At 40.2% G+C, this 288,358-nt stretch overlaps 1 protein-coding gene across 5 annotated transcripts; it reads left to right on the top strand.

The window, feature by feature from the left end:
• The first annotated feature begins 137,237 nt into the window (after positions 1-137,237).
• On the top strand, positions 137,238-287,492 carry CTTNBP2 (cortactin binding protein 2). Of its 5 annotated transcripts, none has more exons than XM_013050944.2 (23): positions 137,238-137,460; positions 148,999-149,106; positions 200,679-200,903; positions 212,245-212,893; positions 220,304-220,507; positions 222,327-222,426; positions 225,295-225,445; positions 229,139-229,393; positions 239,431-239,548; positions 242,593-242,868; positions 245,439-245,534; positions 247,210-247,289; positions 258,730-258,816; positions 258,897-258,996; positions 269,875-270,027; positions 270,192-270,379; positions 272,968-273,146; positions 275,866-276,071; positions 276,746-276,931; positions 279,248-279,311; positions 281,214-281,346; positions 282,332-282,430; positions 286,374-287,492. In XM_013050944.2, the coding sequence occupies exons 1-23, from the start codon at positions 137,380-137,382 to the stop codon at positions 286,575-286,577; spliced, it is 3,942 nt and encodes a 1,313-aa protein (XP_012906398.1). In that variant the 5' UTR covers positions 137,238-137,379; the 3' UTR covers positions 286,578-287,492. The 5 variants fall into 5 exon arrangements, 4 of the variants coding, with proteins under 4 accessions (XP_012906398.1, XP_004741960.2, XP_044918847.1 ...); XM_004741903.2 differs by having other exon boundaries at positions 212,245-213,889; XR_006601388.1 differs by lacking the exon at positions 286,374-287,492 and having other exon boundaries at positions 212,245-213,889; positions 281,214-282,252.
• The last annotated feature ends 866 nt before the right edge of the window (positions 287,493-288,358 follow it).

Below are 288,358 nucleotides of genomic sequence, written 5' to 3'. Positions count from 1 at the left end.
CTGCTTGCTTCTCCATAGTGACACAGCATTTTGAACATCTCTGTTTGCATTTATCACATATTTTTGTGGTATTTATTTAAGTGATCTCTCCAAGCCATCAGTTTTTCCTATCTCTAAAATGAAAGGGCTGAATCCTAATTTTGTTTTCAGGCTAGTCCTCTAATGCCATGAGTTTTAATCATAAAGGAAATCAAATTGGATCACCAAAGTCCCAAAATAAATTTTCCTAAATAATGTAAGGGGTGGGGTGCAGAGAGTAGAAGATTAGGAGGGAAGTTAGGAGGCTCTCTAGGTTCATTTTACAGATGAGTCTTTTAGGCCTAAAAATAATACAGAGAATGATCCAAGTCATGCATCTCGTTTACTGTCAGAGCCAGGACTGAAAGAAAAAACATATCTTTTAGTTCTCATTTTAGTGTCCTTTTAACTATGGTGTGTGTGTGTGTGTGTGTGTGTGTACGTACACACACATTCACTCACACTTCATGTATCTGTTAAACCACTAAGAAATGCAGAAAATAATTCACTATCTATACAATAACTTACTGAGAAGTTAATTTTTAGTCTGTTTATGGGTCATTTGTATTAGAAGTCATAAATTCAAATTCTGCGGGGACCTTGTAGGTGACAATAATGAGTGCTTTGGGCTGGCTTCAGTGGAATAGAAAATTCCACTATGACACTATGACATACTGTGTGTGAGCACTATGACATACCAAAAGAATGTATTCTTCTGGGGCACCTGGGTGGCTCAGTGGGTTAAGCCTCTGCTTTCAGTTCAGGTCATGATCTCAGGGTCCTGAGATCGAGACCCACATTGGGTTCTCTGCTTGGCAGGGAGCCTGCTTCCCTTTCTCTCTCTTCCTGCCTCTCTGCCTACTTGTGATCTCTCTCTCTCTCTCTCCCTGTCAAATAAATAAATAAACTATTTTAAAAAATAATATATTCCTCCTAAGGTTTCATGCAGATTTTTCCATGTGGGACTATAGCCCCAAGATTGGCCAATATTTAAGAGAAGCCACAAATACGGATTTTTTTTTTTTTAAAGATTTTATTTATTTATTTGACACAGAGAGAACACAAGTAGGCAGAGAGGCAGGCAGAGAGAGAGAGGAGGAAGCAGGCTCCCTGCTGAGCAGAGAGCCCGATGCGGGACTCGATCCCAGGACCCTGAGATCATGACCTGAGCCGAAGGCAGCGGCTTAACCACTGAGCCACCCAGGCGCCCCACAAATACGGATTTTTGTGTGTACTCTCCCAATTATAAAATGCTTCTCTAAAAGATTTCTAACAGTGTACAGACTGAACAAAATACATCTGTAGGTTGAATTCAGCCCCTTGGCTATCACCAAGGCTTCCTGTCTATTCAAGTATAAACATATTCATTGTAATTTTGAGGTGAGGAAATGAATTGATAGATCTCGTCAAACATGCAGGGCTCTGACTACAAAAGTCACCCCTGCTTTGGTCACCACGTATTTTGTCAATTTAGGAGGCGTTTCACAAATCAAACTTGCTGAAATCCCGAGGCTCGTGCTAGGAATAACTTTCCCTAAGTCTTTTGCTACAGTTGAACAAGAGCCAGTTGTTTGGTTATATTTAAATTTGTAAATGCATGAGATCATTAAAGGTTACCTACAAATCTCTTGGTGCAGTAACTACATGTGACACAGTACATATACCATGAACCAGGCAGGCCCAAAGACCCAGAGATTCACCCTGAGGGCCTTATTTCTGGTTTCCTCCCCCCTCCTGCCCACACATTCTATTTCTAAGCTGGCTCTGTGGAGATTTTTCCCCCATGAAATAACCCAGGCAAAGATTATGTCCTGCGAGGGAGAGCTACATTTTGAAAAAGAAGGGAAAAAGCCAGATAATGTATTTTGCACCTAACATCTAAGATCAAGATGTTTAAAATTATATTTGAGCACCGACTATTTGGCTGCCAAATTCCTGGTATCTTTCCTGTTTCTATTTTATCTGCCTCCTTCTTTATCCTGTTTCAAATTTATCCTCTAGTTCAAAAGAGTGGTCTAAGGATAAAAGGTGCTTAGGAAAGAAACTTTGTAATCCTCAGCTCTACTTTAGAAGGGCTTGAACACATATTTTTGGCAGAAAAAAAGAGGCATATTTTCACAGCAGGAGTGAAGAGATTTCCCCAGCAGAGTACTACACAAAGATGTCCCGAAGTCTCTGGAGCCATGGCTGAGAGATGATGACATTGCTGGCCTTTTGCCTCTGACTCCGTGAGGAAGCAGAGAGTGAGCAGGGCTGTGACCCAAGCCTGAATGCTCTTCATGCCATGCCTGGGCAAGCGGAAGCCGTTGGCCTGGAGCTGATTTCACTGTGTGTCACTACTGCCTTGGAAATCACAGCTGCAGCAAGACAGGACACCACCAGAGAACTCTCCCCAGGCGGGCAGGCTAATAAACACATTTCAGTGTGACATCTCTCCATGATTCCTGAAGCCTTTGCCCATATGGGCAGACGATAAAATGGAAGGCCCAGCCAGATCTGGTTGTGTTTGCTGGCAGGCGACACGGGTAATCTGACACCAAAGATGGGGCAGGGGATGGGGGGGGACATTCATTTTCTTAGGAAGAGAGAGGATGGAGTTGATTTACTTTCTGGGCCCAACTAATATCCGTAGCCCTAAATGTATTTGAAAATCATTTGCACAGATATGCTAGGACATAGTTTGTCAAAATTACTTCATAAAGCTTCATACAGTGAAGTCACTGGCAGTATGATTTGAGAATGATTTCTTTGGATCTGTGCCGAGTTTTTTCTCTAGAAGGGACTTAAAAATGCTGTGTTCTGTAGCTCGGTAGTACAAGATGGTATGTTTACAGGAAAATATCACTAAAATCTGTGAATCGATAGATAGAAAGGTACCCTGGGCTGACATATTAAAAAGGAGATTTTGTCTCTTTGAAATCAATGCAGTGAAGTGAACCCATCTATTTAGGTTACATTATCAAATAGATAAGACTAGTGTAATATATCACCCAATAGATAAGACTAGGTCTATTCTTCCCTGTCCTTAAAAACAGTATCTCCCTCTACCTTTCCCCCCTCTTAATCATTCTCCCTATATCTTAAGATTTTAAATTATTCATTTGAGAGAGACAGAGTGAGAGAGCAAGAGTTGGGGGCCAAAGGAAGAAGTAGAAGCAGACTTCCACAACATGGGCAGACACCCCCAACAACAGGGGGCTCCATCCCAGGACCTTGAGATCATGACCTGAGCTGAAGGCTGAGCCACCCACGCACCCCTCTCCCTGTAACTTATGCATACTATAAGTTTATTTAGTATTTGCTTCCATTATAGTACAGAAGAACTTAAACCTATCAGATATTAGGTTTTCACAAAATTGGAATTAGTTTCAATTAATTAGTTTCAATTAAGTCGTTTGTCTGTAGCAGCTCACAAGGACTTCTGCCATCTCTCCCACCTCCCCCAATCCCCTCTAGATACCCTGTTCTCCTCTTCACCACAGAGTGACTCTAATAATGCTAATGCTAAGTGAGCACAGTCAGTCAAGCCCTGGGCTGCAGTCTTCTCGTGAGTTATCTTACTTTATGCCCATAACAACCCCATGAAGTAGGTATTATTGTTACCCCATTTTTAGTGGATCAGGAACCCGAATTGTTTATGATCATAGAGCTGATATGAAGTGGAACCAGTAGCCCCACTTTTGACTCTTCCTCATCTCCTTGGGGTACCATGACAGGTAACAAATCTTCCAAGGTGACTTTCTTCCTCACTTGCCTTCTCTGGGGACTGCACGCCATCTATGAGCGGCCAGAGAAGATGAGGACAGACTGTGTCCTGAGCTTAGGTCATTTTTGTTGACTAAACCTCTAAGACAATTTTAAGGCTTAGGACCCTGCAAAGAGGAATGGAAATTGCAAAAGAAACAGTAGGAATGGTTTGCTGTCCAAGTAGCAAGTCATATTTTGCTTTCATTAAAATAAAGGGATAAAGGGTGGTTGGGCACTCTTTCAGGCGGGAACACCCTTGGGAGAAAAAAACAAGCACTTCTGAAGCTTACTTTTCCTTTATCTGTTCTCCTGTTTCGATCTCTATCCTTTCAGGGAGTGGTATGGGAACAAAAGGTTATTCCCCTGCTCCCAACCCACCCTAGTCAGCCGTTTACATTTCCCTTGGTTTTGTTACCAAGTTCTAAGCCCAGGTTTGACATCTCACAATAAGTAAGCATGCTTAGTTCCCTGCACAATTCAGTTTAAATAAAATCAACCAGTAAGCATGTCCCTTTACACTTTGCAAAGCTCTTTTCCACCTGCATTATCTCACTTCACAGTCAAAAAAATCAATTAAGATAAAATGATTGATGGAAAAGAATCAAACCATGTTTAAGGCACAGATGCCCTTGATAAATCAGTAACAGAAATTATTGAAAAAGAAAAATTATGATATTTATGTGAACCAGGAACAAATTTTTTTTTTCAAGAACAGAAATTTTGATGTTAGTTGAATCTAACCTCTACCATGTCAAAGTTTTCATTGGCCTTTCCCAACAGTATATAAGCAGGATGGATGGTTGATCTCAACTCACCCTCCCCGCAATAAAAACACTCTATTTATTGCAGTTGCAGAAATAATTGGCCATCTGTTCATTTTACTCATTGTGCCATGGTAAATAATAATGGGTCCTAGAACAAGTTTGCCTTTTCTCTCTCACTTCTGGTGAAACCCGTAGATTGCAGGATCTAGCTATTACTGTCACAGCGATATCATTGTTCTAGTTTCAGAATATATGAGGTGTATTCTTCCTTAATCCTTCTCACCTGACACTATTTTTTTTCCATTGTTGATTCCTTTCGATTATGTTTGATGTGACCTCAGTTATTGTTTGAGCCTCTTGAGGTAATTCCAATTTTAAATATCCATTCCCCTCTAGATGTACTTGCTTGGCCATTCTGTATTTCCTCAAGGCTAACCTCAGTAACACTTGACAATTACTGTGCTCTTAGTATACCTCAGATACTGTGCTGAGAACTTGAGGTATATTGTTTCATTCCATCTCCATAAGAACCACAAGAAGTTGTGCATCTTATTATCCCCATCTGGTAGAAGAAGGCTCTGAGTTTAACAGTGGACTGCTGTGTCATCCAGGAACACCTACTTCAGGACTTAACTCCAAAACTCTTCACAGCTGATATGACTGGTTCAACATTCACCATCCCTTAACTGATTTAAAGTGTGAAAGAGTCAGGGAGTTAAGGAGTCTATCAGTCAGTTTTTGTTACAATAATGCTACAAAATAAACCTGTGGCTTAAAACAACAGTAAGTATTTATTCTTGCTCATATACCTATAAATTGCTTTAAACTTAGCTGATTGAAGCTTGGCTTAGTGGGCTTAGTCCCAAGCTGCAGCATGGGCTCAGGTCTACTTCACAAGTCTTTTGTTCCAGCCCCATGACCAGTGGGCTACCTGGAGCCTGTTCTCATGGCATTAACAGAAGAGGCCAATGGCCACACACAATGTCAGGTCAAGCCTTGGGGCTGGCACACTATTCCCACTCATGTTCCATGGACAAAATAAGCCACATAGTGCATCTCACCATCAATGAAACAGGAGAAATATATTCCCACTTTTAACGGGAAGGAATGCAACTTCATGTGACCAAGAACATTTAACACAGAGAGGCAGGGAGGAAAGGGGACTGAGAAGGATTTATACATTCTACCACGAGGAGATAAACAGTGAAGAAAATGAATTCTATGCATTTTGTAAGTATTCTTATAGAAGAAAAAAACAGGAAGAAGACTTGACCCCAGTTGAGCAGGGAAGTAGAATCTAATGTACTCTTCCTGCTTTTTATGTCGAGATATGAGGGAATTGGTGTGAAAGTTCTCTGGGGCCTATCTACTGGGCTAAGCAGGTCAGTAAAGAGTGTTGTGTTAGAGCATCTGTGCTTCTGAGATAGAGCTGGCTGACAAGTAAGTATAACACTGGTGAGAATGAAAACAACTGAAATTGGAAATATATGGAAAACTCGGGATTTATAGACCCCATAGCTGAAAGAATACTTTCAAATGATTTTAAGCCCCACAAACCTAGCATAGAGCTCTTGATGCTGAGAGGAAAGGATCTTGAAGTTCTTGAAGATATCTAAATACTCAGTGCTTGAATTTTCTCTGTAATATGCAGCCTCTGTTTGAATATTTCCTGTTATCATACTTGCCAAATCATTTTGAACAGCCATCTCTTCTTTGTCCTTGTCATTTAATGCATCCCGTGTCTCCATACTACTTCTGGGTGAGGTAGCAAGGAAAAACCATCCAAAGATGATAATCCTAGGAACACCACCCCCATTTCCTGGTGATGAAAACTTCCTCCTGTGCAGGACCAGCTTCAGAGCTCCTTGTGCTTACAAGGACCCCCAACTTGACTTAATACTCTGTTGGTGCCATCTTGAAATTCTTAAAAATTTTTAACAAGTGACTCTGTATTTTTATTTTTCACTTTTCGTTTTTCACCAGGCTCCACAAATTATGTAGCTAAACTTGATCCTAATTCATCACCATCATTATCTCTCCCTGCGCTAATGCCCCACCTTGATTACTGCTTCTCACCGTTCCACTGGGGCAACTCCACTCACTCTTACCAGGTTTGGTTCCTGCTTGGTCTATTCTTCAAGGTCTCTTGATTTCACTGTTACCAGTTTTGGTGGAGAGATTGCTTCAGTCTGCCCCAGCTGGACCAGGCCCTCACAGACACCTTTTTACCTCCCCCAAGGGAAAGAGATTTGACCGTGCCTCTTGTAGCATTCTTCCTTAAGCTAAACAGGTCTGGCTCCATTGGTCCCAACTCTCCCTGCTTGGAACTACGCAAAATAAATCTTTTTGAATTTTTTCACCTTTTTGAAGCCAGCCCCCTCAAAGCAGAATTGAGAAGTCACTTCATAGAGAGACACAGTTCAGCTTCAGGGAAGCGCCTGGTGGCACTTGGCCATTTTTGGGGGGTAAATAGAATGTGCTCAGACCAGGCTGTCGTTACCCTTGTCTTACAATTTTTGTCATATTACATCAGCTGCACTGATTTGGTGCCCTCATGCTTAAAGTCTGATGTGTTGAATGCCATCTTTGAAAAGCCTTGTCATTCTACTATTAACAGCCTACATTCAAAAACACAAAACCAGACACCTTGCATTAAAGAACACATCTTCCTCATAAATGTATAAATTATTTGAGCAGATTTTTTAGGTCTATGATAGAAGGAAGAGTTCATACAGGAGACTCCAATAGTCATTTGAATATATTTAATTTGAGCTTTTATATTTGATGCCAGATTTTTGAAATAATATTTCATGCTTGGCTTTTTTTTTCCCTCTTCTTTGCAAAAGTAGCATTTATAGGAAACTTGGGAAATAATTTTAAAGCCACAAAGAAAAGAATAAACCCTTCCTACAATCCCACCTACAAAGAATAACTACACTTAACATACAGTTTAATATTTCTGTATCTTTTTCTATGAACATATACATATAACTTTTAAAATACAATCTTATTAGCATGTTAGAGATATGTAAATTTTTTAAGTAGATTTTATAACTTACTGTTTCTCTTTTAAATTTTTATCAAAAGCATTTTCCAGCTTGACAGGCTAATCTGGAAGCAAACAATGAAGCCTGAAGCTCTTCAGTGACACAGTTGTACAGTTCTATCAAAAGTGGTTGATTTGGGAAGAAAGAAACTGGAGTGGTCAGTCTATTTGGAGTCATGTGGGCAGGCCAAAGAACGGGCTGATTTGTTCCCTCTCTACCAAGACTAAATTAAATCCAACAATCTACTGCCATGTTAGTGATGTGTGATCTGAGTCAGGGCTTAGAATTTAAATTTCTATACTGTTTTAACAAATATGGGGCTATTTTGGATCCCTTTTTTACATCTTTCGATAATATCTAAAGGTTTGGATTTAAAATAAAGGGTTCAGTTCAGAAGAAAAGATTTTTATCTTCCTTAATGAGTTCTAAAATCATGCAAAATAACATCTTTAGGCTGTTGGAATTACAGTTTCTGGGCCTGAAAGGGTCAGAAAAACCCAGGAGTATTTTGATTCCCCCAGATTTTCTGTTTGATGTACCTGGAGTTACACATTTAATAACTAAATGCCCTTTTTTTTTTTTTTTGCCCTTCCAAGTTTTTTATCTTCAAAGATTCAACAATTTATGATTATTCCAACACTAATTTTTCTGTCTGCCAGTAAAAATCTGTTCATTTAAAAATATGTTTAAAAAGTACCTGAATGCATTATGAATTTAGTAACTGTACCTTAATTATTTAACTACAGATGATACTCAAATCTATATTCAAAGAAGCATTTCTGTCATGGACAGGATGATAATATGTATAATACAGGTCCCATGAATATTAATTCTGTCTCTCTCTCTCTCTCTCTCTCTCTTTCACACACACACACACACACACACACACACACTGCATTTCACAGTTATCCCTGGAATAATTTCCAAGCTTACCTTCACAGATACCTTTCAGAGAGTTAGATGTGTTTATTTCATTTAGTGACAATGAAAAGCAACTTAACATTTCCCCGATTCCATATATTTCCCCAAATTTACTGAGCTTGTGTTTGTTTTATTTGTTTGTTTGTTTGTTTGTTTTACTAGCCTTACATTGGTCTTCAAATTTGATTCTTTTAAAGAAAGGCATGATACAAGTGGTCTATAACAGACCATTGGTAGCACAGGGACTCGTGAATTCTGGCAATCCTCTGGGTAATCATAAAGCGAACAAAAACAAAAGTTAAAAGTCAAAACTTCTGAATATTGACTTTTGTATTCTTGCTTTACCTTATTAAGTTCTACGAAAATCAAGAGAAAACAGAAAAATCTGATAATTAATTCTCTAATCTTGATACAGGGTATATTCTTTGTTCTTTTTTCTGTATCCTGTCTTGCATTAATAAAGATTTCCTTGATAAGCTGAGAGATAACATTCATCTGCTTTCCTCACTGCCTTTGCGATTATGCATTAAAACTTCCATGCTTATTTACTAAATGCATACTCGAAATTTATAGTTATAGTAACCTTGACCTCATGCAACCATGTATATATACTGATTCTAAATCACATATTTTGAACTCTTTTTTAGCCAACATACCACAGCCAGTGTATCTGGATTTGAAGAGTCTGAGTCATTCCTAAATTTCTTAGCTTCTCTACTCATTTTTTAAGTGGAAATAAAGTAAAAATAAATAAATCGATGGAAAAAAATGGTATGCAAATTATTTGGTGGTAATGAGGATTAAGTGAAATAATGCATGCAAAGTGCTGGGTACTAAGTAAGTGTTCAAAATACTAGTTTCTATTATTATTACATCATTCCGGATCAGTCTACCAGTGACCTCATTACTTCAAAGCTATATTTCATTTTGATCTTAACAATGCTATTCCCCAGACTTAACAGCCACTTTATTTATGGAACTTGCACTTCAATGACTTTTGACTGTGTTTGAAAAGCAAATTTACTCTTGATGGCAATCATTTCCTTACATTAAACAAAATGTGAAGAAACAAAACAAAATGTGAAGCCAAATGGAACACTCAACAGAGGGGTTTTGAGGAATGACTCAAGTTCACTCTTCTAGTCTAAGTGTCGTTAAGAAAGAAATATTGTGATATTCAGGAGGCAGGAAGTAGCTGTCTCCTTCAGCTCATTCAATCCTGTGACATTCACTGAGACTTCTATGCTTTGGTCAGGGCCTTAAGCTCCTACAGCAGTGTGCAAATATCCTGGAAGGTAGGGTTTGGGTCTTTTTCAGTATTTCATCTGCAGCATTTAGGGATAATGAGGAGAAAGCTTAAGAACTTAAAGCTTAAGAACTTCTTAATAGAAGAACTTGTTCTTCTATTCAGACAGAAAGAGAAAGTCCTAGCAGCTACTTAGAGATTTTGATGGGCTAGCAAAGGAAACTGGAACAAAGGAACCATTTTGCTGACCTACCATCTACACAGCCTACCTTCTAGGGATGTACTAAGCATGTGGACTCTAGGGTTTCCTGTAACAATGGCACAGATCCAAGGTGGCCAATGTATTAAGTTCGTGATACATGGTACAAATTGGCTTAAAAGAGGAAAGCACTCGCTGAGTTGGCTTCACTTGAGTCATACATCAAACTAATCTCTTTCTATCAATCTGCAAAGATTGACTGAGCACCTCCTAATTGCCCAGTGCTGCACAAGACCCTAGGAGAGACAGAAAAGAAGTGTAACTCATGGCCATTGTCTTTGGCAATATAACAATTTTTTGCCTTTATCATCCCCTCTATCGGGTAGTTACTCTTTCTCTCCATAAATAAGTTTTCTGTCAAGTGTATCTCTAGCCCTTTCACCTGTGTTGCTATAACTTTTCTTCAAACATTTCTATCCTCTCACTCAGTTGTCCCTAAATTCCTAGCTCTTCACCTGCAAAACTCCCCTGAGACTTCAGAGCAAAGTTCAGTGACTTCCAGAAAGACGACAGAACCACCAGGAAAGATGAAAAGTGTGAATGGGAGAAAAGAGACCCCACAAGACATGCCTTTTTCCGCCAGGGTTTTTTTCTTTTTGTAAGCCGTCTACCTCTGACTTTTAATATTCCATCTGTGCTTTGCAATATTGGTGGTACTTATTAACATAATATTTATAAACAGAAGTATAATATAAAGCTAATGAACATTAACCTCCAAGTGAAGGCTAAGCAGGTGGAGTGAGTGGAGTTAAGAGTTGGCCATGCCCACATGACAAAGGAAGTAACAACCCTTGGGTGGCGTTACATGCAGAGGCTCTAAATGAAATATTGTCTTTAATCTGCAGTGCTTCTCAATCTCCAAGTAAAAATAAACATGCCACGGGAAAAATAAGATCGATACGATAGCAAGAGAAATTAGAGTGGTTATTAGTATATTAACTGAACGCCAGATGGAAAAGCAAAACAAACAATAGCCTGCCAGTCTCCACAAGAAATGTCTTCTAAACATTTCAGAAGGAATTTTAAAACAACATGTGGGGGGGAGGTACATGGGTAATAGATCTTCTGCTACCTTGAGTTTGCTAGTGACCACAATAGTCCATGTGCTACACCACTAGAGAATGGAAGTCAGAAATTGTAGAGAAGTCCACCAGCAATTTAAGAGATAACAAAATAGATACTAAGCTTTTGGTATGATCATTGTAAATTATCTGGAAAGTATGTGTTTCCACGTGTTTGCACGTGTGCGCACGTGCTTATCAAATCCTGTCGTCTTTCTTTCATACACAGTGGCCCCAGTGGCCTGGGTGAAGATCGGTGCCGTTACAGTGGTCCAGAAGCCTGCGGGTGGCTTTGCTGTGGGCTGGCATGGCGGGTGACTTCAGGATGCTTCCTTGAGCTGTCCATACTGACCTCTCTCACAGTTGAAGCATGTGAAAAGCAGTGTCTAACAACTCACAGTTTAGGAGCTATTATAGACATTGCTTGAATTAGCCCAGCTCTAGTAAATGTGTCCAAATATATGAAAGTGTTTGTTCCCTTGTTCATTTCCACTGGGAATAATTTCTTTTTCTGATTTCCTCATGTGTTATATTCTAAACTCTAAAAAGATTTCTGTATAGTAGGGGACACTCCTGAATGTATGTCCCTACAGATATCTTAGTTATTTTAACATGGACTTAAAAAGGTCAAAGTTGGGGCACCTGGTTGGCTCAGTTGGTTAAGTGTCCGACTCTTGATTTTGGCTTGGGTCATGATCTCGGGGCTGTGAAATCAAGCTCCACATCAGGCTCCACACTCAGTGGATTCTGCTTTAGGACTCTCTCCCTCTCCCTCCACCCATTCTCACATTCGCACGCACTTTCCCTCCCTCTCGTTCTCTCTCTCTCTCAAAGAAATAAATCTTTAAAATCTCAAAGTTGACTCATATTCATTCTTCATTAAATTCTATTATTCATCAAACTGTCTTGAACACATGCTATGTGTCAGATGTCATTGGGCACAAAGATGGACATATTCTCTGCCTTGATGGAGCTCCTGGGTAAGAGTGAGACCCATAACCTTCATTAGTCACCGTGATGCAATAGGGTAAGAGCAAAATATGAGTACGGAAGATGTGTTATGGGGTCATAGGTGGGAGAACACAGTCTGCCTGGGGAGGTCAGAGAAAGCCTTAAGACGTGACCTTGAAGGTCAAGAATTCTCTAGGGAAAGAAAAACATGTTTCTTTCTTCTTCCTTTTTTTTTTTTTTTTTTAAGATTTTATTCATTTATCTGACAGAGAGAGAGAGAGATCACAAATATGCAGAGGCAGGCAGAGAGTGAGAGGTGGGGAAGCAGTCTCCCTGCTGAGCAGAGAGCCCGACATGGGGCTCGATCGAAGGACCCTGAGACCATGACCCGAGCCGAAGGCAGAAGCCTAACCCACTGAGCCACTCAGGTGCCCCAAGAAAAAGCTGTTTCAAAAGAGAGAAACTGGTTGATAAATCATTGGCATCATATATGTTCATCCTTCAGATCTTGCCTTTCCCAGTTATCTTCTGGAAATCCATTGCTAAGAGGGGCTTGGTGAACTCCTAGGCTGTCTCTTAACCATCACCCATAGTTCTCATCACTGCTTTAATTGTATACTTTTCTGTATCCGCTCTAGATATCACTTCTCTAAGAGTGTCAGAATTACTTCTTATGGAGCCTAGATGCCTGGCATACAGCAGCCACTCATAGAATATTAAATAAAATAATGAATATTGGGGGTAATTTAATATGACACAAATGCAGGGGACAGGGTCGTCTGAGCCAGGTTGCAGGGGGGCCTTACACTGGCTTCTAAATGAGGTTTCTGATGCGATGTGCCAGGCAGCAAGGATTCAGGGACTGACTGCCTTGGGTGGAGAATGACGTGGTGTCTCTGGTGGCAGGTGGGTTGTGGATTGAAATAGGAGATGTGTGCCTGATCTCCCTCCTTGAGTGAAAGAGGCGGCATGGATAGTGATTGGAATGCACCAGCCTGCACCTTGGTTATGGCCTTGGAAGCTGGGAAGGGTCCGATTTGGAATAGTAACATCTACGGGACTTCCCAATTCATCACCATGCTGGTATCTGACTCTCCTTTACTGGGTTCTAGAGCACAGAGTGGAGGCCTAAGCAGGCCAAGAACAGAAGATCGGGAAGTGAGGACGGAAAGAAGGCCCAGTGCTGAGCAGCATGAATATTTATTAGATGGAGCTTGCTGTTAAGGGTGATGACAAACTGGTGGGAAGACAGGAAGGGAATATCTCAAAACAGACTGGAGTTTGGGTAACCTTGTGAGCGCTGATGAATTAACAGCTGGGGGAGGGCACAGGAAGGAGCGGCCGCTCACTGGAGCTGCCGTCAGAATGTGCAGGGGAAGGGAGGAACAGGGGGCAGATAATAAATTTTGTTAACTACCAGTCCGAGAACTTCGAAGAAAATCATTGTGTTTTAACTTTAATCTGTGAGGGGCACCTGGGTGGCGTCACCTTCCAGAGGTGGGGATCCTGGTGATCCGAGCTGAAATGATGGGGGGGGGGGGCTACCGACAGATGATCAGTAGACGTCTTTATTTCTGACAATCACTTCTTTTCTATCTTCCACAAGATCCAATTACAAAAAGGATATAGATTTGTGTGCAGCGCGTGGGCTATGTGTCTGATGTGATTTACGGGCAGGCAATCCAGCGAGCCAAGTAAACAACGACTGTCTCTTAGCTTTAAATGACAATATCTCTGAGGCACCTGGGTGGCTCAGTGGGTTAAGCCTCTGCCTTCGGCTCAGGTCATGATCTCAGGGTCCTGGGATGGAGCCCCACATGGGGCTCTCTTCTCAGCAGGGAGCCTGCTTCCTTCTCTCTCTCTGCCTGCCTCTCTGCCTACTTTATCTGATCTCTGTCAGATAAATAAAGAAAAAAATCTTAAAAAAAAATAAAAAAATAAATGACAGTATCTCTTAGCTTTAAATGACAAGAGCAAGTTAAGGATTCTCTACACTTCTCAGATCTATCAAAAGGAGGACCGGAAAACACTCCAGGGATCCTCCCATGTTTATTCCGGGCATGAGCCCGGGAAGACTCTCGCCCTCCATCTCCTGGACTTTTCTCACAGGATTCGACAGGACCCCAGTCACGGTGACGAGGACCCGGGTTGTGTTCCAACAGGGTGGCGTAGTCAGTTAGCTTCTGTGTCCAGACCCTTGGTTTCAGCTTAGGTCATGACCTCAGGGTATTGAGATCAAACCTCCACTGGGCTCCCCACTCAGGGCAGAGTCTCCTTGAGATTCTCTCTTCCTCTCCCTCAGAGGCCCCTCCCGCTCATGCTCTCTCTCAAATAAATGAATCTTTTAAAAACAACAAAATAATTTAAAAAATAAAGTTAATCTGTGAGAAGCCCTTTATTTTATTTATAAAAGTGCTCCTTATGAGCAGAAATGCCTTCCTAGTTCTAAGACAGTCTATGCAAAACTTTTCATACCAGTTTAGCTAATTAAAAACAGATCAAGGAGGTCTGAGTTAGTGGGTTAAGTATCTATGCACTGGTGAGTAAGATCAGCCTCCTAGGGCAAATGGTTTAAACATTAAACTTTTTTTTCTTTAACAAGCATTTTCCGTGTAGCTTCCTACAATAAACATTCATAGTCTCAAGATTATAAATCAACAGAACTTGGAACCACCTACACAAAATGTTCAATATAAGAAGACAGGAATAGACTTAGATCAAAACCAAATCTTATAATGACAAGTTATAGAGTAAGTATAGCTTTAGGATATATTTTATGGTAACTAGCATATAAATATTCTCAAATCTTCTCTCTTATCTACCCCCAAAAAAGGCTAATTGTTAAGCCAGTGCTTTACATTTTCAAAATTAGTCACATCAACAGCTTCGTAAACTTATCTTAAGTTTTTTGCCAAAATTATTATGGCCTATGGATTTGAATTGGATTTTATTCTGTTTTGTTAATTAGCTTAGTCAAAGATATTTGGGGCTTATCATACTCTCCCCAGACTGAATGAAATATTCTGTTATTCTTTTTCTTTTTTCTTAGTGTTTTTTTTTTTCCTCTGCTTAAAATAGGAGTACTCATTCCTGTGCCAAAGAGTATGAAAAGTCCTCAGAAGAATTTGGCATTTTTTCCTAGAGTATACATTTTACGTGAGGAACTTGTCAGTTGCAAAATGGGGGAGGCTAATTAATTTAACACATTTTTATGTTAAAATAAATATGCTATATTATGCATAGAATGAAAATATGCTATATTATGCATAGAATGAAAATTCACGTGAATTTATATGTATTAAAAAAGAACAGCACACAAAACTTCAAATAACTATTAAGCTGGCTGCCAGAATTTTCAGCTTCTCACTCCAACCCTGGGTAAGGTTTCATACTTTTTAAAGATGGTCTTGCAGATGGGGCATTATACCCATCACTCTGGGGACTGTTCCAAACAGACTTCAAGATGTCACAACAGAATCAAGAGCCCAGAAATAAGCCCATGCATAAACAGTCAGCTAATATTTGACAAGGGAGCTAAGAATAGTCAGTGGAAAAAAGAAAATCTCTTCAATAAATGATGCTGGGAAAAGTGGATATTAACACGCAGGAAAAAAAAAAAAAGAACTATCTTAGACCCCTATCTTATAAAAATCAACTAAAATTGGATTAAACACTTAAATGTAAGGCCTGAAACCATAAAACTAGAAGAAAACATAGGAGAAAATACTTGACATGGACCTTGGCCATGATTTATTTTGGATATGACACCTGAAGCACCAGCAACACAATAAAAACAAATAATTGGACTATATCAAACTAAAACGCTTTGGCATAGCAGAAGAAACAATCCAAAAAAATGAAAAGACATCCTATAGAATAGGAGAAAATATCTGTAGACCACACATCTCATAAGAAGTTAATATCCAAAGTATATAAGAAGCTCAACAACTCAATAGCAAAAACACAAATAATATGACTAAAAATGGGCAAAAGACCTTAACTGAATTTTTCCAAAGATACTAAGTGGCCAACAGATACATAGAAAGATGCTCAACATTACTCATCATTAGGGGCATGCAAATCAAAACCACAATGAGATATCACCTCACACCTGTTAGAATGGCTATCATCAAAAAGACGGGAGAGAACAAATATTGGTGAGAATGTACAGAAAAAGGGAACTTGTACACTGTTAGTGGGGATCTAAAGTAGTATATCCACTCTGGAAAACAGAATGGAAGTCCCTCAGAAAAATAAAAATAGGGGCACGTGGGTGGCTCAGTGGGTTAAAGCCTCTGCCTTCAGCTCAGGTCATGATCCCAGGGTCCTGGGATCGAGTCCCACATTGGGCTCTCTGCTCTGCAGGGAGTCTGCTTCCTCCTCTCTCTCTCTGCCTGCCTCTGTGCCTACTTGTTATTTCTGTCTGTCAAATAAACAAATAAAATCTTTAAAAAAAAAAAAAAAGGGAAAGGAAAAAATAGAACATACGATCCAGCTATTTCACTTCTGGGCATAGTTCCAAAGGAAACAGAGTCAATATCGTGAAGAGATATCTGCATCCCCATATTCATTACAGCATTAGTTACAAGAGCCAAGACATGGAAACAACCTAAGCATCCATCAACAGAGGAATGGATAAAGAAAATGTAGTCTATATATTCATTAAAATACTATATAGCCTTAAAAAAGGGAAATCCTGCCATTTGCGATAACATGGATAGACCTAGAGGGTATTATACCAAGTGAAGTAAGAAGGACAAAAAAAAGAAAGAAAAAGACAAATACATGTGATCTGACTTACAAGTAAATTCTGAAGAAAAAGAAAACCAAACTGCTAGAAACCAAGATCAGATTTTTGGTCGCCAGAGGCAGGAGATGAAGGTAGTCAAAAGGTATAAATTTGTAGTTATAAGATAAATAAATTCTGGGGGTGTAATGTACAACATGATGACTATAGTTAAAATACTGTAGTATATTTTTAGAAGTTACTAAGAGAGGGGATCTTAAAAGTTCTCTTCACAGGGGAAAAAATACCTGTGAGGTAATGAATGTTAACTAAACTTACTGTAGTCGTCATTTCACGGTATATACATTCATCAAATCATTGTGTTATGCATCTTATGTAATGTTCTATATCAATTATATCTCCTTAAAACTGGGGAAAAAATATCAAACAGCCCAAAGTTATGCCTTGTTCTATGCTCACCACTCAACCCTACCATATCTTCAACATGGGATCTGAGCACCATGAAATTAGTGTTTATCTTTCCACATAGCGATAATTTGCACATCTCGCCGAAGTGTTAGTGACCTGAGAGCAGGCTTTTCTCCCTTTACATGTTTCTATGTCTCTAGCTTCTAGTTCCTGTCACAGAGTTGAGTAGTCAATAAATGTGTGTTGAAGGAGAGGGTGAATAAATAGACCCATGAATGAGTCTCAGGGACTGTCCTAGGCAGACTCACAAGCAGCAGACTGATAAGGACCATGCGGTTGCCTTCATGTTTAGTCTAGGATGGAACCGATCATTTCCGTGAGATGATGGATAGGCTGTGGAGTTCCAAGGGAACAAATCCCGTGTCTGGGGCAGAAAAAAGGAGGGTCTCCTGGGAAATCAGATCTCCATGCCATAGCTGAGGGAATTAGATTTGTTACATTTAAATAGTACACATCCTGCGAACTCACTGGGAAGAGAGACCCTGTCACAGATCATCTGTTCTTCTGGCAGCTCAGACAAAAGGGCAGAAAAATAATAAAGTGAAAATAATGTGCTTCAAAGGCTCTGTACTGACCACAACTGAATTGATCTCTTGGTGTCCACACATGGGTCGTTATTCCAATAACTCATTAGGTCCAAATAGATTGCATCATGAGGTCAGAAAAACAGTCGATCATCTTTGCCACAGGCCAGTTTATCAGGCATCCAGACATGGTTTGAGATTAGTGGATTTTTTTTTAAACTGGTAAAGAATGAATTGACAATGAAAATAAAGTGAGTGTTGCGCATATGGGAGATGAGCCTTAACTATGGGACAGATAACTATTTCTAAGCTTGAAAGGGAAAAGGATTTCATCCATTCAGCAAATATTGGAATGCTATGCATGTGCCAAGGATTGTTCCTATCAAAATAAAGATACCAAAATATTTTCTTTTCAATAAGGTGTCCTTTTCAGAAATCTGAAGTTTGAATAACTTGTACTTCATCATTTGCATCTTTATTTTATTTTTTTTAAGATTTTATTTATTTATTTGACAGAGAGAGACACAGTGAGAGAGAGAACATAAGCAGGGGGAGTGGGAGAGGGAGAAGCAGGCTTCCTGCCAAGCAGGGACCCCGATGCGGGCTTGATCCCAGGACCGTGGGATCATGACCTGAGCTGAAGGCAGACACTTAACGACTAAGGCACCCAGGCACCCTGGATTTGCGCCTTTATAATAGACATTATATGGTAGGTGTTTAATAAATGATGTAGTAGCCACATACCTCTCTACAGAGTAAAGGGGAATATTTTCCCTCTGTATTCTGCACTTTCCTGAGGTAGGATATGAAATGTCAGTGCAGTAACAAAGCATTAATTTTCACATTCCTATTGTAAGCTTAAGATTCAGGCAGTATGAGGATGAACCAAGAGCTTGGTATGCTTTGGTTAGAACCATCCTTCCTTCACTTACTAGTTGTATGACCGTTGAGCAATGTACTTAAACTCAATATGTCTGAGCTTCCCTATTATTAAACAGAAGTAATCTGTTTATTATCCCACCTGCCTTTCTATGGGTATTACGATGTCGGATGATCTGTATAAAATGCTCTCTATAGTTCTCAGCACCTGGATATATATATATCTATATCTATATAGATATAGATATAGATATATATATATATTTTTTTTTTCAGTAAAGCAGGCCATTATTTGCCTGTAACTATAGTAGACACCAGAAACTTAACACTAGATAGATTTTTTAAAAAATACCTTTCTTGGGGGTGCCTGGGTGGCTCAGTTGGTTAAGCAACTGCCTTCAGCTCAGGTCATGATCCTAGAGTCCTGGGATGGAGTCCCGCATTGAGCTCGCAGCTCCACAGGGAGTCTCCTCCTCCCTCTGACCTTCTCCCCTCTCTTGCTCTCTCTCTCCCTCTCAAATAAGTAAATAAAATCTTTAAAAAAATTAAAAAAAAAAACTTTCTTGGAAATGAATTTTATTTTATTTTTTCATTTTATTTTTTCAGTGTTCCAAGATTCATTGCTTATATATCACACCTGGTGCATGGCGCACCGGGTGTGGAAGTGAATTTTAAAAAACAAATAGACTATATTCTGGAATGGGAGTCTAGAATCATTAATCAAAGAGCTACAGTCCACAAACGAAGGGGCATTCATTCTGTCTTCAGCATTGTGCTTGGTGCTAAAGAGGAGTCACCTGGGCTGACAGCTCATTTCTGTCCTGCAAAACTTGGCATTTTATTTGAAGAAAACAAGGCAATGACGAGTGGAGATAAGTAGTTAAAGAGTAAAACAACCACCAAAGGCTGCAGTAAAAGAAATGTCACAATAGAGTAGTATACTAAAATAAATAATTAAAGCATAATAGTATTTTATAGTCACAACTTTACTTAAAACCTTATGCCTACTTTCCAGGCATAACTTTAAAAAAACCTGTGGAACTCCAGTATTGACTCAATCACTTATACTGTTATATAACTCAAATATCTGCAAATATAAACCATGTGTACTCTGTATGCTTACAGCTCTCACACAGCTATAAAACCAAAACAGATCTATAAACTAAATATGAAAAAATAACTAAAGTCACCTACTCCAATTAACGGTCATCTATTGAATGTGGTAGGTAATACTGTCTTACTAAGACTAAACTGACATAGATTCTTTTGGGTTTAACACCCCTCTCTGTGTGCTGAGTGATGACAGAGCTCTGCAGACATTTTTCTTCTGAACTCATGATAATTTTTTTCCGCATGTAGAATGCCTTGCTTTCACTTAATGCGAAAGTATCATTTGCATTGAAGTCTGCCTATGCTCTCTGTTAGCTCATTATGATTAAAGTGGTATGACTTGAGGCCAAACAGTCAGCAAGTCAAACGGGCACTGAAAACATAAGGCAATTCTCAGTTCCGAGGTACTCCTTTGATGACCCAGAGCACGCCTTTATTTTGTAGATGATCACCGAAATGAAACACATACACATATATGGTTCCATGTAAGTTCTCAGAGAACTGAGAACAGGTACCTGAGAGCAGGACTGAGGTGGAGAAAGACTGTAACAGTTAATTGCCAGGTGAATTTTACAAACAGGAAATATAAGTGCTACAAAACCCAGAGAGGAAGGATGCTTTTGTTTTCGGATGTGGAGCGAGTTAGGCTTATGGAAGTGACAAGACCTTGGAATCTGGTTATCATCATGGTGTGAGATACACTGAGTCATGGTCTTGGAGGCAGACACGTAGGTAGTGGATGATGAGGTCTTAACCTAAATAGAGATTTTAATCCTTCATCTGGGGATTTCTGAAATAGCACACAGGATTTACACAGAGAGAAAGACAAGGCAAGATGTGCGATGTTGGGGGAAAGAATTAGATTCATTGAAAGGTATCTAAATGAGGTGTATGTAGGAGTCCTTCCCACCTGTGGTACCATTAGGCAGTGGCTCTAGCTGATTCATAAGCAGCTTATTCGAGGCAAACTTTGTATTGAAGGGAATGTTCCTGTTGTGACCAGAAAGATTTAGTGTTTATTAGATTCACTAGCCTTGAAATGTTCTTGTTATTGACCAAAGGAGAGAATGTTTGCTACTAGACTGCTATCTCCAGTGGTCCTTCAGTCTACTGATTTCCCACTTCTCTAGCATGTGTTGAAAATTTCAAAACCAAGAGGATACCTCCAATTCACATGTTGAACCCCTAATGTGACTGTATCTGGAGATAATCTTTAGGAAGTATTTAAGGTTAAATGAGGTCACAGATGTGGCCCTAATGTGATAGGATTGGTGGCTTTATAGAAAAAGGAAGATAGAGCATTCTCTCTGTCTCTGTCACTGTCTCTCTGCTATGTAAGGACACAGCAAGAATCTGACCATCTACAAGCCAGGACGAATGTCTTCTCTAGAGTCCAGCCACGCTAGCAATCTGACCTTGGACTTGCAGCCTCCAGAACCATGAGAAACAACCGTCTATTGTTTAAGCCACCACCTCATTTAGGATATTTTGATATGGTAGCCCGAGCTGCCAATCCAGTGTCAAACAAAATTACAACTAACCTGCACGATTTCTTCTTATTTTCATTTCCTTGATCAATACAAGTAACTAGTCCTCCCTGTTGAAAGCATGGACGATGGTATGATAATTTTGTCTGGTTTGGTTTTATTTCAGATTTTCTTACAAAGGCAAGAAACTACATTTCAATTGACCTCTAGAATGTTATTCGCAGTACAGTGTCTAGTCTGCATAAACCCATATTCACTGGTGAAATCTGATTCTTGTTTCTGGCACAATTTGCAAAATTGCTCCAGGTGCTGGGTGAGCTCTTTCATCTGGGGAAAGGAGAAATTTCACAGGTTTCATTTTGCATGTGAAACTCAATTCATGCCTCTAAAAACTATAAAATATGGGGACTAAATATAGTTTGTGAAGGGTATGAAACGTGAATGAACAGCAGCAGGAACCAGATTTACAAAAGCAAAAAAAAAAATGGGTTGAACTAGAAGCCTCCAGCTTATCTAAATTTTCCTTATTAAATTCCTAGGCATTGCATCGGCCTGAACAGCAGAATGAAATTCATGGTTATGGAAATGGGGAGAACCAAGTGCGGGGCATGCCGTTCTGTGTGCTTTCAGTGAGGAATTGTCAAAGGTTGAGGTGACCTTTCCTCCTGCTATGCACTGTCACAGAGCCATCAGAGGTGACTTCTGATGGGAAGCTATGGGAACCGCTGCAGAGGATGAGCAACGGGGCTCTGGGAGCACAGCCAGCCCTGAAGCTGCCCAGGCTGGACATTTCTCTCCATCTGACCCCCAGCACATTTCGGTTCAATTCAGTACACACAGTTTGATCGAGTCAGGGTCAATAGTGTGCTGTTTCCATTCTCACAAAGCAAAACAAGAGATCTTTGGCTTCCAGCTGGAGAAGTGTTCCTGATGGTGGGTTTTAGGTTAGGGTCAGTCATGAGGTGTCAAAAGGTGGGTTTGTTTGTAGGTGTGAAGCTTAGTCCATCAATGAAGCTCCCATAGTACCATGAGGCTAAAATAAGCTTTTCCACTGAGGTTGCATCTAATTCTGGGGCCTTTTTTAGTGCTAAGGCATAATCTAAAGGGTTTTCTGATATAAATGGCCCTCTCTCTTTATCAAGGTTCAAGTTTATCTTTCCCATCTGATTTTCGGTAGGGTCTACTCAGGAACCCATTCCAAGGCTGCCCAGGGTCTGGGTTTCCGAAGCTCCTTCTCATGACCCTATTAGAGACATAGATTTTGCTGCTGTGCTGGCAAAGCATGGGGCCATACAAAGCTTGTTGGCCCCATATAGCCCTTTATCACTTCCCTATTACACTTAGCCACCCAGGAATTTTTCCCCAGCTCCTGAGTTAGAGAGAGGGCTTCATGGGCTGCTCCCACCAAGGCATATCATCAAAGTATTTCTACTCGGGGGGTCTTGCTGCTTTTCTGATTCTACATTGGAGGATAGGTGTGGGTCTCTTCTGAATTCAAATCCCCAAACCAATCTGATATGTGTCCTCTCTGCCCCATCTCTAGACTTGCAGTTCCTAACCCCACCCTTAACTCTCATCCCTGCAACCTGTGATACTGGCTCATTATTTACTTCTCTCTGATTCTCCTTCTTCCTCTTTGGAAAACAAGCCAGTCTTGATGCTCATGGATTCTCTATTCTCTAAGTCTTTCAAGGGTCCAGTCCTTGGCTAGTCAAGGCTTTTCTCTGTATTTTGTAGGGATACCCTTCTGTGAAACACGGATGCCTCACCATTTAACTGATGAGTTACTATCTTGCTTTATTAACCTGGCTCGTGTTCATTCTTCCAAATGAATAAGATCAATGCCACCTTCCAAAGTAACTCAAATCAGTCTCGCAAGTTTGCTTTAAAGTGTCATCCCATTTTCAGAGAAAAGGACAGAACCAGGGTTGGGCCTCCATTCAGCTGTGGAATCAATCACACTCATCTTCAGTATTCATAATCTGTCTCCTGGGCTCTCTTTCTCTCTCTCCACCTGAATTCCCAGGCACTCATTAAGACATGAACCTCTTGTGGTTCCTTTTCCTCCTCACCATGGGTTGGTGGACAGAGTAATGCCTACTTTATCCAGAGCCTCCAGGTAATGATGTGCTCTATGCTGACATTAATTTTCCAGGCTATTGAAGCTGACCTGCTTAATTGAAAACTTTTAAAAGTTGTAATGGTTTTGAAAAGAAAGTTTCTCAACATCCTTTGCATTGGTTCCTAACTTTGACATCATGAATTCAAATTCTTGTCTGTCTCTCTTGTAATGTTTTGAATCAGTAACCATTCATTCAACAAGCATACATTGAGCATCCTTTATGTGAGAGGCTCAGAGATACAAAAGTGATGGTTTTGCCATTCAGAGGCTAGCATCAAATTGGAATGAGGCTAGCATTAAATTGCCCGGTTACTTGGGCAATCAAGGCTGCTCTAGGGTTGTGAACAGAGCATGGATGGGGAATCGAGGGGACACAGAAGAGGAATAGCCATCCTGCCAAAATAGGGTACAAGGTACAAGGCTCTTTAGAGGGCTGATGATCTGCCATTAGGGACTCTGCCCTCCTCGGAGACTCCAGATTGGTCCAGCTGTGGCAGTGCTTCTATTGCCCCCATGCAGGCAGACCATCAGCTGTCACATCATGCTGCTAGTAGATGCTTCCCATCCTAATTTGCATTTCTAATCAGCTTTGAGCTGGGAAGGCTTGATAACCAAGCTCTTCAGAACTAGGACTCTCTCGAAGCAAATAGGCTCTCACCAAGCCTCCCAGGGGCTCTGCTTGGATAATGCACGAGAGGGTGATTTGATTGCTTATTTTGATTAGACTATTTTGATTGCTTTCTGCTTCCTTCCTACTTCATAGTTGGTTTGTGGGTTCAGTAGGTAAGTAACTTCCAAATAAAATGTGAAGTCATTATGGGTTTATATGAGGAGGGTGTTAGAACAAGAAGCGTTTTTCATCAAAAGGAATTATTGATATCTCCACTCAATGAGCATCTATTATGTGCTCAATTCTTTATCTTTATTATTTCTTTAATCCTCCCCATAGCCTGGCAATGTGAGTAAACTATCCCCATTTTATGGAAGAAGAAACAAATACTCAAGAGGCTACACAACTTGGTGCCTTCGTGATGTTAGGCAATTTTCTTGATCTCCCTTGTCCCTCCTATCCTTCACCTAAACAATGGAGACAGTCCTACTGTGTAGCTCTCAGAGTATGAGGCTTAAACAGGTGAATAAATAAAAAATGCTTGGTGTAACCTAAGTGCCTGCTTATAATTAAAATGCCTGATTGAGTGCAGGCTGCTGTTGTCACATTGTAGTCACCGAAGTCATGTAGTTTCTGAGAAGCAGAACCCAAATCTAAAGTCTATTGGCAGCAGGCACGCAGACAGCAGGAAGGAGAAATACTTTGTAGCACTTGACCTTTCTCAGCGTGGATCATATCACACATGGAGGCAACAACCTGTCTTGCCTCTGAGCAATGTGAAGACAAGAGTTATACTCTTATCCTGCTGTCCTTTCCATGGGCTCCATGACTCACTACAAGGGCACTGAATTGTGACATTTTAAGAGAAGGTTGTTAGCCTTGGCTTCATGCTATTTTTAAGTCTCTCTCAAGGTCAAGTTTTGTTTTGAAGAAGCAAAAGAAGTACTAAAGCTTCCATAGCCACAGCTTTTACATAATTTCAGGCAGGATGTTCTTTCATGTTGGCCCATTTTACCAGAAAATAACCCCCCACCATGATGTGCTAAATGATCACAGTTGTGACCAAGATTGATAGATTAAGAACAAACTGAGCATGTTTCTGATCACCCCACGTTTCTGTCTTTAGAACCATCATTTACAGTAGGAATAGGATTTGGAACAATCATTGCATGGATTGTATTTGGTCATCCTGTTTAATTTTTTGAAACTATAGAAAGGAATGTAAGCATGAAATACACCAGTCCATAAGTAACACTTTCTTCCACTACTTTTTTCCATTAAAAAAAAAAAATCTTTGGGGTGCCTGGGTGGTTCAGTGGGTTTAAGCCTCTGCCTTCGGCTCAGGTCATGATCCCAGGATCCTGGGATAGAGCCCCACATCGGGCTCTCTGCTCATCAGGGAACCTACTTCCTCCTCCTCTCTCTCTGCCTGCCTCTCTACCTACTTGTGATCTCTATCTGTCAAATAAATAAATAAAATCTTAAAAAAAAAAATCTTTACTTCAAGAGTGTCTCAAAGTTGTATGAAATATAATAGTATGAAATTTCAATAAAATTCTGATTTGTGATGGAAAAATAGCTATTAATTTCTCTTCTCTTTTCAAAAAATCCTGTAACAAAACTTCAAGGCCTCATAGCATCTATAAAATAGGATTCTCATCAAAAAGCACTTATTATGGGCAACCTGGGTTAAAGCCTCTGCCTTTGGCTCAGGTCATGATCTCAGGGTCCTGGGATAGAGCCCCGCATCCGGCTTTCTGCTCATCAGGGAGCCTGCTTCCTCCTCTCTCTCTCTACCTGTCTGTATACCTACTTGTGATCTCTGTCTGTCAAGTAAATAAATAAAATCTTTTTTTTTTTAAAAAACCCACTTATTACCTATTATTATTGCATACTTCTATGCAAAGACTTTACCATGTATATAGCTCTCAAAAAATATTTATTAAATTAAATCTTGTTACCCTGTCGTATCCACTTCTGCCTTCTACAGCCCTATATAAATTAAGGAAACTGGATGCAGGTCATATGAAGCGAATGATATCAACATTTACATTATGAACTTAATACGGTGTGTTTCCACAGCCCTGAGTGGCAGAGATTCGTGAAATTTTTCTTATTTAAACATTTGGTAATATAACTTCTCTTTTTTTATAGTCTATGAGGGATTCTAAGATGAAGTGGGGCCCCCAGGCAAACCTGAATGAGGCAAGGAACCCTCGTTGGCAAACAGGATAAAAAAGAAAATGCTGGGAGAGGGTGGCACTTCGGGGAGTCAGGAAGGAAGAAGGAGGTGCAGAGGCTCCTGTAGAAGGCTCAGACTGACAAGTCTCTAATTTGGGGATGTTTAGCCCATCTTCAGTGTCAAGAAAGCTGGATCTCCAATATAAATCAAAAAGGCCTTTTATCTTTTTTAATCCTTCTCACTACAAATACCAATTCAGTCAAGGGGGGAAGTCTATATGCTATTTGGAAGGCAAGGACCAAAGTAATTTTCACAAGAACTCAACCACTCACCCATAGGAAACAAATGAATATTCCCAACAGTCCTGGGAAGTGAATTTGACCTTTCTGATGGCTGCTTGATAGGTAGCTACAGGCTTTCTCTGGTTGATGTTATATATTGGTAGGGAAGGTAAGAGAATACAAAAGAAAGGAAACCCAGAGGCATTTTGCATCTGAGAATGCCTTTTGCAAATCTTGAGGAGAGCATTTCCCTGCAGTGCATGCGCTGAAAGGTAGGATGCCTCACCCGTGGGCTTAGAACGCAGAGGGAGGCGTGAGCCTCTGCCAATCACTCCCTTAGCAGCTTGAGCCATGATAGGGAACTGTGTGGGGGTGGGAAACAGACCATGCCAGGCCTCAAAGCCAGCTAGGAGGAAGCGACATCAAAGCAGGGTGTGTTTTTCTGTTTCCTTATAATGTCCTGCTTTGTTGAAGGCAAACTGAGCTGAGGACTGGGTCCTGGGGACTGGGTGCTGGGGATTTGTGATTTAGTTAGTAGAGAAGTATCATTAGCACTGCGGAGGAATGATACCTCTTTTCAACCCCCTGAAATATTAGTCAGCAAACCCTATGAGCTTACCAGAGGTGAGGGAACAGGAGATGAAATGGAGGCACCTTTCACCTTGAACAACACCTGGGCTGAGCAGGCAGAAATGTGGTGGATCTCCAGACCAAAGCCGACTATTGCCGAAGACAGCAGAGTTGGTCGTGTACGGAAGAGCATATGTTAGACAATTAAGAGGCTCCCCTGATCCCCCGTGATCAGTGTTAGTCACTGATAGGTCCGTGATCAAGGGAGCGAGACTGATACAAAGCGAAGGTGAAGCAATGCTTTATTTCAAGACAAGCATCGAGAATCAAACGGACCAGTCAGGGCCACCTCTTACAGAGAGGGCGACCCTCCCTGCCTTACCGACTAACTTTTAAAGGGCAAAGGCCATGTGGCTAAGCCTGGCCACACACAGGTGGCCAATCAGATTGCAACACACAGAGAAAGCTGCACAGTCATGCTAGGTCACACATGACTGACCAATTGTATTACAATTTACCCTATAGTAGATATTTGAACTAGCCTATCACCTTGGTCAGAATTGGCGCCCAAAAGGTGACCAAAAGGTGGGGCCCACATTCTTTGGTAGCTAGGGAGACAGTATGTGTGCCACACTGATTGGATGTCTCCACCTGGCCTGACCTGCCCTTGTATTTGGGCTTTGTTACCTGGGACTGGCTTCCTGGACTTGCTTTTAAGAAGTCCCCTGGGGAGTGGGGGGAGCAGGATCAGTTTAAGTCTTACTGCATAAAGAACAAAATGGCTGTTCAACGGGGATGGAGCCACTTTGGCTAAATAGGCCCTTACAGTCACAGAACTCCCTTGCCTGACCAGAGGGCCCAAAAATACAGCACAGCCCCCAAGCCCCCTCAGAACCCTGTCTTGGTAATGAGTCATCAGGAACATCATACTTGATCAAACTAGGTAGAGTGAAAAACATACATTGTACAGGCGAGCATTCCCAACTTATCAGCTGCAAACACTCAGCATATTGCAGGTTCTTGTTTGGCATTGTTAGGTGTAAGCATGGCTTGCTTTTACCCCATTGTGCTTCTCTGCCCTTGAGTGAGCATTTTTAGCTTGAAGGGTATGAGGAAATTAAATTTCACACCGAGCATGTTCTTCCTGGTGACAGGCTGAAACTGTTCTCCGGATTCTTCTCCAGCACCTTAAGCTGGATGCTCGCCTGGTCCCCATGCCCACAAGTATCTGGGATACAGGTTCTTTTCTAGGATCTGAAGCTAATTCCACTTCATGATCTCCTCACCTCCAACTCCCATGTTAATCAACTCTGTTCCCTTCTTTCTGCACTCATCAGTCTCCTTGCTTCTTTGCTCTTTCTCCAAAGAGCGGGCTGTTTTATGTTTGGCCTCAGAGTTTCACTTCCTTCCCAAAGCCATCCTCTGTACCCAGTCAAAAAGAGGATACCCACCACACACATGGCATTTGAGAGGTGAGATGTTCATCAGGGGAAAAACCAAACGAAAAAGTTCTTCATAGTCAAGGGCGAAGTATTTGTGAAAAAGATATTGACATGGGATCCCAGAACTATAAACTGAAGGGGACTAAGGGATTTTTGATCATGGTCTAATACTTGAATATTAATTTTTGACCATCTCCTCCCAAAGGTCATTTTGCCTATTCTTAAACACCCTAGGTCATGGAAATTCATTACCTTTAGTTAAGCATATATGACATTTGGGGAGCTCTGGGTGAGTAGTCTTTTAGACAGTGAGCTGAAGCCTGCCTCCCTGTGGCTTCTATTTTTTGTTCTTTGAGAGAGGAATATGATATTCTAGAAAAAGGGCAAGATCTCTCTCCCTACTAATTTGGAACTTCTTTGGGAAAGAAAGAAAGTGAAGAAAGGAACTAAGGGGTTCTTTGGTAACCTAGCCCAGACTCCTCTCATAGGACAGGGGCAGTCCACCTAGTACAGTAGCTGTGTTATTAAAGCTGCTGCTCCCAGTGTTTATGTGCCAACCCACACTCCTGTGGTGAAGCTTTAATCCCCAACGTGATAGTGTTTGAAAATGGATGTTGGAGATGGATCTCTCCTGGGAGAAGAAGTCTGGAGGTAGTGCAAGTGTTTGTTGCTGGCAACAGTACTAAGGCCCATGGATAGCAGGACAGGGTCTCTGCCATTCTCTTGGCCTTTCCATGATGGTCGCAAGATGGATGCTGGAGCTCCAGCTCCCTCATCTATATTTCAGGCAGAAAAGGGGTGGTACTTAGGGAAGCAAAGTGTATACAGATACTCCCAGCTGACATCTTTTTGGCTAGAATTATGTCACAACCATGTTTAATGGGAAGAGAAGTTGGGAAATATCATTTTTTAGTCAGGGACATTGCTACCCCCTACAAAACAGGGTTTTGTTAATAAGAAAGAGGGGAAATGGCTATTGGTGAGGCAACCAACAGTGTTTGCTTAGGCATAACAATAGGCTTATGTTAAAATTCCACGTGGTGTTCATTATAGATGTCAGGACTCCTCCAGGCAACAGATTCAGCTCTGGCTAGTTTGAACAGAGAAGTTGAACAACCTTATGAAACGATGTTAGGTAGCTCACAAGTTTCTCTGGGAGGGCAAGAAAAAAAAAATTGTATGTATTCAGCCAGAGACAGAAGTATGAAAAATGCCCAGTTTCCTCACAGGATTTATATGGCTACAAGGGCACTGCTGTCCCCATTGTCCACTACCTGACACCTCATGTGCTGGCACCAGACACCAGAAACTCTACTGGGGCTGCCACCAAAGAACCAGGTTCCCTCATACCTGCCTACTTACAGAGCCACTCTCTCCTGATACCTCTCTTTTGCACTTCCAAAGCTCTCATATGTGGGACTGTGTGGAGGTCTGCATGGTTGCCTGGCGGCCTCCTAGCCGTTGCACATCTGGGACACTCAGGCCTAAGTTTACCAGCTGCTCTAACACAAGAAGACAAACTACTAGGGGGTGGGGTAAACACTGTCTGAGCCAACCCCTGGTATTATCACCATGTTTTTGAATAGGGGCAGCCAGGAGTTCTGCTCTGTTTTGTTTTATCAGGACTGACTAATAGTTTCCCATGGCTTTGAAGGGAGATATGATGGGGGGAAAAAAAAAAAAAGAAAAAAGAAAGAAAAGAAAAAGAAACAAACAAACAAAAAGACCAAAAAAAAAAAAAAAAAAAAAAGCATCATCTGGTTCTAGAAAAGAATAGCTTACTGTAAAAGAAAGAGAATGACACAGTCTTTTCAAATCTATTTTTTCTTCTGCATTACATGGTGCATTTTTGTAAAGATAACAGATGGGAATCCTATATTCATTAAGGAAAAAAATTTTCATCTGCTAGTGTTTTAAATAAGAGAAATACATAGTATTTATGCTACCCTTTGAAGACCCTTTGAAGATTTTAATTTGCACTGAATGTGTTATTCCATCTGCTTAAATAAGCAGGACACATGGTCACAAGGCCCCTCATTTCAAGCTGGCTGGCAAATGAATCCATTGGGTCTCCTTGGTTGGAATTCATAGAAAACTTCAACTAAAAAGGCCCCATAAATTACCCCAAAATTATCTTCATTTTGTAAAAGATTTATAAGAAAAGAATGTATATATAGTATATACTATGCATACATAGGCTTAAAAAATTTTTAAGTGATTCAAATATTTCTCTAACTTCAACCCAGGCTTCCACTGTACAATAATTCCTGATGATGTGTCCTTTTTTTTTTTTTATTTTTACATTTTTGCCATTTAATAGTTCACAGAATATTTTCACATATTGTTACGTGATCCTATCTACCCTGGGACTAAAACAGGATAGGCAGTATTTTCTCTAACAGGAAAATGAAGGCCCAAAAAGATTCAGTGATTTTCCCAGTTCACCAAGTTCAAAAGACATTCACCTGACCCTATATCCTAAAGCTTTTCATTTCTGTCCTGGTACTGTAGCTAACAGTGAAAGCTTAATCATCAAAGAAAGAATCTTTCTGTCTTTAGGAAGATTATTTTACATCAGCTGGGCTTTACTTGGGTTAGATCTGAAAAGTAATGCATGTTAGAAAAGTGGCTTCAGTAATAGGACAGTAGGACAGTGGCTATGAACTGTTGTGAGATGTGGATTGAATCCCACATCAACTATCTTCTAGCTGAGTGACCTTGAGCAAGTAACTATTTAATCTCCATGAAGCCCAGTTTTCTCACCCATAAATAGAGGATATAATAAATAAAACTTATAGAGAAGCAGTGTTCATTCTATCTTCCCTAGAAAATCAAATCTCTCCTATTACTGGACTATTTTAATAAATTGAGGTCCAGTCATTTATTTAAAAAATACTAAACACCTACCCTGTGAATACTACTATTCTTGATGCTGGAGATACAAAGATTCATTTAAAAAAAAAAAAAAATCCCCACCCTTATGGCACTAAAGAGGGTGTGGTCAATTTTACATGGGGTTGTATGTGTGTGTGTATATGTGTTGTGTGTGTATTTGTGTGCGTTGTGGGGTAGGGGAGTGGGAGAAATTCTGTGTAGGGGATGTATTCCTTGAGCTAAGTCTTAAATATGCTTCCTTATCATTTCTGGAAGATTCTAGCAGCAGGATCAGTTTCCCTCGTATATTCTCATTGTAGCAGCCGGCTACCCATTCTTTGCTTCATGTGGGAGGCATGTGCTACTTCTCAGAGCATGTACAAATTCTATTTGTTATGCAGCACAAGGTATCTGTTTTGCCTGATTCACAGAGTAGAGTAAGCAGATTTCATGTCTGGATTTTTTTTTTCCCCCTCAATACTTTGCACTGGTTTATCTATGTTAAGCTAATCCTCAGAAATCTTAAAAAGACAGAAACTAAGAAAACAGAGGAGATAGTCAAGGAAAAATTTCCCGGAACAGTACCATACTCTTACCTTTTAAAGAGCAATGGCGGCTGGGAATCGCAGTCACCAATGACTAGCAGGGGAAGGGAGGACATCTTTCTTGAGCAAGACCTTGCAGTGTCCTTCAAAGCTGCTGCTGCTGCTGTCCCTATAGGAAAGCCACCGAAATGTGTACCATGAGGCCCCCGTGAGTTGGAAGGAAAGCTCTCCAGGGCACCCCTGGCAGTGGAGGAGATTATAGGCACAGCCCTTCTGGCCAATATAGAGCTCTAGCATTATTTCTCCTTGGGGTCTGGGAGAGTGATGCATTATAGAGAATAATGCCAGAAACAAGCCTGAGCTACAGAATTAGCATCCACCTTCGGTAGCAACTTTTGTTTTATTTGTTAGAGATACTATCCAAGGGAAGGTATAATTCACTTCTGAGCAGCATGAACTAATATCATTGTTTTTCTCCAGCTTATATTTCAACTTCATACTGGAATTAGAGTCGATAATCTTTTTTTTTTTTTCTTTCTCTAGCAAGACAATCATGACAGTCTTCCCAGTGCCTGAGCCTTCTCAGCATGATAAAATGTCTAAGAATGAAACAGATGCACCTTGCATTCTGAGAATGGTGAGGTTTCCAGATGGGGTGCGAGGGAGGAGACGCAGATAATAACAACACCGGGCTTCCAACAGAAAACTGTTCACATGCAATACAGGGAAGCTGGTCCAGGAAAAGGCAGGCATCTCCTCATTTGACTGGGCAGGCCATTAGAGACCCACGCACCAGGAAATTAATGGAAAATAAATATGTATGCTAATCTGTTAGCAATGAAATCTAATAAACAGCCTCTCCATTTTATCATCTTTGAATTAGAGGTGGAAGTCATGGAAGTAAAAATAGCACACTTGTCAAAACACCCAGTGCTATAGTGTTGGGAACAATATAAATGAGGCCGAGAAAGGAAATTGCTGGGGCAGCAGTTCAGAAAATCACACTGTTTGCTGCTCCTCTATCTCTGATGTAACATACTTTCTCAGTGAGGGCTTGTAGAAAAAATTGATCCTTAGGTCTTAGTAAAGGAAAGTGTGTTGGTATCAGATCACCTGCATTCAACTCTGCAAGAAAGCCATTCAGACCTTATATCATTTATTATGTAATTTATTCATTTTTTATTATGATTATTATCGATTATTCAGTTGTTGATTCAAATATGTATTGTGCCTCCTAGGCCAAAGACACAGCACCATATCTAGATACAAGGAATAACCCTTGTGAACATTATTCTAGAGTGGCAGTTCTTTTTTTTTTTTTTTTTAAGATTTTATTTATTTGAGAGAGATAGTGAGAGCATGAGCAGGGGTGGGGGAGGCAAGTGGCAGAGGGGCAGGGGTGGAGAGGGAGAAGTAGGCTCCCCGCTGAGCAGGGAGCCCCATACGATGTAAAACTTGATCCCAAGATCCTGGGATCATAACCTGAGCCAAAGGCAGAGGCTTCTGACTAAGCTCCCCTGACGCCCCTAGAGTAGCAGTTCTTAAACTTTAGCTTGCAAAGAATCACCTGGAGAGATTCTAATTAGGTAGGTTCATGGTGGAGCCTGTAAATTTGCATTTCTAACAAGAAGGCACTGATGCTATTGACTGGGGACCACACTTTGAAAAGCCCTGGTCCAGAGGAGTGGCTCTCCATCTTGGCTGCACATATTTTAATATAAAATGATTTTACACTCAGGGAGCTATCAAAAATCTGGACTACAGACTTCACCTCTGGTTACACAAACCAAAATATCTCAGGTAGGACTTCCAAGTTGAAAGGCTCTACAAACCAATAGACCTGTGGGAAAGACAAACCAGAAAACCAACTAGAAGTTGTAGAAGAATCAAAGAGGAGGCAGTGGTAGAGTATGGGAATGGGAGCCTAAGATGAATAGGAGAGACCATTCAGATGACCTGAAGGAAAAGAAAACAAAAATGCAGTGAGCCATGGAATGAATATTTCAAGTGGAAGAACCGGCATGTGCAAAGGCCCTAAGAATGGAAAAAATTAGCATATTTAAGGTGTTAAGAAAGAGCTAGCATGGGGCTGGCTCATCCTGAGTGAATGGCAGAGGTGACAAGTTACAGTGATAAAAGTAAGTAGTACTGTAGAGATTATAGGCCACGACCAAGCTTTGAGAAAGAATAGGAAGCCATTGCCTAATCAAATTTGCATTTATTTATTTTCCTTTATTTTAAATATTTATTTATTTATTTTAAGAGAACAAGAGAGCAAGTGAGCAGGGGAAGGGGCAGAGGAAGAGGGAGGGACAGAATCTCAAGCCGACTCCCTGCTGAGAGTATGTCTCTATATGGGGCTCGATACCACAACTCTGAAATCATGACCTGAGCCAAAACCAAGACTGATGCTTAACCAACTGAGCCACCTAGGAGCCCCTAATCAAATTTGCATATAGAAGATCACTCTAAATACTAAAAATCAATTGAAACAGGATGAGAAAAAGGAGACTAATTAAGACTTTGTGAGATTTCACCAGGCACAAGATGATGCTTGCCTAGATGGAAATCTATAATGGGTAGATTTTCATTTATGTTAGAGGTAGAATTAATAAAACTTGTGGAGCATGAGAGACAAAAACTCAGGAATAAGACAGATTTCTGTTTTTAGGCAGCTGAGAAGATGGTGATACCATTTATTTGTATGGACATGAGATGGTTTTAGGGGAAAAATAAAAATTTAGGGAAATATGGTTAATTTTCCACAACTGACAGTATTAAATAAGCATTTTGCTATTTGAGCCTGGAGCAAAGACAGGAGTTTGGAAATGGAAGAAAGAATTTGGGAGTTCTCAGTGTTTACACTCATGGGATTGGGTGATATTATACGGGAAGAGAGTAGAGAAGGGGATATAGGTTAAGCTCTGTGGAATCCATTTTTTTAGCGGATGGGCAGAGATGAAAGAGTCAGTTAAGGCATGATGGCGAAGTGGTAAAGTAGATAAACATGGAGTCAGAAACCAAGATAAGACACGTGTCCAGAAAGAAGAAAGTGCTCAACTTGTCAGATGCTGCTAAGAAGTCAAGAAGTGGAAGAGAATCAAGTGTCCACTGGATTTTACAACATAGAGATCATTGGTGCCTTTGACTAACCTTTTCAGTGGTAGGATAAAGGGGAAAAGTGGATTGTAATGGGCAGAAGACTTACCTGAAATTGGGAAACTGGGGACAGCATAAATAGGGCTTTTATAAGTTTCTGTGTGTAAAAGGGAATAATGAACTTGGATGGCAGCTAGAGAAGGACATAAGTTAATTTTCAGTTTTGTTTAAAATGGGAGACACAAGAAAATGTATGTAGGGATGGGAAAGATCCAGTTGGCCAAGAGAAATCAGTGATGCTGGAGAAAGGAATAACAGGAAAAACTTAAGAAAACAAAGGAGAAGCATGCAGAAAACACAATGAACATTTAGTTTTCGTAAGCAAAGGGAAACTTCCTAATCGTAACAGGAAGAAAGAAGGCACAAATCAATGCCAACACAGCTGAGCTTCTAAGACTCATCATTGGAAGATAAGGGAGTCTTTCTGGTGACGGCATCTATTTTTTCCCAATAGAAATATGAGAAAAGTGAGGAGTTAGGGGAAAATATTAAATAATAAGCTTGGAGTATGGGAAAGAAAGGTACCTTGAGGGTGAATACAATTCTTATTATAAGGAGAAAATATTACCACCAAATTCCTCTTGGAACACAGCACCACTAAGTGGTGCAGCCACTTTTGAAAGCAGTGTGGTGATTCCTTAAGAAATTAAAAATAGAGCTACCCTATGACCCTGCAATTTCACTACTGGGTATTTACCCCAAAGATACAGATGTAGTGAAAAGAAGGGCCATATCTACCCCAATGTCATGGCAGCAATGGCCATAATCGCCAAACTGTGGGAAGAGCCAAGATGTCCTTCAACAGACAAATGGATAAAAAAGTTGTGGTCCATATACATAATGGAATATTACTCAGCCATTAGAAAGGATGAATACCCAACTTTTGTATCAACATGGACGGGACTGGAGTTGATTATGCTGAGTGAAATAAACCAAGCAAAGAAAGTCAATTATCATATGGCTTACTTGTAGAGCATAAGGAATAACATGGAGGGCATTAGGAGAAGCAAAGGAAAAGTGAATTGGGGGAAATCAGAGGAGGATATGAACCATAAGAGACTGTGGACTCTGAGAAACAAACTGAGGGTTTTGAAAGGGAGGGGGTTGGGGTGAGGGCAAGCCTGGTGGTGGGTATCAAGGAGGGCATGTATTGCATGGAGCCCTGGGTGTGGTGCATAAACAATGAATCTTGGAACACTGAAAAAATAAATAATTAAAATAACGAAAATGCTTGTGGAAGAGAAAGAACTTTTCAAAACCAAATGCTGAAGTGCTATACATTAGGCAAAGGAAGAATTTTCTGTTGTTCCAGAGAAGGAAGGGAGAGAAGAGAGAGGTGGAGAGAAAGAATGAAGCCAAGGGAAGGGCAAAAGTCTGTTCTCTGTGCTATCTGAACTGCTTCCGTGATTCCTACCCTCCACCCGGAATCCTTAGTAGAGTCTTTTGAGCTCACAAAATCCTCCATGTGTGTGGGTTTCTCCTGGAGACAGCAGAGCCTGAGGCAGCCAATTCCTTAAAAATATGACACCCCAGAGATAAACATAAATTGCAGGGAGAATTTAAACATCTCTAGGCACAGAGGGGTTTAAAACATCTTTACTAGGTGTCTCTCTCTTGAAACCCAGATGACATTTGCATTTCAAACCAAAGACACAAGAATAAAACTTGAATAAAAGTCATACCTGGGATGAAAGAAGTAAAGCGTATCTCCCAAACCTGGCCCTCAGAGTACCTTCAATCTTCTCTCCTACTTCTGAGTCCAGAAATCCACCATGATCTACCTCTTTTTCTACCTTCACCTTTAATGCTAGAAAGATTTCTGCCAAGTTCTGAAGAAAGCATTATTGCCTGAAAGACTGCATTCCATTTTGTGGGATTCTGAATCTCTCATATTAGATCTGTTGGAATGTCTCAGAGCATAGAAATGATGCTGTGAGGATAGAAGACTTATAAGAAGAAGAACAAAGGAACTCTGTCAGCTGCCAAAAAGTCATACCCAAATCAATGGTGTGAATGTGTCCAATCCACATTCCCTCTTGGAGATCCGAGCAAAGCCCATGTGTACATATACTAAGTGAAATAGGTCAAATGAATTATTCAACATCTGAGTATGTGCCTGTTCAATTTTTTCAAGGTGATGGGTCACTTTGTGGATGCAGAGAGGGGGACAGGGAAAAGGGAAACTTTCAGTAATTGTTTGCCCTATGCTGGCAACACAATAACTAAAATTTTCTGTTGTAGTGAACTCTCCACCAGTTTTTCCCCTTCTGAGCTTTTCCTCCTCTACTCTACTAGTATGATGATAAATATCACCTTCAGATTTAGAGTCAAGACCCAAATTTATTGTACCTGTTTATTGTACTCAGTGGCTTGACTCCCAAGGAATAAAGCTCTACAAACCACTCCAGTACTCATATAACTTTGTCCGTATCCTCACACCAACCCTGTATCCCATCCATCCTGAAACACTGACCATTTCCTAAACAATAAAGATAGAGGGAACTGACAGGGATTTCTTTCCATCTCTTTATCCAACCTCCCACCTTCCACTACCCCTCTAATTTGTCCTTTGCACATGGCTCATGGCTCAGATTTTCTTGCAAGCCTTCCCTTGTCCTCTTAGGCCTCTTTTGATGTTTTCATTTTCAGATTCTTCTTTGTATTTCTATACTATCTTGAATATGTCTATGAATGCTTTTCTCTCACTGTAGTATAATTTCACTGTAATTGTATTTGTCATATCTGCTACTAAACTATATACTCTCTGAAGGCAGACACTATGAATTGTTCATTTTTTACATAGCTACTGCCTGGTATATGCTGTATAGGTAAATGTCATGATGAACAAAAAAGGAGAACCATGAATTAACTATGTTAGTAAATAGTGAAAATTAATCTGTATGTCATTAGAACATGATACATAAAACTCCTGAAATAGGTATGTCTTGGTGGCAAACCTCTTCAATATGTTCTTAGTCTAGAATTAAATGCTCAGATACTATGAGTAATTGGTATGGTTCTCCAAGGAAAGTTGAGGTGCCATTACCTTCCTAGAACATAGAGGCCAAAAATATAAAAGTAGTTAATGTCCTCTCCAGACCCTTACCGCCTTCTAGGCAAAGATTCTCAGTGGGGCAATCAATGGCACCTAATATCTGGTTCTTCTTTCCCACCATTTTTTTTTTTTTAATTCTTCTTTGTTTCCTTTGCCTGGATAACGCTTTCTTCATTCTTCTGCAAACTCCAAGACATCTCGGGAAACCTTCCTAGATTTCCTGAACAAGGTGATGCCCTCTGTGCTCTTTGAGGCACTGAACATACTCTAACCACAGCACTCACCACACTTGCTTGGGAGTAATATCAAACCCACCGATAACTCTCACAGCCAGTTAGAGTAATTGTGCAGGAGAAAACACGGGTAAACTTAATTTCTTAATCACAACAGAATATTGGGTACTTTCATAAGCTTTGTTTCCATTGAAGCAACCATCAACATGGCGGGAGGGATTCATTGTGACTGTATTTGATATGGTTCAATAAACTGATATTTCTTTCTCTAAAGAGATGCAAGATTCACTTAGAAATCTACTCCTTACATGGTAATTGATAGAACTCTTACTTGAGCTTGATGGAACAGAAAACGATTGTGGTCCACGGATTTGTACAACCGCTTTCATTCTGTGCCATGACTCCCAGAAATAGTTGCTATTTACTTTTGATTATGATTTAAGAAAAAATAATTCTAACGTTAATATTGAGGATGCTAGGGGTGCCTGGGTGGCTCAGTCAGTTAAGCAGCTGCCTTCAGCTTGGTCATGGTCCCTGGGTCCTGGGATCAAAACCTCAGCTAACTCCCTGCTCGGTAGGGAGTCTACGTCTGGAACTCCCTCTGCCCCTACACCAACGCTCGTGCTCTCTCATGCTCTCTCAAATAAATAAAATCTTAAAAAGAAATTGAGGATCCTGATTAGCTATCCCCTCTGCTTAGAAGAGGTGAGTGCTGCCAGTCTGAAAAAGGATGTTCTAGTTTTGTTCCTATTTTCTAATACAAATTGATCTGCTCCATGTCAATAAATCTTCCTGACATTTTACAGTCATGGCACTAAATCACTAAAGCATCCATGTCAAATGAAAAACCTGTTGAAAATAATGGTATTAAATGATGACTTTTCGATCCTGTCACCAACTTTCAAATTGGTATTCTCGATGAGACATTGGGTTTATATGTTAATGGCTATATTTCACCAATTGCACCTTATCTATCTGCTACAGTCTGTAGCAGGAAGTTATTAAACCTCCAAGGACCCTCTGACCGAGACAAGTTTTGAAATAAATCAATGAAAATGAGCACAACCTATTTTCTAAACATGGCACATCACGGCTGTTTGACAGAATGAGTACAGTGTTTGCTTGTTTTTAATCCAATAATATCCTTTAATTTCTGCAAGTTGTGGAAAGTAGTTTGATGGACTACAGGAAATATATTCAGTTATTTCATGGGCAGAATGAGAAGGAGCGAGCCCTAAAGGGGACAAGGAATATTTTCATGAATCCGTTGTCCTCCTTTTTCGAAAATGAGGTTTTCCTTTTATTTTAACATCAAATCTAGATTTCTCTGAGGAGTTTTATGTAATACCAGCGCCAATTAGTTTGTCTGACGTGGTTGTCCTTACACATATTTGTTTTATATTATTGGTATATAAGTTATAAACCAAAGAAGTTGAAAATTCAAGGTCGTGAATGAGTAAGCAGCTATATTTCGTCACGAGGGCTACAAAGTGCTTCCCAGGAATGTAATTCTTTACAAAGCTATTCAGTGCTGGAACCTAAACATGGCTTAAGATAATTCACCCGCACTGCACGCAGTGCCCTGCCTTTCCCCGCACCCGGGGCTGGCCTACTTGCTTTAATCAGCTGCTCTTCACACTCTGCTCTGTGTCTCTGCTTCAGGAGAGAACAGCTTGACCACGGCTGCGACTTCCTTGGCCTCCTGATAATTATTTGGATGTTGAAATGCTTTCTAGAGTCGAAAAGGAAAGCTTTTACCATGTTTTCCTGTGGAGATTTCCGTGTAAAGGGAGAAAGGGTTATCACAGTTACTGTGTAGCTCCTGGCCCAAGGACAGGAGCAGATTTTTGTTGTGGTGGTGGTGGTGGTGGTTCTGGTGGTAATTTCAGTCAGACAGGTCTCGTGGTACACTGGTAAAAACTTTGTAACATTTTCTTGTTTATCCAGAGAAATCCTGCTAGGGACTTACACTCCATCATCTTTTTTTTTTTTTTTTTTAATTTTTTTTTTCTTTAAGATTTTATTTACTTATTTGACAGAGATCACAAGTAGGCAGAGCAGCAGGCAGAGGGAGAGGGGGAAGCAGGCTCCCTGCTCAGCAGGGAGCCTGATGCAGGGCTCCATCCCAGGACCCCGAGATCATGACCGGAGCTGAAGGCAGAGGCTTAACCCATCTTTTATAAGCCATCTCAAAGAGTAGAGAAACACTCCCTTTGATGTGAAAAAGGAGCTCTTCCTTGGATGAGGGGATTTTTTAAAATTCTAGGTCAGCATATTCTCACAAATAGTAACTTGATTAAACTCATTATTCACACTCCTCTACCAGGATAGGAAATCTACCTGATGCTTGGTTTAGAGTTTACATGTCCGAGTTCAAAGAATTTCAACACTATATGTAGATTTTTAATTCAAAGGTAGTTTATCCAAGGGTCAGGTTTCCTGGGGTTACAACATAGACACTGTTATAAAGCAAAGGAAACCAGTTTGGCACAAACATTATCGCTGGAGGTGTAATTTATGAAAGCAGCTTTGTGAGGGGGCTCTGACTGGTCTGGACACAAGCTGGATACCTGTAAACATGTGTCTGGAATGAGGGAGGAGCCATATGAATAAGGCAGCAATCCGTCTGGAAGAAAAGATGATTCGCCTCAGGAAGGACTGCACTTCTGGAGGGAGCCCTGAGTCAGGGTTGGATTCATAAAGCTGGAAGGAAGGTTATTTTAGGAATGCAAGACTTGATTATTTGGAAACATGCAGAGTCTCCTCAGACTTAAAAGATGAGCCCTGCTGCCCCCCAACAACAGAGCTACAACCTACAGCTGGAACCCTTTGCCCCACTGGCAGGAGTGGGGTTCCAGGAGCAATAGCAGGGGACACTTGACTAGATTTCTTCCACCTGGAGTTCCACACTCCTCAAGGTCTGGATTTCAGGACAGGAATTTTAGTTCAGGGAAAGAGCAGAATGTGAGTAATGCCCCAGTGGGGGGTCCTAGAGATGACTGGAATGTTGGACACTGGGGGAGGGGCATAGAAGAGCCTAGAAAGGAAGATGAGGGTCGGGCCCCTTTATAGGATTGGTAGGTAAAATATTGGAATCCCAGTTAAATTTAAATTTTAGAGAAACAATAATTTTTTAGTGTAAGTGTGTCCCAAATATTGGACAAAGCCTTTATTTTTTTTAAATCTCTTGTTTGAAATTCAAATTCAAATGTAACCAGGAGTCCTCAGTTTTTATTTGCTCAATCTGGCAACCCTACCTATATGCCATAGTAATGGGATGGACCTATCCTGCAGGTAGTGGAGAAGCATCAGTGGATTTTAAGCACAGGGATATCATGACCAATCTGAGTTACATACAGACTTTCCATCACCAGGGTGGAGGGTAGTTCAGAGGAGGGTGATACCCACATTCATGGGAGCATCTTGGGACTGCAGGAAAGGACATGAATGGCCACAAAGACATAAACTGAAAAATATGCCATTTTTTACAGTTTTTATCTCAATTGCCCAGTACTCATCACCTATTTCACCCATTCCCCAGCCACCTTTCATCTGGTAACCTGGTAACCATCAGTTTAAAAATACGCTCTTTTGGATTGGACCGCTTATCTGCTCCAATATTTTGTCTGCTAGTAGAACTAAACAGAGCTTTGGAAGACCTAGCTTTCCGCCTTTCCCGAGGACCTTTGAACTTGTACAAATCACTTAACCTCCAAACGTCTAAGCAGCCTCAGTATGAACAGGCTGCTAGATACAGGTTTCTGTTCTGTTCTCAAGTATTAAGGACATTTCCCCAAAGCCCAAAACACATTACTCTTTCCTGGTCTAAAGCCACAAATGAGATGAGCCTAGAAGAAAGTTATTTATCTTCACCCTCAGAATCCTCTGCTCTTGCAAATCAAATTTCTTTCGGGACTCTGCACCCGCCGTCTGTTCGTCCCCGTCTCCCTGCTCTGCTTCACCATGGAGTCTCTCCTCTTCCCTCCTTGCTAGGACGTCCGTTTGCTCTTTACTTCACGTGACTTGAAGACTCCGTATGCCTCACCCCTACCAGGAAATGCCGTTTTATCCTTGTGTCTCCATTCAAGCTGCCTGGGCCCTTTCTTCCCCTTACAGCTTACTTTTTGCATAATGTATTTCTCAGTCCTTCTTACGTGGTTATAACAATAGTCTGTTCCCATACTCCTCTCAGGATGGACTGTCCCCACATAGCACTTAAATGTAAAGCTCGCCGTGTGACTGCGTTTTCCTCTCTGGTTATCACACAGGTCTTTCTGGATCCTCGTTCCCTTGAAGACCAAACAACACTTCCCTCCCCAGCTACCAGGTAGAGACTGGGTGTGCTCCTTTGTGTTTCTCTTCCCATAACATGTATTGCAAGGAAGTAGATTGTAAGCCCCAAACAGATATTGCAGAGCCCCTGAGGGCAATGGTTTATTTATTGAATCAAAAATATGCCCCAGTTTGAATGCGATAAACGAAGCCTTACGGAGTCCTTTGCACTTTTTCTTTGAGGCTGACTTAGGCATAGAGGACATGTTGGCAAAATGAGAAAGGGAAGCTGGAAGCCCCTAAGAGATGGCCGTGAGTGAGGGCATGACAGTGAGTTGAAACACTGGAAAAATGCAATGTCCCCTTCTGTGCCTTCTGAAGAATAGGAAAAGAGCTAGTATAAAATTTCAGTGTTATGGAGATGGTGTTAAGAGACAGCAATACAGAAACATTAAACCAAACCATAAACATTAAACCATAAGTGAAAAACTGGAAATGTTTGGAGGTGATTTTAATTTTAAATTCAAGCAATTAAACAAATGATGTTGGCATTTTTTTTTAAAGTGGTACACTTAGATTTCTTCCCCCCTGCTGTCCTTAAAAAAAAAAATAAGTATATCTGGAAGAAACAAGGAGTCATTGAATTATTTGGGTTTTTCTAAATATCCAAGATGTGTTGTTGTGATCCAACCAAGGAGACAGAAACCACTTTCAATATTTAGAACAAATAAGATTAAATACAGAGAACTGGCTACAAAGAAGATAAGACTAAAAGGGAGCATGAGGCAAGCCAGCAGTTAACAACCTCAGGAAGCAGCCCTCACCCCAAGGCTGAAGTGACAGAGGGAAGCCACAGTGTCAGCAGAGCCCAGGGCTGGACAGTCTGAAGGACACTGGGACCATGGGGGTCTGCCCATTGGGAAATGGAACCACGGAATGAGAGTGGCATCTGTCCAGCCTGGACTCAGCAGAGTGGGGAAGGGGGGAAAAATACTCTGGCCTCCCCCTTCCTCTTGCTCACCAGCTCTGCCCGTGCCTCCCACCGCCCAAGTACATCTGTATGCCAGCAGACACGGGAGCCTTAGCTGTCTCCATATCTGTGACACGGAGCTGAGCAGGAAATGGTTTCCTCCAAGCTCCAACAAAGACTTGAACTGACACACAGGCTTTCTTGTGGAGATAATCTCTTAATTCACAACGTCTCTTTTGTTTATTTACTCTATCTCTTATTTCTCCAAGGATGTGAAACAGAATCATCAACCAAGATTCTCTCCCCTCCCCTCCACTTTCATATGGGATCACAGAGACATACCTTAGAATTATAAGGGGAGAAAACCCAACAGAAATGTAGTCATTTCTAGGGAAAGTGCAGTGACCCTGAAGGTGAGGCTGCTTTGCATGAAGGGAGGTTTGGCAGGTATTAGGTTTGGTATATTCGGTGATTTCCATTTGGAAATATATCTTTGGATATTTTATCCTCTAGCTGTTCCCATCAAAACGTGTACAGTGTTTCATTTCTCTAGTTTGTGTGTGCCTGTGGGTCAGGGGTGGGTGTTGGTGGTGGTGGTAAAGTGACTGGCCTTTAAAAACAAGAGAAAAATGAAATTCTAGGGAGAAACAAGCAAGTCGATACAAGGATGCCTTTGTTGATAAGATTATTTTTTATTCTGTTTTCATTAAACATGAATAATACATGAAGTCCTGAAAAGAAAACCTTCTGCCTAAGTACATTTCCATGCTACCCTAGCAGAAAGAGAGCCTATCATGTGTGAGACTTGAGGCTTCACGTATGACAGGGGTCTCTGTAATTAGGGCATACCAAGGTCTGGTCATAACTCGTGGTTTATAATGGTGCCTTTAACTGCTCCATGGTGATCATTAGAAAAATGACATTTCCAAAGGAGTGTATGATATAGAGCAGGAAAGGCTCCCTAACCCATAGGAGTGGATTCCCCATTTGCAGGATAGCACACAGGAAAAAGAACAGAGCAGAAGCTAAAGTCACATTTGAATCACCTGCTGGACCCATTTTCATGAAGAATTTCATATTAAAAATATTCATTTATTCCCAAGTTGGCAAAAGTTGACATTTGGGGGGGGGGCAAATATCCTACAAATGTTCATTAAACTAGGACATTATCTAGCACACAGGAGCTACTCAACAAATGGTGGCAATTCATGTTCCAGAGACATCAGGAGCAATGAGAACTGGTAACATACCACCAAATTTATTGATTAGGACACGACACACATCAGCAATGTGGATAGGAAAGAAGAATAGGATATGATGACTCAAAAAAATAAAATCTTAAAAAAAAAAAATGTTTCAGTCCTTAAGTGGATCGTCTAATACTCTTGGTGCAATGCTTCAGATCACTAAACAGAACCCAAACCATTAAGATTTTCTTATTGCTAACAGTGAAATGCCTGCTCATTTCCTAATATACAGGTTCTCAAGCCAAATTATGGGGTGTGTGTGTGTGTGTGTGTGTGTGTGTGTATTTTCTTTCTGGAAGAGGGTATGAGCATGATGCCTGAAAATAAAGGATAAAGAACAATGTGCTGACATGGAAACAGAGTGGAAAGAAATCAGTTGTTAAGAGAGGAATGCTGAGTGCTCACAGCCTCACAGTTTGAGAAACAGTTGGCTAGCTCTGAATGTCACAGGAGTGGAATTAAATTATTTACAGGCTCAATGGCTCATCACTCAGCTGTAGCAAGAAATAAAATTGGTTGGGTATGAATTCTTCACAAAGTTGTGCCAATTATTACAAAAGGACATGACCAGATGATCATTTCCTTTCCAGCAAATGGAACTGTGCCCAGCCAGTTTGGTCCACATGGAAATCGAGCCATGTAACTGGATCTTATTATTTCACTTAATCGATGACAAAAACTGGTGACTGCTATGTCACTAATGGGCTAATATTTGTTAAAAACAAAATCAAAGCAGACAGGCAAATAGCTAACTCAGTCATGTTGAATGTTATATACATCCAACCTACATCTTCATTTTCTTGTCATTAACTAAGTGAAGTGACACTTTGTCAAAACATCAGTGAAGTCCTTTAAAATCTTTTTATAAAAAGCCTGCATAAAAATACCAAAACTTGTTGTCAGGAGAAACTCACAATTTTGACTCTCTCTTAAAGTGTTCAATAACAGTACTTTGTGCTTAGGTCAGAGTTTTCTTCCAGGGGACTGAAGAGCTAATGACTAACAGTTTGCCTATTCACAAAGAGGGATCTGCATAGGAAATTATGATTTCCTGTGTCACTCCTGATTTCCTATGTCAACCCAATTAACTAAATTTATTGTTTGAGAAATGACCCAGGAGAATATGAAGAATAAAGATGAGTATTAAATTGAATTTAAGCTATCATCCTGTGGTAAATGTGAGGTATTCCCTTTTAAGGGATTTCAACAGACAGATAATGGAAACCAAAGTATGTCACCAAAAGGCTTTTTTGTCCCACTCACTAAATGCTCTAAAAATACATATTTCCCACACTCCAAGTTTTAGTGGTTTCTATGTTTATATTAAAAGCAAGCTTGTTTTAATGCACATATGATACATATATCATGGGAAGACTAAATTTGTGATTAGTAAGCATTAACTGATCATTTTAAGTTGTTTTTGGTATTGCTCTTATCTCTGGTTTTCTCTGAAAGGTAGTTTTTTTTTTTTAATTTTTTTGTATGGTATGAACATTCTGTTCTATCGCTTAAACCCTTTCATGGTTTTCCCTTACATATCAGACTAAGGCTAAAATATTCAAATATTTAAAATATTTAACTTCAGATTATTTATGATCTGTCCACAGCCTACACATCCAGCATGCCCTCCGGAGACATCATTGTTCCCGATATCCCTTAGTAATAGAACCTTGAGTTCTAGTTGGCACGTGGTTCTACCTGACATTACCCAGTGGTCCTCCAATCATAGCAGCTAAGTCTGTATCCTAACTAATACAGATGTCACATTTTTCGAGCAGAGAAAGAAGTATACACAGAGAAAAAAAGCCCTGGGCTTTAACCCAAAACTTACCTATAATATCCTTATTATGTTATTCCAAGATCAGATCATGGTTTTGTTTCTTTCACATCGAAACTCAAGAAGCCATTATATTTCTTCTCACTACAATAATACATGGGAAATATTTCAAACTAAGGGAACCATGACTGTGAGGCAGCTACAAGTAGTTCATTCTGAACACAGGCACGATATATGAAGTCACAACAGTGACAGACTAGCTAGAGCTTTGCCTATAATCACTGAAGACTAAAATCAGACCCATTGCAGACATAAAGACAGCAAGTCCTCAAAAACTAAACTGTGGGTCAGCGTTATTAAAAAGGAAGAACTCAGTAGGCACTACCTACAGAATCATCATGAAAGTGCAAACTCTTTTAGCCACTCCTAATTTAGCCATTCACCAATACCGTCACACTGTGGGATTCTTCTCTGGGTTTATCTGCAAATTTTTTGTTTGTACATATGCTTATATTTAAACTAAACATTTAGAAAACTCTTTATAGTCCTTAACCAATCTTATATTGATGAGTCCAGATTCGAAACACCCGTGTTAGGTACCATTAAGGAAATGTACCTGAGCTTCTATTTTCAATGTTAGGGTGGACTAGGGATATTGAAAACCTGCCAAACACTGATATGCTGCATAAAATGTTGTGTACACATCCTTCACAAGTCTTATATGAATTTATGAGAAAGCAAGAAAAATTCTCTGAGGCAGGAATGTGAAGCAAGAGCATGAGACAGGAGGTAATAAAACTTGGAGGTCTTGCAGCCCTGAGGAGGAGGAGGAGAATGAAGAGGAGGGGGAGGATGGCTGGATCTTCAGATTCATGGACACAGGGAACTAGAGGCAAGGCTTTGTATGCATGCCAGGAGGGGTCAAGTTGGAGGCCCACAGTATAGAGCAGAGACCCAGGAAGGACTTTCTCCTCCAGAAAAGAGCAAGGTACGAATGAAAAATGCCAAACAAAACCTGCTCAAGAGGACTTGTCAGTCTTGACTTTGGAGAAAGGCAAACCATATCTCCTCAGAGAATCCATAGCCAAGGGCCAGCACTTAATGTGGGTTTCGGCCTGACATTACACTCCTTGTCTTCTACAACCTGAGTTCAGTAATTATAGCAAAGTGTGCCAGAGTTGGCAGTGTTTCCATATGCCTAGTAGAAGCAGAAGTAAAGCCTTTCTGGAAGAATGCCTCTTCAATCCAGACCTCAAAGGATTCCCATATATAATATTCCAATGAATATAACTCATAGTAGAAAACAAAGTTCTAGGACATACCAAGTAATAGCCCCACAACTAAGAATCAGCAAAACAAACAAACAAAAAACCATCAAAACTAGATAGTTTTAGACTTCAGATAGTGAAATTATTGGGCAAAACACATAAAATAAGCATGTTGAATACGCTTAAGACACATAAAAGAGAATTAAAGCCAGAAGGAACAAGAGAGTACTTTTAAAAACAGTCTTTTTTTTTTAAATAAAAACTTTTCAAAATGAAATATAAAGTCATCAAAATTGTAACACTCGATGGGTGACTATAGTAAATGAGACTTAGCTGAAAAGGAAAACCAAAAACCATGGTGTCTCTAATCAGATAGACCCCAAATATGGGGCGATGATCGGGTGGAAGTCAGTGGCACTGGCAGTGAAAGGATTCACTTGAGGCATAGAAGTTTCTTGAATATACTGCATGGGTGTGGTGGGCAGGACAGCAAAGGAGAGGCTGTCTCCTCAACAAAGGAGAGGCAGTGTATGGGCTGTGTTCCAAGCAGGAAGATGAGGAGGTGTGGGGATGCATGGTATCTTCCCTTTTTTGGTAACTGTGCCTGGTTGTAAGTAGCCCATCGGTCAGTTAGGGTCTGTGGGTGTTTTGAAGTGGGTCACCTGAAGTCTGTCTGTATTCGACCAGGGGGTCAGGGTCAGCGTGGACCCTTTGGCCTTGATCAAGTTTCCATTGCTCAAGCCTGTTGTCTAAAAGCCTGTGGTCCACACAAACTAGATGACAGAACCTAAAAATACTCATAATATGCAACACAGAGAGACAAAGTGACAGAGAGTATAAAGCAGAAGTTGAAATGTGGAGGATAAATGTCTAAATACATCCAACGGGAGCTCCAAAAGCAAAGAATAAAAAAGGGAAGAGGAAGCGGCGAAACTATTTTAAAAGGTAAACAGGCGAGCTTTAAATGCATCTGTTTTCGGGTCCAGTAGACCTAATGAATTTTAAAAAATAACATATAAAAAGAAATTCCATATCAAAACACACCCAGGGAAATCTAAAGAAAAAATAAAAAATTGTAAAAGCAGCCAGCAAGGAAAGATAGGCTAGCTGAAGGGAGAAATAATTATTCTCATGGCCTTCCTTCTCAACAGCAAAAACAGAAGGTGGAAGACAGGCAAATGAGTAGCAAAACAAGACACTTACACAGTCGCAAAGGAGAGTTAAAGAAAGATATTTTTAGAAAAACAAAAACTGAGAGTTCCCTACCAGTAGATTCTTAGTCAAGGAAAATCTAAAGGATGGGTTTCAGAAAGATTAAAAAAAAAAATTGCAGAAAAAAGGCTCAGATGGCAAGAAGGTCGTGAATCAAGAAAATACTAAAGATGAGACTAAATCTAAGAAAACGTACAAATAACTATGTTCAATTTGGAGAATAAAAATCATGGAAATGGCAAAGAACTATAATGAACAAAATAGCATGAAACCTAAAAGATAATAGATGTGGTGGACAGAGTTAAATATTCGGGGGGAACAGGGGCTACTCAGGAGTCAGGTAAGTAGATGGATAAAGCCAAGTCCTGTGACAGAAGCATGGTAAAATTTCAAGGGTTTTGACTAAAAAAATAGGTTTAGGAACATCCAAACCAGTAGAGGGGAGGGGGAAACATGAATGATAATAAAAATCTTCTAACTTCAAAAGAACACAAGAAAGAAGGAAAAGGGGAAAAAAAGAGGACAAAGAAAAACCAAATATATATGTAAATAGATTCCTCTCCTGATTCTTCTCCTCTTAAAATACATAGATTGTTTAACTGAATTAAAAACAATCCAGCTAGACGCTGTATATGAAAACTGTGCCTAAAACATAAAGTCACAAAAAGTTGGAAAGGATAGAGAAAAGATGTACTTGAAAATGACTAATTAAAAGAAAGCTGAGGGGCACCTGGGTGGTTCAGTGGGTTAAAGCTTCTGCCTTCGGCTCAGGTATGGTCTCAGGGTCCTGGGATCAAGCACCAAATCAGGCTCTCTGCTCAGCAGGAAGCCTGCTTCCTGCTTTCTCTCTCTGCCTGCCTCTCTGCTTACTTGTGATCTCTGTCTGTCAAGTAAATAAATAAAACCTTTAAAAAAAAAAAAGCTGATACAGTTAATTTATAATACATAAATATAATTTGAGGTAAAAGACAGCAGTAAAGATGAAGATGTTCACCACCTCATGATCAAACTTTCAGTTCACCAGAAAGATATAGTAGTACTCAGCTTTTGGGCACTAATAATATAACTCGAATTATATTATGTCATTAATAAAATAATTATAACACTAATAAAATTTTAAAAATAGCTTTTTACTGAAAAAAAAAAAACCAGTGGATCTATATTCATAAGTAAGACCAATACATTAAGTATCTTTTTTCCAAGATTATCTGCTTTTGTCATCAAAGTTACTTAGCCTCATAAAGTGAATTGTGGAATGCTCTCTCTTTTTCTGTGCCAGGGTTTGTGTTATCTCCCTTGAATGTTCAGTAAAATTTATCTCTAAAATCATCTGTGCATGGCATCTTCCTTCTAGAAATTAAGGAAAAAAAAAAACTTGTTGAATGGCCTTAATAGTTACAAAGCTACTCACATTTTCTATTTTATCACATTTTCAATTTTGATGAACCAAATTATTCCAAGAAGATATCCATTTCTTCAAAGTCTTCAAAACTGTTGGCATCAGAGCAATTTTTTTTATCTCTCTCCAGTATCTGTAATTTTTCATTTTTGAAAGTGTTTTCTTTGAAGCTCATGTCTTGTTTTCTTGATAAATCTTTCCAGAGTTGTCAATTTTTTTGGTCTCTTCAAAAACCAATTTTTAGCTTTGATGATCCTCTCATCTTTGTTTTCTAGTTCATTATTTTCTGCCTCTATTTTTACTCTTCAACTTTGAGTTTACTCTACTATTCTTCCCCAGATTTTTAAGATAGATGCTTAGTTATAATTTTCAGACTTTCTTCTTCATCTCTAAGACAGCCTTTCAACTTAAAAATTTCTCACTACACACCACTCACTGACATTTCCAAAATTTTGAGTTATAGTGTTTTCTTTATTGTGCAATTCTAAGTATTTTTGAATTTCTAATTTTCCTTAAACCATGAATTATTAAAAACATATTTTTAATTGCCAAAATTATTTTTGTTCTGCTTGTGTATGTGTGAGTGTGAAATTTAATTTTTATTTTTGTATTTCATTTTTGTTTAATTGTGGTCAGAGATGGAATACCATGTGAAATCAATTCTTTGGAATTTACTCTCCTTTGCTATATGGCCAAAGCATTGTCATGGTAAATGTTTCATATTTTGGTAAATGTTCCTTGCAACTTGAAAAGAACAGGGTTCAGGAGTTTCTATGCATGCATTAGATCAATGTTTACCACACTGCCTGTAAGATAAGAATCATCTGAGGCAGTTTTGTGAAATACAGCTTTCTGAATCTCTCTCCTGGAGATTTTCATTCACTAGGTCTGGGACTGAGCCATCAGGGAAAATTGGGAAATCCTACAGCAAAGCAACACTGTTGTTCCATTCAAATCTTATTTGTACTGATTTAGGTCCGTTTGATCTATCACTTTTTGAGAGAGCTGTATTCAAATATTCCACCAAGCTGGTGGATTTTCATTTTTTCTTTTAACTTTGTCACTTTTAAATATATAACGTTATACAGACACCCACACACCTCTTTGATAGGTCTATTAAAGTCTCTCCAGTTTCTATGTCCTCATTTTGTAAAAACGGAAGTGAAAATGGTAATTATTTTGAAGAATCTGAGGACAAATACACAGAAAGTACACACAAACAAGGTGCCTGGTTTAGAGGAGCAGCTCAGTAGGTCATAGCTCTTACTTTCCATAAGGTCACTTTCAACACTAGAATTACCCGCAGGTATGTTCATGCAGTTCCTCTATTTCACTACAGGCACAGGCTGTTTTACCCTTGGGCCAAACCACCCCTCAAAACTCCATGGGCAGGGACTCAGTTACCTCCTCTCCCCATGAACATGACAGGGAGAGCTGTTTTCCCTGCCTTGAAATGAGAGGTTATGCTGTTGTCTCTCCTCAGGACACACTACCAGGCATGACTTTGCTGTGTTTGCTGCTAAGGGTGTTGTCTCCGATGTCTACAAGTGTGGCCAACACAAAGACTCTTGGCAGAGTGCTTCGAGAGTTAACTATGAAGCAGAAGTCATGATCCTCCTGAAGACCTTCTGTGCCTTGTTTTTGGTCTTTATATATCATGAAAACAATTTGTCTCCATTTACATTATTATATTGTCATTCCTAAAGCTCAGAACGAAGTTCGCGGCTCTGCTGCAACAACTCAGTAGAAATTTGTAGCCTATTTAAGCCTAATATATTCTCCCTAACACTTCCTTCTTGCCCATTTACATTTCTCATTGCTAATTTAGGTTTTCCTGTGTTATAGTCTTAAATTTTTTTGTTTTGCAAATTCACTGCATGTATTTCTGTCAGCACCTAAAGTTTCTGCGGGATAAGCTGGGATATAAGCACATGCGTAGATATGTAAGTAGTAAATGCATATCATACATAGATAAATGCATAACCATCTACATATATGAATTTTAATTTATAGACCAGATGGAGAAAATGGCTAAAGCTGAGACCTTCATGCCAGTATCAGAGACTCTCTCCTGGAAAAGACAAACCATAGAGCTATTACGTAAAATATTGTATTATTCAAGGAGAACTCCCTTCATTTAATGATATACAGTTTTCAGAGCAAGGTTAAAAATTCACAAGATTTATGGATTTTCTGCTTCTAGAGATACTGCTTCCAGGGCCATAGGAAACTTAGATCATCCTTTGTATTGAAGACTTACTCATGGTTCTGTGTTCAGTTGAAATGTCATTATAAAAAGAAATGGCTTATTTTTCAATACAGTTTCTTGTTTGCATAAATTCACCTGCTGGAAAAAGAAGGAAAGCTTGTGTGCTTTGCTAGAATCTGCACTATTCTGGTAATTTCTCCGAATGCGTTTCTGGAGGACCATACAGCCTGCTTACTTCTCTTGTTCCAAGTCTAAGATACTCTCCTCTGAAATGTCCTGGTGGCGATTTTGTAGGCCCAGCCATTTAGAATGGTTTCCTGGAAGCGTTTGTAAAACAATGAAAACTTTCTTCATGCCTCCTAACCTCCTGTCTCCTTAACATTAAAACCACCCTTTGTAATTTCCTTGTTTTTCTCACATTGACTGGATCTGAAGGGAACATTTATTTATGCCATAGCAAACACAGCTTAACTGGTATTTTGGCTGACAGAACAGCTTTGTTTCCATGCTTGTAGAACCTCCTCTCTGACAGCCGAACTTGGGGAGTTAGGCTTCTTAGCAAACTGCCTCCTTAGTGCTTGTGGAAGGCGTAGCAATCCTGTTATTACAAGAGCACAGACTTGGTTGAGGGTTACTTCCTTGTTCATTTATTGACTTAAGGGAAAATAACCCTGAATATTACTTCAAAGATCAGTCAAGATCGTTCCTGTAGTCAGCTTTCAAAAGAAAGGGCAATTCTTTCATCTGATGGTGGTAGCTTTAGGGCACGATAAATTTTCTTGCAGGATCTTCATGGGGTCCATGAAGACTAAGAAGGGTAATGATGCATTTCAGTCTCAAGGGAGGCTAGATAGACATTGCTTCAGATTAAATCATTTCCTAGCAAAACAAGAGTTATTAGATCACTGCTTGCCGAAGCAACCATTTGTACAAACACATGTATGCAATAAACAAAAGCATTAGGCGGCGGGCATTCTTCTCCAGTTGGAGACACCATGGTTTCCAATGTCTGTTTAAAAGGGTCTTGATTTTAAAACAAACAAAAAAATGAGAACCCTAACAACCAAATGAAAACTGTGAAGGCTCTTCTCCAATAACATAATGCTGTCTCGGATACTTTGAGGGTATTTATGGGAAACATTCTGTTTTGAAAATCCATTGTTCAGTTATTATTCATCTTGTGTATGACTCCCTTGTGGCATTGTTCAGATTACTGTCCCGAGAACAAAAGAGAAGATACAACACCATTTAAAAATGACAATATCTCCCTGATTCCCTATGATGCCCTGAACAATACATACCCTTCTCTCTTTTCTGTATTTTGAGCAGAAGATTATTAGAAAGGTGTCAGTGCTCTATCTACCCCCAATGAATTCCAGTCTTAAGTGGCATTTGAAGTTAGAATGATTTGGTAGCATTCCTCTTTGGAAGCTGTATGTCCTGATGAATTGTAGGGGGAAGCAGGAGAGGTAGCCTCTGGGTCCTTCCAGAGGGTGCATGAGTCCACCTTACAGCAGAAAGCAGAGCTGTGTGTTCGTCTAGTCCCTCTGTTTTCCTATAACCTCACTGCAAGCTTGTTATCACATTTATCATGTGATTGATGAGCATCTATCTTTATACCAGAGGCACTTAATAGGTTTCTCTAGGAAGACAAATGATCTGGGAGATAGATTATATTAATTTAGGAGTCTGCAACTGGGCCCTGTCGGGACTATCCCTATGCAGTCTTGAGCCTCAAATTCTCCAATGACAGGGAAACTAATCCTTACCAGATGCTTACAAGGAAGGGAGGGTCAAATTTATAAAGTAATATGAACTCCTCATTAACAAAAATCATTTATCAATGTATATTACTCATTATGAAAAGAATTAACCTGCCCACAATTTGCTTTCATTTTGCTTTTGATTAATTATAGCATGTATTGTTGAGCAGGAATCCACAAGGAAATACAATTAGCATTATCAGTGTTAGTGATGACTGACGACTGAGAATGTCTAAAGAGAATTCAGAAAAAAATTCATCAACTCCAATAGTCTTATGATCTAATTTAAAGAAAGAAACAACTGCTCAATTTCAATTGAATTTTTAACTTCAAAGAGCTAACTTATAAAGAAACAAAAACAAGAAGTAAAGATAATAAAGGAGTAAAAAACTGTATGCATGAGTACAAGTTAAAATATTTGGCAGGAAAAGTGGAGAATGGAGACTGACTGGTAATAATGGTTTGCAGGCTTGTAATGATGGCATAGTTACATTCTGGGTTAGTTTTCTCTTGCTTACTCTCATTTCATGATCACTCTTTTGAATGGGCCCAAACACTGCTTCCACTTACCATTGTCATGCTCATTTCAGACATTTTTATTATTTCTGTATATAAAGAACTATGTTAGATATGTGGGTGATAGAAAAATATGTATGATACAGTTAACATTCTCAATGAATACAAGTCTCAGAGGGAAAGATAAGACACAGACACAATTCACTTCTCTTTAAGGAAATAGGATAGAAATTAATGCAAGAGAACAGGGAAAACGAAAAGGTCTATTTTCAACATGATCAGGGAAGCCTCTTTTTTTTTTTTTTTAAAGATTTTTTTATTTATATATTTGACAGAGAGAGATCACAAGTAGGCAGAGAGGCAGACAGAGAGAGAGAGAGGAGGAAGCAGGCTCCCTGCTGAGCAGAGAGCCCGACGCGGGGCTCGATCCCAGGACCCCGAGATCATGACCTGAGCCGAAGGCAGCGGCTTAACCCACTGAGCCACCCAGGCGCCCCAAGGGAAGCCTCTTAAAGAGGGTTGTTTTTGTTTATTTTCACTGATGCTATTTCCCATCGGTACGTAAAAGCTCATTATCTCTTATACACTGAGTAAAGTAAATTGAGTAATGCCGAAATTAAGATAAATTGGTATGACAACACCAACTCTCAGATTTATCTCTACGTTTTCCAAGCAGCAAAAGCATTGGGTCCTCTTAGCTGCTCTCTATTTGAAGTCATTGTTCAGATCCCCTAGACACAGCCTAGTAAACAAGTGTTTACTTTTTTTTTTTAAGATTTTATTTACTTATTTGACACAGAGAGAGAGATCACAAGTAGGCAGAGAGGCAGGCAGAGAGAGAGGGAGAAGCAGGGTCCCCGCTGAGCAGAGAGCCCGATGCGGGACTCAATCCCAGGACCCTGGGATCATGACCTGAGCCGAAGGCAGAGGCTTTAACCCACTGAGCCACCCAGGTGCCCCACAAGTGCTTACTTTTGACACAATGTCTGTTACCCTTTGATACCTGGATGTTTTAATGACTTCTTGCTTCCTATTGAATCTTGTTTGGGAATTACTATAAAAGGTCGATGTTACCTGATATCCGCATTTATCATTACTCAGAGTTGTGTTGGAAGCCTAAGTGACCAAATCAGATTTTACCCTGTGACGGTTGTGAGAGACAAAGGAAATTATTTAGCCACTAAGCATTTGGATAGGGTAGAACTTGACAGAATGAGGATGGTCAAAGGATGGTGACTCAGATTACAGAACATGTATCTAGTGACTATAATTTTTATCTCTTAAAAAAAAGTCTTTCTTACTCCTTTTTACAGGAAGATAAGATAAATAATCTATTGCAATAGTCTTTCTAGAATAACAATAACAAGTTTTCTTTGGACCTTGTTCATGCTCCTACTGAGCACTCATGTCAGTAAACTGAGAAACAAAGACTTTTCTCATACATACACACATGTACACACACGCAGTGTGCCCAGAAATAAACCCACACGTATACAGTCAACTAATCTTTGACAAGGGTGCTAAGAGTACACAACAGAGAAAATATAGTTTCTTCAGTAAATGGTGTTGGGAAAACTGGATATCCACATGCAAAAGAATGAAATTGAACACTTATCTTGCACCATTCACAAAAATTAACTCAAAATGGATTAAACCTTATGTCTAAGACATGAAATAATAAAACCCTTAGAAGAAAGCAAAAGCAAAAACTTTCTTGACATCGGTCTTGGCAATGATATTTTGGATATGATACCAAAAGCACAGGCAGCAAAAGCAAACATAAACAAGTAGGGCTACATCAAACTAAAATCCATCTGTACAGCAAGGGAGACAACAAAATAAAAAGGCAACCTATGAAATGGGAGAACATATTTGCATATTTTTGTATATCTGATAAGAGGTTAACATCTAAAACAGCTGAGAAACTCATACAGCTCAGTAGAAAAAGGCAAAGTACTTGACAGAACATTTTTCCAAAAGAAGATAAACAAATGGCCAACAGAGATATGAAAACGTATTCAACATCGCCAATCATCAGGGAAATGCAAATCTAAATCACAATGATATATCACCTCAAATCTGTTAAGATGGCTATTAATAAAAAGAGGTAACTTACATATTTATTCTGGACATCTACTGTGCAATATTATCCTCATCTTACAGGGGAAGAAATCGGGACTCAGAAAAGGGTTTCTTGATTCAGGGTATCTCATTAGTAAGTGCTGGAGGCAAGATTCACAAGATTGTCTTACTTGTCATTTGTTCATGTTCCTGCAGTACATTTCCACAGAAACACTTCAGGTAATGGCTACCCCAAAATCCTTGGGAGTAAGATGTGATCATATTAGGACACAAATCATAGAACCCTCCCCACCCAACCCCCCCAAAAAAACCATCATTCTGGGTGGCTCAGTCAGTTAAGGGTGGGACTCAATTTCAGCTCAGGTCATGATCTCAGGGTCATGAGATCAAGCCTCACGATGGGCTCTGTGCTCAGTGCAAAGTCTGCTTGAGATTCTCCCTCTCCCTCTGTTTTCTGCCCCTCCCCATATGGGCACTCTCTTTTGCTTTCAAAATAAATAAAATCTTTAAAAAGATCATTCAGTCTACAAAAAAAAAAAAAAATGGAAATAAAACCAGAAGAATGGCTTTTAGAATATAATTATAATTTGATGCTTACTAATATACCATACAGCATTTTTCTAAATGCTGTTGAAAATGTTGACGTGTAGAGTTTACTTCCTTGTATGCTTTTCTGTGAACTTACATATTTATTCTGGAGCACTTCCAGGACCAGCCCCAAAGCTCGGATGTTTGTGACATTGCTGAGGAGACCAGCAAGACCAGCGCTCGGGAACAGGCTGATTCCTCTGACCTGTTCTCACTGTTCGACTTTCCTGCCCCCGCTTCTGATTTCTCCCTGATACATGCTCGACTTCAAACAGAGCACTTCACCTTTTCCACTTTCTGTTTCTAAATTGTACAAGAGAGTGAAAATTATCTTTAAAATTTCTGTTGCTGTAACATTTGGTAAATTATAACTTAAAGGTCTTTTTTGTATTTTTTGTAAGACAGGTGTTTATGTGTTAGTTTGGGTTGAATAACCAGTGATTCTGAAAATTAATAGTGAAGTTCTAGCAATCGTGGAGCAAATATGAGGATTCTCAAATTGGTTGTTCATTTCATATTTTAAAAGTGGTTATTCAAGAATGTAAACTGTGTATTATTTAAAAACTTACTTCCAGTAACTATTAACTACGTAATAACTACATAACATGGGCATTGGGTTCCAAAGTCATTTTCCTAAGGTGAAAATCCCATATGGATAAAATTACCTGTGGAAGTCCTCAGCCCATAAAGAATCATTTGCATCATCGGATAGGATATCATTTTTAAATTATATTTAAAATATACATATATACAAAGTTATTACATGTAATACATACATATAGTACATAATACATACATATATACAAAGTTAATTTTTTAATGTAAAATATATAATAAACAATAGTATATGATATCCATTTCTCAAAGTATTAATTACATACAAGGGCACATAGTTATGTATTTTAATTTTGTGGGAGAATTCACATTATTTGTATAACAAATACAAACATGATTCTGCTCCTCTGGGTGAATTTCATGACATCCTTTGGGCGCTACAAGTTTTTGTACCCCCATATAGTGGAAAAAGAGGTCTGAGATAGTTTTAAAGCTTATCTGAAGCCTCAAACCTAATAAGTGACAAAGCCACAATTTAAATCTTTAAAACTCAGGATCTAGTTGTCTTTCTACTGCCTCATAATCAGCTCTATGTTTATCTTACTGTCCTGCTAAACTATATAAGCTCTTTTTCAACTTCATGGAATTTTGCAGGATTGGGTTTTTTTTTTTTTTCACTCCAATTAATTTTCCCAAACAGAATTCTTTTCTTTGAATCATCCACTTTGCTGATAATTCTGAATGAGAAAAGGTGGGTGATGAGGGAAATAAAATGCTATTATATTGGATGTGAAAAGTCGGTTTACTAAATTTAGTCAAACTCACCCATGTAGTAGCATTCTAAATTTGCTATTAGGCTGCTTTAAATATGGGAGACTTTATTGGGAAGAAGTTTTATCCGTTCTGTGTCTACTTCTGAAGAGAGGGAGTGTAAAATAGATATTTGACTGCAAGTAAGAAGGCCATTATTTCCCCTTGTTGACTCTGGACCAAAAAGAAGTTTTAAAATTTCCAAAAGAATTTGGATCAGCTAGTATTAGTAATGGTGATTAACCTCTTGATTCTTGCCTGTGGATACAGGAAGCCTCCTTTCAAGGGCAGCTGTGATTTAGCTTTATATTGGATCTTGTATAATAGCATTCGTTTTCTGGTCATTTACTTGCTTCTATTGCTATTTCTCTTAGAAATAACAACAGTTTGTATGTTTTGGGGGTGCACATTGTATGTAAGGAGATGTCTCGTGAGGACAACCAATTTTGGTCTGCCCAAAGACCCGAGACACAGGGTTACAAACCTTGACCTCAATTCTTACCCAAATAGTAGTCTGGGTGGGCACCTAGATATAGTCACACCCTAACTTCCTTAGCCATATCTTCTATGTAGGGAATGGCGTAATGGCAGACTTGAACCTGTAGAATAAATAAAGCAACTGTGGATTAATATGGAATTTATAAGTACATCCATTAATTGAGCACGTATTAGAAATCAAGAAATTGTGTTAATGAAATTTTTCCTGTTCCAACAGATTGCATCTTGCTTTTCCAAAGCAGAGAGAACTACATGCTAGAAGTGAGCCCTTACTACCTTTTCAGCTTCTTCTCTTTTTAAATGTTATCTTTCTACACACTGAACCACCTAGACCATGTTAGACTTGATAATTGTCTCAATTCACTATTTTTTAGAAGAAGAGCTAAAGCCTCTCAATGACTTCCCCAGGAACATTCAGAACTGGGACTAGAATGAAATCTTTATTAATTCATGGAATTGTAAAGCAGTATTAACAACCTATTGCATGTGTTCTTCTCCCCCACATTGCTCCTACAACAATCAGGTAGGAAGATAGTTTAACTGGAAATGTGAAATAATAAATAAGCATAGGGTATAATAGAGTGTAATGTATCAGAGATTTCAGGTCTTGGTCAATGCAAGAGATTTGGGTGATTCCCAAGAAGAATCTACAAGAGTTGCCTTCCAAGCTGCCAAGCTGAGAGGAGCAAGGATAGATGGCAAGCAAGGAGATCTGGCCCAAGTAAACCTTCACTGTCTCACCATGTGTTCTCTTTGGAAGAAAAGACACATTTTCCCAAAATGTAGGCAATTAAAGGAAAAAGAGAAAAGCATACAATGAAGTACGGGAATTATAAATTGTGTCCTCTAAGGGCTGGCTTCCTAGGCATCTGACCTATGCAGTTGCACATGCCCAGCATATAGAGGGAGTCCCCGTATGCAATTTATTAAATCTGCAGTCGCCATCTTGGAAATCTTCAAAATTTCTCAGCAAGAGGCCCCAGATTTCCACTTGTCACTGGGCAGGGTAAATGATGTAGTCTTCTATGCTCCTACTTTCCCTTGCAGATTCTGTTCTGCCATCTCCTTCACAACTCTGTTTTCTCACCTTCTTGCCAACCCCTTCCACATAGACTTCACTGCCAGGACCTCTTGCTTGTATCTGAACTCATTCTTAATGTAGATATGGTTTGCAAAATAAATTCTCCCTTTAAAATTCAACTTCTGGTTGAATTTGGAATGAAAGAATGAATACAACTTGCTCTTCCTATTAATAATATTTTGGGGACATGTGTTTATATCAGTAAGTATGTCTGCCCTGTTCTTTTTTTATACCAGTAAAATCTATATGTAGCCCAGATGATACCCCACTCACTGGGGGCTTCCTGACCCCTAGAGATCTGGTTAAACTTGGTCCAAACACCAATTCCACAGTCCTGTCAGACAAATCTCGTGGTTTCTGCTAGTTCCTATTTTACCTACTTCTTCAAGATCTTTATCCTTATATTACGTCATTGTGCTACATTCAGGATGAGGGTCTGGTTTCTTCATCAGGCTCACAAGATGTCCAGTAATATATGTTTTGTGATTTGTGTGTGCATTTTACTGAAGATCTGAGGAGACTGGGACTGAGGGCAGGAGTTCATGACCGGGTATGGCAGTTGTTTGAAATGCAGCTGATCTCGTGTTCTCTCTCTCATCTCCCTTTCTCCAAAGTAACAAGTAAAGTTTTGCTCTTGTTTTACATCAAAATTTTTATCAGTATCAGGACCCTGTTAAGGACTTACATTTTCCCTGAAGCACTTTCTCAATTAAATATATTCCCATCTTAAGACAAACATTGGTTAAAAGCTTTTTCTAATTTAAAAAAACAAACAAACCTTTTTACAATAGTTAAAATTGTTAGCAGTGGTTTTCCCAGAAAGGTGAAATTGAAAAGGCATTTTCCTGATGATTTACATTTTATGATTTGGGGTATTTTTATACAAAAGATAAAGTGACATCACAGTGACCTACATTTTTCAAACTAGTCATGACTATGTATTCCAGATATTACTACCTCATTCTAAGGTCCTTTGTTTTCTTTTGATATTTTTCTCTTCTCAAAATATTTGTTTTCTTAAAAAAGAAGCTCTTTTTTTCTAGGTCACAAAGAAACATATTTTTAAATTTATTTTTGTTTTCATTACCAAAATATAGTTGACATACAATGTTATATTAGTTTCAGGATACAATGTAGTGATTCCACAATTTATACATTAATCAATGTTCACCATAGAAAGTGTAGTTACCTTCTGTCATCATACAACATTTTTACAATATTATTGACTATGTTCCCTATGCTGTACTTTTCATTTCTCTGACTTATTTTTATAACTTATTTATTTTATAAACTTATTTATGTTCTTTTAAGAAAAGTGTGAATGAATTTCTGCATTTTTCAATATTAGAAACATGGTAAAAAAAAATTTAAAGTTCAAAACAATATTAGAAAACCCTTAACCTTAACATCAGTTCCCATCATAACATGTATATTTGTTAAATATATTTCATAACTGCTTCATATTTTGAAGAGATGCTTTCATGAGCTGACAGTATATTTCCAATTTGCTAATCACCTTTGCACTGATTTATTTACATCCCATTGATATATACTACTTAATTAAAAATATGCATTTGATGATGTATGGGTTTGATCTCATTATGCAAATAACTCCCCTTGCACAGTTGTTTAGGAAAGTCAGACAGTCTGTTGAGAGTCAGGAAAAATAATTTACATACTGTTCTGCGTTAACCAGTATTTCATGCATGGCCAGTCATTTCCCTCTCTTAATTGGAAACTAGCCAATTAGCCCATATATAATTAGTTTACATATCAAGCAAATGAACTATTGAATGAAAACAGTGTATAACATAGTACCAATTAAGGATCAATCTGCTGGAGTAAACGAGTTCACAAACAGCTCCCCACAACTCCAAAGAAAAAGGAGAAATAAAATATTTTTTAAAATATGGTTAAAAATATGCAGGAAACTTACACCATATCTAAAAATTAAAATAGATCATAGACTTAAAATTACAAAACTTAAAGGAGAGAAAATCATGGATTAGTCAAAGATTTCATAGGTATAACACCACAAGCACAATCCACGAAAGAGAAAGTTAAAAAACTGGACTTTGTCAAAATTTTAAAATTCTAATCTTTGAAAGACATTTTTAAGAGAATAAAAAGACAAGCCAAAGAGTGAGAGAAAATATTTGCAAACCATGTAGTTGATAATGGACTAGCATTTAGAATATATAAAGAACACTAAAGTCCCAATAATAAGAAAACAATCTGATTTTTAAATAAGGGGCAAAAGATTTGATTACTTTACCAAAAACCCAAAAAAGTATACAGAATATAAATAAGCATAAGAAAAAATGCTCAGCATCATTAGTCATTGGGAAATGCAAATTAAAATCACAACAAACTACCACTATGCACCTATTAATGATGTCTAAAATTAAAATGCAGCACTTATCTGTGGCAAAACCCTTCAAGAGCATTGTTCTAGTGTTTTGCAAGGAAGTTCAACATCTAGAATTTTTCCACCCACATGAGACGAAAGCAAAATCTCTACCCCAGAGTTCTTAACCTGAGATCTAAATATTCCGGCAGGATGACTGACTAGGCTTTGAGGGGTCTAAAAACTGCCTGAGGTTATCAATAAAAGGGCTAAGTGCTTATCTGTGTAAGTATTTCTTGGGGAAAGGAAACAGGGACAATATTTTCAGTGAGGTCCTTTAACAAAAAAAGCAGCAAGGACAGAAAGTGTTAAGAATCCACTCTAACCAGTAGCCTAATTAGGCCAAACATTACAGAAAGCTGAATAAGGCAACTATAAATCCAGGGGATCTGGAGAGGTGTGGATAAAAGTAAGGTCTTTCACAATTGAGATTCTTTTGGTAAGTAAATTGATGATTGAAAAATTATAAAGCACAGGAGGAAATCCTTTCCATGTGAGACAGTCAAAAGATTCATATATAAGAAGAATTCACGAATGATGAAATGCAAATAAGATAGCATTCTGCATTTAAAATAAGTATGCTTGGGACACCTGGGTGGCTAAGTGGTAGAGCCTCTGCCTTCAGCTCAGGTCATGGTCCCGGGGTCCTGGGATCGAGCCCCACATCGGGCTCTCTCCCTGCTCGGGAGGGAGTCCGCTTCCCTTCCTCTTTCTCTGCCTGCCTCTCTGCCTACTTGTGATCTCTGTCTGTCAAATAAATAAATAAAGTTTTAAAAAATAATAATAATAAAATAAAATAAGTATGCTTAAATTTCTTAAAAATATAGAAGTGAAGAACATCCTGGAAATAAGAATATAAAGTTCTCAAAGGAGAGTAGGAACATATGAAAACAGACCAATTACAAATCATAGAAATGAAAACACAGTTACTAGAAGTAGAAAGGGTCTTAATATATGAAGCAAAGAGTAAACTAGATGTAGAAAAATAAAAGGAGTCAGTAGAAAGAGAACAGAAGGAAGCCCCCAGAACACAAGACAGGAGGAGAAGGAGATGAAAGTTGTGAGACATACCCCTACCCCCACCTAAAGCTGTTTAATCAATTTGTGATTTATAACTGAGTAGCTTAACTACTCTGTGTAGAGCATTGGACTAAATAATTGAGTAGGAAGAAGAAAGGAAAATAAGAAGAAATACAACAATGATATCACTAACCTCTAAGAAGGAACAGCTATTCTTTGTCTTGGATTTATTACCTGTCAGAGAGAGCTAGGCCTGACTAGAGCCTTGAACTGTTTATCTTTGAGAACCTCCTAACTTTTGTACCCGGTGGTTCTATCCCTAGAATTGGCTGATTGGTGTGGAAAATGCAAAATCAGCACTCTCCTTTCACCTTCACTGAATAGAAGGGACACCATTCTGGGGATAAAAGAGGATAATCTTTTTAATATAAACTCAGTATAATTATCCTTAGAAGCCCAGGAGAGAGAATAATTTTATGATTTTAGCAGTGAAAAAATGGAAAACCTACTCTTTATCCATGTGCAGAGGGGAAAAAAAGCATGGTGATAACCTCCCCTGATTTATTTTGAAATCCACCAAAAAATTTAACTTTTTTTTCATGTGCAGCCCACAGGAGATAAAGCATCAAGGGGCTGGTTGACTGCCCCTCGAAATGCATTTGAGTCTCTGTAGGATGACAAGAAGACTGGTGTCCAGGCAGGGGTTGTTATCTGTTTACAAGTTCACTGTCAGATACCTGAAACCTTTGAAACTGGGAGTGTTTCAGGATGCAGAGTTTGTCTCCTAAATTAACTTGCACTGTGCAAGGTTACTAGGAAGGTGAAACAGGCATATGGTAGACACCTTCCTCCAGATCTGGGGTAGCAACCCAAATTAAACACATTCATATTTCTGTTAAGAACTGTATAAATAATTCACACTGAGTGGGATAAATAAAGATTCTAAACAGCTTCCTATGTATTTAGATCTGATTTTGCTGCCAAGAGAGTTCAGATCGGATATTGCCACCAAATGAGTTCTGAAAAACTTTTGGTTTTCAAAATTGGTGATAAAGAATTGTGAACCTTCAGGGAACTGGGGTTATGGGTGAAGAGAGTTCACACATTTTTCACTTTGAGAAAAATTAGTCCCTGAAATTCCTGAAGTAGAATATCAGTTACCTTCTTATCCTAAAATAGGCCCTCGGTGTATTAGTGGAAGAAAGTCAACCAATAGTTTAATGATGCTATTTTGTGTCTACTTAATTATTACAGTTATTATCTAGCCATGAATCACATGTTAGTTCTCTTCTGACTGGTTTCTGATGAGTAACATAAAATAAAAACTAAATATTGGTATCAATCTGCCTTTTCCATAAGGCTACAGATCCACTTGCCCATAGTATTTGATGTGTGCTCTTCTGACCTGCTTCCCATGTTGGTTTTCCTTTACTGGACGAGGTGGGGGTCACATCCTAGCCAGATTCTTCTGGATCCTCATCACATGCTCCTATGGGCTCAAAAAGGGTCAGATGAACACAGCTGTGGCACATCTGTGCTCATCAGCTCTTGGTTGATAAGGTAGTGTGAGACCCTAGCCAGACTACCCTCAACTTTAGTCTTATCTGCAGTGGGAGTAGCCCAAGCTCTTCTCTCCAAGAAGAGCATCAAATCCAGTCCTTCTCGTTGGTTTAGTTTTGAGAATTCTCTTTGTGACACCGACTTGGGTCCTAAATAAACTTAAATTACCTTGCACTGTGCAAGCCTTAAATTCCAAATCCCTTGTAGCAGAGAACATGCATTTCTTCCAGCCAGTCATTGTGCTAACAGAGGGGAATGACCCGTAGGTACTTGACAGTTTGTGACAAATCACAGTGGGTTACATAGAATAACACAAGTTTATTTTTATCATGAACTTTTTCATTGTATTATCTTTATATATATTTTTGTCTTGCTGGTTGAAGGTCTTAGAGTAAGCGGATTATGAACTCGGTGCTGAATGACTCTTCCCTAAAATGAATTATTAATGTTTTAAATACCAGATACACTTAAAAGGGTTTTCTTCACATTTACATTTTTCTTGATAAAACATGCATAAGTGAACTGGGTGTGTTTATTGTATTAACTCTTATGGGAAATGACATACAGAAGAATAAAACATTGCATGTCCCTCAGGGGTTATTCAATCTAGAGGAGCAAAAGACACAGAAGTCATTATAATGTTTCTACTTAACTGTCTAGAATGGTAGGGCTAGAAGGGTGGCACTTGTTCCTAAGGTATAGAAGGGAAGGAAGGACATTAGGGACAGGAGGAAGAGTGTGGGCAAAGCACAGAGGCACGACAGTACATTAGGATGGCAGCCGTGGCTGGAACATGGAAATTGGCATGTTGCACATGAGCCTGAAGCGGAGACGAAGAATAAAGGAATCAACTGAACAGGTACACAAGTGTGACCTTAAGCAGCCCAAGGTCATGCTGTTAGAAAAAGGCAATTTCACTGTGATTGCCTTTGAGACTTGCAAATAAGCTAAAAGTGGATGAAAATGCTTTGGGTTGACCCAAGTATCTTTAGTGACCTTTGTCACTAAGCCCCTGGTTAACCAAGTCTGGGAAGTAGAAAGCATGTGCAGCTTATGACTTTAACTGATAACTGGATAGCATTGAGATTATGGGTGAAAGACTCCTGAGCCAGGCTGCTTGGGTTCAAGCCCTGGCCCCCCAAATGTATCTACAGTGGGACCAAAGATATTTATTTAACTTTTTTGTATGTCAGTGGGTTCATCTGTAAAATGAGAACAGCAAATATAACTTTTTCAGGGTTAAAACATGTAAAGTACTTAGAACTGTGCCTGGTATACAGTAAGCCTGAAGGGGAGAGAGACGGGAGGGGGAAAAAGGGGAGGGGGAAAACCAATGACTTATTTAAGAAAAAAATTAAATATTCCCTGTGAGTGATCAGATAGGTGAGTCTAAAGGGATCACTTACCCTTTTCCCAAGCAATGCCTGAAAGCTGACCAGGCCATAACAATAGCATCCCAGCTGCCCATGAGCTGTGCAGACAGCCAGCATAAGGCAGTGAATCCAATTCACCACAAGTAAAAGCTCAGTGCTCACGGTGACTTGCTCCTCGCTCCAGAAGCAACTGCGCTTCCTGTGTGTGCCCTAAGCCAGCAGCTCAGGGAGACTGCCCCTTCTTTTTTGGTAGTGCTATTCTTGGAAGTTTCAAAGATTTCCCTTGAAAACATTAAAGGAAAAGAAAGAAAAGAAAGGAATCGTGCATGCCCATAGTGGCTATGTTGGGTCGTGTTGGGTTGTGTTATGTTATGTTTTAGAGCTAGAAGGCCCAGGAGGGCAACGCCCTCATTTTACACAGAGTAATACTGGAGTGGAAGGACTTGAGCGCTTCTGACCCAGCTGGTGGTGAGGAGATTTGGAACTGGGTCTTTCCCAAATGTTTTTGTTCATATTTATGTTAGCGTTTTATTGAGTCAAACGGAAAGTTAAGCTCTTGTTAACTTGGGAAAAGCCATTGTTCTCTAATCTTTGATGTTTTCAACTCACATAATGACAAGGAAGTGGAAACAGCATATTGAGATGAAAATATGATTCCATTGTTTGGGGCTTCGGTAATCTTCAACGGCTTCACTTCTGGAGTCAGTGTGATTCTGTTGTGTGGACATAACACTTCGGGTCAGAAATCAGGGTTTGATTCCAGGAGCTGCTAATTATGAGTCTGGCTTTGTACAGGCTACTCAGCTTCTTAATTAATAGGTGTAATGATATCTACCTCTGAGGATTTTGTGAAGATTAATCAGTTAACTAGAGGAAATAATGAATGTGAAATCCATGGACCATAGTAGGGATTCAGTAAACGCTAGCCTCCACCCATGCCTGCTCTTTCCTCAGAGGCGAAGTTTTAATGAGGACACCACTTAATTTTAACAGGCATGCAATCACTTCTTTCTTAATCATTTCCTCCTAAATCAAAAGCTGACACAGAGCTCATTTTCGCTCTCTGGATCTGCTTCCTAATTTGTGAAGTGAGGCGGTTGGATTATGTGTCACCTCCAGTGTCCTTCAATACCTCGGTGTCTATGGCTTCTTCCTAGCCTTCCTTTGCATAGGAAAATCCAGTGGAGACCAGCCATCAAATTCTCTGCTTTGCTGAAAGAGAGAATAAGTTGAAATGCTTGTTGAGTGGAGGGAAAAGGTCTCACAATTTCTCTTCTACAAAAGCATATATTTTTCCAGTTTTGTTAGCCATGAAGAATGACACAATCATAAGATTTATTATTAATATTGTTATTGTTTTATCACTCTCACTATTCTGCTTCCTCTCTCCCCCAAAATCAGATAAGAGAAGTATATACTTTGTAGTAGGATAAACATACAGCTAGGCCCTTCAGAAATGAGATGTGTGTGTATATATATCCCCATGGATTATACTGATCATGGTTTATGTTCTATCACAGCTCTACTCGGCCCTGTATCCTCAGTCTTTTGCTCTTCCGTCTGATCAAAGGGACAGAATTGATGGCTCATGTTCTGCCTGTGGTCAGAAATTCTGGCTGCTGTGGCTACCACCACCATAGGTCTGGGAGCCTCCTGGGAACTTCCTACTGACAAGGAGAACTCCCTGTCCTGAGACACTGGCTGGATCTCACTAGAGAAGGATCTGGCTTTCCCAATGGTCACCTGCAATAGCTGAGGGAACAAAAGTGGAAGTATAAAGGTGCTGTCACCCGATGGAGCAGACTTGGACCTGTGGGAGAGAGGAAGGAGCCAGGAGATAAAGTGCTCTGTCTTCCTCTCCTCTCTCCATCCCCATGGTTAGTTCTGAGATGCAGTTCTTTCATACAGTCTCTCTATTTGTCCTATAAAACTTGAACAGCCAGCTATGTTTGGTGATTGATGTAGTCATCTTGGTAATATACACCTTTGTGTTTGATCTCTGACATAGATTGTGTTACCTGGCAAGCAGGGAACAAAATATAGTGTGCTGCATCAGGGAAAACTTTTGGGATCAATGCCTAGAGAAGGGAAGGGAGAAATAGTTTGAGCAGAAAAATGAGTTTGGTTTTTATATAGTCTCAATGAAGACACCAGCCATTCCTACAGATAGCTTGGAAGCCCACTAGAATTATCCCAAATTGGTGCCAGGGAACTGGGCACTCTTCATCCTGCATCAGCCAGTCATTGGGTGGAAGATGTCCTGGGGTAGGAGTATGACCTTGAGAGAAGCAAATCCTGAAGAAGGTTGACAGTTGAGGGCTCTCTTCTGACACCATCCCAGCAGTTAAGGGAATAAGTCCACCATTCCTGAACAGGTATGTGAGAGGTGAATCACAGCATCCACTTCAATGTACCCCAATACAACTCAGATCCAATGCTTTGTATAAGTACTGGGGGCAGCTCTTTTAAGACTCTGGTGAGCTGTTTTGCTGGGAAAAAAAAAAAAAAAAAACAACTTATAAGAAGAAGGTTAATAGGGTTGATGATAGCCACCATTGCAGCAACTGGTCTCAGGACCTTGATTGATACCTATTCTCTCCCTCTATCATCCCTTTTGGTTCCCCTTACCTTCAGCTTGCACCTCTGCTGGTCTCAATGGTTAACTCAGCAGCATGACTGAGCCCCTCATCCCTGAGCAATCTGAGCCCCTCTAGCACCATGCCCTTTACCATCTGAAGAGACGCCCAGGTGGACTACCTTGAAGGGGAGGGAAAATGAATTTCTTTATATCCTCATGGTATAGCATTAGCCTGACTTCAGTTTCAGTTAAACCCTGACAGGATGGTAACACCGAAGTGCCCAGGCAGCAGCCATATCTTAGAGTTCAATGTGACCTTTGATGTCCTCTGGTGGAAGTATTCCTTCTTTGGAACCAGAACCCCTAGAAACACAGAGGTCAGAGTTGTGAGGATGGGAAACACAAAATTTCCCCAATGGGTTCTTGAAAGTGATGGTAAACAAGCCACTCCTGCTTCTACTCCTTGGTCCTGTACCCATATAATCTACTAAGTGGGAACATATCATACAAAGTTGTTGACTCCAAGTGTATACTATATCCTGGAGGAAGGTTTTCCCTTCTGGCAAGATATCACTTCTGAGCTGATGCTTCCTCTGTACTTTTGTCGGGCCAATCCATTGCTCTGTCAGGTCAGTACCTTCTGAGTGGTGAAGCCCTCAATCGGGTCATGTGCCTATTTTTGTGCACCTTTTGATGTAAAGTAGGTTCCTTGGTCTGATGCAATAGTATGTGGGATCACATGTTAGTAGATCAAATACTCTGTCAGATCTTTGGTAGTTTCTGTGGGCAGGAAAGGGAAACCCATGCCAGGAATATGTATTGTAATTGAGTGAATTGCTAGAGCATCCAGACTGAAGGAGACTCATGTCAATTTACCACTAAATGGCTTGTTCAGTGATGATGTTATATCAGGGACATAGAGTTGATGGTAGGTTGGACTTTGGCAATGGCAATAATAGATCAGCCAACATACGCAGAAGTGAACACCATTGGGCTCCTATTGTTGGACCCTACTACTGTGGTTACTCCAGTCATGAGCTCATTATGCCAACATTAAGTGGGCAATGACAGAAGGTAGTTGATGTTAACTCTCTGAGTTATTTTCCATACATGATTGTTTAGTGCTTCTTCTGTGACAGATGCTCTCTAGCAGATGTTGCATGTAATACAGAAATCTTCGTATATTGTTCCCATTCCTAAATGTTAATAATCCTTTCTATCTTTCTCCTTCAGGACCCTTTATTAGCTGGACAAGACATTTTCCATTGCCCATGCATCTGGATATATTATAACCTTGGGCAGGTTCTCTTTGTTCATAGAGTCAGTTAATCAGGGACACCAACCAAAGTGCTGCCCACTGATCAGACTCAAGTTAGGCTGTAAAATAGCTACCATTCACTTTTGAGTTATACCTACGTACCAAGCCATTCCATCAGTGAACCAAGCCTGAGGATTTTCCTCTATCTGCTGGGCACGAGATTCCCCCCTGCTGCGGATTGGATTCAGGGAGAGGATTCAGCGTGGATTCAGAGTGGATTCAGGGAGAGGACCTGGAACAACAGTGGTAGATGACATGATGGGTCTGGGCCACATGTTAGACAGCTTGCTTGTAGACTCTGGTCTTGCTTGGGCTCAGGCTGGTATGCACCTCTTCCATCTTGAGATGGGTTACTGCTGCCCTCCTGAACCAAAAGCCTAGTGAGCTGGACAGAGCCCTGCTCATGATGGCAGTCCTGGCCCGACAGTCACTTAATGTCCCATAGTCAGGTATTCAATCCCTACCTAGTGGTAGGACAGAAATTGTTTTTTAACAAGTATGTAATTTTTCTTTACATATGACACGACCTTAGCAGTCTGTATTATCATTCCCATTGGGGCTTATTATAGACTCCATGTGGTAACTTTCCCACCATTGATGCCTTTAATACAATAAGGTCAGCTCATTTGTGTGGCCCAAATAACAGGCCTGTTACCTATACCAGTTGAAGAGCTCTTTCCTATTTTAGGCCCCACACAGAGCTGTAAGTCTCTCATGCCCCCTGGTATAGAGCAGTATTCCCAACAACTGAATATGCTACTTTAGGTTCTGAGGAGGTCTATTAGATGTAGTGATTCTTTTTTGGTAATGGGAGATGAAAGATACAATAATTTCCATTTTATTTGGAGGAGATTCCTATAGCACAGGACACCTAAAGTCCCACTAATGTAATAGGCCCGAGTCTTTGTATCTCCCATTTGCTAGGGCATTTGTGTCTTACCAAAGCCCGAGAAATATTTACCACTTCTCACTTTTATGGTCCAATTGACATGACATCCTCAATAAAATGGACTAGTATAATGATCTGCAGATGATCCAGATCTCTTTGGACAATCTTATGACAGAGGGGAAGAGGGTTAACATAGGCCTATTGCAAAATGTTAATGCATATTTTTACAAGTTGGGCTCCTGGGGAAGCAGACTAAGTCCGAGATTAACATGCAAGAAGTTTATTAGGGAGTGATCTTGCAAAGGGAACGAAACAGAGGTGAGTAAAGAAAGGTGGGCTATGATGAGCCATAACAAAGGCATCATCTTGACTCTATGGGGGAACTCTGGAACTGAGATGAGCCTTTGAAGTTGGCTCAAACTGAGACAAGAGGGCCAGGATTTTATGTTGCTGCAATGACCAGTCATTGGGAAGAGAGTGTCGCTAGGAGAAGGCATCACTCTTCAACCAAGGCAATTCCTGAAGAGGGTTGACAGCTAAGGATTACCCATTAGCAGCAGTTCCAGCAGCTGGGGGAATAATCCTACATTCCTGAAGTGGGATCCAGGTGCCAAATCACAGCATCCACTAAATTTTTCTCCTTCCCTCCCTCATTTCTTTCTTTCTGTAACTCTTAATTTCCTGGGATACACCCCTAATAAAGTAGTAGCATGTAAGGTTTTGTCTCAGGCTCTGTTTTCTAGAGAACCTGGGACAAAAGACCAAAGAACTATACATGTTTGTTTTGGCTTCTATTTCATAGGCCTAAGTGGACCTACTCCAAAATGGAACTCTCTACTGTGAAAGGAATGTGGTGAATTAATACCACACACATACACACACACACTTAGGACAAGATGGATTAAGAGGCAGGATGCTTGACTTCTAGTGGAGCTCAATTGTTGATTTGTGAATATTAGGAGTGTAGGTTGGTCTCTCAAGTTTCATTTCTAATTTAATATAGTGGACATAATAATGTCTGATAGTCCTAGCCCCATAATGGTGTCAAGAGTCTGGAAGAATATGGTGTATGTCAGAGCACTTTGCAGATATCACAACACAAGATCTCTAGTAACAAATTCTTATCCTTCCTATCATATTCTCTAGAAAATGTATTGAACAATGTGGCAGTGATGCCATCCATGAGAAATCATTGCTAGGGCATATGATGCACAATTCCTTACAAATGTAGTTATACCCAAACACTGGGGAGCTACCAGTTCAAATGTTTCTCTTGTCCCCTGACAAATTTCCTGATGTTCCACTTACTGGAGGATGAGCTTCTTTGGCCTCAAAGACTTTAACCTTTAAGTGGCAGCAACAGAGTCATCATATTACCCAACTCCAGACACCACTGCCAGTTGAACCTCTAAATGAGGCCTTCTGGGGTTACGCTATGTCATGGCATTGTTGATAAGTAACTAAGGGCAAGATAGGTACCTTCTCTGTGGGAAGAAGTGCAGAATGGAAGGGGAGACATTGGAAGTAAGGCCAATGTAAAAAGGAACTGAAATAGGAAGTCAGGGGGAAAGGAATTCTTATATATATTTTTTAATTCAGTACAGTCTAGGCCTTGTTAAATCTATAGTCTAGGTCTCTACCAAGGACCAATGGAGTAATACACTTTGGGACACCTGGGTGGCTCCGTTGGTGAACTGTCTGATTCTTGATTTCAATTCAGGTCATGATCTCAGGGTCATGGGATAGAGCCCAGCATCTGGCTCTGTGCTCAGCAAGGAGTCTGCTGGAGACTCTCCTTCTCTCTCTCTCTCTCTGCCCCTTCCTCTCTGCTCGCTCACTTTCTCCAAAGTAAATAATCTTAAAAAAAAAAAAAAAAAAAGATGAACACACTACATGCCATAGGATAGCTGACACCAGAGCTGTATCACTTTTGCCTGTGACCCCTTGTTATTCTCCTTTGCCTCCCATCTCCTTCCCTCTGAAATCATTAATGGCTTCCCTCAATGGGATTTGTACAAGTTTCTCCTTTGACCTATGTATGATAGGGTGGTGTTCATATTATTAAAATAAAAATTTTAGTGCCTTAACTTAAGCCTTACAATTAAAAAGACTTTCATTCTGACTGAGAATGAGAAATTAGAACATGACCCACTCTCACTTAATTAGCCCCCTCTTTTTCTGCCAAGATTTAATTCTGCAAGTCTTTTGAAATGCAACATGTTAGAAATGAAATAACACAGAATCCTCAAGCACTCTCAGGGGAGGGAGGGTAAAAGTCTTTTCTAAAAAGCAGAAAGTAATGAGAAAATAATTAAAGGAAACATCTCTGACATATTAAGACTAAAACAAACCATATGGTGTGGCAAAAATTTATTTCCTGCAGCCCTAGATGAAGGCTTCATGGGGAGGTTCTCCTCTCCCTTTTTGAAGATGATGCTTTGGCTAGCTTGGAATCATGGGGCCTTACTCTCTCTATCTCTAGGGCTCTGGGTGGCTGTCCTGTCCCTCAGTATCTGCCACTAAGCCTCCCACAGAAACAGTAGCAATTGCTGAAATGTTGGGCAATGACCTACTTTCTAGTTTTGTGAACAAGTGAAACTAATATAGTGCTCTCTTTTCCAAAGCACAAACTTCATTGATTCTTCAGCAGATCAATGCCAGCCACCCTAGCCCAAGGCAGCATTATTAAACAGTCCCTAAGCAATCCTGCTGTGGTGAAGTGAATTGCTTAGACAACTGAATATGCGCATCAACAGTGTATTCTTTATTGGATATATGCCTTCACTCTGAAATAAAATATTTGTAGGTGAATCAACAAAATTACAATGGGCCACTTCCAATACATCAGTTGAAAGGAAATGGCAAGATGCCAAGAAGCTAGGCTGGGTCCTGTCAGTGTTAGCCAATACTTGGCTACAAATCTGAGGTAATTTGAAGAACACCCAAATATTAATTCTGTACAAAATAGAGAATCATAAAGTGTCACAGATGGGAGAGTCCACAGAAATAGTCTACTTCAGTGATCTTCAACTGGTGGGTAGGCTGTAGGAATGGGGGTGGGCCTTGTTCATCAGAATTACAGGAGAGCTTTTTCAAAATATGTACACAAATTGTGTAGAACCTCCTGACTCAACTTGAGAGTATATTAAAGTCTGGGAGGTTTATGAGATGGTTTCACAAATATTTTAAAGTTCTGATAAGTGACTCCCCACTTCCTTAGAGAGCCCACTATTCTACAGAAAAAGAAATTGAGTCATATGCTTTCTCAAAAACCATATAGCTAATAAAGTGTGCATCTGAGACCACCTACCCAGATTCTAAATCCAAGACACTATAAATTTACTTCATTCTTTTTAGAATATGATTAATCTGTTGTTAAATTTAGAGATGACATGCTATAATCTTTTGTTTCCTTCACCTCAGGGTCCAGCTGAACTCCTTACAGATGGTACAAATTGACTGTCTATTAATTTGAAAACATAGGGTCATAAAGTTTCTTCAAATATTAAAATGTTATCTTATGTATAAATCACCAATGGCTTCCCTCAGTGAGATTTGTACAAGTATCTCTTTTGACCTATAGTGAGAGGGTTATATATGTATGAGTGGGTTTCTTTAAGACAGTATACAGTTGGGCTTCCTTTTAATGCAATCTAATAATCTCAACCTGGTAATTGCAGTGGTTATACTATTTAAATTTCATGTAATAATCAGTATGGTTGGGCTTAGGCATCCCATCAGGCTCTCTGCTTGGCAGGGATCCTGCTTCCTCCTCTCTCTCTCTCTCTGCCTGCCTTTCTGCCTACTTTTGATCTCTCTCTGTCAAATAAATAAATAAAATCTTTTTTTAAAAAATAAAGAAAAGAAAAATGAGAAGCAGATTGACCCTTTAAGTTCAGTGATAGTGGGTGCAGGAACAGTACTATTTTGAGTGCAGTGTACAGTCACTTAGATTTTGCACAGGGCCCAGTACCCATAGGATTTGATTCTGAAGCCAGTGATGAAGACACAAATCTAGCTGTAATTAAAAACTAAGACTTGTCTTACACGTGGGCATCTTATTACCTCATATCATGTTAGAAGAAGTCTGGAACCGTGAAATGCAAAAATCCTGAACCTTCAAAGCCAGCTCCTGTAGAAGAGAGGACCTGGCAGCTGAGGTGGATGCTTCAGGAGTAGAAGGTCTATGAATTGCAGACCAAGCATAGGGAGACATGGGCAAAGCTGGAGCAGAAACCAGCAGGTTCCAGCTATTCTAACAGTACTTGGTGGCCAGAGAATCAGCAGTAGGAAGCATGAAGCAGGAAATGACCTAATCCTTGAGGCCTGATAAAGAAAACAAAGACCTGGGGCTCCTGGGTGGCTCAGTGAGTTAAAGCCTCTGCCTTCAGCTCAGGTCATGATCTCAGGGTCCTGGGATCGAGCCCCACATTGGGCTCTCTGTTTGGCAGGGAGTCTGCTTCCTCCTCTCTCTCTGCCTGCTTCTCTGCCTACTTGGGATCTCTGTCAAATAAATAAATTAAAAAAAAAAAAAAAAAAAAGAAAGAAAGAAAAAAGAAAACAAAGACCCAGCTAGGAGAGACTGAAATAGATGCACCTACTTTCAAGCCTAGGCCTTCAGAGATAGTCAACTTGGCTATATCAAAACCTCAAATGAAGGAGGAGGAAAGATGGTGGAAGAGTAGGGGAACTGTGTTTCATCTGGTCCCTTTAATTCAGCTAGTTATCTATCAAATTACTCTGAACACCTGTGAACTCAACCTGAGATCTAAGAAAAGAATTGCTGCAATTCTACAAATAGAAAAGCAACACCTTTTTGGAAGGTAGATGTTGTGGAGATGTGAACCAAGGGGATATATCAGTAGATAAACCTTGGTAGTAGGGAGGCTTTGTAAGCTGGCTACCGGAAAGTGATACAGCAGTGGAATGCAAAATCGGAATTTTTGAAAGTCTGCTCCTGGGAGGGACACCCCTGTCTAAAAGACACTCAGGTGGCCAAGCAGGGAGGTATCCTAGATGGGACAATGTGGTCACAGAAAGAACATGGTGCTTCAGTGCAGCAGCATTGAAGCAGGTTCACTGACTACCATTAGTGAGCCCCAGAGCAGCCTCTTAGTGAGGTATTGCCATAAATGTTGAATCACCCTATGATTGAGATACCACTCTCCAAGCAGGGGCCCAGTAAGTGACAACTGATGAGAAACCCTCCTCCTTCCCCCAGGCAGAATGGTGCAGGTGTGCACACAATCAGGCATCCGTTCCCCAAGCAGGAGCCCAGAGAGCCGCAGGACCATGGTGAACCCCCCATCCCCCACCCACTGGGAGGATTTGTGCAGGTGTGCACGCAGGTCTGTGGAGTTTGGTGCACACAAAAGGGATTGACTGCTTTTCCCTGAGGGTGCCCTGAAGAGTGGGGCCAGCGATCATTCAACTCCAAGGCTGGAGTTCAGGGCGCTGCCATTTTTACTTTTTTTCATCCTCTAAATAGGCACAAGAGGCCTTCAGGGAACAAAAAGCACATAGAGCTACCCAAAGCAGCTTACACTAAGCTTGGCCCCCTGGAAAGGGGTGTTGCAACTCCACCCAGGCAAAGACACTTGAGAATCAGCACAGCAGATCACTCTCCCAGAAGACCAGCAGGAACACTGGGCAAATACCAAGTTTGTGGAGCATTCAGAACTGAAAAACTCCTATGCTAGGGGGAAAATAGTATATAGAATTCAAGGTTTATTCTCATGATTCTTTAGTCTTTCAGTTTAAATTTTTCTGTTTTCTTTTTTTTTCCTTATCAACTAGTTTCTTATTTTGTCAACTCTTTGTTTTTAAGTCTTTTTTAATTTTCAGTTTTTCATTTGCATTTTATAAATATATTCTTCATTTTTTGTTTCTTTTAACTGTATTCAATTTTATTTTTACATATATATGTAAGTTTTCTTTCTTCATAATTTTAGGATTTAGTGTCTTCTAACAAACAGACCAAAATATAGCAAGGACCAAATGGATCACCCTGTTTTGTTCAAGATTATATTCTCCTTTTTCCTGTCTTTTTTTCTTTTCTTGTTTGGTTACTAACTGCTTCAGATTTATCTAGTGTGTATTTCACTGGGGTTATGGTTGATATTTTTGATTTTGCTCTCTCATTCATCTATTCTACTCTGGACAAAATGACTAGCAGGAGAAATTCACAGCACAAGAAAGAATCAGAGGCAATACTCTCATCATAGATCTAATCGATATGGATATAAGTAAAGTGTCAGAACTAGAATTCAGAATAATGATTAGAAAGTTACCAGATGGGGAGGGCACCTGAATGGCTTAGTGGGTTAAAGCCTCTGCTTTCGGCTTAGGTCATGATCCTGGGATCAAGCCCTGCATCGGGCTCTCTGCTCAGCAGGGAGCCTGCTTTCCCCCTCTCTATCTCTGCCTGCCTCTCTGCCTACTTGTAATCTCTGTCTGTCAAATAAATAAATAAAATCTTAAAAAAAAAAGAAAGAAAGAAAGAAAGAAAGTTACCAGATGGGCTTGGAAAAAGCATAAAAGACACTGGAGACTCTTTAGTGCAGAAATAAAACCTATTCAGGCCAAAATCGAAAACGTTTTACTGAGATGCAGTCAAAAATGCATGCTCTAACAGCTAGGGTAGATGAAGCAGAAGACAGAGTCAGTGACATAGAAGGCAAAATTATGGAAAGGAAGGAAACTGAGGAAAAGAGAGAAAAACAACTAATGGACCATAAAGGGGAGCCTCAATCAATCAGCAATACCATGAAGCAAAACAATATTAGAATTATTGGGGTCCTAAAGGAAGAAGAAAGAGAGAAAGCGGGACAGAAGGTGTATATGAGCAAATCACAGCTGATAACTTCCTAATCTGAGAAAGAAACAGGTATTCAACTCCAGGAGGCACAGAGAACCACCCCTCAAAAATCAATAAAATAGATCAATACCCCATCATATAATAGTGGAGTTTGTAAATTTCAGAGATAAAGAGAAAATCCTGAAAGCTACTTGAGACAAGAGGTCCTTAATGTACAAGGGTAGGAATATTAGACTGACAGCAGACCTATTCCCAGAGATCTGGCAGGGCAAAAAAGCCTGGCCTGATATATTCAGGGTACTAAATGAAGAAAAACATATAGGCAAGAAAACTTTATTCAGCAAGACTGTCATTCAGAATGGAAGGAGAGATAAAGAGACAAATAGGACAAACAGAAACTGAAAGAATTTGTGATCCCTAAACCAGCTCTGCAAGAAATATTAAAGGGGATCCTGTAAGTGATGAGAGAGCCCAAAAGTAACATAGACCAGAAAGGAACAGAAACAATACAGAGAAACAGTGATTTTACAGGTAATACAATGGCACTAAACTCATATCTTTTAATAGTTACTCTGAATGTAAATGGGCTAAATACCTCAATCAAAAGACACAGGATATCAAATTGGATAAAAAAGCAAGATCAACTGATGTGCTCTCTGTAAGAAACTCATTTCAGACCCAAAGACAATTCCAAATTTAAAGTAAGGGGGCCAAAACCCATTTATCAAGCTAATGGATATCAAAAGAAAACTGGAATGGCAATTCTTATTTAAGACAAGTTAGATTTTAAACCAAAGACTGTAATAAGAGATGAGGAAGGACACCATATCATAATTAAAGGGTCTATCCTACACGAAGATCTAACAATTGTGAATATTTATCCCCCAAAATGGGATTAGCCAATTGTATAAGCCAGTTAATAACAAAATTAAAGAAACACATCAATAATGATACAATAATAGTAGAAGACTTTAACAGCCCACTCACAGCAATGGACAGATCATCTAAGCAGAAGCTCAAAAAGGAAGCAAGGGTTTTAAATGACACACTGGATTTGATGGGCTTCACAGATATACTCAGAACATTCCATTCTAACGCAACAGAAAACATATTCTTCTCCAGTGCACATGGAGCATTCTCCAGAATAGATCACATCCTGGATCACCAATCAGGTCTCAACTTGTACCAAAAGATTGGGATCACCCCCTGTATATTTTCACACCACAGTGCTTTAAAACTTGATCTCAATCACAAGAGGAAATATAGAAGGAACTCGGATATTTGGACATCCTACTAAAGAATGAATGGAGGAAATTAAAGAATTTTAAAACTTCATGGGAACAAATGAAACTGAAAACACAACTGTTCAAAACCTTTGGGATGCAGCAAAGGCTGTCCTAAGAGGAAAGTATATAGCAATACAAGCCTTTCTCAACAAATTGGAAGTCTCAAATACACAAGCTAATCTTACACCTAAAGGAACCAGAGAAAGTACACCAAATAAAGCTTAAACCAAGCAGAAGAAGAAAAATAAGATTAGAGCAATCAATGAACTAGAAACCAAAAGAACAGATAACAGATCAACAAAACTAGAAGCTGGTTCTTATAAACCCCTAGCCACACTTATCAAAAATAAAAGAGAAGGTACTCAAATTAATAAAATCATGAATGAAGAGGAGAGATCATGACCAACACCAAGGAAATACAATTTTAAAATCATGTTATAAGCAACTATATGGCAACAAGTTAGGCAATCTAGAAGAAACAGATGCATTCCTAGAAACATATAAACTACCAAAACTGAAACAGGAAGAGAAAGAAAACCTGAATAGACCCATAACCAACAAGGAAATTGAAGAAGTAATTAAAAATCTTCCCACAAACCAGAGTCCAGGTCTGGATAGCTTCCCATGGGGAATTCTACCAAACATTTAAAGAAGAACTAATATGTATTCTGGAACTGTTTCAAAAAATAGAAATAGAAGGAAAACTTCCAAACTTGTTCTATGTATATTTATTGTATTTATTCTGTATGTATATTTATTATATTTATTCTGTATATTTATTTATTTATTATGTTTATTATATTTATTCAGCCATCAGAAAGGATGAATACTTACCATTTACATCAATGTGGATGAAACTGGAGGGTATTATGCTGAGCAAAATAAGTCAATCAGAGAAAGACAATTATCATACGGTTTCACTCACACGCATGTGTGGAATATAAGAAAGAGTGCAGAGGATCATAGAGGAAGGGAAGGAAAATGAATGGGAAGTCATAAGAGAGGGAGAAAAAACAATGAAAGACTCTTAACTATAAGAAACAAAATGAAGGTTGTTGGAGGGGAGGTGCAGAGGTGGGGTGGGGGTAACTGGGTGATGAGCATTAAGGAGGGCACATATGTGATGAGCACTAAGTATTAAACTGATGAATTATTGAACTCTACATCTGTAACTAATGATGTACTGTATGTTGGCTAATTGAATTTAAATACAGTAGATGTTTTCTTACAAGTTTTATGATACCTTGGGGAGTAATCCAGACCATGTTGACATTCTTTAATAGAGTATATAGCATTAGAAGTGTTGAGAGACATTATGTCCAATCTATCCCCATGTGATAATGGTCTAAATTTACTTATGGGCATGGATGGGATTTATCCAGAAATCCCATGATATTTTAAAGGTATCTTTGCTAGGGGCTGACATCCCACATGAGCTGGAGGAAAAAACAAGTAGAGATATTTCAGTTGTTATGAACCTTTTTCATGAATGTGACCAGTATCTTTTTAATGATCTTTCTATTATTTGAAGTATTTCCCTTATTGTGTCCCATATCCTTAGGGCTGAACTCTCTCCCAGCCTTTCTTGAAGCTAGGGTAAAAACTGACAGATGTATTAGCTGAGATTTCTACATAGAAAGAACTGAACATGAGGAAGCCAGTACCAAAGGGAATCCATTAGAAAGCATAACCAGAGAGATAATCTGATTTATAGAGAAGCAGTGACTGGAGTTCTAGAATCAAGTGCCAAGCAACAGTGAGGCAAGTTGTGTATCTGTGCTGAGTAGCAACAGCAGTAGTGTCTCTGCTGGATTAACCTCAGTGTATGTTGTGGAAATTGTTCTTGACCATTCTCTGACCTCCCAGAGTTTAGGAGCTACCTCGTATCCTTTAACACATGCTTTTTACTATAAACTAACATGATAGGGCTCTAGGGTTCTATTGTTTTCACCTAAGAACTCTAGCTGATGTGTTCTCTATTGTATCCTGATATTCATAGACATAATCCCAAATGTCCCTCCCCAAACATTCTAACATTCTCTTATTCTCCAAAGGACTGAATTTTCAGAATTCTGACTCTCTAGACTCACATGTAGTCAAATGATAGATAAAATGCTTTTTCCTAGTGTATTTCTGACACAGCTTTAAAGAGCCTTCTAAATCCCACAAGACCTCTTCCTGGAAAGAACTGATATATCTTTCAGGGAGCACTAGAGGAATGTTGAATAAAAGACATATAGTTAGGGGCACCTCAGTGGCTCAGTCGTTAAGCATCCGCCTTTGGTTCAGGTCATGATCCCAGCATCCTGGGATCCAGCCCATGTCAGGCTCCCCACTCAGCAGGGAGCCTGCATCTCCCTCTCCAGCTCTCTGCTGCTTGTGTTCCCTCTCTCACTGTCTCTCTCTGTCAAATAAATAAATAAAATCTTAAAAAATAAAAAAAGACATATCCTTAAAAATCCTCTCCTTAACAGAAAAAGGAACTCTGGTGGGAATTATATTGTTCTTTTGTACACTCAATTTGCATGCTCAAAACCCCCATGCTCCAATACAAAAACTCTGCCAAAAGTACCTGGAGGAACACTGAATGTTTTGGTCATCTAGAAAGCCACTGTCATGTCTATAATGTACACTTCACAGAAAGAAGAGAATACTTCATAAATAAATCAACCTGAAGTCTCACTGCATGAACAAGAAGGAATTTTGACCAACCAAGAAAATGTGTTAAAAGAAATTGGCTAGTCAAGTGTATGATACCACTTAAATTCCTCCTCTGTTTCTAGAAATAAAACAAAATGCTTGAACATGCAGGTTTTCCCTAGAATGTTGGTTTTTTTTTTTTTTTTAAGATTTATTTATTTATTTTATTTGACAGAGAGAGACCACAAGTAGGCAGAGAGGCAGGCAGAGAGGGGGTGGAGTGGGAAAGCAGGCACCCTGCTGAGTGGAGAGCCCAACATGGGGCTCGATCCCAGGACCCTGAGACCATGACCTGAGCCGAAGGCAGAGACTTTAACCCACTGAGCTACCCAGGCACCCCTCCCTAGAATGTTTAAATAAGTTTGTAATTTATCATGAATTAATATATGTAGTTGGTACAATAACTGAAATAAATATAATTTTGGCCTTTAACAGACTTTATCTCCTAGTGTTCCCCTGATGGTCTTTCTCCAGCGGCTCCTTTGCTCCACCCATCCTCCCTCCCTTTCCAGCACTTGCTGCACCTTCTGTCCATCACTACCACAGTCCTACATCAAGAGAACAGCATTTGTATTCACACATACATAGGTGATGGATAATATTTAATGACTAACTCTCTGATGGGTGTTTGCATTTCAGCTTTAAGCCTAAGGATGGATTGATACGAGAGTCTGCTTCTGGCTTTGTTGTCACATCTAGATTCATATCCCTTGTGAAGCTGCCAACAGCATTCACAGCCAGTATCTAAGGCCTGAATTTACCTCAAGGCTAGGTGGATATTTACAGGCATTCCTCAGCAGAGAAGAGTTGATAGCCAGTCTCTGAGGCCTTCTCGCTAAGCAACATGGGCAAGAAGTAGCAAAGATTGAAAAAAACAAAAATAGAAAACCAAGTCTGAGAAGTCATGATAATGCCTATGTGACATGCCATTCTTGCACACAGCCGGGATGTCCCATCACTGTGATGTGACTTGCCTCCTGTAGGAACTGGACCTACTGTAAAGAGCATTTGCCTTCATGAGTGGTCTGATCGCTCTCCTTGATGAGGTCAGCGGGAGACTTGGTGGTCAAGAAGGCTCAGCGGACAGCTTCAAGAGCACGGCCATTTTGCCCATCCTGACTTTCAGTTTGGCCTAACAGGTATTTATATGTGTTATATCACCTGATAATTTGCAAGCACTTTTATATGCAGCAGTTTCAGGAAGATAGCCAGAGAGGAACTATTCCTACTAACACTTGGGTCTCAGAGTTAAGGGAGTTACTCAGGCGACACATCCAGGAATGCTAGGAAAGGGACTCAGAATAATAATAAAGCGAGCACTCTTTCTACCACATCCCTCTCCTTATCATACGGCTTAACTGGAGGACACACACACACACACACTACAAGAGGCTGATGAAGGCTGAACTAGCCCTTGTACAAAAAATTTGCTTATAAGGAGCTGCAGAGGCATCATACTGTGTTGGTAAGACCACAAAACTCCTCTACGAGATGGGAAAGGACTCAACCCTTTATCCCACAGATATGTATTGAACACCTACTATGCTAGGCACTGGACTAGGGACTGAGATGCAGCAGTACATAGGGTTGATAGGATCTTGGCCCTCCTGGAGTTAATCTAACCATTAAGAAAATGGGAACCATTGATCATTTTAACACCTAAGGTTTAGGTTCATGATTGTTTCTGAGTGGAGCTGACTGTTGCAGCCATCCCATTCTGCCTTATGCTGTAATTTTCTTATCAAAAATCTCTTCTCTAGCTGGCTATAAATCCTGGAGGGAAAAGATCACACATTTTTATAACCACCATGTCACAATTCAAGGAGGGCGAGGGAGGTTAAAGTGTGAAAAATTCCAGGGATAGCTCTCAGTAAAGGGAGTTGATGGTCATTGGCTGTATTGTTAGTTTTGACCTCCCTAAATCACTCCACCAGGCCCCACAAGAGTCATGTGTTTTATTTATGTAAAAAGGCTTGCCCACAAAAATGTAGGGGGGTGAGGAGAGCATTCCAAATGTATTTGGGTCTACTAACATTGCCTGAACAAGTATTTGAGTTATTCATCCTATGTAGGCAAAGACATAAATATCTGGTAACTACTACCTCAAGTTCCCTGCATGATGCACTGGAACCATAGGTGGAACATTCGGGCACCTTGTACTTACTTGAAAGCGGGTGAGGGCAGATAGTCTCCAGATGCATAAATGTGAGGGACGGCGAGCTTGCCTTTTGCTTCTTTCTTTCCACCCTATTTGCTTGCAGCATCCACCAAATTCATGTCCTATAATGAAATAGGAAATCACCTGATAGGAGTGTTTTACACTTTAGTATTTCAATTCGGCAAACATTTCTGCACATCGATCCTGTGCTAGCCGCCATAACACTGATCGAGTTTCCCAGAGAGCTTCTAATCTGTAAGAGAGATGACAGATGTATACAGAAAAGTAGAGTTTCGAAGTTACTAAGTGGCAAGAGGCACATAGGGAGTGGATTAAAAAGGATATCAGATGCATATACCTTGAGTAATTAATAGGTAGTGATTAATTTGTTTATTCAACCAATATATATTTATCCCATGTTTCAGAAACTTTGGTAGTTGCTGGAGCTACAGAAGGAAGAAAACAAAATAAGCTAACTCCCACACCTGATGAAATTTACATTTATATTTGAATGGGAAATACAGATAAAAATAAACAAACAACGCAATAGTATCATACTGTTCCTCTTTTCCCATGTTCTCACCTGTGCTCCATGCTGTGTCCCTCCTGAACTCCCAGCTCTTCTATAAGTGAGCCATTTTCGTTCAATATTTCTCAGATGTTATTTTCTTTCCTTAGAAAAATTTCCTTCCTTTCCGGTCTGTTTTAGAAGGTGCCCTCCCATCCTTCAAGACTCAGCTCAAAACTCAGCTCTTCTTCCAAACCTTTCCTGCTAATCCCAGGACATGGTAACATTCTCTCCTATGGCTTGCCATAATGCTTTATACAGTGGGCCTCAATTTTTGCAGGTGTAACCACGAAGTACAATCAAATGTTTATATGTCTTTTCCCCCATTGTACGAGGATTTTCTCAAAAGAAGGGACCATGGCAGATTTATTCCTTTCATGCCATGTGCCTAGGAGATCGCCTGTGTATCGATCTGAACTATGAACAATATTATCAACCACAATGATAGAAATGATGCAAGCTACAAGTGCCAGCAATGTGCCAGGCAGTCTGCTAAGTGAGTTATTTCCAAACAGTCCTTTGAGTTGTGCATTTTATTAGTATCTCTATTTTATAAATGAGAAAACTGAAACCCCTTGAGGTTACATGATTTATCCAAGTCAGAAAGCTAGTAAAGGATAAATATCTGATGGATGAATAAATAAATTTCCTTTTATTTTATTATATCAAAAAAACTCTGTGTACATGGACCTAGCCTTAAAAATTAGATATTCATAAGTCATATATATCTGCTCAAAACTTTTTTAAAAACTTGAGAGATATTGATCTTTATCCTCATCATAACAGCAAAATTCAGTTACATATCAAGTTTCACAGACCTGAATGAGGTATATGGTTTCAAAACTAAAGAATAAATGATCTACATGAAGGAAATTTGATACATACAATCCCCAGAGGAACATTTGAAAGCCTTGGCCTTTATTTAATCTTGGACACATATTCTCTCCAATTTCAAAGACAGCTGTTAGAAGGAAATGAGGCAAGGGATTTAGGGGCAGTCATGAGACTTAAAAATAGAAAATTGCATTTTTTTTCATCATGCACTGTCTCCTTTCCTTCTATAGCACAGTATACCACGTCTGGGACTGCATAGCTTATACTCATTGGCTCTTGGAAAATCATTATGGACACAGTAGTTTATTTTCATAGTTAGCACAGAAAAATTATCTCAAAAACATTCACATTTTGATGACTTTTGATTTGTCCGTATTATAAAATCTCAGGATTCACTAGTTTATCGTGCACTGTCGTGCTTGTTGAGCTTGAATGCGGAAAGACAAAATGTGAACATGTCATTCCCGTTGGTCTGAAGTGCTATGATACTAAATTTGTCTGTAAACACTTTGAGTGTCATACAGTGAAATAGCATGAAAGGGTAGAACCCTGCCACATCTCTATTTAACAAAGTCTTCCCGGTATTCATTTCTTTGCAATAGAATTATCTTTCTTGATATAAGATAGGAACTAAAAAAGATTTTGACCATTCTCTCTAGGGTCATTTTAATTTGCCTTGGCATTCATTTTGAAGTTCTTTTCAGCCATCCTAAATAAATGAGGTGTTAGAAATCCAATCAGTGATGATGAGCTTGGGTATGATAAACAGTCATGCCTTGAATTTTGATATTTAAAAAAATATTCACATTACTGCGCTAGAAAAAACTGTTGTCTTATGAGCAGTACTAAACAAGTTAGAATTTAAAAGCCATATGATTTTGCCTGTCAGCCAAAGACATGAGAGATAATAGTCAGAACTCTGCTATCTCTCAACAGAGAAGAAGACTGGTCACCCAAGACAAAGAGTGTGGCCTCTGTCACCCTTTTGTTAGTAGAAGGCCCTTGAGAAAGGAAAGATTAGTAGAAGGGTTATTTGGTGAGCCCCTCCCACAAATAAATAAAAGCCCTGAAGAATCTTATTTCTTGTTTCTTAAGATGGCTTGTTAACATTTTGTAGCCCAGTGGGAATGTTTGTAAAATTTCCGCGTTGGTTGCATCTGTTATCCCATTTGGTTTTTTTACTCCGAAACTGTTAAAACTAGTGGGAGGCATAAAAAAAGGTGGATGGCTTTCAGAAAGAGCACGTGGTGGCCGCCATTGTGATGGTGAGGAAGGAACATGCCCCAAATCCACAAGGCAGGCAGACTGGAATTTTTTTTTTTTTTTAAGATTTTATTTATTTATTTGACACAGAGAGATCACAAGTAGGCAGAGAGGCAGGCAGAGAGAGAGAGGAGGAAGCAGGCTCCCCGCTGAGCAGAGAGCCCGATGCGGGACTCGATCCCAGGACCCTGAGATCATGACCTGAGCCGAAGGCAGCCGCTTAACCCACTGAGCCACCCAGGCGCCCCAGACTGGAAATTCTTGAGCAGGGGTGATGTCGCTTCCCCAGGCAGGATCCCTTCTTGCCTGGGGAAGTCTTGGTTCTGCTCTTGAGGCGACAGATCGAGCCAGGCTGGGGGGAATTATTGAGGTCATCTCCTTTATTTAAAGTCAACTGATGGTATATGTTAATCCCATTGACAAAAACCCACAAGGTTTCTGAAGCAATTACGTAAGCAGAAACACTCCCTGCTTGGACTAAAGGTGACAGAGAGAGGACAAAGTAAAAGAGGGCTGTCACACTTCCAAAATTCTACTTAGGGAATGGGCTGTTAGAGCAACTTGACTGCAAACCTGTGCTACCCTTCTAGACAAAGGAAAAATGACTTGGAGGACAGTGGCACAGCCTGAGGCAGAAGTTCCAGGCACAGAGGTCCAGGGCTGTGGTGGTCTCAGAGGACAGAACCTTGAGCCACAGGAATGAAATGGAATTTGCTTGGCCTATTTGGAACTTGCTTCAGGCTGGTTATTCCTTTATTCTTTCCCTTTGCTCTCTTTTGGAATGGGAATTTTGGAAGCAGATGCCTTCTGCTCTAGTTTCATAGATCCATCAATGGAGATGAATTTTGCCACAGGATCAGTAACACGAAAATCTTACCTGCACCTGATTTGGCTGATGTAGATGATGCGATTTGGAACTTTTTGATCTGGTGATAATTAGACAAGGTTCTGAACCTAGACTTGATGCCATAATTGGTTGAGATATTTGGGGGTGTTGGGATGTGATGAATGTGTTTTGCACATGGGACAGATGTGAATTTTGGAGGACCAGAGAATAGCCTATAGTGGGTTTTATGATGATTCCCCCGCCCCCGGAGATATGCTCACATCCCAATACTTGGAACCTGTGAGTGTGACCTTATTTGGAAAAAGGGTCTTTGCAGACATAATTGAGGATTTTAAGATAAGATCATTCTGGATTATCCACGTGGGCCCTAAATCCATTGGAAAGCACCCTTATAAAAGATACCCAAATGAGGGACACACAGAAAAGAGGAGAAGGGTGTGTGAAGGCAGAGACAGAGAAGAATGACATTCAGAAGCCCAGAAATGCCAGCAATCACCAGAACCATGAAGAGGAAAAGAATGTCATCTTTCCTAGAGCCCCTGGAGGGATCATGGTCCTTCTGACACTGATTTTAGAATTCTCCCTTCTGTAACAATGAGAGAATAAATTTTTGTTGTCTTAAGCCACCAAGTCTATGGTAATGTGCTACAGCAGCCTTAGGAAATGAATAAAGTCACCAAGCAGTAGAAAATGTGTATGGGGTTCCCTGGTGTGATTTTTTTCAATCTGCCAAAGTATGCACAAAAGAATGATGTCCTGTAGAAGTCACCTCAGGTCTCAAAAATATTATACTGAGTGAAAGAAGCCAGGTTCACCAGTGGCATACTAGGTAATTTCGTTCATAGAACATGCATTTGCCCTGGAGAAAGCGGGCAAACTGTCATGCCAGAAAACAGGATTAGTAGTTGTCAGGGGCTTCGGAGAAGGGGGGTGGAGTGAGTATTCTCTCCCACAACACAAGGGAACTAGTGAGGAGATAGTCAATGGGTAAAATCCATGTCTTGATCTCTGTGGGAATTACACAATTGTGTACGTTGGTCAAAACTTAAATTGTACATACACCTATAAAAGCAGTAGTTTACTGAATATAAATTATACCTCACTAATCCTGAATTTATTTATTTATTTTTAAGATTTTATTCATTTGGGGGCGCCCGGGTGGCTCAGTCGTTAAGCATCTGCCTTCGGCTCAGGTCATGATCCCAGGGTCCTGGGATCGAGCCCCACATTAGGCTCCCTGCTTGGCAAGAAACCTGCTTCCCCCTTTCTCACTCCCCCTGCTTGTGTTCCCTCTCTCACTATCTCTCTCTGTTAAATAAATAAATAAAATCTTTTAATAAAAAAAAAAAAAGATTTTATTCATTTGACAGACAGAGATCACAAGTAGGCAGAGAGACAGGAGAGACAGAGACAAGAGGAAGCAGGCTCCCCGCTGAGCAGAGAGACAGATGCAGGGCTCTATCCCAGGATCATGACCTGAGCTGAAGGCAGAGGCTTTAACCCACTGAGCCACCCAGGTGCCCCACTAATCCTGAATTTAAAAAGTGCTATAGGTTTATGTACCTCTTGGTTTAAAATGTGTAGAGCAACATTCCAAATGTTTGGAACCTTGTGGATATCAGTTTCAGAGTGATATTTAGTGACAACTGCTGCTTACTTGGTTTTCCATGATTTTTTTTTTCAGTTTTTTAATTTATTATTTTTTTTTGTAAACATATAATGTATTTTTATCCCCAGGGGTACAGCTCTGTAAATCACCAGGTTTACACACTTCACAGCACTCACCATAACACATACCCTCCCCGGTTTTCCATGATTTTTAATTGTTTTCTGATACCAAGTCTTTCTCAAAGGATGATGAGGTTTCTACCATTGAAGATACACAAAGACACACTACACGTTCTGCCTTCAGTTCCTAAAGAAGAGTTGGAAAAGTGTTTTGCTTATTGAAATAAGTGTATGACATCCAAAAAGTGACTACTTGTTTAGTCAACTTAACAAATATTTATTTATGATTTTTTGTGGAAGACACTATCTACCAGGTACAGGGCTGGTTATAGAGATGACTGAGAAACAATTCTCCTCTAGTTAGAAAAAAATATAAAATAAGAAGCAAGTAACTCTAACACCAAACCGATCCAAATCAGATGCTTTGGATTCTTAGAAGAGGAAACAATCATATTCAAATGCGAGGATATCTTTCAGATTGATGAGATGAGATTGAAAACAGAAAATGGATGATTATGGATTTCAACAAAAAGGGAAATCCCCTGTGGAACTGCAGGGGCAAAGGTGACTACCAAGGACTGCATGCCTGTTCTCCCTCCCCATCCCCACCCCCACCCCCACCCCCCCACCCCCGTTCATATTCATATGTTGAAGCTTACCTCTTTGTTGTGATGGCATTTGGAGATGGGGACTTTGGAAGGCGATTAGGTCATAAGGGTGGAACCCTCATGAGGAAAAGTATTGCCTTTGTAAGAAGAGGAGGCCATCTCACCCTCCAGAATGCTGAGAAATAAATGTTTGTTGTTTACCACCCAGCTGAAGGAGATTTGCTGGAGCAACCTGGACTGAGTAAGTACAGAAATAGAAACAAACTCAAGGAGCAATCAATAGTCTCTGACTAGAATTAGGGTACATGCAGAGGAGTGAAAGAACAACTGGAAAGGGAATTGAAGGTAGTTTTCTGTGTCTCTCAAATGCCAAGTTGAGGGATTTGTATTTAATTCAGTAGTCAGTGGGGAGCCATTAATGCAATGCTTGAGAATTTTGAGAATGCAGTAAAAGTTCTGGATGCCCTTCCCCCAGAAAAGTGCACATGTGTACAAAATGATGCATACCATCTCAGCAGTTTCACAGACATGTAGAGCTCCTCCAGGGCCTTCTTTCCCTGGGAACCCCTGGAAGGGTTCAGAAGGAGCCTTACACGAAGGGAATGACTTCATTTCATTTTAATTCATTCCTCCATACATGGTGAGAAGAGAGAATTCGACCGACACAATTTATGAACTAAAGTAGGTTTCCTTAAAGTGTGATCTATAGTAGAATCCCCTGTAGGGCTTATCAAACATCCGGATTCCTAAGCCCCACCTAGATATACACAGGGTCTCTAATGGTGGAGCCAGGAGATACATTTTCAGCCGGCACCTACCTAGCTGCTTGTGATGGCCACATAAAGAACTGCTGATTCTGTGATGAAGAGGGAGTAGTGGTGACCTTCTCTGCTTTTGAATCCCCAGCAAAGCATAGGAGAGATAGAAAGAATATAAGAAAAAAAATATAAAAGATTTTTCTCAACTCTTCCTATTCTCAAGACATTCTCTGCAGTCAGTACCAACTTAGACTAAGCACAGGAACATGCTTGGTCATTGTGTGTTAGGACAGCATTTACCCTGGAGAAAGTTGGCTCCTTTACATGAGCCAGAACATTTAAGAGGAATATTAGCAATCCTACAGTCATAGTGTTGACAGCTACCGATAGATCCCAGTGGATGAAAATAAATAGTCATCCTTAACCTTAACCTTAAAATGATCATCTGCCACAGCAGCTAGAGTAGTTGCTGTTCTGTGTCTGGATCTGAAAAGATCCAAGGTTTCATTTACATATTAGTCAATCTTACAAAATCTTACATATCAGTCAATCCTTACAAAGAAGGACTTTGTAAAATGACAGTAATTGGCAAAGTTCTGGAATCAGTAGGGTCTGTTGCTTATCAGTTTTATGAGATTCTGACATTTTCCTTTCCCTTCTGTAAAATAATCACCATAACTGTATTCTCAAAAATGCTATTTATCTCTGAAAATTTGTTTTTTGATTCAAACATTCCACACATTCATTCCTGGTTAGGAGCACAACATTTTATAGTTTAATATTAAACTACCAAATCAATGTGTTACACTTCCTGATTATTTTTTAACAAAGGAACAAAAATAAGTGTGAGTAATAGGTTGATTGAGAAGTTAATTGTTAAATGAAGCTATCATTTTCATTTTCCTGACATTTCAAACCTGTTCATGGAATATTTATGTAGCAAGCACATATGCTACTATCTATCCTCAAGTTTTCAGTTAATCTAAGCATAAAGACTCACAGTACTGTCATTAAGAGCTATTTTTATTCTTTCTTAGGTACGGCAATATCTATTTATTGTTTTTGCTTCCCAATAGCACCCCCTCTCCTTTCCAGGAGCCCTCCCTTCCCTATGCTAGTTATAACATTTTACTGGGTGCTGTCAGTCACAGAAATCAATTCCTATCCCAAGCTAGACCAAGCATATCTCCTCACCTCATCAAGGGGCCACCTGATTGGCCTGGAAATAGGCCCAGTCACAGTTCTTCCCGAAGATTTTTTGAACTGGAGTTGGGGTAATTAGGAAAACAGCAATAGGGAGAGGAAAAAGAGTTCTCCCCTCTCTGATGGTGAAGCTATGGCTGTATGAGTCCAGAGAGGCTGCTAGCCATGTGGCCAGCCATACTGAGAAAGCAAATCAGAAGCAAAGAAAAAGGAAGGTATCATACAAAAGCAGAGGTGGTGGGGCACCTGACTGCCTTGGTCAGAAGAACATGTGACTCTTGATCTCAGGGTCATGAATTAGAGCCCCATGTTGGGTATAGAGATTACTTTAAAAAAAAAAAAAATTGAAATAATCTGAAAAGCAGAGTTGGTTTTAAGCAACTCCTCTGATTCTAAGAATCATACTAATGTGCTTCAGTGCTCTGCTATTTAATATGATGGCCACTGGCCACATGTGTCGAGGGGTCACTTGAAATATGGCCAGTCCAAGCAGAATTGTTTTATATGGTTTGAAATAAGACTGGATTTCTAAGACTTGGCATAAAAACAAGAATTCAAAATACATCATTAATAATTTCTTATAATGAATACATGTGAAATTATAATAAGATGGATGTATTCATTTAAATAAACTAGATTTTAACATGAATTTCGTCTCTTTTTCCAATGCAGCTTCTGGAAATATTTATATTACATATGAGTCTCAAATTATATTTCTATTGAAATAGCGCTGCTTACTTGTGAGTCTGTGTTTTTGGTTTGTTTGTTTCTTGTTTAGCTACTCTGGGTGGAGTTTGTGCCATTGGCAACTGAGAGAGCCCTAATTAATGCCAAATTTTGTAGCAGGAACAGAGGCGTTGAGAGGGATAGATCCAAAATGTGGAACTGGCTATGTTCAGGTGCAGAGGGGTCAGGGAGATTTTCCCCATCATGAGTTAGGAAACTTGGGAGCAAAGCAGTTAGTTAATTATTACAGGTTTTTTGTTATTCAGGATATGGGCCTATCCTTACTGAGCTTAGAGGTTTCCTGAACTTGGTAGAAAACAAAATGGGATTTGGAGGCGTTGGCTACTTCTTGCAAACTTTAGTAAGGTATTGCAAGAAAAAAAAAAGTGGTCCAAGCAGAGCCATCTGAAAGTGGAGCAGGAGTAGTGGCCTAGCACAATGTATAAAGAGATCCCCTTCTGCCACTAGGCAAGCTCTGGATTCCGACAGGCATCCTACTACACCAAAACCACCAGCCAATACACATCCGGAATGAAGAAGCCAATTCCCCTAAATATTCACAAAGCACTGCTGCCTGGCAAGGGTCGTTCTCCTTTCCCTAAGTAACAAAGGATATTGGGAGCACCTGGGGTAAAGGGACATTTGGCCCTGCCTTAACATGGCAGCCCACCCAGCAGACACAGAGACCAAAGTAAGATGCACTAAAATTGGTTGGGAAGGGTGGGCAGTGCCCCTTGAAGAGTCACCAAAGGATTGACTTTGGAGGGGGTGGGGAGCCAGATTCAAACACCCTGACACGTCAAGATTACTGGCTTTATTTACTAGCAAACTGGAGTTCTAACAGGCAACCTACCAGGGTTTCAAGACGGTTTTGTGATCACCAACATCCCCAAAGAAAGAAAGATAACATAAAAACAAGCCTGGCTTAAAGGAATCCAGGACTGCCCACTGCCTAAGGCAATTCTTCATGCTCTAAATCACCAACAAGAAATGCACAGCTAAGGAGGCCCCAGGGCAAAGACACTCAACTGTCCACCAAGATAGTGTTTTCCCTTTAAGCACCCACCAAGACTCCCTTGCAGTGAGTTGTAGTTCTTTGACTAAATGTTCTCCAGTGATAAATGGGAGGATGTGATATCTTCCTCTCTAGTCCTGGCTTGTGAAAACCTACTACACATTCATCTCCATGTTCTTTCCCCCTGTCTAGTTGATAGAGAGGGAGAAGACCACAAGGACAACCTTGGAAACTGCATGTTGCACATGGCAACACTGGAACTTTCCTGGGCTATAACATAAGCAGGATAGGAAGTTCCATCTTACTGTGCTTTTACATGTTTGGTTGGTTTTGTTATCAAAGACTAATTTAATGTATCTCCCAATTGAAAATTCCTCCCAGATGTCCCTGATGATCAAAACCATATAAAATACTAAGTACATTAAACCTTTCTGGTAGATAACAGACCCACCTAACTGACTAATCCTGTAGATCATCCCTTGCTATAAAGGAGACTGTCCCAGCAGAATTAACCTGCTTCCTTATCCAGCAAGGTAAGTCTAGTGCCATTGTGCACCACTTCCCTGCCCTCTATTTCTATGTAATCATCTTTTTTAAGTGGAAGGGTTTTTTTTTTTTTAATTAATGTTTCTTGTATTTGTATGTTGGATATGTTAAGGGTGGTTAATTTTCTCATGTGGAGCATAGTAACAGGGATCACAAGCTGCCCTATCAAGACTTGGTTGAGAAGAATGGACATTAAACACACATTATAGACTCAAAAATGGCCACACTAACTGGGAAAGAAATATGGGTTGTGTCCTAGTGTGGAATAGGTGAATATAGTGGAATTGTTGTGGTAATCATTACAATAAGTTAGAAGATAAAATTTAGAAAATTATTTTGAACTTTGGGAGACCATAGTTATATATTAGACAGTAAACTACACAGTCCAAATTGTAGAGTTTGAATCAAGAGCTACATGAAAATGTTTAAGCATCATCAAGAAACTAGGTTTAGGGAAACCATAAAAGGAGTAATCAAGATCGAGGATGAATATTTTAACCAAATGTCCTTTTTTAAAAAAAGATTTATTCATTTATTTTTAGAGAGAGTGTGTGCAAAAGCATGAGCTGGGGGAGAGGCAGAGGGAAAGAATCTCGGGCAGGCTCCCTGTGGAGTGGGGAGCCCAGGTAGGGCTCAATACCACAACCCTCAGGTCAAGACCCAGCTGAAATCAAGAGTTGGATACTCAACCAACTGAGCCACTCAGGCATCTCCCATATGTCCTTTTTTAATGACTGGAGTACAACACGCCAAAGCCTTTCATCCAGTTCTACCCCAAATGGCATAGCACTTGGTAAGTTATACCAAATAAAATAAAAGGTAGCTCTGCAGTTCTCCTCTCAAGCTAGTCTCGTCAAGGTGTTAAGACATATTTAGTGAATGTAGTGAAGAAAATCACATTTTCACACTATTGACAAGGGATCATTATAATAGAGGATAGCCAGAAGAAAGGCAGACAGGGCAAGGGGCCCTGTCCTAAGAGGATTATACCACACCACCCCTCGGAAGGAGCCCTCCACACTCTCCCACATGAACAACTACCCGATAGGTAGCTGAACACACGACAAAAACCTGATTGGGTGACAGACACATGGAGGGTTAATCAGATTAAAACAGCAGCCAACAAGGCCATTAAAAATCAATAAACTTTGCTTTGCTGCCCACCGCTCTTCATTTGGTCTACCGCTTCATTCTTTGAAGAGGCATGACTAAGAACTACAGGCACTAAAGGAAAAGAAATCCTGAAACCACTGGAGGCATCAACTCTGTCAGTTCGACAATGCTAACTTATGCATGGATGTTATATTGAATTCTTTTCATTTAAATTCAATAGCCAACATAGAGTATACCATTAGTTTCAGAACTAGAGTTCAGTTATTCATTGGTTGCATATAACACCGAGTTCTCATTACATCACATGCCTTCCTTAATGCCCATCACCCAGTTGCCCCACCCACCTCCCCTCCAGCAACCCTCAGTCTGTTTCCTATGGTTAAGAGTCAAAGAATCTCTCATGGTTTGTCTTCCTCTCTGATTTCTTCCCATTCAGTTTTCCCTCCCTTCCCCTATGATCCTCTGTATTGTTTCTTGTATTTCACATATGAGTGATATTATGATATATGATATGATATGATGATATAATATATGATATTATGATATGATATATGATATGACGTATGATAATTGTCTTTCTCTGATTGACTTATTTCACTCAGGATAAAACCCTTCAAGTTCCATCCATCCATGCAAATGATAAGGTTTCATCTTCTCTGATGGCTGAGTAATATTCCTGGGTGGGGTGTGTGTGTGTATGTGTGTGTGTGTATCACATCTTTTTTTTTTTTTTTTAAGATTTTATTTATTTATTTATTTGTCAGAGAGAGACAGTACAAGCAGAGGGAGCAGCATGGGGAGCAGCAGCAGAGGGAGAAGCAGGCTCCCTGCTGAGCAAGGGGCTTGATGTGGGACTGAGCCAAAGGCAGATGCTTAACTGCCTGAGCCACCCAGGCATCCTATTACACCTTCTTTATGCATTCATCTGCACTGAATTTTTTTAAAAATAGTGATGTATATTATTTAACTTTTAAAACAGCTTATTGTAGTAGAAATGTTATCAGAGATAGTAAAAGAAAACAAATATATTATGAAAAATTGCTAGACCAAAACACATAATATTTTGAACTTGAATTTTGACAAAAAATAAGCCTTTCCTATGCTTGAAGTCAAGTCAGCACTTTTCCTTGACTGGTATTTCAGGATCAAAGGCAGTCTCTACATATCTAATTCTGATTTTCTTGGCTTTTTAAAGTCTTAGATATAATTATTAGGACCACTGAACCAAGAAACTTCTGTTTTAGAGAGTAGTTAAATAAAAAGGATAATACTTTTGTGATCAAGCATTTCCAAGACTCCTTACTAAATTAACATTCAATTTGTGGTAGAATAAGGAAGCCAGTGCAGAACTATAAAATCAATGTCAATGCAATGCCAATTGCTCCCCCATTCTCCAGCCCTCTCAACTTGACTTTCCCAGATTCTGCTATAAGGGGCAGTTTCTGTTTGACCATCCTGGCTATGATACAGTAGAGAAGAAAGACCTGAAGAGTCATTCTGATTCTAACTTATACTTACTTTGGGCAAGAACAGTAAGCCTTCATGTGCACATTTATTCCTCTCTAACATAGACAATCATTTTACCCTACATTCCATATAAAAGTTAGTAGGATGAACATGAAAGTTACTTATCTAAGCTGTAGGTTGCTATATGAGGATGAAATCTTTTTATTATATACAGAAACTTCTAGAGATATTTTACTAGTAGAAACAGTAAACAGAAGGCACATAAAAAGAGGAGGCATTATAACATGAAATAAACATGAGCTCTGTTTCTAGCAGTTTGACAGACTAGATACCCTGCACAGCTGTCCCAATTGAAATTGTAAAGGCCTATTCAGCCAGTGCGGCCCCACCCTGGTTGAACTGCCATTTTGTTGTTTATGTAGTAAAACCTCAATTGACCCTGCCCCCCACCCCCAGAACTTACTTAAAAACAAGCCCCAGAAACCAGTTCCAGGTAACAAAGCCCAAATACAAGGGGGGTCAGGCCAGGTGGAGACATCCAATCAGTGGGGGGGCGCATACTGTCTCCCTAGTTACCAAGAAGTATGGGCCCCACCCTTTAGGCACCTTTTGGGTGCCAATTCTGACCAAGGTGATAGGCTGGTTCAAATGTCTACTAGGGTAAATTGTAATTCAATTGGTCACTTATGTATGACCTAACATGACTGTGTAGCTTTCTCTGTGTATTACAGTTTCATTGGCCACCTGTACGTGGCCAGGCCCAACCACATGGCCTTTGCCCTTAAAAGCTACTCTGTGAAACAGAGAGAGGTCACCCTCTCTGTAAGGGGTGGCCCCGACTGGTCTGTTTGACGGTCGGTTTGATTCTTGATGCTTGGCATGAAATAAAGCTTTGCTTGACCTTCGCTTTGTATCAGTCTCACTCCTTCAATCATGGACCCATTACTGGGGGACCCAACATTGGGGACCCAACAGAATAACTGAAATTCTGGATAAACTATAAAAAAGAAACATCGCTGGTATACCTGGCTGACTCAGTCAATAGAGCATGAGACTTTTTTTTTTTAATTAACTAATTAATTTTTTTTAGAGGGAGAGAGAAAACCTGCAGGGGGAGGAGAGAAAAAGGTGGGTAGAGAGAGGGAGAGAGAGAATCTTGAGCAGACTCCACACCTAGCATGGATCCCAACTCCAGGCTTGGAGTTTCAGCTGAAATCAAGAGCTGGATGCTTAACCCACTGAGCCATGCAGCACCTCCTTTTTAAATATTTATTTATTTATTTATTGGTTTTTTTAGAGTGAGAGAGAACAAGCCTACAACTTTTGATCTCAGGGTTGTGAGTTCAAGCCCCCATTGGGCATAGATATTACTTTTAAAAAACTAAAAAAGAGAAAGAATTAAGAATAAAGAAAGAAACATCACACAGATACCTGGAAAAGACCCAATTATTCAGAAACTAAATAGTAGACTTCTAAATAACCCATGGATCAAAGAAGGAGTCTCAGGGTGAGTTAAAAGTATTTTGAACAGAATGAAAATAAAAATACAGCACATGATAATCTGTGGTTTACAGATACTTAAAGGAAATTTTGTGTCAATAACTCTTATATCAAAAAACAACAAAGACTCAGGGCACCTGAGTGGCTCGGTCAGTTGAGTGTCCAATTCTTGCTTTTGGCTCAGGTCATGACTCATGGGTCGTGAGATTAAGCTCCACATTTTGAGCTGGGTACTCAATGGGGAGTCTGCTTAAGGTTTTCTCTTGCTCTCTGCCCTGCCCCAACTTACAGACACTCTCGCAAATAAATCAATCTTTAAAAAAAAAAAAAAAAAAAAGCAGAGACTCAAATCAATACTCTAAGTTTTCATTTTAAGAAACTAGTAAAAGAAAAACCAACTAACCACACAGTGTACAAAAGGAAGGAAATAGTAAAGCTAAAAGCAGAAATCAATGAAATAGAAAAAAGAGAAACAGTAAATGTCAATTAAACCAAAAGCTGTTACTTTGATGAGATAAATTTGATAAATTTCTAGCCAAATTGATCAAGAAAAAAAACATAATAAATAACAAGAATAAATAAGGTCTTTCTATAAACCCTGAAGACATTATAAAAAAATAATAAGGGAATATAAGAACAATTCTGTGCCTCAAAATTTGATGACTTAGATGAAATAGCATTTCTTTGAAAGACATAAATTACTAAAGTTAGTTCAAATAATTGTATATATTAAATAAATTTAATTCACAGCTGCCTACCTCCCAAGAAAGAAAAATTCAGGCCCAGATTATTTTCCTGGTGAATTCCATTAAATTTAAAGAAGAAAAATCAATAATTCTACATAATCTCTTCCGGAAAACAGAAAAGGAGGAAATACTTCCTAAATCATTTTATGGAGTCAGCATTGACTCTTCCCTACAACCCAACCATCCCACTCCTGGATGTTTTATTTCAAGTGAAATGAAAACCAATGTTCATTCAAAAACTTATACATGAATGTTTATAGCAAGTTCATTTGTAATCATCAAAAACTAGAGACAACACAAATATACCTCAACTTGGGAATGGACAAATAAACAGTGTTACATACACACAGTGGAATTCTATTCAGCAGTGATAAGAAAGGATGTGCAAGAATGTGGATGAATCTTGGATGCATTATACAAAGCAAAAAAAAAAAAAAAAAAAAGACAGACTCATAGGCTAGAATACTCAACTATTTCATTTATATAACTCTCTGGAAAAGGTATAACTGTAGGGACAGGGTACATTTCAGTGGTTTCCAGTGGACAAGAGTGAGATGGGATATAACCATATAGGGTTACCAGAGAAGAAATGGAGAATGAGGGTTGGATGAGATATGTAATTGTTCTGTGTCTTGATTGTGATTATGGTTATACTTCTCTATGCTTTTGTCAAAAATCATACAACTGTATGCTGAAAAAAGTGTGAATCTTACTATATGTAAACTGCATCATTCACACCAAAAAGTGTGAAGCTTTCTATTTTAAATCTAAAATACATGTATTGAAAAATCAAAAATATCAATCAATGTAATTCACTACATTTATAACTTACAGAAGACAAACCATATGGTGATCCAAATAGATGTAGGAAAACTGTATTAAAATTCAGCAAACTTTTATAATTTTTCTGTTTTTCCAAACTGGAAATTGAGTAAGATCTCATTAATCTAAGGAAGGCCATCTGCAAAAAGTGTATCACAAAAATCATACTTAATGATGAAGTCAAAATAGTTCCTTTTAAGATCAGGAAAAATACACAAAGATGCTCACTAGCACCTCGCTTGCAAATATCACAGTTGAGGCCTTGGTCACCAGCATATAAAAAGCAAAAAAAGAATTAAAATGTATAAGAAATGAAAGGTGTATGACAATAACGAAAATCCAAAGAGAACCATGTAAGTTTGCTATATAAATAAAAATGAATGTGTAAAATTTGAATGCATTTCTTATACACTAGCAATCAGTAAGAAAAGTGCAATTTAAAAACTACATCCTTTACAAAAGCAATAAAACATAAAGTACCTAGGAAAAAATACAGTATCTATAAGAGAAGAACTTTTTTTTTGGAGAAAATTGTAAAACTTTATCAAAAAATATAAATAGATGGAGCTATAGATACTGTTGACTTGAATAGGAAAATGCAACATAATAAAGATGTCGGTTGTTTCCAAATTAGATTCTATGCAATTCCAGTCCAAAGCTTAACAGGACAATTTCATGGAAACTGATAAACTTACTTTAACATGGGGTTGAAAGGGCAAAGGATGAAGAATAGCCAAATACTCCTTAAGAAGAATAGAACAAGGGGCATCTGGGTGGCTCAGTGGGTTAAAGCCTCTGCTTTTGGCTCAGGTTGTGATCCCAGGGTCCTGGGATCGAGCCCCGCATCCGGCTCTCTGCTCGGCGGGGAGTCTGCTTCCTCCTCTCTCTCTGCCTGCCACTCTGCCTACTTGTGATCTCTGTTTGTCAAATAAATAAATAAAATCTTAAAGAAAAGAAGAAGAAGAAGAAGAATAGAACGAGTAGCAGACTTACTCCACCAGATACAAAGACTTAGTATAAAGCTTTAGTATCTTTAATGTGATATTGCAACATGGTTGGAAGAATAGAGAGGCCAGAATCAGGCCAGAAGTACATAAACCCTTGATTTGTGACAGATCAAGCTTCGTACATCAGTGGGAAGAACTGATTATTTAATAGGATAGTGCTGAAACAACTGATTATCCAAACAGGGAATAGAAATTAGATCTTAGTCTCATGCTATACCCCCGAGTTAATTTGGGGTGTGTTAAAAACTTCAAATAAAAATGGCAAAACTTTTAGAAGACCATTTAAAAATAATTTTATGGCCTTAAGATAAAGAAGATTTCTTACATCAGACCATAAAAAATATAAATCAACAGGAAAAAGTGACAAATTTGACAGCCTCATAATTAAGAACTCAGTTCACCAAAGGGGACAAAAGGGAATACACAAACTATAAAAGATATTTTCTTTACCTATAATCTGAGGATCATGCTCTAGAATATATTTTATAAAATCTTACAGAACAATAAGTAAAAGACAAGCAATAATGGCGGGAGTGGGGGGGAGATGAGCAAAAGACTACCACATTTCAACAGAAGGAATACAAATATCTTATAATATCTAGAGTCTTTATATTATGTAATATATGAGACATTTATATTTGTATATAATACATAAGACATATCCACCTCATTAGGAAATTAGGAAAATGCAAATTAAAATTATATTGGGAATCTATTTCAAGCCCACTGGGTTGAAAAAATGTTTTAAAATTTCACAATCTCAAATGTTAGTAAGCATGTAGTGGCGGGAATAATCTCACCTACTGCTAATGATAAAATGGCACAACTCATTAGAAAAAACAAGTCCTATAATTTATACCACAGTTCTACTTCCAAGTATTTTTACCAAAAAACACTGTTGTAAATGTGCACCTGAAACCTACATAAATAGATCTTCATTCGTATTAAAAGAAACCAACACACAGGGTATCAGAATTAGGAAGAATACAATCTGTGGAATATACACATCATGAAATATTATTCAATGAAATGAAAATTGTGCATTATCACAGATGAGACTCTAAAATATAAATTGAGCAAAAGTAACAATTCTCAAAAGATTGACATCATTTATATAAAGCTCAAAAACTGGCAGAGCTAAATAATACATTATTCAGAGTTGTGTTAGTAACACAGTATCCACCACAGTCCTATGTACCTACTGAGAACTTGAAGTCTGCCTAGCCCAACCTGAGAGGTATTCTAAATATAAAACATACATCAGATTTCCAAATCTTGAAGTGCAAAGAAAAAGAAAGAATATTTAAAAAAGAGAATTTTTTAGATAATTTTTATGTTGATTAGATGTTGAAATAATATTTTGTATATGTTGGGTTAAATAAAATATAAAACTACATCTGTTTTTAATTTTTTAAATGTAGCTATTAGAAAATTTTAATTACAGTTATGGCTCTCATATTTCTAGTGGACAATACATGTTTAGAGATATCTATTTAGATTTTTAAATTATAAATAAAATAAGAGGGAAGCTTAATATGGGTTTCGGAATAGTGTTTCAATCTGCAGAAGAAGGAGAAGGATATAATCAGGTAGGGACACATGGGGACTTCCAAGTTCTGGTCATCTAGTTTCTATGCAGACTGCAAGTATTTGTCATTTTATTATTAGTCATTACATGTTTTTACATACACACTTTTATGAAGAATATATTTTATAATAAAAATTCAAATAATCAAATTTGGAAGTTAACATGAGATTTGTTTGAGAACAGACCGACCTGGGTTTAAATCCTTTTGCTGCCTGAGCTGTTATTTGGTCGCAGATAATAAATGAAAGCTCTCTGAGCCTCATTTCCTTATGGGGTTAATAATATAGTCCTGTACACACACACAAACACACACAAACACAGGGTTGTTGGAAGATTGGTAAGAAAATATAAAATGCTTGGCACATAGTTGGTGCTCAATAAATACTAACATTACTAAATAGTTATTTTTTACTTAGTTAATAGCTACAATATATTAACAATAATTAATAACTCATAGAGAGTTAAAATGTTATGATGACAATACATTTTCCAAAATGTTTTCTATAATATTAAGAGTAGATTTGGATGACTTTGTTATTATTCAATGACTGCGGAGTAAAAAGATGATTTAATGAAGTTCTATGAACATCCAAAAATTCATGAGGCTAAGATTGCATGAGCTTGGAAGATTACATAAAGAAAAATTATGTCTAGGTAGACTCATAGATGAACATCAGATGGTGTGAATCTTTGTTTTATTTCTATATTTATTCTAATTCAGATTGTTTCAAACAGTAACTTTCTTCTTATTTTTAACTTTAATACAACATATTCAGTGTCAAACTTGAATTCAATTGATCAGGTACCAGAAAATTCAGACTCTGATGCTATGCGTGAAATGCACTTTAAGTTTTTACCTATTTCCTTAAAAATCACTGATAGAAAGCACGTATAAAAGAAACACTTCCTATCACATCACCCTATTTCCTGAACAGTCTTTTCATTACCTATAATTGCTCTTTTAATCTAGTTGTCTATTTGGGTATTATTTGTGCCTCCCTCAACCACATGGAATTTAGAGTTGGGGTATAAGGGTCTGGAAACTTCTGCCTCCAGACCTGGGATGGAAGGGAAGTGCAAGATACGTGCACTGGTTTCTGCTGTACATGGATACTCCCCTTTCCTGAAATATCAGTAAGGTGGACAAATAGGAAGAAATTTGGCTTGATTTTCCCCATCTATGTATATTATCCAGAGGAAGCACATTAGTCCTCTTCCTCTTCCTCTCTGTCTGTCTGTCTGTCTCTCTCTCTTGCTCTTGCTCTTTCCCTCTTTCTCACACATACACAAACACACACACACACACACCACACACAATATATATATACAGGAAAGGGCAACATGTTTCCTTTAAGCAAAGTATCAAATGCATACAACAGGTTTACATACAAATTATTTTTTAATGATACCAAAAGCCCATAAGAAGAGAATTTCATTTTCTTTTCCATCATTGAAAGGCTGAGGAATTGACTAACTGATAATAAATGATCTATTTGTAGACTCTGGGATCAATTATTAGGAATAGCTACAAGCTTTTCACCTGAGTATTTGAGTCGTTAAAATTCCACATTCAGATTTAGTTTTCCAGGGGGTATAGCTCAGGGATAGAGCATTTGACTGCAGATTTCGTTTTCCTTTTTATTTCCAATAAAGCAGAGACTCACACTTTGAGACAGAAGAAATCAAGAAGAGGCACATCGTCATTTTTGCAAATACTTGTTGAGAAGTCAGTGTGTGCCAGGCCTGTGCTATGGACTTCATGTGCAGGCTTAAGAGGTTTGAGAACTGGTGCACACAGCTAGGAAATGCCAGGGTAGCATGCCCAGATCAAATACTCTATGGCCATAGACTTCTCCACCACCCTACATCCATCTGAAAATACCAGTAACAATGACCTTAAATGAGGCTTGCCATTTTTTAAGTAAATAGAACTTTAAAGAGAGCCATAAACTTGGAATTTGCATGCAAGGCTCTGTTTCTCCTTCTTTCTGGTGTTTTTGAAGGAAAAATTTGCAATTTATCAGTTTGCACCATAAATCTGCTGTGCCCAGTTTCACTTGTTGGTTTCACTGCAAAGATTTATAGCACCCTTGTTTGCATTATCTGTAATTGAGTCTGAATCTAAATTCTCCCAGCTAAGGTTGCAATTCTAAATTGTATGAACACAGTTCCATCACTGTCAAAAGCTTTTCTAAGCCTTCCCAGTTTGATGACACAAATTGCCAGACAGCCTGCTCCTAGAGTCTAAATAGATTACCTCCCTTTGAACTCCTACAACATCCAGTTAAACAGTGGTGCTGTAGCAATGGAGCACAGAAACAATCCTGATAGGATAAAATGCTATCCATCTCCTATCAGTCACCTACATTCTACTAATCATCTCGGTATTTCCAAACATCGGGGGTGCTAACACAATGTAAGGAATATATCTGGACACTTTAAAGTGAGGGTCAATAAACTATGGCCCATGGGCTCAATCTGGCCCACTACCTATTTTTGTAAATAAAGTTTTATTGGAACATAGCCACATTCCTTCATTTATATCTCACCTGTGGTTTCTTTCACATTGTGATAGCAGAGCTGAATAGTTGAGACAGAAACTGCTACACCCACAATATTTACTGCCTCTTCCTTTAAAAACAAGTTTTTGGCAGTGCTGCTTAGCCTGAAATCTCTCTCTCTCTCTTTTTAATGTTGTTTTGTTATTTCTCAATAACATGTTTAGAAAGTAGAAAAATTTCCCTCCCTAAGTCCCTTGTCTTGTTTTGGGGGTCCTTTGCCCGTCTGAACAAGTTATTACATATCACAAACTAGAATCAGCACCTCCAGCTGTAAACCTCCTGCTTCATGAAGTCGCGCATAAAGAGTGATGTAACAATGGGCTGGGTGCAATTCTTGCTAAGCAGAGTATGAGGACTTCAAAAGGAGCTGGAGTAATTTTTCATCTCACAAAGGTTAACTGTGCTTTGGATGAGGCAGGCCACAAAGGGTTACAGGCAAGGTCTTAGAATCAGATCCGGGTTTGAGCTCTGGATTTACCAGTTAAGAGCTATACCACTTGCCCTCTGCTGGCATTGGGCAGTTACATGGAGATGGTAATGATAGTATCCATTTCATGGCATTGTTAGGAGGATTAAATTTCATTAAAATATGGCTTCATCTAGTGCTGGCACATACTAAGTCCTCACATCCTGCCGTCAACAACTTGAGGAAACTGAAGAGATTTAAGGGAATGTACCAGGAGGGAAGAAAGACTGAACTAAAACCACCAAAAGAATAGGGGCATTTTCCTGCCTTATTGTCTTACACTTCCATTTCTGGAGTTAAGAAACAGTTTTCTATTTAGAGACAGGAGCAAATGCTTCAAATATGAGGGGCCTTCATAACTCAAATTATTTTAAATCTTAAGGTTTTGCTTGTTAATTTGGGCAAACGAAATTGGTGGAACCTACAGATGTCTTACACTTGGGGCTCATTTCAAAGCCCATGGATCTGAATGAGATGGGAACTCATCCTCAGTGCATGTGTACACATAAGCAATAGCAGATTTCATGAGCTCAGGAAGCATATTTACTTTCAGCGAGAAATGAGCTCTTGCTTGGAAAATTGGCCTGAAAACCCATTACTGCAGTGGATTCATTTTCATTTATTTCCCAACAGGTAATAGAGTTTATTTGCAGTATTGAGAGATAGAGCTTCTCTGAGGCTGAGTATTGTCTCATTTACATGCAAATATTTTTATCTTCATCTTAGATAGAAATATAATCATGCTCTATAAGGCTTGTCATACACCCAGAATTTAATTAATGATGCGTCTGCACAGAATCAAGATAAAAACTGAAATGGAAGAAAATTTGGCGTCACATAGTTTCAAACCCTTGATGGTTTTAGTAATTTCGCTCATTTATTCATTCCCTTATTCATTGCTTTAACAAATATTTATGGGGTTCCTGCTATGTGTTAGACACCTGTACGTGATACAAATACACAGATGGAAGACACAATTGCAATCTATAGGAGAAACAGAGGCAAAGAGAAAGGAGTCTTCCAGTTATGAAATAAGGCCTATGTACATGGGCAGCATGCGATTTCAGGGGGAAAAAGTTTCCTCACATGAAGGTAGTACTTAACTGAGTCTTTCAAAATGGGCAGGTAAATGAGGATGACAAGCCAGGCAAAAAACAGCATACAAGTCAAGCAGTGTGTAGACCACAAGTATTTGGGGAAACTGAAAATGGCTCAATATTCCCAGTATGTGAAGTGTTCAGTGGGGAGAAGACAGGGATGGAGGTGGGACAGAGTCTTGATCATAGAAGACTCTGTAAACAAAACACTCCCAACCCAATTTATCTGAAGGCAACCAAGCCCTTGCAGAATTCTGAGCTGTTTGAGGGAAGGATCCGATTTTCACATTAGAAATGTCACTTTAGCAGCTTTATGAAGGATGGGAAGGTATAGAGAGAAGTGGGACAATCAGAAAGGGGCCTCTTATGACAAATGGGCAAGTGACACTAAGGTCATGAACTACACAGGTGATCCTGAGGGCTAAAAGGAGTACTCCTTAGGAGGCAAGATCCCGGCAACACAGGGATTGACAAAACGTGAGCTTTAAAGGAGAAACACTTACCTGGGTGATACCCTCATCTCTAACTTGGGCAGCTGAGTTAAGAAAGTATCATTTATAAGATAAGAAATGGAGAAAAGATCTATGGAGGCAGCATGTAGGATCACTGAGAGGAGGATGAATTCTGTCTGCGATGCCATCACTATGAAATATCTAAACAGAGATGCCTGATAGGAAAATAGAAATGAAAATTCAGAGCCCAGGAATGAGGTCTAGACCAAAACTATTCATCTGGGACTTAGGGACCTGTTGGCAATATTTGAAGTTACAGTGATTCATTTTGTGTCAACCTGATTACAATAAGAGTTAGCCAGTTAAACATTTTTTTCTGGGTGTGTCTGTAAGGGTGTCTCTGGAAGAGATTAGCATTTGAATTGGTAGACTGAAGAAGACCATCTTCACCAATGTGTGTGGGTATCATCTAACTGGTTGAGGGCCTGTAGAAAATAAAAAGGTAGAGGAAGGGGGAATTCACTCTCTGACTGAGCTGAGGTATCCATATTCTTCTCCCTTTGGACATCAGGCACTCCTGGTTCAGGCTGGGACTTCAACCACTGGGCCCTCTGTTCTCAGGCCTTCAGACACATACAGAATAACACGGCCATCATTCTTGGTTCTCTCGCCTGCAGGCAGCAGATCACAGAACTCTGGGCCTCCATAACTGTGTAAGCCAATTCCTAGAATAAATCTTCTCCTATTGTCTATATATATCCTATTGGTTTCGGTTCATACCCTAACTAATACAGACATTGTGAGTATAAATAAAAACATGCAAAGAAGTGTAGCCCGAGGAAGAAAGAGAAACTAAAATGGAACCCTGAAACGCTTCAGAAAAACACAAATAAGATTGAAAAGTATCTGAAGGATAGCATCTGGGAGATCATTGTTGGCTTCCTGGGGGAAGCTTATAGTGGGAGGTAAATCAGATTGCAGAAGAGGGGAGTGGTTGCAGTGGAGTAGGGAGAGCGAGAAGCTGGACGATGAAGAGGACAAAGAGCGAGCAGAGGGTTTTAGATGGAAGAGAAAAGGCCAGTGAAGAGGGAGAGGTGGAAGGCTGGGAAAATCAAACAGCTATTTATTAGGTCAAGTTCTATGCATTTTGTTTAACCTTTTTTCCAAAAAATAGTGAGTCTAACTTGAAAATAGACAATTTCATGGAAAAAATAGGTGATTCTACTTGATGTTAAGTAATCATATTGAGTACATTTTGACTTTTACCTAGAGGTTTTGCCTCATCTAAGTATCGTTTTAGAGTTAGTTTTGCTGTGATCAAATTAGAGAGTCGATCTGCCAAACACAAGAAACACTGGAATGGTGGAGTCTGAGCTGAGAAGGAAGCAGATGTGCTCTTTCTGGATCTCATAAACACACTTTACGTAACACAAGAGTCATCATAACCTTGTCCGTGCGTGAAGAACTTGCTTTTGAGTAATGGGTTGCCCTTTCGTGAAGGTGTTGCTCTCTGTGTTGGGGGCTGGCTGCTCAACTAACACTGGAGGCAAGAATGAGCAGCTCTCCAGGCCCCGTACCTCTAGGAGAAAAGAAGCTAGGGAATCTGGTTTCTTAGCTCAGCTGCTGCTGCGGTGCTAACCAGCTCAGTACTGGTCTCACTCCCGATGCAGAGGCACTGATGGTTCAGAGCCAGACAGAACCATGGCTAGGGCCTTCCCAGTTTCACGTCCTGGAGGGCAGTTGGAGCCAACCCTAGATGAGTTGTGGTAGGTGCTAGCAGACAAGGAAGCTAATATAGAGGAAGGATCAGGAAGAGGACTGAGCCGATTGCAGAAGATGAGGGAAGATAAAAGATCAAGCAGAGCCCATTTCACTGTCCAGAACTCACCAGTTTTGCCTGGTACCAAATAAATACAAATGCCTCAGATGCAGTTCCAGCCTAGAGGACAGAAACAATTTACAATGGGAAAACATATTTTAAATTTTAAGTACCTCTCCATTTATTTGCTCAGGCTATGACCAGCCTAATAAAAACAGATGTTCATACTAAATAAAGGACTCTAGGTATTTTAAAATATTCTCTATGAACTTAATGTTTCTGGTAATACCTGTCTACAGTACCTGATGACTTCTATCAGTCATTTCAAAAATAATTCACCATAAGTAATGGTGAATGTTGTTGTTGTTGTTACTGTAGGAGTGAAAAAAGGAAAATATCAACCCAAGTGAAGATTCCAGAAGATTTTTACCTTGTTTCTTTTTAAGGCTGATTGAATTCATTTTTTTCTATAAATTGATTTCAAGGATATGACAAAAATATGAAAAATCTTTAGATATTAAGACTGGGTTCCAAGTAATAGAACAATCAAATTTACACTCCATTTCTGTATTTATGGAGCGCAGATGGCATATATTATTTCAGGGCTAGAAATGCAGAAGCAACTAAAATGACAACTGAGGTTTCCTAGTCCTGGAAAAACTAATTTGAACTGTTCACATCTATTTTTTTGAAAGCCTGGGCATGAAAACAGAAAAAAATATAAAAGGTCTTTGCTCTCTACTTCTGAACATTCTGTGCTGCTGCAATAAATCATATCATTAAGACATTTCTCTTATTCATACTCTGACAATTTGAGCATGTGGAGAAAATCACTCTAATTAATGGGACAACTCAGAAAATCACAATAATGTTAAGGGTAAAGATGTAGGTTACATATGCCTCTGTGTTCTCACAGATTAATCAGACTCAGAAGAGAAAATGAAAAATATTCAATTAGAGATATGTGTAGCATTTTAATTCTCATCAAAGGTCACTCAAGCAATTTATAACGCCGGCACGTCGTTTGCTGGATTACCTGGCCATGTTTCTGGTATGTCAAACAGCTTTCCTGCCCTTTTCCATTCCTGAGTGTTGAAGGGAGAGCTGCACTTGCCTCTTGTTTTCCTACTATAGGTATTTGCTTCTTTCCCAAAATGTGCCTGCATGTACTTCTCCCACTCCAGCACGTGGTCTACTAGTACAGTGCAGTTCCCTCAGCAGAGATGCTCCTGAGTGGAGATCGAGGGGTTTCAACAGCAAAGGGGTCCACCAAACTGTATCAATTTGATCTGATTCACCGACCAAAGCTGCTTGTCTGATTGAGTGTGACCAACTGTAAGCTTTTCTTGGTGTTATGGCGACAAAGAACTGAATAAAAAAAGGGAGTGAGGGCAGAATAACCATCAGAAAAAAAGAAATAAAAAGGAAGGAGAGGGAAAAAAACAAAACAAAACAAATGCAGACAGAGGAAGACCATCCCCCCAAAGCAGCAATGCCTGAAACTATTGCATTGAACTTAGAGCACGTGCACTTGTAGGCACCATCATGCAGCATCAAACATTTTGAGTCATCACGTTACTCATGCCATGTTTTGGCTTACGTTTAAATCATGACTAGTGGAGAATTACACAGTTGTCTTGGTCTAAGAGAAACTAGCTTCCACATGAAGAAACCAGCCCTTCTGCAAACAAAAATGCCTAGCTCTGATTACAATAGAAGAGCCCAGTGCAACTTCAGCCAACCTGTCCCCTGGTCAGTCTTCCAAAGCAGCTGCATGGTTTTGAAATCTTACAACTACTTCACAAGTAGGAGTTATGTGTTTTCATGATAACTAATGCAATTCTGCATTATTACATTATTACTGGCCAGTTGAAAATAATATTAAGAATGAGATGGTGTCTGATGACACCCCAATTACTGACAAGATAACAAACCTCATTTGAAAAGAGGTTGCCACACTTAAACGGAACGAAATAGATGAGTACCAGGCCAATACGTTAGTTCTGGGTTTTCCCACTATTGATTCAATCAATTACATTTTTGTAGCATTTTATGACTTATAAAGTAATACCCCTGGTATGATGTCATTTGCATTTCACAGCAGCCCAGTAAGAGAAATATTATTAAGCCCATATTCCTTATGTGGACATTGAGGTTCAGAGGGATATGCAAGCATTCATATGTGGAAAAACCTAAACTCAGACCTGTTGCTTTCCAATTTCATTCCCAGGTGCCCCTCCCCGTCAGCAGAGCTGGCTGCCCCAGATGCCGCAGCCAGAGAAGTAGATAAAGCTTGGGCATGGGTCACGTGAACCCTTAAAGTCACGGGAGCATGTTCTGCTCACTTCAGGGACCGTCGGTCTCTAAAAATTGAGACATTGTACTTGTAATCAGTGCATCATGGAATATCTTTAAATGTGGCAACACTAGGTTTCCCCTGTCACAAAAGGCCATTTTCCTCTGGGTTCCCCATTGTGACGTTTTCTTGCCCCATCGTGCAAACAACAGAGGCCACAAGGCAAAATTTCCCCGGGGGGATGTTTCTCAGACTTCACCTGGATTTGTTCTGCTCGTTCAGGTCTGTTGGTCTTTATTGGCAGCTGTGGGACAACATGGGGTCAAGGTAGAGAGACATGAGAGGTTGAACATCACAATGTAGTGACGGAGACCTCCTTCTCTGCAGAGCTACCACATGTGTAAAGGAATCCGGGGAGGCAGGAGAGGCGGGGGTGTGTGGGAAGCACGACGTCGTGGCCAAGCAGGGGGCTGTGGTACGGATCCCACCAAGGGGATGCTTTATGATTTCGAATGCTGTGTACCCTGTTTTGTTTCTGCAAGCTCAAGGGCTACAGGAACAATGCAGGTCCCCTAGGTTTCCTGGCTCCAATGTGATGACAAAAGCTCAAACAGCCACAGGGGTCTATTTTTTTCTTAATACATATTATTTAACTTCTGCAGTTTGACTACTGTAAGTAGATGCCATAAAGGAATTTTCAAAGATGTGAGTGGGAGCTGTGAATACTGGAAACTAAAGAATCAACTCACATGCTTAACAATTCTATTCTAAACAACCGAGAAGGTGTTTGGAAAGGAACACATAGCTCTGCTTTTAAATTGCCCAATTTTCTATAAACATATAATTTTATTAATAGTCCGCATGACTGGACTGTTCTAGCAACAATTCCAACCACACTGGGCCTGACTCTTCCTCTAAACACACCGCACTCACTGAGCACGAGACTTGGGGAAGAAGGAAGAAAGATTTCTCTGTGACTAAGAAATCTCTAGAAATTTTTAATCCTTTCCAGGAGCCCCCTGGGGACATAACTTATGAAACCATCCCAAGACTCCTCCCTTTCATGAAGAAGTATGACAAGATCTCTGAGCTAAAGGAAAAGAACTGAGGTAGGCAATGCAAAATAAAGGCACTTCTGGTGATTAGTGCTTTTCTAAAAAAAAAAAAAAAAAGTCGATTAAATATCAGAAATTGTGTGTATGGGTGTGTGTGGGTGTGTGTGCATGTGCAAGCATGCACACAAGCAGCAGACGACTTATTATAGAGAAAGCTTTGGATGATCTTTTGTTAATACCAAGGGTCTTTCATGGCACCAAGTCCCATTTTTCTGTTTTGAAAATTCATATTCATCTGAATTTCTCTTTTCTTTCCCATTGCAAAGATACATTTACAACTGTGTATCCCCACTAACAGATGCTAAACCTGAATGAAGGACAAAAGGTTACCTGGCTTAATTTTAGTTACAAACTTGCTGCCACAGTCCTTAATTTTGTTGTCAGTGGGGGAATTGGTAGGAGGGCAGTTATCTGGGCCTTGCCCCTCGTGCTTTCTGTCCCACCGACATGGCGTCTGCATCGTAGTGGAAAGAGTGACCCCGAAGGACAAGGGTGTTTTCTCCACCTTGGTGGACTTCTCACTCCTCTAAGAGCACTCCTCTAGTTGCATGCCAGCTCTTGGGACCGCAGAATGTTGAGGAAGCAGTGCAGCAGAGGGGTCAAGTGTGAGAGCTCTGGAATCAGGTAGCCCAGGATAAAACTGTTCTTTATTCCTTGCGAGTTGTGGAACCTCGAGCTCATTATACTTAACTTTCCTAATCCTCAGTTTCTTAAACTTGAAAATGCGGCAAATAATAGCAGCTACCTTATCAGGTAAGATTGAATAAGGTTATTCATGTGGTCTTGATGTGGTCCGCTAAGTCCTGCACGCCTGACCTGAACTGCTGCTACCCCTCTGTGATCTTTTCTCCTATCATAGTTCTCCTCCCTTACTCTGCTCCAGGCATGCTGGGCTCTTTCCCATTCCTTAAGCAAGCCAAGTCCACGCCCTTCTCAGGGCCTTGGCATTTGCTGTTCCCACTGGTGAGAACCCTCCTCTCGGAGACCTGCATGGCTCAGGGGAGCTCTCCCGAGCCTTCTTTGGGGTCCATTGCTCCAATGACACCTTACCAGAGAATCCTACTAGAGTAGGAAGAATAATACCCACCCCACCCCACCCCCCGGCAAAGATGACATCCCAGTCCTTGGAACCCACAGACGTGTTACCTTATGTAGCAAAATAGACCTGTGGTTAAATAGACCTTGCAGTTGTGATTAAGTTAAGGGTGTTGGGATAGGGAGATTATCCTGGACTCTCTAAGGGGACCAACTATAATCACAGGGTCCTTATAAGAAGGGAGAGAGAGGGAGAGGAGGGGGGTTTGAAGAAGTTGTGTTTCTGGCTTTGAAGATGGAGGAATGGGGTCAGGAGCCAAGGAATGCAGGTAGCCTCTAGAAGTTGAAGACAGCAAGGAACTCGAGTCTCACCTAGAGCATCTAGAAGGAATGCAGCTTTGCCAATCTATTTTTGACTCTGACCTCCAAAACCGTAAGATAATAAATTTGTGTTGTTGTATGCCACCAAGTTTGTGGTAACTTGTTATAGCCGCAATCGGAAACTAAGAGACATCCTCTCACTCTGCACAAGATTGCTCATGTCTCTGCCCCTATACCCATTCCTTGCGGTTCTGCTCACACTGCTGGGTTGATTTTCACAGCCCAGTTATCACCTGATACAGGTCTGGTTGTCTTTTTTCTATCTCACCTTACTGGAGTGTGACTTTGAAAGAGGGGTTTGTGTTTTATTCATAGTTTTGTGCTTTGAAAAATGCCTGGAACATGGTGGGTGCTCAGTAAATAGTTCTTGGATAAAAAAAAAACCCTACCATGAAATCATCCCTCCACAACTTTTTGGAAATTGATAACACATCCACCAGTGTAGAACTTCTAAACAGTGGGCTGCACCCCCATTGCTACCTCTCTAAGGAGTTCCAGCGTGCCTGACATACTGCTTTCCTGGGCCCTCCAGTTGGCAGGTGAAGCAGCCACACTTTTTTATTCAAGTATTCATGTATGTCATGCAAATATTATCATGTTCTTTGTGTGGCAGGATGGAAAAGGATGTCATAAGGCTTATTTGAGGGCACTGACAATGACTATTCTGCAAAAACCAGAGCTGCTTTTTTGAGAGTCAAGAAATCTAGAACATAGTCATACTGAGCATGAAGCAGGTTTTAGTTTAAAGGAGATGTCAAGAGATAACCTCTTTAATGTGAAATCCATTTTCAGGTTGGGAGTGACTTCCTAGAGTAGAATCCTTACTACAAATAGTAAACATGAACTCAAGAGATAAAACTTGAACCATGGCTTCCATTGGCTTCCATTAGGCTTTTGGATTCATGCTATACCCTTAGACTCAGCTCCCTGACCTCTGCTATCTCCTCCCTGGAGATGTCTACATTTCTTGGCTTGCAAGTCCCTCTGTTTCACTTATATTGACCAACTATTTCAAACAGATTCCCTGTCACCAATGTATGGATTTTTCTTCCTTGATTTTTTTCTTATTACCTCAAGTGTCACAAGATTATTGCTCATCAGCCATCTCATTGTTCTAGTCTTACTACTGTCTCAAGAAAAGCTGACTGCTCTAATAATCAGACCTGTTCATTCCTGGAATTTGCTGAACCAAACATCTATGCTGAGGGTGACTGTGCTACTGGAGAAATGGGCTCATGGGATAAAAGCCATTTAGTGCTGGCCTTCTGTTTCGATTTGCTTACTCATTCACTGATCTATTAATTCAATCAATAGTTACTAAGAATAGCCTACATGCTGGGCCAGGGGATAAATAGAAACCAAGATAGACACTATCCCTGCCACAATTAATGTATCAGCCCAGAGAAAGAGTTAGACATTGACAAGTAATGACAAACATGTTGAGTCTACAGAGGAGAAAACCAAGATTCTAGATGGACCTAGAACCAACTCAGTCTTTGACAACTGTTTAATGAGTAGCTACTATGTATAAAAGACATTTTTTTAGGTACTGGGGATTCAACAGTGAATAAGACTACCAGAGTCCCTGGGGTGGTGGAACTTACAATCTAGTAAAAGAAAGAGAAACTACAAATAAACAGATAAATAATATAATGTCAGTGAATGATAAATACTATAAAAAAAAATAAGAAAGAACAATGAAGGAATCGGTAAGTGGGTAGTTCTAAAAAGCCATTCTGAGATTACATTGGAATTGGTTTCCTACTTCTGGAAGGAAACTTGCCTTATCAGGCTTCCTGGGAAATAGCCTTTGGAGAAAAGACATACAAGGATGTCTCCAAATCTTCAGGTAGCCTTGCATACCAGGACCATTGTCCATTTATGATACGTTTTCTACACAACCTACAAATACTAGTTTCCAATAACACTCTCGAGGAGTTTGTTGAGTCCTTTTCTGCCCACATAGTAATTACATAATACACAGTAATTCAGCTACTACAAAGAGCTATGTATGGGATAAGTTTTCAAAAATCCACAGTTATCAGATTGCTGGTAGGAAAGCATAGAAAAGCTAATTCTGAGAGGGGAAAAAAATTAAATCTGGGTATATCAGGGGCTTAAATGAGATGCACAATGTTGACCTATTGGCCACCCCTCTAGCCTAAGCAAATTTTTCTCATGCCCATTTGAGGATAAGAGTGAGGAATCATTGGCAAGAGGGCACTATGATGGATGAACAGTGGGTTTAAGACTGACCAAAGAATAGATATTTATTGAGTATCTACTATGTGTATAGCTGTAGGCTATAGAATAGAACTGGGCCAGGAGGCCTTTTCTCTTGTTGCTTTTCTCCACCCGATATATAATTTTTTATACCTTGTACCTCTGGCTAGTTCTACTTATGCATCAGATTCCAAGCTAGATACACCCTTCTCAGAGCAACGTCTCCTCAACCAAAGTAAGATTCATTCCTTATGCCATGTTCTAGGCTTCTACACACTGTATGTTTGCTCTTACCATCATTCTTATAATTATTTGATTCATATCTCCTTGAGAGGAGGACTGTGTCTTCTTCATCTCTGTATCCCCCATGCCTTACCCAGTTTTTCTCAAAGTTCCCCAAAGACTAGGGGTACTTGACAAATTATCTGATCATCTGGCCTTTTTCTAGAAATTCTGATTCAGTAATTCTGGTTTAGGGCCTAGGAATCTGCTGTTCTAGCAAGCATTCCAGCTAATTCTTATCATCAGGTAAGATTGAGAAATACTGGCCCAACATGTATTTAACATTAAGAAAATATAACTGAGCGAATTAAAGAATTACAAATGAATAGAACTTTCTCTTCTCCTTTAGATCAAATAATCATCACATAAACACAGTATTTCAAAATTATTTGTCAAGTTCAGTTCCTAATTTTGATGAAACTGGGAAAAGGCACATATGATGAATTGTTCCAGCTCCTTGACATGGCATGAATGGAGTAAATTAAGAAATAAATAAACTGATAGTTGCTGCTGATAATGAATCTATTGATCAGTCATTTATTCATAACTTTGTAACGTAAGCAGTGCTTCTCAACCAGGTAATCTTCCTCCCAGGGAATACTGGCCATGTCTGGAGATATTTGATTGCCACAACTAGATTGTCACTACTAGCATCTGGAAGAGAGGTCAGGGGTGCTGCTAAACATCCTACAGGGCACAGAAAACCCCTCCTCCACAAATGATTGTCTGCCCCCACACATCAATCCTGTTGAACTTGAAAAATTCTGCATTAACGTCCTTGAAAAAAAAAGTCCTAATACCCAGGCCACTCCCCTAGACCAGTTACCTCTAAATGTCTCAGGGAAGGAGCCAAGCATCAGCACTTTGTGAGCAACTCCAGTGACCCCAGTATGCAACCAAGGCTGGGAATCATTGGGAGTTTAATAGGATGCCAGAAGGAGGAGTGAATTCAAAAACCTGGGTTTAAGTCCAAAGTTTGCCCCCTAATAGCTGGGAAATTAGGCATGGCACCTCCCAGTTTCTGTTTCTTCCTCTGTAAAATAAGAATAACAACTACATCAGAAGGTTATTAGAGAGATTAAAGAGATAATGCATGTGACAATGCCCTGTAAACTAAATTTTCAAAAGTAAGGTATCATTACTGTTCCCGATTTGGGCATCAATCCAAGTGGCAGAATTGGATAATTTACTTGCTCAATGCTGCAAATACATTCTTGCATGCATTCTCCCAAACATCAAGCATACAATAGTTCTCTGTGAACCCATGTCTACTTGGGTTTCTCACTCATCTCACATGGATTCAGACCGCGGCCAACTGAATGCACAGGAACACTTTCAATTTGCTTCTCTTGCCTTTGCTACCTCTGGGGTTTTAGCAGTCCTTCCACGTCAGTAGGTAATGATCTTGGAGTTTTCAGCAAAAGTTTAGCCAGAAGATAATCACTATTTATTTTTGCTAGCCAATCCTTTGAAACATGTTATTTCTTTGTTTTCATTATCCAGAAAAATACTTCACCTGGCAATAGAACGGTTAATTCACCAGAGGCAAAACTGGTTTCTTTGTGCTGAGAAAGCTAGCTGGCTCATCCTTCTTGCTGAGAGAGGCAGTTAATCAGTATATAAAGACCTGTGATTGATGTGCAGAACTTCAAAAGGTACATGGTTTCTTCCTCCATGGAAGAGCCTGTTCCCTGAAAAGCAGGCCAGGAGTGGGGCTGCATCCTCTCATCTGGGCCTATGGCCTACCACGTTCTTTTTATGTCAAATCATGTGTACCCTGTAGTCCTACTGCTTTTCCTGCTTCAGATTCTCAGTATCTTCTCAAGACCTTGCTCCTGTTGGTGGGGCAACATGTTCTAAGCTAACATTGGTACCCAATACTCAGACTCACTTTAAGTCATCTAGGAATTCTTTTCAATGATTCCTATTTCACATTTTTTCAAAAAAGTGTCCCTACATACGCAATCATGTGAGTTATTACAAATTATATGCAGTCATTCAAATCTCCACCTAGGATATTAAAGCAATGTTCAATTACTTGGTTGTCTGTTTGGAGAAAGAATCATTCTGACGTGAGAGAAAGGCATATATTTCATATGAAAAAACAAATCTGAAAGTACTTAGGTCAGAAGGGAGAACACAAAGCCCTAAAGAAGAGTGGGGAGAAAAATAAGATTAACCTTGTGAGTAAAGAAGTGCTAAAAAACAGATTAGAGCTTTTAAAAAGTCAGTTAGTGGGCCCGGAGAAGATTTTTTTTTAAAGTTCCAATCTCTTAAGTTCCTTAAGAACACAAATCTCTGTTTAAATTCCTAGCTAATCCACATTTTTTTGAAACTATCATAAGCTGACCTACTATGTGATGTGATATATGTGAATTGGAGTTCTTACAGTCCAGTAAGATATCAGCGTCTAAAAAGTTTAAAAAAAAAAAAAAAGAGATGTAAAAATACATTGCACTTTAAAGTCACTATCTTTTATCTTATAGATAATGGTAAATGTACCAAAATGTATAAGCTATAACCTAAAGTTATACTTGTGTTTGGCTTAAGGGCCCAGTTTCATTACTGTAAAGCCACAATTCATGTAATAGTTTTTAAAAATAATTTAAATTCTATGAGGTCCTTTGAAACATAGTTGAAATAAAAGTGTCTCTTTTGAAGACATCTACTTTTACCTAAAAGAGACTGTCTTTTGGAGAAGATACTGAAGAGAAAATACTGCAGTCTTGCCATCAAGATCTAAGGATTCTATCAGGAGGACATTTGACCTAAGGAGAACATAATTTAGTTTTTTAAAAATTTATATTTTTATGTGTTTATGTGTGCAAAAAAATGTTTTCAGAGAAAGGAGGGATCATGGTGGCTGGAAGCTTCAGTGTATGCTTAACAAAGGACATGGAATGTGAACCTGGACACAGGAAAAATAATGAATATGATTTGGCATAAGAAGAGAGGGAGGAAGCATTTTACAAAGGGGGAAAATCATGTGGGAGAACATAGAGAGAGACAGGAGCTTAATGTCTATATGGTAGACCCCAACATGGTTTTCTAGCCCTTTGTCCTTGTCTGCCTCTACTTAGGACTCAGAGAAGGGAAATAATCCCCAAGCCTCCTTTGTGTCTAAAGGAGGTCATGTGAACATGAAACTTAGTTCTGGGTAATAAGCCACATGAATAGAACTCCACTTGGGGTTTCAGGCATACTTTTTGCTTTGTTGATAAAAGGGATAGGTATGGTCTATATTAACCTCTTCCCTTTCTTTCTGCCTTGAATATTAAATTTGATGGCTGGTGCAGCAGTAACTATCCTGTGACTATGAGGAAAAAGTCTAGAGAGTTCAAGAAATGCAAGGCCCTGGGGATGCCTGGGTGGTTCAGTAGGTTAAGTGTCTGCCTTCAGCTTGGGGCATGGTTTCGGGGTCCTGGGATCAAGCCCTGCATCAGTTCTGACTCCCTACTCAGTGGGAGTCTGCTTCTCTCTCTCCCTATGCCCCTCCCCCAAACTGGTGTGCATGTTCTCTCTTTTAAAATATATACATATGAAAGGCCAAAATTGTTGAATTTCTAGGTCAAACGGTTACCACTCCCTTCCCCATTTTTTGTTATTTGGGAGAAAAAAAAATTAATCCTTATTTGCTTAAGCCGTTATAGTCAAGTTTTCGGTGACTTAAAGACAAGTGCAATTCTTCCCAATACAATATATTGAGAAAAAAATGAAAATTCTTATGAGATTGACACAGAAATAATGTTATGTAGAGATAGAAAATAATATTGTCTTGGAGGGGCTGGTTAGATTACAGAGAATGGAAGATCTGTTTGATACCATGAGCATTGAGAAGCTAGTGAATGTTATCAAGGCCATAGAGACTATAGAAGAGCTACTAATTAGAAGTTTTACCAATAAATTGAAAGATTATTCTGACAATAATGTGCAAGATCATTTGGAAGAAGAATTAGAAGCAATAGAGCCAGACATTGGAGATGCATCTCATAAACAGTAAAATGTAAGGTACTCTCTACTCCTCTCCTTCAGAATTTGAGATAATTAGATGAGGCGTTATGATTTCACATCCAAAGTGCATGTTTTAGTTCAGGCTGCTAGAACAAAGTATGATAGACTGGGTGACTTAGAAATAACACTAGTTAATTTCCCACAGTTCTGAGGCCTGGAAGTCCGAGATCAGGAAGCCTGCATGGCCAGGTTTTTGGTGAGTGGTCTCTTCCTCACAAATGGCTATCTGCTCTCTGTGTCCTCACAAGGCAGAAAGAAAGTCAGCTAACTCTTTGGTCTTCTCATGTAAGAGCGCTAATACATTTCACGAAGGCTCCACCCTCACGACCTAGTTACCTCCCAAAGGCCCCATCTCCTAATGTCACCACACTGGGATAAGGGTTTCCACAAACGAATGGGTGCTGGGAGAGCAGAATAAACATTCAGTCCATCACGGAGTGGTGCATATAAATGTCGGTGTGTTAAGATAAAAACTGGATGTAGTTAAAAACCTACAGAACATCCTAGGATTCAAAGAACAAAGCTTTTTGTGTTTGTTTTACGTTTTTGCTGTGGTCTTCTTTATCCATAAAGGGCCGAAGCATAAAGATTCTTGCTTTTGCAAACTGCATGGTCGCCATTGCGGCCACTCAGTTAGGCTGTTGAAGAAATAGTGCATAAGTTAATGATCATGGCTGTGTTCCAAGAAAAGTTTATTTACAAAAACAGGTAGTAGCCTGGGTTTCTGAGAGCGTTGGAAACCAGTCTTCTTTAAAATGGTGTCCTTATTGTTTAATTTGCATAACATAGATATACATGAAAATAAACTACTGTTTACAATGTAAATAGTTTTATGGATTTGCTATAATGTTTGGGGCCTTATATGATGCTAAAGTTGTTCTATCTAGGATCAGTACCAAAAGGTTTTAAGTCTTAAAAGAATCATTAAACTCACTTTCAACTTCTAAGAATTTATTGTTTATATAATTTTTTATGCAATCCAAGATTGTGATTCTCCTCATTAACATAGTTCATTATTCTCAGGTAATGAATATCACAGAAAATCACAAAACTGCATTTCTTTCTTTCTTTTTTTTTTTAAGATTTTATTTATTCATTTGACGGACAGAGATCACAAGCAGGCAGAGAGGCAGGCAGAGAGGCAGGCAGAGAAGAAGCAGGCTACCTGCCCAGCATAGAGCCCATGTGGGGCTCAATCCCAGGACCCTAGGATCGTGACCTGAGCTAAAGGCAGAGGCTTTAACCTGCTGAGCCACCCAGGTGCCCCCACACTGCATTTCTTTTAAAATATTTTCTAATTCCAGTTTTTAATTGTATTTTATCTTCATAAGTTTTCCTAGTATTTTAAATATCACCTTTCTTTCTTTTTTAAAAAATATTTTATTTATTTATTTGACACAGAAAGAGAGATCACAAGTAGGCAGAGAGGCAGGCAGAGAGAGGGGGAAGCAGGCTCCCCACTGAGCAGAGAGCCTGATGTGGGGCTCCTTCCCAGGACCCTGAGATCATAATCTGAGCAGAAGGCAGAGGCTTAACCCTCTGAGCCACCCAGGCACCTTTCTTTCTTTTCCTTCCTTCCTCTCTCCCTCCCCTTCCCTTTCTCCTTCCTTCCTTCTTTCTTTCTTTCCTCTCTCCTTTCCTTCCTTCCTCTTTCTTTCTTCAAATTGTTTATTGCTGAGATAGGCTCTGACGATACTGTGGTAATAAATTACTCCCCCCATTTCACTTTGACACAACCAACATGTTTTCTTACTCCCAGTAACTCTTGGAGGCACCCCTCATCCAGGTGGTGATTCAACGATATACTTTGTAGCTATGCCATATGGAGTTGTTGATTTCTAAATCCTTGATCAGGAGAAAAGAGATCATAGCTGTTCTCTGTGCTGTGGCCTGGAGGTGTTGTATGTATCAATTCTCTTTATAGCCAAGTTGCCAGAGCTAGTCACTTCACCCCAAACTACCCATCAGGCTAAGAAATGCCATCCTCCCGTGTGATCAAATGGACTTAGAGAGCAGAGCATTGCCTCTGTCACACTTTTATTCTATTTTGTGAAAGGCCATAAGAGAACTAGTTTATAGAACTTGGTTGAGATCGAAAATTTATGTAGGCTAAATATCCAGCATTACATATAAGAGCACATGGAGACATAAGATAAACTCTATAAAAGGTCAAAGTTCATTACCCTGTCTTGTTCCTTAGTTTAGATAGCTATTGTAAAATACCTTGATGAATCATCAAAAGGATTGGTTTAGAATTAGGAAACCTGTTTTGTAGAATGAGAATTCTGCTCAGACATTATGTTACTTGACCACCACAAATGATATATATTCCAGTTCATTCCCTATAAGGATTTAAAGATCTCATTAGCCAGGCATAGTTAAGAGAATACCCTTTATTCTGGGTCATCTTTTTGTTTTACTCCTCAATTCCATTAATCCAGTTGGAAGTCTCCCACCACTACTATTATCACTGATCACAGCACTGTGGTGCTTTTTCTTTAAATGAGAGCCTTTATTGTTATTTGCTATTTACATATAAAGAATTAAAATTGGCTGCCTGCCTTGTGTAGGACTCCAGAAGTAGCAGAATGTTACCATCATCTGTCTGTTCCCTGGAATCTGAGCCTGGGTAAATTTACCCTGGTTTTGCTTGCCGTGTTGGAGTTGTACTCAGTTCCTTTAGGCTCATGATTCTCAACAGGGAAGCCTGGATTTCTGGACTGGTAGGTGGAAATTAGGATCTGTGAAGGTATGGGCAGTGTGTGTAGTAAGAAAAAACATATTTAGCATAACAATGCAATTTTATATTTTGAAAAGTAAGTGTTTTGATGCTGAAACTTTTACAAGTGAAATTCAACCATCTTCTCAGGTGCTGGGAATATACAAATGTTGGCAACCTTCAGCAGGGTTGGAGTTTTCTGAATCAGCAGGGAATTGGAGTTTTACATTTATTTAAAAGCACATTGGGTATAAATGTGGAGACTTTTTTTTTTCTTCTTCTTCTTCTTCTTCTTTTTTTTTTTTTTTATGATGGAAAAAGCTAAAAATATATCCTCCACTGTGCAGAAAAAAGAAACCCATGGCATGATTTGGAGATCTGAGGGCAAGTAGGTCAAAAGGTAAGAATTCAGAGCAGTGGGAAAGGGACTAACATCAGGGGACTAAAAATACCTCTAGGAAATCCTTAGAAATACAGAAAAGGGTCCTGGACATACCTGGTTGTAAGGGATGAGAGCTCCCATTATTTCATTTGGATGTTAAAAGAAAGTGGACAAAGTTGTCATCACTAGAATTAAATTTGTTTGAAGCATAACAACTGACTTTTGCGTGACTAAAATCACAAGCTGATCTAGGCCTTGATTTACTTTTGTTTTTAAAATTCTAATTAACATAAAATTTGTGAGGGGGAGGGGGCTTGGTTTTATCTGTAAAGTTAGAGAATGGATGAGAGCCAAGGTCTCTTCCATTAAAAAATTCTTTCATTTTCTGAGACTTTCCCCCTGCACACACACATAAAATCAAACAATCACCCAACATTTATCAATCCCATTTAAGGATCAAAACATTGTAGACATAGGTGTTATAAAACAGGATACAGACTTCCCTATCTGCAAGGGAGGACAAGATACAATTGTAACTGTATCTTGTCCTCCCTATATTTGGGAGGACAAGATATAATTGTAAATAATGCAAAAAGTATATACTTTTTATTAGAACAAAGATAAGCAAAATATTGGCTCATTGCAGAACAACTCTGGCCCAGCCTCTATAGCCACTCTCACACTGCACAGGGCAGAGTTGAGTGGTTGCTACAGTGTATGCCCAAAAGCTTAAAATATTTACCACCCTGCACTTTATAGAAAAAGTTTGCCAACAATTATATTAGGATCATCGGATAATGTCACAAGGCAAAATGGTATAGATTCCCAGAGGATTGCAGAGAGGACAGAGCTAAACGAGTTGTGATAAGAGGACCAACCTGGGAAAGCTTCAAGGGGTCCAGCAGTCCAGTTTATTGAGACAAAGAAGAGGACAAGGAAACTCCAGTTTATATTAAAAAAAGAAGGTGGAGAATGGAAGATCCTGATAATTAGTAAGAAGATGCTAAATGTCACTATATATTGTTTTTTATTATATCCTTTTCTTATCATTTTTACTCTGCTGGCCCTCAAAATAATTAATTTAGGAAAATCTAAACCTTTAAATATTCTTTAGTGTTGTTCCAAAATCAACTTTGATTAAAAATTCACTACCCTCTCTTGAGAAGCAGGAAATATTGCTGCATAGATACTTCTAATAAATGAAAATTTGTGATTCACTCTAAAGATAATTAGAGGAATATATAAATGAGTTTCAAGGGAAATTAAGACATGAAAATGTGGAGTTTTAAATAAGATATCAATATTTATTGTATTTTGATTGAGAGATTTCTATTACTATCTGTCCTTAATTCATAGACATATTTTATTAACCGCTATAATTTTTTTAAATTTTTTAAGAAATGAAAATACCTAAAGATAAATGGTAATTGCTACATCTTCAGGGCCTAATTATTTTCCAATGTGTCGAACTTTGCTGTTGTCGTAAAAGTTACAGTTAGTCTGATCCCTTTAAGCGTTTCTCAGCGCCTCTGAGCTCTTTGGATGCTGTGGGAATCCTACATCGATACTCACCTAGACCTGCTCTCCCCAGAAAATGACCCATGTTCCAGAATTTTTCTTGCTCTCATCTTCTGTTTCAATCCAAAGTTATTTGCTTAGTCTACTTAAGGAAAATTAGATGAAAATGAATTAATACACCTTTTAGTAAACATATACTAGTGTTGTGATACAGCCCTGGGATAAGGAAGAATTCATTCATTCCTAAAGTTTCCCATGCTTGATAATGCACTAGGCCTGGGGGCACAAAGATGGGTATTATCTTATGAGTAGCTTGGGGTCTTCAGTAGCATGCTTCAAAAGGTGGTCCCTGAGTGATCTCCAGATGAATCTCCTGGGCTGCTGGTTAAAACATGCAGCTTAGCTTCCCAAAGGGCCTTATTCAATAAGGATACCTGTAGAGGCTACTGAGAATGCACATTTTCAGCATGCTTCCATTTTTCTCTACTTTAAGACTGGGAGGAGATGATTCTTGGATTCAGGGCATCAATCAACCAGAACACTGGCAGCCATGGCCAGATTTGACTTGCAGATATGTTTTAAACTTGGAAAATTTCACATAAACATTTGATTTCTTCCATCTCTTGAAAAAATGAGAAGCTCTGACATTGCTGCATTTGTGTTTCTTGGTTCGGCTCAAGGAAATATTCTCGTTTAGTTGGACAGAGCCTGAGCCTTTCTATTGGCTCAAGTCCCCCATCATTCTCTATTGCCTTAAACCCTTGGCCACCCTCATTCAGATAACCCACATATCTGGCTTTTGGTAATCATTTGAGTTAACAGCCTATGATCTAGATTCCAGCAGATAGTTACATGTTAAAAATTTTTTTTTGTTAATATTATCCCAGTATGTATCAGTTCCAAATAATATTAGGCTAGCACTTTATTCTATGCAGTACTTCTGGGAGGCCGCAGGAAGAGGATGTTCTAGGTTCTAGAGCAGAGTGGGCAAGATAGTTGGGAGGTGTTCCCTGTCTGTCTTCTGGCCAGCATAGGTTTGTTTAGGCTGTTGAACACAGGCAGCAGGAAACAGAATTGAAATCACCTTGTTTCTTTCCAAATCTAGCATTTCTATAGCAATTGTCACCATGGTATCTTGATGTGTTCTGACAGGGGAAATTTTACTCTTATTAAAAAAATGTGGTAATAAGGGAAAGAGAAACTCCTTCCATGTCTTAACCCTGGAAGCATTTCCTTAACGAAGAGCTCAGAAATATGCATGTACAGGACGGAAGTTCCACCATGGTCTGACCTAGCCAAGGGCTGGTGGTATTTCTTAATGATGAGGCAGCAGATGTCCAGCTGAAAGATCCTTGAACCTGAGGGCTGGAACGTTCCTCAAAATCATAATACTCCTTGTGTAGCTCTTTTCAGCATCTGAGGCACTTGTACATGTTAATCTCTTTCAATCCTCACCACAACCCTGAGAAGTTACTATTGAAATGCTCATTCCTATTTTATAGTGAGGAAAAGATAGTCACCTGCTTCAGGTCAAACCAGTCTTCTAATACCAAGGCCCTGCAGCTGAAATGACAGCCAGTGTTTTCAACTTTTATTCAGCCTAGACCACTGGAGGAGTGGAGCCCCCTGGAGTTGTGTGGTATGGGCAGTTCTGAGCCAGGGCACACTGATAGAAAAGTTGCATACGGGGTACACTACAGACATAAAGAAGACACGTGGCAAGCTTTGTGCAATTCCTGGCGAGCTGGCAATAAGTGCTCTTCTTGTCAAACTCATTGAAGCATATTCAAAAATCTCTGGAATGAGATGATATTGAAATGACCTTGAATCTGATCTCATTTTTCAGTAACCTCACCACCCACCCCTTCCCCCCCCCAAAAAAAATTAAAAAAAAAGAAAAGAAAGATGCAAACTTCAGAATCATGCCTATTATTGGGGACAAATTACTTGAAATTACAGGTTGATAAGCCCATATATTGGAACATTTGCACTGAAAAGCACCAAGGCATTCCTCACTGCCTCAAGTCTGTCCATAATTTCCTATCCTAGAGATGTGAGCTTACTACTCCAGAGATGACCTGGGTGATGTAAAGTCACTTGTGGGAGAGCCCAGGAAGAATGAGTTCATTCAGAACCGATGCTGTATTAGTTTGCTAGGGCTACCATAACAAAGTACCATAGACTGGATGACTTTAGCAACAGAAATTTATCTTCTTACTGTTTTGGAGGCTAGAAATCCAAGATCAAGTTGGCAACAGCGTTGGTTTCCTCTGGGGCCTTTTTCCTTGGTTTGCAGATGGCCATTGTCTCCTCTTCCAGATGGTTTTCCTCTATGTGTATGTCTGTGTCCTGATCTCCTTTTATAGGGATACCAGACATATTAGATTAGACCCCCCCCCGCTGCCCAACCTCATTTTACCTTAATTACCTTGTAAAGGCTTTGCCAAATAAGTCACATTCTGAGGTACTCGGATTTAGGACTTCAACGAATGTATTTTGAGGGGGACATAATCTAGCTCATAACAGATGCTTACATTGACATTTTTCAAAGGATTTCTGAATTGTTAACGTGCATTTTGATGGTGGATGGCAAGATACCCACATTACTAGATCTTAAACATGTTTTTAAGCCCAAGTTTCCTCCATCATTTTGATTAAAACGAATAAACACACAATCTTACTGGAATCACATAAACTGCAACGTTCTGACTTAGGGATCATGAAGTCAAAACCCCACAGAAAAACAAGAAAGTAATGTAATTATGGGAAACAAGAAAGTAAAGTGAATGAAATAGGACAGTGGAGACTCTAGACAGCTGGAGAGAACTAGTCTCAGTCTCAAAGGGACTCAGCGTGAGCACAGTGGTTTCAGGTACTCTTAAACTTCTGAGAAGTTGAAAGGCTGAATTTTTATATGAAATCCTCCTATTTTAAAATATGAGCAATTATTCCCTTAAAAAAATAACATCATATGAGTTAAACAAAACAAGAAATTAGCCCATTGCCTTAGATTAGGCTGAGTTTAGATCTAATCTAGACTGGACCAGTTTACTAATCCCTAATGATATTTTTGGATCAATACTGAGCATTATTTAGTTAAAACACTTCCTTATTGAGTAAAAAGAGGTGTGCTTTAAATGTAGCAATCATCAGTTTGGTGAGAACTGACTTAGAGGATTCACATTTCTTGACTGTGACTTTTGCAAGAATTTATGGGGAGCTTTTACTATTTAATCTAAAATCTTAGAATACTTGACTTAAAAAATTTAAGCTTATACAAAAGAGCCTGTTAGGACTGTTGTGTAGTTGTAGAATCATTTTAATAAATTCAATAAATTGTTTCCGAAATGTCATGTGCATAGGAGTGACTGTTTATTCTTTAACGGTGTATGCAGAGCATGAAAATAGTAATGAAGGAAAACTTACTAGGAGTTTATTGGGGGCCAAACACTGTACTAAGTGCTTTAAATGAATCACTCAGTTTAATCCTCCCAACAACGCTACAGAGGCAAGAGCCATTATGATCACCACTTAACAGATGAGATAACTGAGAAGAGCATTTGCCCAAGGTCACACAGCTAGAAAAAGGCTCTTAATCATGGAACCCTGCACTTAACAACCTCTCTGCAGTATGTGGCCGGAGCTGTTTTGTTTTGTTTGGAGGATGAGCGGGAGTAGCATTTGGGAATCTTTAACCCTTCTCGGCATACCTTACTTGGCCTAATACATCAAAATTTCCATCATTCTCCACCTCTTAAAACACACACACACACACACACACACACACACACACACACGTTTATATAAATATATATTTATATATGTAACTCACTAAACATCTCAAATTGGATAGAAATTTTTATTTCAGCAGGTATGAACTCTCCTTAATATGTATTGAGTGAACTTCTTAAATGATAAAATTCATTGGTAGAATTCCATGGGAAGTCCATGAAAAAATTTTTTTTAAATTTTATTTCCATGTTCACTCACTCTCACTGACTGTCAACATTTACTTCAATTATGAATTTAGGCAAAGGACCATAACAGACCTGGAAGTACCTATGACTTTGTCTCAATAGAAATCACAGATATTTTTTAAATCTCAATATAATCATTACAGAGATCTTAAAATATTATTTACATACATACTTCAAAATTACATTATGTATGGGTCTACCACTGTCTTATTTCTTTATGGAAGAGAGAAATACCTCTATTCCTATGTTACAAAATTTTCTTTTTTTACATGCAGAATTTTGATCACTGGATTTGAACATAAGTAATTTTCTTTATGATGCTCTGTTTTGTTTTATGCATTTAAAATTTTTTTCTGAGAAGGAATCCCTAAGTTTCACCACAATGCCTAAGGGGCCAATGATACAAAAAAGTAAGTAGGCAGTGATATTTACTCCATCCTTTTATTCACCCAACTTTCCATCCTTCCATCCATTGGTTCCATTGAATTAATTTGACTCAATATTTATTGACTTCTTGTCCTGTGCTGGCTCAGTGTTTGGTATTGCAAGCTTGGAGTTGATGTTCTTCCATACCCACCAATATTCATTTGACTTCAAAGTCCAGAAGATCTGCAAAAGTTTTCCAGAATGTATGAGAATCTTCACATTCGAGATGTTTGTTCTTTGAAAGATGTCCCTTTGACCATCAGTCTCTTAACTAAGGGAAACCCAAGGCCAGCCTCACTCTATTCTGCCTCTCCTCTTTTCAATCTCTCATTTTTCTTTTAATTTCTGAAAACTGTCAGGCATGCTACACCCTAGAAATAGGAGGCACATTGCTACTTTTTTAAGACTGGTAATAGAATTTATATGTCTACTGGTACAATGTCATCCTTTATTTCCAACATGGTTTTTCATGTCTGACTCTGGATGAGGTAGCAGATCAGTGCCTGGATTCTGTTTGTCAGTGGCAACTGGAGAGTCTCAGCTGGGTACCCCCAACCCCGCGATAAGAAAATAAATAATACGGTCCTGGATACAATCCAGTTAGGCAAGGGAACATTAAGAAGTTTTTTCTTTATACATTCCTTCTTAAAGTAAGCACATGTGGTTTTCAGTTCTAGTTATGATAGGGTACTGAGTATAGGGTCAATCCTCCTATTAAAAACAACAAAAAGAGGTGAAACAACATACATATGAAACCACTGGTAGAGGGGCTGGCAAGTCATACATGCAGACAGGATTTGAGGGGCTATGATTTTTGAGTGAGTGGGGAGCATGGAGGAAGGGAACAGTTGGAGAAAAATGAGTTTTACTGGACCAGAGAGATAAAGGTCAGGATTTGAAGGTTGCCAAATTATGGGGACTTGAAGGACAAAGTCCCAGAGAAGAAACTCAAGAGTCCAAAAAAATATGTACATGATTTCCTCTCAAATTTTAGGCTAAATTCTAAGCTGAGCATGTGCAGGATGAGACTCCAAGAAAGCCGACACAAAACAGCATCTGAGGGGCCAAGGAGCTGAGCAAAGATTTCATAAACAGGACGTAAAACACTAACCACGCAAGAAAAAAGACTGATAAATTGGATTGCATTAAAAGTCAGAACTTATGTTCTGATTTACAAGTTCATGAAAATATTTTCCTGTTCGAAGCTCTATTGCTTCGCCTTTCACATTTGAATCTATGATTCCATTTTTGTGTTTCTCTAGCTCTCAAAATGATTCTTTACAGGAAATTGAGCTCTACAATGTGGTTTTTCTAAGCAGGGTGACTTTACCTACTGCTCAAACTCAGGGCGTCTGGAACTGCTTCTGTTCAACTTCTCCCTTGCCCCTGCCTCAGATTTTAAATTCTGGAAAGGGGGTTCCCTATCACCATTCCAGTTTGCATCTATGGCCACATGGGGGTGGGGGTTGAGAGCTATCCAAGAAGAATATGTCCAGCAAAGGTATCTCACGACCCAAATGGCCTCATCCCTTTTGGATGGTCACTAATCAGGAAGTAGAGGCTAAAAGTGACAAAATAGGGTCCTTAACAGATCTGAAGGAAGGAAAACGTACCAGTAAAATATTTCCCAACTGAACTGATTTTTTTTTTTTAAAGGATTTTATTTATTTATTTGTCAGAGAGAGAGGGAGAGAGAGAGAGAGGGAGAGAGAACAAGTCGGGGAGAGAAGGGGAGGGAGAAGCAGGCTCCTTGATGAGCAAGGAGCTGGATGCTGGACTCAATCCCAGGCCCCTGGGATCATGACCTGAGCCAAAGACAGACACTTAACCAACTGAGCCACTCAGGTGTCCCCCAACTGAATTGTTTCTTAACAATGAAGAAGGTAATGCTGAAAGTGATAAATCATGAACGTTAAAAGATGATGTAATGATAAAGGGATGTTGAGTCTGATAGTAATGGTCAGTATGTGGTTATTTCTGATTTTCCATAAGGAAAAAAAATACTGTATTGCTAGCATAAAACTACTTCAGTGGTTAAATTTCTTTAGTTGTGAGAATAAAACATTCTGGACTATTTAAATGTTGCTTTGTCAGAAGTATTTTTCTTTATTCTGAAGAATAAAGTGACTTCGTGAAAGTGACTTCCTCTTCCCTGGAATGAAATAGCTACACTGATGTTTCTTTTCTCCTTCAGTTCTTGAATCATAAATATAATTAAGGCTTCAAGTCTAGCCATGACATTGTTTTATAAATATTCTGAATTAATTTTTTTCTATTTGTTGGTTAATTGAATAACTTCTGCTACATATATTTATTTTATTTCTTTTCATATAATGGCATCAGGGGTGCCTGGGTGGCTCATTGGGTTAAAGCCTCTGCCTTCGTCTCAGATCATGATCTCAGGGCCCTGGGATCGAGCCCTGCATCTAGCTCTCCGCTCAGCAGGGAGCCTGCTTTCCTTCCTCTCTCTGCCTGCCTCTCTTCCCACTGGTGATCTCTGTCTGTCAAATAAATAAATAAATAAAAATCTTCAAATAAAGGCATCATATTTTCAGACAATTTTAAGTGAGCTTAACTGATTTGAATTTTAAAAATGTGGTAGACAAAAACTTGTCATCAAGTGAGATTTTGGATGATGTAAGATGGAATTTATGTGTCAAAAATTCCAAAGGGGGGGGTGCCTACGTGGCTCAGTCAGTTAAGAGTCCTACTGGGTTTCCACTCAGGTTGTGATCTCTGGGTCCTACAATGGAGTCCTGTGTAGGACTCCACGCTCAGTGCAGAGTCTGCCTGGGATTCTCCCTCTCCCTCTGCCCCTCCCACTCATGCTCTCACTCTGTCTCAAAGAAATAAATCAATCTTAAAAAAAAAAAATTCCAAAGCTTTTTTTTTTTTTTAAGATTTTATTTATGTATTTGATAGAGATTACAAGTAGGCAGAGAGGCAGGCAGAGAGGAGGAAGCAGGCTCCCCGCAGAGCAGAGAGCCCGATGTGGAGCTCGATCCCAGGATCCTGAGACCATGACCTGAGTCAAAGGCAGAGGCTTAACCCACTGAGCCACCCAGGTGCCCTCCAAAGCCTTTTGAAACTCTATTAACTTAGTGTACAGCTAAATGATTATGATTGCCTGGAAAATGTTGATGTATGTGGCTTATTTCACAATTTTATATGGGAGAGTTATACATTCATGGCTTTTCTCCTGTATTTTGTATCATAAGTAAATCATCATTGAGTGGATCATAAAAACCGTCTGCATATTTATTAAAATTGAAGGGCATCGATATTTTGTTCTTATTAATTCTTCAAACACTACATTTCCTTTTGAATTGAACATTACATACCCCATAGTGAAAAGAAAATGTCAGCTTTGGTTTTACAGCTAGCTCTACACTCCTAATCAGATGAGAAAAGGGTCAGCTCACAACCTATTTATATAGTTTTTAAACTTTCTAAGAAAAATAAAGCTTGTTATAATTGATGCCTAATGGTATAAACACCCCTGCCTTAGTGGTTGCCTAGTAACTACTTACTGCAGGCTTGTGGGGTTGCTAATGAGGCTGAATAAATGGAAATATTCAGATCCATTTCCAGTTCAGGTGGATGAGGGGCAGCAGTGGGCCAGGTTTCTTTGTTAAAATTGTTTTTCCATAATGGTTTTGCACTAAAACATCTTTTGCACTAGAACTTAGTTTTAGTAAATGACTTCTGCAGATAAGAGCTGAAACTAACAAGTAATGGCTGAACATTTTTAAAACATTCAACAGAACTGAATCAACATTGCTTCATTGTTCTCAATGAGCCTGAGTTTCTGTTCTGAGTGACCAGGTTGGGGAATAATGTTCTTACTGTACCTTTAACTCTTTGATAAAACCTTCTATTTGGACATCACTTTAGCATTGAATGGCCAAATGCAGTTTCCAGCTAAAGGTGGTGTTAAAAGGGGCTGGGAGTGATTATAATGATATATTTATGTTTGGCTTTGGCTTGCATCCTACCTAGCAGATTTAATTTCCTAATTATGTTTTGCTTTAGCCTAGGTAAAATTAGCTTGCATCCCCTTGGCACACACCAGCTGCCGTTGGTGGAGGAGGCCTTCCAAAGCCATAGGTTGTTGACAAGAGTGGCTAACTAGATTAGGATTAGATTTACTGAGTAAAATCCACAAAGAGCCTAAGCACATGTAGATAATGACAAGTTGACTAGGAGGGAATGTCGTTAGGTCAGAAGAAAATTCATTTCTGGCAATGTTTGGTTTCAAAAACGTGGGATAGATATAGGGGACTCAAGGTCTTTGGCTCTCTTTTGTTAGAGTTCCCCATGTCAAGATCTGGGTCCTTCTAGGTGGCTCACCATGGTGTAGACAGGGATAAACGTGGTCTGGAATATTTAAATTGTATATCTATAGCCTTGTGAATGCAGTCAGAAATGATTTGCTACTTGGTAATTTTGTCATTTGGCAATACTAAGACATGATAACATATGGTTTGCTCTTTGGAGTTCGCATAAATGTTGTCATTTAACTGAAATAAAGAATTCTCTTACTCTATCAGGGAAACGGTTTTGGGTTATGTGTCTGTTCCTTTATCTTCTCACATGGAAGGAAGAATCCCTTTGCATCGCTATATATAACTCTCTGGGTTTTTGGTTTAGTGGGTTGGAGGATGTGGCTGGTGAGGCCAAGGCCATGGTTTCATCGAAAACCACTTGGCTCCCCAGCCACAGTCTGCTTCCTAGCTGTAGCAACCCATTTCACTGGTCTTAAAAGAGAAATCTTGGAGTATAGCTCAGCACAAACACCTCTGTTCTAGGGTTCAGAACATAAACTGTTCTAATCTGACAAAATAAATTCATTTCTCAGTGGGTCAGCCACATCGTTATGTTCAGAGAAGAAGACAATATAACTAATAGTTTTCTGTTAGCAATGTATTCAGTGATCTCTCCTTCCATTTTAATGCTGAAAGAAATTTACTGATTAAAAATCATGACTTATTTTTGCTATAGGGATTTCTTTTCTTCCTGCATATACACTTCCATATCTTTTCCTTTTCTCTGCTTTTCAGAAATTTTTACTCTAGCCGTGGGATGTCTTTTTTTTTTTTTTTAAAGCTATTTAATGAAGCCTCAAAGATTTAATTTCTAGAGCCATCAAGTCACCACTCTTTCAGATCTATTTGATCTGACTCTAGCAGAGGCCGTCTTTGTGCAAAGAAAGTCTTTCAGAAAGAGTTAATTTGCAGTCTCAATAGTTAATTCTCTGGAGAGAATTTAAACCAGCAAGTGTCCTCCCGGTAGAGAAGCAGCCCCAGGCCAGGCCACTGGTGAGGGAGTTAACTCCTGGTGTGCTTTTGTATGCAGTAAGGTGGGATATTCCTTCAATCCTTGGCAGTAGGCAAAGGCAGCTTTAAGGCAGGGACAAAATGCTGTTTATTTTCCTTACTAGGTCTTGGATTTTGGCCCTTAGAAAATGTGCTGTTCTGTGATTTTTTTTTCCGACTGTTTATTTTTTTTATTTTACTCAAAAAAGGTGGGGGAGTGGAGTGGGAGGTAAGACATCACTCAGGGTTTGAATCCTTTGTGACAATTCTGCTTTAATTGCATTTAGACTTATAGAAGCGATTTCTTCCCAGTGATATATTTTTGTTAATTGAACTGCATGTATAAAATAAATGGGAGTTGCTTCTCAGGGATATTGTCATGTCATATCCTTAGTTCTTAACACCTAAGTGAAGTTTATTATTTTTTTTTTCCCTTAGAAAGGAGCCAGTTAATTTCTTTGGTGATAACTGAACATCAGTACAAGTATCAGTGTCAAGAAAATTCATTGCCTTTTGATGTGTGAAAATGAATTTTGAAAAGAACAAGGAATTTTTTTGGTTCAAACATCAAGTTTTTACTATCCATTCAGCATTGAAGTTTCACAGTCGAATGCTTTTCTTTCATTGGGTAAAGAGTCTAGTTATTCTAATATTGAGCAATTTCAGAGAGAATGTTTGATAAAAGAAATGATATAATGAACAGAGATGGAAATCAGAGGGTTCAGAGAAGGACTAGCTACCAGAATAAAGTCAAAGACAATAAATAAATGATCATCTCTGCTTACAGGATAACCTGGAGGTGATTTCTATGCCTGTGACCCTTAACCCCAGGGTTTCAGGTGAAAGTTCTTGATGTAGACCCTTTTTGGGAAGGAACTTTTAACAACTTACCGATCTACACTTTTCAGGTCCTTGAAAAGATATTCTTTGCCATGGTTTGTATCATATTTAGATCTACTTTGGAAAGTGAGGCAATTAAATTGCCAAAACCTTTCATTAGGAGTCTGCCATTTAAGAAAAAAAAAAATGAGCTTTGATCTGTTAACCCTTGGACTGAACATTCCAGGCATTCATCTTCCAGAATTTTAAGTCTAGGATTTGGTTGTGTTTTGAATTTACTTTTTTGAGACACAGCTTGAATGTGATTTGATTTTGTGCTTTCAACACATTTTTGGGATCTGGTGATTTGGGAAGGCCTATACCATATGGTCTTGATAAGGTGATAGATTTTCACATCCTGGGAATTGGCAGGAAAGGGTAGGAACGGAATCAGATGTGGGAAGAGAAAATTAAGAGTTTGGGTCTAATTCATCTCATGATGTATCTTGAGACTTATAATTCCCATAAAATCAGTTTTTAGGAAAAAATTATGTGTTCTGTCCCCACCTCATGGAGGTCTCTTGAATTCTCTTCAAAGTAGAGAGCTTCCTTTTACAAGAAGGGCACTAAACATTTTTCGGTTAGCCCTTCAAAAAGTACCCCAGGCTTGGGGTCAAAACACAAAACAAAACAAAAGGCCCTGCTCCACCTTAACTGAAAAAGAGGTTGTATAAAAAAGAATAGGCCAAGGGGTCGGGTGCCACGGAATAAAAAGAATTGCAAGACACATTTTGATCTGGGAGTTGATCGTTTTCGGAGAAGGACTCAAGGCAACGGTAGAACAGAACAAAGCCTGATGTATACACCAGGAGGGGAAACACGCCCTTGGTGGCAGTCTCGCAAAAAAACCCAAAAGCCAACAACAAACAAATCCAAGAAAGAAAAGGATGCCTTCTGTGATTCCTAGCGGTGGGATAGAGGGGACTAAATGCTCTCCCTTGACGGTACAGAGAATTCAGAATCTGGGAGGCTTGACGTTTCATCGGATTGCTCTGTACGCAGCAGGGTTGGTGGGGACTGCGCTGGGAGATCACCTACTGGGCCCTTCCCTGCACCTCCTCCAGGGCTCTGGTTCCCCCTTCTTCCCGCGGGTTCCTAGCCGGGCCTGGGCGCGTGCCCATTTCCCGTACCTCCCTCCACGCACTGCTGATGGCCGGCAGCCGGGCGCGGGCGGCGGGGCGGGGACCGGGCGGCAGGCGGCGGGCGGCGGGCGGCGCTCCGGCGCGCAGCGGGTTAAGACGGCGGGGGCGGTGACGAGGGGAGGAGGGAGCGCGGCAGCGGCGGCGGCAGCGGCAGCGGCAGCGGCAGCGGCGGCCGGGCTGCGAGCGCCCGCGTCCCCGGACCGCAGCGGCTGAAGCGCCGCCCGCGCCGAGAGGGCTGAACCCGGAGCCACCGCTCCGAGCTCGCATTCGGATCCGCTAGAACAGGAAGATGGCGACGGACGGCGCGAGCTGCGAGCCCGACTTCTCCCGCGCCCCAGAGGACGCGGAGGGGGCCACGGCGGAGGCGGCGGTAACCGACCGAGGTCCCGGGGTGGGCGCGGGGAGAGCGTAGACGAGGGCTGGGGCTCGGGCTGGACCCGGCTTGCACCCCGGGGCGCTTCGCAAGCCCGGGCTCCCCGGGGCGCCCCCTCCCCTGGGCACCCCCTCCTTGCGGTGCCTCACGGCTGGAGCCCGGGTCGAGGAGGGTGAGGCGGCCTCCTGGGCTCGGGATCACTCCCGTCCTTCCCCAGCCCTGCGGGAAGCAGTCCTGGGCCGCCCGGTTCTGGGGCTCCCTGCGTCTGTCCTGTACGACCCCTTTGCCCACTCCCTCAGCTGCTGTGGGGTTTGGTCAGGGGCGGGGGCTGGCGTGCGCTTCTAGGCGAACTTGACCCCCCATTGTTCGCCTCTTGCTGCGCGCGTGGTGGTGGGCGAGTGTTTCGGGGCTGCCTGGCATCTCTCAGCGGACCCAGGAAGGCAGCTGCGGGGAGACGGGTCCTCGCCAGGCAGGTGTGGGGATGCCCATTGTGTGTGTGTGTGTTCATGTGCGTGAGGCCCCTTTAGAGAGGCCCGGTGTCGGGCTTTGGGCGCTGCTGCCTCCCGCTGAGCGTCGGAGCCTCGGGTCCTAGCTGCATGCTGCCCCATCACTTGGTGATGGGGGGCCGGGGTGGGAAGGTGTTCTCGTTCTTCCCAAGAAGGTGCCCAGGCAAGGTGGAGGGAGATTGAGCACCTAGTGTCCACACATTGTTCTTCGCTGGGATCTAGAAGCCTAATGAGTTTCCATCTAACGCTGACCCCACTTTCGGCCCCACAGTATCCGGGTGCACGGAGACTGAACGGTGGTTTCCAGTCCCTACCTCGGGGGAAGGGCTGGACCCACCTTTCCTGGGTGGAAACGTTTTCGGAGTTGAAAAGCAGCTTCGCAGGAGCTGCAAGGATCTGCAAAGAAAGGCAGCCCTGGGAGCGCCTCCCACCCTTGGCGCGGTCCCGCTGCTGTAGCGGGAGATCCCGGGTGGTGTGGACTGAGAAGAGCCTGGACGCCCCTCAGTTCTTTCCTGGACAGAGTCAGTGCACTAGCAGCAGAGGAAGGGCCAGGTGTGAATCATCTGGGCAGTTGGAACTTCTTCCCTCACTATTGGGACGTAGGGCTTTTCTGGAGAAGGAGAGGAGAGATGTGGAGATGGAGGAGGCTGCTTGAGCTGAGCCTGGGCAAGAAAAAAGAAACAGGGAGAGGGCAAAACGGAGAAAGAGGAGGGCTGTTGATTTCCGCTTGTGAAACTTGCAAGTTTTAATCTGAAACTTTTAGGAAAACTGGTTTTTCATTCTTTGCATGGAAAACATGAACTTAAGATTTCAAATAAAACCTGCTCGCTTGTGATGCTATGAGTCAGTTCCCTTTTGTGAAATACAGTAAGGATAAGCTAGCTATTAAGACAACACAGACCTCTCTGGGAAGTTCAAATGATTGAGTACCTTCATCCCCATGAGATGCTAAGGGAGGGGAGGGAAAAAAGAGGTAGGGGTGTGTGTGTTTGTTGCCCAGGAAGGCTGAGTTTGGTTAATCGACTTGGAACAACCTTTTTTTTCCTATTACTGCGAGTCTTTAATCATCACCTGACAATTAAACCAAACACAAACATCTGATTTATGGTCTGTAGCTGATGTATAGTTTTATTTGGTTAGATTGCAAACAGGATTTTGGACGCCAGATTTTTGTGTTAACAAGGCCTCTGTTCCCTTTCTGCTGTTGAGAATTTTCAGGAGTCTGACTTTTCACTGCACATTAGGTGGAGATTTTGTAATTTCACCCTGGTTAATGATAGCCACGGAAAAATCTGTGAAAGTAAAACTTGTTACTTCTGTACAATCCTTGGAGGATGCAATAAGGACACTTAATCTAATAGTTTTTAAAAATAACTTATTAGCAAAATTCTGATGGTGGCTTATTATGCAGTAAACTGGGCATTTTACTTTTAATAACATATGGTCCTCCTGTATCAGCCACTTGACTCACAGCTTGATATTTAAATTAAAGCTGGATTGAAGAATGATATTTGTCATTTAAAAGCTTCTTACCTAATGATTACAAATCAAAGATATTTTTATGCATTTTGGATTCATGGCAACTGAGGACTTAACATTTTTTTTCTTTTTAATTTTTAGGGAATAGGTGGCTTTTTTTTTCATTTTAGAGATTTATTTCATTTCAAATTGGTTTACATATTATGCATTTTTATATGTACATTTGGCAGTCATGAGCCAATGGAGACTCCAAAGCAGTAGGCTATTTTTGAAAGTGAGTGTTTTCACTAAGTTTTGACTATTTAGATTGTTGCTTAGAGACAAGTTTAATTTATAGTTTTCAGCTTAATGTGATTTTCAGTGGAGTGTTTTAAATTTAGTTTGTGATCCTTGTTCTTAGCTGTTTAAATCCTGAAAGCATCCCAAGTGTAAAGCTGGGTAACAGCTACAGTATTCAGTAGGATCATATTAATAGTCTTTGCTGTGAACCATGCCGAGAAACCTGGGTTATTTTCAGTGCCTCAACCAAATGTGATGACTTTTATAGGCTATATTGCTATTTCTACTCTGAAAATAACTCCTAATGGATAAGGCAGTATGGAAAACAGAAATCTTCCTGCTTTTTCTTATTGTCATCAAAGAATTTAAGAGTGAAGGGAAAATGGAGATCTCTTTAGAGCTGTGTTTGGGAGGCTGATCAACATTCTTGTCATTCAGGACTTTTCTGGAGCAAATAATATGCAAAAAGTAGATAATTTAGACTTAACACATTACTGTCCACTTACCAAAATGGTGGCATCACGAGTAACATCTTTGCTGCCATAAAAAGTAACACATCCCATTCCAATGGTGGAAACTGATAAATGGCCAGGAATCAAGTCAGACATGATGATGTCATGAAAGGCACAAATAATTAGGAGTCTCAAGAGGAAGAGTCATGGAAAGGATCCCTAGTGGAAGGACCCTGGAAACCTTCCACAGAAGGATGGCATTTGAGTTAGGCCTTGAGATAGAAGGGGGACTTGGAAGTGAAGACTGCAGGAAGCTGTGGGCCATATAACTGTTCTTAGGATTCTGTGAAAGGTGGCCTGTGGCACAAATGAGGGGCCTTCAAAGATGAACACAGAGGTTTCAACTTTAGTTGCAACAGTGTATTTTAGAAAAATAGGTTAGAAGTTGAGGAAGTAGACTGAAATATAACTGATGCTTTTCAACAGGATGCTTTTCACTCCTTTTCATCTTAAATAATGTATATTTCTGTGCCTGTTTTTTGACTTCTTATTGGTGCTGGTATCATTGCTGTTACATTGCTCATAGGAGCAATTTTGTTTAGAGAAAAGCATTTATCTTCTCTGTGATTGAATCCCTGCCGAGGCTAGATTGCCAGGTGGTTCTTTCCTCTTGTATTTCATGTAACTTTATGAGGTGAGAAAATGTTTCACAGACTGAGTACTTATTCATCCATTTACAAATATCTGCTGTTGATCTTATGGACACAGGGCTGGAGCTGGAAGGGAGCAGACTTCTTCAAGAAAGGCAGTGTGAGTTTTGTTTCTAAAAGAAAGCAAGGGCGCCTGGGTGGCTCAGTGGGTTAAGCCTCTGCCCTCGGTTCAGTTCAGGATCTCAGGATCTTGGGATCTCGTATCGGACTCTCTGCTTGGCAGGGAGCCTGCTTTCCTCTCTCTCCCTGCCTGCCTTTCTGCCTACTTGTGATCTCTCTTCCTGTCAAATAAATAAATAGTAAAATCTTAAAAAAAAATAAAATAAAATAAAGGAAAGCAAAGGAAAAGCACTGTGCCAGGCAAATATATGGTAGGTGTTTCACCAATATGGAATGAAGAAAATGAACGCTCACCAAGAAGTCATGTCCTAACACTTATTGTTGTTTGGCTAATTGGGAAATTTACTTTGTGTGTTACTAGAGTGTAATGCAACTATTGCCCTATGATTTGTAGTAATTAACATCATAGATGTTACAGAGCTTTTCTTGTTTCTGAAAGATGACCCTGACGTTCTGATTGTTTTTGTTCTTATTTTTATTTGTATATTGTCTCTTTCCAAGCTGCTTTTCTCAGGGACATTTCAGATTCACAGATTTTTAAAAACATTAATTTCCAACACTATTAGTTTTCCCTTTAGATTATCTCTCTGCACAATCATGGCTGAGGCTGGGAATGGTAACTACATCCCTCCCATCCTGAATTCTTCCTATAATTGAGCCAAGGTCAAATCACCCACCAGGGTGTGGAGGGAGGGGATGATTGGTAGGGGGGGGGGGGTCAAGGCAGAAATGAAAGGGAGTTTGGAAACAGGAAAAGGGAATAAATGGGAAGATTGGACAGGAAGACAGGCAAAGCTTTGGCATAGTCTGCTCATGCCCAGAAATCTGGGACTAGAATTCAAACTGAAAATGTGCCTAGGAAAGATGGAGCAGTTCCTTTCCCTTCTGCCTTCATATACTTTGCCACCTAAGCACATCTGAGTGTTGTTTTAGAAAAGACTATTTGAATGTACTCAGTTGTATTATTCTCTACTGGGGCTCCTTTGCAAGACTTGTATAATATGGAAAAGGAAACTTGTCTCTTAGATATTAAGTAAAAAAAAAAAAAAAAAAAAGGAAAACTGGTGTGAGAAAGATGATGATGACATTGAAATCAAAGGATTTTTAAAGATGTATTCATCTTTTATAAATAACTTGCATAAAAATAATGAGATCATATTAATGCTGTGCACAAAACGATGCCATGTATGGAGAAATCCTGATTTTTAGGGAAAAAAATTACACTTGAAATTGTTAGTTAATAACCAGGTAGATTAAGGATGGAGTTAAAAGGTTTTTTATAGTAAAAGCGATATCACTAAATTAATGTCACTATGCAAAAATGAATGATTTGCTTCTGACACTTTTTTTTTTTTAATTTTATTTATTTATTGAGAGAGAGACAGTGAGAGAGAGCATGAGTGAGGAGAAGGTCAGAGGGAGAAGCAGACTCCCTGTGGAGCTGGGAGCCCTATGCGGGACTCGATGTCGGGACTCCGGGATCATGACCTGAGCCGAAGGCAGTCGTCCAACCAACTGAGCCACCCAGGCGACCCTGCTTCTGACACTTTTATATTTCATTGAAAAGGCAAAAAGATGATTCCAAAGGCCTGAGTTATTCCACAGAAGGCCTTTGCAACTGTAAGAGTATCATCTAGCCATCTATGTCTCAGCCTCCTCATTTGAAAATCAGCATGCTGCCATTCGCCACCTACAGATAATCAAGCTGATATTCAATGCATGATACGCTTCTTTAAGGCAATTATTGGATCTGGATGCTAGTTCCTATGTGGAAATGTCCCATATAGGGCTCATAGAACATGGCAAAGCTGAGTTAGAATGGAAATAGGAATGTGTTTTATCTGAGATGTGGTCTTTTTCTTTTTCTTTTTCCAAAGAGGAAATGGAGACAGAGAGGAGATCTGAAAGGAGGAAAAGGGACGTAGGCACATTTAATTATCAGAGCTTGTCACCCTCGCCCGAGCTATTTCTCTGCTTTTCATTCCAGTTTTCTTGTACTCAGAATTAGTTATATCCACTGCCAGGTTTCCTTCCTGACATTCTGTTTACTTGTCAGTTCTGCCTCTTTCCAGCATACTCAGTTGCTTGTCTTGCATGAAAGACCTCAGGCAGGGGGGTTGATTTGAGGTGTAAGGCCCTGGAGAGCTGACCCCAAGTTCTCAGTATGTTGCTTTCAAGTCCCACACCAAGTGGCCCTACTTTAGATTGCTCTAGATGATTTATGACAAATGTGGATGGGCGTGAATGTTACGTAGAATAATGTGAGGATTTAATACTCTGGCTGTCCTCCGATTTCTAGTAGGGGTGAAAAAAATAGAGCATTAAGATAGACTATGAGAAATACACAAGGCAAGACATGATTAATTGCCAAATGAAGTACTAGAACAGACAGTAAGACTGAGTGTAGAGAAGGAGAGATTTCTGGAGTCCGTAAAGACCTATGGAAGTGAGATGTGAGCTCTGTCCTGAAGAAAGTAGGAGTCCCACGAATTAGAGGACAAAGGATTAGGAAGAACAAAATCAAAGCTATGCAAACCCTGTAAGTAAACCTCTTAATAGATGAAATCGGGAGGAATAATCTCAAAGCAGGATGTCATGTCAGAGATTTGAAGTAGTTTTAGAGCATGAAAATGTACTTTTTTTCATGAAAATCCATATAACTGTATGAATTCATATTTTAACATTATAAATGTTCTGTGTACCTGGAAAGTTGGATTTTTTTTTTTCATGTCAATGATAGTCTTCAGCTTTTTATTTTCTCCTTATAATTTCAAGATGGATTTCATTGGTTTCCCCTTCTTTACAGCCTCTTACTCATCCCTGAGTTATAAATCTTGCTTACATAGGAAGTTCTAAATGCACCTTATTAATTATTAGCATGCCCTATTAGACTGGGAAGAAAATACATTTCTGTAACTTCAGAGCAAAGAGGCAAAATCAATTTATCTCAACTGTTTCTCAGAGGCTTCATGGAATGACCTAAATTTCCTCAGTCCAGTAATCTAGTTAGCCTGATAGTCTGTGAAATCAGAACATTTGGGAGCTGGGGGAGATTTTAGAGGTCACTTAGTACAACATACTTATGTTACTGCTGAGAAACTTGAGGTCCAAAGAGATGAATTAATGCCCTTCTAGCCCACTGGCTTTCTCAGGTACCTCACCTCCTTCCCATGTGGTCGACTCACTGATCAAATGTAGGGTAGCCCACTAGATTTGAAATTGGAAGAGGTACTCTCGGTGTCTGTGGGAAGTACCAGAGAACATATCTGGCTCTGTGTTTGATCACTAGATTTTTACCATAACTGGTAAGTTTGGACAAAGATCTGGGAGGTCCTTCCGCCACTGTGACGCCTAATCTCTTAAATGCTCTGGCAACCATCAATGTTCTGACCCTTTTAATTTTGAAAGGATATGGGTAAGTATCTTCTGGCCCTATTGGGCTGTGACTGTTGAAATTCCTTACATAAAACCCACTATTTTAGTTTTTTATTTTAGTTTTGTTTCTGTTTTTTGTGTGTGTGTTTGTTTGTTTTCCCCTAGAGGTGAGGGTATGGAGTGGTAGTGGAGGAAACTGGTATTGGCCTATATGTAGTTCTGACAGCTGAAGATGAGTTAACTCAGCTAGGTTTCATTTTGTCTTCTCCCTCTGTCTCTGAGCCTGTATAAGAAAATCTGGAAGAATGCCCTCCCCACACCACTGCAAGTGATTTAGAGCTTGTTGAAGACTTCTGTGTTGAACAGTACGAGTTTGGGGTTGTGTCTCTTCTTTCGTATTATGTCACGAAGAAGGCTCTTAGTTTGATGACCAAACTCTGGATTAGTTTAAGCTACCTCTGTCAGATTTTTTTTAAAACTAGGTGTTAAGTACTATTCCTGGACTACTTTTCCTGGCAACCGTCAAACATGACAGGCAGAGGGGTGGCCTCTAGAGTTGCAATCTAGCTGGGTTTTTTTTTCTTTCTTTCTTTTTTTTTCTTTTTTTTTTTTTTAGTACCTTGCTTTCACTTAAAGATGAGATCTGGGTTTTCTTTATTAAGGAAAACAAGTGCACTAATAATAAATCTCGGTCTGTGAACATGTCTGCTGTGATTTTGTTGTTGGGGGTCTGAGGTGTCATGTTTTCATGGATGTACTGATAAAGATCCTGATTTTTTATGTGAGTGGTAGCATTTGGATCTCTCTTGTCTTCTTTTTTGAAAATTAAGTTATCAAGTTATTTTGCCTCTTAAAAATATAAAAGTTATCAAAAAAAACCACAATAGGTAGGAAGAAACTCGGAGGTGATAGATTTGTTTATGGCCTATATTATGGTGATGGTTTCCTATCTCTCCAAACTCATAAAGTGGTACATATTAAATATGTACAGCATTTTGTATGTCAATGACACCTCAATGTGGTTTAAAAAATAAAAGATTTAGAACAATTATTTTGTTCTTAAACCAAAGAATATTAATGATTCTTCTATATCTGAGTACTTTTGTACCATACATGCATCAAGTCAGATAAATGCCACTTCATAAGAAACTGACATACTTTTTTCTTGGGATTTTTGCATTTGGGATTTTTTATATTTCTAAAAATACTGACGTGCTTCAAATTGATTTGTAAAATAAATGACCTCTAACATGGTTTCATATACTCTGTTTTGCCAGAATAGTGGACAGAAACATCAAACATTGGAGAACGACAGTTTGAAAATACTATGATAAGATTCTTATTCTCGAAGGCCAGAAGGCAGTAGTGTTTTTAGTGAGGGCCCAGGGGTGAGAAGCATAGGGGAGAGAGAGTAGCTGGTGGGCAAACAAACTCTATATTTGAAATAGTGCATCACTGTGATGGGAAACATGATTTTTTTTTTAAACATTCTGTGTAACCTAATCAATGGTTTAGCAGAAACCCTTATAACTGGTTTTTATTTTAATGAATTTCCCTTTTTATTGATGGTGATATATTAAAAAACAGAAGTGTTGGTTGCAGGTCACATGTAATGTTGATGATGATGGAACCAGGGCAAGCACTCCTGACTCTGATATGATTCAGAATCTTGGCAATGTCTTTCATAATTTATTAGTATTTAAAAAGGAGTGCTTTGCTTATGAAGCTTCGGGGAAACAAGGACAATAAAATACACAATTAATTAAAATCTTTAGAACAACCAGCAGTAGCATTAATAAAACATTACCTTCTAAAGCTCATAACAATTGCAGCTTACTCTCCCATCTCAGTGGGAAAAAGCAGGATAAAAGAGTCTGTCTTTCATCACAGTCAATAAACTGAGTTTTTATTGCACTTAGGCTGGTAGATACTCAAAGAAATAGGCTTATAGCCAATAGCCCACATCTCCCTACATAAAACATCTGGGTGCTCTCGGCTTGAATAATAACAAGCACCGCTTTTATTTAGCACTTACTTCATTTATGTGTTCTTGTTTAATACTCAGAAGAACTTTGCGGGTTAGTGTTAGGATATGCATTACATAGATGAGAAAACACATCAGTTAAGATACAGAAATGTGCAGGTATAGTCCTTGAACCAGCAGAAGCAACAGGAGCTTGTTATAAAGTTGAATTTAAGGCTCCCCTGCAGACCTGTATCAGAAACTCTAGAGATGGGGTCCTGCAGTCCCTGTTAACAAGGTCTCCACAGAATTCTTATGCTTGCCTGCCTTTGAGAACAATTGGGTTAAAGACCCATGTGACACAGTTATATAGTGGGAGCAGAATTTGAGCTCCAGTATATTAGATTTTACTATTTATAGGCAAACTCGATTTTTTTTTCTTACCGATTTATTTATTTATTCCATAGAGAGCAAGCCAGAGCACAACTACACTCGAGTGGGGAGGGGGTTGGCTCAGAGGGAGAGACTCCAGCAGACTCCATGCTGAGTACGGAGCTCCATGTGGGGCTCAGTCCCAGGACCCTGAGATCATGACCTGAGCCAAAACCAAGAGTCGCAAGCTCAACTGACCAAGCCACCCAGGTGCCCCAACAGGGAATATCTCTTAAGTTAACTTTCTAAGCAAGGGCGTCCTAGAAATAGCTTCTCCTTTAGGTTTTGCATAGGTTTTTCTTTTTCTCTCTTTTCATCCTGAGCCCCTGCCTTTCTAAATAACTTCTCTAATATATATGCAAAAAAGAACAATTTTAAGAGGAAGACCCTTTTAAAAATCTTTCCTTGGAGAACCAGCTAGTTCTGGTCTCTTTCCCCTTTGTACTTTTATCTCCTTCTAGAAGGTCTCTTTGAAACCGAGAAAGAGCCAGTTCTGGTTATGCCTGTTTGAAAGTCCTGGAATCATTTATGGGCTTGCCATGTTTACTTCTATGTCATCACAAGGTTAATAGAAGGTCATTATTAGTCATTATTAGTCTCCAGGTGCTAAGCTGGTTCTTACTAGCTGATGGATAGGATGCCACTGTTTTTCATCTCAGGAATGTTATCCCTATGCTGGTAAAGTGTGTAGAAAGGTCATAGCACTTAGGTGTAGTTTTGTCATTTCCTGGCTGAATGATGTGGGTATGTTACATGATTTCTCTGAGTTGTGGTTTTCTTAGCTGCAAATAGAGATTATATCTTACATATTAGACTTGGTTCTTCTCGATTACTTTGGAAACCATTGGGATGCTACGCAAATGTGAAATAATGTTCTGAAATGGCCTCAGGAATGGCTTCTGAGGTTGGGTGTTCTGAGGCATTTGGGAATGAACATGCGTTGCCCTCCCTCTGCAGGTGATGGGTTATCAAAGGAATCCCTGCCCAGGTGGGTAGCGTGGACTGCGTGTGTAGAGGGAGCTCCACCTGTGGATTCACCCAAGCCGAGCTGTGAGCGCTCTGGTTGAGCTTCTCTTAAGCTGGCTGCCAGAAGACCTGCTTATAAAGTTGTCAGGAAAGGAGAAGGCAGAGTTGGAGACCAAAGTATTGGGCATCAGTGGTACATCAGTGGGATTTAAAGAGGAGAGATTTGATGCAGTTACCAGGGAAGGAATGTAGAGAAGACACTGGAACTGGAAGAGTCATGGATGAGGCTCGTGATCCTTGGGTCATGGTGCTGATACCTTGTGGTGGAACTGAGTCTCTGGAAAGCTTACTTACTGTAGTCTTGGCCTACTTTTGGAATGGCAAGAAGCTATAGAGGCATTACTTAAGAAAGCATTTGATCACCACGTAGCAGGTTCCAGACTCACCTGACCACAGGCTCAGTTGACTAAATGTGGGTGGTGGGCTCAGCCTCTTGGAAGTACACAGGCCTGCCCTGTGTCTGTGAGAGACAGGGAGAGCAGGGCAGGAAAGGCAAGAGCATGTTCCTTCTAAAGGGACTGCTACTTGGTTCTGTAGATGGTTGCCGTGTGAGAATGTGAATCTGGGCTTAACCAGTTATCTCTGTTCTGAAGAGAAACCAGAGATCTGTATTTTTTGGTGACATCTTCAGGTTTTTTTAAAAATGCTGGCTGAGTAAAAAAAAAAACAAAACACTTTGAGGCCCAAGTTACACACATCTGTAGGCCAGATTTGGCTGTAGCCTGCCAGCTGGTTACCTTTGCTGCAGTGTTCTATAAACATGACCTGTTATTATTGGATGTCCCAGAATTTATAATAACCTCCCAGGAGCCTCTGCATTGGGGCCCTTCTAGGAATACATTCTCATACTTTCTTTGCTCCCCTGCAACTTTTCCTGAACATATACTAGGCCTGTTTTGATAGAAACTCTGGAGACTTTAAATTACTGTCACAATTTGAAGAGATCTGGAATCCAGGTGTGCAAGGCAGGCTGGGAAAATAGATTTCCTTAATGAAGAGATTTGGGACTCTAGCCTTAATAGTTTTTACCCCTCCTAGAAGGTCTGGGCATAGATTCTCTGCTATTGAAGAGGGCCCCTGTGCTTCTAAGATTTGTTGAGCCACTGAGATAAAAACAATCCATTGTATGCCTTTAAGACGTGTATTGTCCTATGAATAGCTTTTTCATTGCTTTTTAAATATTTGTGTTACAGAAAAAAGAGTTTGACGTGGACACCCTCAGTAAATCAGAGCTTCGAATGCTCCTCAGCGTGATGGAAGGGGAGCTGGAGGCCAGAGACCTGGTCATCGAGGCCCTGCGGGTAAGGAGCTCCTAGGGCCCAGCCCTGTTTGATATTGTTTCCTTTTTTTGAAGGGCCAGTGACAAAGCTGCCTTTCTTAATTTTTGAACCAGGTAGATTTAAAATGTTACATCTGGTTAAAATGTGCCCCTCAACACAAATGCCAACCCATAATTTTTATAAACCCAAACACTGAAGTCAGATGGTCATTCTAACGGTGGGGATCGAGACTGAACTGTTTAGTGTGGGAAGCTTGAGACTTGAGCTGTATTGTTTCATGTGGTTATTTGGTAATAAGTGTTTAGAAAATTGGAAATTTGGTATCATATACATGTATGTGAGGTCAGAGAGGAAAGATTATGAGTCATTTGTAAAAGATATTACTGATAATAGATAGAGCTTTTCCTTCCTATGTAAATTATAAATGACTTATGTTCCGAAACTTCTAAGAGTTGAAAACTAATCTATATCCCTCTTAAAAGCTACGTGTATATTTTCACATAGTTTTATTACTTTTTCATCTGATCTTCTAGGAACTTTGAAATTTTTATAACTTGTGAAGTATTATCTTCTAATATATTACTTGGATACCCAAAATTCTGTAAAAATCATGTTTTTTTGATGCACAATCTCATAATTAGTTGTCCTTTTTTTTTTTTTTTTAAGATTTTATTTATTTATTTGACAGAGAGAAATCACAAGTAGATGGAGAGGCAGGCAGAGAGAGAGAGGGAGGGAAGCAGGCTCCCTGCCGAGCAGAGAGCCCGATGCGGGACTCGATCCCAGGACCCTAAGATCATGACCTGAGCCGAAGGCAGCGGCTTAACCCACTGAGCCACCCAGGCGCCCCACATAATTAGTTGTTCTTAATCGTGTACTTGTTTTGGTATATTAACCAAACCCAAGCATTTTTTTTCTCTTTTTTTCTTTTATATGAAATACTTTGTATATAATCAGTTGTTTCCTGGCTTTTGGTCATTTGGCCAGAATGGCTGTATTTATTATGTATGAAATGTGGTCTTGGTCTCCCCCCTCGCCCCCGCTATGGAGTATGTCCTCAGACTTTGTCTTAGGAGGTTGTTTTAACATAGGAAAACCTGTGGATGTCCAATTGTTGCTGCCTATGGGTGCTAATATAGTGGGGGAAAGAGGTAATACTAATGGTGTGTTGTCAGACATAATGGAGACGATGGGCATGCTGAGAATTCAGTTGTGTGAGGAAGGGGTGGCTATAGTTCACTTTCACCGACTGGAAATTGGTACAGTGGAGGTAATGATTACTCCTTAGTCTGATGACAGAGAACGATTGCCTCTGAAAAATGGGAGTAGAGTTCTACCACCTGTAAGCCAATAACAAGTTGAAGGTGTGCTTTCTGAATGGCAAACTTTGCTAAGTAGACTTGAGCGCAGTTTGGTTGTGAGACGGACTCCTCTCGTTCCACATTGGAAATATTCCCATTACTTGCCAATGTGTATTTTCTTGACTAATGAACTTGGTGGGAGACATGCTAGCGCAGTGGATCACTAACATGTATTCCACTCCACTTCAGGAGAGAAGAGGGTCCCCTGTGAGGCCAATAGTGTAGACTCTTGAGACCAAATGGATATGAAAGCTCCAGTTCTCCCTTAGGGATTTTTCTGTCTCTTTGTACTAACCTGTAAAAGGCATCAGCTCCTGGGGCATTTCCCACTACTTGCTCGAATGTTTGAACCTTTAGCAGATCCTGTGTTTTTGTGATCACCTGAGCAAGCCTATTTATTTCTCTTTTTAACTTAATTGCAATACTTACAAATATAAGTAGAATTAAAGGCCTGCTAATGATGAGGGCTTGCCAAACTGAAAGGTTTTGTTGTTGTTGTTGTTGTTTTAAGATTTCACTTATTTATCTGTCAGAGAGAGTGAGCACAGGCAGACAGAGAGGCAGGCAGAGGCAGAGGGAGAAGCAGGCTCCCTGCTGAGCAAGGAGCCCGACATGGGACTCGATCCCAGGACCCCGGGATCATGACCTGAGCTGAAGGCAGCCACCCAACCAACCGAGCCACCCAGGTGTCCCACAAACTGAAAGTTTTTCATAGAATCAAGGAATGTTGGCATTGCGAGGAGCCTTACTACATAGTCTAGGTCAGTGGTTTGCATCCCTCCAGATCTAGTGGTGTGTTTTGTTTTGTTTTGCTTTTTTTTTTTTAAATAAAATGTTTTATATTATTCTTTTACTGTCCTGCAGTGAAATGTATGGATAAGTGTGCATGTAAGTAGGTTATGTTAAAAATAACCAGTGCACTGCCCTAATTGTGACATAAAATAACAGGAAAGTAATGTATAACAAAACACACATTTCAGTATATAAGTGGTCAGGTATATCTCGTGGAAGACATGATAAAGGAAGCAGCAATTGGTGCCTGTTTGTAGCATTGCCTAAATGCAGTCATTGCAAAAGAATCCTGATCCAAGTGTGCTGTACTGAGACTCAGACACAGTGAGTGGGTTTGCTGTGCACGAGGTGATTTTTTTCCTGAGATGGTGAATGACTCTTGGTAAAGTTCCAAACAAAAGTACACACTTACAAAAAAAAAAAAAAAAAAAAAAAGTACACATTTACATGGAAGCGGAGTCCGTGGAAAATTCTGTGTTTGTTAAAACTAAATTAAAACAACTTGTTTGTGTGTGAAAAGGAGTTACTCTTTAGCTCAGGTCATCATTCTGAACTGAAGGTTCTACTGAAAGGAATGACTAGAGGGACATTTGAAAGTTCCAGAGGACTTGAGACAGTTCCTGGATGTGGCACACACTTAGCCCTGCCTCCTAGGTGCCAGTCACTGTGCTAACAGATCACTGTCTAGGGTGCTGCCCCTGTGGAGAAGCACTGGGCATGTTGTTCATGTATTAAAATCCAAGCAAACACAAGGGAATCCCAGAGAGATTGTGACTTAATCTCAGGTTGAAAATGTAGCATCCTTGAAGTTGGTATGTTTGGAGATTCTTAAAGCTTTTTGTCATTTTTTAAACTTGAGAATTGTGATTGATTTATTTAGGTGATTATGTTTTTAAGAATAGAGGATATGATTTTTGTATACCTGTCATAGACTCACGGTGGTCAATTACTGATTGTTTCCTCGAGGGCATTCACTGGAACTAGTGAAATTGGGGAAATACCTACTTGAGTCCAGATGTGTCATTTAGTTGCCATTTCCGTCACCAGTGGAATATAGGTTAGTGACTGGCTAAAAACTGGGAATAGAGAGAATGTGGAACTTTTAATTTTATTTCATATTAGGAGATAAACATATTCCCGAATTAAAAATTCAAAATCTGTCCAATCAGTATGTTGTTATTCAGTTGGGAGAGAAATACACCTTGTTTTAAAAAAATGTCAAAAAATATTTCTCTGAAGGTGGGAAATATTTTTAAACTTAATATGTACCATGGACTATAGGAAAATTTAGAAATGATTGTGTTATGAGGCATTTAAATCCTTTAGAATTTTGGAATCTTTAAAAAGATATTTCAGGGGTGCCTGGGTGGCTCAGTTGGTTAAGCATCTGCCTTCAGCTCAGGTCATGATCCCAGGGTCCTGGGATCAAGCCCTGCATTGGGCTCCTTACTCAGCAGGGAGTGTGGTCAGCTTCTCCCTTTCTCTGCCGCTTCCCCTGCTTGTGCAATCTCACTCTCTCTGTCACATAAGTAAAAATCTTAAAAAAAAAAAATATTTTGGACCAAGCTTTTTTACTTTGTTTAATCATGCTACCTTGATGTATTTTTTTTGAGAGAGGGAGAGCGTTCCAGTGGCAGTGAAGGGAGAGAGAAAATCCAAAAGCATGCTCAGTGTGGTTCCTGATGTGGGAATTGATCTTGAGACCCCGAGGTCATGACCTGAGCCAAACATAAAAAATCATAGATTATTGGATTGATGGCAATAAGCTTTTCAGAACAATTCATAGATATGATTGGGGGGAGGGTATTATGAAATTATAATACATATCTTGGTACATTTACTATTTTCATGTTTAAGGTAAAAATATTGCCTAGTAAAACTCCTTGGCTTTATAACAGATGTAATGTTCAGGAGATTCATTTTTATGGGGGGGATCATATTTTAAAAAGTACATTTTTGGAAAATATGAACTGCTTAACTGAAATATGTCTTAACTGCATAAGAAATATTCTATGAATGATAACCCCTCATCCACAAAAAGTAGGAATAAATCTTTGACTAAATAGATCGCTGAATGATGTTTAGAGAAAAATACTGTGAAGTTTAATTGAGAATATGCTAAATTTTCTGAAAACCACAATAGATACAGAGCTTTTTGAGTTAAATTTAATTAAATAATTAACCTGTTAAGAGATTATCTATTTGATGATAATTGTTTAGTTTGTGGAATCTTCTGGCTTTCACCTCTTTTTCCCTCTTGCTTCTAGAGTTTTTACCAGTATCTTAGTCGAATGGAAACAAGGGCAAAAACATGAAAATGCTCTAATTATAGAATTTTAGGAGTCAAAATTGTGGTTTAGCTTACATTTACCGGATCCAGCTGGCTGTTATTACTGTGAATTTACATAAATGTTATATCACCGAAACAATGAATTCCTTGGGCAGTCAGACCCAGATTTCTTGTATGCCTTCTTTTTCCTGATAAATGAGAATTAATAGTATTATTGACATGGCATTTCTTCCTCATAACCTATAGTTACTATAAAGTATGTGATACAGATTTTTAAGTATTATTTGCACTGAAACTGTAGAAATTACCAGTTTATTTCTTTGGATAGAATGTATTTATAGTATTTAACAGCATATGGGATATCAAATAGAGAATTGTCTTGTAAATGGCTGCAACAAAGAGACCCAAAGTATGATAGATTAAATATGAAGTTTATCTCTCCTCCCAATCTGGAGGTGAGTCATTTGTGCTGGGGAAGTATTTCTAAACCAAGTGGTCATTTAACAGCCGAGATTATATCTATTTTACTGCTCTCCTTAGGGAATTTCCCTCATTGGTATGATTGAAACTGTCAGTGACATGCCTACATCCCAAACCTATGGTAAAGAGGGCAAGAGAGGAAATGAAGGAGAAGCATCATGTGCATAGGGGAGAACTTTGTGGACACACCTAGCAGAGTTCTGGCGAATGGTCCTGGGTGGCTGACTGGCTCCCTGGGAAGGGAGGACTTTGGAGGAAATCTAATAACCTAATGCACTCCATTATCTTGGTTTAATGTTATAAAATATCCTAGGGTATGGTACAAGAAGATAGATCCCTCCTCTCCTCCTTCCTTCAAATACTTGTTGAGTACCTACTGTATGCCAAGTACAAAAATGAAAGTTCAAAGTGAATAAAAGTGGAGATTAATTATTGTGCCCAAATTGGGTCCATTTAGAACATTGTATATACCTTTTATATGTTTAAAATTAATTGTTCCAAGTAGTGTCATTTGGGGCCACATTTTAGTTTTCTCAGACTCTGACTCTATATGTTCAGATTTTGTCTAGGATGATCTTCCTTTCTAAAAACCTTAACTGTTCATTGGATTCAAAACGCAATTAAAAAAATGCTCTGAATGGTTTTTCTTTGAAGCAGGTTTTCTCCCCTCAGCACTAGTGACTTTTGGGACTGGGTATTTGTTGCGGTTGTTGTGAGAAGAGGGACTATCTTGTACATTACAGTATGCTTTGTAGCGGCCCTGGTCTGTCTGCTCACTAGATGCCAGTAGCACCTCTGTAGATGTGGCAGCCAAAAAGGTCTTTCCTTGGGGGGTACACAATCACTTGGGAAACACTGTTGTAAAGTAATACTGGTCAAGAAAATGCTGCTCAAATACACTTCATTGTAAGCACAGCATCCATTATTGACAGTGTAGCTTTAGAGGGAACATACCTCAACATATCTCATATGAAAAACTGACAGCTAACACCATAGTCAGTGGTGAAAAAATTAAGAGCTTTTCTCCTAAGATCAGGAATCGGACAAGGGTGTCTACTCTCACCACTTTTATTCAGCATAGAAGTCCTAGCCATAGCAATCAGACAAGAAAAATAAATAAAAGATATCCAGATTGATAAGAAGTAAAACTTCTGTTTGCAGATGACATGTTACTATATGTAGAAAATCCTAAAGAATCCACCAGAAAACTACTAGAACTAATAAGGTTACAGGATATGAAATCAGTATACAGAAATCTATTGCATTTCTATAAACTAATAATGAATTGGCAGAAAGAAATTAAGAAAATCCTATTTACAATTGCACTAAAAATAATAAAATACCTAGGAATAAACTTTACCAAGGAGATGAAAAACTTGTACTCTGAAAACTATAAAACCTTGATGAAAGAAACTGAAGACAACACAAAGGGGAAGCCCTTTTATGTTCATGGATTGGAAGAATAAATATTATCAAGATGTCCATACTACCCAAAGCAATCTACAGATTTAATGCAATCTCTACAAAATACCAATAGCATTTTTCACAGAAGTAGAACATATAATCCTAAAATTGGTGTGGAACCACAAAAGACCCTGAATAGCTAAAGCATTCTTAAAAAAGAACAAAACTTGGTGGTATCACAGTCCTGGGTTTCAAGATAGACTACAAAGCTGTAGTAATCAAAACAGTATTATGGTGCTGTGGTACCTGGCTGGCTCTGTTGGAAGAGCAGGGGACTCTTGATCTCAGGGTTGTAAGTTTGAGCCCCACATTGGGAGTAGAGACTACTTTAAAAAAAAATCCAAATAGTAAGGTTCTGGCACAAAATTAAACACATAGCTCAATGGAGCAGAATAGAAAATGCAGAAATAAAACCCACAATTATGTGGTCAATTAATCTTCAACAAAGGAGACAAGAACATGCAATGGGAAAAAGTCTCTTCAACGAATTGTGTTAGGAAAACTGAACAACTATATGTGAAGGAATGAAACTGGATGATTTTCTCATGCCATATGCAAAAATAAACTCAAAATGGATTAAAGATCTAAATGTGAGACCTGAAACCATAAAAATCCAAGAGGGAAGTCTGGCATCAGCCATAGCATTTTTCTAGAAAGGTCTCCCGAGGCAAGAGAAACAAAAGCAAAAATAAACTATTAGGACAACATCAAAATACAAAGCTTCTGCACAACAAAGGAAACAGTCAACAAAACTGAAAGACAACAGAATGGGAGAAGACATTTGCAAATGACCTATCCAATAAAGAGTTAGTATCCAAAATATATAAGGAACTTAATACAATTCAATGCCAAAAAAAATCTAATTAAAAATGGACAGAAGATATGAACAGACATTTCTCCAGTGAAGACAAACAGATGGCAAAGGGACTCAAGAAAAGATGCTCAACATCACTCAGCATCAGGGACATGCAAATCAAACCCACAATGAGATATCACCTTACACCTGTCAGAATGGCTAATCTCAAAGACCCAAGAAACCAACAAATATTGGTGAGGATGTGGAGAAAAAGGAGCCCTCATCCACTGTTGAGGGAATGCAAACTTTAGCAGTTACTGTGGAAAATGGTACAGAGGTTCTTTAAAAAGTTAAAAATAGAACTACCATGTGATCCAGTAATTCCACTGTTGGGTATTTACCCAAAGAATACAAAAACACTGGTTTGAAAAGCTACGTGAACCCATATGTTTATAGCAGCATAATTTACAATAGCCAAGTTATGGAAGCAGCCCAAGTGTCCATAGGTGGATGAATGGATAAAGAAAATATGGTGTGTGGGACGCTTTGGGTGGCTCAGTCAGTTAAGCACCTGCTTTTGGCCCAGATCATGATTTTAGGATCCTGGGATTCGAGTCCTGTGTCAGGTTCCTTGCTCCTCGGGGAGCCCACTTCTTGCTCTGCCTGTCACTCCCCTTATTTGAGTGCACGTGCTCTCTGACAAATAAATAAAATCTTTAAAAAATGTGGTGTGTGTATACACACAAACACACATACACATACAATGGAATATTAGTCATAAAAAGAAATGAAATCTGGGCTCTTTGCAACATGAATGTATCTAGAAGGTATAATGCTAAGTGAAATAAGTCAGAGATGATTTCACTTATATTTGGAAATCAAAATGAACAAGAAAAAGAGAAAACTAACTTTTAACTAGAGAGAGGAAACTGATGGTTATCAGAGGAGAGGATGGTGGAGGGATGGGTGAAATAGGTGAAGGGGATTATGAGTACATTTATCATAATGAGCACTGAGTAATGTGCAGAATTGTCGAATCACTGTATTGAACACCTGAAACTAATAAACACCATATATTAACTCTACTGGAATTAAAAATACATTTTCTTATGAAACAAGTGATTTGTCTTTGAACTATTTTCCTTCAAAACTAAATATTTAAAAATGCCCATTTAAGAAATTTCATGACTCTTTCAAAGCACACCACATTTTATTTAAAATTGCATTATAGTTTTATGTGCAGGAATGAAATGCTTTGCTTTTTCTGTTAAAAAACCTGTATAGTTGCATGGCTCAGTGTTGGAGTCTTCACATAGAACAAAGGCGAACTCTTCAAATAAAATAAAATCATTAAACAGAAGAATGCTTCCACTCTGGGTTTGAAAGCAGCCACTGCTGTACTGCAGACTATTGTGAGCTTTCCCTCATATGACATGTCTGTTAAATCATGATAAAAGAGGAGCATTCTGGTTTCAGCAAAGTAAAACATGCAGCCTTTTGTATTTCGGAATTCTCCTATGACTTCAGGCAATTGATTGACCAAAACATACCCTTTTCTGTTCCTTTTAATTAATGAATGATTTAATTTGCTGAGCAGAGCTGAATTCATGAAAACATAAATTGTTTCCTTTTCTGTCCACTGAGATAACGCCTTTGTTCCATGTCTAGCAAAAAGGAAGGGGAGTTGACCAGACGGTGTGTTGTTTTTGCATGCAAATCACTTCTCATAAAATAGAAATAGCTGATCATTCTTAAATAGCATTGTATTTTGTCCAGTAGGACAGACATAGGAAGTGTCACTTTTGATTCTTCTGAGAAATTTTATTTTCCCTGATGAACATTTACTACTAGTGAAGGGACAAAATGGAATACCAGGCAAAATAGTGCTTTTTTATATATTAAGAAATGAAGATTGATGTGCTGTGAAAGCAAAATTTTTATCAATATTATGTAATAAGCAACTGAACTCAAGCAACATTTTCTTGCTGATGATTATTAATAGATCATTAGGACATCTGTGAGAACAAACTAAAGCACATTGTTCAGCTCAATGATGTACCATTTGTTTTACACTGGGTTCAGGATAGATTCAGAGTTACAAATGGCATGAAGACAGGAATACATTTTGGAGACTGTGCAGATTATCATAATTTTGGGGACTGTTCACTTAATAGTTCCTTTTAAGAATTACTTCCTTGTGATCTGAGAATACAGAATGTTCCTTTGAGGTGAGGCCTTCTGATAACACTTTAACCTCTTGTTATACTCAGTGGCTAAGCTACAGGTCATGTGTTCTTTTGGGAATTTCATTTGCTATGTTTATGACAAAATCGGTCTTGATTAGAAGAGGAAACAAGGATCTAAGATAGTATTCAAAATTCTGCCTTCTCTCTGGTTGTGATTATTTTGGAAAGAAGCATAAGAGGTTTCATCTTCTCCCTTTTGATTTTTGGAGTCAAAATGTAAATAGGTATTGAACACATAGGAGTATTTGTATCCCTTTGTCTACGTGAAATGATTTTTTTTTTTTAAGATTTTATTTATTTATTTATTTGAGAGACAGACAGTGAGAGAGAGCATGAGCGAGGAGAAGGTCAGAGGGAGAAGCAGACTCCCCATGGAGCTGGGAGCCCGATCTCGGGACTCCAGGATCATGACCCGAGCCCAAGGCAGTCGTCCAACCAACTGAGCCACCCAGGCACCCCTACATGAAATGATCTTTGAACATGGTGGGGATCTTTGAGAAGAGGGCAGGGGGATTGGGGGATCCATGTATCCATTCATTCAACAGATGTTTGTATCTTTAGGTATGTCTTGGGTTTTAGTGGTGGTGAGCAAGGAGCATGAGTTTTCTTAAGAGTCCAGTGGGAGAGAGGGACATTAAAATAATAAACCAAAATACTGAAGCTCACATTACGATTACCAAGGAAAGAATGCCATGAGAAGAGAGATTACTCTAGATTGGTCAAGAAAGTTCTCTCTGAGAAAGTGACACCCCCCCTGAGACTTGGAGGGATATCAGAAATCTAGTTGGAAGAAGAGTGTTCTTACAAAGGGAATAGCACATTCAAGGACCCTAAGAGAAGAAGGAGCTTGGCAATTTATACGAACTGCTGGAAGTTGGAGAACAAGAGAGAATGGCACAAGATGAGATACAGAGCTAGGCTGTGGCCAGATCATGCTGGAGAGTGAAGACCATGAGAAGGTTGGATTTCATTTTATGTCAGGGTAGCCACTGAAGTGTTTAAGCATGAGAATGCCAGTGATTCAACATGATTTTCCAAAAGATTCTAACAGCATAATTATATTGTATTTGATTTTTTGCATTAAAATTTTAATTTTAATTTATTAAATGTGAATATTTAATGTAAATATTTAAAATTTATCACCATTGTCAAGGGAAAAAATTACAAAGGTCACTCTAGCTGCAAGACAGACGAAAGTTTGTAGGAGAGCCGGATTGAAGGCAGAATGTCATAGAGGTTGTCTAAGAAATGTGAATTTCTCAGATGCTTATAATTATTGCCCTTTAAGAAGGCATGGAAAATGTTCCTGCTAGTCACTTTTGTCATGTAGCAGTGAACAGTGTCTTTAGACTGTTAAGCTGATTATGGTTTTTAAGGTGTTGTGCACCTAAAATAGAATGGATAAGGTATGTTCTCCACGTGAAATTTTTTGAAAGGCAAAATTCTATCTTCCGTTTTACTCTTTCCAATCCAGTTCATCTCAGTTGAGTTTAGATTTTTACATTAAATGAATTTTATACTTAGAAGCCCTCTTCTTTCAAGATTACTATGCATTTCTACAGGCATATCTGTTCTAAAATAAACTTCCTTTTTAATTTTTTCACATAGGATTGGGTAGAGTAGCAGAAGACGGCTTCACGTGGAGCTAAAAGTGACCTAGCCACAATAAAAATGTTTCAGCAGTGTCTCAATTTGTCCTGCTCGGATGAATCCATTTTGGCCTGTCTCAAGTGGACCCTTGCGGGGCCCCTGTTCACGTGATTATGCTGTAGTGAAAAAGACTTCCCCTTAAACTCTCTCCTTTTCTTTATACTTTGAGGTACAGGACGGATCTTGGTCACCTTTGTATCTCATAAAATGGGCGGTGCCTCATTCTCCAGGGTAGAACTCTCTTCAAGGTGGAGGGTGGCAGATGGGAACGAAGGCAAATCGGCAAAATAGTGAGGCCTGCAGGGTTTGGCTGTGAGAGCAACTTGGAGAGAGAGAGGTGATGTGTCAAGTGTTGTCCAGGCAGAACTATTCCCCTCCCTGCCCCGCCCAGAGGGGCTTAGGAATTTGACAAGCTTCTAAAATGTATTGGGAATCAGATCCTATTATATTATTATTATTAGTTTTTAAAGATTTTATTTATTTATTTGACAGAGAGAGATCACAAGTAGGCAGAAGAGGCAGGCAGAGAGAGAGAGGAGGAAGCAGGCTCCCCGCCGAGCAGAGAGCCTGACGCAGGGCTCGATCCCAGGACCCTGAGATCATGACCTGAGCCGAAGGCAGCACCCAGGCGCCCCCCCTATTGTATTATTTTTAAAAGCGACTTTTTACGTGTGTGGGAATGGCATGATAAAAATACTCGCTCTACAAATTATAAACTCGTGCTCTTTGGTTTGCCAGTCTTTCCCCTTATCTCGCTATGTAGACATCGTATTCTTTATAATATTAAATCTTTGATTTTTAGTGGCGTTCACTTCGCATGAATAATTGCTTGCAACCACCTCTGTTTGCAATCATGTAAAAGTGAAAGGAGGGAGGTGGTTCTCTAGTGAACTGAAACAGTTTCTTTTCCACAGCCTCCTCACTCCACTCTGCGATTGGGGGTTACCCGCAGACAAACTGAAATCCAAAGAAGGGGCCGTTGGATTTGGCCTGTGTTGCTCAGGAGGGGCGAGGTTTGCTGCTGTTTCCTGTAGGTTGAAGTCAGAGCAGGACATAGAGATGAAAAGGGATTTAACATTGTGATGTTTTTATCATGTGCCAGGCACTTCCCCTGTATTCTCTCCTCTTGTCTCTGTGACATCCCTTGAAATCAGGGATTGTGCCCCCCGCTTTAGGAATGGAGAAACAGACTGAGAGAGTAAGCCACTTTCTGGCTGACTCCTAACCTCCACTCACGATTCCTCTGCTTCAAAGGCGGCATTAATGAAACTAGAGCTGGTTGACATTTGTGGGTTCTTTATTTTAAAACGCTGTGAATTCCCAGAACATTTCCCACGCACCTGTAATCAATTGTAAATATCAAAAGCTGCGCGGAAATGGTTAGGCAATCTTCAAATGTGTAATCATTCATTTGCTGTTCCCTCCCAATTGACTGCAGGTAATTACCAACAGAAGTAAATCCTGCAAGACTTCTAAGATCTTATTGAATGGCAATTATGATAATGTAGAAAGGCATCATTGATTTCTTAAAATGTTTTCCTCTAATTATCATCCCAAGTGCAAAAAAGTTTGTACTTTTCTGTAATTAGGATATTCTCATCTTCTGGATGAGAACATGTTGGAACATTTAAATGCTGTATTATCCAAATTTACTCTAGGAGAATGAAGATTTATAAAGTGGAGAAGAATGCGATAGTTAGGGCACTGCCATTTCCATTCTTACCGTCCCACTTCTTAGTCATTATTAAATCTGTTTCTTGTAGTTAATTGTATTTCATTTTTTTACTTTTTTTGATATTTGATCACCTTTTTCAGTTTTCATTTGCATCTAAAAAATGGCAGGTGGTAAATTGAGTCGTTAAATAGAAATGTAGTTTGGTTTTCATGAAAGGGTGTTGTACTGATTTCCTTGAGTTATATAATCCTTTGATTCTTTTTTTCCCCCCAATCAATGGAATTCGTGAATGCAGGGAATTTGTGAGAGTGTGTATGTAGGCAGGTAATAATAGATTCACTGCCAATAAGGAGTTCAGTATTCTTAATAATTAGCATGTTAAAATGCAGATATATCGTTGACCTTGTTAGATGTCTTTTCACAGAGGCTAAATCAACAGAATCATATCATTTTTAAAAAGATCATTTTAGATAAACCTCTAAATAATCCCTAAAAATTAATTTGGAGTTGACAGTGATTTTTCTGTTAATGGGTCTTTTCCCATGAGAAGATTTCCCAAGAAATCTTACATAGACACTGTGGAAGGTGCATTGGTCTTTGTTCTATAGTATCTTGACAAAATAAGAAGACCTCACTGGTGTATTAGGAAACTTTCCATCATCCTCTCTGCTTGGCTGGATCAGCGGTTCCATGAATTTTTATGCCTGTTGTGGGGGACAGCAATAAGATGTGAGTTTGGTTGGAGGGATGATAGGTGGCACAATTAAAGGAAGAGCTTTAGAGACCCTTCATGGGAATTGTTAATATGTGAAATTCTTAATGAGTTTAAATTTCAAACAGTTGAGGATTGGAACTCACTGTAGGCTCTGAGGTAGGAAAGGATATGACAAAAACAGTGTTTAAAGGAGATTATGTTAACCACTATTTGAATGTAGATTGACAGACTAAGGGAGAGAAGGGATCTGAGGAGGCAATTACAGTTGACATTTATTAAAGTACAGGTTCTTTAAAGCTCTGAATTCTGTGAGATGGCTCTAAATGTAGGTGATGCGCTATTGGGGAGTATTACAAGGACTTGAATAGATTGAGAGGAGATTGTGAATAAAAATAACTCCTCCAGGATAAGAGCACATTATTTTCTAACTCGTGACAGCAACCAGTAATTTCAAAAGCAATTTCAGTGTCAGGGTATAAACCCTTTTTATTGTTAAAGGATATTGTGTTCGTGCCCCATGTGAATTCATACTTAAGTAATTCGGCATCAGCTGCAGTGCTCCCAATAGCTTTTTTATAGCAATAGTGCTAGTCCTTCAACATGCATCCAACAAATATTTATTGAATATATTCTGTCATGCCAGGTGCAGGGCACCGGGAAGAGAGTAGCAGCAAGGCAGTCCCTGCACTCATGGGACTTACTGTCTAGGACCGGAGACTAACCATGACTAACAAGTCCCATTTGTGACAAATGCAGCAAAGGACAAGGACTGAGCACTAAGATTATGTCCCATAATTCTGCTGTTTTTCTCAGACACACTATGGAAGGCCATGTAAAAGCAGGGTCAAAGTAAGCATAGTAATCACTAAGCAAAACATTAACATTTTCCAGTGTATTTAACAAAAGGAAAAAAGCTGTGCTTCCCCAGTTTGCTCCTTACCTATTGTGTTCCCTAGGTTGTGTGCAACTCCTCCCCAAAACTGTTTGTTTTTGGGGTTTCTCCTGCTGTGCTTTGTCTCCTGCTCCTTTCTTAGATGCAGATGGTGGCTTCCTGCATTTTCTTGCTTTTCAAAGTGGGTGCTAGTCTCCCCTATTTGACATTATTGAGTTTTATGAGATTACAAAGCAGTACTGCTATTTGTACTACTGACTTGAAAGAGATTTTTTAAAAAGCCCCATTTATTACTTACATACATCCTATTACCAATTCTGTAGGATTCTCCCACAACTCTGGTGGTGATTAGGCAAGATGAAGATGAAGGTGTTTTGCTTTAAAATGAATTCTTTCTCAGGGAGTCCTGTGTTTACTCACAAAAAGAGATCCTCTGGGAGTATTTTCTATCTAGACAAGTTTGAGTCTTGCGATGAACACTCTTTAAGGTTCTTACCTGTGATCCTTCCTGCTAGAGAGGAGAAAGGATACATAGGTAACAAGGTGCTCTCACTTTGTCATCCATTGCTGTGCTCCAAACCCATCCCAGGACTTACTGGCGTTAAGCCACATCAGACATTTATTTTGCTCACAAATCGGCAGTTTAGGTGGGGTTTGGGATGGGCAGCTCACAGTCTGCATCTCATGTAGCTAGCAGTGGAGGAGACTGAGAAGAGGGGAGGATTTCCTTCCAAGACGGCTCCCTCATGTTGGCTGTCTGCTAGGAGCTCTGTGGGGACTGTGGCCTGGGTGCTTGGGTTCCCCACTTGGGCTTCCTTGTCACAGAGTGGCTAGGACCCATCAGTGAGCAGCCTAAAAGGCAGGAGATAGAATTTGCCAGTTCTTTATCATCTGGGTCACAAAGTTACTTTGCACTCCCTTGGATCTGTTAAGCAGTTACAGGACTGAGATTCAGGGGAAGAGACACAGACCTGACCACCTGGAAGGAGCGTCAAAGAATGTGATAATGTTCTTAAAACTCCAGAAAACTGCTACTTGTCATTTACTGAGCCTTATCTGTTAAAACTGCTATTTTGCACTCAATGTGGATGATCTCATTTATTCCCCACAGGTCTCCCTTGAAGGAGATACTATTATTATCTTGCTTTTAGACTCATGGTTAAGTAACATGTTCTCTGTCACACAACTGTCAAGTGGGGAGCCAGAACTTGGACCCAGGCTTGCTGACTCCCAAGTGCATCTTTTTAACCATCCTCCCGAGTAATCTAGGGCAGGAGAGCAATGTACTTGCTACCAACTCAAATGCAAGACAGACTTATATGTAAGAGTAAATCACACATGAAAGAGTTCTAATGAAGATGAACAGTGGATGCCTTCTGGGAAGAGGTGGCAATCCAGGAGTCTTTTGAGGAATGAGTACATTAATGACTAGAATTGAGAAGTGGATGTGTGTCAGAAGAGCAGCGTGAACACAGGGTCTGTGTGTGCTCTGGACACGGGAGGTAAGTTGGCCTGGAGCACAGGCTTATGCACCAGTGGAGCAGGAGATAGGACAGGCTGCATCAGGCAGGTTTGGAATGTCAAGCTGATACATTTGTGTGCCTAATAGGATAGGCAGGGCAGAGTCCCTCAGGATTTTTGAGCAAGAGAATGGACTAACTTGAGGCATTGGTTCTTAAAGTGTGTTTCCAGACCAGCTGCGTCAGCATCCCATAGGAACCTTGCTGGAAATGTAAATTCTTAGACCCCCACCTTAGACAGACTAACTCAGAAACTCTGTGGATAGAGCAAAGAAAGTATTCTGTGGTTTCACCTGCCCTCTAGGTAGGTGGTGGTGGGCTTCAGTTTGAGAACTACTGATATGAGGGATGGTCATTTGTTGTGAAGCGGGTGTGTTTAGATAACATAACTTCAGGGTGAACTTAAAATCCCTGCTGCTGATTAAAATCCCTGAAAGCTGGAAAGACTTTCTGCTCAGTCCGCAGGATGGGCAGCCAAATTGGTGGCTGATGTTGGTTCTGGTTGTAAAGAGTTTGATGAGGAAAAGGCAGCCAATGGCTAGTCTCTGGACAACTTCTCCAAAAGCCATCATTAAGTGCCTCAAAGTGACTCTGTCCAGACATGTTCTCAAAGAAGTCTGTGGAAATAGTGCTCAAGGAGCTTTCTTTAATTCTTGGATTAAAATAAAACATCAGTTATGAAGACATTAAGAACTGTGTGCAATAACTGTATCCTATTAGAGATGTTGTTGTTTTTATTTACTTCTTATATCCCTATGTGTTCCACAGGGGATTTGAGGTGCCTGACAAGAATATAAAATAGCAAAATAGAAAAATAGGAGTGTGTGAAAATCAAGATTTTGGAACCAGAGCAGCAGTTTACAAACCTTGGAGTCATAAGATGCTTTCTTCTAACAAGATGTTACTTGAGGGGCAGTACATTGAAAACAAGCTGAGCCACTGGGTGGAAGCAGAGTCTGGGGCTGTAAGCCTCCTGAGAGGGAAAATCAAACAAGAATAGGATGACAGGATTTGTATTGTTCATAAGGAAAACTGCCTGGCAGTTACTTCCTCGGGGGAAGGCAGACTCCTGGTCCTGAGGTCTAAAATTTCTCTTGTGCCTTTTCAAATTGGAGGTGTTGGGTAGTGTGCGTTGTTTTCAGCACAGTCCACATAAAGTGTGATAGCTGAGGGTGTATCATCCAGGGACCTGAGTGAGAGGCGGGATGAAGGAGCTGGGGTGAAGGTGAAGGGGGTTGGGTGGCCGTGAGGGCTGGCTGGGACAAGTGGGGTTTTAAATGCACAGCTTTCTGACTGTGCTGGGGACGAGGCATGCATTAGATTCTCTAAATAAACAGATGGGCTGTGTGACCTTCAAACCATTTGCCAGGATGATCTCATATCATTTGCTGGTGTTTTTGTCCAATCAGTTTATATACACGCTTTTCAGACTGAACAAGTCTATCACCTATATTCAGATATGGTTAGGCTAAGCAGTACCTGTAAAAATTTGAACAAGAGATCAAAGCAAATACTTGTATGTGTTTCCAAAAGAAAATGAGAGTCAGTGTTAAATAATTTTGCCTTATAACACTTTTTCTACAAATTTATGATGTCTGGCTATGACAGACATTGTTTATGTTAGGATTTTATGAATGTACTTTGTGGTTTAAGTACTGTTAGTTGACATTAAGCGTTCTCCTATAGCACTGTAATAATTTTGCAAAACAAGGTCTTTAGTCAATGTACTTCAACTTGGAAGTTCATCAGTTTGAAAGCTTATCAGTTTTCAACATGTTTGGTTTTGGACTTTGCAGCTCTCTTTGTTCTTTATGCTTTGACAACCAGTTTCTGCCACACCTGGAACAGCTCTAATGGTTTAAAGCATTAACTGCATTTTGACAGCCCTGTAACACACAGTGTTGTTACTCATTTGTTCTTCCTGCCCAGTGAGTTGCCTATTGATTTTCATTCCCTTGTTGCTGCTTTCTGTAGTGTCATTGAGTGGATAGTTTGTTTTTAAATTGTAGCTAAACAAGTATCACTTATGATAAACATTCACTGCCATTTTTGCTTCATAGCAAGTTAGGCTACCCCCTTTACAATGGGATTATTTCTAGTTATGAGGCAATATTAAATATATAAACATCTTGTTTAAGAAAAAAAGTCACTGTATAAGAAACTAGGTTTTATCTTGATATATGTAACAGAGGAGTGAAGATGACCAGATGGCAATAATAATGGAGCAGACTTTTAACGGTTTTACTAGTAAAAATAATTATTTATGAGAATTGAGAATTTATATAAGCTTCATAAAATGTAACAGTTTCCTCTACAAGCTGTTCAAATGTCTCTTCATTGGTCTTTGTCTTAACTGCACAGGTAGCATTATGTGATGCTTTAGTCACCAACTCTTTTTTTTTTTTTTTTTAATTTTATACATGATTTATAGGATCCACAGGATTACTGTTTTTCTGTGGCTGTTTTTCTCAGTAATAATTGGGTTTTAATCTATCATGGACCAGAAAGTTATACAACTTTTACTTAATGGAAACCTGTGTCACCAGATTGTTAAATTCTGACTGAAAATTTACCCCCAAGTATTACCATCCTAACATAGAGGTAACTAGGTTATTTCAACACTGTTTCATGTTCTCCATTTTTTAATCAAGCATTTTAAATATTTTCCATGTTTCTAGTGTTCATAAATTGTAGCCTTGTTGACTTACAGTATTTCATATGTTTGAAGAACTACAACTTAATTATTTTTCTGTGTTCTTTCATCTGTTGTTTTCCTGCTAACTATGTAAATGGGTGGTTTTCAGCAGAAACCACACAGGCACTGTGAATCAAAAAGGAGGCCTAAATAACCAGGACAGATGACACCCATTACATCATCTTGACGCATACTGGCTGAACAAGAGCCTCTGCCATGGGTATCTTTTAGAAATGTTTTAGCTTAGAAAAAGCCTTCTTAGGAGATGTGCGGCCTGTTCAAATGCACTGGCTTGTAAAAGTCAGTGTCCTCTTAATGCACATTAGTAACACCTGCTAATGATTTCAGGATGACCTGTTCGTATAGAATGAAACCTATAGTTTAAGTGGGAATGGTTTTAAATGACATAATTTACAAGGAATTTTAACAGTTTTATTATTTAATGTGTATAATTTCCTCTAATTATTAAAGCAGTAAATGTTCTTTGTAGAGTATCTTAAAAAGGCACAAAATGATACTTTCATCATTCAGAAGTAACCATTTTTCTCTGCATTAATGAAGAGATATAATCTCTCTCTCTTAAAATAGGATCATGCTCTACATAGTAATTTGGGGACCTGTTTTTCTTCACTCTTTATCTCTTTTTCTTTTCTTTCTTTCTTTCTTTCTTTTTTTTTTTTTTTTGTAAGATTTTATTTATTTTAGAGAGAGTGTGAGGAGCAGGAGGGGCACAGGGAGAGGGAGAGAGAGAATCCCAAGCAGACTGTGCACCAAGCATGAGCCACTTGTGGGGCTTATTTCACAGAACCCTGAGATCATGACCTGAGCTGAAATCAAGAGGCAGGCATTTGGGGTGCCTGGGTGGCTCAGTGGGTTAAGCCTTTGCCTTTGGCTCAGGTCATGATCCCAGGGTTTGGGATCCGAGACCCGCATCAGGCTCTCTGCTCAGCAGGGAGCCTGCTTCCACTTCTCTCTCTCTGCCTACCTCTCTGCCTGCTTGTCAAATAAGTAAATAAAATCTTAAAAAAAAAAAAAAAAAAAAGAGGCAGACATTTAACCAATTAAGCCACACAGGCACCCCTCAGCATCCTGTTTTCCTAATATATTGTGAACATATTGCTAGATACTCTTCAACATTGTGATTTTTAATTGCTGCATATCATGGATTTAATAAACCTCAGTGGTCCAAAATCTACTCACCATCTTAGATTATATGAGTTATTGCTGTGGCTCCTCCTCTGAAGGCACCCCCAGTTCCCTTGGTCCTCTTACTTTGCCCAGTCACTTGGCAAAAACGTGATGCTTGTTAAATTCAACTTTCTGCCTACTTCATGCCCACACAAGTAGGGTTATGCAGGCTGGAGAAAAACCACCCAGCCTTGCTGACTTGTCTCACTTTAAATTCACAACAGTATTCTCTTCTGGATACTTTATGCTGGTTGGCATTTTATCACATTTCTTAACACTCGGCTCACCTGTTCCCCTAAATTATTTCACAGTTTTGCCTTCTGAGATCTTCCTTCCACACGTCCTCCCTTTGCTTCATTCTCAGCTTCTTTCAATTTCACTGGGAGCCGGAAGCAATCAGCACTTGCATAGTCTGTCGATGTCACGTCACTCAGTTCACTGGCATCTGCACAACATACCCACATCTCCTGTCACCGAGGGCAGACTGTCCATGTGCTGGGCTCTGGTTCAGCTGGCCATTGTGCACCTGATTCTATGCCTTCTCAAATACCCAGTTACATCTTCAGCAATTATCCTACTCTTGTGGGTTATCGAATTTTATCCTTCATTTGACCCTGCCTTCCCCCACTCTGCAGCTGCATTTTCCCCCTCTGTTACAGCAAAGCTCCTTGAAATAGTTGTCTACTAGTTGATGCCATCCCTTGTCTTCCATTCTTTCTTGGTCCTATTCTAGTCCGGCTTTTTCCAGCACTAGCCCAACCAAAAGTCAGTCCATTCTTATAGTTGCCAGGAAGAGAAAAGAAAACAAAACAAAACTTGGAGGAAGACTTGGTTCCTCTTTTTCTTCCCACCCTCGTATGCAGTCTCTCTGCAAATCTCTTTGGCTCTAACTGTAAGATACACTTTGACTGCTGCTGCTTTAGTTCCTGTTGTTGTTTGTCTAGGTCCTTTTGCACTGCTGTAACAAAAACGCCACACATAGATTGGGTGACTCTAAAAACAAATGTTTCCATAGTTGTGGAGGCTGGGAAGTCCAAGATCAAGACTCCGTGTTTGGTGAAGAGCCCACGTTCATGTCCTCACATGTTGAAGGTGCAAGGGAGCCCTTCTGTTCCTAAAGAGACTCCCCTCTTGACCCGGTCACCTCCCAAAGGCTCCATCTCCAGATGCCATCACCTTGGGGATTAGGTTTTAACATATGAATTTTAAGGGGACACAGACATTTAGTATGGCACTGCTATAACAAAATTATCACAAACTTAGTGGCTTTAAAAATAACACAGATTATTAACTTATATTTCCAAGGTCAGAAGTATAAAATGGGTGGTCAGGACTTGGTTCCTTGTGGAGGGTCTGTTGGAGAATATTTCCTTGTCCTTCTCAGCTTCTAGAGGCTGCCTATATTCCTTAGCTTCTGGCTCCTTCCTCCGTCTTCAAAGCCAGCTGTATACTAAGTAGTTTCTCCTCCCTTCTCTCCTTCCATAGTCTCATCTCCTTCTGACACTTCTGGTTCTCTTTTGAGGACCCACGTGACTATAATCAGCTCACCTTCATAATCTTGGCTACTCAGTATCCTTAACTTAATCACATCTGTGCAGTCCCTTTTGCCAGCTAAGGTAATATAATCAAAGGTTCCAGAGATTAGGACATCTTTGTAGATCATTATTCTGTCTACTGAAACCCTCTTGCCTGGATTATTTCAATAGCCTCCTTAGTGGTTTCCCACTTCTGCAGCTGCCCCAATAAAGTCCGTGTTCTCCAGAGCAACCAGAATGGTCCTCTTATAACAGAAGGCAGAGCATGGCATCCTTCAGCTCACAACCTATAGTGATCACTATCTCTCGGCAACATGGTCTCCCTGACTTTTGTCTCCCTAGTCCCTCTCCTCGTTCTTCCACAGCCCTGCTGGCTCCCTTGCCTGTTCCAGTGGGCTCCTGCATCTGTTTCCGCTGCCTGGGAAGAAGTTTTTCTGAACTTCAGTGTGGCTCTTTTTCTCACCTCTGTAGACCTTTGCTCAAATGTCATCTTTTTTTTTTTTTTTTTTTAATTTTATTTATTTATTTGACAGAGAGAGATCACAAGTAGACAGAGAGGCAGGCAGAGAGAGAGAGGAGGAAGCAGGCTCCCTGCTGAGCAGAGAGCCCGATGCGGGACTCAGTCCCAGGACCCTGAGATCGTGACCTGAGCCGAAGGCAGCGGCTTAACCCACTGAGCCACCCAGGTGCCCTCAAATGTCATCTTCATGAGGCTCTCTCTGACCGTCCTCTTTTAAGATCTCACCCCGGTCCATATCACAGCAACCCCCATCCTCCTTTCTTGCTTTCTTTAGTTGCATTGCATTTATTGCCATTGAATATGCTATATATTTTTTTATATTACATGCTTAACATATATAAGTTTGTATTTATTTTCCCAATAGAATATAAGCTCTGTGAGGGCAGGGATTTTGTTTTGTTCACCGCTCTGTTGCATCTGGCTCAATGGATGGATTTCGATGGACTCCAAATTTCTCCTGCGAAATAGAGGTGCATCTTCATATCCAGGAAATTAGATCAATGAATATGGAATAGCCAAAGACATATGCCAGTGTAGCCTGTTTTGTATCTTTTTCGTGTTACACAGAAATATACATTTTCTGATTTTCAGGTAATACCTTTTTTTTCCTGCCTCTATTTTCTTTTTCCAAGGAGGACTGTTTTGATGTACTACTTTGTAGTGTTACTTGAGTGTACATTTCTAGGGAGCCTGGAATACTTTTCTGTACTTTATTGTAGCTTTTTGTTTGTTCACCCAGTGACATAAATCAGTGGTTAGAGGGGTGCCAGAAAGCCTGGAGGAGCTTTTGGGAAACTGTGGCCCAACCAGGTGTCCCTTTTCCCCATGTTCTCCCTAAAGCCAGGGGAACTGTGGTTTCTTTTGTTTCTTCTATGCCATTTGCTGTTCTGGTTGTGGGTTCTCATGACAACTACTTCTCGTTGCTACTGTTCTTTCTTTCTTTCTTTTCTTTTTTTTTTTTTTTTAATACTTTGACTTTCTGTTCTTTTTAGTACCCCATGATTTTTTAACCATCACAGGAACAGAAGGTGGTCTTTGATCTGACCACAGCAGTTGGTGTCTCTAACCTTCTGCACGTGGCAGGTGACCATGTATTCATCATCCTCTCCTGCCTTCTTTTGGATTCTATGCATGTGATTTTTGGTGGAAAGAAGAAATTCTACCAAAAGGCCCTAGCTTTGTATTTGAAATCTACTTTATCTTTCGAGAGGTGTAGACCATTTTAGGGTCCCGAGCCTACCATCACCTTGATATGTGAGAGTTGTTATTCTCTCATTGACTTTCTGGCACAAGAGGGTGTAGAGGGCTCTTCATTCTCTGTAGTCAAACTGATACAAGGAAGAAATGTTCGAGAGGACTTAACGAAAGAGCGGAGATGAGAGTAAAATGAAGACTGTAGTAGAAGCTAGACCAGCACCTCCCAAGGTGTGGTGCAGTGTCCTCAGAATCCCCGAGACCCTTCGAAGTCCAGGAGATAACAATTTTTATAGTAAGTATAGACAGCATTTCTTCTTTCACTCTAACCCTGTCATGAGTCTAGATGGGAGTATTCTAGAGCTTAAGTGACATATGATTAGGCAACAGATCAAATGAAGAAGCAGATAAAATAATCTGGCTATTTTTTATTATGCTAGACATTAAAGCAGTTTGCACAAATATAGAATAATGCCATTTTTCTCACTTTGGTTTAGAAACTATAGTGATTTTTTTTTCTGTAAAACATGTTTATGTTAACATGCCATGGGTTTATTGCTTTAAAATAAATAAATAGATTTTCTCAGTTTTAGTTGCTAGTAAGATCATAACCCACATGAGCAAGTTATTTGAGTCTTTAATAATTTTGAAGAGTGGTCCTGAGGCCAAAAAGAGAACCACTGGTAAGATAATTTGGCTTTTGAAATATAACTTGCTCATGTTCACCTGTGTCTCGTGTGCACCCATTGTTCCTTTGGACCCCACACTGAGTGGTCTCTTTTGATTACCTGAGATTTGCCTCATCATTCAGAGATTTGACCTTATTTCTTCTTTGGATAGAAGTAGCATTTTTATTAAATTGTGTGGCTAACATGCTCCTAAGAGCACATTAACAAGAGTAAAGTGTTTGGATACCATTAAAATGAATAATGTGCTGGTATAGTAAAAATAATGGTTTGTCACATTGTAAATGTGTTGAATTTTTCATTTATTGTGATCCCTTTAGCGGTTTCTAGAGGATTTTTGCTAACCCTCTAGATGCACTATTAAGTCAGTTCTGTGATATTAATACAGGGCTTTGGGGCTAAGGCCAGGCCTTGCCTTTAATAGCTGTGAGACTTTAGGAAATATATTCTCATAGCTTAGATCTCATTTACCACTTTGATAATAGAGTATAAATAGCTATCTTAATGTAGCTGGCAGGTTTTAATGAGGCTACATATGTAAATTCTTGTAGTAATACCTAACAGTTACCTTGCCCTCATGATGTGGGTAGGGAGAGGGGGCAGGGGAAAAACTGGAAAAATGAATAATTTGACAAGATTTTGTACTAAAAGAATAATAGGTAGGTTCCTACTTTAGATACGGAGATTAGAGAAGGCTTTAAAAATGAATTTCCATGTTTCTCTGGGACATGACCATGAACCTATGGAAATTACATTTTAGAGGATTTTTAAAAAATATTTTATTTATTTATTTGACAGAGATCACAAGCAGCCAGGGGCAGGCAGAGAGAGAGAGAGAAGCAGGCTCCTTGCTGAGCAGAGAGCCCAATTCGGGGCTTGATCCCAGGACCCTGAGATCATGACCTGAGCCGAAGGCAGAGGCTTTAACCCACTGAGCCACCCAGGCGCCTCTAGAGGATTTTTTTTTAAAGCTCCCATTTAGAACATTCATATACATTATTAAACAAAATGTGGAAAACTCTTCAAAGAAGTGAAGAAATTCTAAATAATAAGATGTTACAGTACCTCCCCACTGTTACATAAGTGCTTATTATTAAAAAGATTCATAAGAAAAAACCTAGAAAAATGATAGTAAGTCATGAAATCTTTATCTTACTGCAGAATTATTTCATTATTTTATATGCCACTGTTTTCATTAACATTTTTTTTAAGACAGAATCAAAAGTGATATATAATTGTTGAACCCCTGAAACGAAATACTACATTTTTGGAGAATTTCTGCCTTAAATCTTTCAATCTAGATCACTTGTTAGATAGCTTATCATTTTTGGGGGGAGGGGGGAGACTACATTCAGATCTATAAATCCTTTTAATAGAAGAGTTTTCAAAGATTGGGCTTGTGATTAATGCAGTTAATATATGTTAATGAATTTTTAAAATTCTTCTTTCTGTTCTCTCTGTAATGATTAAATAGCATATGATAGAAGAATTGCCTGTAGTCTAAGTTAAGCCCTCAAACAAGGCATCAGATGTCATATAAGGCCCTTCAATAATAATGTTAGCATTACAGACTGCACTCATGTTTTGTGCTATGCATTCTTTATAACATGCTCCATTTTACTAAATGGGAAACTGAGCTCCGTGTGTTAACTCTCCAGTGGTCTGAGTGGCAGAACTTCGATATTTGGGTTCTGAGTCTGGTTTTTCCCCCCATCTCACCATGATTGTTGCTAACACCAAAGGTGATTTCTGATGCTTGGAGGAGTTGTAGAAAGCAATAAGCTGTGCAGTGTTACTGAGCATCTTGTTAACGTCATAATTACCCCTAGGTGGAATTGATATATCTCCCCTCAGGAGACTATTCCATTTTTTTTTTTAAGATTTTATTTATTTACTTATTTGTCAGAGAGAAAGAGAGAATGAGTGAGCACAAGCAGGCAGAGGCAGAGAGAGAAGCAGGCTCCCCGTTCAGCAAGGATCCCAATGCAGGACTCGATCCCAGAACCCTGGCATCATGACCTGAGCCAAAGGCATCGGCTTAACCGGCTGAGCCACCAAGGCGTCCTAGGAGAGACTGTATTCCTCAGGCCAGTGTTCCAGTTATCTATTGCCACATCACAAGCTACACCCAGAGTTTCTGTTTTTAAGTAATGATTTGTTCCTGTCATGGTCTTTGTAGGTTGGCTGGCTTCACCTGGGCTAGTGTGGGGAATAGGGTGGTAGTGTGAGGCAGAGATGACAGAGGTCAGAGGAAAGAGGAATGGCTTTAGGTTGTAGATGCCACTTTTCTGGAGCTCTAGACCATCCTTTGTATAGAGGTGTTGGGTATTTCCTTAACTGGGAGAGATTGGGTAGGGCAGATGACAGGAAGAGTAGGGAGCAAAGAAGGTAGCCAGGTGTACCAGGAGAGGAGAAGCGGAAATCAGAATCTGAGAAGGATGCTGTCATTGAGGGTTAGCGGTGGAGACAAAAGCAAAGTTCATTAGGCTCACAGATGTTAACAAGTAAATATTTTGTTGTAAAATTGGTGGTATTGTTACAAAAGTGTGGAATTTAGTGCCTTGTTATTGAGAATTGTTTTGGTTGCAAGTGACAGAAACCAAGTATCTCCCAAGAAATATATTGGCTCATGTAAACAAAAAATCACAGAAGTGAGTCTAGCTTTTAGGAATGGCTAGCTGGACCCCTCTCTCTCGTTTCCTCAACTCCGATTTCTTCAGGTTAACTCTTCTCAGGCACAAGACTGGCTCTGGTTTCTCTGAAAAGTCTGGTGCTGGTAGAACTGGTAGATTAAAGAGTCTTTTAAGGTATCTTCTAGAAGAATTTACATTTATTAACCCTGGCAATATTCTTAAAGAACACTCTCCAATTTTATAAAGAGAAATATTTGAAGGAAAAAAACCTCCATGAAATGATAAAAAATTTAGCTGCACTGCATACCTGTTAGAATGCCCAAAGTCCAAGGGTGCCTGGGTGGCTCAGTGGGTTAAAGCCTCTGCCTTCGGCTTGGGTCATGATCTCAGGGTCCTGGGATAGGGCCCTGTAGCGGGCTCTCTGCTCAGCGGGGAGTCTGCTTCCCCCTCTCTCTCTGCCTGCCTCTCTGCCTGCTTGTGATCTCTGTCTATCAAACAAAATATTTTAAAAAAAGAAAAAAAAATAATGACCAAAGTCCAAACAAGGACAGCACAAAATGCTCATGAAGATGGGGAGCAGTGGGAGCTCTCTTTCACTGCTTGTGGGAACACAAAATGGTGCAGCCACTTAGGAAGACAGTTTGGAGGTTTCTTATTAAACTAAAGATTCTCTTACTGTACAATCTAGCAATCATGTTTCTTGGTAGTTAGCCAAAGAAGTTGAAAACTCATGTCCACCTAAAAACTTGCACAGCGATTTATAGCAGCTTTATTCATAACTGCCAACGTTTGGCAACCAAGATGTGCTCCAGTAGGTGAGTGGATAAACTATGGTACATGCAGACAATGGCATATTATTTAGTGTTAAAAAGAAATGAGCCTGCCAAGGCATGACAAGACGTAGAGAAACCTTAAATGCATGTTACTAAGTGAACAAAGCCAATCTGAAAAGGCTACATACTGCATGATTTTAATTCAATGACATTATGAAAAGACAAAACAGAAACAAGGAATCTGTGGTGTTGGCAGGAAGGAGGAGGTGGGGGGAGAGGGATGATTGGTGGAGCACAGGATTTTTGGAGCAGCAAAATGACTCGATTATGATACCATAATGGTGGCTGTATATTATTCATTTGTCCAAACCCAGAGAATGCGCAAGCCCTAGAGAGCCCTAAGGTCAACAGTGGACTTTGGGTGAGGATGTGTCAGTGTAGGTTCATCAGTTGTAGCAAATGGACCACTCCATTGGGGGGGGATGTGGTAATACAGAGGGTGTGCATGTGTAGGGGCAGAGGCGGATGGGAAATGTCTGTACTGTCCTCTTATTTTTGCTGTGACTCTTAAAATGCTTTTAAAAATAGTCTTTAAAAAATATTTAGCAGTAGCTTCTTAGCTTGCTAATCCGAAGATATGACTTGTGCGTAAAACCTGAAGTAACATGAGGAAGTAGGAACATCAGTCTTGGCAATGAAGCCTCTGACCCATGATCCAGCCTGGATGTAGCCCAGGTAGTTTATAAGTAGTGTGCAGTTTACCTTATCTTCTCGTACTGGGAGTGAGAGAACTGAACACTGGTCCTTGTGTCAGGCAGCGTGCTAGGCACGGTACACTAATGATCTCCTTAAGCCTTTCAACAAACCTGTGACCTAGGTTTCATAATCTCACTTGATCTTAGCCGAAAGGCCAAGAAGCGATACATAAGCTGTTTTACCCATGAGAAACTGAGACTTAGGGTGGTTAGCAAGAGCCAGAATTTAAATCCAGACTGTTGGAAACCAGAGTGTCTGTTCTGGACTGAATTATATGGCTTTGCATCTCTAGGATCTCCAATCTCTTTGCAGATGCTCAGTCGGACCCTTTAGCTTTAAGCAATATGAGCCGTGTGAGTTAGCGTGCCTGTCTTTCATGCGGACAAAACACAGTGCTAACACCTTGGGCTGTCCTTGGTTGGGCCCAGAGAGAAGATTGCCCCAGCAAATACTTCTCAAAGCAACTTTCAGCTGCCCTTCTGTGGGGCTTGTTGTTTAGAGCATCCGTCCGTGTGTGGCCGCTGGCCTGGTTAGGTTCAGTTTCACCTAAGGAAGTGAGCATCGTAAGCTGTTTTTCCCTTTATTGATGGTGGCAATTATGTGAAGAGAGTAGGAAAATTGGAACGCTGTTGCATAACTTTGAGGCATTTCCAAGAGGCACCTCTAAATAAACAAAGCTTGAACCTTTTTTTTGCTTGTGTAGCTTTTTTGAAGGGCCAGAATTACTTTGTTTTGAAAGCATAAGTAAACCCAACTTAGCAGGTTCCCCGTGGACCACTGAATTAGTCTGTGTATTCCTGTTCTTGTGCTCAAAACAAAATAGAACAAGTTACGCAAGCTCATCGCTTCTTGAAAGCAGTAGACTTAAATGGTCTAAATGAGATTTCTCCAAATATGAAGATGGAGAAACTTATGACCCATGGTTGAAAAAGTAGTGAAAGGTAATGTTTGTTCATTTTTAAATGTTAATTTAATAAATTGACACAGGTAAATACTCTTTTCCTCAGACTGTGTACTTACCTTGAATTCAACTAAGCTAGCATGGAAATTTTAAATAGCCTTTTGTGAGGAAGAGAAGAAAGATCAGTTTGTTTAGATCTGTGCTTTAAATCATTTCCTAACTGGAGGGAATTATAAAAGAATCTTAAGTAGGGAAATAAAAAGGAAATTAGCACAAGTTCCCACTTCTGAATCAGACTGGCTTTCTCAGTTGTTGTTGTTGTTTTTTTTTTTTTGAAGGTACTGTATTCTTGATTCTAAGGTCATATCACATACCCCCTAGCCAAATATATGTATGAAAATACATTCCAAAGTCAGTACATTTGGTTGGGCCACCATTAAGATGTTACCTGTACTTATTGTAGCGAGGGTGTAGTATAAATGACTGAGAAAAAATTATGTCTAGATGTATAACTGATTAACTTTTTTTCCTTCTAGCTGGAAATTCTTAATTGGAAAGCTCTATTTCAAGCAGCAAAGCTGGTCATTAGCATTAATCAGTACTAACACTGTTGATGTACATTTAAATTCATAAAGAATTGATTATTGGATATTAGGCTCAGTGCTCTTGATAAACTTGAATATGGCCCAGTCTCCTAGGCTTTGGAAGGGAGATGAGGGAGAGAGAGAGAGACTTTGAAGCAATTAACCCAATTGTGGTGGAACAGAAATGTTCAGGCAAGAGCCACAGACAGTGTAAAGAGAGGGCAAAGAAAAGGGGTTCAGCACTGGGGTGGTCAGAAAAGGCTTTGCATAGAAGGACAAACTAGAAACTGGCTTTCGTGGGAAGAAGACAGATTACCAGCTATATGCTCAGAGACCTAAAACAGCGTGGTGAATTCAGGACCTTATACATAGTTTTGTAGTTGAAACTTGTTTTATTTTAATCACATATGGTAAGACACACAAACGTGGAAATGACTGTCACGGAGGAGTAAGTTTTGCTTTGTTTTGTTTCGTTTGGGGGAAGTTTTTATACTCCGATCTCTGGAAGTAGGCACAGCACTGCCACACAAGACCCACACGGGGAAGGAAGCACCAGGGTCAGTCTGGAGACAGAGTGCACGAAAGCAGGGACCAAAGCCTTTATTGCGGTTTAAATGGGAAGGAAGGGGTAAGGCAAGGTAAGCAGACTTAATATTGGTAATTTGAATAATATCAGGAGGCCCCAGGATGGAGAGACTGCCCCTTAGTTGTTGAATACCCGGCCTTGGCGGGCCATCAGGGCTGGGAATTGTGGCTGCCAGTCAGAGTCTGATAAAGGAGGTAGACAGAGGGGCCATGGGCCTGCATTGGTTGGTTTGCATGTGAAAGTCACATTCACAGGAGAGTCCTTGCCTGTTTTCAAGAACTGGCTAGCCTTGGGAAGAATTTCTTTCCCTAGCGAGTGAGACTCAGATGCCAGAATGTGAAGAATGCAGAAAATAAGGAAATGTAGTTAATACAAAGCTTAGGAGGTCAAGAGGAGGAGGGCAGGTGTTGGTATGTAAAATAATGAGAGTAGAGATCGAATAGGGGGTTAGATCATGGAAGACCTTGATGAAGATTTGGGCTTTATTGGTAAATAGTAAAGAGCTCTTGACAGAGTTTGAGCAGTGCCACAAGACCTTAGACCCACATTTCAGGGTAATCCTTAGCAGTGAGGATAAGATGGATTGGAGAGGTAAAGATGTAGAGGCCAAGCAGGGGATTGTTGCTAGTGTTACGTAAGGAGGACAAGGTGGTGGCTGGGGTAGAGAGGAGGGGATAAGTAGCAGTAATCCAAGGTAGCAACATTGAGCCTTGACTGATTGGCTGGACGTACTAGAGGGGTGAAAGCAGTTCTCTTTTGACACTCAAGTGAGCTGTAGGGTGGTGGTACCACAGCCCAGATAGGGAAGATGTGAGGTAAAATTGTCCAGTGGAGAAGATGCAGAGTTCAGTCTGGTACTTAGTGAGTTTCCTGGCCTTATTGAAACACCAGGGTAGGTTATTTAGCGCGCAGTTAAATTTAAGGTTCTGGAAGAAGTAGATTTGGTGGTATAGGACCATTGGTAGCAGCTTAGAGATAAAAGGCAATAGAGAAAACAAGGTGTAGATGGGATTAACAATCTTAGAGAGAAACAGTCTCCTTTGACAAAAGGAGTAATGGATAATTTTGAGAGTATTGGGAAAGAAGATCACCAGCATGAAGAGGAAAGCCAGGGTGAATGACACAAGGAGGAGGAGGATAAGTGAGGGACCTAGTGAAGGTTTGGAGCGCTCACCATGGAACCAGGGACACATGGGAGGGTAGGCCTCCTTCTCACTAGTATGATTCACTGGACCTCTAATGGTCTTGGCTTCTTGCACCCAGGTGAACTTGGAAACTAGAAGTGTGTACTGGCTTTAAAGTAAGCTGTTAATGTGCTTGAGCACTGGTTAGCATTCCGAGAGAGCACAGGTGACTGATGCTGGGTAGACCCAGACTTACTGCATTGGAAAATAAGTGTTTGAAGAAATTGAAGCATCTAGAGAAATACGAGCTCTACACTGGTTGGACAAAAACCGTGTTTGGGGAGTGGGAGATGAACTACGGGAAAAGGAGGTCTTTGTGTAGTCGTGATGAAGGCCAAGGATACAAGGATGTCGAGGGGGGAGTTCTGAGGAACGCTGTCGGAGCCAAGGATATTAAAAAGTAGTGAGTTCTGATCCCTTTGCTTAACCATACGATTCATGTACTCTGGGTTACTGGCAAAGTTCTGAGTGAATATAGGGGATTAAACCTTAAATAAGCCACTTTTATGTTTTCTCTTATTCTGAGTGTTTGAATTGAAAATGAAAATGTAATAACTAATAAATATTCCATTCACAGTTGGAATTATACTTTACTTTTCAGTTCATGACCATGCACACACACACACACACACACACTCCCTCTCTCTCTCTCTCAGAGCTTATATGCAGAAACATCAGTAGTTTTTTTTTGAACCAGTGGGAGTCTTTGATCATTTGGTAATCTAGACTCATTATCCCCAAAGGGTAGTTCAAATGTCAATTCCTATTAATACCTTGTGAAAGAAAACCAGTCATTTTTTTTTTTTTTTTTTTTCAATTAACTCAGACTGGGAGGTGTTTATTTCCTGTGAGGAGCTGGCACTTTCTAGGGCCGTGTAGCCGTATAGAGTAGTGTTCTTTCTCTGATACAGCTTCGTGATGAAGAAAGAACAACCCGATGCTGTTGTAGAAAGCATTAGCTGTTTGGTGGCTCTAATGCCTTCTTGGGTCCCTTCTTCCTCCTGATAACGGATCTGTTCTAAAGACAACATTCTTGCCATTGGCTGTCTGTTTGGATTTCTAAATTCTTGACTCTCATTTCCAAATCCAGTTCTTGATGAAGAAAGAGAGGAAAACACTAGGAATACAAGATGCAAGATGTGTTCCAGTGTGTCTCCAGGCCTTTTACTCAGATGGGGCCAATGGCTTGATGAATCCTAGGGTAGAGTCTTAGTCCGCCATGGTGCTGAACAATTTCTTGAGCTTGGAAGGTATCCAGGGAGCACTTGCTATTGGCCTCCTAACATGATATTGTGGCTCAATATGATCATAGCAAAAATACTATAACATAGATCACCTTTACAAGTGCATTTATTAGCTTATCTTCCTTGAAATAAAGAGAACTTGGTTGCATGTTGTGTTCTCCATGTAAGTTGTTTGTATGTTAAATCTGTCAAAATCATTTTAATATTGAGAAATAGTGATAAAATTAGGAGTGTTACTAATACTGAATCAGCTTCAAAAAGAATTATTTTTGGGACACCTAGGTAGCTCAGTCGGGTAAGCCCCTGCCTTCGACTCAGGTCATGATCCCAGGGTCCTGGGATCAAGTCCCACATTGGGCTCCTTGCTCAGCAGGGAGCCTGCTTCTCTCTCCACCTCTGCCTGCCCCTCTGCCTGCTTTTGTGCACTCGCTCATGCTCTCGCTGTCTCTCTCTGACAAATAAATAGATAAAATCCTTAAAAAAATTATTTTTGAAGTGGGCTATTAAGGTTTTTCTTTATAAAGGCTGATTTTGTTGTTATTTTGGCGGACTCTTTGTTGATACTATTATTTATATGGACTCGAGTAGGAATTGTTTCTGTGAATGCCAGGCTTAATCTCAAGTACATGCTATCCTTTACTTTTCAAACACAACTGCAAGGATCCATGTGCCTTGTACCAATATTTAAAAATAGACTTCACAGGCAAAACAGTCTGTACATCCACTGGCAAGCACAAGATGATTTTAGAGGGATCTTCCAAATATATGCAGTGGATTGAGTCCACTCAGTTCTCATGATGCCTCATAGGTATCCGACAGCCGCCCTTTTATAAATTCTGGTGTGTAGTAAGGTCTGTTGGTTTGAGCATGAAGCTGTTGTGACCAGGGCTATGGTTGTGATTCCTCTTCGGGGAATTTACTGTAGCACAGACACGGTTAAATTATACCTGAGTCCTTCCTGCTGGTCAGCCAGGTGGGGAGACAGGCACTCATGGGAACGTGGGAATGAGTGTGTGTGGTTGCCGCATTCCTAGTCCAATTGCTCCTATGCACTTGTATCTTTGGGGAAGTTTCCTAGCATCGTCATTTTGTAAAATAAAATACAAAATATAAAGCAAAGACATTCAGATGAAAAGGACACAATCCCCCTTCATATGAATGGTACTATTGTTTACTCTTACTGAGGGACTGTGATCCCGGGCTTTAGTTCTATCTAATCAACCGTTCTCTTTAAGTGACCAGTGTTTTAAGAACTGATAACGTTTTGGCAGAGAGTGATGACCTCAGTCCCATCCTGTTACTTTTGCTGTCCCTGTGTTCTCCAGGAGTACTAATCGGAGACTGAGGAGTGAAAGGACAGAAACAGATGCCTTCGGTAGCTGGTCCAGGATGGAGGGGGTGGTGACGGCAGGGTCCCGGTCTCCTTCCTGCAGCAGATTCCAGTGAGCCCTGTCATGTGCCACCTACGCAGATGAGTGCTGTCATCTGCTCTGAGGCCACGGAGGCTTCCAGACTCATGCTCCACTTTCAGTGAGAAAGTGGGTGGCTGAGCTTGGAGAAGAGAAAATAGATTCTTTTTTTTTTTTTTTTTAAAAGATTTTATTTATTTATTTGACAGACAGAGATCACAAGTAGGCAGAGAGGCAGGCAGAGAGAGAGGAGGAAGCAGGCTCCCCGCTGAGCAGAGAGCCCAATGCAGGGCTCGACCCCAGGACCTTGGGATCATGACCTGAGCCAAAGGCAGAGGCTTAACCCACTGAGCCACCCAGGCACCCTGAGAAAATGGATTATTAACCAGAATAGACTTTAAACCTATAGTTCATGTCTACTCATTTCAGAATTGGACCACAGCCAGACATAAATTGTGTTGGAGACTGAGGATATGTTTGCCATTCGTCTTGCTCTAAACTCTGTTGGAGAAGATGCTACAGTTCACTGTTTCATAATGTGTAGCATGTATCTATAGTTTGATATAATTTATTCTGCACTACAGACTGTTTAAGGCACAGTACCCCCTTCCCATTTTGCTCACAAATGCCCAGTGGAATAAGACAAGGGAAGCTGGTTGCTGGAGAAAATTGGCCCATACATAGACAAAACTTGAGCTCTCACTGAATAAATGATGTAATGGAAACCAAAAAGTCTAGCAGAAACATAAGTAGTTGAGCATTTTCACCAATGTGAACCAAGACGGATAGGCCTGTGATGAATGACCTATTTGATTTTGTGTTAATACGAGCCAACGCATGCACCACAGTCGATGGCTTATACAGCATTTTCACAGCTGTTCTTGCATGAAATACAATGAAAACAAAATTACATGATCCGAAATAGATTTTCAGGGTTCCTGCAAATGACACTTGTCCTGTTGCAGTCCGTCTGTTCCTTGAACAAGATCAGGTCTTCCCCTCCCCGTTGCATAGGTCCCCGTGTCTCTGACTTAAGAGTCACTAGACCTATCGGACCTGCAGTTTGCACATCTGCCACTGGTCTGATGGACACACATCTTTATTGTAGGTGGATGACGAAGTTACCCTCCAGGGATTCTGCTTCCTCCCAGGGTTGCCCCGAGATCTGTGTGCTGATCCTTTCCTGGCAGCTACAGTGATTTGCTGGTTTGCTGTGGGAACAGCAGTAGGCACACACATCCTTGCAAGGACTGGGGAACATCTAAGGGTGTTAAAATTACTAGCAGGGTTTGAATAAAGGCTGCTTTCAAACCCTTGACATTCCTTTTCCCTTGATTGTTGTTGATATGGAGTGAGTCATCTTCAGCTGGAAGAAGGTGAGACTATTAAGAGCTTTCTGTTTAAGTTTTCCAGATGCTTCGCAGGTTCTTGCATTTGAGTTATTCCTCAGTGTCCCCAGGCTGGTTCTTTTGGGAGTTGGGAGGGGGCGCAGCAAAACTGTCTCCACCATTCTCTCTGTGTCTTGGGGAATTTTATTTTTAACCAAGCCAACTTAGGTTTCCTGAAGTTATGAAAAGGACCGTTTAAAATGTTTAATTACAACCACTGCCCACAGACATTATTTGTCATATTATCCCCAGTAAACAAGAGACTGCCTTTATTTCTTTGTTTTTCACTTGAAAATTTTATGGATGAAGATGCTTTGTTAGCAGCGTTCCTACCCCCCACCCCTCCACCCACGGCTGCTTCCACATTTCTCTTTTCCAGTCGCAAATAAATAGGTATTTCTGGAATTATCCTATTGGAGCACTGCGTTATTCCCGAAATATTGGAATATGTCAAGGAAGCTACCTTGGATCCTTTTGAGATTGGGTGGTCTGTCTGGATAATTGTTCCTATGTTCATTTTAGGAAAGATGTTTAATGCTGGGTTTTTTGTTTGTTTGTTTTCCCTTGATAGGAGTCAAAATCCTTAGATGACTAAAGCCTAATGAGGAAATGCTTTAGTGCAGTCAAGACAATGTGAATAATATGAAAGTGGGGGAAAAACCTGTTTGGGAATTTTCTGAAACAAGAATTTGATCCAGCAGTTATGAAGTGGGGTGAGGAGTACCTGCAGAAGTCCTGCCAGTGGCCTTGGCACAGGAATATTGATTGTCCCCAAGTGGTTAGTTGCTTCTCAAAACAATATTGGACTACTCTGCTGGAGCTTGATTTTTCACTTATTTTAAAATCAATGGTCAAATGAAATTTTTACTCTTTTTTAATCATTGGAAGTCTATTTTCTTACAGATGTTGTAAGTTGCCTCTTTACCAAAGGACAATTTTGCTAGTCCATTATAATGTCAAAAACCTTGATACGTTTTTTTGATGGGATTACTTATTTTGTTGGAAAATTCTGCCAATTTACTCAGTATCTAGAAGCTTTAGAAAACTTCATGTAAAGACTATGACTTAGAACTTCAACAAATGAATGGCTTGTGTAGATTTGTTACTTTCGGACTGCAGGTAGATGTCTAAATTTACCCTGAAAGCGGAAAAACACAGCCATTAATAAAGGCAAAGCTTATAAATTTTAATACCATAGCTGTCTCTCCATTCTCTAAATGTAGTGCTTCCGAACACATCATCTGACTTACATTAGAACTAATTTTATATGTTAAAGAGTGATGTTGAAATAGGATTCTGCTGTATTTTGTTCTGAGTCCTTGCTTTTTGCTCTGTAATCCTTTAAAACAAATCTCTTAAAAGAATTTGTTATTACTATTGACTCTGCTGGTGGAGTGTCTTGTTTATGTGTGTTTCTGTACGGGCTGGATAATGATGAGTTCATTTCCATCCAGGAGCATGTTGATTCTCTTTTATCTCTTGGGCTGTATCTCCTGAGTATGCCCTCATTGCTTGGCCTTCCACATGCACGAAGGGGGCTCTAGATTCATGGACGGTTAGGAGCCCAGGTCTTTTTCCTGAAGGAGTGTGATGCGATAGAAGAGATGCAGTAGTTGTCAAGCTGTGGATATAGTCACCCAGCTGCCAAGCATTCTAGAGTGGAAACTTGGGCACGTTGGCATCTGACTCACAAATTCCCATTTCTCTAATGAGCTAGCCTAAGTGATGTAAAAGCAGGCAAAAACGAGAAAGAGATAATTATGTCATCACTATTAAAATGATAGCTACTAATTATTAGATGTTTACTGTTTTTTAGGTACCCAGCTAAGTGCCCTACATGCATTATTTCATTAATCCTTCCAAACAACAACAACAAAACCCTGGATTGAGTTCTCTGTTATCCTTTCATTACTAGCGAAGCCCCAGGGGAGTAAAGTAACCAGGCCAAGTGTACGTAACATAGAAGTAGCAGAATACATCAGACCTGTTTTGTGTGATCTCTGAGCCCATCCTCTCCATTACTGTATTAGTCGTGTCCTAAAACATGAAGGTATACCTGTTAGAGGCAATGTCCGTATGACCAGACTGAGGCATAAATGAGCATTGACTCACTTCCTGGAACCTGTGATGCTCTCTCAGGAGGCAGAACTGTAACTTGGAAAGAGCCAGCCAAAGGGTACCTTCCTGGATTTGGAGAGACAAGGGCAGACTGTGGGATAAGTAGGGAGTTGCTGCTTGAAACATATTTTGTGTATGTGAAGGAGATGCACTAGAAAGCAGCGTTGTTGCAACTACCAGAAAGGTATCTGGGCAGCAGGGCCCCTCCCCGATCGTCTGCCGGCCCAGGGGATGGCATAGACATGCTCCTGTCCCCAGTGGCCACATGTAGCTGAAGAGGCTCTTTGTTCTTAACACACAAGGAAGCAGGGAAAAACCCAACAGAAGAGCCTGTTTCTTTCCTAGGGGCTGTGGCTCTGATTACGTCTTCTCCCCTCTGAGCAGAAAGGAGCTCTGCCATGTAAATTGGCATCAGTCTGCTCACTCGTTCCCCATATTAGAGAAGCATTTTAATCACAACCAGCTGGAGACTAAAGGTACTCCGAGAATCTACCTGCCCTGCTTGTGGATAAACACCAGCACTAGGTTGACTCCTTCTGGTCCAAAGATGGAGTAAACAGAAAAAAGAAGGAAAAAAAAAACAAACCAAAAAAACCACAGAGCTTGTGAAAGATTTTGTAGCAAAGAAAAGGGAAGATAACCTAACACTTAACATGCAAAGGAACGACCTACATCTGACAAAATTATTATGAGAAACAAGTAAATTTTAGAAAGTGATTTTTAGACACCATCTGCTTTGTGTCTTAAAATTCAAGGAAACATAGACTTTGAAGTGAGGCTGAATGGTGGATGAGCCCAGACTATGATGAAGAGTGAACTGGCAGCAGAGCTGGGGAACAGAAAGCACAGATGTGGGAGGCAGATTGCTGGCCTAGGTCCTGGCTCCTCCGCTTCTAGCCCTCCACCTGGGTCATAGCCCTTTCGGGTTTCTTGTCTGTAAAGTGAGGATGAGGATACCAATCTGATATGCTTGTCAGAATTTAAAAGGCACTAAGAGAATTAAAGCATGTATTAGGAGCAATGGTGAAAAATCAGTGTTCTAAAAAATTGAATCCATAACAAATTTAAGAGGTTCTCTCAGAGCCCAGAAGAAAAGATTACAGTGATAAAGCAGAAACAAAGACACATGTATGTGGAAGACAGGGAGTGAGGACCCACCAGTTAAAAAACTGACGTTCCTCAAAAAGACCAGAACAAATAGAATGGATGCTGTAAAGAAGATATAGCGGAATCTTTAAGTCAAAAAGGCTGTAGGGCAGGAAAAATTCCAGCCTTAAGCATTGGAGAAGGAAATGATTTAATTAGTCAGAAAAGTAGAAGTTTTCCCTTGAAGGGAGAAAAATCGACCTGGCCTCGGACTTGCTCCTGTGCACTATTGAACACAGGAGGTGATGGAACCCTATCCAGTGTTGAGGGTTACCACCAAATAACTTTATCACCCAGACATGGTGGTGTTCACGTAAGAAGAAAATGAAAATTATCGTTTGGCAGAGAAATAAAATATACCCATCCAAAAGCTGCTTTGAAAAATAAATGCCGTAAAGATTTACCTCATTGGAAATAAGCGTAAAGCGTCAAGCATGGAAATAATGGTATAAAATTATACCATTAACAGGAAACAAGAAATTGGTCCTCCTTATCCTTGGTTGGGGCGTTGAAGTACTTAGGGGACTCTTGGTAGACTCCTCATTGAACGTTGTCCCAAAGCTGAGTGTTCACAGTTTCACATGGTTCTGACAAGCAGCGTGGATTGAGAAGTCCTGTTCCAGAAGTTTAATCAAGATAAAATATGTACAGAGATAATTAGGAAAGTGCAGATATTGCCAAAAATATGGAAAAGAATTTTCTTTTTCTCAAATTTATGCTAATTGATTTAAAAATAGGCAACTTTTGTGGATACAACAGCAAATTTTAATAAATGAAGAGAGGATTACTTTTCAGCAGGAAGACTTGATTTTATGAAAAAGCCCTCTTTTTTCAAATGTATATCTAATTTATACATGATACCAATCAAAATTATAATTTTTTTAGGTTTATCAATTTCTGAATTTTGTCTGGAAGAATAAGCTGGTAGCATAACAAAGTTTTAGAAACTGATATTGTGAAGGAAACTTGTCCTACTGGTTGGTAGGATTTAATAATACAAATTAAAACATTTGTACTGTCAAATTCTGAATGGAAAGATAAAGGAAACAATAGAAGGTTCAAAAACAGACCCAGTATTGTAGGGATGATACAATTCATAATGATAAAAGGGACAGTTCCTCACGAAGACATAAATGTTTATATGACTAGTAACAGAGCCTCAAAATATGAGATGCAAAAACAGATTTAAAGGGCTAAGAGAAAATGGACACATTCTGAGCTAAAATGAGCAAGAACACAAAAGGAGACAACCATATTGGGAAGGAAAAAAGGGATTATCACTACAGATCCTGTAGACATCATAGAGCTATTACGTGAATATTATGAACAACTTGAACATCCTACATGAAGTAGACAAATATTTTGATAAATACAACTTGCAAAATTGCTGTGAGAAAGAAAAAACCCAAACAGCTTCATATCTATTTAAAAAACTCATTAGGAAAAAATCTTCCCCAAAGGAAAACTCCAGGCCTGGATGATTTCGCTGGTAAATGCTATTAAATATTCAAAAAATAAATACTGTTAATATACACAAACCTTTTCTAAAATATAGAAGGGGGCATCATGGCCTGTTTCATTTTATGGGGTTAGCGGTACTCTAATCTCGAAACTGACAAAGATACTTAAAAAGTAAAGAAGGGAGAATAGGAATTAGTTCTTCTTTAAATGTTTGGTAGAATTCCCCCGGGAAGCCGTCTTGCATCCAAAACCATAAGATACCTAGGAATAAACCTAACCAAAGAGACACAGAATCTATACTCAGAAAACTATAAAGTACTCATGAAAGAAATTGAGGAAGACACAAAGAAATGGAAAAATGTTCCATGCTCCTGGATTGGAAGAATAAATATTGTGAAAATGTCTATGCTACCTAAAGCAATCTACACATTTAATGCAATTCCTATCAAAGTACCATCCATCTTTTTCAAAGAAATGGAACAAATAATTCTAAAATTTATATGGAACCAGAAAAGACCTCGAATAGCCAAAGGGATATTGAAAAAGAAAGCCAACGTTGGTGGCATCACAATTCCGGACTTCAAGCTCTATTACAAAGCTGTCATCATCAAGACAGCATGGTACTGGCACAAAAACAGACACATAGATCAATGGAACAGAATAGAGAGCCCAGAAATAGACCCTCAAATCTATGGTCAACTAATCTTCGACAAAGCAGGAAAGAATGTCCAATGGAAAAAAGACAGCCTTTTCAATAAATGGTGCTGGGAAAATTGGACAGCCACATGCAGAAAAATGAAATTGGACCATTCCTTCCTTACACCACACACAAAAAATAGACTCAAAATGGATGAAGGACCTCAATGTACGAAAGGAATCCATCAAAATCCTTGAGGAGAACACGGGCAGCAACCTCTTCGACCTCTGCCGCAGCAACATCTTCCTAGGAACAACGCAAAAGGCAAGGGAAGCAAGGGAAAAAATGAACTACTGGGATTTCATCAAGATCAAAAGCTTTTGCACAGCAAAGGAAACAGTTAACAAAATTAAAAGACAACTGACAGAATGGGAGAAGATATTTGCAAACGACATATCAGATAAAGGACTAGTGTCCAGAATCTATAAAGAACTTAGCAAACTCAACACCCAAAGAACAAATAATCCAATCAAGAAATGGGCAGAAGACATGAACAGACATTTCTGCAAAGAAGACATCCAGATGGCGAACAGACACATGAAAAAGTGCTCCATATCACTCGGCATCAGGGAAATACAAATCAAAACCACAATGAGATATCACCTCACACCAGTCAGAATGGCTAAAATCAACAAGTCAGGAAATGACAGATGCTGGCGAGGATGCGGAGAAAGGGGAACCCTCCTACACTGTTGGTGGGAATGCAAGCTGGTGCAGCCACTCTGGAAAACAGCATGGAGGTTCCTCAAAATGTTGAAAATAGAACTGCCCTATGACCCAGCAATTGCACTATTGGGTATTTACCCTAAAGATACAAATGTAGTGATCCAAAGGGACACATGCACCCGAATGTTTATAGCAGCAATGTCCACAATAGCCAAACTATGGAAAGAACCTAGATGTCCATCAACAGATGAATGGATCAAGAAGATGTGGTATATATACACAATGGAATACTATGCAGCCATCAAAAGAAATGAAATCTTGCCATTTGCAACAACATGGATGGAACTAGAGCGTATCATGCTTAGCGAAATAAGTCAAGCAGAGAAAGACAACTATCATATGATCTCCCTGATATGAGGAAGTGGTGATGCAACATGGAGGCTTAAGTGGGTAGAAGAATAAATGAAACAAGATGGGATTGGGAGGGAGACAAACCATAAGTGACTCTTAATCTCACAAAACAAACTGAGGGTTGCCGGGGGGAGGGGGTTTGGGAGAAGGGGGTGGGATTATGGACATTGGGGAGGGTATGTGATTTGGTGAGTGCTGTGAAGTGTGTAAACCTGGTGATTCACAGGGGTGTACCCCTGGGGATAAAAATATATGTTTATAAAAAATAAAAAATTAAAAAAAAATTAAAAAAAAAAAAAAAAGTAAAGAAGGGAATTATAGATTGATAGCTCTATGGATGCAAAATAAACAGACAGACAGACAAACAAACCCAAACTCTGAAGAGGAATTCAGTAATTTCAAAAGTCTTTAAAATATTTTCATTATTTAATCCAGTAATACTATTGCTATGGATTTACTCTTATAAATGTTACCACAGGTTTACCTCCAGGTAGGTTAGAATGATTGAATACAAACTCAGTGAGAAACAATGAACTTTTAAAAATAGATTTGTTTATGCAGTGCTATTAAAACTACTGATATAGGGGTGCCTGGGTGGCTCATTCCTGTTAAGCTCCAGTGCTTGGTTTTGGCTCAGATCCTGGTCTCAGGGTCATGGGACTGAGCCTTGTGTTGGTTTCTGCACTTAACGCTATCTGCTTAAGATTTTCTCTCTCTCTCTCCCTCTGCCTCTCCCCCACACCCCCACTTGTTCACTCAGGTGTGCTCTCTCTAAATAAATAAATCGATGAAATCTTTTAAAAATACTGATATAGATTATTGAAATGGGAAATAGCAAATTTTTTTTTTAAGATTTATTTACGTTTTTAATTGTCAGAGAGAGAGAGAGAGAGAGAGAGCACAAGCAGGCCAAGCGGCAGGCAGAGGCAGAGAAGCAGACTCCCCACTGAGCAAGGACCCTGATGTGGACTTGATCTCAGGACCCTGGGATCATGACCTGAGCCGAGCAGTGGCTTAACCGACTGAGCCACCCAGGCATCCTGGGAAATAGCAAATTAAGTGGGAAGGCTACTTAAACATATTCCCTTAAGTCCTTGATGATAAGTATTATGTTAGTACATTGTTTAAAAAAATATAGAGTACAAGGCAAATTTAATGATGACTGCCTTTCAGTGATTGAATTATGGATGGTAGTTTTTTCCCCTACTAACAGTAGTTTCCCACATTGTTTAGTGAACATGCATTATTTTAAATAAAAATATAAAATAGTTCAAATATACTTATAGATTTGAATAAATACACTAAGTTTTTTATTACTGTTGAAATAATAGTGCCTTTCTCATGAAATTTAAAACTATTTTTTTTTATATGAAAAGTTCATTTAGTCATAGGCATGACTAATCCTAGTAATAGAAAACCATTACTTCTGTTAACCTTAAATAACTAACTGGTATGTGTGGGGTACACGCCTAGTTGTTCTTTAAGTTACAGAGGTGTAAAAGTCATTATTTTAACTGTCTGATATTGATAAAGATACAGCTGATCACAGCAATTAAATGCCTAGAGCCACACGGGCAGGAAAGTTGATGGCTGTTCCAGTTCTGATTGATGGATGTTGGCTGCCTGGAGAGATGAATTAGGACAAATTGTGAGGCTTTTCCTGGATTCAGCTTCAAGTGTGCTGATAACTTAATCATGTGTACTCTGAGCAAGAGGACAGAACGGTGCAGCCCTGGGTGCTATTCTTGACCTAGTTAGTGGCCCACATATCTGGCTGAGATGGATGTGTGCAAGGCTCTAAGTGACATATGAGGTCAAAATAAAGGGTTTGGTAATAGATGACTTCTGGCTCCGATTTCAGGGAAGCCAAGCCATTTCATGGATTTTGTTATAATGGTCTACATATTTGAGAGAAAATTAATGGTTTATTGAAGTGCGACGTCTCAATTTTAGCCTTAAGAACCAATAATTCTATCTTGATGTATGATTCATAATATGCATTATGTATATTCCTGGCATGCCAGTTTCCATACATCCAGGTGATCATGTTCCTTAGCTTAGCAACTATGACATTGTAGGTGGTGGAAGGTTGGGGAAGCGGGGAGGAGAAAAAGCAGGGAAAATGTGCCTCTTCTCTGGTTGACTATTCCAGCCAGTATGGCAGGCAGATCATGGGATGCCGTGACAGCCCTTCATTTCTTTGCTGTGTATGTCTTGCCACATATGGTGTCTGAAATGTATTCACTGAAATGGACTTTTCGGACTTTTTGGCATTTAATTCATATTCCAAGAAGTTCTCTTTTGTTCCTGGCTAGTGAATTTCTAAGATTTTGCAACCGTTGAAGGGCAGTGACTATGCTCCAAAAGACTGTGTAGTTTTTACATTGCTTTTGTACCCTCTGTTGTCCTCCTTGTGTGTGGGGGGGTGTACGCGTGCATGTGTGGACACGTGTGTTGTATAAATGTGTAAACTGCATCCTAGATTATTTTACCCCTCTTAGAGTGAGAATGATCTCTGAGGACAATGGTTTATCTCTAGTTTTCCCTTCTCTTTTACTTACAAGTAGGATTTTTTCCTTCTTTCTTCTTAGAAGAGCTCTTACGTTTTGCTTAATCTTGGTCTGTTTGAACTCTTTTCCACTAAGATGGAAATTTAGAGCTAGATAGGTAAATTTTTATGTTGACTGTTCAGAAAAATCTGTTTTTTTCCATCCATCTTGATTTTAAATAATAGTTTTTTATGATTTGAGAGGAGTGTAAGTTTAGAACCCAGGGACCTTACTGATTTTTAAGAGCCCTGTCGGCCACATGTTTTTTCAGCCACTGTTTGCAATACAGGCAGACACAGAGACTTCACTCCAGTCCATTGCAACTTATTTTATTTCTAGAACAGCTTTTGCCCTTGAAAGTTTTTTATGATTATGGCTCTAATTCAGTTGTTTGGGAGTCATGTAAATAGTCCAGTATGTTTTTAAACCCCAGATACCTTCAGATACTGAAAGAATGTGTCATGCCTCTGTATGTCTTTTTAGCTCCCCTGTTTCCTTCTGCTCTTAAAAATTCAGTTCTTTGGGCACCTGGATGGCTCACTTGGTTAAGTGGCTGCCTTCGGCTCAGGTCATGATTCCAGGGTCCTGGGATGGAGCCCTATGTTGGGCTCTCGGCTCAGCAGGAATCCTGCTTCTCTCTCTCCCACTGCCTGCCACTCTACTTACTTGTGCTCTCCCTCTATCTCTCTGTTAAATAAATAAATAAAATCTCAAAAAACAAAACAAAACAGAAACCTCAGTTCTGTCCTCAGATTCCTTTCTTATTGATCAGTATTTAAATATTTCACCCAGGAGTGAGCCCAGTTGTCCAGGAATTGTCTAGGGAAGGACCGTTTCCATTTCATTGTTCATGCCTTGAAAATAGTGTTGACTTCAAGCCTAGGTTTTCTGTACTTGCTTCTGTGTTTGTACTTAAGAACTGACATATTTATTCCTGAGAAAGTCCATCTCGTTAGATTGGGCTCATGACTTAAGCCATCCCTTGTGGTTTATGTCATTGGCACCCAAGACAGTGGCAGAGTAGAGTAGAGCTGAGGACAGAATTTCTTAGTCTTGGAGTTATCGATCAGTATTAATGCTTTAAACATACTTTCAGCTAATGAGTAAACCATTTTTTCCTGTTGAATTTTTTTTTTACATTTAAATGATACTCTCTGAAGAATCTTTTTTTTATTTTTTAAGATTGTATTTATTTATTTGACAGATCACAAGTAAGCAGAGAGGCAGACAGAGGGAGAGGGAGAAGCAGGTCTCTGAGCAGGGAGCCCGATGTGGGGCTATAGGGGGATCCCAGGACCCCAACACATGACCCAAGCCAAAGGCAGACGCTTAACGACTGAGCCACCCAGGTGCCCCTCTCTGAAGAATCTTAGGAAAAGAACAAAACCCTTAAGTTTTATTAAATCTTATTAACCATATGGTCAGTAACAATGAAAGTAAATATAGAGCATTGAGAATACTCTTAACTTCTTGAAATAAGAAGGCATATTTGTGTCTTTTAAACTTCATTTTTTTGTACTGGTTTGAATACTGTTGTAAACATTTCTTATTTTTGAAACTTTTTTAGTGTTCCAGAAATACTCTAGTCGTAATGATCTTTTATTTGAATTATTTATTTATTTATTTATTTATTTAAGATTTTAGACAGCAGAGCCAGAGAGAGAGCATAGAGTAGGGGGTGGGTGCAGAGGGAGTAGGGAGCAGGGAGCCCAATGTGAGGGGCTTTATCTCAGGACTCTGGGAGCATGACCCTAGCTGAAGGCAGATGCCCAATAGACTGAGCCACCCAGGTGCTCCCATAATAATCTTTTAATGCTCAACAGTGTGGGCTTTGGAGTAAGACTGGCTCCAGTTGAATACTAGCTCCAGTTGAAGTGACCTTGAGAGTAAGTTAATCTTTCTAAGCCTCAGTCTGCTTGTCTCTAAATTATGAATTAAAATAATGGCTACCTTTTGGACTTATTTTTAGGAGAAAATGAATATAAAACACCTAGTAATAATAGTAAGGTCTCACTAAAATTTGTCTTTTATTTGTATCATTTTTAAAAATATTACAGAATCATTTTGGCTTTTCATAAGATAACATAATATTAGCTATAGGTTTTAAAAGTGTGTTAAACACAAAAATAGACTCAAAATGGATGAAAGACCTTAGTGTTAGGAATCCATTAGAATCCTTGAGGAGAACATAGGCAGCAACTTCTTAGACCTCAGCCCCAGCAGCTTCTTCCAAGAAACATCCCAAAGGCAAGGGAAGCAAGGGCAAAAATGAACTAGTGGGACTTCATCAAGATCAAAAGCTTTTGCACAGCAAAGCAAACAGTCAATAAAACCAAAAGGCAACTGACAGAATGGGAAAAGATATTGGCAAATGACATATCAGATAAAGGGCTAGTATCCAAAAATCTATAAAGATCTTATTAAACGCAACACCCAAAGAAAAAATAATCCAATCAAGAGATGGGCAGAAGACACGAACAGACATTTCGGCAAAGAAGACATCCAAATGGCCAATAGACACAAGAAAAAGTGCTCAACATCACTTGGCATCAGGGAAATACAAATCAAAACTAGAGTAAGATACCACCTCATATCAGTCAAAATGGCTAAAATTAACAAGTCAAGAAATGACAGAGGTTGGTGAGAATGTGGAGAAAGGAAAACCCTCCTACACTGTTGATAGGAATGCAGGCTGGTGCAACCACTCTGGAAAACAGCATGGAGGTTCCTCAAGTTGAAAATAGATCTACCTACATACGACCCAGCAATCGCACTACTGGGTATTTACCCAAAAGATACAAATGTAGTGATCCAAAGGGGAAAGTGCTCCGGAATGTTTATAGCAGCAATGTCCACAATAGCCAAACTATGGAAAGAAACTAAGATGTCCATCAATGGATGAAAGTGGTATGTATATGTGTATATATATATATATATATATATATCTCACTTCTATTATTCTATTATCTATTCCTTCTATTATATATTATTCTATTATTATTCTATATATTATTCTATTATTCTATTATCTATTCCTTCTATTATATATTCTAGAATATATCTATTCTATAAATCTATTATATATATAATGGAATACTGTGTAGCCATCAAAAGAAATGAAATCTTGCCATTTGCAACGACATGGGTGGAACTAGAGGGTATTATGCTAAGCAAAATAAGTCAGTCAGAGAAAGACAGTTATCATAAGCTCTTGCTGATATGAGGAAATTTGAGAGGTAGGGCGGGGGGTCGTGGGGGCTAGGGATGGAAAAAAACACGATGGGATCAGGAGGGGGACAAACCATAAGCGACTCTTAATCTCATGAAACAAACTGAGGGTAGTTGGGTTATGGGAATTGGCTATGTGCTGTGGTGAGTCCTGTGAAGTATGTAACCCTGATGATTCACAGACCTGTACCCCTGGGGCAAATAATGCATTATACGTTAATAAAAAAATAAAGAAAAATAAAATGTGTGTTAAAATTAATTGGTGGTATGTTTTAATTGTGACCCACAATGTAAGTATTAGATTTTTTCTAAGAAAATTACATACTCTAGGAAAAGTTGAACACAAGTATATTTTTCTTTTCTTTTCTTTCTTTCCTTTTTTTTTTTTTTTTTTTAAGATTTTCTTTATTTGAGAGAAAGAGCATGAGAGTGGAGAAGGTCAGAGGGAGAAGCAGACTCCCCATGGAGCTTGCAGCCCGACACGGGACTTGATCCCAGGACTCCAGGACCATGACCCTATTGAAGGCATTTGCTTAACCAACTGAGCCAGGCACCCAGTATTTTTCTTTTTATTGTTACTAATTAGGTCCAACCTACTTAAGTTGATCTGGTTGAACAATTAAAGCCCCAAGTAGGAAGTCTGTATTTGTCAAAACCTCTCTTAGTAATAACATGTTTTTATTTCTTTCTCAACAAGATCTTATAAAATTTCAGATTCTGATCGAAATTACATTTCTATCAATGTAGCTAGCTTTAAGGGTTCCTTTAAGTCTGTGTCTTTAAAATGACTCATTTCCCTGAAATGCATTTTATTCTCAAGTAATTCTGATGCATAAACCAAGAAGTTATCTGCACATTCAGCTCTTCCTTTTTTAAGGGAAAGGCCCCTTCAAACCCAGTATGATAAACATCACGTCATTTTTTGTTAGGCGATTTCCTTAAATATTAAAACTTGTATGTGTTTTTGATCTGCCCTTGCCAAAAGTAATATAGTTTATTAAGAATCAGATATTCTTGTTATAAAGTAAGATGTCCTAAGGTAAACATTTTTTCAAGAATGTTAAAAGAATAAGCAATAATAGTTAGTTGAAAGGTAGGTAAACTTAAGGGATGTCTCTTGGCTTGGGCACGTGTTCAGTTGTAAATGCTTGCCTAAATCCAAATTAAGCTAAACTCTGAATCTTGAGGGATGAGCGAAAGAGGAGGAGATGGCAATGAGGGTTAGTGGTCAGTGGGAAGTTACACAGGCGAAGGACGGGAGGGGGTCCTGGCCTGCCAGCATCCCATGACAAAGGTGTGGGGGGAGAGAGCGCTTCATAACCGTGAGAATGTTGAAGGCCTTAACACAGAAAAGTGACTGAGGTTTCCTAGGAAAGGTATTCTGAGAACTCTGGTAAGCAGAGTGCCTCTATGATATACAATCTAGGTTTGGGGTGTGAGTAGTGCAAAAAATCATGAATCATGGAAAATCATCTGCTACCCCTGTGGTTTTCCTGAAAATGCTTTTGCCTGGTTTTAGTTTAGAAAGTTAATTGAGTCCTTCCTGGGGTCCTCTAGTTCTGACTCAGATAGTGGGTAACCTAAGACTTGGTCATCCTTTTCTCAGGAATGAGCTCTGCATAGAGGAGTCTGACATTGGTCTAACTTCTTCCCCAGTTTCCTGTTAAGGTTGGTCCCTTTGTGAGGAAACTTGACTTCCTCTAATGGAGAAAATGGCCCGAGCTCTTTCCTTAGGAGGCTCTGAGTTAAAATTATATTTTCCTAAGGCCACTGGATGCTACATTTATCCATGCAGCAAGAATACATTACATACCCATTGTGTGTTTGATGGGTTGGCAGGATGTCAGCTGAGTAAAAGTGCCCCTACTTTAAAGGAGCTCAAAGCAAATGTTTAGGAGAAGACAGTCCTTCCAGGCCCAGAGTGACTGGACTCTTCCCATAATAGAGATTGCAAACTGGGTGTCTCGTCGTCTTGCATTCCCAGAATTATGTTCAGATGAAGTTTCATGTTTCATCTGATGTTTCCAATACACTACCTTGGGCCGTAAGCACCAAGAGACGGGAATGAGATTGATTCAGGTGCTGTTCAGTAGAGAAGTCTAGAGAACGTGGAACCTCTTCTGACAAAAATCAGGTTCTAGATGCTGCGTAAGGAGTGATGCAAGGCTAGCTTCGTGGATGTGCAACCTGTGCATTGGCAGAGGGCCATGCACTTGGGAACCTCCCCTGCTTGATTAAATGGTATGCTGTCACCATCTTGAAATTTTAAATTTTTGAACAAAGGGCCCTATGTTCTCATTTTGCACCAGGTCTTGCAGATTGTGTAGTCTGTCCTAAATTTATGATCTGCATTGAGGGAAACTATAGATGAAGAGATCCCAACAGTGGGACAAGAGGGTGGTGGCCCTTTAAAGTCACCAGGCACTTTATAGGGAAACAGTAGGCTTTAAATATTCACCACACTCAGTTGGTTAGGCTAGTCTTCCAACTGAACCAGTTTGGAATCGTCCTGCTTCCCTCACTTCCAAGCCCTTCTAACCCACTTAGAAAGAGGGGGAGAAGATTTGTGTAAAGAGAGAGGTGTTTTCGTAAACCCTCCTTTCCCAGCTGGTACGTATTACCGTGCCACAGATCTTTGCTGGGGAAAGGAAGCTGTCCTACACTCAGGCTGGATATTCTAATCAAATTGAGACAGGTTTAGGTCTTAAAATGACTACAGGACTTGTATTTAGAGAAAAGTTAGAGGAAAAAAAATAAGAGAAAAACCATAGGGGTATCTCAGGTTTTCATCCAGGGGTGGGGGATGAATTATTACATTCAATAAAAATGAAGAGAGAAGTGAAGAAAGGCAAAAATGTACTCGCTTTTGAAATTACATCTTGAAAGTGATGCTTACTCAGTGTATTGATTACTTAATTGAACTTGAAGAATCCAGAACTATAAAATGCCTTTGATTCATAAATCATGTTGACTTTTAAGTTTAAAATGATCCTCTGAGATGATCCTAGCTTAATTTTCATGGTGAAATTGGGCTTTTTGTAAACTGTATTTCTTCATCTAACTTGGTAATAGGAAAAGATAGTTAGATTTGCCCATTTGTCATTTGCACTTGTGTTTATCTAGTTGTTGGCTTGCTCACAGTGGTCTAAAAATGGAAAAGTCTAGATGTTCAATGCAGCTACTTTTAAAGGGAGGAAGCTTGTGTAATATTTCTTCAGAAAACACATTTAACGTTTTGGACAATTAGCTTGATTCATTGTAAAGTAATTTAGTTTTTCCACTGGCAGCGACACAGAATAATTATTTTCTAGTGGCTAGTCCACATGACCTGAGTTCTGAAAATGTTGCTAGCTAGCTTCAATATATTTCTACTATTTTCCATTTTATACAAAGACTGTTGTAGGCTAATTATAGAAAATTACATTTAGTGACATGTGGATGTGAAATTAACTTTGACGCTGAGGGACTGACACTGAGAGTGAAATGAGGTTACATTCTTTTCTGGGACTCTGTGAACTCTATTTTCATGCCCTTCAACAATGAGAATGAGATATTTGCATCTTCTTAAATTTTCTGGAAGTTTTTTTGGTAGTTTAGTCCAACTTCACAAAATATGAATGTTGTGACTTTTTGACATAGAAATTTCATCAGGTATTTTTTTCTTCAGCAAATACCCTTATAAATTCTTTGTGGCTCAACAAAACTTGTAGGAGGTTTATATTTTGCAACTTAGCTTGATATGTATTAGGTGAAAAAGAAGTTCTATCAAGATAGAGATAATTTTATTTTTGAACTTTCACTAGAAGTTATTTTAATACTTGGTATTTCTGATTTTGTTTTAAACTGGAAGAGACTGTACCTAAAACACAGATCGTTGAAGGAGGGAGCATCATGGGAAAAAACTGTATTTGCATCATTTGTAATTTAAAAGACATTCTTAAGGAAGAAAATTTGAAAGTAGGCTGGATGGCACGCCAGGCTAGTCAGGGATTGGGGTCACATTCCCTTTGCTCCTCACTCAATGCCTGACAGCATACGTAAGCCATTACTCAAAACAGTTGTGAATATCATTTGGAAAAGTAATCACAAAACCTCCTTATAAATATCTTTCTGTATATTTTTATTTCTTTCTTCAATACATTCCTCTGATTTTGTTCTAGGCTCGCAGGAAGGAGGTATTTATCCAGGAACGGTACGGGAGATTTAATTTGAATGACCCCTTCTTGGCACTGCAGAGAGACTATGAGGCAGGTGCCGGGGAGAAAGAGAAGAAGCCAGTGTGTACCAACCCCCTCTCCATCCTTGAAGCAGTCATGGCCCACTGCAGGAAGATGCAAGAAAGAATGTCCACGCAGCTGGCTGCTGCTGAAAGCAGACAAAAGAAGGTATTGAGACTTTCAGTCATTTTTCCTGTATCACAGTGTAGCATGAAGACGCCTTTTCTAGGCTTGTTTGTTCTTAAGTGGGGTAAGTGTCTCAAAAGGCAAAATGCTGACCGATCCTGGTGGCCCTTTCCAAATATAATTCAAAAATAACACTAGGCTCTAAAATGCATATAACAAAGAATTTATGTTTCCTATAAAGGTTACTTTGATGCTTCTTTAAAATATGCTTTTTGGGGGGCGGTGATGGGGAGGGGAGCTTCCCTTTTCTAGTGCCGTAAGACATGCTCTACTGCCGGGCCTGTAATCCAGTACTGCAACCAGGACGCTCGCTGATCAGATGGTGACATCCCCAGCTCCTGTCTCAAGTATTTCTTTGCAACTAGAAATTACTTCTTTAAATTATGTCTTTGGAAAATGAAATTAGCATGAGGAGAATAGAATGAAATTTCTGTGGTAGATGTAGTCTCACAACGTGTCATCTTGAAGTCCTGGTTAGTCTCAAACGCGCCTCTGGGGTCTGAGGACTGTGTGTGCTGCAGACCTCCAGGCTCCTACTCACATGTGTTTCATTTAAACCAACCTCTTCGCTCTTTCTCACCTCCCCCACCAACACACACATATTTGTTATTGTACTTGAATACATGCTTCCAAGAGTCCTAAGTGATAAAAACGGACTTACTGCCATCAGCCAAAAGGAAATAGAAGTTCAACTTTTGTCCTTCTGATGGGCTGCCCAGACTACTGATTCCATTTATTAGAAGAGAATGAGGAAATCAGAAAAGCTAATAATGTCTAGTATAACTAGAATTAAAAGTAATCCGTTCTTCCAACCATTCCTAAAGCAGTGTTTCTTCTATTTGTCCTTTCCAGAGAACTTGTTAGAGTTCACATGTAACACCTGGTTGACGGTGAACCTGAATGCAGAATTACTGTAAATATTTATGATACTATCATTTAATGTGTGTGTTTTGGCCCCTGTAGTTATATCCTTGCATTGACCTGTGTGTGCCCATGTTCTGGTATAGGTGTTGAATGAAAGCAGACCTCTTCTTCAGTATGTCACGTGGTAGAAAACTAAAGCACTGGGTAAAAGAGTGCAGAAGTCTAGAAGACCTTCCATGGGTATGGGGCAAAAATCAAACAGTTTTACTCCGGACTTTGCAAACCCTTTTACAGAGCCCTGCAGAGCAACCACTGACATCCCTGGAGGTTTTCAGGAATCCCCCAGGAACCGCAGAAGCAAGAGCCAGTATGTTTCAGCTGATGTCACCGAAGCTCATTTGTATTTCTTGGATGAGACACGTTTCAATTATGTTCTTAACGTGTCAGATGCGCTATTTCATAATAAAGTATGCGGCTGGCTTTTATGCTGCGTTATCAAAAATCAAGAAAATATTTTTTCTTTGGGATTGCATTTAATGTATAAAGATGCGTGCTTTCCTACATTTTACTTCAGTTTTGCATTTTATCTGTCATTTCTCTTGTAGGAGAAAAAGGAAGGAACTCATTTCAAGTTGAATCAAAGATTTTATTATCTAGCTGATTTTTTTTTTTTTAATCAACTTACATCCTGTTTGTTTCTGAATGACTGGGTCATTTCCAACCTGGCTGGGAGTGAAAGGAAATTGTTTCTGTCCTATGGGTCCTGAGAGGCTTATACAAAATGAGCCAGTGATCTGTCTCCCACGTATAAGGGGGATACAGGAGTCCTTTATGGCTAAATTCATTGGCCTGTGTAGTCTCAGTGAAAGGTTGCTCTGATAAGCAATGCTGCTCTTTGTCCATAAAGAATATTCTCTTCTGGTAGATTGTAGCATGTGAGAAGTTAGATTTTGTAGTCTTATCCTGAACCTTTCCTTAAAAAGAAAATATCACATCAGCTGATAAGAGCAAAAACACTAAAGTCACCTGTCACCTTTAGTCCTGAAAGTAAATATTTTAAATAAATATCTTCACTTCTCTTGCACATAGAATAAATTGAAGCTCTAGAAATCTAAAATCAGAAAGATGAAAAATCCATTATTTTAAATGAGTCCAGTTCTTTAAATTACTGCCAGAGCAGAAGTCGGGGAAAGCAGAAGTCCCATTATCTACAATTCATGTATTTATTATCTGACACTGGACATAGCTCTTTGGTAATTCGAAGACATTTGGCCTGAGCACTGCTCTTGTTGGCCTTTCAAGGCGGGAGAAGAGGCTCTATGCGCATTCATGCATTGATTCCTGCTGAGACTACTAATAGGAGGGTTAACTGTTTGGTAATTTGTGTGCCAGGAAAATTTGGGCAAGAGTCAATTTGGCAAATGGACTAAGCCTGTAAAGCCACTTTGAATAAGCTAATGAGTAATCATCATAGGGAACTTTGCCTCCAGTAATCTACTTTCTGTTTAGAGCCAGTAACCTAGGGTAGAATGATACTTGGGTTTTTATTATTTATCATGTGCCTCATATGTTAATGGAATTTCTATTCTAATTTATTTTCAATCATGTATTCATACTTATAAAGTATAATTTCCAGCCCTGAAATAGGAAAGACCTTTAAATTTGAACAGAGCCTTTAAAAGTCAGAAGCCAAAGTAATTACTAGGAAATTCAGAGGGGAGCAATTTTTTTTTTTTTTTTTTTTTTTATTAACCAGTGAAAAAACTTATAGCCATTCTATGTATGACCTATAGCTTCTTCTAGGTGACAGCTTAGTAAAATGAGCATCAGTTGAAAGGCACTAGATGTGCCAGGCAGGATGGAGTTAAGCAGGAAGGTGTTTGAGTTGCCTCCTGGGAAAGCTAGGGGAGCAGGTCTTAATCATTCAGCATCACTGACAAATGATCACTGTCCATCTAGTATGCCGTGGGCAAGGCTTCTGCTGATGGGAGGATGTGAGGTGAGTACTACAGCTTGCTGAACCAGACAGCATGACTACCGTCTCGCTCTGGGTCTTGAGTGGTGCCTCCTCTGGCCCTGCTTTTTGCATCACCCATTTCCAAGTTGAAGCCTAAGAGCAGGTACATTTGGTTGGCCAGGCTTAGGCCCCACACCGTCTGTCCAGCTATCGGAAAGATCAGGAAAGCAGCTATTGGGCATGTTTCACTTCGACGGTGGGGGGAATCATAAGGTGGAGAAATCGCTTAACATAGGAAGGAGTTTCAGGTGCTAGACGACCGAAGAAATGACAAATGGATTGGAAAAGAACAATCAAATTATTTTTCTAATTTATCTCATATGCCTTTTCTTCCTATGATGAATAATTGTACTTGGGCCTGCCATTTGTATTCAACACTCTCTTCTTCATTGTATATCATTATATCAATATATATCATTATATATGCTTTATAACATAGAAATGCAATTTAATTTTAAGTTGCTTTCTAGACTTTCAAGAATAACATGATAGAGAATCAGCTAAAGTAATATTTTTTGAAAGAGTATTTAGGACACCTTGTACAAGAACGGTTGTTTTTTTAGCTCATTCATGAATCTTTCTTGTATAATTCATTTTGACTCCCCAGGAACATTGTTAAGGAGGGAACTAGAGACTGAGGTCTGTGGCTCTGAGCAGAGATTGGGAAGAGAGGGTAGTTCATTTGATCCATGTCTTGCCTTCCCTCTCTTGAAACTCTCGATGAAGAGGAAGGGTCAGATGAGAACTGCGGAGCATGACTGATAAAGAAGATATTTTAATGCATCTCATCGTTAGATATTTGTTGACCAGGGTTGGGCATTTGGGTAGAGGTAGCCAGGTGGAGAAGGGAACAGGATGCACTGAGTATTGAATGATTTGGGGGAGCAATGAGAAATACAGTTAAATGTCACAGAAGTATTTTGTGTTTGTGACAAACATGCACTCTGCTTTCTCATTTTGCAATTGACCATAATTGCTTTCTTCTCTGCTTTCCACTTTGAATTAAAACTAATTGCCTTTACATTGCAGCTCTGCTCCCACCTACATAGTTTTCCTTTTCATTCTGTAAAAACAGTTGTTTGGTGCTTCTTCATTCATGGCTTCCAGTCTGGGTGCTATTCTTGGAGCAACCACCCACTTTCTCACTACCAATGAAGCTGTCCTAGTTCTCCTAAGCTCCTCCACACAATCCAGTGCTTTTTGCAAAAGGGTTTGGTGATACTGCTCATGCAGAATTCCCCGAAAATTCGGCCACTACTTGAAAATGGTTGTGAGTAGATATATATTAGACAATAATATAACAAAGTCAACAGGAACTCCATAATCTACGTATATGGGAACCAACTTTCCTTTACAATTCTAGTAGTATGTGGTTGAGTTGTGGGTGGGGGTGTCCCTACCTGACTCATTAGGTTCACAGCTCCTAAGTCACTGCTCAGAACTGTCCCAGACTGAGCCAGTGAGAGCTTTTTTAAGCTGACTCCTTCTGACACATTTCCATCATTCTTTGAGTAACTTCCTTTCCTTCTCGCAGCAAGCCCTTCCAGGCTCATCTTGTGTTTTTCCTATCCCAACCTCTGGAATTAGCTATACTCCCAGGACCATTAGTCTCTTTTTTAATGGAAAATGGTGTTTAGAAATAAATCTAGTGTAGGAAATTATGTAGATTTCCCATAATCATATATATTTTTATAAACACATATATTTGTATTTTATTTTTATGTATCTCTGTTATTAACCATGAATTCATACTGATATTGATACCTCTGATTCTAAACCAAAGCCACAGAATATGTTCTTGTTCTTTCTCTATTTAAAGCTAACTTCTCCAGTAGTGAGAAATGTGTCTCTCAGTATTCTTCAATTTATTTACTCATTTACTCAAGCCTAGAACACACAGAGTAGTTTCAGAATTGCTAATCCATAGTATGATAAAAAGCAAATATACAAACCTGGAATTCACCATTGTTTACTGCTCTTTAAGGATATATTTCCAGGAAGTGAAGTTTATACAACTTAAGTATACAATTGATGAGCTTAAAAAATGCATAGACTTGTGGAATCTGTACCTCTTTTTTTTTAAAGATTTTATTTATTTATTTGACAGAGCAGATCACAAGTAGGCAGAGAGGCAGGCAGAGAGAGAAGAAGAAGCAGGCTCCCTGTCGAGCAGAGAACCTGATGTGGGGCTTGATCCCAGGACCCCGGGATCACGACCTGAGCTATAGGCAGAGGCTTAACCCACTGAGCCACCCAGGCACCCTGGAATCTGTACCTCTTATAAGATAGAAAAATACTTCCATCACCAGAGAAGTTTTCCCGGAATACTTTCTCACCATAAGTTCCTTCCCCAGTCCAAGCAATCACTGAACGGTCTTCTGAGTTTTTTCATCATGAATTGATCTTATCCGTATACCTGAACTTCAGGTAAATGATGACTGTAGTTAAATATTAAGCCTTAAATGCGGGAACTGTAAATCTCAATTTTTTTCTTTTTTTAAAACTTTTTTAATATTGAAGTATAGTTGACATACAATATATATTAGTTTCAAGTGTACAACATAGTGATTGGACAGTTCTGTACATCATACAGTGCTCACCATGGTAAGTGTAGCTACTCTCTGTCACCATACACTATTATTACAGTATTACTGACTGTGTTCCCTCTGCTGTACTTTCCATTTCTGTGACCCGTTTAACTGGAAGTTTGTACTTCTTAATCCCCTTCACCTGTTTCACCCACCTGTTGGCCACCCCACCTCAAGCAGCCATCAGTTTTTTGTATTTATGTGTTTGTTTCTGTTTTTTCGTTTGTTTCTTTTTTTTTTTTTAATCCCATATGTAAGTGAAATCAAAGGATATACATGGAAGGATCTCGAGGTATTCTGCTAGGTGAAGTAAGTCAGGTGGGGAAAGATCAACTTTGTTTTCCTTTATTAAAATTGTTTTGCCTATTCTGATACAAATTAGAAATCAGTTTGTTGGTTTTTCCAAAAGTTTGCAGGGACTGAAATTTTACTGAATCTGTACACTAATTTGTTAGGCATGGACATGAATGAGATTGAGTCTTCCAACTCATCATCACAGTGTATTTGTCCATTAGTTTTCGATAATTTCTTTTAACAATGTTTTATTGTTTTAATTTCTTTTAACAATGTTTTATTGTTTTCAGTGTCGTGTCTTAAATGTCTTTTGCTGGGTCTGCTCCTAAGTATTTTATGTTTTTGATGCTATTGTAAATCACAGTGTTTAAAAACTTTTTTCCAAATATTTATTGCTAGTATACAGGTATTAACATTGGTTTTGTATGTTGACATTGTATCTTGTCATCTTGCTAAACCTGCTTATTAGTTTTAGCAGTTGTTTTGTATATTATTTAAGATTTTGTAGGTAAACAAACACATCGTCTGTGAATAGAACCCATCTTACCACTTCCTAAGTTGCCTGCCTGTCTGCCTCCCTGCCTTGTTCTCCCAACATCGCCATCATTGTGCTGACTAGAACCTGCAGTAGTGTATTGTTGAATAGAAGTAGTGAGAGAAGACTTCAGTGTTTTCTCCTTTTCTCAGGGAGGAAAGCGTGTATTTCATCATCAGGTATGATGTTACCTGTGCTTCTCTATAGATGTTCTTTATGTCACTGAGATTTTATTCTATGCTGAGAAGTTTTGTCATGAATGGGTTTTGCATTTTGTAAAATGGTTTATCTGCATCTATTGGTGTGGTCATGGTTTTTCTCTTAAGTCTTTTACGGTGGCGAATTACACTTATTTTCAAATACTGAAACAACTTGGATTCCTGATGTAAACTTCAGAGGGTCAGTTTTTAATTTATTATTGGATTTAGTTTGCCTATATTCATGAGTGATCATTTTTCTGTAAATTAAGGAAAGCACTTGACTGGTTTTGAATTGAAGGTAATTCTGGGATCATAAAATGAATTGGAACATTTCCTTCTCTCTTTTCTGAAGGGGTATGTATGGGTTTGGCAATATTTCTTTAATGTTTGGTAGACGTCACAGGTAAAGCCATATGAGCTAGAAATACTCTTTAGGGGAAGTTTTTATTTGTGGATTCAGTTTCCTTAAAATATATAAAGCCATTCCAATTTTCTTTTTCTTTTCTTTTTTAAGATTTTATAATTTATTTGACAGAGACAGAGAGCCTACAAGCAGTGGAAGAGGGAGAGTGAAGAGCAGGCTTCCAGCTGAGCAGGGAGCCTGATGCCAAGGGTTCAATCCCAGGACCCTGGGATCATTTCCTGAGCCCAAGGCAGACGCTTAACTGATTGAGTCACCCAGGCGCCTATATTCCAATTTTCTATGCCAGTTTATATAAATCCTGAAAGTTATGTGTGTCAAAGGAATTTGATTTGTTGAATTTGTTGACACAAAGTTATAAATTATTCTTTAACATTCGTTCTGTGGTAATATTCCCTCTTTTAGTCCCATTATTTACGATTTGTATTTTCTATGTTGCTCAGTCTGTTTTTTTCTAAATGTTTAATAGTATCATTGATCTTCTAGATGAAAAAGTTTGGCCTTGTTAATTTCTCTAGTATTTGTCTCCTATTTCATTGATTTATTACCTTTGTTATGTCTTTCCTTTCACTATATTTAATTAGCCTTACTTTTTTGAACTTCTTAAGTTGAAACTTAGATGATTGATTTGAGAAAATGCTTCTGATATATGCAATTAAAGATAGAAATTTCTCTCCATCCTCTGCTTTAGATGTTTTAAATTCTCTTCTTTCACTGCATCCCACAGATTTTCACATGTTGTGTTTTTACTTTCATTCAGCACAAAATATATTCTAAATTCCTTTGTGATATCTTCTTAGAAATGTGTTACTTTATTTTTGAATTTTGAGCTGTTCTTCATATCATACTGTGACTTGTATATAATTCTGTTAAGATTTTAGTCATTTGTAAATTGTTGATGGTTTTCAATAGCTCAGCAAGTGCATATAAAAGTGCATATTAGCCCTTTCCCCTCCCCCCTGCTTTTGTGCTCTCTCTCTCTCTCTCTCTCAAATAAATTAATAAAATCTTTAAAAAACAAAAAAGTGCATATTAAAGACTGTATCTTTTATAGTCTTGGGGTATTCTGTTCCAAATAGAGATAATAATTCAATCATAATTTATATTATCGTTTCTATGTTTATAATGTCTCTTTTTTTCCTTTGGCTGCTTTCCAGATTATTTCTTGTCCTTGTTTTTAGCAGTTTTAGTATGACGTACTTAGGTATGATTTTTTTGTAACATAGATATATTCTGCTTTAGGATTGCTGAACTTTCTAGATTTTTTTTTTTTTTTTTACCAAATCTGTGAATTTTTTTGACTATTTTATCTCTTAATGTATTTTTCTTCCCTGCTCTCTCTCCATTTTGGACTCTAGTTATGTAGACTTCAGACCACTTTATACTGTCCTACATGTTTATTATCTATAAAGAGCAGTGTGATAACTGATGGAGCAAGTCTCAAGTGACAGGAGAGAGTGAAGTTAATTGTTGAAGAAAGCCTGACCTTGAACAGATAGAAATCTTCTTCTCTCAGAGTAAAGGGACGCAAATAGAGATTGGTGTGGTTATTTAAAAAAGAAAAAAAAATGGTTAAGGGAGGAGATAGGATGTAGAGGGAGTGAATTTTCTTGATAAAATAAAATTAGGGTAGACTGAGAGTTTGTTGAGTGGTAATTGAGTGATGTTTTGGGAAGAGTGGCAGAAGTTTAAATATTCCCCGAAGTGTAAATGGTAGAGGAGGCTAAATAAAGGGAGAGTGATAGATGACGGGCTCAGAACTCACTGTGTTTGTAGGTGTATTGGTTAGGTGGCTTCCTTTGTGTTCCACTGTCTATGGTAAGATTTAAAAATAGGTTCATCTGAGATAGGACTTATAAGGTAATGGAAGAACAAAGGTGCAAAAGAATAATGGGCACTTTTATAGTACTATAGTTTTCTGTATAAATAATGTGAGATTTGTTGAGTTGATCTCCTGTTAGAAGTCTTTCTTCAGTTTGATTCTCAAGTCTGAGATAGAAGTCATTTCAAAAGTAAAGTGTGATGACCCCTAGAGAAGAAATAATGTGGGCAAGATGTACGATGGTGAGAAAAGCTTGAGACAAGTGGAACCCGGAGTTCCATGAGGTTTGACACTGATTCAGGAGATGACGTGACTGTGAGATCACTCATTTGGCCTCTAGTTAGTTGTTATGTAAAATGAAGATAGCCCTTAAAGTTCCACAAAACATTTTTTTTTTCTGGCTTCCAAGGTAAATTATGGAACTCATATTTTTAAAATAAACTGAAAATTGACCTACTTTGGCTTTTTCCAACATTGCTATAAAAATTTGGGGCAATGGTGAATACAAAATTTAAAATTTTCTTAATAGTTCTAACTTTGTGTATGCCTTCTGCAGAAACTTATTTGATGCATTTAGAAGAGTTAAATGTCTTTTGACTATTTAGAAGTCAAATTTTCTGTGAAGCATCTAGATGACTAAAATATGCATATAAATATAGTTATATGATAACAGTATTTTTCCCCACATTTTACCTAATCTATTTATGAAGTCACCCCTAAAATTGCATATAGTAGAATAGAGTATGTGTGTATAAACAGTTGTCACTAATTATTCTTGGGGAATTATCTGAATTCCTGATCACTTATTTATAGGACCCATGCAATGCCATTCAACTTTTTCAACACAGGAAGTATCCTAGAGTAAGTTAATGATATCTTGGATTCTAATGAGCCATTCTGTCCTCTTGGTTTTGTGACTATGCAGGTAATGGATTTTCTCAGCAGGGTGGGGGACAGGAGCATATTCTCACAACTGATGGATCATCTGAGCATCTCCTTCCTCTGTTACTGATGACTAAAAGCTGACTTACTGACTTAAATAGTTACTGGATCTTATGAGAGTATATTTAGATTTAACATCTAAGGTGGTGGTCAGTAGGGGGAGTCCTTTCTGTCTTTATCAGGTAGATCTACTTCAACCTTTATGAATGCTAAGGCCCTTGGGTGGACTGCCAGTGGAATGCTTCTCTAGGTGGGAAGGTGAAGCATGTGGGCCTCCCTCATTTGTCCTTCATGAGTATCTCATGGCAGTAGGTGCTCCTCTGGAAAGAAGTAAGAAACCTGTATAAACATGTTACAGTAGGGGATCTCAGAAGTACCCAGAAAGGCCATCAGTGTGCAGAAGTTTGTTGTTTCTGTGAACTGCATTAATTTCATTCATCCAGTCAACAATTACTGTGTGCCAGATACTATTCTAGGTCTTGGGAATAGCAGCAAAGAAGATCTAGTCCCTGCCTTCATGGAGTCACATTCCAGTGGGGGCAGGTAGGTGCTAAGCAAAGGGTTACCAGTACAGTGGGAGGGGCCACTGTTTTCCCCAGGACAGTGAGAAGGAGGCCTTGGTCAAGATAGCCGCTGAGCAGAGGCCTGGAGGAAAAGAAGTGCTTTGGGTGCTTTGGGTGGCTTTGTGCTATTTGAAAACCCCACCTGGAGATACAGAGGTTTTTGTTTTTTTTTTTTAAGCTCCTCTGCATTGATCAACTAGAAAAATGTTTCTTTGGAAAGCATAAATCCTGACGGCCTATGGCTTAGTGAGCAGACAGAGTCTTTTTGTGAAGGGAAAGGTGCCATTCTTTCCAGGCAGATGCAGCCCCATGCCTGGGCAGACACTGAGTGAGTAGACAGGGCTGGGTCTGGGCTCCCACTCACCTCTCCAGCTGGTCTTCCTTGTGCAGCGAGTGAGCTGCTTAGCTTAGGAACCCTGCATGAAGGTGTGTGGTGGAACTCTGGGCAAAGAGAACCGGAAAGCCAAAGACCCGGAGGCAGGACCCTGTGCAGGAACCAGGGAGGCCAATGTTGTGAGAGCTCAGCGAGCAAGTAGGATTGGAGGAGATGGGGTTGGACTTTGTTTCACTGATCAGTATCAGTGAAGATCATCGTTCTAGTAAAATATGATTCAGATATGATTTTGTATGATTTCTACAGCAACCCGTGATAAGAAGCTTGAGGTTAAAGTTAAGAAACACAGCAAATACAGAAGCTTAGAATTTAACTGAAGTCCTCTGTTTTCGGCACTTTTCCTTATACTGTACCTCAGGGATTCATTAACAACCTTACGGCATTAAACCTAAAAAAAAAAAAAAGAACATCAGCTCCCTTACAGAGTTCTATTTTTATAAAAACAACTTTCTGAACTCTGTATTGTGTTCTGAAGTGTCAAGTTTCTATTCATTTTCTGTAGTTGAATAGGTTTTTAAAAAATTCTCTATTGCTGTGACTTAGATGGTTTTCGCTAAACCATTTATACCTATTTTCTCATTTAATGAGTATCTAAAATATTATCTTTCCTATCACAACAATTTTAGAAATGTGGCCCTTCAGCTCTGCGTGTTACTCAGCGCTGTCCTGTGGATTTCTTTCAGCTGGAGATGGAGAAGCTTCAGCTGCAGGGCCTTGAGCAAGAGCACAAGCAGCTGGCGGCCCGCCTGGAGGAGGAGCGCGGCAAGAACAAACACGTGGTCCTGATGCTGGTCAAGGAGTGCAAACAGCTCTCAGGCAAAGTCCTAGACGAGGCCCAGAAGCTCGAGGACGTGCTGGCCAGACTGGAAGAGGAGAAGAAGAAGACAGGTACGTTAGAAGAGCAGCTCTCCGCCGAGAAACGAAAGAGCACAGAAATGGAAGCTCAGATGGAGAAACAGCTCTCTGAGTTTGACACGGAACGGGAACAGCTTCGTGCTAAACTGCACCGCGAGGAAGCCCACACCACTGACCTCAAGGAGGAGATTGACAAGATGAAGAAAATGATCGAGCAGCTGAAAAGGGGAAATGATAGCAAACCAAGCCTCTCTCTCCCGCGAAAGACGAAAGATAGGCGTTCGGTGTCCATATCTGTGGGGACAGAAGGACCTGTGACAAGGTCTGTTGCTTGCCAGACTGACCCGGCGGTAGAAAGCATTGACCACGTGAAGAAGTTGCCTTTGACTGTGCCTGTGAAGCCTCCCACAGGGAGCCCCCTAGTTTCCGCCAACACAAAAGGAAATGTGTGCCCCAGTGCCGCGCTGGGCAGACCAGGTATCGACAGGCAGGCTTCCCACGGTGACTTGATTGTCTCCTCTCTGCCTACTGTCCCCCCTCCAAGTGCAAGCAAAATTGAGGAGAACGGACCAAGCACTGGCTCGCCGAGTAGCACCCCCCCACTTCCCAATAGCACTGCCCCTCCCACCGTGCAGACGCCAACCATAGCTCCCCAGAGCCACGCACAGGCAGCACCTGGGCACAGTTTACACTCACCGTGTGCCAATGCAGCTTTGCATCCAGGTCTAAACCCTCGAATCCAAGCAGCCAGATTTCGATTTCAGGGCAATGCTAATGACCCAGACCAAAATGGAAATACCACCCAAAGTCCTCCATCCAGAGATGTCTCTCCAACGAGTCGTGACAGCCTAGTGGCCAAACAGCTAGCTCGGAATACTGTGACCCAAGCACTGTCAAGATTTACGAGCCCTCCTGCAGGAGCGCCCCCGAGGCCTGGGGCGCCCTCTACGGGGGACGTTGGCACGTGCCCTCCAGTTGGTCGAACCAGTTTAAAGACTCCTGGCGTAGCACGAGTTGACAGAGGAAACCCTCCTCCTATCCCTCCAAAAAAGCCAGGGCTCTCCCAGACTCCTTCTCCACCACACCCCCAACTCAAGGTTATTATGGATAGCAGCAGGGCCTCCAGTGCGGGGGCCAAAGTTGATAACAAAACTATGGCTTCGCCTCCTTCTACTTTGCCACAAGGGAACAGGGTAATAAATGAGGAGAATCTCCCTAAATCATCTTCCCCTCAGCTGCCACCAAAACCATCCATAGATTTAACTGTGGCACCGGCAGGCTGTGGCGTTTCAGCCCTGGCCACATCTCAGGTGGGTGCCTGGCCTGCTGAAACCCCTGGACTGAGCCAACCTGCATGTTCAGAAAGTTCCCTTGTCATTCCCACCACCATTGCCTTTTGCTCTTCCATAAACCCTGTTAGTGCCTCATCTTGTAGAACAGGTGCCTCAGACAGCCTCCTGGTAGCAGCATCAGGTAAAGGGATTGAAATATTATACCCTTTTTTGAAGAATGTGGCCTGTCTTCTCACTTGCCTTAATTTCCTTCACATTGCCTTGGAACTTTTTTTTTTTTATTTGATACTTTTTTCCCTATTTCTTTATCATTTTCCTCTCTCTCTCTCTCTTTTTTTTTGTATTTTTCTTTAATGGCTCCAGGGTATGGTGATTCATCTTGCTACATCAATTGTGGTTTCTTGATACTAAGTGCTTTCTTTTTTAAAATATCTTGAAAGTAGTGGTTTGGAGCACATGGAGACCATTAATTTAGAGACACTAAAGCATTTCCATGGGAAAAAAAGACTGTTCGTTCTTGTTAAATATTTATCTCACGGGGCTTCAGTATTAGGGGGTCGTCACCAGACAATCTGTGCTCAGTTCTGTCCCTTCAGAGAGAACGTTAAAAAATCCTTTCAAGTGGTTATGAATGCTTCAGTCTACCTCGAATTGTCAAATTGATCAGATTTGCTCCATAATTGGTATGTTCTAAGTTTTAGTAGTGGTTTGGTATTCTTTTCAACCTCAAAAAGAGAGTACGTAAATTTTAAATCCCTGTTCTAAGTTTATTTTAAAGGCTGTTTATTCCGTCCCCAGCAGTTGTCTAACAGCCCCCGAGCGCAGATGGATACCATTGCGTGTAGGTATAGTGGGGAGGGTTTTCACTGCAGATGTGCTTTGTGAAGTACGTGACTCTTAAACAAAGGAGTTGATAAAGAACTGGGTTTTTCCCTTTTGTTATGCAGTGCTAGAGAAAGCATCGCTTTTTATTGACATGACTGGATTAGTTCTTCCCTGAACAAAGTGGCTCTAAAATAATGTTAAGAGTGTCGAAGATACCTTGAAAGTTGACAGCATTCTCTCTTACCGTGGACTCTTAGTGGCTACCAGAGACCATGGATTCTAATGAGAGAGAACTTTAAGAATTAGGGGAAGGGCTGAGTAATGTTATTTATATTTAAAACTCAGGAGTGTGGAATGGGAATGAGAAAAATAGGGAGCACAGTTCTTGCTAATTGTCAGGTAATGAGAGCAATATGCCAGCATTGACTTACCTAATTATAAACTGTTCCTTGAAATTATGCTCATTGAGAGGCTGCTATTCGTATTTTGGTGCATAATTGGGAATTGGGAAACAGGATGGCCTTTGCTGTCAGTGAGACCTGTGCTGGAATCTAGACCCTGCAGTTTATAGCTGTGTGTTTTGGTGATTCTCTTGGACTGAGCAAATTTTCCCTTTCTTCATGTGGAGTTTATGCTTCTCAGATGAGGTAGGGTGGCTGTTAGGATTAACTACCCTAACGTTCAAAGAGCTTGGTCTTGCACTTGGAGCAGCATGAGTGATGAATAAATAGAGGTGATACTCTTGCTTCATTGATATTGTTGCTTAAAGCATTTTCAAAAATTTGCTTTAAAATTGATGTCACTATTAGTACTTTGTGATTGTCTTTACAGCATTCAGCCTTCCATATTTTTTTTTTAAAGATTTTATTTATTTATCGGGGGCAGGGAGAGAGTGAGCACAGGCAGACAGAATGGCAGGCAGAGGCAGAGGGAGAAGCAGGCTCCCTGCAGAGCAAGGAGCCCGATGTGGGACTTGATCCCAGGACGCTGGGATCATGACCTGAGCTGAAGGCAGCTGCTTAACGAACTGAGCCACCCAGGCGTCCCCAGCCTTCCATATTTTTAATTCAAAATGGTATCACTGAGCTGAACAGCCCTTCCCATGGCATAAGAATGATGGTAGCTGTTTTCCAGAGCTAAATCCACATTCAAAGTAGGAATTTTTACTGCCATTCAGGAGAACCAGAGAATGTACCGTAAGGTCTGAGGGCCATCTCAAAGCAGAGATTCCAAAACCCTTGGGAGCCACAACGGTACTGTTGACATAAAGGCACAAACTGTAAAACGAAAAACACTTGTTGTTTTGTCAGGTTTTCTTTTATCTTATTTTTTAAAGATTTTTATTTATTTATTGGACAGAGACACAGGGAGAGAGAGAACCCAAGCAGGGGGAGTGGGAGAGGGAGAAACAGGCTTCTTGCTGAGCAGGCAGCTGGATGCGGGGATCCCACGACCCCGGGATCATGACCTGAGCCCAAGGCAGATGCCCAACAACTGAGCTACCCAGGCATCCCTTGTCAGCTTTTAAAAAAAAACTATAAAACCATCTTTGCTTTGGACTGTAATGCTTCGCCAGTTATTTCCTCAGTCATGACTGTGCTCCAAGGTTCAGCCTCAAGTGTCTTGGTTTCAGTGGAAAAGCTTTAAAATCAGCATCCATAACTGAGGAACATTTTGTCAGCAGGATCTCAAACTCGGTAGACAAGACAATTCCTAGACTGTCACATGTTCGCCAGAATGACCTAGCTAGGAGAGAGTGGAATTTTGGATAAAGGCGCTATGATCCCTCTGAAAAATGCCCTTTGCTTGTGTCTAGAGAGCAAAAGCGGATAAATGAGGGAACCAGAGTAACAGCAGCCACTGAAGATAGGTGAAACTGGTACCTTATTTTCTGTTCTCTGGTTTTGCAGTTGGCCAAAATCATCTCAGGGTTCCAGAATTACCCAGTGGGATGATAAGTTTCTAAATTACTTGGTTATAGGGAGGAATAGTCATTCAGCAAGCTTTCCCTGAGCATCTAGTCTTGGGAATAAAAAAGTTATTACAGTAACATAAGAAGGGTGATTAAATCAACTGTGGTTGCAGGTCAGCCTAACTTTTCCAAATGAGATCCTGGATTTCAACTGCTTTTCATTTGGGTTGCCCCTATGTTTGCTGCCATGCCTCTAGCCGCCAGGAAGCACCAGAGCTCCTTCCGTCTTGCTTCTTAACCTATCTGTGCCTGGGTGAACTTGGGTCTCTCCAAATCATAAGCTCATTGAAGGTTATTAATCTTCTAAATAGCCACTAATGCCATTGTGGTTGGTAGGAGCAGGGTATGAGGACAGAGCACATCTGCCAAATCCTTGGTAGGTAGATGTCTGTTCCAAATTTAGTGAGGAGTAGAGCTCTGGACTGAGCCTAAGAAGAAGGCGGGGTTAGTCCACTTCTGCCTCTTTCTAGTGTAACCCGAAAGAGCCCGTTTGTTCTGAGCCATTAGCTTTTTCATCTAAAAATGAAATCATTGAACCAAAAAAAAAAAAAATAGTTTCAGACCAGAAAGATTTATTAAACTTGCCTGTTGAATTTTTCAAACAGCAGTACACTACCTCTCCCTTCCTGGAGAATCGCTAGATCCCATATCTTTAAAATTCTCAAATTCTGAGTTTCTATATTTGCTTATATCTGTGACAAACAATTACAATTTAGCTAAAGCACTCCTGAAGAGAATTGCAATGACAGAAGATACCACTTTAATGAATTATGCTGTAAATTTCTCTGTTAGCAGTTTCTGTAGCCAAATGTTAAATTTTTAAATAGCATTTTAAATTCTAAATGAATTAAAATTTCTTGTTCCTCCTGAACTTATCCAATGAATGCATTTTAACTGTTAGATAAATAGACGTCTAAATCAGAAATCACCCTAGGCAGTTGAGTTTTCATACCCTTGGAAACTTGTTTCTGGTTTCTTTTTGGTTTGGGGTTTTTTTGGGGGGAGGGTGGTAGTGGTTTGGTACATTTTATTTAATTTGGTTCAGACATTTTTTTCCTTAAACATTTATTAAAAAAAAAAATGATCCTCCCTCTAAGATTGGCTTAAAGTCTAAATCTGGAAATGAGACCTATTTGAGCTATGACATTAACCTTCTCCACTCTGAAGCTGATGCCAGAAGCTGTTCTCAACTTCTGTTCCCTCTTGCATTGCATGTTCTGTTCCCTTCGTCACCCACCGCATGTTCTGCATATGCTCACCTTTACTAATGTTTGCATATGACGCTGCCAAGCTGAATGACCTTTTCCTAACCTCATTAAAGTAGCTGTATGATGCAGGTCTGTTCTGTCATTACCTAAGCAGTCAATAAATCTTACCGTTTTTATTATTGTTGGGAATTTCAAATGAACAATAAAAACCCATAGCAAAATTTTATTTTATCCCATATGGATGGAAGGATTCATTTAAATAACTTTAGCTATTGGAAATGATAGTGGGGATAAAAGTTTTTTATTTAAACTTTAAGAATACTTGGTATTTCTAAAGCATTTTTCCTTTTAAAAATATATTCCACACCTCTTAGAAAATAAAAAAACAAATTCCTCTTGTTTTGTATGACAGAAAACCGATTTCTTGAGTGGTCTAAAGATTGAGAAAATTTTTGAATAAATATTTTCTCTTTCAGATAGCTTAGCATTAACAATAGAGTTTCTCAGCATACTATATCCCAAGTTTCCATAGAAGGCATTTAGAAATAAATCTGCATTTAAATGGTCACCAAAAGCCTAGAATTGCATTGGAAAAAAAAAAAATGAAGATAAAATCTAAAAGAAGAGCAAATAATTTGATATATAGGTGTTGTTATTCTTTATAGGATACCAATAACAAAGACTGTTTGGAGGAGCTAGAGAAGGTGGGGGTAGCCAGGAGGACAGTGGGGGTGGAGGAGGGAGAAGGGTTGGGAGAGAGCACCAGGAGCTCAAGCGGAGAAACTCACTGAGTTGTGAGCCACACTCCCTTCTGTTCCACAGAGGACCACCTTGCAATGCCTTCGTGTTACTTTTGTGTTTGCTTTGCAGTCAAGGTGTCATACCTTGGTGTTTATAATTTCTCTGTTTATCATCCATTTCTAATAAGTACTGATTTAATTTTTGTGGGCTTGTTTTTTTGTTTGTTTTTAAGAAAATACAAAAGGTAAAATGTACCAGAGAGGAGCCTTCTTGTAAGTATGAAGTAAAAATACTACTTTTGTAAGAAGAGCTAATGAATATCAATGGGGAAATACCATAAAGCTTAGATAAATATTTAATTTTATAAGCATTTGAATTTTGTTTGTCATTGCAGTCTAATAGGGTAAAAACAATAAATTATTCATGGACCCAAATGATTAATTATGAAGATGTAATATCCAGCTTTTAATAAACAGACTAGTTTTATATGTATAAACTGCTTTTTTTCACAAATAATTTTTAAAACACCAAGAAATCTTTTGCTTTTAATATTTGTTCAAGTAATTCAGGTCTCAATTAAACAAATTTATTACATATTAATGTAATACCCATATATGTAGAATATTATCCTGATACCAAGGTGAAGGAAACATAAAAAGATCATCTGTTATGTCCCACTACAGAGAATGTTACTGGGTTTATGCAGAAAGTGTACCCTGAGGAGTGAATATGTGCACATAGGCCCCTCCGTATATACCATATACACCGGGATTACTTTAAGGTATTTGGGGCTTCAAAAGGAAGAAAGTACAATGACTTATTTTGAAAGTTAATTGTATCTAAAACACATAAAATACCTATATATCACGTTAAATAAACATTTTTACTTTACTGTTTTTACAGCCTTTTGACCAAGGAAGAATTCAGAAAATTTTCCATGCTATATGCAGCCGACTTCACATACTTAACAGATTCTCTTCTAAAGCTGCTAAATACTGATGAGAAATATCTAACTATGATAACTCTTATGATTCTTATTAAAACTATATGGTAGAGTGCCCTGTTTTGTTGGCTAGTAAAAGTTTCTGGTACATAAGTTGTAAAGATGGCCAGATGACAAAGTCTTCAGAATCATGTCTTGCATATTTGTGCTGGTATACAAAGATTCTAGATTCAATTCAATTCAAAGTATTCTAGATTCAATTATATATGTTGTGTTTCTTTTAGCTCTTGATATGACTAGCACTTGGGTCCCTTCATTATTTTTCCCCAAATAAGGGAGTTCAAGTAACTTAAATAGATTTCTTAGCAATATTTGATCGCTCTTAGTGATCTGTATAAATTTTTAGTTAAATACCTTGGAAACATGGTTGAAAAAATAAAATCTCTATTTCTTACAATTATTTCTATACCTAAAGATGTCAGTTCACTATTCAGATTGATATTGAAATTGAGGAAATATGTTCGTAATTTTAAAATTCAAATTGTTTTGAAACCTTGAAGTGGAATTTGAACTTTTAAAATGAGAGAGCCATCTTAGTTTCCTAAAACCGACCACTACTTTAACATTTATAAGACTGACAACTAAAAATAATATGTCACTGTGTATATTAATTTAATTAGCAGATACAAGATTGAAATAACAGTACAGGTTTGTGCTAAGTAAATATTAACATTGATAATGTTAGAAACCACATAATCCTCTAAGGATACATATTCATATGCCTGTGCGTGTGCGTGCGTGTGTGTGTGTGTGTGTGTGTGTGTGTGTGTGTAATTCAGAAACAAGTGGGTAATATCTGTCTCTTGTCCTTGCTCCTACTCTAACTAGGGTCACTTTAACCCACAGGCTGGTCACCCTCCCTAACCCCTTTGCTAATGAGTGGTGGTCCTGCCCCCCTGGCTGGCAGGCCCACCCTTCTTCAGCAAGCTGCTGCCCAGGGAAATGTCACTTTATTATCAATGCTGCTTAATGAAGAAGGACTGGACATTAATTACTCCTGTGAAGATGGCCATTCTGCCTTGTATTCTGCTGCTAAGAATGGACATACAGGTAAAGATGGCAAGATCTTATCTTTTGCAAAAGGATGGGGAGTCAAAAGCACTGGTAACCATTGCCATGAGCAAAAGGTTCTTTTGGTTTTGATTTTCTCTTACAGGTAGTAGTGGATGATTTTTTTTTTTTTTTGCATGATTTAACAATTTTGTAAATATTGTTAAAAAATTCCAAACTATAGTTTTGTAAAAATGTAAAATTTCAGGGGCACCTGGGTGGCTCAGTCTGTTGAGCAACGGACTTTTGATTTCCCCTCAGGTCATGATCTGAGGTTTGTGAGATCAACCCCCCATTGGGCTCCATGCTCAATGCAGGGTCTGCCCAAGATTTTCTCTCTTTTTCCTTTCCCTCTGCCTCTGTCCTCCCATGCTCACTCACTCACTCTCAAATAAATAAAAATCTCTTTTTAAAGTAGATTTTATTGCAGCTAGCAAAAAGTGATCTTTGTTTTATGACAATGATATGTATTGTGTATGTCAAAATCTGGGGTCTAGTACTATGAAGCACATTTTAGAAGAAAGCCTTCCATCTATAATCACTTTAGTCAGGACAAAATAGCTCTAATTTGTCTGTTAAAATACCTGTGTGTGAAAGTCATAGTGACCGGGCTTAACACATGCTACAGTGAGGGCAAGTTTTAGAAGTTAGAGAAGATCATGGGTCTGAAACTGTTCTGTCATTGGAACAATTTATAGTTATTTGGATTTTTTTAAAGAGAACTGAGGAGTTGTACAGCTACAAACGACATATTGATGGAGTCTTGGAATTATTCTTGTTTCTCAAGTCTTGTGGTCAAATTTGCTAAAACATATGGTTGTGCAGAAAAAGATAATTTGCCGGCAAATCCAGAATCAAATAGCATTGCTCATATAAGCTGTGTGATTGTTGAGTACTTTGGAGAAGTTTTCAGAGCTTCATTGTGTTCAAGTGGACTAATTGGAAGAATCCAGTGAGCTAAGAAGATAGCTCGTGATTTTAAAAGTACTTTTGGATTCTTCTTTACTTCAAAAGCCCTGTGGGAATTTTCTTTAATGTCGAGAAATTAAATCTGGTAAATAGCATGAGGAACCTGAGTCCTAGATGATATTTATGCCAGAGTCAGATGACTTTATGTGGGTTTACCTTACCCATGGAGTAGGATGACCATCACATGGAAGTGTTTCAAAGGTTAATTATCACAAAGTAAGAATTTAACTCTTTAAATACAAAGATGGTATTTCAATTCGGCAAGTAGATTTTGTTCTCTACCCAATAACGTTATCTCCTGGTATAGACTGGTGGAAAAATCTGGCAGAACATTTTTTTTTTTTTTTAGATTTTATTTATTTATTTGACAGAGAGAGTGATCACAAGCAGGCAGAGAGGCAGGCAGAAAGAGAGGAGGAAGCAGGCTCCCTGCTGAGCAGAGAGCCCGATGTGGGGCTGGATCCCAGGACCCTGAGATCATGACCTGAGCCAAAGGCAGAGGCTTAACCCACTGATCCACCCAGGCACCCCAACATTTTCTGATATATAACAGTCTTATCTCTCATCAGCAACTCTTCCCAAAGTAACACACACACACACACACACACATACATATACACACACAGTCTTACCTAGTTGGTGAGTCTAGGGCGTTGGCATCTTCTGGAAAAGAGGCTACTTTTCTCTGTAAATAGCTTGCGGGGTCTCATATGCACCATGCTAGAATTGTCAGGTGGACTGTGCACGGGAGATGTCCTTTGGGTTTAGCATCTATGTAGAGCTTGTTTAGAATTTGGCTCACCATAACTCTAAATGGGGAATTTAAATGGCTTTCTATTAAAATCCACAGACTGTGTGAGATTGCTGCTGAATGCAGAAGCCCAAGTCAATGCTGCTGATAAAAATGGCTTCACACCCTTGTGTGCTGCAGCTGCTCAGGGACATTTCAAGTAAGTGGTGCTCTGAATTCTTCCTTTTCCCCCCAGTGAAAAGAGTCTCTATAATCTGCACACATATTTCAGTTCTGGCTGAATGTGTAAGCTAGTGCTTAAAATCCACTGGCAAATAAATTCACTAAATATATTTGAAGATTTAAATGAGAAGTAGGATCCTAAATTTGCTCTTCTTCTTTAAAGGAGAATAGTTGTGTATGAGGAACATGAAGAAGAGAAATGGGTTGTGTGTCGACCTCACGTGAATGAACTTGGTTCTGAAGAAAATCGATTTATTGTCTATCAGCATATATGCAATGATACATACACTATTAAAGACTGTAATTCACTGTTAACCGATCCCCCCAACACAAGAAAGCTTTTTTACTTGTGATGGCATTAAAAGCAAATTCAAGAATTAGATCAATTACGAGAATCTTAACTTCTGAGTGGCACTTCATTCAGTATTAAATCCCAGTGTATTCACCTTGTTTTATCATCTTAAAAAATTGAAGCAGAAACTTTTCATACTAAAAGTAATTAGAGCACAAACCCAAAAGAACCTACCAACTGAAATATGTGTAAGTTTAACAGTGATTTCTTCAGGACCCTCCCAAGTCTGTTGAACACAGACATGGCTTTTTAAAATTAAGAGTCATGGTTTAATAAAATAGAATGCCACTAAGCTACCTGCTTTCTCTTCCTGTGCTGAAATGTCCTGTAGGGAATGCAAGCTGTTTATCTAACTGTCTTGATAGAAACTTTTTTTTTTTTAAGTTTTTTAAAACTTTAAATTCAATTAACATATGATGTATTAAGAGATTCAGATGTAGAGGTCAGTGATTCATCAGTCTTACGTAACCCCCAGTGCTCATTACATCACATGCCCTCCTTAATACCCATCACCCAGTTACCCCATCCCCCCACGTCCCTTCCAGCAACCCTCAGTTTGTTTCTTATGATTAACAGTCTCTTATAGTTGGTCTCCCTCTCTGATTTTGTCTTGTTTTGTTTTTCTTTTTTCCTTCCTTCCCCTACGATCCTCTGTTTTCTTATATTTCACGTAGGAAAAAAAAAATTCACGTATGAGTGAGATCATATGATAATTGTCTTTCTCTGGTTGACTTATTTCATTCAGCATAATACGCTCTAGTTCCATCCTCGTCATTGCAAATGGCAATGTGGCTATCGTGGACATTGCTGCTGTAAACACTGGGGAACAGCTGCCCCTTCAGATCACATTTGTATCTTTGGGGTAAATCCCTAGTGTGATTGCTGGGTCGTAGGGTTACTCTATTCTCAGCTTTTTGAGGAACCTCCATACTTTTCCCAGAGTGGCTGCACCAGCTTGCATTCCCACCAGTAGTGTAAGAGGGTTCCTCTTTCTCTGCATCGTTGCCAACATCTATCATTTCCTGACTTGTTAATATTAGCTATCTGATAGAAATATTCTTAACATACTTCATAATTCCTATAATACAGGTTTTAAGGTTCACACTAATGTTATTGATTCTAATTGTCGCGTTTTAAATATTCAAAATGCATCTTTTTCAAAATGCATCTGTTTTTTTCTGTGTGTCTGTTGCAGACCTCGTGAGTGTATTGTTGAGGACCATAGATACTGTGCCTATGTCCTGAATCCTCCAGAAGGGATTTCTTCATCAGGCCTAGGCTTTTACATTTATTGTCACCCAGCAATGAGTAGTGCCACTTACTTGAAAAGTCTTAGAGTACTAGGAATGCAGGCATGGCTTGCTTTGTCAAAAAGAAGAAGCCTGAAAAAGAAAAAAAAGAAAAAGAAGTACCCTGGGGGCACCTGGGTAGCTCAATGGGTTGAGGCCTCTGCCTTCAGCTCAGGTCATGATCCCAGGGTCCTGGGATCGAGCCCTGCATCGGGCTCTCTGCTCAGCAGGGAGCCTGCTTCCTCCTCTCTCTCTGCCTGCTTCTCTGCCTACTTCTGAACTCCGTCTGTCAAATAAATAAATAAAAATCTTAAAAAAAAAAAAAAAGAACCCTTGGCATTGATTAGTTTAAATATATATGAGATGTAAACACATATCAATATGAAACTTTTTAAAAATATATATATAAACCAAAAGTTTTCAAGAAAAGTCAGGGAGGAAAAAAGCATATACCTGAAGTGAGAAAATGAAGATGTTGTAAATTGCTTCTTAATTTGATTATGGTTTGACCTACTTTTCTCCACTTATTTGCATCTCATTTTACAAGCACTCTGCACAAATGCCACAGAGTCTTGAATTCACCTGTTTCTTTCCTCCTTGAGTGTCTTGCTTAGCCATCTTTTTTCCTTGTAAATAGCCCCCCTTCAGGAGACAGGATAGCCTCTGCTGTCTGTTCTCCCCAAGGCAGCCCTTTGCTCAGCCTCCCTGCTGCCTTTTATAGTGGAGGCACATGGTGCCCTGCTGTCTGAGCTATTTATAATTATTTCCTCAAGTGAAAAATCTCAAAATGACTCAGCAGTCTGACTTTTTTCAAGGTTTCAGCTATTTTGAACCACAAATAATATGTATGTCACATATATATATAAGTTCACAGTTAAGCCATTCATCCCAATTAGTTAAATACATTGCAAGTACTCCACGTTTACAAGTTGGTTACAGAAAAGTGTCAAAACACTTGATCAATGCTGCTGTCTTAAATTTCCATAGACGTAATTAAATTTGTGTTAAAATATATCTTCTAGCCTTGCTACAAAACCGTATCCATATAATAAGACCCACAGTAGTTGATACATATATAAGTGAAAACAGTTGATATGATAAGATACAGAATTGCTTTAGCATTATTTCCTTGGTTTAATATCTGGGTCAGGTCCTTCCGAAATCAAACCGGTTTTAGTCTGATTAATTGTAATCTTGTGTTTAGGTGTGTAGAATTATTAATTGCATACAATGCCAACATTAATCATGCTGCTGATGAAGGACAGACACCTCTATACCTGGCCTGTAAAAATGGAAATAAAGAGTGTATCAAACACTTATTAGAAGCCGGAACAGACCGCAGTGTAAAAACCAGAGTAAGTACCAGTTTTGGGGGGTTGGGGGTTTGTCCTATAATTTACCCTGTCTGCCAACTCTGTAGCTAGAACAAAATATATTAAAATAGAGGTTGCTTTGTTTTTCTTTGCTTTTAAGCTATCAGATACGGACAGTGTCTGACCTCTGACTTCTGTTGGAGTGTCTGCTATGAAAAGCCTTGTCCATTAGCCTAACTAGTCCTTTATCCTCTGAATCTCAAATTATTCATCTGTAAAAGAGAAAAATGAGTACCTGCATCCTGGCGGTTTTCCGAATCAGGGGAGATAATAGAAGTGTAAGTTTTTAATCATTCGACAAGTATTACCTGAGCACCAGCTGTCCTCGGGACAGGAGAGGCAGCAGCAAATCAAGCAGTTCTGTCCTCATGGATCTTACATCCTCATGGGACGGGAGGGGTGACCATAGGCAAGTAAGTAAACAGATAGTGGCTGGATGTTTTAAAGATCGGAGTGCCTGGGTGGGGGAGTTCCTTCAGTTGGTGGAGAAAGTCTTCATTGAAAATGTGACATTTGGGCCAAGACCTAATAGAAGCCAGGGTGTGGGCCATGAAGAGATGTGGGGAGCAGTGTGCCAGGCCGGAGGTGGAGAGCTCTGGTACCCTCAGGGCACCTCAGGCAGGCCAGTGTGGCCAGAGGCAGCCATAGAAGGTCTCGTGGGACATGGCGAGCACTTGGAATAAGGCCTTTGGATGGATGGTTTTGAAGAGAGCAAGGACATGAACTGACTCATTTTTATAAGAGCCACTTTGGCTGCAGACTTGAGAATAAAATGTAGGTGAGACAGAGCAGCTGCAAGGGAGACCCATAGGAATCTGTTGTTTTAATCCAGGGAAGAAGTAATAGTGGTTTGGATCAAGGTTGAGGGGTAGAAATGGTGGTAAATTGTCCGATTCTGGATATATTTTCAAAATGTCTATTTTATAGAAGAGCTGCAGGAGGATCCCCTGTTGCGGTGGTGGCAATAACTGTGATCTAAAATTACTGCGTAATGGCTGAGAGATTAGGCTCTGAAATCAAACCTGTGAGGCTCAAACCATCCCTTCACAAAGCTGTGTGAGCTTAGGCAAATTATGTTACTTTGCTGTGCCTTGGTTGACCCCTCTACAAAATGAGTCTAATAATGGTAGCTGTGGTTAGGGTTATTAAAGTGAAATGAGGTAATCTATATAACATAGTTGGTATGGTGCCTGGGAACTGTAAGCAGTGAACAGATGGTCAGATGTTTGTGACAAGGTAGTGCCCCATTGCCGGAGGAGAGTTATCTGTGCTCGCTCTTCTCCCTATGACTGATGTTTGTTGTTGTAAGATTGTGTAGCACCTCATAGAGTTCAGCGTCATTGTCTAATTTGCCCCAGAACTGGAAGCACTATATACAGAAATCCACTGTGGACCCCAAATCGCTGTTGACTGCGTCCCACACAGCGCTGATGTCCCCTGTACAAGGTGCACAGAAAAAGTCAGTGATTTTGAAAGTGAAGACAATTAGAGTCCGATGCATGGAAGAGTCCTTGGATAACACTTCTGGTTCAGCCACGCACAAATGCATTTGAATTAAAACTTCTCAGTTAGCCTTCCCAAATTTGTCTCCATCAACCTGTTGTGAAACACTTGAAGACCAGGAGATCAACCCTGTGCACACTGACATGCATTTCTCAGAGGGTTCCCTCTCTGGGCTGGGGGAGTTAAGGAACGTCCATCACCTTTATTATTCTGGGAAGCTGCAAAAACAAAAAATAAGGTAATTCCTGAGCTCAGTGAAGTGTGGATCATGATGGAAGCTCATGCTTCCATCATAGGAAACATCCTTAAAATTTCCCAGGCTAAAAAGGCACATTTTCTATTTTATAGGTCACCCTTAGATACTGGATTGCTGTTGTATTTATGGTTTTGTTTTGTTTTTGTTTTTGTTTTAATGACAAGTATACTCCTTAGTCCCCATTGACTATTTAACCTCTGGTAATCATCAATTTGTTAATTAAGACTCTGTTTCTTGATTTCTGTCTCTTTAACTTTTTTCCTTCTGTGTTTTTTTTTTTTTTTCATAAATTACACATATGAGTGAAATTGTAAGGTTCTTGTCTTTCTCTGACTGACTGACTTCACTAAGCATTATATTCTCAAGTTGCATCCATTTTGTTGCAAATGGCAACATTATTCTTTTTTATGGCTGAATAATATTCCATTATATAATAGATTATATATCTCACATCTTCTTTATTCATCAATCAGTGGATGCTTGGGCTTCTTCCATATCTTGATAATTATAAACAATGCTGCTATAGACATAGAGGTGCATGCATCACTATGAATTAGTGCTCTTGTATTCTTTGGGAAAATATCCAGTAGTGTGATTGCTGGGTCATTGGTTAGTTCTATTTTTAACTTTTTGAGAAAACTTCATGCTGTTTTCCATAGCACCTACATCAGATGGTGGATTTTCTTAAATAATTTACTAAAAGAGAACCAACAATTAATGTTATAACCAGGGATATAAGCCAAGTATAGAACCAGACAAAAACCCACTTCATCAAGAGACAGCTTTAGCAAATGATCAGAGACCTCCTCTAAATGTACACTGTTACCGCTTACTGTCTTTCCTTGTCTTCTACCCTGTTATTTGTTTTTAAAAATGTGCTTTCGTTCACTTAAAGATACTTAATATAGCAATATGAAATACCCTGTGAAAAAAAATTGGCCAAAAAGGAAAATAAAGTAAAAAATACAAATCAACAAAATAATTCTGTTCTTTATGAAAGTCTTAAAACTGTAATGAAGACTGGTACCTGAATGGTAGGAAGACCCTTGAGAGATGGAAAGGTTTTCCCTGGAAAAGTGCTTGTCAAACTTCTGAATGTCTGAATGCCCCAGAGGTCTGGTGAGGTCCCAGATTGCTGGGCCTCCCCTCCAGAGTTTTTCATTCAATTGGTCTGGGTGGGGGCTGAACAACCCTCATTTCTAGCAAGTTCCCAGGTGCTGCTGCTGCTGCTGGTCTGGTGACCACCCTTGAACCACTGCCCTAGAAGAGAGGTCTGAATTTACTCTGTCAGCAAGCTAAGTGGATAATGAAGACCTCACAGTAACGTTCTAGAGAATGGGCCCAATAATTTTAGTTGGAACATTTTCTAAGCTTGCATTTCTGTTTCCAACCACAATCAGAGAGCTCTCAACAGAGGTCCGTAGACATTTCACAAAGTGAAATTGGCCTTGCTTTTCCTATATGTCCACCTTTTCCATATTACCTAGATTTTTTCCTTCAAGAATCACTGGCATAAAATTTTAAGATCACCAGTTAGGACTCTGCCTCATATGTAAAACTGGCTTGTAGCCGCATTCATTTAGTACATTACTAATAGTACTGTACTTGGATATAAATATTGAAAAATCTTCATGCTAAAGCTCATTCTTTTTTGTACTATTAAGCTCCAAATGGCTAACCGTTAAGTGGAAATTCTTACAGAAGAGCGAACATGAGTCATAGCAATGGGAATTACGGTAATTGACAGAGGTCTGAGAACTTGACTTAGCTCATCAATGATATTCAGGATTGGAATGCCTGCTTTCCCCTGCTCACTGGTTCATGCCCAAGAACATTGAGAGGTGAACTTTAAATAAGACTGTTCTCAACACTAATGTTGTAATCAACCCTTTTCTTCCTGGCCATTTTATCTTTAGGATGGCTGGACACCAGTTCACGCAGCTGTGGATGCTGGTAATGTGGACAGCCTCAAGCTTCTTATGTACCATAGAGCACCAGCTCGGAGAAACTCTTTGCATGAAGAGGAACCCGAGTCAGGTGTCTTTGACTTGGATCAAGGAGAAGAGAGTCCTGAAGGCACATCCAAGCCTGTTATTCCTGCAGACCTCATTAACCACGCTGACAGAGAAGGCTGGACGGCTGCCCATATTGCTGCTTCAAAAGGTTTTAAGGTGTGTCTGTTAGCAGCTGGCGTCATTACCTGGTTGTAATTTGATGAGTGACACAGTTGTCTGATATTGACTCAGTGTATTTCAGTGGAATGATTGGAGATTGAGTGATACCATTGCAGGAGACAGTCAACTACCCATATGAACTGACCTTTTTCCTGACCAGTAGTACTTACAGTCACCTGTATAGGAGACTTCTTTTTTTATTTATGAGGAAAGAGAGTAAGAGAACGTGCACAAGCAGGGGAAGAGGCAAAAGGAGAGGGAGAAGCAGACTTCCCACCTGTCCTGTGGGGCTTAATCCCAGGTCCCTGAAATCATGACCCCAGCTGACATCCTGTGTTTAAGTGATTGAGCCACCCAGTCACCCTGAGACTTCTATAAAAATCATACTTGGAGTTTGTTAGCAAATGTGGGAGTAATTTCATACATTTTTTTTTCTTAATCTTATGTAAAATTAGGAGAAGGAGTTTGGTGTTGATTTAGAAAACTGGAATGTTTGATTCATGGACCAAGGCCATGGTACCGGTTAGAGGGAGGGCCAGGATGGAAATACTTGCTCTCAACTCTGAACTACCTCACTTACACTCTTGCTGGGCTGTTTTACTGGTAGATAAGTGGTCTCAAGATTTCACTCATCAGTTAGAGTAGAAAATGATTCTGATTATTAAGGAAATAGTAGGCCATTCCCTCGTGCTTTTTTCTGTTTTGATCAGTTTAGCCATAATGTACTTCAGCAATAAAAAACTTTCAGGAAGCTCCCGAGTGCAAGCACTGTGTAAGCTGATATCTGCCCGGATTGTTCACACGAGCAACTAACTGCTAGTTCAGTGGCAAGAGAACAGGGTACAAGACAAGTGTAGACAAGAGAACACAACAAATTAAAATAAGGGCAATGGACATGCGGTTGGAACAGTATGAAAATGCAAATTTTATTTTATTTTTTGAAAAAAGAGAATGTATCTTTTTCAGGGAGCAGAGTCACGGGGATCTTAGGCTCAGAAATGGCCCTTTCAGGAGGCAATGGAAGTGATTTTGGCCTTGCAGAGTAGGTTACATTCGCCACTTCTCGTTGGGATTGGCAAGTAGGTGAGATTGGGCCCCAGGAGGAGCAGAGCCCGGAAGGAGGGAGGTGGGCAGCAGCACCGGCTAAGCTGATGAGAGGTAGTGAGAAGTAAGACAGAACTGGGGGTTTCATAGTACTGCGTGGGCGTCAGTGACGTTTTAAGGAATTGGGACTTTATTTACTGGTCAGAGTAAAGCCACTGAAATGTTTTGTACAAAGGAGCAAAACAATCAGTTCTATAGGTTGAATGATTAATTTAGCAATAACATATAGAAGATTGAGAGTTATGAAAAAATGGGTGGCAGGAAGATAGAGTAGGTGAAAGATGGAGAGAGTGGCGGAAATAATGAGACGAGGAGTGTCCCTCGGGTTGCAGACAGATTGGATGCAGAAGACGGAGCTGACAAGAAGGGGTGCTGTGACGTTCCCAGGAAGAGAAGGGAAGAGGCGTCATTGTGATCAAGAAGACGGAACGTGGGTTTAGACATGCTGGATTTAAGTGCTGAGGTGTTCATCCAGATGGAGATATCTGGGAATAGCTAGAAATTGCATTTGGAGCTCTTGGTTGGGTAACTTCCTATTATTATGACCTAGAACAGAAGCTGTTCATTTTGGACATTTTTTTTTTTTTTAATGAGCAAAAGGCATGATTTAGTTACATGTGGAGGTTTTGCTTTTTAGTAGTTTGCTCCCATTTTGCCCTTTAACAAAAAAGTACAAAAATTTTGTGAGCTTGATATACGTGTCTTGCTTTGAATGGGATGCAATATGTATGACCTAAAAGTTTTTAGGAGACAGAGGTGAGAGCTGTGAAAAGCTTACACTGGAAAACGTACGGTTAATCTAAGACTGTGAATCTCATTTGGTGGTAGAATGGTACATTGAAAGAGTTCTTTTCAACCTGTCTCTGAGTATAAGGCAAGATGTTACTGATAGGAGTGGGTTGTGTACACTCAACCTGGAGGCCAAAAAATTAAAAAAATAAAAATAAATTAAAAAAATAAACAAAAGAAGCATCACTGATCTAGACTGTTCAGCTGCTGAGCGTCTCATGCTCTGCAGAAGAGAAAGCGCTGCCAAGGTGGGTTACCCTGCAGTGTAGGGCACTTGTGTTGCTGCTTAGCAATTATGATTATGAACTTAATTATGAACTCCTTCTTGGTCCTGGTGCCTTTTTTTTTTCTTAAACTTTTTTTTTTTTTTAATTTATTTATTTGTCAGAGAGAGAGAGTGCGAGTGAGAACACAGGCAAACAGAATGGCAGGTAGAGGCAGAGGCAGAGGGAGAAGCAGGCTCCCTGCTGAGCAAGGAGCCCGATCGCAGGACTTGATCCCAGGATGCTGGGATCATGACCTGAGCTGAAGGCAGCTGCTTAACCAACTGAGCCACCCAGGGGTCCCTTTCTTAAAGATGTTATTTATTTATTTGACAGACAGAGATCACAAGTAGGCCGAGAGGCAGGCAGAGAGAGAGGAGGAAGCGGGCGTCCTGCTAAGCAGAGAGCCTGATGCGGAACTTGATTCCAGGACCCTGGGATCGTGACCTGAGCCGAAGGCAGAGGCTTAACCCACTGAGCCACCCAGGTGCCCCCCTGGTGCCTTTTTGTAATCAAGGGGATGGTATCTTCATGGATCCTCAGGCCCTGGGCCCACATAGATGCTCTGTCATTGTTGAGTAAAGGGAAATACAACCACTTTCTCTCATAGAAAATGACTCTCCCTGTATCTTGTTCAAGAAGCATAAGATAAATTTTGGACAAGAAAAGAGAGATTTTTAAAAGTGATCATGACTGACAGCTTTGGCACTGCTGATTAAAATCATAGATTAAAATAATAGATTTTTTTTTTTTAAGGCCCAGAATGAATACTTTATCTTCCAGGCTAGCCTCTTCATTTAATGATTAGGACATTTAAACCCTGGAGGGAATAATAGAGAGAAGTTGGGAATGAAGCCCAGATTGCCTGATTTCATTATCTTCACCCTGTACCATGCTGCCTTCCTTCCTAGTCAAGGGTACTGGAAAGTTCTGCGTCATTTGCCTAATACAGGGTTCATATCCTGGCTGACATAGTTCTCCAGAGAGCTAAACCATTTACAACTAAGTTCCTCAGACTAATTTTCTAGGGGAAAAAAAATTTTTATAATCCTGAGTTAATCGTTTTCTGGGTGAAAAATTCTACCCTGACCACAAGCCGAGCTTAAAAAAAAAAAAAAATGAGTGTTTCTTCTCTGCCCAGCAGCATCTCTTTGTCCGACCTACATAAGACTGCGATACATCATTACTTGTTTCCATGTGTTTTTCAATAAAAAATTGTGATCTCAGAGCTCGAAGGTATATAGCTTATTGAGACCAACCTTCTCATGAAGATGAAAAATGAAAAATCAAGTCTCAGAGAAAAGTGTAGCAAATTCCCCAAGATCAGTGCATGGAAGATCAGATTCCCAAATCTGCTTCTCCCACTTGAGTCTTGGTCTTTCTCCCAGGACACAACCCAGTACGCAAGTCACCAGTTAGTGTTTGGGAAAAGGAGTGCCTCTCTCTAAAGCCGGCCTGTGACTTATCATCGAGGGCAAACCTTTGTTTTCATCACAGTGTGAATAGGAAGAAGAGTTTCTTAGTGAAACCCCGTTGAATCATGAGACCCCTGACATGCCAGGTGAGTGCAGTAGAAGCATTAGGGAGATTTTCTGAATTTGATATCTCTGTTGTTGCAGCTCTCGTACAAAGACAGTCTTTATTTCGGAGGGCTGTGGGTGTTTTTGGCTGCAGGACTAGACTGTAATTCCAGTTTATGTGCTATGACCAAAGCTGGTGGCTTCCTCTCACTCAGGCTCTTACGCAGTCTCTCTGGGTTAACGTGTTGATTATTTCATGCAGACTCCCTCCTCTGCTTTCAGACCTTGCCTTATCCTCACTTCGCCTCCTATTTCAGGGACCAGGCTTTCTCTTTGTTTTTCTGGCTTTTCTTTTTTGTTTAATCATAGCAACTCCCACGCCCCATTTGCAACTGGCTGTCCTGTTTTTTAAGAGTTTATCCAATCTTTCAGCTTGAACTGTGGCTTCTGCAGTAATGCATCCCAAACCTCAGTCTCCACACCTGCCTTTTTTACCCGTCTTCCAGACGTTTCTTTCCAGCGTCCTGGCAGTCATCTCTGGGCAGGCTTACTGCCCCCTGATCGGGAGGTGGCCCTCTTGTAACCATCTTGAGGCCGTTCTTGCATTGTGTTAGGACTGTGGTCTCCCTGATACATAATTATCTTGTAGCCAGGGAGTGGCAGTCTCGTCCTCTGGCACAGTGGCCTCCACCCCGACTAGGTGGTCTGATGAGGGTATGTGTCTCAAGTATAGGCCCACAGGGGGACCCAAGATTGAGATTTCCTCTCCCTGGATCGTAACTGCAGAGAATAAGATGATGGGAGTCGCTCAACTTCTTGTCATGTGGAATTGGCTGGGAGAGGAGAAGGATAAGATACCTGTGAGGTTGGACCAACTCTTTGCAAAGAGGTTGATCATGATACGGAGAAATCTGTTCTTGGGAATCTGTTTTGTGTTTTAGATTCTCCATGATTATTTCTTTTTTTTCCCCCCTTAACTTTTATGAAGTTGTTTTTGAAAAGGCCAGACTAACTCAGCATTAATAAACAAAGGGAAAGCTATTATTCCAGAATATTCAATGCAGAGCATTGCATCCTCGCTTAATTTGAGCAGCAGGGATTAACAGACAGAATCCTAAAGGATTCTGATCTCATCTTAGCCAACCAGAGTCCTGCGGCACTCCTCACCCAAGACATGGACTCTCCTTGTTTTCCGCTAACACCTTTCATGGATCTGGGTTTTGATCTTTTTCCTCCTTGCACTCTGTCCTTTTTCCCTTGCCTGATCTTACTGATCCCCAGTGTACAACCTATAGAGATTCCAAAATGTTATCTGTAGCTTTACTTAGCCATTTCCTGACTCTATCCAAGAACGTACTATTCAGGAGGGCCACAGTTCATAGGGCATCTCCTTGAAAACTAGAGCAGCAAAATTCCTTTACCCATAGAGCCATTCTTTATGCCTGTCACCCCAGTGTAATTAACAGTTTCCCCCTTTGTACTCTTAAAAGTGGACCAGTTGGGGAATTACATGGTAACCCCATTGACGATCATATTCACTTTGGCTTCCATCAGAGAGCTCTACCTGGCTGCGTCCTCGGGCCCCTGTGTTTGTGCCCGTTGGCCAGTCTGCTGCATCTCTTGTTCCTTCTGAATCCAGTACCATCACCGGGCATTTGTGTTTACTTGCTCCATCTTCCTGACTTAACGCATTCAAATGATTGGTATAACTCTAGATTTTATTCCTTCGCATACAGAGTTTGGCTATGTTGCCTCCTCCATATCCCGTGGGCACTGCCCCTGGGGAGCCCTCCTCATCTGCTGTCTGGATTCCTGCAGGTTCTGCCAGGCTCTTCATCTGCGGTCTCTCCGCCCCCTCAGCCCGCCATGAGAGGGGCCTTGCAGACCGGGGAACTTGGTCATGTAATTTCCCTGCTTAGCATCTTTCCAGGGGTCTGTCATGTCTAGGATAAGTGCCAGGCCTACATGGTGACAGACAAGTCCCTTCCTGCTCTGGGCTCAGTTTACCTCCATAGGCCCACTTCCTGTCTCCTCCCCTAACGCTTTCTGTGCTCTAAGCAGGCACTGCTGGCTGCTGCGCCAACACCCTGTGCTCGCTCCCCCCTCCCTGTCTTTGTGTCTGCTGTTCCCATTACCTCAAATGGCCTCTTCTCCTCTCCTGACCCTTCCTTGCCTGGAAAACAGCTTAAGTCTTGGCTTCCAGAAGTGAGGTGTTCCCAGGGCACCTCTCCACACTTCACTTAGAGTGCTTCTACTATAATTGTTTGCATGCCTGTCTCTCTCTCCATCTCCTCCAAAAAAGATCACTTTTCCACTTTTGTATGTGCCGTGTCCAGCAGAGTCTCTGGCCTGCGAGTGCTGTTTGCCGAACTGATGAGCGAGTGGACTGTTACTGCTCTTCTTCCTAACTGAGCTCCTTCGTTTCATCTTCCTTCAGGACACCTTCCAAACGTACCAGTTGCTTTTCAGAATCAAACTTATCATGGCACTTTGCTTCCTGAATATATCCTCATGCCTGCAGAAAACTTATCTCCATGCCGACCTTAGAACTTCACAGCCAACTCCAGCTGTCTTTGTCTTTGGCCATTCCCCCCTAAATCTACCCTGTTGCTTATGCCATTATTTCTCATCTTAACAGCCTCCATCTCCCTGCGCTGCAAGTCCGTGGGCACACCCACACCCCTGGGGTGTTCACCCTGTGCATTTGTGGACTGCTTTCATTCTCTCTCCCTCTGCCCAGTTTTAGACTCTCAGCTTGCTGACCTGCTCTTGATCTTATATCTAGCTCCTTGGACTTGGGGTTTCTACTTAGTCTCCCTGGCCCTTCTACCTTGCTTTTCAGCTCTCCTTAAAGGACCATGGCAGAGGTGTGTCTCTGACCTTCAACATCTCTTCCCTGCTTCCTCTGTAGTAATGGATTCTGCAGAGTTCTGGGCCCATGACTACCCAATGTAAAGATCACATTCTCTAGACTCCTTGGCAGCTAATAAAGTCACCTACCTAAGTTCTGGTGAGTGGAATGTGAGTGGAAATGAAAGCTTAAGCTTAAAACCTCTGCTTTTCAAGTCTCTGTTGCAGCAAATGTATCTGGAGCACGGTGAATAGGACTTTGGTTTAAACCCACTCGTCCAGATCTCTTGCTTTGTGTCACTTGGGTTGGACACCCTGGCTGGACACCCATGTTGAACATACATTTCCAGAAGCAGGGACTGGCATCACGGCGTTTACCCTCTTCACATATCCTACCCATAAAGGAGAGAACTTAGGTTCCTTTCTCCACCTTTCCTTCCTCTTCCACCTAGTGCAACTTTGGCCATCACTTGAGTGCATTTTGCCCGTGTCTCTACTACACTTCACATTCCTCCCTGAGAAGCAGGACTATGGTCTTGCTCATCATCACACCCTCAGTTCTAGCAGGACCTGGCAGAGTGCTTAATATCTCTTAAAGTTGTGGGGGTTCATGAGCGCTGAACACTTGTAAAGTGTTAGAACTGTGCCTGGCACTTAGTGGGCACTCAGATAGCTGTCGCCATGCTTGTTGGTGTCAGTTGGGTGGAGGTTTTCACCTTCTTCCTCTTCCCCTTGGAGCCTGGCATGGTGTGGAATTCACACTTGTAGCATGGATACACGTCACCCTGCTAGCCTCCTGGGACCGACATTGCTTGCTTCCTTATAGAGAAAGTCTTTGCTTATATTATTGCCCACTGACCTACCTGAGAATAATAAAAATTGTATACTTTGAAGGTCAGAGGTGAAAGAATCTTGCAGATTTGGGTTGGATCTTTTATCATTTCTGTTTCTAATTTGAAGTAACATCACCTAGAATTATATTGAGATCATTGACATTGGTCGATGTGCTATAATTCCTCACCAACTAATTGAATATTTGGGCTATTTTCTAATTGGTGATTATGTTGATTATGATAATAACAGCTAATAAATATTGAGAGTTTAGTACATGCTGAGAATGAACTTTTAATGCATCTTTTTTTTTTTTTTTCTTCAAGATTTTATTTATTTATTTGACAGAGAGATCACAAGTAGGCGGGGAAACAGGCTTCCTGCTGAGCAGAGTACCTGATGCAGGGCTGATCCCAGGACCCCAAGATCATGACTTGAGCCGAAGGCAGAGGCTTTAACCCACTTAGCCTCCCAGGTGCCCCTTTTAATGCATCTTTTAAGTCACATAACAACTCTGAAAGTACAGATACTTAAACAAAGATAAGGAAACTGAAACAAAAATGTTAAATGATTTAGCAAATGTCATAGATAAAATCATTTACATTGGCAGAATTAGGATCCAGGTCTGTTTTGGCTTTTCTGCTTTTGCTGCAAGTATTAACTTGCATAATGAAAGTATTATTTTTATCTCTTCTTTGGGAATTCACTGAGTTTAGTGTTCAATTGCATTCTGGTTAGTTCCCCATTAGTGTTCATTTCTAAATCAGCGTTTCTGAAGTTCTTATCTACTATCTAATGCATTTATTGGTATTATACCAATTAGTCAAAACAGTTGGATAAGAACTGTTATTTATATATTTGACTTTGTTTTCAGTTTATTTCTTGGCTTAGAGAGTTTCTGAATTTGAACCCCAGACCTATCTACAAAAGCAAACAGACTTTGATTATAGTTGTTAGAGGAGATCCCTCCAATCTGAGCAAGGGCAGTGAGAAACCAGTGTTCCAGCCAGTTCCCTTTTCAGGCAAACCTCTGGTTCAGCTCCTCCATTTTGGGGCTCTGAAGACCTCGTCTCTCATCCCCGCAGCATCTGAAAAGATTCCCTACATCCGCTTGGCCCTCACACCAGCACTGGCTTCCTGTTCAGATTTCATTTAATTGGGTGGTTTTTGCTTACTTACTTTCTTTTTGACCCTTAGGGGTTTCCTGTACTTCTTTATGAACGCACATATTAAAGTCTGTTTTGGAGGGCAATATGAAGCAACTGGAACTCATGTACTCCTGGTGGGAGTGGAAATTGGTATAGCCACTTCTAGAAAGCTCTTTGCAGTATATACTGACCTAGAACAACATATGCTTAGCTGCAACCCAGCAGGTCAGCTCTGAACACAACATCCAACAGAAATGTGTACATGTGTCCATCAAAGGATGTGTACTGGCACATTCATAGTAAATCCCGATGTCCATTAACAAGAGAATAGATAAGTAAGTGATGATGTATTTACAAAACCACACATGGAAGACCACACAGTACTTTTTTTTTAAAAAAAAAAAAGAAGAAATTATGATTAGCTTCAACATGGGGATGAATTTTATGGACATTATGTTGAATGAAAAGAGGCCAAATATGAAAGTGAAATTTCAGTATGATTCACTTATATAAAGTTGATAAATGGGTAAACCAGCAACTGTTACTAGGAATCATCACAGTAGTTATCTGTGGGGGAAAGAGAAGAGCTGGGTGATTGAGAAGCCGTGTGTGTGTGTGTATGTGTGTGTGTGTGTGTTTAAGGGAGAGATGGAAAGGATGTTGCTTGTTTAATTGTTAGTTCCTTTTTATGGTTTCTGGTCTATTCAGTTCTGTGCTTATTCTGGTGGGAAATCAGTAAACAAGTCATCAAGTATTCAAAGTTGGTATAGCAGAGGTCCTTGGCCAATATCGTGATGCTCTATCCTATCATGCAATTACTTACTTGAAAACGTTTGCACATATATTGTCTTACTTCTACTTGGTTATGAAAAGTCTTGGAGAATTTAGAGGTTCCATATCATAGGTTCCTGACACCTTTTGGTGGGGATTTACTGAAGCAACATAGAAGACAGAGCTGAGAAAGAGAGGACACATCTCTTCAGTATCTATTGGGAAATTTTTTCTAAAAACTCAGCATGGTGTTTATATTTTTCAAATAAAAATAGGACAGCGTAAGATCACAAATATAAATGTGCTTGTGGCGGGGACTCAGAATTGTTAAAATTGGAACCCTGCACTTACGTGACCAGGAAAACAGTTCGTCCAGAAAATAGCCCAGAGCACCAGTTGTAGCAAAAGTCTGTTTGCTTTATATTGTCAAATTACCATAAAAGGATACTGCCTGCTGAAGTCAATTTCCTTCTTAATTTCACTCCGCAACATGAGTGATTAGTAAGCTTTTTTTCCTCTTGAGAAAGGCTGTTCTGTGGAGCAATGTTGTGGTCCTGTGATCACATTTGAATGAAGCCCTCCTTGCTTTCCATTTTGAGCCGGTGTTTAGATGAATGTATTTGGGTTGCTGGAATTGAAATACAATTTCTAGCTAAGAATTTCTGAATTCTTCGTTCCAGGCAAATGACTTTTCCCTTGAATTTTTCATTTGAGTTTATTCATTTGGATGTGAGGTAATAGAGCCTTTGCCTTTACAGGACTGCCTAGAAATCTTGTGTAAGCACAGAGGGCTTGAGCCAGAAAGGAGAGATAAGTGCAATCGGACCGCGCACGATGTCGCCACTGATGACTGCAAGCACCTGCTGGAGAATCTGAGTGAGTGCCATTCGCAGCTTTGTTCACCCTTCCTCCCCCTGCTGGGGCTGCTGGCACCACGGGAGGATGCTCACACAGCTACGGTTTGCTCTTTCGCTTCTTGGCTTTCTTTGAGCCCTAACAACTACAAAAACATTTTATTGATTACCAATGTGATAATTCTATTTTATTGATTATCAATGTGGTAATTATATTTTCCATGCAGAATGACTTTTTAGAGAATTAGTTGCTATTCAAGAAATGCTAGGTCTTCTTTGTATTTTAATGACCTCAGATAGTGTTGAAATAATTATTGCTCTTTTCTTCTGGACTTAGACTTTGTCTCTCTAAGACATGAGACAAATAGGGTATGAAGAATCATGGCTGGGTACTTTGCCGTTAGCTGATCATATAAATGTAAGAGAGTTACCTCTCGATGCTTGCTTGCTGACCTGCCTATGAAGTTAATTGATGCACTTTTGGGCCTCTTCCAGCTCTAAGAATATGTTCCTCAGCCCGTGTTCTAAAAGGTTCACTTGTGGGTTTATGGAATATGGAGTTTCAGATCAGAGAAAATATTACAACTTCTCCTATCAAGATTATCATTCAATCTACCCAGTCAGTCAGCTGTATCAATATGTCAGCTTACATTCTAACACTGAGACAGAAAACGAACAATAAACATAATTTATTGCATGGTATCTGAGACGGTAACTTGTGCTGTGGAAAAGACTCAGGAGGATTGGGAGTGTGAGGATGGGTTTCAGTTTTTAAAGTGATGGTCAAAGTCACCTTACTGGTAAGACATTGAAGCAACCATTGAAGGAGGTGAGCAGAGCAGCTACGTAGACCTCTCAGGTAAGAGCTTTCCGGGCAGGACATCATCAAGTGGACAGAAGCCCTCAAGCAGACACAGACCTGTTGTGTCTGAGGAGCCGTAAAGAAGGCAGAGTGCTGGGTTGGAATGAGCGAGGGCAGAGAAGTTATAAGATGGGATGGGGGGTGGCCTGATGTGGTTGGAATCTGTAGGCCATGGTAAGATAACCCTTTCAATGTCTGAGCTTCCGAGTGACGGGATCCACTGTACATTTTCATAGTTTCTGTGGCTGCTTTGTTGAGAATACTTGTAGGAAGTCCCAGGACTGAAGTCAGGGAGACTTGTTGGGCCCTTGATGTGTTGCAGCAAGAGACCACAGTGACAGCTCAGTCTAGGATTGTCACGGATGAGGTGGTGAGAAGTGGTTGGGTTCTGGATGCAGCTGAAGGTAGAGCCCCAGAACTTCCAGAGGGACTGAATCTGAAGTATGACAGAGGGGTGGGGGTCTTCATGTATCACCCCCAGTGATTCAGCCTCAACGACTGGCAGGGTGGAGTGGCCATCACCTGTCAACAGGAGGGCTGTGGCTAGAGCAGATTTTGCTAACGAAGTTCAGGAGTTCCGGTTTAGAAGTATGAATCTGAGATATCTGTTTGGGATCTGTGTGGAGATGCCAAGTCAGCAGGGATTCCGGAGATGAGTATGAGTTGGATACGTAAATCTGAGAGTCTGCAGTTTATAGATGGTATTTAAAGTCATGGGACTGGATGAGATCACTAAGGAAGTGAACACACACAGAAAAAGTACTAGGAAGGAGCCTTGGAACACTATGGTTAAGAAATCTGGAAAATGTGGAGGGACCAGCAGAGTGGAGGGACCATTACAGACTGACCGTTGAGGCAGGAGAGAATCCTGTGGGAGTGGATCAGAGAACAGGGAGGGGTCAGTTGTGTCAGAAGCTGTTGACAAGGTGAGAACTGAGAATTAGTGATAGTTGGAAAAATAATCTAGTAGTTGGTTAAGAGAAAAAAACAATTTAAGGAGAGAATCATAAAAATAAACTTTTTAACATTATATTTTGATTTTAATCCTGCAGATACTTCTTTCATTAATTTTCAGGTGAAGGTCTTTAGTATGGTTTTTCTGACTAAAGTTCCACATATTCTTACCGGAAAACCACCTCTATCATGTCTCATCTATGATCTCTAGTGTTTGAGGACTTAAACATACTTATAAAACAAACTAAAAGCACTATCTGTCTAAAGATTTTTTTTTCTAATTTTATGTAGTTGTCTCCTCTATACCCCATTAGATGACTTTTTAAAATACCTCCTCTGTTCCGTGATCTCTAAAGTGTCCAACTTCATTTTTATAGGACCAGGAAGTCATTTCATCAGTTTATGGAATATTTAATTTACCAATTATAGTAATGAGTTCAATAGACATAAAAAGATTAGAGAATAAACACAAGTGACCCTTGGTGAGCGCATAATTCAGTTCATGAGAATGGAATTGCGTTGGAGACTGCCCACCTTGGTGGGGCCTCAGTCAGCTGGTGTCACAGAGAGATTGGAACGATGACTTAAGAAGCTTCTCCTGCACTGTTTACTATATATTAAATCCTCACTAGCATTTACCATGTAACTGACAGGGTGTCAAATTCATTTCAAACATGAGTTCCTTTTGTCTTTATAACAATTTAACAGCAAAGTCCTAACATTTTGTAGAAGGAACTGGGATCTAGGGAGATGAAGGTAATTTACCAAGTGCACGTGGCTGGGAGGAGGCTGGCCCTGCGGCTCAGACCGAGGTCTGCAGGAGTGTGAAGCCACTGTCCGTGACCTGCCACTGCAACAACAGTGACCTGCCTGATTCATGATGATATCAATGAAGGTGGGGAGAAAGGGCAATGTAGGGAATTCAGGGTCAAGAGAACACTCCTGTTTTCCCAGTTTTGTTTGTTTGTTTGTTTGTTTGTTTTGTTTTTTTAGAGTCTTGCCAATGAACTACAAAAGGCCAAAGATACAAGGAACAATAAACAAATAACATGGGTCCAAAGAAACTGTGGAGTTTGGGAGACCCCAGTTTACTGCAGTAGAAGAACACTCAGCTAATTGTATCTCAAGAAATATTATAGTTAACCTTTGCTTTGTTTTTGAAATGTTTGTATCTGCCTCTTTTATATTAGAGTTTTGCTGGGTTTTCCTATCAAGGTTTTCCCCCCCTAATTCTTCTGTTCTTCCAACAGATGCTCTTAAAATACCTGTAAGGATTTCAGGGGGTGAGAGTCCACCAGGCAACTATGGTTCAGATGACTTTGAATGCGAAAACACAATATGTGCTTTAAATATCCGCAAACAGACATCATGGGAAGATTTTTCAAAAGCAGTGAGTCAAGCTCTGACAAATCATTTCCAAGCAATCTCATCTGATGGATGGCGGAGTCTGGAAGATGGGACATTTAATAACACCACCGACTCCTGCATTGGCCTCAGTACGAGCAGTGTGCGATCCGTCATGCTAGGTACCAGCCATCCTGTGATGAAGAGAAAGTTACATTTCTGGGCTTATGTATGTTTATGGGCTCCATAACCTGATACTTAGTTCATTGACTAAATACATTCACAGCTCACTTGTGACAGCTGCTGGTGCCGAGAAACTTGGGTATTCACAATGCAGCCATTATATAATGTTGCCTTGTGAGTATAAAAAATGCTTTTATGCTTCCAATAATACTTCGAGTAAAGAACAAGAAAGGCCTTGATGAGGCTTTGTGATTGCACTTGCTATTCTGATAAATGCAAGAAGCTAACCACATTGCAGCTGCGGACCGATGGACGAGCTCTGAACGCAGCTCCAGATTTGTACTTGGGCTGTGCTGGGGATGCTCGTAGTGTAGTAACAGCCAACCTCTGGGACAGGAGCCCTGTGACATCTAGAGTTGGAAGAAGCACTCTCTATTGAAGATATAATCAGAGCTCCCACATGGGATGAGTCATGGTGATAACTGGTTATTTCTGTTTGATAGGCACTATGAAGCAGTCTCCAAAAAACTTAAAAAGATAAGATTTGTTGGGGCTTCTGGGTGGCTCAGTCGCTTAAGCGACTAACTCTTGGTTTCAGCTCAGGTCATGATCTCAGGGTTGTGAGATCAAGCCCCACATTGGGCTCTGCGCTCAGCACGGAGTCTGTTTGGGATTCTTTCTCCCTCCCCGTGCTTCCCTCTGCTCATCCCCCTGCTCCCTTGCTCTCTCTCCCCCACTCTCTAAAATAAATAAAATATTTAGAAAAATAAAAAGGGGGTAAGATTTGTTTTCTGCTGAGCATAGTAAGTGCTCTCTAAAAGTCCCTGGTTATTGTGTTTCATGTTGAGCCAGCAGAACTAGCATCTTTGGGGAACCTGCCATTATTTCAGAACTGTGTTGGGAGCTGTATACACAGCACCTCAACAAGTCCTTAAAACAGGCTCATTTTACAAATAAGTAAATTAGTTACAAGATGACCCATCTGAGATCACAGAGCAAAGAAGTAAAACAGGCAGGATTCAAATCTCTGGTAGGAAGAGCTGCATATTTTCAGCAGTAAGTTGCAAAAGAATAGTCAAGGTTGAGAAAAAGTGTGATTTTCGCCATGCTTTTAATATATTCGCTTATTAGATCAGAAAGTGTTTTATTCTGTTAACTTATGTATGCTAAGTCACTTTAAAAATACATATATTTCAGGGGCACCCGGGTGGCTCAGTGGGTTAAGCCTCTGTCTTCAGCTCAGGTCATGATCCCAGACTCCTGGGATCGAGCCATGCATCAGGCTCTCTGCTCAGCAAGGAGCCTGCTTCCCTCTCTCTCTCTGCCTGCCTCTCTGCCTACTTGTGATCTCTGTCAAATAAATAAGTAAAATCTTTATTAAAAAAATGTGTTTCAGTAGTTTTTGAGGCAGATTATTCATGGCAACTTAATTTTATGAATCTATGGCAAAATCATTAAAATAATTGTTACAGAAGAATTACTGTGTAGTTAAGTAATTACATCAGGACAATATGTCATAAATGATTCTCAGTAACCCATTTTGCCCACACAATGAACTGTTATTCAAGGTGTGGTTATGCCCAGAGGTCTAATAAATGAAGTGAGCACAGACTTGTTTGGAAGAAAATGGCCTTTCATCATCAGCCCTCTTGCAGCTAATCTGGAAACAAGCGTAAGCAAATGGATATTTACCGCCATCAGAGAGATTTAGCTCTGTGAGCAGTGGAAAATAAGGCCTCATGGTTCCATTGTTCATGCTTGTCACTGACAAGTGGGGAGCCCTGGTGGTTTCAGATCTAAAGATGATAGAGTTCTTCTGTGGGTAAAGGGCTTAGCATAGCGTCTGACTGTAGCTGCTTGAAAGTTAGCAACTATGGTAAGAGTTAATAATGTGTATATATATAAGTGACTTGACTCTATTGATAACCCAAGTAGGTTAAAGGGACCCCAGTGAGTTATAGGTAGGGCATGCATACATGGTAGGAATATTTAAGGATTTAAGATCTGCGGAAGGGAAGGAATGGAACATGTACCTCCTACGCATCCCTTCCTAGAGCCCGACCCCTATGAGGTGGGACCTTTTCTGAGCAAGAGTGAGCAGAGGACCCAGACCATGGGGTGGCTTGCTATATTCTCAGCTCCTGAAGTTACTTTTTTTTTCTGGAATCTAAAAGTTGGTTGGGAAGGGAGTAGATCAGAAAGGACCTGTTACCTCATCCAGACTGCTTGGACCTTGTGACGCAGGTACAGCAAGGGTCGTGAAAAGTCATCATCAGCTTTGTTCCTGAAAACTTAACTGTAGAAGTATTTAGTTGTATTTTTGCTCCCCAGTTTTCTCCCTTACTCCGGAAGACAGGCCTGGAGAAGCCTGTAGGTGGAGGGCCCTTCTTTTGACCTTCGATAGACGTGTTTGGGAGTTCACCCCTGTGACCCTTGACCTATTCTGTGCATGGCTTTGACAGTTGAAGCTCTGGATTCGTTAGGGTTCTCACACAGATTGCACGTTGCCCCTTATAAGAAAAATTACTTTTAAGCTTCTTTGACATTTTGTTTCATTTTTTCGAACTAGGAAATGTGCCATGGTCAACAGGTCAGAGCTTCTCTCAGTCCCCATGGGACTTTATGAAGAAAAATAAAGCAGAGCAAGTCACTGTGTTTTTATCAGGTAAGGATGGTCCAGACTGGGGGAATGTGGACACCAGGGTTTGGCTTCATGATTGTCTCGCAGTGCTGGTTCTTACATCAGCATGTTTCTGCCCTGCATTCTCTAGCAATGCATGTATGACTCCCTCTGCTAAGTCATTAGATGTTTTTTGAAACATTTGATTAAGGAGAAGAAAGAAAGCCATGTTTCTCACACCTGTGGTGATATTCATCCTGATCATTGATTGCTGCAATTCCTTTTTTTTTTTTTTTTTTTTCAAGATTTTATTTGTTTAAGAGAGAGAGTTGGGAAAGGAGAGAGTGGGAGGAACAGAGGGAGAGGGGGGCAAGCATACTCCCTGCTGAGTGGGGGATCCTGCCATGGCACTGGATCTCAGGACCCTGACCCTGAGATCATGACCTTGGCCGAAATCAAGAGTTGGATGCTTAACCAACTGAACCACCCAGGTGCCCCGCTGAGATTCTGCTCCCTCTCTCACTAAGAGCAAACCAGAGGTTAAACCTAAGGTGCTAAGAGAGTGACAGAGAATGTGGTAAAAAGAAATGCCTTCCATTACTGTCAGGTCCACTGTATGATTCATACGATGATTATAATCGTACGAGGTCATGTTCAGTGAGCACCTGTTATGTGCTAGGCCCTGTGGTTTACAGCACACTGCAAGTGTAAGTTCATTTCATCCTTATAACAACCTAAGGAGATACATATTTCTGTTTACCCTCATTTTATTAACGAAGAAATTAGGCTCAGAAAGATTAATTTCCTTGTCTAACGTCGGATAACCCGTGTTACAAGAATCCTCAATTTCTCAGCCCTTAACTCTAAAAGGGATTTCATCATATATTGCCCACAGTGGAGAATGGAGTCTTTAAAAGTTCAGTTAGTAAAGTTCCCACTAATAAAGTTGGATTCCATTGTATGAACTACGTACTGAAGTGAGAAAAAAAAAAAAGTGAGACTATACCGGGAGATTCCTTCAGGCTCAAGCACTGTATCGAGAGGGCAGCAGAACTTGGGAGGGAAATGAAGGAGATAGTTTGGGCAAGAACGTAAAGGATAACCCGCAGAGCTGTGTTCATGCTGTCCCGGTCTAGAACTTTCAGAGGGTTGGGATTGCCTCTGATAACACTTGCTTGTAAATAAGAAGATATTGAAACCAGTGATAGAGTAGTTACCAGCCATAGTATTTGAGCTAGGACCTCCGGCCCTGGCTGCGGTTGACAGGAGATGAGGGGGCTTCTCAGGGGAAGGGAGGGCAGCTGGGGAGCTCTGGAGAGGCCAGGAGCAGGGGTCATTCACCAGCCAGTTCAACGTGTGACAGTGTTTTCACAGTGGTAAAGAGACAGAGGGACCTGTTGGCCAGGTGTCAGCTCTGCCTACATAATTCAACAAACAAGCAAACATTATTGTATTTTGATCATTTATATTTAGTAAGGAAGAACCGGGGTGCCTGGGTGGCTCCATTGATTCAGCGTCTGGCTCTTGGTTTGGGCTCTGGTCATGATCTTGGGGTTGTGGGATCGAGCCCCATGTTGGGCTCACACTGGGTGTGGAGGCTGTTTGAGATTTTCTGTCTCTCTCTCCCTCTCCCCCTCCTTTCTCTCTCTCTCTCTCTACTTCTCCAAAAAAAAAAAAAAAAAAAGAACCAATTTTCCTTCTATGTATTGTTTTCTTCTAGGTCCTCAAGAAGGCTGCCTCAGCAGTGTGACTTACACATCAATGATCCCTCTTCAGATGCTACAGAACTACCTCAGGCTGGTAGGTGGATGCCGCCAAGTGGAATCTTAGACTCCCATCTCTGATGCTGGCATATACTGGTTGGCTCATTTTCATGTTTGAAGGAGTGTGAGCCCCCACTCACCCTGTGCCCTAACTCTGTGACCTTCCCCAGCAGCCCTTTCCCTATAAGACTGCTGGTCACTTAATTCTGGTTTTCTGTCCCAGTCATCCATGTGCTCACTGCCGACTACCTATACCTATTACCTGTGATGTGTTACAGTTGCAGCAGGAGGAGACTGTCTTTCCCCAACATGAACTTGACATCAAGTCACTGGTTATCAATATGAAAGAGAATGGTTATAGATGCTTTACTGTAAACTTTTATAATTTAAAACTAAGTTAAATATGCTGGCATTAGTTAATGTTGATTTGGCCACTTCAACAGAAACCAAACGGTTATAGTTTAAGCAGTATAGAAGTTTATTTTTTCAAACAGAAAAATCTCAGCAGGTGAAAGAGCCTGCTGGGGAACGTGGGGCAGGGTGACCCCAGCACGGTGTCAGCACCTTCTCCCTCACCCAGCCACTCTGACCTGGGGTGTTACATATGTGGGTTTGGCCAAAGAGAGTCACCAGGTTCTAGCCTGAGGGAAGAGAGCCTGGAAGGCAAGACTCTTCCTTTCTGAGGAGTCCCACACACCATTTCTACCCATAGCCCACGAACCAGAATTGAGACAGAGGTTCACACCTTGTTGGGTTATGGGGTCTTTTGCTGGGCAGCATGCACCCAGCTAAAACTAGTTCTGTTATTAAAGGGAAGAAGAATATGTTTATCAGGAGAGTAGCAAATTCTAGACCGTGAATAACCATAATGCTTTGTGTTTGTCTAGTCCTTACTATGTGTGAGACCGTATTCCAGATGCTTGTACTTGTCTTACTTATTCCTCAAAACATCCCTATGAGGTCGATAGCGTCATCCATTTTATGGATGAGGAAATCAAAGCAGAGGTCACATACTGTGCTCAGGGCCACAAGGCTAGTGAGTGATTCAGCTAGGACTGCCCAGTCCCTGTGACACGTGGTGTCTCTGTGTGATCTCTATCTAATCTAAAACTAATATTGAAAGTATAAAACTTTAACAAACATTCATTTTGCTTGTTGCCTTAGTTTGGAAAGCTTTTTTAAATAAATGGATTTGCCTAGGCCCTTTACAAAAATTGTTTCCATTAACTCTCAGTTGGTATCTGGGACTGACCTTTGTAGAAGTAGCCACAATGGTACAATTCAGAAGAGGTGGGATCTTGTGAATCTGAGACTTTCATTTTTTCTTTGTCATGTGTTCCTCTCTCCCTGTGGCTCCAAAGGAAGCCTGAGGCTTACTCTGGAGGGGAAGGAGGGCTGTCTTCTTCCTGTGCCTTAGTGAAAGTTGAAGTTGTGTGACCTGTTGGTTTTCAGGAATGTGAGCCTAGGCTCCCAGTAGAATGAGCTCCTAGAACCACTTTCTTCTCTCCCTTCTCCCTTCTCAGCTTCTCTGTACGAGGCAAGGTTCTGGCTTAGGGATTTTCATATTCTCAGATGACAAAATAGATGATGAAACAAATTACAGCTGCACATTAGGCTTGACTGGAGTAGGTCTGTTAAATGAAATGTCTATTAGTACATTATATCCAGAATATTCCAAGTACACTTCTATGTGTGCCTCCTAATGCACAAGACATGGGGACCACCAAAGACCAACAAACTAATTAGAGACTAACTAGTTGTTCTGTTCTCAGCTTAATGAGTGTACACAAAGGGCTTTTTAAAATTCAACAATTAACCCCTGGATGAAGATAGTAAATATTTATCATGCATTTTAGCAATCACTTCATAATTTAAAGTGACTCAGGCCATAATATAATAAATACTGTGGTTGTGAATGTTTCATCTTCATGTGAGATTATAACCCCTTCTAATGAGACAGATAATGTGTTAACACATTTTTGTATCCTGTTTGGTTATTTAATTCAGTTGTTTGACAAGTATTTATGAAGAGCCTTCTAAATGCAGATGGTGTTTTAGAAACTTAGAATATACCATTGTGTAAGATGCATTCCCTGACCTCATGGAGCTTACATTTTAGTGAGGGAAGACAAATAAGAAACAGATGAATAAATGCATCTGTAATGACATGGCCAGTCAGTAGAGAAGTATATAGGAAAGTATGCAAGTATAAATGAAAACAAAGCACATAAGGAGAGAAAGAACATGTGGGACGGGTGGCAGAAAGAACTTTTGGGTGGAGTTGTTAGCAAAGACCTTTCTATAGAGACGTAGAGACAGAAAACTAAATGAGGTGAAGATGGCAGCTTTATGAAGGGTCTTGGAAGCAGATGGAACAGCAGGTACGAAAGTGTCTATGCTGGCAATGAGGTCTGAGAGATGAGAAGCTAGATCACTCGGGATCATTGCAAGAACTTGGGATTTTATTAAGCCACTGGTAGGGTTTGAGCTGGAGAGTAACCTAGCCACCCAGTGCCACAGTAACTGTAGGCACATTGATCGGTCTTTGAATTGTTGAAAATCTGTACAACATGCAAACCTAGTAATATCTGACTTTATTGAGTATTTATTATGTGCTAAGCTCTGTTGTAAGATCTATAGATTGTTTCATTGAATCATTCCATGAGGGTACGTAGTTTTATCAGTTACCCCCATTTTACAGGTGAATAAACCAAGACTGAAGGTACTTTGTCCAAGGTTTGCAGCAAGCAAGTGGTAGAACCTAAGGAGTTGCACCGAGTCTGTCTTCCATTCTCGCGCATGTAATAATAGTTTATTCTAGTTATTAACCTATTGGTTAAGAACGAATCATAATAACCAGTTTAACTGTAGATGTAAATGTATTACATAGAATGCATATGTTAAAGCCCTTATGCAGAAAGCCACATGAATTGAAGACTTTAAGTCAGATTTGTTTCTTTTTTTAGTGGTGTTATTTTTTAGTACTTCCACTGCATAATTAAAATAATACAAATCTTAAATGTCCATTCTGACAGTTAATAAGGAAACATTTAATGTGATTGAGTTTTGATTTGCTAATAATTCATTATAAAAGCTGAACTTTGTGCTTTAACTCAGATTTTAATTAGCCAATTGCAGTTTTAATTAGCTATTTGCAAACTTCTTTTTTAATACTTCAGTGACTATGAGTAATTATTAGAGAAATACTTAAATACATCATCATCAACTGAACACTACTTTAAAATATAGGACTCTGGGGGCGCCTGGGTGGCTAGTGAGTTAAAGCCTCTGCCTTTGGCTCAGGTCATGATCCCAGGGTCCTGGGATCCAGCCCTGCATCAGTCTCTCTGCTCAGTGGGGAGCCTTCTTCCTCCTCTCTCTCTCTGCCTACTTATGATCTCTATCTGTCAAATAAATAAAATCTTTTTTTTTTTTAAGATTTTATTTATTTATTTGACAGACATCACAAGTAGGCAGAGAGGCAGGCTGAAAGAGAGAGAGGAAGAAACAGTCTCCCTGCCGAACAGAGAGCCCGATGTGGGACTCGATCCCAGGACCCTGGGATCATGACCTGAGCTGAAGGCAGAGGCTTAACCCACTGAGCCACCCAGGCACCCCTAAATAAATAAAATCTTAAAAAAAAAAAAGGACTCTGAATCCCCTAGGACATAATTCTTGAGATTTCCCCAGCCTGGTAGTCATATAGCTACCCCACTATGTGCTACACTAACCATCAAGAATCACGACTAGAAAATTCCACCTGCTCTTCATAGAGTCCCAGAATAATTTGCCATGTTCCCATAAAAATAGTATTGTAAATGATGGTGGTTATGTATCTAAGGCCACACATCTCCATCAACTCCATTAGCAGGTGGCTGGCTGGTTCTAGGCTGATCTCTGTTGGGCATGGAGGGGTAATTGTGGGTAAAGTCCTAGCAGAAGGAAGAAGCCAATTCCCTGGTATGACAAAGTGTGGCTCCAACACCAGTGAATCTTTTGGCTTCCATGGAATAGTGGAAGAAGATTCTGGGCAACAGGGCAAGTGTTAGCCCAGGGGAGGTCTGGAGCAGGAAGAGTTCATGCGTGGTGGAGAATGGCTGACAAGGGAGAGGTTAGATCCAAAGTTATATATCTTATAGTTGTTTGTTTTTTGGGGTTTTGTCTTTTTTTTAATAACTACAATACCAAATTCATATGTCTGTGTTACTAAATGAGGACCTGTCTTTATGTGAAGTTCATAACCAAGTCCAAGGTTGGCTTTTTCAAGTTTCAGTAAGCTAATTTAAAAAAAAAAAAACTTGTGGTGTGTCTCTATGAACTTTATTTTCTCTTAAATTCCCATTTTTCTTTTATACCTATTTCTATAAAGAGGGAGCTCGGCATATGGCCAAAACCCTCTCTACCATGAAGGACTCCAGCTTTTTTGTCGCCCAGATGCCGGATGTGCCCATAATGTTTTGGGGGATTGTATATGAATCAGTTGGCAGGAACTGTGTGGTTTGTGGCTCTAACATCTTACTTAAATTCTTTAAAATCAGTAGAAGAGGTCAGAATGAAGGCCCTAGTTCTAAAGCCATCATCACCCTGGGAGCTACAGCCATCTCAGATTTATTGGCTCAGTAAAAACCTTTTATTTTTTATTCCTTTTTGAGTTCAGCATCTTAGCAGAACCCTGCCTAAAACCAGGTCTCAACAGTAGAAGCGTTCCCTCAAGACTCTGACAAGTGAACTTCTGAGAGAAGTTGAGGTTTATTGTTTTAAAACAGTGCCCCAAGTCTGAAAACACAGCGCAGGTGGCCAGTTGACTACGGTGGACACAGCAGCAAGACACTGTGGGGAGGAAAACAATCAAAGGATGGATGGGCCTTTGTGGAGGTCATTGTTTCCATTTAATCCAGAATTCATTTGCGTCACAAAGCACTAATTGACATGTGATAAGAACTTCCTGAATGGGCTGTGGAGACGCCAGAATAAAAGGGATTGGTACCGATTGTGATAATAAGGCCAGTGTCCCTTCAGTAATAAGCAAAAATGTTCCACTGTAAACGCGCACTTAGGAGTAATTGTAGTGAGTCTAACTCACCTTCCGGAAGTTGGGTTTTGATTTTCTTATTAAAGAGCAGATCTCCTTTCAAAACAATTAAAATATTTACTTACCACCCCCTCCACCCCCAATCTTGTCTGCCTGCCTATCTTCCTATCTTTAGAGCCCTCTGCTGGCACCATGAAGCGTGTGTGTTCATAATACCTCAGATCTTGCTCTTTGGGGAAATGTAATTTTTTAGCCAGAGAAGTTAAATGTGTTTTCTTTGCATAGCTTTGTATGTTTTCCCCAGTCTCCGTAGAGCAATGGGCTCCTGGTAATTACTTTGTTGTTGTTCAGATCTTAAATGGTAACCAACACAACTATACCATTAGATGAGATAGAACAAAATACCATTACCAAAAAATCGATAATATCTGAAGTGAGGAAAAACCTAATGAAATGCATGTATTAGAATGTAAGAATGATCTGGAAGTCTGTGCATTTGTTTTTCCATTTATTTCTTTTTTTATATTTTTCCTTATTACAGAAAGGATATTAGACTATGTTAACCAAAATGCTTACTGCTAGTGAATGGCCTTTTCAAGGAAATTTCAAATGGAATATTTCCTGTCTGTATTTTGTAAGAACCTAGAATCTGAGAACAAATGAGCTGTTGAAATTGAAGACAGCTTATCTATGAGATTGGGTCTCTTGGTGTTACGTGATTCCAAAATCAATCTGAAGATAGTGTAGGCAGTTTGACAGGAGAGCTGTAATGAATAGAGCGCTCTTGTTTTCAGAAATGAGACAAGATTAAATAGCAGTCCTAGTTGAAAATCTCAGGGGTAGAATATTCAGTAAATCTTGAAAATCTGTATCCTGTTTCACTGGTATGAAACAATCCATTCCTTGTAGAGCATTTCTACTCAATAACTCATGGCAGTTTGGGATTAATTTGGAGAGTACTAACTTCTGGTTAAAAATTGCACTGGGCCTGCGGTACCCAGCAAAATTTCCCACTCAAGTGCTTTTGAAAAGTAACAGTAACAGAGGAAAATAGAACTGAGGTCTTCCTTTGGCAAGAATCGGGAAAATTTTTCCAGTACCTTTAGGTGTAAGAGAGTATTAAACCCACTTATTTGAGGCCTACCTGAAATTAGATAGGAGAGCACTTTTATTATTTTCCTCCTACCATCATAGTAATGATTCAAAAAGGCAAGGTTGATAGAAGTTAGAAAATTGGAGGCATATACCTACCGCATGGCTTGTGCTTTTGACAGATCCGTGACCACCTCCTCTGTCTCCTGTCAAGATAGGTCCTTCTGCATTCATTCAGAGACCAGAGCTGGAAATACCTGAGCAGGAAGTTGGTGGTCAGGCACTGGTGAGGCTGCTCTGTCTGGGAGTGTGTCCCAGAAGCACCTCCTGCAGGATGGCTGCTGCAGTGCCCTGCTTCCTGGGACTGCAGCGTACCTCACACATTCATCTGCCTCGGTGGACCACCCAGGGTCAGCCGGTGGCAGCCATGGCCCGGTCTGGGAATGGAACCCTCAAGCACAGGCAGCCGCCCCCCATCCAGCTGTGACCTAAGGTGGAGTTCAGCTGAAAAATTAGCGAAGAGCGAGTGAAGCCAATGACCGTTCACACAGCCTGCTTTACTGTGAACTCTGTAGTTTAACAGAACATAAATACTAACAAGTCAACAACATTATACCTGTGGAAGAACAGTGCGGCTCAGAATGAAGTTATGGTTCTGAAAACTCAGAAGGATAACACCTTAAAAGTATGACACAAAATGGAAAAGAATTTAGAAAATGATGTCCTTTCTCTAGAGAATGCAAGATCAACCGTGAAAGCAGGGCAAGAAAGCCATGGTAGAGAGAGGCTAAGATTAAAGCGGAAGTGTTGGCAAGGAGGTGCGTGAGGTAAGAAACTCTAAGAACTGAAAATGCAATGACATCATTGAACTTGTACTTAGACAGTAAAGAGCGGAAGGGAGATGATGATGATTCTCTTCAGCGCTGTGAAAGACTAACTTAAGGCCCTTGCCCCGAAACAGAAGCAAAGGACAAGAGTTACGATAATGATGAGGAGACAGATACCTTCTCCAGTGACATAGAAGGAATGTAAGCAGTATTGGTCTTCCTTCAAAATAAAGAGAATTAGAAGAGGAGAAATTACCAAGACCATAATGGAAGAAAAAATTTCTAAGCCAAAAAACGTTCTGACTGTGGATTGAAAGAATTTATCCTGTCCCATTTAAGACTGGGAGAAAGAGGTCACAACTGGACAAATCTGTGTAACTTTTTAAAATTTTAAGTACAGTCCCTGTCCCAGTCTTGGTCCTTGCTGGCACATCTACCATTGCTTGTCTCACAGACGCCCAGAACCATAGAAGACAGCCCAGGCCATGCTGACTTCATCCTGTGGCTTTGGGATGCTGTTCCCTGGGCAGCTGGAGCCACTGTACTGTTTCCTTCAGGTGTATCATTTTCCTCATGCTGCTCTAGCCCCAGGGGAATCCAGCTGTAGTGAAGGCTTAACAGTAGTGGAATAATACTTGTATTGAGAGAAAATCACTGGTCTGTTGTCTTTCAGAGCCTAAAACCCAGTCCCAAGTCCCACAGTAGTGGTCCCCTTCAAGGACCACTTCCCTTGGGGCACCTGGGTGGCTCAGTGGGTTAAACCTCTGCCTTCAGCTCAAGTGGTGATCTCAGGGTCCTAGATCTAGCCCCACATCAGGCTCTCTACTGGGTGGGGAGCCTGCTTCCCCCTCTCTCTCTGCCTGCCTCTCTGCCTACTTGTGATCTCTCTGTCTGTCAAATAAATAAATCTTAAACAAAACAAAACAAAAACCACTTCCCTTTTTAGCTCATGGTCTGACACCCAGTGGTCAAGCCTGGTTTTCCTGTTTTCCAGGAGTTAACTCTCAGCATGTCTTTGTCTCTTTAGAGGCCAAAGCTCAAGCCCTAAATTTAGGCCCCAGGAAAAGTAGGAGCTCCCTCTTCCTTCCATGCTAACAGCTTTCCCTCAGCTTTCCATATCCCAGAATCGTCATCTTTCCTGTAATGATGGACCGGTGGCCTGTTCTTCACTAGGTCTATCCCAGCCACCCTCAGGGATGTGGCCTTCCCCTGGGATTTCAAAGGGACAAGCTCATCAGAGCACAAGAGAGCAACATAGATGTCCTTAGACTTGAACAGACCCTTTCATGTTTAATGTTTCTCTCAGTCTGGGTAACTCAAGCTGGACACATGAGCTACATCACGTGTACTGGTTAGGATGCCACTTCACCCGTACAGATGTCTTCTGTAAGATCTTTCCAAGAAGAAAGCTGCTCCCAGGCATGTAGGTTGGGAGTGGGAGCTCAGCCCCGGGATGACAGAGGTGGGGGGCATGACTCTCCCCTCCACAGCACCCTCCACACATCACTCACGGACTTTGCCCCAGGCAGATGGTGACTGACTTTCCATCCCAGGGCGTGCTGCATCTCCACATGTTCGCAGGCAAGGTACCCTCACATGTGAGGGAGAAAGGTGTTTAAAAAAAAAAAAAAATAGTGTAGGCGTCCAGACAGTTTCTCTTTTTTACAAGGGTAAAATTGATCAGTCTCTACCCAGGTTTCTTTGAAACACCGAATTCCAGAATGGGACAACATACTTAGTTGACCCGGTAATCTTACATCCATGAAGATGTCTTTTATGTAAGAAGTCAAGATATTCTCTGATATGCAACATCTGTAAAGAGATTACACTCCTATAGCCCTCTAAAAAAATACATAAATATACATATTCATACACATATCCACTATACAGAGAAAAAAGCTCAAGAAAGCATAAAGTACTTTTTCTTTTTTTCTTCTTCCAATATTTCATTTAAATTCAAGGTAGTTAACATAGAGTGTAGTATTGATTTCAGGAGTAGAATTTAGTGATTGATCACTTACATATGACACCCAGTGCTCATCGTAATGCGTGCCCTTCTTAATGCCCATTGCTCATTTCACCCGCCCTCCATCCACCGCCCCTCCAGCAACCTCCAGTTGCTTCTCTGTAGTTAAGAGTCTCATACGGTTTGCCTCCCTCTCTGTTTTTGTCTTATTTTTCTCTTCCCTTCCCCTATGTTCATCTATTTTGTATTTTAAATTCCATGTATGAGTGAAAGCATGCGGTATTTGTCTTCCTCTGACTGACTTATTTCACTTAGCATAATACACTCTAATTCTATCTGTGTCATTGCAAATGGCAAGATTTCGGTTTTTTTGACAGCTGAGTAATATTCCATAGTGTGTATATCCCACATTTTTTTTTTTTAACCTTTCATCAGTCGATGGACATTTAGGCTCTGCCCATGGGCCCTTTCAATCAGTGCATGTGCCCCTTCAGATCAGTATTTTTGTATCGTTTGGTCACATACCCAGTAGTGCAGTTGCTGGATCATAGGGTAGGTTTAGTTTTAACTTTTTGAGGAACCTCCATACTGTTTTCCAGAGTGGCTGCATCGGTTTGGATTCCCACCAACAGTGTAAGAGGGATCCCCTTTCTCCACATCCTTGCCAACATCTCTTGTTTCCTGACTTGTTAATTTTAGCCATTCTGACAGGTGTGAGATGGTATCTTATTGTGGTTTTGATTTGTAGTTCCATGATGATGAGTGATGTTGAACATTTTTTTCATGCATCTGTTAGCCTTTTGTATGTCTTCTTTGGAGAAATGTCTCTTCATGTCTTCTGCCCATTTCTTAACTGGATTATTTATTTTGGGGGTGTTGGTTTTGATAAGTTCTTTATAGATTTTGGATACCAGCCCTTTATCTGATGTGTTATTTGCAAATATCTTCTCCCAATTCATAGGCTACCTTTTAGTTTTGTTGATTGTTTCCCTTGTTCAGAAGCTTTTATTTTGAAGAAGTCCCAGCAGTTCATTTTTGCTTTGGTTTTCCTTTCCTCCAAAACATGTCTAGGAAGAAGTTGCTATGGCCTGGGTCAGAGAGGTTGCTGCCTGTGTTCTTCTCTAGGATTTTGATGGTTTCCTGTCTCACATTCAGGTCTTTCATCCATTTTGAATCTGTTTTTGTGTCTGGTGTAAGGTGGTCCAGTTTCATTCTCCTGCATGTGGCTGTCCAGTTTTCCCAACACTGTTTGTTGAAGAGACTGTCCTTTTTCCATTGAATAGTCCTTCCTGCTTTGTTGAAGCTAGGTTAACCATGTAGTTGAAGGTCATTTCTGGGCTCTCTATTCTGTTCCATCAATCTGTGTGTGTTTTTGTACCAGTACTGTACTGTCTTGATGATTACAACTTTGTAATAGAGTTTGAAGTCTGGAATTGTGGTGCCTCCAGCTTTCTCTTTTTCAACATTACTTTGGCTTTTCGGGGTCTTTTCTGGTTCCATAAAAATTTTAGAATTGTTTGTTCTAGCTCTGAAAAATGCTCGTGTTATTTTGATAAGGATTGCATTGAATGTGTAGATTGCTTTGGGTAGTATAGACATTTTAACAATATTTGTTCTTCTAATCCATGAGCATGGAATGTTTTCCCATTTCTTTGGGTCATCTTCAGTTTCTTTCATAAGCGTTCTCTAGCTTTCCAAGTAGAGATCTTTTGCCCCTTTCGTTAGGTTTAGATATCTTGTGATTTTTGGTACAATTGTACATGGTTGATTGGTTGGTTTCTCTTTTTGCTGCTTTGTTATTGGTGTATAGAAATGCCACAGATTTTTGTACATTGATTTTATATCCTGCGACTTTGCTGAATTCATGTATCCAATCTAGCAATTTTTTGGTGAGTCTTTCAGGTTTTCTATATAAAGTATCATGTCATCTGTGAAGAGCGAAAATTTGATTTCTTCCCTGCCAATTTGGATACCATTTATTTCTTTTTGTTGTCTGATTGCTGAGCCTATGAAGGGAAGCATAAGTGTATTTACAGTGGTTGCTTCTCAGTGCTGAGACTATCAGTGTTTTGTATTCTACTTCATTGTTTTGTTGTATTTTCCAGAATACATTGAAATAATGTAATTCATTGCTATTCTAAATACCACTCAAAAGTAAAATAAACATAGGGGAAACTCAAACTAGAGAGCATCTGCAAGAGATAATAAAGAAAAACATTTGCAAGGGACAAAATATACTAAGAACCATGTTCCTAGCCTGCATACTGAACCTCAGTGTGGAAGATACAGGGAAGAAAGAGTGTGCTCCTTAAGTGTCAGCTCTTCCTATAAATAAATACTACACAAAATACTATATAAGTTTATAAAGACTATATCTGCCAGTATTTCATCTTAAAATGAAAGACTTCAAGTGCCCAGTGGATAAAGTTAACCCTGAAAATACTATTTTCAATGTTTTCAAAGACTGAGGACTATCCGAAAGGGAAATTTCTACTTGGGGATCACTTTTTTTCTCTCTCTCTCTCTCTCTTCTTCACATTACCTCTTGGTTTATTCATAGGTCGAGCAATACCATAATGTCATTTTCCATGGCCCAGAAGGAAGCTTGCAAGACTACGTAGCACATCAGCTTGCTCTCTGCATGAAGGTAGCCACTACCTGTGTACATCTCCTTTTCTCAGAAAATTTTGAAAGCATGTAGAACTAATCCCTGATTTCTTATCACAGCACAGACAGATGGCTGCAGGATTCACGTGTGAAATAGTGAGAGCCAAAGTGGATGCTGGTTTCTCCAAGGAACAGCTAGGAGACCTGTTCATCAGTAGTGGTAAGACCATTCCAGCAAACTGAATTTCGTAACCTAAGGGCATGATCTTCAGTGATGCCTTTGAAAGGAAATAAGCTTTCTTTCTGGAGGGTAAATTTAACATGACTTTTAAGAATTTAACACCCCAGGGATGAAAATGCAAGCTGAACACTTGCAAAAAAAGTATTTTCGTGTATCTGTGATTGCATTTATTGTTCATCCTGTGCCCCCCCATCTTTTACTTGTAACTTGCGTACTATGTAACGGGTACCAGAGGGATACTAAGGGAGCACGTGATGGGAGTCACCAGCCATCCTAGCAGGACTAAGTATTCTGTCACTGATGCTGTTTAGAATTGCATGATGATCATAAAGAGTAGATAGATATTTAGTGAAGTATTTATAAACTCGCTACAACCAAAGCACCCCTTCTTGAAAAACCTGACATGAACTTCCTCCACTTAACCCTTGGTGCATCATGGAGCGGTTAACATGTTGCACACGTGTGCTAAACACGTTGCACACATTAACAAACTCCTATAATGTCAACTACAGCCCTGTGCAGGTGGGTGTCATGTCTGTTCCAACATGGGGAAGCTGACACAGGGAGGCTCGGTATCTTGCCAGAACAAAGAGTGGAAGAATCAGGATTAATTTGTTTATTAATATAGCTTTTTTTTTTCTTTTTAAAGATTGTCTCTTCCTGTCAAATAAACACAGTGAGAGAGGGAACACAAGCAGGGGGAGTGGGATAGGGAGAAGCAGGCTTCCTGTTGAGCAGGGAGCCCCATGTAGGGCTCAATCCCTGGACCCTGGGATGATGACCTAAACAGAAGGCAGATGCTTAATGACTGAGCCACCAGGGGCCCCTAGACGCACATTTTAAGGACAGGAAGATCCCACCAGAATCTGAATATTACTGTGGTGCATGGGTCAGCCTTTGTTCAGAAACTAGTGGAAGTCAGCGGCAGAAAGCTGTTTTCCCTGCGGCTATTACTAATAATCACTAACATTTATTTAGCTCTGACTCTGGTAGGCCCTATTGTAAGCACCCTGATTTATAAACATGAAAACATTTCACACAGAAGGTTGGAGCATCCTGACCCAAGAATGCCCAGCAAGGACACGGTCCAGCAGGACTCAGACTGCTACCGAGCCTGCCCTACACCACTGCCGGCCACAGCCCCTTAGAAACTCGCCCACACCATTTCTGTATCCCCACAGGTCCACTACAGTTTTTCCAACTTTCAGTCTTATTTCATCTCAAATAAGAAGCTGAACTATTTTGTTCTCACTCTGTCAGAGCAGAGAGCAATTATAGACTGAATTCTGCTCTGCACTCTAAGCTTAGAGAGCTAAGAAAGCAGTGACTCAGGTCGACAGGGATGCAGATGTGACCAGCACAGCATTTCTAAACTTGGGGGTGGGGTGTGCAGCATAAGAGTTCCTCTTCCTATTTCCCAATTTGGTGAGTGGCACAAGTCTCTCAGCCTGTCCCACTTGAAACTCTGGTCTTTTCAGCAGGCTTGACAACCTGAATGTGTAGAGTGCAAACAGGCCGCATTAATGGGTGAGGTGGGGAGTGGGGGGCCCTATCTCCATCTACCGGAGGACGGCGGCTCAACACTATGGCAGCTAGCTGCTGATGGCAGTGAGATCCAGTGTCAGGTGCTCTTGTGACTTTTAAGAAGTTAGAAATCCCGGGGCGCCTGGGTGGCTCAGTCATTAAGCGTCTACCTTCTGCTCAGGTCGTGATCCCAGGGTCCTGGGATTGAGCCCCACATTGGGTACCCTGCTCAGCGGGGCCTGCTTCTCTCTCCCTCTCCCACTCCCCCTGCTTGTATTCCCCCTCTAGCTGTCTCTCTCTCTCTGCCAAATAAGTAAAATCTTTAAAAACAAATTTAAAAAGTCAGAAATTCATTTTTATGTGAAAATGTAGGATTTTCTTCTTTCAGTGTTGTCAGTTATTTCGATTTTTAAAGCCACATGAGGCCTGGATAGAACTCCCCGATCCTCTCATTCATGGACGCCTCGTCTTGGTCCCACATAGTCCATAGTCACAGGCCAGATGGGTCCCAGCACGCCTTCTTCCTCCATCCCGTTGGTACTGTCCTGCCTTGGGCCCCCTTTCCTATGTCTCATCTATTTTCCTGTGAATGGCTGCTGTGCCTGCTGCTTCTCCTGCTCAAACATCTTTCACAGGCAGTCAGACCCTTCATTGAAAGCTGTGATTCCTGCCCCATACATTCCTCTATCACCCACACCAGGCCTTCCGTTAAAGGACCCACCTGAGGGGTTTATCTGACCCTGTATGTTTTAAACTGAGATATTATTGAGACATACTATTATGAGTTTAAGGTTTACAACATGTTGATTTGATACACTTCTTTATTGCAAAATAATTACTATAACATGAGCTAGTACCTCTATTACCTCACACAATTAAAATTTCTCTTGTGCTGAGAATAATTATGATCTACTTTCTTAGTAACTTTCAAGTACATAACACAATATTGCTAACTGTAGTCACCCTGCGGGACCTAAGATCCCCAGAACTTACTCATCGTATAACTGAAATTGTGTATCCTTTGATATCTCCCCATTTCCCTCACCCATACCCCAAGTTGCTGCCAACCACCATTTTACTCTGTTTCCATAAGCTTGGCTTTTTCAGATTCCACATATAAGTGATATCATACAGTATTTGTCTTTCTCTGTCTGACTTAATTCTGTTAGTGTAAGGCCCTCAAGGTGCACCGTGTTGTTGAGAATGGCAGGATTTTCTTCTTTCTCCCTGAGTGAAAAATATTCCAGTTATCTGTTGACAGACACTTAGGTTCTTTCCGTCTGTTGGCTATCGTTGAGTAATGATGCAGTGAACACGAGAGTGCAGATTACTCTTGGAGGTTCTTGTTTCGTTTTCCTTGGATATATACCCAGAAGTGGGATTGCTGGAAAATCTGACATTTTGAATTTTTTGAGGAACCTCCATACTATCTTACATAGTATGGAAATGGACCAATTTATATTTCCGCCATCAGTGCTCTAGGGTTTCCTTTCCTCCTCAGTCTTACCAGAGCTTGTTATCTATTGCCTTTCTGACGATAACCCTTCTGACCGGTGTGAGGTGATACCCTATTGTGGTTTTGTTTTACATTTCCCTGATCATTAGTGATGTCATGTATCTTTTCATGGACTTGTTGGCCATCCGTATGTCTACTTTGGAATATCTGGCCCTTTTAAAACAGATGTCTGTGCTCCAACAGAATATGCTATTTCTTCTTTACATGCCCTTTTCTTTTCTTCTCTCTGAGTCTTAGTTCATGCTACAGCTCTCCTCAAGAATGCTAGAGTAAATACACAACGCCCCTCCCCCCCACACACATATGCTGTGACTACCAACCTCGCAGGTACTTTACAGAATATTATGCTGTACAGTACTGAATAAAACAGATGTGGTTTTTGACCTTCTGGAAATGACAGAAAAAGCCCCTGTTAAAATTCTCTAAGGACACCTCAAGTGAAGGCTTCTCTGATCCCTCCAGATAGGACTTCTTCCTCTGGTGAACATCAGCAGATTTTATTGATAACTGTGCCCCACCTAACTATAGGTCAAGGCCGTGAGGGTATTATTTGAGCTTTGGCCTTGGCCCACACACACACTGTGAGCTCTGTGAAGCCTGGTCGTGTACCTTACTCTTCTAATTTTCTGGGTACACTTAAAGCTCATAATTATTGGCTGATGAGTGGGTGAGTCTCCTGAGAGAGGAAGTAGACAGGCAAAGACAAAGGGAATGCTTGTCCTATGTCCTCTTCAGGTGTCCGCAAGTGAAAGAGCCTGCTTAGTGTGCATGCAGGAGGACGCAAGAGGAGAGGGCGCAAAACTCGACAGTGGAGTAGGTGATGATAGGGCGTAAAGATAGAGTGATCTGGAGTTTAAAAATGAAGTTTTTGAACAGACTGAAGCAAAAAAAAAAAAAAGCCTCCATTTTAACCACCCTCGTTATGTAAGAAGTGGTCTATCACCTGTAAATGGGGCAGGGTTTTATTCTCTCTTCAGCTCAGTAGCTTATAATTGTGAAATACATTTTTTTCTCTTTTTAATAACAAAGGTAAGGCACAAATGAAGGTTTGTCTGCTAAGGCCTTTTTTTTTTTTTTTAAGATTTAATTAATTAATTTATTTAGAGACAGCATGAGTGAGGGGGAGGGGGAGAAGGGGAGGGAGAAGCAGGCCCAGCTGAGCAGGGAGCCCGACTGGGGGCTTGATCCCCAGACCCCCGGGATCATGACCTGAGCCAAAGGCAGACGCTTAACCATCTGAGCCACCCAGGCGCCCTCATCTGCTGAGACCTTGAATGCCGTGGCCCAAGGTAGGCCCCTGCGCGTTGTCATACATATTCCTCAGTTTGCCTTGTTCTCGGTGCCACGTCAGCGCAGAATTCTGGCGAATCTGGTCCTGCCTCTCCTCTCCGCCTCCCTGCTGCTGCCCTTCTACCTGTCGTTGTGGAGGTCTCGTCCCTGACGCTGCTTATTTCCTCCGGCCAGCCCCTCACAAGCCTCCGCAGCGCTCACGGGGTTCATTCTACAGTTTAAAGTTGCGCTTGTCCTTTCCCGGCTGTTATACTCGAGTGGCTATGGGACAAACACTACGGTTCTCTGATCATATGTGGCGAAGCTTAGGGTCTGGCCCCTGATCTTCCCTTGCTGCTGTCCATCCTCATCTCCTAAAATTCCGTGCATTTTAGGAGCTCCCTAGGACCCACTGCTATTGACTGGAGACCAGTGGAAAGATCACGGAGACAGTGCATGTTCGGTAGAGTAGGCGGGGCCCCAGGGTTTTGAGCAGGGCAGGGTCCCCTCCTGGGAGCCAATGGGAGGAGTCATTGATGGGTGTGGTGTCACCTCTTTTGTAGTGCAGAAGGCCCGAAAACAGGGGCTGTTCTTTTGGGGTTTTTTTTGTTTTTTTTTTTTTAAGATTTTATTTATTTATTTGACAGAGAGAGAGATCACAAATAGGCAGAGAGACAGACAGAGAGAGAGATGAGGAGAAGCAGGCTCCCTGCTGAGCAGACAGCCCGATTCGGGACTCGATCCCAGGCCCCTGGGATCATAACCTGAGCCGAAGGTAGAGGCTTAACCCACTGAGCCACCCAGGCGCCCCGGGGCTGTTCTTTTGGTCAGGAGGTGATGGCAAAGGGCCGTGAGTAGAGGAGGCAGAGATTTGGATGAGGAAAAGCATATTCCTAGGCTCTTCCACTGCAGTTTTTAGAATAACGTTGGAATAGGAATTACTTGTCAGTTTTTCTCTTGCGTTTTTACCAAGAAATTAAATTGATCAAATTATATTAGTATAATTGAGGCATATACTGATTTGTAAGGAGTACATTTATTTCCTGATTTTAACCTTATTTGCTTCACAGGAAGAGATTTAAACTACTTGGAAGAGGCTGGGCTAGGATGTTGAACTGTGAGCTTCCACTATGCACGCACATAGATCACCTCACGAGCTTCTCTCAATGACTGCAGAAGAAAGCCAGCAGAGAGAGTCACAGAGAATGAACAAAAGAAAGACATGAGCAGAGTATCTAAGAAGGAAAAGTAGCAAATGTATTTTGAATTATTAGGTTTAAGGGCATACGAGTAGCGTAGTCCATTAAACGTCTAATTCTTGATTTTGGCTCAGGTCGTGATCACAGAGTTGTGAGACAGTGGCCCCTGCTTAGGGCTCTGCACTGGCGTGGAGTCTGCTTAAGGTTCTCTGTCTTCCTCTCCTTCTGCCCCTGCCCCCTGCTCGCTCTAGCTCAAAAAAAAAAAAAAAAAAAAAAAAAAAATTCTAAAACTTATATGGAGACTAAAATAAAAGGTTCCCATGAAGAAAAGAACGTAGAACAAAAGAACACATTAAAAAAAAATTACCAAGCATTATTTTGTGTTTATTTGAAAATAGAAAAATAGAAAATAGAATTAAAATAAAATTCAGAAAAATATTTTCCCCTTCATGCTGCCTTTTGTGAGAGGTAGTCACAGTATGTGGTCCTGTTGCTCGGTGAAGGCGTTATGAAGGTGTATTAGAATTAGATCAGATTTTGCCTCAGGATAAGGTATGTAGTTAGGTCAGCAAGACAGATACTTTTTGAAATTACATGTGACAATAAGCAGCAAAAAAAAAATTTTTTTGGATACTTAGATTGGTATTTTAAAGTAACACTTTGAATCCTTGGGAGAACTTTTCTTTTTGGAAGTAATAAAGATAGAATTACCATAATAACCGTAGTCAGCAGTTGGAGTCCCCATAACAGTTTAGCTCCTTGGACACCACATTACTGAGGCTTTCGGAAGGTTTGTCCCTTGCTTCTTATCCGGACTCAGGGTGTCATCCCTGCACAGCCTTGTTCTAAGTGGACTGTAAAAGCCAGGCTGCTTTCTATCCCAGGGGGGAGATTATCCAGACTTGTGGTCACTTTGGACACAAAGAAGTTAGGATTTAACTATAAATGTAGTAGGTTAATTATTTTGAAACCATCGACTGTTGCTTTAGAACTGAATCTCCAGAACTTTGAATACAAGGTCATACAAAACTGGGCTGTAGCCCTGAACCCAGCCCAGGAAGTGTCTGATAAAGACCATCGGTCCGCAGGAGAGGAGTGGGGCTGGCACAGCCTATAAAGTTGGAACAAAAACAGACAAAAAGAGTCCATTCATTTCAGAAATAGGGCTTCGAAGTAGCCTAAGGCGAGGGAATCTAAATGACTAACTTTCTGGCAAGACGTTGGTAGAAATCTCCAGCTCTCGCATGGGTTGTGTAGCCTCTCTCAACTCTGTAGCAGCTGAGCAGAGGCTGGTTCATCCTTCAGACTGGAAATTTCCTGCTCCTGGGCTTGGTTAGACCTGAAACTCCGCTAAATAATCTGAAGGAGGCACATGCTGTTGAGCAAATAAAATTTACCTTTGCGGGCGCCTGGGTGGCTCAGTGGGTTGGGCCGCTGCCTTCGGCTCAGGTCATGATCTCGGGGTCCTGGGATCGAGTCCCGTATCGGGCTCTCTGCTCAGCAGGGAGCCTGCTTCTCTCTCTCTCTCTCTGCCTGCCTCCATCTGCTTCTGATATCTCTCTGTCAAATAAATAAATAAAATCTTTAAAAAAAAAAAATTTACCTTTGGACCAACTTAGTTTAGGGTGTTGAACTTGAGTAGTTAGAGCAGTCGGTGTGACTTAGTAAAGGAGGTCCTGAGACTGGCATTGTTGAAGACAAAGCTTTTCATCAGAGAAGCCCCGTCTCCCTGACCCTGGGTTGGTACCTGATGGGACACCAGGATAAACCAAGACGAGGGGGACCCCAACCCAGCTGCTTTGAACGGCAGCCCTACCCCCTTTTTGTCTAGGGCACAGATTGTCCGTTTAAGGGGTGATTAATGGAGGAGCCATACAGCCCTTTTTTTGTGGGCCTAAGAGAACGTTAAGTGGTTTTCAAAAGATCTCCGACATTCCCGTGAACGTATTCATTTTATCCCCAGCCTCAGTTCTCCCCGGTTGCTCCCGTGCTCAGGTCCCACCACCCGCTGGACCTCTCCGACAGGATGCGTCCCTCCTCCAGTCCCTGAGACCGGACCCATCCCCCACGCCTGCGCCCCACGTGTGCTCTTCTCAGGAGCGCTCGGCCTCCCCGAGCCGTGCGGCCTCTTCTCCAGCGGGAACAGCAGCACTGTCTCTTGACATTTCCTCTCTGCACCTCTCTCAAGAGGGCCAGCCCCTCAGCTCTCCTGACTCCATCTCAAACCCCTTTGATCTGTACCTTGGCCTTGGACTCTTACCTCCTGCACTCACCTCAGCAATCAGACCCCTGTAGGTGTGTTTTCCTTGGCTTTCCTCTCAAGGCGTTCTTGGCACCAGAGTGCGATCTCAAAGCTGAAATCCAATCCTGTTTATCCTTCTCCTTTCAGACTTGCATGGCTTCCCAGAGCCAGTGGTTTCTCCCTCCCGACACAACATTCTAGTTCTTCCACCTGTCATCTGTGGCCGCGTTCTGAGGCTGCATATCCTCAAGTTTCACCCCAGGCTGCACGCAAGGTGCCAGTGGCCCAGCCCAGCGCAGTGAAGTCAGAACATCTAGGGACGCATCCGGGGAGGGTTCCCTGCAGCCCCGGGGGGAGGACATGGTCGCTGCAGGACCGCTGCCCACAGCTGCGGCTGCTTGATCCCATGCCACTGATGTGACTTCACCCCAGGCTTCTAGCCAGCCCTGACTGGAGCTTTTTTATCAGCTTTGACCTCACCGTCCTGCCCTCTTGCATCTATTCTGACCTTGACCTGATGGCTTAGTCTCTTCCTGCCCCGTTTTCATTCTCTGCTAATGAAAGCCTTCTCCTGACTGCCTCGGAACATGCTATCCGTTGAAAAAGATGCATTTTAAAATGCCACACACACACACCCCGCCCAGTTAGAACCAGTCCCCTCTGGTATGCCACAGCACTTAGCCTAGGGCATACAGCAAGAGGGCCATGGATGAACAGTTGTGGAAATGCAGATACATGTTCCTATGGAGAGTCTGGCTGGAGCCGCGGCTTCAGGCCACTGGAGCTAGCTGTACCCTCGACACAAATTCAGGAAGGATGGAGGCCTTTAGTCCTTGGGTATAGGAAAGCAGATGCTTGAGCCATTCAGCCCGCTCTGGTTTTTATCACCACGTAGAAAAGGTTTGTTGGTTTATCATTGTTGAAATGAACAACAACACACAGTCAGTGTGTTTCTGAAAGAACAGGTGAATGCGGAGAAGCGCTGTGTACCGAATATCCGTGTGGAAAGAGACTGAGCACAAGTGGATGCTGGTTACCGCCCCCACAAAACGACCGCATCCAGAGGGGCTGTTACTGTTTCTAGTGTTCTAGTTTTAAAGCTTCACAGTGTGCAGAGAAGCTATTTCAGTCTCAGAAGAGATTCATTTATAATGTTCAAGGAGTTCTTTTGAAAGTGAAAATGCATTTGTCTAGAGTAACAAGGGGGACTAGCGTATAATCTATTATAATGAATATTTGGGAGAAATGGACTACATGAAAAAATTGCTTATGTATTTTAAATTGATCTCTTTTTCTCAAGGTTAATTTGGCTAAGACTGAGGCACCTTAGAATCTTAAAAATTAAAAATGTTATAATCCACTGGTATGTGGGAAGTAGTAATATGCTTTAACTATAGCGTTAACATTGGAGTGCTCAGTAGGTGCTAAGCACTGTTTCAAGTACATTCCATCTATGGACTTACTTGATTCCTATATATAATCACAACCTTCCATTTATTTTCTATCTTTCGTGTTGGGTCGGTAGGCAATTTAATGCCCCTTTCATAAGGAGGATCACTAAGGCAAGGTTCAGAAGTCCTGGGGTGCCTGGCTGGCTCAATCATTTGAGCATCCAACTCCTGATTTTAGCTCAGGTCATGATCTCAGGGTCGTGAAGTGGACACCTGCACTGGGCTCCGCACTCACCATGGAGTCTGCCAGATGATTCTCCCTCCCCCACCCCCTCTCACATGAGCATGTGCACACCCACTCTCTCAAACAAATAAGTCTTTGAAAAAAAAAAAAAAAAACCAAAGTCCTAGTCCTTCCTCACAACCGTCATGAAACCCAAGTCAAACCTCTTTAACCTCTCTGAGGTCTGTAAAATGAAAGGATGGATCTGCTTCTCTCTCTGAGGTCCTAGCTTCGTAATTTATGAATATTACATGTAGGTGTAATTTCAGTGTCACTTACGGGTTTCTGACCTTTTGTATTTTGAAATATATATTCATAAAATACATACTACCCATATTTATAGATCAGTGAATAATTTTAAATAAAGTAACCACGTAAGTACCAAACCAGGCCAAGAAACAGATTATTCCCAACTTCCAGAATGTGGCCATGTGCCCTCTTCACAAACCCTTCTAGAGCTAAACCATTGGTCCATCTTTTGTGATAACCATTTCTTTGCTTTTCTATATCATTTTACTACCTTTAAATCCCTTTACTACTTTTACTCCCTTGTGAATCCCTAAATTTTATCTTCAGTATTGCCCGTGTTTGAACTCTATGTGTTGAAATCATATTATGTGTGTACTTTTGCGACTTGCTTCTTACTGAATTGTTTGTGACCGTCCATGTTGAGGATTGTGGGCGTTTGTTCACTGTCCTCTCCAATCTATGAATACACTCCTGTGTATCTGTTCTGCTGTCAGCGGGAATCGGGGTTGATCCTAATTGGGATCTGTCGTGAAACCAGTAGTGGATCATCGTATGTGTACACTTGGAACTGTATTAACCGATGCCAGACTCTTCTCCAGAGTCCTCCTACTTCATCAGCAGTTAAAGAGCATTCTGATTAGGTCACATCTTCGCTAACACTTTCTATCTTCAGACTTGGATTTTTAACCAGCTCATAGCAGGTTTTGTGAAAGCTTTAATCACTAAATTTTGTTTTGTTTGCTTTGTTTTAACTTTTTAAAATTAACATATAATGTATTATTAGCCCCAGGGTACAGGTCTGTGAATCGCCAGGTTTACACACTTCACAGCACTCACCATAGCACATACCCTTCCTTCCCAGTGTCCATAACCCCACCACCCTAACCCTACCCCGCCCACCAAGCAACCTTCTGTTTTGTGAGACTGAGGGTCTCTTGTGGTTTTTCTCCCTCCCAATCCCATCTTATTTCATTTTTTTTCCTTATCCACCCCCCAAACCCCTCATGTTGCCTCTCAAATTCTTCATTTCAGGGAGATCATATAATTTTCTTTCTCTGATTGACTTATTTTGCTTAGCATAATACCCTCTAGTTCCATCCACGTTGTCTCAATGGCAAGATTTCATTTCTTTTGATGGCTGTATAGTATTCCATTGTATATATAAATTTTGTTTCTGACCACAGCTTGTCTGATCCCCGTGAAACAGTCTCCCATGAATAAGAAAGTCATCATCGTCTTAGAGAATTTGGAAAAATGTTCATTGTCTGAGTTACTGGGGGACTTTCTGGCCCCTCTGGAAAATCGCAGCACCGAAAGCCCCTGGATTTTGCAAAAAGGTAAAGGGAGTGGCAAGAGCTTGCCCAAAAGGAAGGCTCTGTGGGATTCTCAGCATTCTGTTGCCCAGAGTCTGAGTTGTACTTCATGTTCTTCCTTAGGCTCATTTGACTTTGTCTGTCTCATCGTATGGCTTGCTGAGGTTGGGCCATTTGGTTTGTTTTAGGAAATGGAACATCTGAGTGTTACTACTTTCACGAGAACTGCTTTCTGATGGGAACCATTGCCAAGGCCTGTCTCCAGGGCTCTGACTTGCTGGTGCAGCAGCATTTCCGCTGGGTTCAGCTGCGGTGGGACGGCGAGCCCATGCAGGGCCTGCTGCCGAGGTTCTTACGAAGGAAAGTCATGAACAAGGTAACGAACTGCAGCTGCAGCTTCTTGCCAGGAGAGGGGGTGTTAGTGTCAGGGGTGCGGGCTGGAGTTCTACCACTTACTGACCATGTGGCCTCAGCAAGGGCAAGTTTCAGATATCCCAGAGTTAAGTAAGATAACGCATATAAAACTTGACACAGTTCCTGGACTATGTTAAGTATTTTAAAAAAAAAAAAAAAAGGAAAACAAATAGGTTTTACTGCTGTTACTAACTGTTCTCAAGGAATCTCTCCAAGTCCCAAATGCTGTAGAAGGGTATCTAAGAAAACTGATCACTTGTTTTAAGAATAGTTACTGCTTCCTTGGGGCCTTCAAAATGTTATCCATCCACTCAAGCTAGTTTTGATGTGTGACTGTTATTCTGTGCTAGAGTGAATATAAAAAAGTCACATGAAAAATTAAAATTCTTTAGCTTTTGACACATTTTCAAGAGCGAATATGACTCCTGATTATTTTGGAATAAAATATTCTGTATCCTCCCAAATAACAAAATTGGTGCTGACTAAACCTAGTACATTGCTATTTAATATTCTGAAGTTGAGTCAGGATCTGAGCATCAGGACTGACTGGAAACATTAGAGCTTGAGTTAGTAAGACTTTGTCCCGTAATCCAGCACCACTGGCCACATTTGGAAGAGACAGGATCTTCTATCACAATAGTTTGAGCTGTAAACAACGCAACACCCACTGTGTTACCTACTTGACAAAAAGGCATGTTTTCCTTCCATAATCCCTGTCTAGTGGGAGGTGTTGCTGACATCTGTTCAGCACCATGATGTCAGCTCCTGGGTCTGGGGGAGTGTTCTGAGCTCCTCTCAAGGTTGCAGGCTGTCAGCAGGACTTGAGACACCACACCTGCACCCAAGCATTTTCAAAAGTGGGAACACGGACGCCACTACAGGGAAAGAGAGCTTTGGCCTTCTCAGTGTCCTTATCCGGGAAGAAAGTATCTTTTTCTGAAACTCTCAGAGACAGAATTTCCTTGCCTGTTTCATTAATCAGAACTGGTTCTCTACCCACCCCATTGCCCCAGATTGTAGCTAGACTTACATTCCCAAGATGGAAGCGCTCCCCCAAGTCCTTGAACAAAATTCTGTGTCCATTGTGTTAGGGAATGTGGATGTGCGTGCAGTTTTGGGTGCGGGATCACGGGAGGAGAGTGGAGAGGAATAGGGAGTGGGAATGGTTTTGGTATTTCAGTAAACTATGCTTTCCAGTAGTGATGTGAATTAGTATCTGAAATTCCTAATCAGAGAAATCATCTACCCCGAGCTCTGTTAAAGTCCATTGGCTGGTCATAAATGTATGCTTTTGACCAAAGCTAGGCCATCCTGTCATGTTCACCAGTAGGAAAAATGTATGTAATGACAGTCATAGGTGGATAGCTTTGCAAACTACTGATGCCTCCGTTAGTATTATCATTAATATTTAAGTCTCTTTGCCAAAAAAAAACAAAACAAAACAAAAAAACCCACATAAATAATCACAAAGGATACTAGTTTTTTTTTCTTAAAAACTTTATTTTCTTAAAGAGCAGTTTTAGGTTACATTAAAAATGAGAGGAAGGTACCCAGATTTCCCATATACCCCCTGCTTCCCTACACGCATAATCTGCAGGACTTACCAGAATGATACATTTTTTTTTTCACCATGGATGAACCTACATCGATAAATCGTAATCACCCAAAGCCCATAGTTTACCTAAGGGAAAAATGTGGAAGGCCTCATGAATTTGCATGTTATCCTCTGAAAAGTCCCAGTTTTGTTCTGTAGATTGACACTATTTCAGGTAAATGGACCTCCCCCACATCCAACTCACTGGTACACATAGTTTATGAAGGATTTATTTTACTTATTTTGAAAAGAAAGTTCCACGCTTTAAGCTGTGCTCTTTTCTCCACTGTTTGAGAATGGGAATGTGGGGTGTGCTGTGAAGAATAGACAGAGGGGAGGGATAATGCCTTTTGCTTACCAAGAGTCACTAGTAGTAGGTTAGTAAAACAGATTCCTTGGGTACATGTGCGGTGGGAATGAATGACTCCTGCAAAACCTCAGAAATCTTGTGACTGCAGAACAGAACCAAATCTTTGGGGGGCACTCAGACATATGCTGGCCCTTGATCACAATTTCTTCTTCCAGGTCCTGAAAGGCATATCAGAGGCCTTTCAGGACAATACCAGGCATCATACTAGTATTTAATAATCATTGTAATTGTATTAATAAATAAATAGTCAGCTGTCATTAATTGTAGCACATGATCTCATTCTTGCTGGAGGAATATCAGAGAAAAACAATTGTTCCTCTTTTGAAGAGAAGAGAAATTATAAGAGTGCCCAAAACCTCATGTAACACAGTAATACTGTTTCAACATTGCTGCTGGGATCCCAAGGAACACACATAATTCTATGTATTAGCTGTCCCTCCTTCAGCTATCTTAGGTGGCTCAGATGCAGCTAGGGTTTTGTTTTGTAGTTTTAAATGTTTCTGTTTTTCATTTTTGACCTGTTAAAAACAAAATGAAAAGCACTGTTCTAAGCCAAGCCCCACACTGAGACTCTCTGTCTCTGCAGTTCAGAGGTCAGGTGCCCTCACCCTGTGATCCTGTGTGCAAGACCGTCGACTGGGCTCTGGCTGTCTGGCGGCAGCTCAACTCCTGCCTGGCCCGCCTGGGCACACCTGAAGCACTTCTCGGGCCAGAGTATTTCCTGTCTTGTCCTGTAGTGCCAGGACATGCCCAAGCGACAGTGAAGTAAGTGGCATTTCTCATTTACCTATTTAAAGCAGCACTGTGGCCATTTCGGGATGTGCGAGAGTGAGGAGCTCTGTGCTTCCTGTCAGAGGAGGACCGTGACTCATCCGTTGCTGAGTAGGTCCAGAGGAGACTTCTTTCGGAGGACTAGTAAATAGCGGTTTCCATCTGTTACAGAAGTTTCGAGTCCTGTTCAACATGCAGTGCGGTGTTCTCCTGGGAAAGTTTACATGGGAAAGTCATCGAGGACCCTATGACAAAACACAAAAGCTTACATTCTGTTGATGAATTAAAAAGCTTCCTCGTTGGGGTGCCTGGGTGTCTCTGTTGGTTAAGCATCTGACTCTTGATTTCAGCTCAGTTCATGAGCTCGGGCCCTGTGCACTGGGCATGGAGCCTGCTTAAGATTCTCTCTCTCCCTCTGCCCCTCCCCTCTGCTCACTCTTTCAAAAAAAAAAAAAAAAAAGAAAGAAAGAAAAGAAAAGAAAACCCTTCCTTATTAATGAGACTTAAATAGTCGCCATGTTTTCCTTTATAACAGCTTATGGGAATAGACGTATTAGCAATAAAGTTAATGAAATAGAAAATCAAGAGGAAAAAAATGTGTCACAATCCACCTTAGTAAGTTCTGTGATTAACTGTTAGCATTGATTCTGTACTTTCTGGCATCCTGGGCAAAAGTCCATTTTGGAAAGCAGGGCACACAAATTATCTTCTCTATTGTAACAAATGGTCAATTTCATAACAGCTAATTGGGAGAAAAGGAAGAATTACAATATTAAGATAACACAGCATTTTCTTGATAAAGATCAGGAATACATTTATTCATGTGATCATCTCTTTTTTTCATCAGTATTATGATTGAATTTAAGGCTTTTTCACATCCAGAGTCTCAGGATTCTTAGGATCTAATTTGGGCCTTTCCTGTCTGGAGCTCAGTCATTGCCAGCAACTATAGAGACTCTGCTCTGAGACGTGTACCCTACTTGCAAGCTGACAAGGTAGGCTGCTGCAGATGCAGAGGCTGGGTTGGAGGCCAAGGTCTCCCTCACTCAGGCGCAGCCCTGGCCTGTGTGTCACATGTACAGTGGTTCTCCTAGCATCTCAGGCCCTGGGTTGGGGGGGTGATGGATGCTGGCTTTGCATTCCAGCTGCTGAACTCAGGAGCTTAAGAATCCCCCAGGCTCCTAAAGGGGGTGCTAGCAGATCTACCCACCATTTGCCGTGGCAGGAAAGATCACTTTCATTATGCTAGTAAGGAAACAAATCTGCCTTCTGCTCCAGGAGGAGACACTGTCTCTCTCTTCCAAGGCTGTTTGCTATACTAACTAACATCCTTGAAAAGAGAGTCGAGAACCGAAGTGAACACTCAATATGCACACATGCATATTGTCTCCCAGCAGCCATGTTCAGGAAGCACTGTTTTTTTTTTTTTTTTTTAAACAAAAGCGTATACCATCTTTACCTCTTAGTACCTTTAGGAGTACCTGTGCAGGTCTGATGCCTGATTTTTGTCTATATTCCCCTCTTATAGTTCCTTTTTCCTCTTGAATTACATATCATTAGACAGAAGAGAAGCTTACAATACACAGACGCTTGATACCTGGGTAAGAGTTTCAACAGTCTTGAAAGGCTTATGCCAGTATGTAATAGCTTTGAAAATTTCGTTATAGCAGGAGATGTGGTTTAGCTTCTACAGCCTTGAAACTAGTGTTTTTTTAAAGTTGCAACAAAGGAATTTTAATTGCTGTTGGATGCCCCAAACTTGGGTAAAGTCCCACTGCTACAGCTGTTACTACAAAGAGTCCATCTGGGGAGACAGCTGGTGACCCCATCCCTGCTCTGCAGAGCTAAGCACACCCACAGGCAGACACTAAGCCTTTGCCTTGGGGTAGACAGATTTCATTTGCCACAGAGTACAAGATCTACACCAATTTCAGAAATACTAAAATATATGCATCTTAGTAAGGACATAGGGCAAATAAGTTTAAGCTATGTATACATCAGTTTCCAGGAGATCTTTTTTCTAGACCTCTGCCTATAAATTTACTTTCCCTTCCATGTATTTTATTTATGCATTCATTCAACATATACTTAAGCATTGATTCCTGCTCTCCGTGATCTTAGAAGGTAAAAGGAAAGACACGTAAACACTCTTCTTTGTAAAACATCGTATTTTTTTTTTCAAGATTTTATTTATTTGACAGACATAGATCACAATGAGGCAGAGAGGCAGGGGGCGGGGAGGGTAAGCAGGCTCCCTGCTGAGCTGAGAGCCTGATGCAGGGCTTGATCCCAGGACCCTGGGTTCATGACCGGAGCTGAAGGCAGAGGCTTTAACCCACTGAGCCACCCAGGTGCCCCTAAAACATCATATTTTTGAGGCAAAGTCAAACATCTTTGATACTGGATAATTGCACTTTTTTATTTGAAAGACATCATTTATTAAAAAGAAAATGCAAGCCGGGGGAGCTGGAGAGGGAGAAGCAGACTCTCCTCCGAGCAGGGAGCCCGAAGCGGTGCTCAATCTCAAGACCCTGAGATCTGAGCCCAAGGCAGCTGTCTAACTTTGCCACCCAGGGACCCCAATTGCACTTATTTCGAATCTACCTAGGAAAGTTAGTGTATCTGTAGAAACACTTGTGTTTTTTCCACGTTCTTCAAACCAGTCCTTTGTGGTGTGACTGGGCCTCACTGCCAACCGCCCTTCTCTTGCAAGGTGGATGGCTAAGCTGTGGAATGCTGTCATCGCACCCAGAGTTCAAGAAGCAGTATTGTCAAGAGCCTCTGTGAGAAGACAGCCGGGCCTGGGGCTGACAGCGGCCAGAAGCCGCCCGAGCCAAGGGCAGCAGGCTGTGGTTAAAGTGGCTCTCAGCATCTTGCTCAATAAGGCGGTGCTGCATGGCTGTCCCCTCCAGAGAGCAGGTACGTGGGCTGGTGCTGGGAGGGGAGGGAAGGAAAGTCACTCGTACATAATACTTGTTTGAATTCGTTTCAAGAGAGCTCTTCTTTCTCTCTTCGTAAGTAAAGAAATTACCTCGATCTTAATGTACATTTGACACCATTGTCCCAGAACTTTAAAAAATTTTTTTATTTGCCTTTCCTCCTAAAAATTCTTTCATTTAAATTCAGGTAACATATAATGTATTGTTATTTTCAGATGCAGAGGTCATGGATCCATCAGTCTTGTATTACACCCAGTGCTCACTACATCACGTGCCCTTCTTAATGCCCATCACCCAGTTACCCCATCCCCCACCTCCCCTCCAGCAACCCCCAGGTTTTTTTCCTATGATTAAGAGTCTCCTATGGTTTGTCTCCCTCTCTGGTTTCAGCTTTTCCCCTATGATCCTGTTTTGTTTCTTAAATTCCACATATAAATGAGATCATAGGAGAACTTGCTTTTTAAATTATTGGCTCAATAATTCCAGATCTCCAAGTACAGTTGGCTGAGTCACAACATCCCTGCTAGGATAGTAAGCACAGCCATGATTTTGAAGAGTCTTTCCTGGAGAATTGCAATTGTTCTGTTTTACTTGACTGTGAAACCACATGATCACGGCCTTCTTTTTGGCAAAACACGATTTGTATTGTTTCAGATCTGGACCAGCACGTAGCTGATTTCAAAGGAGGAGCTTTCCCTTTATCTATAGTCTCAAGCTACAACAGCTGTAGCAGAAAGAAAGGAGAGAGTGGGGCCTGGAGAAAAGTGAGCACCAGTCCTCGCAAGAAGTCTGGCCGCTTCTCTCCACCGTCCTGGAGTAAGCCGGGCCCGAGCGAGGAAGGTAAGTGAGGCGGCTGATCTGCCAGGACGAACGTGGGCACTCGCCCTCTGCTTTCGGAGGGAAGGTGTGCTTATACTTTTCTCACTATGCATTCCACAAAGTTGAGTTTTTCAATGCATATTTTCATGGAATGAATAGGGTAGTAGGTACATTTCCAAAAATATCTGGGAGCCCCGTACCTGGGAAATAATCGTTGGTTTGTGGCATCCACCATCAAATCGATGTAATACAACAGTTGTACTTCGGCATTGTTTTCTCCTTTTCTGGGTCCTCTCTGAGCCAGCCTTCAATTTTTTAAAGTATATATAGAGAGAGATGTCTGATCCCAGTGTAAGGCCTTCAAGAGTGAATCCGTTTTACACATTTCTTTCTCCTGTAAAGACAGCAAACACAAAAATCCCTGCCCTCTTAGGATTTACGTTCTCCTAGACTTTTAAACTGATTCAGTATAATGAAACATCCTCTCTGAGAAAAAGTTTTCAACTTTTCAACTATCAAGTTTTCAACAAGATAAAAAATGTTTATCTCTGATGTTAGACCTATTCTTTTTGGCTTTGTTAATAGGGTAAATTGTCTTCCCTACAGGAAATCCATATTTGAGTAAGAATGAAAAGATGTTCCAAGCTCATACGCATTGTACATTTATTTCTCCTAGATGTAATTTTGGGTCTTCAGGAGGCCCTCTCATCCCCAACATACCCTGTTCTGTATAATTCCATGCCCACTTTATAGAAGTAGAGTTTCTAGAAGAGAATATGCTAAAAATTTAAAACATGAAAACTTGCTTTTGTTCATTCATGCAGACGTCTTCATACTTAAAAATCCATAAAATGCAAGCTTAATATTAACACATGCAGTTTTGAATTACCCCATGCGTGTGAACTGTGATTTTTTTCTTTTTAATGATTGAATGGAAAGTCACTGAATGAGAGCTTACTTATAAAAACATAGCAGTCACCTTAAAAAAGTATAATAGGACATATTTTGATTCTAAGAGCTTGTCCTGACTTCCCAGAGTTAGAGTGTTGGATCCAGGGAGTAGAGTCATTACATGTCAGCCCCCTCCTATGGCCTGGAGACTCCCAGGGTGCCATCTGCAGTAAGGATTGTACCTTCCACTTACTTGTTTATTCCTCTGTGTAGTGCAAAAGAGCTCTCAGATAAGGATTAGCGTCTCCATTTCCAGGTAGCAAGACTGAGGTTCAGAAACTGTTGGCTCTCTGTCCCTATCACCTCTCCTGGCACCATGGGGATCCACAATCCATGTTTTTGCTTCTTGCAAGTTTGATGCTGTTTTCCTCCATCCATGCCCCTGTAATCCCATATAAGCACTCAGATATGGGATACCCAACCAGAGCCCAACCAGGCTCTTCACTATCATTTCTGAGTTTATTACAATTATCTGTAGGGTTTAAGACCAGCCTCTGGCTTGAGCCAAATAATTATCTAAACAATATGCATTGTCAGTGTATACAGTAGAGTTGACAAAAGCAATAAAGTGAATATGAATTTACAATAACATCAAGTCCAACTCAGAAAACTTATGTAAAATAGTAAAAAGTTAAATTACTGAATATAAATATAAAATCATTTATAATTTCATATTTTAGAACTATTTGATATATCAAATAAATTCTTAGAAATAAGAAACCACATTCAAAAGATAAAATTGTATGTAACTAGGATATTTAATTTTTTATAATGTTAAGTTTTTAATCCCAATAATTACATTTGATATTACACAGTTTGGGTTGATACTGGTTTGAAGCCATTATTTATCAAAATAGAAACCACTTTGCATTCTACACTGGTAACTATGGGTTATCATAAAGTTCCATGAAGACAAAGCCTCTTTTTCTCCTGACCCAAAACAGAAAGGCTATGATGATGGCAAGTCATGGGCTTCAGGAGACAGGGACCAAGCCCGGGCACCTGTCCGGTCATTAGGGAAATCTGTGAGCCACCCTTTCTGACAACAAAAATATGGGCAAAGAAATCAGTATAGAGATGGTCTCTGATGATCTCTTCCTGAAGATATATTAAAATCAACTGTTCAAAACCATTCTTTAGAGATAATTTGTGCTAGCAGCATTCATATAATTTTAGAAGAGGGACCATTTACTTATAAAAGCAATCCCTGTGCAGGGAGCTCTATCCAGTGCCACTGCCCTGAGGAGAAAGTCCCCAAGAGATGGATTCAGTCCCAAAACAGTATCAAACAGAGTCCAAAGTCTGTTTCTTTTAAATGCAGAGTTCAAGATGCACAGGGACAATGATTGATTCTATTGAAAATGATGACATTTTTTCTTTAAACAGGTATTAAAGTTAAAGCTATATCTCAGCTGAATTATAACAGAAATGCTTCTCTGTCAAAACAAAAGTAAGTTTCCCTTTAACTTCTACAAATAAAACCTGTATTGTTTGCTTTATCTATAATGCTGTTAATATGTTTTTTTTTTTTTTTTTAAAAAAGTTCTTTCAAATGCTGGTGTTAAACTGAAATCTAATGAATGAATGTGTAATGGTGGGAAAAGTTTCCCTTGGAGGTTCTTTGGTCTAAGAATCAAACTGACATATAAGACAAAGTGCCAGGAGAAAATGAGTTTGAGTTCCTGGGTCTGGGAATACCAAAGGTAAGAGACTCAAGGGCCAGTCACGCAGTTGAGGTTTATGTTCCCATCCCGAGCTAAGGAATGGTATAGGGGCCTGGGGCTTCAAGGCAGAGGGGCTGATCCACAGGAGAGGAAGAGCAGATGCTTGGCCTGCCAGACAGGTGGGTATTTCAGATAAAAAACTTAGCTCTGGAAGTAGCTCTTTATAAATTCTAAATCCTCCTCTTCGGTACTTAAGGGAGAGGTAAGTTTTCCTTGAGTCATCTGGATCTTGATTGACTTCAGATCAAAATAACCCACAGGCCAAAGTGACACATTTGGGGATAGCTTATTCTCGCCTTCATATCAAATCTAAAAAAAAAATTCTTTTTTTTTTTTTTTTTTTTTTTTTTTTTTTTAAAGATTTTATTTATTTATTTGACAGAGAGAAATCACAAGTAGATGGAGAGGCAGGCAGAGAGAGGGAGGGAAGCAGGCTCTCCGCTGAGCAGAGAGCCCGATGCGGGACTCGATCCCAGGACTCTGAGATCATGACCTGAGCTGAAGGCAGCGGCTTAACCCACTGAGCCACCCAGGCGCCCTAAAAAAAAAATTCTTTAAGCTTAATATAACTTAACATAAAACTTTTTTTCCTTTTAGTTTGTTGAAAAGGCTAGAAATACTAAATGCTGTTGACACCACCTTTGGGATTTTGGGTCACTGATTCCTGTATTTGGATCTCAATTTTCACAGCTTAGAGACTATGACTATATGTATTACACGGGCCAAATTTTCTTATAGACAGAGAAACAGCCACAACCTTCCTTATAACACCAGTGCTATGATGTCCTCTTATGGATAGGTGACTTTTATACCCACAGTAGAGAAAACAAAAAGGGCTTCATTTTTTTAATCAAACTTGATCATTAATGCATTTGCCATAAAGATACGATAAAATCCTCCATTTGTGAACTTTTATAAACAGGTTTCAGATGACCAATATTTTAAAATGAAACATGGTTTTAGGTGCTGAGTGTTTAAAGTGATCATTTTATTATGTTTCTCCTAGGGAATTATTTCAGCTTACAAATTTTGAGATGCAAAGGATAATCTGGTTAATCATAGAACGGAGATGTTTGGGCACTGTATAAATAGCTCTCCGTTGTAACCCAATAAAGTGTGTGTCCTGTAACCCATAAAGTGGACAGGTACCCTTTAGAACCAAGTTCACAGAATTGCAGAAGGGAGAAGTGTAAAGAGAGAGAAGGTGGATAAAGGAAACCATAACACACGTTTCTTTCGGCCAGGCGAACGGCTGAAGCCATTCTAGAGGGCGGCTTATGTAATTTCCCCAGTAATTCTATCGTATTGATTACCCAGAAACTGAAGTGTTACGGGAAGCAAAGAAAAAGAAAGAAAATGTGATCGTGGCCATGTTGCTAGTAAGTGGTAGAGCCAAGTTTGTTCTGGGATATCACACTGCCCCTTACTTACCCAGTGTTTCATGTCTTAGTTTCATTTAGACTTGGAGAGAGGGAAGGAAAGGAGACTGGAATATTCTAAACCAAGTAGATTTCTCTATGAATAAAATTTTGAGCAGGAGATCCCAAAATCCTGTGAGTGAATTTTGCCATCAAATGACAGATTCTTTTATAGGATATTTAAAAACTCTTTTCTGAACTTTGTATTAGGTCTTTAGAGAACGATCTATCATTGACATTGAATTTGGAACAGAGACTCTCTCTGGGTTCAGATGATGAAGCAGACCTTGTCCAGGAACTGCAGAGTATGTGCTCCAGCAAATCCGAATCTGACATAAGCAAGGTAAGCAGCCCAGAGGGATTAAGACACAGTTTGGCTCCCCGACCAGGAAAGATACCCTAGAGCCAGAGCCTAACACACATTTCCACCCAGAAAGAAATTCCTGATTGACTACTATGGCTAATCAAACCCTCCTTGCCTTGCTTAGGAAAGCCCCTTTTTCCAAAATATCTTTTATATAATAAAGAAGTTGTGAAGTACAGCCTGTGTTCTGTAACTCCTCTGAAAGACCGGAAATTAAAATCGCATGTTGATTGCATTAGCTCAAATTACACCTTCCCTAGGCTTTTCTTCCTTTTGTTTTCTCTACTGTGGGTATAAGAGTCACCTATCCATAAGAGGTCATCACAGCACTCATGTTATAGACAGAGAAACAGCCACAGCCTTCCTTGCAAGAAAATTTGGCCTGTGTAATACATATAGTCTCTAATCTATGAAAATTGAGATCCAAATAGAGGAATCAGTGACCCAGAATCTCAAAGGTGGTGTCAGCAGCATCGATTTCAACTTGCTTTGGCACTCTGTCAGCTGTAGCAAATTGAACCAGACATCCTTCACCAATGCCTTTTACTTGATAGGAAGGATAAGAAGGCAGTTACAATGTAGAGGTTCCACGGAAACGCTTGCATCCTAATCTCTGGGACACAGGTAAATTGACAGCCTAGTATAACCTTGCCAGAAATGAGCTAAAATATTTACACAGTGGAAAAACAAGGTAATGATTAGACTCTTACAATTTTGCCAGGACAGTTTCTTTTTTTTTTCTATAGGGCTCGTCTGGTCATCTTTTGATTTAGAGATAATTTCTTACGCATTTTCTTATAGTTTCACTTAAAGCCTTGGAGTCTGTTGTGAGTAGTCCAGGCCTTGAGGGTGTGCTCATAGAGCTCCTGAGGGTCAGAGAAAAAGGTAACAGAGATTTTCTGTAGTGACTTTAAGTTGTGCCTTGAGTGTGTACCTGTGACTTGATAATTGGTCATTTTTCCAGATTGCTGATTCCAGGGATGATTTAAGGAGCTTTGATAGTCCAGGGAACAGCCCTGCCTTTTCAGCAACTGTTAATCCAAGAATGCCAGTGTCACCGAAGGTAAGTGCCCGTTTTCCTGCAAAATGAGACAAAAAAGGATTGCTATGGAATGGACTTCCCAAATCTTCTTTCGGTGTGAATCATGAATTATATTTCAGCCACAGCTGTGAAAAGAGAAGTAAAGGTAAGTGTATTCAGTAGTTAATCAAGGTTAAAAAGATCACTGTTTATTAGATAATAGCTTAGAAGAATGATATACAAAAGTATAATGTATGACTTCTGTCTTGGTTCTTCTATTTTAAAATATATTCATTTGAGAACCTTTAAATTTTCCTGCATTTTAGAATTCTAACAGGCTAAATAATGTAAAGTGCTTTTAGGGGTGCCTGGGCGGGGGCTCAGTCAGTTAAGCATCTGCCTTCAGCTCAGGACCTGATCCCAGGGTCCTGGGATCAAGGGCTGCTTTGTGCTCCCTGCTTTGTGGGGAGGCTGCATCTCCCTCCCCCTGCTTGTACTCTCGTCAAATAAGTAAGAATCTTTTTTTAAAAAAAAGTCCTCCTTCAAAAAGTTCAGTGTCTTAACTTGCCATAGCATGCATTGGTTTCCATGTGGTACTTTCCTTTAAAAACAAGTCAGAATGGCAAGTGGCAGAGCCAGGATTTCAATAGGCTTCATGAACTTCTCAAGATAACTTCTATGATTGGTTAATCAGTGCCAAGAGATGGCCCAGCGTGGTACTCCTGGGTGAACAGGAAGAATATAATGACTTCTTACCCAGTAGTAATTTTGTGAGAATGCAGATTTCACAGAGGCATTTAGTAAGAGGTGGTCTGTTCACCCAGTCACATGGAGTGTGTGGTTCACATCCTGTTCTCAACCTCTCCTGTGGCGGCTTAGGAAGACCTGGGATGGGGAGGGTTGCAGAGGGAAGAATGATGAAGTGAGCATGCTGAGACTACTAAATTATTCATCAGCTGCTCACCACAGCCCTGTTCTCCCACTGCTTCCTGAGCTTCTAGTCCCAATTAGTTACATGTGAGCGGTAGGTTTTGGGGGAAGAAAGAAGGTGGGAAGCACTGGCAAGGCTGAGATCCCAGATGAAAAATACATAACATGATGGTCTGTGAAGAACATCACCTTCCTTGCTCACACTATCACCATGTCTGTCTCCCCGACTGGGAACTGTTTAGAAAGCACGGCAAACACATAATTTGGAGAGCATGTAAGGGACAGTGACCTAAGGAGGGGATGTGGAGTCCCCATTGTGAATTCTGGCTGGAATACCTTTTGGTCAGGAGCTGCCCCTCCTGAACACATTTCTTGGGCCCCCAGGACCACTCTTTAGGGTTCTTGCGGAACAGTCAGTCCATGCAAAGGCCACAGAGGTGTGGAAAGAACCCCGAACCACTATTTCTCCACAGGGCCAAGCGACTTTCCTACATAAAAATGTTGACTGGTAGTGACCAACTGGCATTGTTTAAATATCTAATGGAGACAAGGTTTCGTACTCCTGTTTGTCTGTCACAGTACGGGTTGCCCCAAGAAGGTACTGTCCACAAAGTACAGTACTGAAAGTGGGCTATGCTCAGGGAACTCAGGACAGCATTGTTTTAAAAAGAGGCCTTTAAAAACACATGTCCTTTTACACTGTCTGGGCTCTTACAAAGGCATCGTGGGGTGGGGCTGAGGTAGGTATTAGGACAGTTCCCTCTGCTTCGCAGCGCACTGAACACAGGTGGAAGGGCTCCTCTAGGGCGAGGAGGTGTCTTTCTCAGAACCTGCCAGCAGAGGGCAAAGTAACACATTGGACAGCCTTCTGAAACTTGGCAGGCTTATTTCTTTTCTATCCTGATAAACTCAGCTAGCATTTCTTGGTTAGATGCCCGGTTTCTTCTGTTATCAGGAAGTAATTCTTTTTAAAGAGCTCTCTGGGCTAGTTGCAATCACTTTCAACAGTCATCATTTCTCACAACAGAATTCCTTACTGCTCCAACAGTAAGGGAAAGTAGTGGGGTGTATTAATCTGGTGGCAGGTTAGCCTTCTAAATTAAAAACAAATGCCCATATTTAAATCACGAATACAACAGATGCTGATATGTTTTCTTCTCATGGAAACCAAATGACTCCCTGAAAGCAAAAGTTCCCATCTTTGCATAATGAAATCCACTTGAGGATTTTGTTTTTAAACCCCAGTGACCAGATCATGCTCCCCACCGTCTCTAGAGGTTCTGATATAATTGGTGTGAGGTGCAGCCTGCACTTTGGGGTGTTTAAAAGCTCACTGGTGATTTTGAGGTGCGGCCAGTGCTCTAAGACAGCTTTGATCTGGCCCTCCATTTTGTCCAGCCTCAAAGATCCACCTCACTGCCATTTTCTCTACAGTGTTTCCCAAACTGGCCCCGACTTCCCCAGTTAGAGAGCAGGGATTATAGTATCCTCCTAGTTTGTAGCTGTGAGTCAATATTAAATGAATGAATTGCTCTAATTTAACAATATTACTTTAAAATTTAATTTAGGTGCCGTACCTTTCTGTACAAACTAGTAGTTATCAAATGTTGTACATATTAAGCTCAAAGATAAGTAACATTCTGTGTTTAATAGAACTTTTGGGTTGTAGCCCAGAAAGCATGAACACCCCAGGGTCTCATAGTCCCAGGCTCTCGTACTGCTCAGCCTTAGGGAGAACACCTCAACACCTGGGCTTAGCTGCTCCAGGGCAGGAATGTCCCTCTGTGTTTCAGTCACGGGCCCTGTTTTACAGTCCCAGCCTTAATGGTCCCTGGTCGTCAAGAAGGCACCCCAAGTACGTTTAGCTTCTTGTTTACTTCATGTCAGCATTTCCTGTCTCAGACCATGAAGATACGCCACCAGCCCACTCCTCGCCTTCATGGTGCAGACGATGAGGTGAAGCAGCAAAGAATGCCATGTATCAGCTTTTCTCTCTCTGAGCCCTGACACTTTGAGATTTCCCTCCCCCTGCTCAGAAATTGTGTATACCATCCAGCTGGCTTTACTACAATATGCCATTTCTTCTAAATATACTGTATGTGTTGAGTTTCCTGGTGTTTTAGACCAAATTATAAGTGGGACTTGGTTTTACTAGGCCCAGCGCTAAGTTCCATTTTCTTGATTTAAGAACATACCCAGGAGAATGCACTTGCCAGGGGAGTGAGTCCACACAGTTACTTTCCTTTCTTACTTACTTTTCCTTTAAAAGCCACATTAACTGTTTTGCCTGTTAAATTCTAGTTTTACATTGTAAAGCATTTAATGGTCACATTACTGTTTAGTTGCATTAAAGGAGAGAAAGTCAGGATGAACTGCTTGAGAGGCATGGGGAGCAGCTCACAGAGGAGGCCTTCCTTCATGTGGGTTGGTTGGCGGAATTTTAGACACTCTAGAGGGCAAACATCTTGAGCGGAAGATGGGAGCCTGAGATCCGGCCCAGTGTCATCACTCTGAGACTGGGGACAAATGTCGCCTGTGCAGCTCTGCAGCTGTGGGCAAGCCTTGATGCCCTAGAAGGGAAGCCCCATTGTCAGAGCACGCATGTTCTCTGCTCTAGGAGAAACCACCAGAGCAGGGTTCCTGTCTTGTAGTTCAACTGCTAACACATATTTTTTGAGCACTTACTGTGTAGTGTCGAAAAGTTAGGTGACTCACCGGAGGTGATAGACTTCAGTGTTGTGCAGCTCCTGACAGAGACAGCAGCTCTGGCCAATCCAGTTTGGGGATGTCTTCGGGGCTAGGACTTCAGGAAGCTCACAGACTCCGACATTCGATTCGTGGAGTCTTGAGGCCATGAAGGGCCTAAATGAAAATCAGGTGGAGGGTCTGGAGGAAGCTAATCCTTTAGCCTCTCCTCTCCGTAGGCTGCTGTTTGGTTTTGCAGGAGAAACTCCTCTGTGCTGGGGCAGAGACCCAGAGCAGGAGGAAAGAACTGCTGCGAGCCGTTGGCAGCCAGGTCAGACATGACCGGCTTGTTCTGTTCTCTTCTCTCCAGGAGGTCAGTCCTTTCAGCAGCCACCAACCGACCGAATGCAGCAACAGTCAGTCAAAGATGGAGTTGGGTGTTTCAAGAGTTAAATCTTTTCTTCCTGTTCCTAGAAGTAAAGTCACCCAGTGTTCCCAGAACACCAAAAGAAGCAGCAGCAGCAGTAATACAAGGCAAATAGAAATCAACAACAACTCAAAAGAAGAGATCTGAAACTTCCACAAAAACGAACAAGTAGAAAAACCAAACAAATAGGCCTGCCTACAATCGTCTCACTCTTAACTTCTGTATATTTCACACAGAAAACAAGGATAAGATGTAAATACCTTTAAATGAAGGCAATGTTTTCACTGTAATATAAAGTATGAGTGCGGGACCACTATTCAATTTTTTTTGTAAAGAATGTATTTATAACCAACGTTTTTGGTTTTTTTTTTTTTTTCTTTTTTCTTTCCAATTCTGTAGGATTGAACTTCAATACCAGGAGGTGATGCCAACTTTTCAAGTAGTTTTATAATAGAAATATTGTAATAGTTTTAATCCACATGTTCAGGGGTACTAGAACTGTCAGTGTACTGTATATGTATATATATGTATATATGTATATTTAACAAAGTCCAGGAACCATATTGCATACATGTTATAAAATGTACATGGTCTTTTAAATAGAGATCATAACTTTATGTTCACTTGAATGACTAGAATGAGGCAATAACAAATCATTTCTAAACAGTTACTTTCCATTAAAAGCCATATTAAGTATTTTGCCTGTTAAATTCTAGTTTTACATTTTAAATCTTTTAATGGTTACATTGCTGATTGGTTGCATTATGTATATTTATGCTTATGAGTTTGCATTATGACTCCTATAAAATACGAAATTATATAATGCAATAAAAGTGTTATCTTTCTTACAAAAGTTTTGTACCTAAGTGAATATAAAACTGTAAATGCTTCAATAAATTAATTTAGAGTTAACTCCCTTTTCGATTTAATTCTAGTAGCACAACTGGTAAAAGTTGATAATATTTTCTGGAAGTGTTTCTTCAAAAATTACTAAGGAAATGACATATACAACTCAAAGTTAAAATGCTTTGATGTCAATAAAATATTGAATTAGTGAAACAATTTTGCTGTAGTTTCTATCTATAGCTCTTAGTAGTTTATCCATGCAATGGAGATTTGTGTTCAGGTATAATATGTGTTCTCCCTGTTGGTATTTCACTAGCTGTTCACAGAAACGCCCATCCCTGTTAGAAAGTGTTAAATAAAAAGTTTAAGTGGAGGTCTAAGAGTTAGGTGTTCAGTGAACAAAACCTCTTTTTCTCTCATAAATATCCCCTAAAAGGTATGATTTTGTACCAAGAATTATTTACTTGTCTAAGACTAGTATAAGCCCTCTCTTGACCAGAATGGCTACTTACATTGAAACACACACATATACACTGATACTATTGAACTTTTCAAAAAGATCTGCAAGTATCTTAATGGGTGGTTAAGATTATGCCACAAGGGGTGAATCAGAGAAGATCTAACAGGGAAGAACTCGATTCCAACACGTGTCGGCCTTCTGCCTGGGCTTCGTCTGAACAGGGCAAATCCTGGGGGTGTTCAGCTCTGACCTCTGCTCAGGGAAGGGTGCGGGGTAGAGGGGGTGGGACTAGAGCAAGGGACAGAGGGTGGAGAGCAGAAAGAGGCCAAGGGAACTAGTCTTAGGCTTCAACACACTAACTCCTTTGAGCTGGACTCAAATTCTTAGTGCTGTGGTGGCATTTGATAACTACTCTCCTGTTTTCACAGACACTGAAGAACGCTCCCCAAATCAGAGACCAGGACACCTAGATGGAGGTGGCTCTGAGGAGTGCTTCCTCCCACTTAGGTACGCCTGCTCAGAGGACATCCATTTTGAATTCCCAAGTATTCTATTTTATCTTAGGGCTTCTCTGAAACTAAAGATCCCATTAGACTACTCAGGCACCAGAGAAAACCAAACC

Source organism: Mustela putorius, unplaced genomic scaffold (genome assembly GCF_011764305.1).
Source record: "Mustela putorius furo isolate JIRA1106 unplaced genomic scaffold, ASM1176430v1.1 tig00003845_pilon_pilon_pilon, whole genome shotgun sequence".
Lineage (NCBI taxonomy): Eukaryota > Metazoa > Chordata > Mammalia > Carnivora > Mustelidae > Mustela > Mustela putorius.
Note: the sequence above shows the minus strand (reverse complement) of the source record. Positions and strands in the feature narration are given on the sequence as shown.

Excerpts from the sequence above, each read along its gene's own strand:
- CTTNBP2 (XM_004741903.2), top strand. The coding sequence starts at position 137,380 with ATGGCGACGGACGGCGCGAGCTGCGAGCCCGACTTCTCCCGCGCCCCA. Across the intron at positions 200,904-212,244 it reads CTGAAAGCAGACAAAAGAAG|CTGGAGATGGAGAAGCTTCA; the intron begins GTATTGAGACTT and ends GATTTCTTTCAG. Across the intron at positions 279,312-281,213 it reads GCTTCTCTGTCAAAACAAAA|GTCTTTAGAGAACGATCTAT; the intron begins GTAAGTTTCCCT and ends ACTTTGTATTAG.